Source organism: Equus caballus, chromosome 31 (assembly GCF_041296265.1).
Source record: "Equus caballus isolate H_3958 breed thoroughbred chromosome 31, TB-T2T, whole genome shotgun sequence".
NCBI classification, from domain to species: domain Eukaryota; kingdom Metazoa; phylum Chordata; class Mammalia; order Perissodactyla; family Equidae; genus Equus; species Equus caballus.
In genome coordinates this window covers 24,791,838-25,080,195 of record NC_091714.1, presented here as the reverse complement: position 1 = coordinate 25,080,195, position 288,358 = coordinate 24,791,838, and the positions used below count along the sequence as shown (strand labels likewise).

The following is a 288,358-nucleotide window of genomic DNA, read 5'->3' as shown; positions in this document are numbered from 1 at the left end:
ACCAATTACTTCCAGTGCAGCAGTTTGTTACCTCCCTTTGGTTGAAGATGCTGAATTATTTGAAGGAGATGGGATTCTGGTTGGGAGAGAGCTGAAGTGTGTAGCTCTCGTACTTTAGGGACCTTGCTGTTAGCTTGGACACAAAAAGTGGTTGTTGTGGGTTGAGAGAGAAGTGGATGACTTGTATTAGCCCAGGGATCGTCAGGAACAGAGAACACACCATAATGTTGATCCAAGTGGCAGGGCCCCTAATATCTGTCAAGTCACAGTAGCACAGTTGTGTTTTCAATGCCTGGCTACACATCTTATTCACCCAGCACGCTTGTTAAAAATCTAGATTCTACTTTGAGACTTCAGTAGATCAGCTCTTGGGCAGGGCAGAGGAATTTGTTTATTACTCTCATGGGGATTTGGACATGCAGACTAGATAGGAAACCACCTCCATGCCTGTGGGAACTTGCCAGGTGCTGAAGGTCCCGGAACTTGCTGTTCCCCGTGATTCCGATAGAGTAGGTTCACATCCCTGGATTTTGGAACCCTTGACAAGATTAACAGACCCTGGGAATCACGAGTGCATTGCTTACCAAGAGCCCCCAGGGGCTGCAATTAACTCCCACTACAGGACTGCCATAGTCTGCTGTTTCTGCGTCTGTGACATCATATGCTACAGTTTGCCTTGGTTACAGTCCTGTCAGTAACTCCTGTTCTCCCTCTGCATTGGCTAAACTTGTAGACAGCAGAATCCAGGTCTCATTAAAAATTTAGTCCTCAGTAAAAATTACAAACTGAATTGAATTTTAATTAATTGTTGCCATTTACCCAGTTATCTCCTTACCCATATTCTGATTGGGGCCGTGTCCTGTCAACTGCAAAATATGCTGTTGCAGGCTCCTTTTTGGAAGTTACATCACTCACTATTTTCTGCTGCTCCTGCAAGCTTTGTGGAGTGGCACTGTATTTTTTTAGTCTACGTTGACAGCATACAATATAATGGTTCATTTAGGATGGCTTTTTATGGGGCCTGTCAAGATTTGGCTGTGTTTTGCATGGTAAACCTAATATTAAATGACAAAACACATCATAGAAGATACTTCACAACCACTACGGTGAAAGCATTGAATGTGTAGAAAGTTACTATGCATTGCAAATGGTGGAAAAGCAAAGATAACAAATAAAGTATAATTGAAATCCAGGGGGCTTTGAATATTAGTGGTGTAACAACTCTCTGTTCTAGAGTGTGTGTTAGAAGTGCTGTAGGATGATTAACTGCAACTCTTGTGTGTCTGTCTATTTGCACAGCAGATGATGTGCTGAACTTAATAACCCACTGTTCGATTTTTTATTTAAAAAATAAGATGGAAGTTAAGTCACAATTGCTTTGGGCAAGTGTCTTATAAAAATGTTTGTGTTTAGAAGTCAGCTAATTTGATTAGAGAACCATGAAATCTGCTCCACAGTGTAATGGAACATCAACACAATCTAAACTGCCAAAACCCCAAGACTTTGAAAATTAATGAATATTCAATATTGGCGCACTCTGAAAATAGGTCTTAAATATGAGAAAGAAAAGAGGGCCAGAGAGAGACAGAGAGAGAGAGATTTTATAGCATTTGAGACATTTTTATTTCTGTCAAATAACAGTGTCAAAAGAATCACATAAGTCAATCACCATAAAAATGTATAACTCTCTGAGCCCAGGGACAATGTTTATTAATTTATTCTTGTATTTCCTTGCTCTCAAAATCCATACTTCATGTTTTCCACCTAGCACCATTTCAAACACTTGGTAAATTTTTGCCAAATGATGAATGAATGGCTCTATCAGCATGTACTTCCCATTTATCGGATGCAGAGCAGGGAAGTAAGTTTTATGACAAGTGAAGAAATGGTAGCTGCTTTTACAGAAGTAAAGTGAATGGAGAAGACCTTACTTATATCTATAAAACCAATTGCTAAAAACATGAGAATAAGTACACAGCTAGACTATACTTGCCTTGCGAGAAGTCAAACATTGATCTGGACCATCAACTTAAATACATAGAAAAATTTCCTCCATTCATCTTATTAAAAGGAAAAAGGAATGACATCTCTCAACATGTCAGACACATCTCCTCAAAAATAAATAAAAAGAAGAGAATAAGAAAAAGACAGCATTTAAATATACAACACTAGTTAGCCAGCAAGACAATGAAATCATTGCTCATTCAATTGCCTACACAAGACGTAAGACTTTTGTGTAGAACACAGTTAATTTGTGTTCTGACTCACTTTCAAGCAACACAAGAATCTTGCCATAGCTCAGTCCCCGGTAGACACTGATTCTTAGACTCTTCTTCATTTCTAGATGGCAAACCAGTTTGAGTAACAGCAGGACTTGTTTAGGTGAAGGATGAGGTATGGCAGAGTAGCAGCAGGACAGAGACATGGCAATAGGTATGCTATAAAAGTGGCCTAAATGAAACAAGTCTTTAACTCAACAAACACTTATTAGTACCTTTTAGACATATAACACTGTGCTAAGCCTGATAATTTACAAAAGTGAATCACAGCTGGCCCTACCCTTAAGGATCTTAGACTGCAGTGAAGGAAATAATTTACAGACATAAATAGTGAAGAGGGAAGGAATTTCTGTCAGGGAAATTATCTCTTTGGTAAGACAGATTCATTCTTTACGTTGACAAAATTCAAATCTACATTTCTCCCCCTGGTTTCTCAGCTGACCATGAGTTTGGTTCTGTAGTAGCAAATGTTATCCAGACATCTCCAATTTGATGTCCAAAAATGACCCTTTACCAGTCTTTCCCACTCTTGTAGAATTGGCTTTATTGCTTAAACTTTCTCTTCCCCACCAAAAGCAATCGATTCCTCAAGCACTCAGGTTTGATATCTTTAAATGCTTTGTCTGCCCCTAGGTTGACTACACGTCTGTATTTTATGGTGGTGATCCCACTACACATCTACTGTCTCACCTTAAGAATTAATGGAAATTTTATCACTTCAAAAAGAGTTCTGCTTTTGATGATAAATTATATGATTTTTCTGTGTCCCTCTTCTCATGTTACTTACTCAGTTCTCCATAATTGAAAGACCTCATGCGACCATCCTTCTTCACATGTCAATAATGCTGCTTAGACTTCTGTCGGTTTTTTGGCCAGATACCTTTACGAGCCTTTAAACGTTTTTCCATCTTTGTCTTTTCCATTACCAGTCCAATCTGAACAAAAAAAGAAATATCATTAAATTGTATTTTCAATGTGCCTTGATCATAGTCAAACACATTTTCTATTTATTTATTTACTCCAGTAACATTGGATTATAACATTATATAGCTTTCAGATGTACATCATAATATATTTCGAATTCTTTGTAGATTATATCATGTTCACCACCCAAAAACTAATTACAGTCCATCTGCTCACATGTGAGGCTAATCACCCCTTCTGCCCTCCCCCCCTTCCCCTATGGTAACCACCAATTCAATCTCTGTTGCTATGTGTTTGTTTCTTCTTGTTTTTATCTTCTACTTATGAATGAGATCATATGGTGTTTGACATTCTCCCTCTGACTTGTTTCACTCAGCATAATACCCTCAAGGTCCATCCATGTTGTCACAAATGGCCGGATTTCGTCATTTCTTATGTCTGAGTAGTAGTCCATCGTGTATAAATATCACATCTTCTTTATCCATTCGTCCCTTGGTGGGCACCTAGGTTGCTTCCAAGTCTTGGCTATTGTGTATAATGCTGCGATGAACATAGGGGTGCATGTATCTTTATGCCTTTCTGTTTTCAAGTTCTTTGGATAAATACCCAGCAGTAGAATAGCTAGATCATATGGTAGATCTATTCTTAATTTTCTGAGGATACTCCGTTCTGCTTTCCATAGTGGCTGCAACAGTTTGCACTTCCACCAGCAGTGAACAAGGGTTCCCTTCTCTCCACATTCTCCCTAACACTTGTTGTTTCCTGTGTTGTTAATTATAGCCATTCTGACTGGCGTGAGATGATATGTCATTGTAGTTTTGATTTGCATTTCTCTGATAGCTAATGAACTTGAGCATCTTTTCATATGCCTGTTGGCCATCCATATATCTTCTTTGGAGAAATCTCTGTTCAGATCTTTTGCCCATTTTTTAATTGGATTGTTGCTTTTTTTGTTTTTGAGGTGTATGAGTTCTTTGTATATTTTGGATACTAACTATTTATCTGATATATGGTTTGCAAATATCGCCTCCCAACAGTCAGGTTGTTTTTTCATTTTGTTGATGGTTTCCTTTGCTGTGCAGAAGCATTTTAGTGATATAATTGATATAGTCCCATTTGTTCATTTTTTCTTTTGTTTCCCTTGCCTGGTCAGACAAGGTACTTGAAAATATGCCGCTAAGACCGACGTGAAAGAGCATACTGCCTATCCTTTCTTCTAGAAATTTCATGGGTTTCAAGTCTCACATTCAAGTCTTTAATCCATTTTGAGTTGATTTTTGTACATGGTGTAAGGTAATGGTCTACTTTCATTCTTTTGCATGTGGCTGTCCATTTTCCCAACACCATTTATAGAAGAGACTCCCCTTTCTCCATCGTGTGCTCTTGGCTCCCTTGTCAAATATGAACTGCCCATAAATGTGTGGGTTTATTTCTGGCCTCACGATTCTGTTCCATTGATCTGTGTATCTGTTTTTGTGCCAGTACGATGCTGTTTTGGTTACTATGGCTTTGTAGTCTATTTTGAAATTGGGGAGTGTGATATCTCCAGTTTTTTCCTTTATTCTCAGGAATCCTTTGGCTATTCGGGGTCTTTTCTTGTTCCATAAATTTTAGGATTCTTTGTCCTATTTCTGTGAAAAAATGTTGTTAGAACTTTGATAGGTCTTGCATTGAATCTATAGATTGCTTTAGGAAGTATGGACATTTTAACTATGTTAATTCTTCCAATCCAAGAGCGTGGAATATCTTTCCATTTCTTTGTGTCTTCAATTCCTTTCAACAATCTTTTATAGTTTTTGGTGTACAGATCTTTCATCTCTCTGGTTAAGTTTATTCCTAGGTATTTTATTCTTTTTGTTGCAATTGTAAATGGGATTGTATTCTTAATTTCTCTTTCTGCTATTTCATTGTTAGTGTACAGAAATGCAACCGATTTTTGTTTGTTGATTTTGTATCCTGCGACTTGATTGTATTCATTTATTATTTCTAAAAGTTTTTAGTGGATTCTTTCAGGTTTTCTAGATATAAAATCATGTCATCTGCAAAGAGTGACAGTTTCACTTCTTTTCCAATGTGGATCCCTTTTATTTCTTTTTCTTACGTGATTGCTCTGTCTAGGACTTCCAATACTGTGTTAAATAAGAGTGGTGACAGTGGGCATCCTTGTCTGGTTCCAGTTCTTAGAGGGATAGCTTTCAGTTTTTCTCTGTTGAGAATATTTACTATGAGCTTGTTGTATATGGCCTTTATTATGTTGAGGTATTTTACTTCTATACCCATTTTATTTAGAGTTTTTATCATAAATGGATGCTGTATCTTGTCAAATGCTTTCTCTGCATCTATTGAAATGATCATGTGATTTTTATTCTTCATTTTGTTGATAGATTTGCGGATGTTGAACCATCCCTGCATCCCTGGAATGAAACTCTCTTGATCATGATGTATGATCTTTTTCATGTATTGTTGTATTCAATTTGCTGGTATTTTGTTGAGGATTTCTGCATCAAGGTTCATCAGTGATATTGGCCTGTAATTTTCTCTTTTTTTGTTGTCCTTGTGTGGATTTTGTTTCAGGATAATGTTGGCTTTGTAGAATGAGTTAGGAAGCCTCCCCTCCTCTTCAATTTTTTGGAAGAGTTTGAGAAGGGTAGGTATTAAGTCTTCTTTTAATGTTTGGTAGAATTCACGAGGGAAGCCATCTTGTCCTGGACTTTTATTTTTGGGGAAGTTTTTGGTTGCTGTTTTGATCTCCTGACTGGTGATTGGTCTATTCAAATACTTTACTACTTCTTGGTCAAGTTTTGGAATGTTGTATGTTTCTAAGAATTTATCCAATTCTTCTAGGTTATCCAATTTGTTGGTGTATAGCTTTTCATAGTATTCTCTTATTATCTTTTGTATTTCTGAGGTGTTCCTTGTAATTTCTCCACTTTCTTTTCTGATTTTGTTTACTTGAGCCTTCTCTCTTTTTTTCTTGGTGAGTCTAGCTAAGGGTTTATTAATTTTGTTTATCTTTTCAACAAACCAGCTCTTGGTTTCATTAATTTTTTCTAGTATTTTTTTTCGTCTCTGTTTCATTTATTTCTGCTCTCATTTTTATTACTTCCTTCCATCTGCTAATTTTGGGCTTTGACTTTTGTTCTTTTCCCAGTACCTTTAGATACACTGTTAGATTGTTAATTTGGATTTTTCTTCTCTGGTGAGGTAGGCCTGAATTGCTATAAACTTCCCTCTTAGAACCACGTTTGCTATAGCACATAGATTTTGGGATGTCATGTTTTCATTTTCATTTGTCTCCTGGAATTTTTTGATTTCTCCTTTGATTTCTTCATTGACCCAATCATTGTTCAGTAACCTTTTGTTTAATCTCCAAATTTTTGTGGGTTTTCTGGTTTTCTTCCTGTAGTTGATTTCTAGTTTCATACCTTTGTGGTCAGAAAAGATGCAGGGTATTATTTCGATCTTCTTAAATTTATTGAGACTAGTTTTGTGGCCTAATATGTGATCAATCCTGGAGAATCTTCCATGTGCATTTGAAAAGAATGTGTATTCTGTGGTTTTTGCATGGAATGTTCTGTATGTATCTAGTAAGTCCATCTGATCTGATGTCATTTAAGGCCAGAGTTTCCTTATTGATCTTCTGTTTGGATGATTTATCCATTGGTGTAAGTGGAGTGTTAAAGTCCCCTACTATTATTGTGTTACTGTCTATTTCTCCTTTTCTGTCTGTTAATAATTGCTTTATATATTTAGGTGTTCTTATGTTGGGTGCATAGATATTTACAAATGTTATATCTTCTTGTTGGATTGTTCCCTTTATCATTACATAGTGCCCTTCTTTGTCTCTTGTTACAGCTTTTGTTTTAAAGTCTATTTTGTCTGATATAAGTATTGCTACCCCTGCTTTCTTTTCTTTGCCATTTGCATGGAATATCTTTTTCTATCCTTTCATTTTCGGATTGTGAGTGTCCTTAGGTCTGAAGTGTGTCTCTTGTGTGCAGCATATATATGGGTCTTGTTTTGTTTATCCAATTATCCACCCGATGCCTTGTGATTGGAGCATTTAATCCATTGACATTTAAAGTAGCTATTCATAGATATGTATTTATTGACATTTTGTTACTTTTTTTCTGAATGTTTTAGCAGTTCTTCTCTGTTCCTTTCTTTTTCTCTTGCTCTCTTCCCTTGTGGTTTGATGGCTTTCTTTAGTAATATGTTTGATTTCTTTTGTCTTACTTATTTCCTTACTTATTATAGGTTTCTGTTTTGTGATTACCATGAAGATGCTATATAATATTCTATGTATATAACCGTCTATACTGAGTTTATAGACTCTTTAGCTTGACCTCTTTCTAAAAGCTCTACTTTCTCACTCCCCTCCTCCCACATTTTATGTTTCTGAAATCATATCTAATCTCTTGTTTTATGTGTGTCTATCCATCACCTTCTTATTATTGAAATAGGTAATTTTAGTACTTTTGTATTTTAACCTTCATATTATCTTCACAGGTGGTTGACCTGCTACCTTTACTATATTTTTAACTTTACCAGTGATTTTGTTGCCTGGTTTTGGGGGGATTTTATTGATAACTTTTTTATCCCTATTTGTGGTCATCACTTTCTGACTTAAATGAGTCCCTTAAGCATTTCTTGTAGAACTAGTTTCTTGGTGATAAACTCCTTTAATTTTTGCTTGTCTGGGAAGCTCTTTATCTCTCCTTCCATCTGAATGACCACCTTGATGGATAGAGTATTCTTGGCTGTGGGTTTTTCCCTTTTAGCCCTTTAAATATGTTTTGCCATTGTCTTCTCACCTGTAGGGTTTTGGCTGAGAAGTCCACTGATAGGCTTATGGGATGTCCTTAGCATGTCACTTGTTGCCTTTCTCTTGCTGCTTTTAAGATTCTCTCTTTATCTTTAATTTTGGACATTTTAATTATAATCTGTCTTTGTGTGGGCCTCTTTGGGCTTATCTTGTTTGGAGCTCTCTATGCTTCCTACACTTGGATGTCTGTTTTCTTCCTTAGGTAAGGGAAATTTTTAGCTATTATTTCTTCAAATAAATTTTCTACCCCTTTGTCTCTCTCTTCTCCTTCTGGGACACCTATAATACAAATGTTAGTGCATTTGATATTGTCCCAGAGTTCCCTTAGACTGTTCTCATTCTCTCTAATTCTTTTTTCTGTTTAGCTTTGGTGATTTCCTCTATTCTTTCATCTAGCTCACTGGTCCATTCTTCTGCATCCTCTACTCTGCTATTGAGTCCCTCTAGTGAATTTTTCATTTCTGATATTGTATTCTTCATTTCTGATTGGTTCTTTTTTATATCTTCCAGTTCTTTGTTGATGAGCTCACTGTGTTCATCCAGTCTTCTCCCAATATCTGTGAGCATCCTTATGAGATTTTCTTTGAACTCTTTTTCAGGTAGGTCTCTTATTTCTGTTTCGTTTAGTTCTTTTTCTGGGATTTTGTCCTCTTCCCTTTCTAGGAATGTATTCTTTTGTATCCTCATTATGCCTCTTTCTCTGTGCTTATTTCTATGTATTAGGTGAGTCAGCTATGTCTCCTGATCTTGGAGAAGTGGCCTTATGTAATAGATGCCTTTTGAGGCCCAGCAGTGTGCTTCCCTCTTGTCACCAGTCCAAATGATCCAGGAATAACCTCTTTGTTGGCTACTTGTGTCCTTCTGCTGTGGCAGGGTTGCTGTTAATGCAGGTACCCAGGGAGTCTAGAGTTTCCTTCCCTGGCCAGCTGTTTGTAAATATGGTGTGGGGAGCCTCAGCACTGTTGGCTACAAGGTCTAACAGCACACTCCTGTTGCAGTTTTCCTGTTAATTGAGTAGGTACCCATTGTAGTTGGTTGCTAGGCTCAGGGGCTTACAGTTTCTATACACCTCAGGCCTACAAGGCTGTAGTCATTTCTCTTAGGAGTGCAGCTGAGTGGGGCTGACTCTAGGCGTGGGAGCACTCAGTTGTTTCAGGTTTTGGAATGTGGGGCCAATCCTTTTTATGGCTGTTTGTGAAGCACAGGTCTTCTGCCACTGATAAGCCTCAGCCCCCACAGGACCACACACACATTCAAGACAGTCCTGGTCCATGCACACTTCCCAAACCCCTGGAATATACCCCAATGCCCCACTGCAGAGACCCCCACCTCCCTACCAATGCTCCCCACAGTTCACCTGGTCCTCACACAAGCCCTGCCCCACAGAGGCAGACACACTCATCTGCCTGTAGAGGATCAAGGCACCCAGTCAATGCAGGCCAACAAGTAGCCTGAGGGCTTGCTGTTGGGTGGGGCCAGTCCCTAGGACAGGCTTCCTGCCCTTGCTGAACTGGATTAAATCTGTGCTCTAGTGGATGTGGCAGACCCCTGGGCTAACAGGCCAGGTGAAGAATTTCAATGGTGTCTTCCAGGGTCTGTGTCAGTATGCCAACAACAACAATGGTCACCACCAATGTCTCAGTCTCTGGAGAGGTCTCTCCTCTCACTGAGATGCACCCAGAGCCCACCAGGTGAGTCTCTTTTCACCAAAGGACTGTCAGCCTTTTCTCTGGTTATTCTAGGTTGCTGAGAGGGGAGAGTTTGTGCATCAGCCCCTTACAACCAGGTCTTTTCAGCTTTCATCTGATAGCTTTTCTGCGGGTATTCCCCACTGCAGTTAATAGTCAGCGAAGCCAGATAGTAAGACCCTTGTCTCAGTTGGGCTGAGTCTGAAGAATGCATATAGCAGTATTAGACCCTGCTCTGGACCTCACCCCTCCTGGGAAAACTGCATACCTTAGGGTGCCTCCTGCCTGGCTGGCTGAGAAACTCCACTTCTCCCAAAGCTGGCTTTTTTCTCTCCAGCAGTAATTTCTGCCTCTTCTGCCTTAGTCAGGACTGTCCCTTGTTGTGGTGGTTATTTTTATCCACTTATCAGTTTTCTATCCAGGATAATTTTTCCAAAAATAGTTGTAACCTGGTTGTGTTTGTGGGAGGAGGTGAGTTCAGAGTCTGCTTATGCTACCATCTTGACGAGATCCCTCAAACACATTTTCTCATTCTTTTATTCCTTTGCATCAAACTCTAAATTTCTCTAGATTTAGGGGCTCTATCATCTGGCCCTTTCCTGGTGAGTCAACTTCCTCACTTTTGCTATTGCTTCTCTCTAATCTCATCAGGCTGTTTCCACATTTTTGCTGAGCACTACTTGTTCTTTCCAATGTCATTCCCAAATCCTATTATCCTGTTATCAGTCATGGTCCTTGTAGGAAATAGATGGCACATTCTACCAGGTAGATTAGAGTAAACTTAGCTAGTGGACTATGTATAAAAGTGTGTACATGGCTTAAGGAATTCAACAAGTCAATCCTCAGGCTTGTCATAGTGGGGAGCTATCAACATCCCTCTGTCTGAAGGAGTAAGTGGAAGGGGCAGTTGCTGGAATTAGAGAAGATAGCCCTTTGCGGAGGGACACTTAATAAGAGCTGTGTAACTTTACAGAGGGACACAGCCAACTCCTGGTGGCTTACTAGAGGAGAGAGAGATTGGGAAAGGACTTCCAGGACATTCTTCTCCACGCCCCTGCTTATTTCCTGCAGGTGCCCTTTAATGGCCAAGCCCAACCAGAAAGCAGAGGTGCAGGAGAATAGAGGTAGTCCATACAGGTTAGCTGCTGGAGCACAGGCTGGGGTGAAAAAGGCAGAGTGTGAACCTGAAGGAGCAAGTGGAAGATGTATAGCACAGTTCCAGCGTGTGCAATGACCTCTCTCCTACTTGTAGAGCCCTAGCAGATGCGACTTTGGCATAGAGCACCTGAATCCACAAACATCCTAATGCCAGGTTAATAATTTGTATCTTTTCATCTATTCATCTATTTTTTTTGCCCATTGACTCATATTTGGATTCACACTAATTGGTTCAGAGGTCCAATTAGAAAACCACAGAAACTGGAACTGAGGAACAGAAGTCTGCAGATTTCTTTGGGAAAGTAAAGGAAGTGTGGAACATGATTTACTTGGTGGAGGAGCTGTATGCGTCTTGCACTTGTTCTACCTTTGGAGAGAAGGCCACTTACATTTATGATTATTATATAAGAATTAGCCAATAGGGTATAATATCAAAGACATTGTTATCCAGCAACTTCTTCGGTCATTTTCTATGGACGTCGGAACACTCAATGGGATGGGAGGCAGCATCTTTAATGACCACATTTGGTAACGGGACAGGAGATGGGAGAAGTGAGAATTGGCTCATTAGTTTTGTGGTCTCTGATCTTTATAAAAATGATTTTCCTATTAACTACTTAATGGCAAGGAGAAGATTGGTGGAAAGGTAAAGATGGACAACACAAATCTCGTGTACATTTTCCGTTGGTTAGCCAGTATACATTCCCCTTTTTTCCTGACAGAAGTATCATCCTATTTTTGTTAGAGTTTTGTCCTTCCCCATACAGCCTGTGTATTTCAGGAGAAGTAAAGCCTCATTGGCTTAAGATAAACACCACATCCCTTTCTCTGGCCAGAGTGATTGATTCTGAGCCTATGTTCCAAATATGACCAAGGAATTGAGAGGTGACTTTTCTTAAGATTTCTGAAAAAGATCCTTTTTTATTCTTTTCTCTGTGACATGAATGAGAAAGAAGAGAGGCCTGGGAGGCACTGAGAGCCTGTGTAGGGCCACAAGGACAGCAAGTTGCTCAGAATGGAGCTAATACCAAGGAGGCAGAAGCGAGAGCCAGAGAGAAGAAGGGGTTTTGGTCACCACATTTGGTCTGCCAAGCAGCTTCTTCTGAAAGTAGAAAAGGAAGTATAGAACATTTTGGCCACGTAAGCCAATACATTTCTTTTGCAGTGTGAGGTATTTTGACTTGAGTTTTCTTTTATAGCAACCAAAAGATTACAAGCTGATAGAAAGAGCAGAACCATAACAACAACTTAATTTTTAATGTCTTCCTCCCTCAGTTTGGGCTATTGTTTATTTCACATAACTTTTTTAAATGCCTGTGAACTAATTAATCTTACTCTGCCTTTTAAAATAGTGATATGTATCAGAGTTTAAATATGCGAATCCTTTTGAATTTTTCTCAAATCTCATATAAGTATTTCACATATCTACAGACATTTGTAAACACCAATTATTCCCATTACACAATATCTAGGAGACACTGTGCCTGTACAGATTTCATTAAGTTATCACCAGTTTTGCTGTGATATATATAGAAACAGCATAAAGAGAGGGATGGGTGCTAAGAAAACTAGTTGGAGTCAATAAGAATTGTGTTGGCTAAATAGAACTTTTACAAGCCCGCCTTTCTTACAAACACTTGGCGATGCTATCCCTGGCACTAATGCTTTTACACTTTAGGAGTCACTTTGGTATTTCTTAGCTAAGGGTTGGTGCAGTCTCCCAGAGGACAAGAGACGGAGGTACTTAGGAGAGGGTGGCTATTGATGTTGGACCCTATCTGGAACCCACGGATCCTCACTGGACTCCATTCCTTTGAAAGCTGGACAAGTTGAAATGTAAAGTTTTTCAATGGAAACAAAACATATAGGATTTACAGGAAAAAAAAGCCCAAGTCACTTGTAAGCACTAATTAAATTTTCTACATCTTTCCGTAACCCACAATCAAGATGTATCCAGCTCATAATTTGAGAAGTGAATATTGTTGGATAAATAATAATCATTAATTCTCTTTTGCTAACATAAAATGTTTTTAAAAATTATTCATATTCTCCAATGGCCGAACCGTTTTATATCAACCATGACAAATTTAGACCCAAGAATCTTTTAGCAAATTCATATAAGTAAGCTTATTAACCTAAAAATGTATAATAAAATGTTAGTTCATAACAAAGATCACCTTAATTTATTAAACTTAACTAGGATTGCTAAATATAATAACATACACTGCTCCAACAACCAACAATTAGGCAAAACTATTTCTGAATGTTTGGTCAATTACTTGCTAATCTGCAAAGTTCAGCAATAAGGCCTCCTGCCATAGTAAATTGAGGTTTCAATGTAAAAATAGATGATGCATTCTTTTGGAAATTCTTTTTACAACACAATTAACCTCTTCACCTTTTAGAAAACACATTGTTAGCATACTGGGATACTATTTAATTTGACGTGCTTTATATGATACTGATCAATGCCAAAGAACACTTTAAATTTTCCTAAAATTTATTTTACATTTGCTAGGTTTTTAGCTTCTAATTATACCATATTTCAGTTTTTATGCAATCCTGTGATCCAGTGTAGAATAGTCATGTGATAGCACTAACTGCAGGGTGCTCTAGGGATGGAATCCACATTGTCAAAGGTTGGAGGGCTGTTTAAGGAAAAACCAAAAGAAAGTCATCAGGAATAACTACAGGACTTATCTTGGGTGGAACTTCTGTTACAAAAGACAGACCAGGCTATTTCTCTCCTAGAAAATGGTTCACAAGCATGTATGAATAATAAATAAAGGAAACCACAAGCAAGGAAAAGCATTAACACAATAGTAAGCATTCATACAGCTTTAACTGTGCACTGTATTATTTTAGAGCTTATATGAAAATTAGAAGTGATTCACTGCCACCCTCTACCCATGCATCAGATCCTGTTATAACAGTGCCATTGAATGGAAGGCCAGCTTGGGCTTGAATACCTCCAGGGATAGGAAATTCATTACCTTATAGGGCAGCTCATTACCTCGGTCATGGCATATTCTTTTATAATCTGGTTAGCTGCATACAAGTATGTCAGTTTTCTTTGATTGTAACTAAAGATAGTGACGAAGACTTATTCATGTTGTTATCCAATTATAATATCTAGTACAGGGTATCTAGTACGTATAAGCACCATATGAAAGGTGCTCAATTAATAAATGTGATTTGACGATGAACTAAGGTTGGATGTTTATACCATGCAGCTCTAAAAAAAAGTTCAAGTGTTGATCTCTTCAAAGAATCTCAAAAACTATTAAACACTAGCATCAGCCATATATGTGAGCAAAAATAACAGATAACCAACATGTGATTTTATTTTACTCCACTGCCAATGCGATTTTATTTCATGGATTCTCCTCTTGTTGCTCATCCTTCTGCTGATGCTTATATTAAATGCGTCTGAAATAGATGAATTGTCTCACAAAAACTTTATTTTATATCATATTAAGGAGAAAACACCAACTGAGATGCTGGTCATAAAAATTCATTGTTTCAGCAGCTGTTTGGTTGTAAAATTATTGTACTAAAACCTTATAAATATGTACTGCATGTTCACTTAGAGGGAAAATAGCATTTTATGGCTTTTTATCACTTTTTAAACATGATTTTCAGTAATGAGTTAAAATAATTTTTTTTAAAAAACCCTCATAAATTTTCTCCAGACTCACACTGTCTTGTCATAGTGGGGGAATAAAGACTGGCCCAGAGTCCAAGGACTGGATTTTTAGTACCGTTCTACTACTTTGTGTCATGTGACCTTGGAACATCATTTAGCTTTGCAAATATTCAGTTTTCTTATGCGTAAAATGATGAAAATCACACGTCCTACCTCAAAAGGTAGTAGTAAGATCAAATAGAACGTTGGGCTGAAAAGTACTTTCTAAAATGCAAAGCCCTGTTTAAACATGAGAGGGTATAATTACAGCAGAGATTTAGAACCCCACTCCTCCATCTCTAGATTTGGGGACTGCAGGAAGATTGACTGACGTGTTCTAGATATCATAGCCTTAGACACTGCCCAGTCGCTGCCAGGCTAGTGCTACAGTGGTCAGCAGAAATAAATACGGAAGGCACAGTAGCTCTAATGCTGCTACTGAATCAAATATGGTGTATTTTCAGAGATGTATCAACTAATTCCAAGTTTCATAAGATCCACATGTGCATCAAAATCCACATTAGTGAAATGTTTAAATTTAAAGCTACAAACTTCGGTAAAACAATTCTTTTATTTTGTCAGAATTATCTCTCCAGTGACTCAAATATTCATGAGATGTGCCTCAAATAGCTACAAAATCCCTACCTTACACCAGACACAAAACTTCAGTAAAAATGGATCAATAGCCTAAATAGAAGAGTTAAAACTATGTAACTCTTAGAAGAAAATATAAGGATAAATTTCATGACCTTGGATTTGAGAATAGATTCTTACATATGACCACAAAAGCACAAGCAACAAAAGAAAGAAATAGGTAAATTGGACTTCATTAAAATTTAAACGTTGAGAGCACCAAAGAACTGAGAAAGTGAAACGAAAACCCAAGAGCCAAAGATCAGGACAGAATATTTGCGAGCTAGTATCTGATAAGCATCTAATATCTAGGACATATAAAGAATTCTTACAACTCAACAACAAAAAGACAACTCAACTAAAACATGGTCAAAAGACTTGAATAGACATTTCTCTAGATATTCAAATAGCCAAAAAGCCCATGAAAAAAATACTGAACATCATTGATCAGCAAGGAAATGCAAATCACAACCACAATGAGATATCACTTCACACCCACTAGGATAGCTATAGCTGTAACAATACTAATAATGATGATAATAAAATTAAGTAACAAGCATTGGCAAGGATGTGGAGAAATTGGAGACCTCATACATTCCTGGTAGGAATGTAAAACGGTGGAGTCATTGTGGAAAACAGTTTGGCAGTTCCTCAAAAAGTAAAAGATAGTATTACCATATGACCTAGCCATTCTACTCCTACTATATACCCTCTACAATTGAAAACAGGTGTTCAAACAACTGCTCGTATGTGAATGTTCATAGCAGCACCATTCACAATAGCTAAAAGGTAGAAACAACCCAAGTGTCCCTCAACCGGTAAATGGATAAACAAAACAGGGACTATCCTACATACAATGGAGTCTTATTCAGCCATATGAAGAGTGAAGTATTGATGCACACTACATGGATGAACTTTGAAAACATTATCCTAAGTAAAAGAAGCCAGACACAAGAGGTCACATGTTGTATGATTCCACTTACGTGAAATATCCCAGAGTCAAGTCCATGGAGCTAGAAAGTGGATTAGTGTTTGAAGGGGGCTTGGGTGGAAGAAAATGGGAGGTGACTGCTTACTGGATAAGGGGTTTTCTTTCGGGGTAATGAAAATGTTCTGAAACTTAATATAGTAGTTGCCCAACATTGTGAATGTACCAAACGCCACTCAGTTGTAAGCTTTAAAATCATTAATTATGTTACGTGGCTTTCACTTCAATAAAGAAAAAGTCGTTTTACTTATGATTTCTTTCTACTCTGGTAAAATGAAAAGTAAAATCTGTCATTTCCTAAGCAATTTCCTTTCTGTGTATACTAATTCTAGTTTTCATTTTCAGTTTGGGTAATGAATTGTGTTAGACACGCACATACAAATTTTGGTATAAATTAAAGGACACTTTTATACAAGTTATGATATGGTGATAAAAGTTCTTATTGTGTTTCTTGGGTTTTTAAGCTCTCATGGGGATATAGCACTGTACCATAGAGACAAATCTGCTATTCAGGAGCACATTTCTTTTTTCCTTTAAATTCTGTCTTCCTATTTTTCCCAGGGAGAAATGGCTTTCAAGAAATTTGAAGAAGTTGAAAGAAACGCAACTTCATTATGAGATCTTCCATATTAAGAGACAGAATTGGGCAAAAGGCCAGGATATTGAAGGAAGAAAAGGAGTTATTAAAAATAAAAATGGGGGGCCAGCCCTGGTGGCGCAGGGGTAAAGTTTGCATGTTCTGCTTCTGTGGCCCAGGGTTCACCGGTTAGGATCCTGGGTGCAGACATGGCACCACTTGGTAAGCCATGCTGTGGTAGGCATCTCACATGTAAAGTAGAGAAGGATGGTCACGGATGTTAGCTCAGGGCTAGTCTTCCTCAGCAAAAAAGAGGAGGATTGGTGACAGATGTTAGTTCAGGGCTAATTTTCCTCAAAAAGAAAAAATAAAAAAGGTAAAGCTCCATTTTTTGAAGTAAATGGGTATATATGGGGATATTTTGTCAAAACAAATGGAAAGAAGTCCAGTGAATTAATATATTAATATTTTGTGATTTTATCTTCATTTCAAGCTAACGTTTCATATGTAAAATGCAGAACATCCTCTTAAAATTATATTTTATTTTTTCATGAGTTGACAGATGTTAAAAATAGTTTTGAATTAAAATACTGTATTACTGGAGTGGGAGTAAATGAAGTCAAAACATTCCCATATAATAATAAAGGACTTAAGGATTTGCTTTTGCAGCTTTCTAAAAGAAATAACACATCACCATTATATCATGTGATAAATGATACTCTAAATCAAGTTCTCAATTTTATTTATACTGACATTTATATTGGGAGTAAAGCAAGATTTCTGAAATATATTCTGTTTTAAACCAGGTAACCAATAGAAAGAATTTCAGAAATTTTACTGGAGATATATACTTATCATTAGAATATTTAGGAAAATATTGACCTCAAATTTTGTTGAAGGAGGCAAGTATGCATGAATAAATCTATAGATAACTTAACCATATGATATTACAATTTAATAAGTCAAATATGAACAATTCTATATATTTAATTTAATATTATCCAGTGTCTCAATTCACTTATAAATAAAGATCATCAGCATACATCTTTGTCTATTTAGTTTCTTCAAATGAAACTATTATAAGTGAAGATAGAATATTTCCAGTGTTTGTATTTGTACTTTGTTATATTTATCAGGACCTTGGAACATAGGCAACAAAGACCTAACCTAGACTAATTTAAGCAAAACATGAAGAAACAAAGGGATTCTTTGACTCAAGGGTTATGCCAGCCTGTTTACTTAATTCTCAGGCCAACCTTCTCCATGTAACCAGAGGCTGCAATTTTATAAACAAATGGTTAATGATTACAAAAATAAAACTAAGAGCAGTCTTTTTTCATGGCCCTTGAACTAATCTCAGAAGTATTGAGATTGGCCAGTGTGGCTCATCTTTCTCATGTGCAAAGCAATTGTTCTAGTCAGGAGGCTGAAATCTTTTTATTGGCTGCCTAGGTCAGGTACCGATCATGGCAGATGAGGAGCAAGGCCCTATCTGGACCATGTTACATGGGAAAGGGCACAGAGTATAACTCCCTTCCCCCAATATAGCTTGCTATTGTTAGAACAAGTGAAAATGAACATAGGCAGCCATAAGCAAGAGAGGTCCTGTGTTACACTTAGTTTTAAATAGCATCATTTAAAGATTTCATTTTCAGGATAAAAATATGCTAAACAAAGCATAAAAGTCTATGTAGTAACTTTGATGGAGTTACTTTTAGTCTAAAAGAAGAATTACTATCTCCAATAGCCTATGGAAAAGTGACTTTTTGATAAGAATTTTTTTTTGAGGAAGATTAGCCCTGAGCTAACGTCCATCGCCAACCTTCCTCTTTTTGCTGAGGAAGATTGTCCCTGAGCTAAAATCTGTGCCCATCTTCCTCTACTTTATGTGTGGGACGTCTGCCACAGCATGGCTTGATGAACGTTGTCTATGTCCATGCCCGGGATCTGCACTGATGAACCCTGGGCAGCCAAAGAGGAGCACATGAACTTAACCATGATGCACCGGGCCGGTCCCTGATAAGATTTTTTTAAATAATTTTTTTTTCATTTTGGAATAATTATAGATTCACAGGAAATTGGAAAGATAGTACAGAGAGGCATCCTTAACCCAGTTTTCCCCAGCGGTTACATCTTACATACTTACAGTACAATATAAACTCCAGGAATTTGACATAAGTGCAATTTATGTGTATAGTTCTGTGTCATTTTATCACATGTGTGGTTTTGTGTAATCACTACTTCCATTGAGATACAGAACTATTTTATTTCTCCAAAGATGTCTCTCAAGCTACCCCTTTATAGTCACACATATTCCCTCCCTCCCAGCATGCTCAGCCTCTGGCAACCACTCATCTGTGTTCCATCTCTACAATTTTACCATTTCAAGAATGCTATATAGATGGAAATATACAGTGTGTAACCTTTGTAGATTGGCTTTTGTTCATTCAGCATAACGACCAAGCATAATGAATAAGTCCTGAGAGCAGTGTAAGTTGTTGTCTGTATCAATTGTTCATTCTTTTTTATTGCTGACTAGTATTCCACAGTGTGGATGTACCACAGTTTGTTCAACCTTTCACCTACTAAAGGATATTTTTGTAGTTTTCAGTTTGGGGCTATTACAAATAAAGTTTCTCTAAACAATAATGTTTAGGTTTTTGGGGGTCACTTAAGTTTTCATTTCTCTGGTGTAAATGTACAGGAATGCCATTGCTAGACTTTATGGAATGTGTATGTTTTCTTCTGTAAGAAATTACCAAATTATGTTCTCGAGTGACTCTATCATTTTACACGCCCATCAGCAATGAATGAAAGATTCAGTTTCTCTACATCCTGGCCAGCATTTTGTGTTGTAATTTTTAAAATGTTGGCCATTCTTGTAGGTGTGTTGTCATACCTCATCATGATTTTAATTTGCATTTTCTTGATGGCTTGTGATATTGAGCATTTTATTATGTGCTTATTTGCTGTATGTATATCCTGGTTGGCTTTTCTTTTTTACCCTCAGGAAGATTTGCCCTGAGCTAACATCTGCAGCCAATCTTCCTCTTTTTGTTTGTGGGCTACCACCACAGCATGGCCACTGATAAACAAGTGGTATAGGTCCACGCCTGGGAACTGAACTCAGGACACCAAAATGGAGCATGCCAAGCTTAACCACTAGGCCACGGGGATGGTCCTGTATGTATATCCTTTTAGGGGAACTGTCTCTTCATGTCTTTTGTCCATTTTCTAACTGGGTTATTATTTTAATGTTGAACTTTGAGAGTTCTTTTTAAATTCTAGATATAAGTCATGTGTCTGACATATGGTTTGCAAATATTTTTTATCAGACTATAGCTTGTCTTTTGATTTTCTTAATAGGGTCTTTAGGAGGGCAAATATTTTTAATCTTGATGAAGTCCACTTTATTGATTTTTTTATTTTATAGATCTTGCTTTTGATGTCATGTCACAGGTCTGTTCACCAAGCCTTAAACCTCAACCTAAAGATCACACCTTACACAGAAACCAACTCAGAATGGATCATAGGTTTCAATGTAAAATTATAAAACTTATAGAAGATAACATGGAAGTTTTATTATTTTAATGTAAAATTGCTCTTTAAGGTTGATTTGAGAATGCAGGTATGCAAGGAAATATTTATAAATTGCTCTACGTAGACTAAAAGGGCAAAATTATTAGTTGTGAAATATTTTAGATTCCTGTCAGAGTAAGTCATAATCTTTATTTAGCCTGTTCCCTTCTTGATACATGTTAGGAAATTTTAGCAATAATTGATGAATTATTCCCCAATGCAAAAGGACATTAAAACAGATACCAAAGTGGTCACAAGCATTTCCAGGATGATATAAAAATCTTGTTAGCCATTATGTTTGTGTTATAAGCTGTAATTGCAACCTTTGAACTGAAGATTTTGACTGAGATCGAATGTTACTGAGACAGAAGACCACTTTGGGGATGCAGAATGTTCCACGGAATTATTGGTGGAGAATGGTGTCTCAGTGCTGTGTTGAGAGCGGGCGTTGGGAGTTGTACAAGACAGGCATTTTCTCTAGATTGAGGCACCACGGGCTTTGTCAGAATACGGTCAGGGCCAAATTGAGAGTGGCTGAAAGGGAATGGTCTTCCCTTCTTCATCAAGCTGTATTTACAATTTCCTATGCATTTTTAGTTTGGCTGCATTGGTGTGGAAATTTTCTTCTGACTGAGTGTTAAAACAAATAAAATTTACTTCTAACCAGCTGGTAGATAAAGTTGAGAGCACCAGCTACAATAATAGCAGAAAGCACTGGGGTTTGAAGGAGGTGACCTCTTTTGAAGGATAAGAAATAAAGGTGTTAGATGAGTATTGATCTGGGAATTAATTCCTAGATTCCCTTTTAACAGAGTGTGCTCAATCCACAAGAACGATAACTTATTATATGCAAAATATCCCCTTACCTTTTTGTAGCTTTTGAAGAAAAGACAGTATACATTTATGGTGCGCCAAAGTTTAGTTTTAAATAACATGATATGATTAAACATAAAGGAATTTGGTAACTGACAGGAGACCAGAGTTAATTCTCCTCACTAGAGATGAGAGTTAAGTTCTCCAGGCTACAGTATGGACAGAAATTACTAACGAATCATTGAGAAAACTCAGGAGGGGATGGAGTATGTATGAGTTGTTGCCAGGAGAACCTGGGAGGCCATTTATGTTTTAAAGAATGAGATAGTACTCTTGCGTGGTGATGTGGGGGAGGAGTGGAGAGGAAGTACCATCGATCCAGCACCCTAGAGACAATTGGGAGACATGTTTTTGGTTACTGTGGATATCTCCTGGGACAATAATGACAACTATCACCACTCAATTTGTTAAATCCCAATAGGAACGTTTCCATCATCTCTTTGTAAGAATTTGTTAGATGTAACATTTTCCAGAAGTACTGGAAAATTTACTTATGTGCCAAAAATAAGAGTGAAATTGACTAGAAGCAGAAAGTCCCTGTCCAAGATGAGGAAATGCAAAAAGTAAACAAACGGTATAAATAGCACAAGAATGTGAGTCTGTGGTTAGCAGTGACGTCTGGATGTCCAGTATCAGTTTGGTGCTTTATTCCCAACCCTCGTTACAAAGTGAATGACATTCCAACAGTATAAATATCCGAATAGTCTGTAGTTAAATGAGCGTTCCGTAAGTCATTCTGAAATGTTTTGAGATCTGAATTTTGAAAATCATTGTCTCTGTCAAAAGCAACTCATTGCAATTGTCCCTTTTAAATTCATACACTCTCTTAACCTAAACACGCCTTTTACTGACGGTCATAGATTCTCCAACCCGGAATTTGTTGGTTGGGAGTGTTAGTTACCACTTGAAAGACTTTGATGGGAATGCTTGTGGATTTTTGTCATTGTTATTTAGTTTTATTTTTGGCTTTAAATCTTCAGGATATTTATTTTTATATACAAATGTGCAGAACCTAACACACATGAAATATTTTCAGGCTCCTCCTTGCAAATTCTTGGAGTTGAGGTTGTCGCAGGTGCCGGTTATCTTGACTGTTACACTATTTATAAAGATTTAAAAAAATATAAATCACTGTCAATTCTATATAATTTATATGTTAATCATGCAATATTTTGAAAGTTCCACAACTATTTGTGGAAATACATAAGATGCCGGCATTGTCTTTCTAAGCCTTTAGGAAGCAGGTTAGTACTACTGAGGATTTAGATTCCTGTTTTCAGAACAAAGATATTGCTTGAAATGTAGAGCAGTTATTTCCTTCACATTCTGTATTTGAAACTCTATAATGATATTGACTCCATTTTAAAATATAAGTTACAAAAGTTTGTAGTGCATATGTTTAAATGGAAATTCTTATGATTTTACAATATCTAATGGGAATTATTAGACTATAGTGGTTTCTATGCAAGGTGATACAAGACATGAGAATTAGACAGGTGTTAAATCTTTCACTTACACTGGGGCTAGCATCTGCTACTTTGAGATATGTTTCCTACAAAAAAAAAATTCTGGAAGAGAGTCATTGTTTCTCTAGAATTTGTTCTTTCTTGCCCTGTTATATTTTGTAAAATATTATCCTTTCCCTCTTCCTTTTCTCCCTTCCTTTCTCTGTCTCTTCTATTTATAACTATTTTACAACTAATTATTTTAATAAAATCTTAGAATGTTATTGACCTGGAAAGACTTTAGATACTATTTTGGCCAATATCTATTTTTTACATATGATGAAGCTGAAGTCTCAAAGTATTATGCTGTAGGGGAGGAAACATATCTTTTTCCTTCTACTGTTTTAGTTCTCAGCTGGATCCTTATAAAAAAAGACAGAGTAACAACAGAAAAGCATACAAATTTATTTAATGTAACTTTTACATGGCACTGACTTGGGAGACTTCATAAGGAAATGAAGACCCAAACAGTTGATATGTGTGTTTTTAGACTAGGTTTGATGAAGAGTAGAAAGTGTTGGGGAAATGTGATAGAACAAAAGGGAGTATGAGCAAAGCGCAGTGCACTGAGAAACTTAGCCAGACCTGTTCATCCGGACTCCTCTCCACTCCCTCCATCCTCTGAAATAAGGATGATCCTTCCTCCAGGATGGGGAGAGCGCCTCTCACATGAAGATCTTGTGACCTGCTTCAGGGGAAGATCAGAAAATCCTCCCTGCCCTTGTTGTTTCTCAGATTTCTCCAGCTTAAAGTACTCAATATGCCAAGGTGCCTGTCCTGAACCCTGTCAATGCTCTTTATGTCTCCACTTAGGAATGTGGTGACAAAGCAAGGGTCTAGGACCAGTATCTGCTGAACCAGCGTCCTTTTTACAACTAGTCATACCATGTATTTTAAAAGTCTTCTTGGTCTCTCTCTCTTTCTTTAAGTCCACCTGACAATTTCCAGATATTTCATGGCAGAAAAAACTTAAAATCACATATATGGTTCTTTCCTAACTGTGTAAAGGTAAACATGGTGTATTGAGTCTCTAACAATGGGTGTTTATAATTAAATTGAGCCTTTCACATTTCAGGGCTTCGTTTCTTTTTAAATATATTTTATCAGACTAGTGCCCTGATTTGTGCTTGATAATGATGTATGCTTTCCATGAAAAAACTAACATAATCTTCAAAGGATAATTTTGACAAAATTTATCACTGAGTACTGTTTTTTTGCTCTTTAGAATGTCTTTTGGATTTTCTTTTTCTCTCTTCCTTTCTTTCTTTCTTCATTCCTTTCTTTCTTTTTCTCTTCCTTTCTTTCCCTATCTATCTATATTTCTACCTACCTATCATCTCTCTATCTGCCATAACCCTAATCTCTATCTATGGCATCAATAGCATGGCTTATTAGAAAAAAAATCATAATTTTTGAAGTTAAAAAAATCAAAACTCATACTCTGTCTTACTAGATGTATGACCTTTGAAATTTGCTTAAATGATGTCTACAATAAGGATTATAATGTACATCTCAGGTGATATGAGTGATTTTTATTATTTATTTTGCTTATTGATGTAACCTATGGATGTTTCTTAGGTAGTCATTTAATGATTTGTTGATGGAGTAATGACTTCATTCCTGTTTGAAGAGACACTTACCATTTATATTCTGTGAAAGCTGAAAAAGAATCTTTTTACGGCTGTTTTCGCAACTGAATAAAATTTTAAAATGCATGAAGCACAGCTGCTTAAATGTTAAAGTCAGTGAGAACTCATTGGAATTTGTAGTTGGAAGGGATCCTTTAATTTATCTCTTACCAATCTCATTTCACCAAGAGAAAACTTAGCCTAAGATGATAGTGGTTACACAGAAAGTTAATGTCATTTCTGAGAATAGAACGTAGGTCTCTTTGCTTAGAGTCTCCAGCACTTCCTATTGTATCATGCCACCTTTCTTAACAAAAGGGTGATGATGTTGAGCCCAGATACACCAGTGTATTTTAACAGATATGCCAAGACCATGAGAATTGCCAGATGCATTTTGCAAAGATTTTATTAAATAGTTGTATACGCACACATTAGGATATGTATATCTTCAGATGAATATTTAATTATTGAAGTTAAAAAAGTTAGAATCAGTTGTTAAATATGTGTTTTGTTATAACAAAATTAACATTAGACTGGAAAACCTCTCAGGCCATTTTCCTATGTGTTAAAGCAAAGCTGGATTATTTTTTTTCCTGAGGAAAATATTTACTCTGACAACGTGTATCTCTTTTGTGTATATCCGTGTGGAAATGAAATGAGTTCTAACTGTTCACTTGTTCTGGTTAGTTTCTAACTGTTCATTACAAAATGTCAGTCCTATGACTGTCATACAAGTATGCCTTTAATAGGCAATATATTATCTCTGCTATCCAAGTACTAATTAGAGTACAACCTTAAATTTACTACCCCATAATCCTTACCAGAGTCTGTGGGATTTATTGAGGATTGAAAAATATGACATGAAGCCATCTCTGTAAGACATTCTAAAACTTACTCTTCTCTCAAGTCAGATAATCATAAAAATCTACAGTCGGCCCGTCTTGTTTTGGCCAGTTATAGAAGAGCTTTCGTTGATCCTTACTTTGGCCCAATGCCAATGCCCAAGGTCAAAATAAATTTGTAACTAGAGCCATTTGGAGCTCAGTTTCTCACTGGAGGAATGCCTGGGCCATTGTCTTCTCCACCACACAGGGGGACTGAAGGAGAATGTTCTCTCTGTTCTCAGTAACAGCAGTGGTCATGCTTCTCTTCAACTGCTGTTCTTGTTGTGTGATTCCATCTTACCAACTCTGTAACTTATAAAACATAATTTTCCTTATTCTCTCTTTCTTTATCATTTTTATTGCTGTTATCACTATTATTATTTTATGCATTAGTTTCTAGGAAAAGCAAAGGCATATTTGTTGTCCAAATTCTTACGCATTATATTATGGCATTCACTGGTGTATTAACTTTCCCCTGACTTCATCTCATTCTTTCTCTCCTCATTTTCATCACTTATTTTTTTCAGCTTGTCAGAATGTCTGTAATTTTATAAAGAGTATCAAATTATTTTTAGAATAAACATTTGAATAAATAGTATTTATTATTTAAAATGTACATCACTGAGAAAGTGATTTGATGTACAATATTTTCTCTACGTACAGCTACTCTAGTAGCTAAAAAGCAGGTTTTGAAAAGGATTCAAGTAACTGAAAAATCTTTAGAAAATGGAGTTAAGGGAATGTATCACCGAATGTGTAAAAATGATGATGACACTGCTAATAATAGACTAAGAAGAGAATAAAGATGAGGGAAAATGAAGAAAAAGATAAAAAAGAAAGAGGAAGGAGAAGAGCTTAGCATGTGCTAAGCACTGTTCAAAAAAAAAAAATCTCCGTCTACCCAATGTCACTCAGGAAGAAAATGAGTCTCAGAGAAGTTAACTTGCCTCATGTTAGACAGCTGTAAGTTGCAGAAATTAAACCCTTCAACTTTGCTACAAAAACTTTTTAAAATCAAAACCAATATGAATTCAAATTTTATTTCATTCTTTTCCTTTGGTCTAATTCATTAATCTCACAAGTAACTGGATTCAATGGAGGTGTCTCATATAATCCATACTACTACATCCTGAGAGAATTCAACTCTGTCCTAAAATGACATCCGAAGCCAATATTTATAACCCAATCCAGTGTCCTTGCCATGCTTCCTGTGCTGATGATCTTAACCCTCAATAACAGCCGTGATGGAGATAAATTGCAAGGTACTTTGGGACCTATATGAACGTATCACACAGCTTATATCACAGATATATTTTCTCTGTCACCTCTGGATTAAAATGTCACCTATTTGAAGAATTCCTAGCAAAGCATAAAGAAAAATGTGGATACATATACCATAGCCAACTGAAAACTCAGAGTAAAAAATTAAGGTGGACAGAATGTCATTATCACACAAATTAGACTGGACATGGAAATTAATCTTTGGAATTTCTAAAATGACAAAAATCATTTCTTTCTATTTTCATTCATTTTCTTTTAAAAAGAAAATATAGGAAGAAAACTGGTTATCACCATTCTATGGTTAATTATTTCAGGGGTTATTCAATGGCATAAAATGGTTTAATATAATTCCTAAGTAGCTAATTTAAATCTTGCCTTGACTGTGGCATACTAAATAAATTATTTTTATTACAATACTGATTTCTCTCCAATATATATAATAGCGTCAATGTATTTTAATGTTATTTAAAATAAATTAAAAAAAAAAACAAGTTTTACACGTTCTGTTTCCATAGAAATTGCCATATGGAAAATCCACCAGTTGTGGTTTTTTTCCAAACATATGTGATCATAAGAATTCTTGTTAAGAATCCAGATTCCTGTGCCCTCCCAGACAATATTGCATCAGACTTCTAAACAAAGAGGCCTCATAACACAAATCTTTTTTACAACTCCTGTTGATTCTTTTTATGAAGGAATTGTGTAAAATAATGCTTAAGGTGATGTTCACAGTAACAAAGAAAAACAATAAGTATATAAATTGTGCTTTTATCCACTGAGCCCAGTTGGCTCAGTTGTGTAACCCCAGCATGCAAGGCGCTGCTGTAATAATAAATTCTCATTGTTTACATTAATGCCCATTATTAACATATTTATTTTACAAGTTAATATTTATCCCTTAATTAGCAATTTGGATATCTGGCATTTTTGACTGAACTTGGCAGAAGGAAATACATGACGCTTGTACCTCAAACATTTTTGACAAAACTATATTTCACGTAAAGTCATCAACGCTCTAATAAAAGAAGATTCACCTGCCATTTAAAAATCAACTATCAAATACCTAATCCAGGTTAAGTCCAGATTCCTAAAGTAAAAGCCATATGTGAAAAAAGACCTCGAAAAAGGACCCTTCTGCTGAGCAGATTTACCAGGTTCAGACTCCAAGCTTTCGCCCTCCAAATCTCCTGCCAGCGCAGACCAGCTCCCTCTCCGTCTGCTTGCTGAACCCTGGAAATGCAGCACCAGTGTCTGCAGACAGGCTGCCAGAGTGCTCGATGAGGGGAGCCCTGTGTATCTGAGGGTGGAAGCTTACTTTGCAGAAAGTTTACTGTCATCTAGTAGAACGCTAAGGCCTGAGACGGCTTGGGATGCTGGGTCCACACATATCTGAACTCTTCCTCCTTACCCATTCATTGGTCGTGATCTCCAGCTCCCACCTTTCAGTTGAGCACCACGTGGAAGCCTGTAGTCCCCTGCGCTTAGGATGCTGCTTTTCATTCCCATGGCTTTATCCTGCTACCTGCTTGATGGTAATATTTTTCTTCTTTATCTCTTTCATCCCTTCATCCTCACCATCTTTTTTCTCCGGCTAATTCTATTCATTAAAACTCATTTCATACGATTCTTTGTTCATAAAACCTTCTTTCACATCCTCCTGGTAAGCTACTTTTCAATATCTGAGCCATCCTAAAATCCTGAGCGTTATGCAACCTTTATGTTTACCTCACTGATTGCAACTGTGGCTTGAATGTACCTTTTCCCTCGCTTAGATGTAAATGTTCTGAAGGACTGACTTTAGCTTCACATGCCCAGCAACTTAGTCAGGCACATTGTAGGTGCTTAGAAAATGACGGTCAGATGGATGGCTACATAGAGAGATGGATGGGGGAAAGGGAAAATCTTGTTCTACAAAGTGAGAATCAGGGTAAAGTTTACAGAGGGGAGTGTAGACTTGAGTGAGTTCCAGAGCACTGCATGCACAGCTTCTGTCGTAAGTCGGGCCGGGCTACAATCAGGGAGGGACCAGGAGGCCACTCCTCCTAACAGCAAGAAAGCAAGTGCTCCAAGGTCAAGTGGATGCTAGCCTCAAAATCGGCAGCAGGTCTTGGTTCTGAGATCACCCCCCCTCACTCAGTCCTGTGTGTGTCTGTGTATGTTTCGCAGCCTCTGCTAGTGCTGAACCAAACTTGAACAGGATGAGGCTTCAGTGTAGGTACTGGCTGCGCCTGGAAGAACCTGAAAGGCCCACACTTATTAGTTTAGCGCAACTGAGTCTTGCTCTTCCTGTTATTTAGAGCACGGGAGTCTCGGAGGGCGGGGTGTAATTTGCTTACCATTTGAGAAACTCGGATAAAATGTTGAAGAACAATCTCAAAACAAATTCAGAGTGGAGGAGTGAGGTGGGTCAGATTCTCTCACATAGGCTGGGAGTGACATCACAGCCTGCGTCCTCTTGATTTGTGATGGAAATTAGACCCAGGAAAAGGCATCCTACCTTTTAAGCCATGACATTTTTGAAATTATACATTCTAAGCAGGCTGGATAATATTTTTTAAAAAACACCATTGAAAATTGGGTTCATCAGAGTCACTGCACATGCTCGATTGCTGATTTTTATATTGCAGTATTTTTGGCTCTAAAATCATGATGAAATAACACCAAAAGCAAATGGGCCATATTATGCACAAATTGTTTGCTAGCTAAATTGAAGCTTTTTCCAGCTGTGTCAGAACAAAAATATATTCAGCTACAAATATATAGAATTGGGATATTTTGAAGATGGAAAAACATGCTAGGGTTCTATTATAAAAATGATTGAAAAAAGATATCCTCCCTTTAAAGTCTATTTTTTAAACAGAGGAAATTCATGTTTCTGAACAAATCCTTTCCACATTAACATTTCCTAGGACATGTGTCCCATTTGGTCTATAAACTGCTAAAATGAGATTATGAAGAAATCAATCTGCTCATCTCATAGGGAAGGTCGGATGGCCTGATTGTGAAATTGAAACCGGATGTCTGCAGCACAGAACACCTCAGGTTCTATGGGATGCACGATGACGCAGACATTTGAAATTGTTCTTTAGATCCTTAAGGTTCATGGAAAGGTCATTCGTGGTAAATTTGTTTTAGAATTGTGATACTGTAAAAGCTAAAGAGACGTTAGAAATTTTAATCCTGCATTTCATGTTTAAATGCCTAGAAAGTAAGTAATTCAACTGAGTGTCTTCAGGATCCTTGTGAAAGGGCCCAGCATTGCTTTCCTCCAGTCAACTTATGATGTGTAAGAAGCCCATTACTATATCTTTTTTTTTTTTTTTTTGAGGAAGATTAGCCCTGAGCTAACATCTGCCAATCCTCCTCTTTTTGCTGAGGAAGACTGGCCCTGAGCTAACATCATGCCCATCTTCCCCTACTTTATACGTGGGATGCCTGCCACATCATGGCATGCCAAGTGGTGCCATGTCCCCACCTGGGATCCTAACCAGCGAACCCTGGGCCACCGAAGTGGAACATGCACATTTAACCACTGCACCACCGGGCGGCTCCTATATCTTTTTTCAAATTTATTTTTAAGAGAAGTTGAAATACAGATTTTAAGTGTATTTCCCCCCTTTTGAATAACGTGTACACCAAACAGTTTTCATCCGTGGGCTGCATTTGGCTGTTTAGTCACCTATTTGCCATTGATGTTTCAGAAAGTGACTTCCTTCTGGGTGGTAGTGTGAACCACCCCGTGCTGGGGAGAATGATTTGCTCCCAAACATCTGCCCTCTTCCTCCAGGCCCACTCCAACACCCCATAGCTACTCCCCCACAATTCCTTGCAAGATTTCAAGGAAGTGTTGATTTTTCTAGCGTTCTTCTCTCCTCCTGAAGTTTACGGTACTCTGCCTCTGCACTCCTTCCAAACGTCTTGTGTCCCACCCGTTTGGTAAGAATTATAAACCACTCCAGGACATCTTTTATGAAATCATTTTGTGCTGCCCATTCATTTATACTTTTTCAACTTGAAAGAAAATTCACATAAGATAAAATTCACCAGTTCACCATTTGAAAATAGACCATTTAGTGGCTTTTAGTACATTTGCAATGTGGTACATTACCACTATCTAGTTCCAGAATACTTCCATCAGCCCAAAGGAAACTCATTACCCATTAAGCTGTCACTCTCCATTTTCCCCTCTCTCCAGCCCCCAGTAGCCGTTATAAGTCAATCCCTGCTCCCTCCCACCTCAGCTCCCGGCAACCACAGTCCGCTTTCTGTCTACGTGGATCTGCCTATTCTGGATATATCATATAAAGAGAATCATACAATACGTGGCCTTTTGTGTCTGCCTTCTTTCCTTTAGAATAATGTTTCATTCATGTTGTAGCAAATATCATTGCTTCATTTCTTTTTATGGTTGAGTAATATTCTGTTGTACACATATAAATATTTTATTTATCCTTTCATCAGTTGATGGACATTTGGGTTGTTTTCATCATTTGGGCCCCTTTGAATAGTGATGCTTTGAACATTTGAGTGCACATTTTTGTTTGAATATCTGTTTTTAATTCTTTTGGATACATAATTAGGAGTGGAATTGCTGCATTTTATGGTAACGCTATGTTTAACTTTTGAAGAACTGCGAACTTTTTTTCACAGAGGCCGTTCATTTTATATTCTCACCAGCAACGTGTGATAATTCCAATTTCTCCACCTGCCCACCAACACTGGTCATTTTCTGGTTTTACATTTGTATTTTTATCATAGCCTCTTAGTCAGTGTGAAGTTGTATCTCATTGTGGTTTTAATATGCATTTTTCTTATGACTGTTGATATTAAGCACGTTTTCAGGTGCCTATCGGACATTTGTATGTCTTTTTTGAAGAAACATCTACTGAAGTCTTGCTCATTTTAAAAGTGGATTGTCTGTCTTTTTGTCGAGGTTTAAATGTCCCTTATAAATTCTGAATAGATCCTCACGGGCGTTGGATTTTGTCAGGTGATTTTGCTGTATCACTTGACGTAACCATGTGGTTTTTGTCCTTCATTCTATTAATGGAGTATATTATATTGATTAATTTTCATATGTTGAATCACCCTTGCAATGCTGGGATAAATCCCACTTTTTCATGTTGTATAATCCTTCGAATATGCTGCTTGGTTCAGTTTGATAGCAATTTCTTGAGGATTTTGCATGCATATCCTTAAGGGATATTGCTCTGTACTTTTGTCTTCTTGTGGTGTCTTTGTCTGGCTTTGATATCAGCATAATACTGGCCTCATAGAACCAGTTAGAAAGTGTTCCCACCTCTATTTTTCATAAGAGTTTGAGAAGGATTTGTGTTAATTTTTCTTTGAGTGTTGGGTAGAATAAACCAGTGAATCCAGCTGGTCCTAGACTTCCTTTGTTGAAAAGTTTTTGGTTACTGATTCAGATTTTATACTTTTTCCTGAGTTGGTTTTGGTAGTTTTGTCTTTTTAGAAATTTGTTCATTTCATCTAGGTTATCTAATTTGTTAGCATACAATTATTCATAATGTTCTCTTATAATCTTTTTTTATCTGAGTCCAGTAATAATATTCCCACTTTCATTTGTAATTTAAGTAATTTAAATAATCTCTCTTTTTCCTTAGTCAGTCTACCTAAATGTTTGTCAATTTTGTTGATCTTTTCAAGGAACCAACTTTTGCTTTCACTGACTCTCTCTATTATTTTTCTCTTCTCTATTTTTTAAAATCCCTATTCTTATCTTCCTCATTTCCTTCCTTCTGCTAACTTTGGACTTAGTTTGCTCATCTTTTTCTAGTTCCTTAAAGTGTAATGTTAGGTTATTGATTTGAGGTGGTTCTTCTTTTTTAATGTAGGGTTTACAGGTATAAATTTCTCTCTGAGCACTACTTTAGCTGCATTGCGTTGATTTTAACTATTTTGTGCTTTTATTTCCATTTGTCTCAAAGTATTACCTAAATTCCCCTGTGATGTCTTTTTTGATCTATTGGTTGTTTAAGAGTGTTGTCTAATTTCCACATATTTGTGAATTTTTCTGATTTTCTTCTGTTATTGACTTGTAGTTTTAGTCCATTGTGGTTGGAGAAGATATTAATATATTTAACTATTTTAAAATTTATGGAGGGGGCTGGTCCTGTGGCTGAGTGGTTAAAATGCCACACATTCCACTTTGGCAGGCTGGGGTTTGCGCGTTTGGATCCCAGTTGCAGACATGCTCCACTCATCTGCCATTCTGTGGAGGCATCCCACATACAAAGGAGAGGAAGATTGGCACAGATATTAGTTCAGGGCTAATCTTCCTCATGCAAAAAAAAAAAAAAAAAAAAAGAAGAGAAGGATTGGCAATGGATATTAGCTTGGGGTGAATCTTTATCACAAAATAATTTTTGGAGACTTGTTTTAGGACCTAGAATATAGCTTATCTTGGAGAATGTTCCATGTCCACTTCAGATAAATGTGTATTCTGCTATTGGTGGTGGAGTTTTTATACACGTCTGTTAGGTCTAATTTGGTTACAATCTTATTTAAATATTCTATTTCTTTGTTGATTTTCTGTCTAGTTGGTCTATTACTGAAAGTGAGGTATTGAAAGCTGAAGCTATTGTTTCAGAACTATTTCTTCCCTTAATTCTGTCATTTTTTTGCTTTACATATTTTAGAGCTCTCTTGTTAGATGTGTATATGTTTGTAATTGTTAAAAATTCTTAAAATATTGACTATTTTATGAATATGTAATATATAATATATAGTCCGTTTCCTCTTGGAACAATTTTGTATTAAAGTCTATTTTATCTGATATTAGTAGAGCCACCCAGTTGCCTTTTGGTTCCTTTTTGTGAGGAGTATCTTCTTCTTTCTTTTCACTTTTAGCCTACTTTTGTCTTTGGACTTAAAGTTAGTCTCTTAGAGGCATCAAAAATTGGATTATCTTTTTTTAATCCATTCTGCCAATATCTGCCTTTCAATTGAAAAGTTTAATCCGTTTATATTTAACGTAATTACTGATATATAGGACTTACTTCTGCCATTTTTCTGTTTTTTCTATTGCTTTATTTCATATATTTTTTGTTCCTCACCTCCTCCTTTACTACTTTCTTTTATGCTTAGTTGATATTTTTTCTGTTACACTGCTTTGATTCCCTTCTCATTTTTTAAATAAACTAAATATTTTTTCATTTTCTTGGTGATTACCCTGGGGATTACAATTATCATCTTAGTTTATAATGGTTTAGTTCCAATTAATGCCAATTTGGTTTCAATAGCATGCAAGTTTGTTCCTATGTAACTCCACCCTCTGTGCTGTTATTGTTACAAATTACATCTTTATACATTGTGTGCCCATTAATATAGATTAATAATTATTCTTTATGCATTTGTCTTTTAAATCATATAAGATAAAAAGAGGAGTTACAGACTAAAATTGCAATGATATTGGCTTATATATTTACCTATGTAGTCACCTTTTCTAGTGTATATGTTTTTTTGTGTGGCTTTGAGTTACTTTCCAGCATCCTTTCATTTCATCCTGAGGAACCTCTTTAGTATTTCATATGGCACAGCTCTACTTGTGCTGGACTCCCTCTGTTTTTGTTCATATGGTAATGTCTTAATTTCTCCTTCATTTTCAAAGGATAATTTTGTCAGATATAGAATTCTTGGTTGACAGAATTTTTTTTCAGCACTTTAAATATGTTGTCCCACTGCTGTGCCATCTCCATGGTGGATCCTTGTAAGAGACAATTCACTTCTGTCTTTCTACTTTCACATTTCTTTCTTTGTCTTTGTCTTTCAACAATTTGCAAGGTGTCTTGTATGGATCTCTTTGACTTTATCTTACTTGGGATTTGTTGAGCTTCTTGGATGTGTAGATTTATCTTTCATCAAATTTGGGATTGTTTGGGATTATCTTTCATCAAATTTAGCCATGATTTCTTCAAATATTTTTTGCCATTTTCTCTCTCCTCACCTTCTGGGACTCCATTACATTTATGTTGGTATGCTTGATGGTGTCCCAAAGGTCTCTTAAGCCCTGTTTTTTTTTTTGTTGTTTTTTTTTTACTGAGGAAGATTAGCCCTGAGCTAACAACTGTGCCAACTCTCCTCCACTTTATATGTGGGTTGCCACCACAGCATGGCTGACGAATGAGTGTATGTCTGTGTCCAGGATCCAAACCCATGAACCCAGGATGCTCAACTGGAGTGCACAAACTTAACCAATACACCATGGGGCCAGACCCCCTAGGTTGATCTTTTTAAATTCTTTTTTCTTTCTGCCCCTCACACTGGATAATCTCAAATGACCTATCTTCAAATTCGCAGATTCTCTCTTCTGCCTTCTCAAACGGCTCTTGTACTTCTCTAGTGAGATTTTCTTTTAAGTGATTATACTTTTCACCTCCAAAATTTCCATTTGGTCTTTAAAAAAAATTTCTCTCTCTTAATTGATGTTATCCATTTGGTGAGGCATCATTCTCCTGTTTTCATTTAGCTCTTATTTATGGTTTCCTTTAGCATATTTAAAACAATTATTTTAAATTATTTGTTTGGTAAGCTCAATTTTAGGACTTCCTTAGTAGCTGTTACCATTAATTTCCTTTCTCCTGTGAGGGGGATGAACTTTCTTGTTTCTTTGCAAGCCTCATAATTTTTTGGTGAAAGGTGCATATTTTGAACATTGTAATGTGGCAACTCTAGAAATCAGACTCTTCCCCTGCCTATAGTTTGTTGTTACAACTTGTGAGAGCTACATTGGTATCTCCTTTTCTCAATTAATTTTGATATGTCTGCTTTCTTTATCTTGTTGGCCAGAGATATCTCTGTTCCTTCAGCTTAGTAATCAACTAGAGATTTGACAGAGATTTTCTTAAGCACTTAAGACCAAAAAAAAAAAAAAAAAGAAAGAAAAGAAAAAGAAAAAATGGCTCTCTTGTCTTTGTGGATTGGCTCTGTGTTGAGTGCTCCTTCAGTGGTAGCCAGGCAATTTATGACTCTGCTTTAGCTTCACTTCCTGCTCACACAGAGCCGAACATTTAGCCAGAAGTGAGACTTGGGTTCTTCTCAGGTGTTTCCACAGCACGCATCCAGACTTGGGCATTCCCATGGCCTCCTACATTCCCCTGAATATGTGAGTGCTTTTCAAAACCCTTCCTCCCTATGTTTTTCCTTCCCTGACCTCTTCATTCCCAAGCTTCTTGGCCTGTTCTTTGTTCCATGGTCCAAGTGGCCATGGTTAATATATTTACCTTTAAATGCTTTCAACAAACACCACTGAGGAAGCTACTTCAATCCCATGGAAGCTCTGAGGCAGATGAAACTCATCAAGCTTTTGAGAAGACCCTTCAGAGACCACCTGGCAAGTCAAAGTGCACAGCCACAGTTCTTTAAAATATGGTCTGTATTGCTCCTTCTGGTACCAGTAACCTGTACCACTAATGTGGGTTTCCATCTCAAGGCTGCTGCTGAACTGGGTCATGGTGGGTGGCAACTAGGTGAGTTAAAATGTCCCAGAGCTCTCCTACTGAAATCCCATAGTTTTTGTCTTCATTAAACATTCCCTTGATTGTTGTAAGTTTTTATTTGATTCCAGAACTCCAAAAGAGTTAATTATGACAGTTTTTGCCAGCTTAAGTCTTGCTTCTACAAGGGTGACAACGTTTTTAAATTCTTCCTCTGTTATTTTTTCTGTTGTCACTCTAACTTACTTTTTAATACTGATTTTAATTTATAGACAGAAGGAAACTCCTTACAGTCTAGAATTTTATTTTATGCAATCTTTGGTGATTTTCCACTATAAAGCCTAAAATTTTACATATAGTAGATATTGAGCAATAATTTTGAATGAATGCATGAATTCATAAATCAAACAGTATCCACATAAAGAAATTTTATTAGTTACATAAGTGACTTATTCAGCTGTAAAAATACTCTGAATACAGTATAATTTTCCTTATACTCTAAAAGAAATTCTTTTTTTTATTTTGTTTTTCCTTTTTCTCCCCAAAGCCCCCTGGTACATAGTTGTGCATTTTTAATTGTAAGTCCTTCTAGTTGTGGGATGTGGGACACCACCTCAGCATGGCTTGATGCCATGGCTGCGCCCAGGATTCGAACTGGTGAAACCCTGGGCCACTGAAGCGGAGCACATGAACTTAACCACTCGGTCATGGGGCCAGCCCCTAAAATAGATTCTTTACAGTAGCATTAATTTTCTTTTGCTCAACTATTAGTGAAGATAGAGAAAATATGATCATTATATTTTTTGTATCTTTCTTTACATATACAGAATATTTTTTTAATTTAATCATCTCATAATCTCCTCAGCTCTAAAATAAACAGTCTTTCAGCCCTTCTCACTGGTGTTATCTTCTGCCTGAATTATCCACATAAGGACTGGAAAATAGGGACTTATGTCATTTGGTTAAGTTAGCAGTCCTCAATTCCCTTGGGAGCTGAGCAATCCTTTTGCAATGAGCTTTAGTTTAGAATTTTTTAATTAATTGTGATGCTGTAAAATAGGAACATGACTATTACTCTGAGGAGTGATCTTCCTTCCGTGGTGCTATGACTGGCCATAGACGTTTAATGGTTGACGCATCAGAGTTAGGGTTGTCCCCAGCACCTGTGAAGGCAGTTTGAGAGCTGAGACTGACAAACTTAGAATGATACATTCTAAAAGACCATTTCCATATTTTTCTATAGAAAATATAGCAAACATCTGTATAAAAAAGAATATTTAAAATGTTGAAAGTGGTATTATTTAATGCTGCACATTTATTTTCGTGGAAATAGTATTTCTAGTGCTTTTTATGTACCAGGTAGATTCCTAGATACTTTCTGATAATTATTGACTAGTAAAAAAATGCTAGCACCTTAAATTAGGTATAACGTTCCCGTCTTAGTCAAGGAGACTAAAGATCAGAGTTGCTAAGGAGCATGTGCAGAGTGTGGCAGCCGTCGGGGTACACCGCTCTAGTCACCCTTTAACAGAGTTCCTTCCTCCACCGATCAGATTTGAGCGAAGTGCCTTTGGAAATCCTGCAGCAGTGAGCTGAGGGCATGCTGTCCTCAGGCAGCTTCAGCCGGGGTTCACGCACAGCAGAAGAACAGGACACGGTTGCTTCTGTTCACGCGGGGCTCCTCTGTTGATAGTCTTTGCCTTAGTTTCCCACTGGGCTTCTGACTTTCTCTGAGCTGCCCCACAGTCTGAGTCTCTTCCTTCCTACTTCCTCCCTTTCTTCCACAGGACTCAGGCCTGCACCGCAGTCTGAGAACTTTTCCTACCCAGTCCGGCTCCCTGTTCTGTTATCTTACTCACACATTATCTAAAATAGGACTTTTTTACTGAAAATTCTGTTTTGGCATTTCTTTCCAAAGGATCTGAATTGACACAAGGAGGAATGACATATTGGAAGAAAGGAAGAGCTATTTATTTATCAGGGCTAGTTGAATTGGTAGAGGTTATTATGTACACCTCAATTGTCACTCTATTTCTCCCACCTAGCAATTCAGTCTTTTTGTACAACAATGTTGTTTTTGTAAAATGAGGACAATCATTACCTTGGAGGTGGTTGTACATCTGGAATGATGTGGTAAAACTTGGCTCTTAGTAGGTTCTCAAAATTGGAAGCTATTTAGTCTTAATGTTTCTAATAAACATCAATAATAATATTATAGAGTAAATATTGTGAAATAAGCATAAATAATAATATGTCACATATTAAGTATTGGTTCTGGTATTAAAAGTGAAACATACCCCCCAAAAATGAGTCCCTTCCATGCTCCATGCCTCTTTCCAGCATCATTCTAAATGATGATGCAGGCTTTTTAGTCCTTAACATCTAGTTATTTTTCTAATAAGATATTGAGTTTATATTGTCACTAAATGTTTGGATTGATGGTGTACAGTAATGATATATGATTATCTGCATGGTAATTGATAGTACCTGCCAACAATCAGAAGTGTAGCTCTAAATGTCTGTAAATGGCACTCATACACGTTTTCTAGTCAATTATTCTAAAAGCATTACTCAAAGAGGCCATATGATTTAAGAGTAAAATACTTAGACCTAAAGTGAGAGAGTCTGCTTTCAAATGTGGGTCATCTCACCAACTAAGTATGATTTGGGGCAATCATTAACTCATACATAACTTTAATTTCATTATTTATAAAATGAAGGAATTAGAGCAATTTATTTTTAAAGTCCCATTAAGCTATCAAATCTGAAAACTGATCCTAATCAGTTCCCTAGAATTTACACTTTAAGGCTACAAGTTATACCATAATATTCCTAGATTTTCATTATTAAATAATTGTGTTTTGGTATTTTTTGCCAATCTTGTTTTATCCCCCGTTCGGCTTCTCCCCAGAGGTCCCCAGTACATAGTGGTATATTGTAGTTGTGAGTGTCTCTGGCTGTGCTATGCAGGATGCCTCTGGTTGTGCTCAGCATGGCCTGATGAGCAGTGCCATGTCTGTGCCCAGGATCTGAACCGGCGACACCTTGGGCCACCAAAGCGGAGTGTGTGAACTTAACCACTTGGCCATGGGGCTGGCCCCTAAATAATTGTTTTTATAATATGTGCTAAGGATGGATTTTTTTTTAAAAAAGAAGATGGTCAAATGGATGGTCATTTGTTAGTTTAATAAATTATGTGAGATAATCACCGGATTTTGCATTTTATTGTATTTATTCATAAAAGATTACTACAACTGTGATAATATTAGAATTAATGGAATTTTTATAATTTTCACTGGAAAATATTAATGTTTTAAAAGAAAATAAATAAAACTTTTCCAAAGCCCTTTTCCTGAGAAGAAAAGATAGGGAGAACATGCATGATTTTACCCTTAAAGATGCTGAAACAATTAGAGATATCACTCAGGATGATGTTTCTATCTTGCCTTTAAGATAGAAGCTATGCTAGAATTTCTAGACTAGCAAACTTCTGTCACCATAAAGAATATATTTAAGGTTCATGTGTGATAATGTCACCCCAAACAATATAACTTCAGGCTCTTATCCAAACTGAAGTGATCATGTTTGGCTTCTGGATCAATGCCATGCTTGATATTAAAAGCTCAGAGTTAACATTGATAGATAAGAGTAGGTCACTGGTAATTAAGGATGGAAATCCTACCCATCTACAACAATTGAAACCTCACTTCAAATTATTTTAATTCAATTAGAAAAACCAGAAGAGATAGATATAAAAACACTTGCCTAAAGACAATGTTTAATGGTATCATTCAATTTAATATGGTGGTTAGTCATTTACTGTCTACTGTGAACCAGCATTACCATGCCAAGCTCTGCGGATCCAAAGATGAATAAGCTATGGCCCCTCCCATTCAGATTCAGGAAGAATGATTTATTAGAAGACATGAAGTTTAGTCCAGGAAGACTAAAGGGAAATTGATACAAGTTTCTATTTCTTACTGCATAGGACAAATTAAGAGTGTTTAATTTGAGCCACAATGCTAAATGCCCAGACAAAAGGTAGAGAGACAGACGTAATAACATATTAATGATAACATATCGGACAGAAGCAGCTGCTTCTACTATCTAAGGATTTGTTCTGCGTGGAAGTGATGGTTTTGCATCTTGGTTGGCACTTGCATGTGTCACAGGACCAAAATCTGAATCATCTTAGAATGAAAGGAGCAATAATATTATAAACACAGATTCTCCCTTCCAATCTCTTTGTCTCTCTCAGACACGCACACGCACACATACACTCACACGCACTCCATAAGTGGCATTGATACTTGATGACTTATCATAGTGGTGGCAAAAATCAGTGCAGAGCTATATTTGGAGAATGACTATTTCCAATGACAATGCTGGTTATATAAAATGCTATTCTTGACGATGCTTTGGGCATATCTGGGGTCATGGGGAAGATTCTGCACTGAAATAAAATGAGAAGAGAAAACAGCCAGCAATATTTGATGCTCAAATTGTAAATTTGATTTACACTTCATAAACTATTTTGGATAATAAGGAAATAGACTTCTGTATCCTCCTTCATAAATTGTATTGGTTTACAGACAGTCAATAGAATGACAGGACTGAGACACTGTTGAATGCCATTTAAATATGACTATCCCTAAAAGTGCTTTGGAGACAAGGAAGCTCTATGTATGCTGAAGGTGCCAAGATTCAGTGCATCACGTTTTCACACCTGTGAGCTCACAGCAGCTGTCTCTTCCAGGGTGTGCAGTCGATTTGCTGGGCTCGGTGGGAAGAGCTGTCACTCACGGTCACTGAGTGCTCGCTCTGCGCAGCCCTGGGTTTGCTTGCCGTCCCTCACTCTGCTCTCACAACAGCATCATGAAGTAATTGCTGTTATTATTCCCATTCTGCGCAGAAGGCAGCTAGGACGGTCGAGCCGTTCTCAGGTCATTCGGATTCCCTAACGTGCCTCTCTGGTTTTATAGCTCTCGATTGTTACACAGTTAGAGTGCTAAAATCATGTGCACAATGAATGTTTATAAAATCACTTCGCCTGTTTGAAGATACTGCTCAGTACTCCAAGGGTCACCCATCGATCTGCTTGGTTGCTTCCCTCTGAGGCCGTGTTATGGCCCGGGTGAGTTTTCCAAGCACAACTGACCCCTGTTCTGCATCAATCATCCTCTACAACCTGGGGCGACGTGCTACCAAGAAGTCTACATACTTCTGCGTTTCTCAATGCTTAGTTTTAAACATCGCCTGTGTTACTCTAAGCACTCCCTGCTTTGGTGTGGCACAATTATAAATGGATTCCTAGACAAATAGAATGTTTAAATATGGTACCATGTTTTTCTAGTCCTTTGTAGACAGCATTTCCTAAGGTAAAATTTAAAAGCACTGATAAACCCAAAAGAAAAATATTTAAAAGGCATATAATAACAATGCGGTTAATACTAAATCTCTCTCAATTATTTTGTGTTACTGTACTTAATTCCACCTGCGAAGACTGGGAATCAATTATTTAATGCAGAACATTTAAATCTAGTATTAGAACCTGGATGAGGATAAAGGGAAATTCTAAATATGTTTCCCACACAGCTCTCAGCACCATTACAATATGCTGGATGCTTTCCAACCCAGCCATTAGACTGAGTTCTTTTATGTGTCTGTGTATGGATCTCTCTGGGTATCTAAAATAATACGTTCTTGCTAGCAATCTGTGCCTGCTGATTACCCACAGCTTTGTGGCATGCGTGATCTTGAGCAAATCATTTAAGGTGTGTGTATCCCAGTTTCTTCGTCTATAAAGTAAGAGGCTGGGTCAGATGACCCAGGAGATCCATGCCAGAAGTGAAACATATTGATTCTGTAGCTGAGAATCACAATTTACTGGAACTAACTGTGCAGTTTAAACCAACTGCTATCAAATTGAAAATACTTATTCTTCCATTTTACTGTATAAAAATACTGTCACGGATAACTTAAAAATTATTGCCATCACTATTAGTAGGAAATACTAAATTCCTACTTGTCCTGGAATTCTTAGATAGCCTGTTTTTTTATACTTTGTAATTTTTAGCACAAGTTTTTAGCCAGAGAACAGAGGTTTGTGGTCGACTGATTGTGATCATGAGATACGATTCACGAGAATGAGAAGCCAACACACTGAGGATGCAGAGCAGAGAAGTTGAAAGAGTTTTTGATGGCAATATTGAACAGTAAAAGCAAGACAAGCAATTGTCTTCCTCTAGACATTCTGGTATGTGAGGAAAATAAGTCTCTGTCTGAGTATGCACGATTGTTCAGGTTTTCCATCACCTGAAGCTGAATGCACTTCTAATTAATCAAGAGTTAGAGTTACCACACTTTATAATCAGATGAAGTTTAAGAACTATGAAACCTAATTGCTCATCAACACTGAGCCGTCACATTAATTCAGGCTTTTAATATTTTCTTGTGATCAATGAGATATTTGTACTCTGTGCTTAATTTCATGCACTTATTTTTATTATTTTTCTTTTTCCCTTAGTGATAGTAATCATAATGGATCAATTTCTGCATTTAGAATTTAATGGTAATCCTTTTCTATTGGCAAGCCTTCCTTGTTTTCATTTGGAATTTCTTTTTAATTCCCTCCAGGTCATTCCTCTCTCACTGTGTGCAGATTACGACAAATGGTCAGTAATTCCAAGTTAGTTATTTGAAGTGAGCATTTCCAAGAGTGAACTATTTCAAGAATAGTTCCTGGATTACCAAATCAAAGTGTTGAAAGTGCTTCAAACAAAACAGAAGCCTACTTTACTGACAACTTCCAAGTCTTTTGTTGAATCCTAGAGGATAAAAATTAGTCTATTTTTATATAAGGATAATAATGTTTGATCTGGTCCCTGTCTAGTCTTTTGAGAATGCACAGTCATCTGGGATACTTTTGAGAAACCAGGTGATTACTTAGCATTTAAAAAAATTAATGGCTGATTAATTTTGTCAAAATGCTAGAAAGGGCTTATATACATCTTTAGTTGTCATAATGTGTTTACCGCAACCTATAGAAATGAATACCTCACAAATTACAGAACACTTGAAACTAACTCAAGAATAAAAGGAGCCCTTGGAAATGGATTCTAGGCCAACCTCATCCAGTTTCTGAACTCTTCTGTTCTACAGCCATGTCCAGTGTCCATTCATCATGTGGTTGAATGCATACCTGGTGATAGATAACTCGCTGTTCATCAAGTCTATCCATTCTATTTTTTGGCACAAGTCTAGTTGATGGAAAGTTCTTGCTGTCGAGCTGATACCTGTCTCATGTAATTACACTCATTGGTACTACCATTCAATTCATATTTCACCATTTTCTTTACACAATATCTTGAGTCTGTCAAGTGCTTTATTGAAGCAAAAATATATTACATACATATTGCATTTCAACAATTTAAGAGTCTAGTCACTTTTTCAGAAGGTATGAATATGGTCAGTCTGCCATTACTTAAGTTGAATGAACACATGCTGTTTTCTGATGCTTGTCATTCATTTTTTGCATATTCATAAATCATCTAAGTCGTCTGCCTAGTTTCTTACTTGAGATCAATGTCAAACAAGTAAATGTCAAGTTTACAGAATACCTTGAAACATATAAAATAGTTATCAAATCTTTAACTTCCATAAAAACCTGTGGGCTATATAAAAAGAAAAAATAAGATCTCCATTATTTACAGAGTGCATGACTTACGGCTTTCAAAATAGCTAACAGTAAGGATTTACCAATTTTGTCATATTTATTAAGAGGAAGACTTTATTTCCTTAGTTAGCTGAACAATGTTTTGGAATTAGTGATAAAAGAAAGATAGCTCATATTTGTATATATATATATATATATATATATATATAGTATAGCATAGAAATTATAGATAATATTAAAATCAATTCCACATAATTGATTGTTGTGGGATATTTTCATTGATCTTCACCAATCTAGTGTATCCATAGGCAGTGTTGCAACTAATGAAAGAGTATAATCCCAACATGAATGTTAGTTGATACTTTAATTTACGTGAGAGAGTAAGGTGAAAGTGAAACAGCAAGCACGCCACCACTTCACTCATTCACTTAACGTGTGAGAGACTTCTTTACTGAATTGGATAATAGTTTTCAAATATGGAAAGTATATTGTCTCAAATTTGTTTTGCTAGCCACAATATAATGTCAATAGTCACCCAACACTTTAAAATTTATTAAACTTTATTAAAGTGATGAGTAGTTTTGAGTAATTATTATTAGCATTTTTCGCCATATTTTCTTAAGTCTAGAGTGCAAAAATAACAAGTCAAGCCCTGAATTATGGCATTTGATGATTTTTATTCAGTTAACACTCCAATCAGGAGCAATTTTATGACTTGCACGGCATTTCTGAGCACAAGATCAGGGAGGTGTGTGCAGGAGTTCCCCATATATTGTATTTCCACCATACTGATACAGAAGATGTAAACAACCTCAAGAGCATAAAATAATTAGGAAGTGATGAGTTTTGAGTAGTTATTATCTTTGTTTTGAATAAAATTTATTCATTCTAAGTTTATAAACTTTAATTTTTCATAATGGCTGTGTTTAACAATGAGCTTGCAATATTCCTGACAATTTAACAATAGATTCTTGCAATGCGCTACAAGTCAGCTCACACACACCACCAGGTGAGGTGTAATAAGAACATTCCAGCTGTATAGATGTTCTTAAAATTTCGGCCTCTTTTGAAAATGAACAGGAGCTACCGGGAAGCAGTGTAGCGTCCTGTCAGGAATGTGAATTCTGGAATTAGGTGGCCTGCCTCTCTCCCTCAGCATCTGTGTGTCCATGAGCAAATTTCTTAGCCTTTGTGTTCCAGTCTTCTCAGCTGTAAAATGAGTATAATAATGATACCCATCTCAGTTTTAAAATGAGGTGATATACGTACAATACTTAGGGCAAGGCCTAGAATGTAGTTAGCGCTCAATACACACTAACTGCACTATAACTGGATTTTAAGATAGAATGTAATATTGTCAGATTTACAATTTGAAAGATCATCTGTCTATTGGATAGAGTAGTCAACCATGTGGAAAACGCAGTTAAATGTCTATCTTGTCTCCTTAGGGAAGCACAGAGTGATGGTTATTGGATTCAATTTGTGAGAATACAGCCAGACACAACTGGACAGATTTTGAGAGACATTTAAAAGAAAGAGATGTTAAGGAAAACTGCAATGTTTTGAATTAACTAATTGGACAGATTTCCTCTTCACTGAGGCAAAAAATACTGGAAGAGAATCAGTTTTGGGTCAGGAGGGAGATCGGTTCTTTGATTTTAGAATTATAAACTTGAAGTACAACTAAGAATTTCAGGAGATGTGGGGGCTGGCCCCGTGGCCGAGTGGTTAACCTCCTCATCCCGAGGTTTCGCTGGTTTGGATCCTGGGTGTGGACATGGCACCGCTCATCAGGCCATGCTGAGGTGGCGTCCCACATAGCACAGCCAGAGGCTCTCACACTAGCATATGCAACTGTGCACTGGGGGGCTTCAGGGAGAAGAAGGAGAAGAAACAAAAAAGAAGATTGGCAACAGATGTTAGCTCAGGTGCCAATCTTTAAAAAAAATAAAAGAATTTCAGGAGATGTGAAGCAGGCTGATTAGAATCTATATACAGAGTCCAGAGGAGAGGTCTGGGCTGTAGGTATACATTTTGAAATTACTGGCTGAAAGATGGAGTTTAAACCATCTGGGTGGATAAGACCCTTCAGCAGATTGGAACATACAATAGAAAGATAAGGGAGTTTGCCCGAGGAACATCAGTGTTGCAAAGTTGCTGTCTGGCTGCACCCCAGCTGTGCGAGCAGTGAGGGGTAGGTTGAGAAGAGATTGAAGAAAAGACCCAGAAATGGCGTAGGAGACATAAGGGTTTACTGGGTCTTATGCAATGTCCAGTGTGGCCGGCTGGATGGAGTTGTGCACCTGCTCTGGTGACCAGGGAGCGGGTTGCTTATATATGCATTGGAACAAGGTTTTGTGCTTGCCAAGAGGGACTGTCCTTGCATGCCAGCATTTCAAGGACTAGTAGCTCCTGTGGAAGTGCTCTGTGTTCCCTCAGAATGTGATGTTCTCTGAGAAAAACAGTTACAACGCCAGATGGTTGGCGTCCTGCCCAGAAAGGGGCCAGAAGGACACATGGATGCTATAGGGCACATCAACTATTGCCAGGCAAGGGTGACCTTACAGTTGTGTAGAAGAAACATCAGAGAAAAACAATTATTCAAGGCCCAGTTTGTCATCTCCATTTTATTGATAAGAAAACTGAGACTCGTAGATTTTACATAAATTTGTCTGAGGTCATATAGTTAATAAGCAGCGGAGCTGAGATTCAACTCAGTTTCGTCTTGCTCACAGGCTCTTGGTCCACATGCCACACCTTATTGAGTGTCTCACTATCAGCCTCAGCCTTTGGATTAAATGAGACATGTTTAGCACTGGGTAGCAGGTGGATTCTTCCTCCCTTCTTCTGCATGGGAAGATCCATCAGTGCACAGCTGTATTTCTTATTATGCAATACAGGAGAAAGGAAGACAGGGAAGAGAGAGAGAGGGAAGTATTGGGGAAAGACTTACGAAGATCCTTTCCTACTGAGGTGATATATTCATTGTCTAGATCAGTAACAGTCCTTAGAAAATCTCCAAATCCTTCTGAGGGGTTATGTTTTATTTACAAAACAGGGAAGAACAGGCTCAGGGAGGAAAGATAACCTTTTTAGATGCAACAAGTCATGCCAAGTGAGAAAGGAAACAGAACGCATCATTAACCTCCAAATACCCAAATACGATCTGGCCTGAGTGTACACGTTTCAAAGGGAAGCCCAGAGAAGGGGAGATGAGGTTAGAAGCGAGTGGCGGGGCAGGGCTGAGGTGGCGCTCATTTACTCCAGCCTGCACTATGCATACAATTCAGTAAGCAGAGCTTCACTTTCAAAGGTGCCTCAACTCAGGCCAGAATTCAAAACAAAATTATATGAAATGGTGTCTAAGGAATCACAAAACATCCAATAATAGGTCAATAAAGTGTATATTTTTAAGGACTGTGTGGGAGGTGTGCATCACAAATCTTTCTAGTAAAGAGTTGGAAAAACAACTAAACGTCAAAGCTCCGGTTCAAAATAGCTCACACAAAAGTGAGTAAACAAGGCATCCAGATGAATATAAAATATTTAGTTTTATAAGTGCCACACAATTGAAAAAGACATTAATTGCTCATTCTAACCCAACGGCCACAGTGGTTATAGTCCTTTATAGGAGGGAAAGAACCCCAACAACCCTAGAATACATAGTGTTCCATTCAAGAGACGCTCATCTAATGTCTAACGTCTAACGTCTAACGTCTAACATCGTTCACCACTGGGAGCTGTGGATATAGTGCCGAGGTATGGCTCAGACAATGCCGAGAAGGTAGATTGAATGAAAACAAATGAGGGAGAAATTTAGCTCTGAAGCATTCACTATTCAGCATTTGTATGGGATTTGCCATTTAAAGATATTTAAATCTGTTTCAATATATGCATAACCTAGCAATTCATATACTTGCATTTCCCATACTTTTAAAAGAAGGAATATGTAACGCCTCGTCTTTTCAATAAGGAAACTGAGGCAGAAAGTTAAGTGGCAGTTTAAAATTTGCCAGTAGAAGCACTTTCTCTTTAGTTGAGGGTTCATTCATTTGAAGTGAATTACCTAGTCTCAGGAGCCCCATGATGGCCCTAGCCAGAGTAATTTATTTCCAAGAAGGGAATACTTTGCTTTTAAGAGGAAACGTTTTTACTTATTGTATTGTAGAATTGTGCCTGTTACTAATATAATAAGAAATATATATCCTGAATACACTCGCATTAAGCCAAATACTGTGTTCTGTTTTTCCTTACCAGATGTTTTATAGCATGTAAGTGTGTTAAAGAAGATTGATAAACCTAATAAACTTATATATAAACCTATCAGTAAGGGATTATAGAGAGGAAATTCTACTTCGGTTTGGAATACTCGTAAGGTTTCAACCACAGGTTTGCTCTACTTTAGCTCATTCCCATTTATAAAAGAACCATTTTTATCCTATGTTTGCAGCACTTATGTTTATACTAAGAAAGAGAAATGCATGCAAAGCTTTTGACTAAATTCTGTCACTAACTCAGCTCTAATGAAAATATTCTACATTTCAGATATTTTGCATCTTTAAAATGGAAATATAATATGGTTGGTTAGGTGCCAATCAGTTTTATTTAATCTGATTTGATTCCTTGAGAAAAAGAAATGCATTTCTAGAAATGTAAATGTGAGTCATTAAAGAGGGAGAAGGGGCTTAGATAATGATTCTATGGAGCCGGGCCAGTAACGTAGCTGTTGGAAAAGGAAGACCTGGTCTACAAGGCAGACAGATAGCAAACGTTATTTTCCAAGTTATAAAAAGTATACATTGCTAATATATAGTTAATAGCATAAAAAACTATAATGAATACATTAAAATCACAAATGTTGACAGAGTAAGAACCACTTTAAGATTTCGATGACTATCTTTCCAGACCTCTTCCAATGACATACTTAAGTAAACTTAACACAAGTCGTATAGCACAGAGTGTCCTACTTACGTCAGCACTGGGTGCATGTCCTTTGGAGAACCAAGCAATGATTTCTGGTTGTCGTTTACCTGGTGCAGAGCTGCTACGTCAAAGGGTATTCATCTACTTAACGTTAGTAAATACTGTCAAACAGGTGTTCAGAGAGGTTGTAAAAACGGGTGGATGCTTCAACTTTCTGTTTCACCTTCTCACCAGTCCTTGGAATTGGCAGTACTTCATATTTCAGCCATTCGTGTGTGTTTCTAGTGGTATTGCGTTGTCTAATTTTTACACTTTTTTTCACATTTCTCAGATGGCTAATGATGTTGAGTGGTTTTTCTAATGTTTATAGTCACTTGGATTACCTCTTTTGTGAATTTCACATTCAAGTGTTTCGTGTAATTGTCTATTGGGTAGTCTGGCTCATCTTTATTGATTTGTGGTAGTACTTTATACATTCTTAATATAGGTCCTCTTTGGATATTTAGATCATTTATATTTAATGTACTGATACAGTTGGATTTGTGTCTAAAATCTTGTTATTCGTTTCCCATTTTAACTAGGGGTTTGATATTACTTTTTCTTTTCTTTGTTGCTTTCTTTTGTATTAACCAAATATTTATTATTATTATTTAACTTTTTCTCTATCAAGTTGTTGGTATAAAATCCTTTACTATTCTTTCAGTTTACTGAACTATTTTACAGTAACTATTTTTACTCTAGATATTACGACATACATGCTTGATGACTTCTAATCGAATATAAACAGTCAGTTTTACCAACTCCATTTATCCTCATACCCTCTTTTGTAGTAATTTTTTAATGAATATTAGTTATACATACATTTAAAAATGCATAGAACATACTTATTTTTATACAATCTTAATTTCTATTTTATACTCTTTTTATTCATTTCTTCTTACCTTTATGTCTTTTCCTCTAGCATCATTTTCTTTCTGACTAAATCATTCCTATTCCTATTTTTCAAATACAGATCTGCTGGTAACAACTTCTCTCAGTTTTAGTTTATTTGAAAATATCTTTAATTTGTCTCCATATTTCAGGGAAATAGTTGTAATGTATAGGATTCTGAGACAACATTTCTTTGTGTCCAGCACTTAAACATGCTCTATATTGTCCTCTGGCTTCTGCATTTTCATAGGTGTCAGCTCTCAGTCAGGTTGTTATCCTTTTGAAGGTTAAGTCTACTTTTCCTTTGGTTACTTTTAAATGTTCTCTTTTTCTTCGGTTTTCAGCATTTTGACCAGGATGTGCCTGAGTGTATTCTGTGACTTGATTTGATTATTTTGCATCTTACTTGGTGTAGGCAGAGATTCTTGGTCCCGTGATCTAACAGCCTTTGTTAGTATTTTTTAAACTAATTATCTCTTCGAATATTTCTTCTGCTCAATTCTTTATCTCACCTCTTAAAACCCCAATTACAAGGAAGTTAGCTCTTTTCATATTCCTCTGGTTTTTTATACTTCTTTTCTATGTTTGTGTCAGTTTGAATATTTTCTTTTTATCTGTATCCCAGTTCTCTAACTCTCTTTTTTCTTATATCTATTTTTCTATTAAAATAATCTACTCATTTTAAAATTACACATATTGTATTTTCATTTCTATAATTTCTATTTTATTATACTGTATAGGTTCCAATTTTCTTTTGAAATTCTCAATATTTTACTCTGTTTTATTCATTTTTTTCTTATATTTTCTTGAACAAATTCATCCTAGTTATATTCCTGTCTACTAGATCCAGATTATCTGTAGACATGGTTTACTTTTTTATGATTATCTATTTTCTTTGACAAGAATTTTCAAAATTCCATTTGAAAAGTTGAGTTCCATACGTTGCATATGTGGAGGCTTCATGTGATGTTACATCACAATAGGGAGCTTCACCCTTTCATTTTCCAAGCAGACAGAGGAGGGGCCTGGCCACCTCACCCTAATAGGGGATTAAGTGGCGTTACGGCTGGGTTGCTATTTTGGTAATAGTTAATCTAGATCTCTCTGTCCCAGTTTCCAGGGTGTAGCCCTCCTGGACCTTCAGTTTGCAGCATATTATGATTACCAGGCTTCTCCTCAGTGATTATTTTGCTCATGAAGAGCAAAGACTGCGTCACTTAAGCTCAGTATTGCAGAGGCTGTGGTTAAGGCTCTGAGACACCTGCCTTGCTCACATTCATAATTCAGTAAATGTCTTGTGGGGAAAACTGGCTTTTTGATGCCTTCATATCTTCAGTTTTTCACTCTACTAGCATCCCTTTGCTTTGCCAAAACCTGGATTTTTATCCACTAGCTACATTCAAGATTGGCTGAGGCCCCAGGAATAATATTGTAGAATGTCAATATACTGCTTCTGCAGAATAATTCTTGCTGCATAATAAATTACCACAAACAGCAGCTTCATGTACATACATTTGTTACATATTATGTATGTATTTAATATGTATGTTAACATAACATACGTTTATTGTCTCAGTTTCTATGGGTGAGGAGTTTGGGTCCAGCTTAACGTGGTCGTGTGCTCAGGTTCCACAAGGTTATAGTCTCGATACATCGTGTTCTTGAGCTCAGGGTCATCTTGCAAACTGAGCTAGGTGTTGGGAAAATTCAGTTCCCAGTTGTTCGGAAAAAGTAGCAGTACCCAGTGGCAAACAGGTTCCCCCTGCAGCTTCTTTGGTTGGTTTTGTAAATGCCTCCAGCAAGTCATTTCCCCAAGAACAGGTTTTTCGACTGCTGACGGCAGATTTCCGACAAGTCCCCCAGGGAGCATGGCAGCGACTTCTCTGCCATTCAGGGCCCACAGTCGTGCCCTCTCCAGCCAGTTGTGGAGCTCCATTGTGGCTGTGGGGCCTTTTTTCAGGCACAATATCATAGCTATAGGAGTAGTGGCTGACCCTTCTCTCTGCTGTTCTCTTATTCTCTGGAGTTATCTGTAATCCCTAATAGCCAATCCTCATTACTGCAGCGTGCTGTTATAGTTAGTGATTCTTTCTATTAAACTTCCCCTGTTCAAATTATTATGTGGTTTCTATCTCCTGTTTGGACTCTGACTCATACATTCGGTGTTGTTTTTAATGGCTATTCTTCTGCCACCACTGATTATTGGTACCTAATCTATAATAGTTGTTCCACTACTGATTATTGGTACCTAATCTATAATAGTTGTTCCACTACTGATTATTGGTACCTAATCTAAAATAGTTGTTCCACTACTGATTATTGGTACATAATCTATAATAGTTGTTCCTTGTTATGAAGAAAGAGTTAAAGCAAATTGACAATTAACATAATACATATTAAAGAGCAATGTAAGCTACTTGAGCTCACAAAAACGAAGTGAGAATTAGAGATGGAATCTTAGAGAAAGGGAGTGATATTTTTTTAATCATAAAACTAAGTACAAAAGAAGGCAAGACAATTCAGAAGGGAAAATAACGATGCAAGATAAAGTTAAATCAAGAGAACATGAGTAGAATAGAACTAAATTCCTATTGTCAGCATATTGGGTCAGATAAGCTAAATTAAACAAACAAATAAGCAAAGAAAACCCAAACTCTCCAAATGAAGCATGTAACATACTGGACAGATAAACATCGTTTTGAAAAAATCCGTGTAAGGCCAAAATGTAAGGAAATCAACAGGCCCAAGTGAAACAAACCAGGCAAAGTTGGGGGCCAAGATCTTCTTCAACCCCAAGGGGTTCTGCCATGTCCCATTTAACTTGAGCTGAGGTGAATATACAGTTTTAAGGGTGTGATACAAAGGCAAGATTTACACAGTTGTCAGTCTCCAGTAAAACTAACATGCACATAGTTAGGACCCAGCAATTCTATACCTAGATATTTACCCTTCAGAATCTTTTGGACGTTTGCACTGGGAGACTCGTACAAAAATATTCATGGCAGCAAATTCATAAAGGTCAAAAAGATTGTGGTATATTCATGCAAAGAAGCACTATTCAGCCATGAACAATGTATTCGAGCTCTATACAGCTACATCAATAAATCTAATAAATATATTTTTGTCTTATTTGAGAAAAGGGACAGAAGGTTGGAAACAACAGCATAATATAAAAGTAAAGGCATGCTATCGCAGCAGACCTCTTGTTTTGGTCAGCAACTTGAGCTGTTATTCTAAATCAGTTTGATGTAAGACTCTAGGGATGCTGATCTGAGCTTCTATTCTCATTAACTTGGGTTTATCCTGTATGGGGGTCGGGTGGAGAATAAGTAAATATATTGGGCCCTTGATTCACATAATAAGAGCTAGCCACTTAAAATGTGAGTTTAAAGATGTATTCCTAATTGTAGGATTTGTCAGTGTGGCTTGAGCTCTTAAGGGAAGAGTAAAAAGAGAAGAAGAAGAAGAAAGCTACTGATAACATGGCACTAAAACGATTTTTATTTTATTGAAGAATACTACTTTGACTTGTAGAATTCTAAGATATTGCAATCGTTTTCACTCTTTGAAATACTTGAGACTATTTAAATATTGTTATGTGATGTAACAGTCAACAAGCCCTCTTTTAAAAGTGACATTTGAAAACACATTCTTACCATTGTCCTTCAAATCATTTGAATATATCACTATGTGTTCACTAAAAGGTTCTATGATTAAAATGGTGGGTGTATTAAGTGTGTGTGTATGTGTGCATGCGTGTATTTTGGAGGAGAATAAAAAAGTAAGAAAAACAAAAACACTAAAATAATAGCTGAAGTGTCTAAAAATAAGACTTGTAAAGTGTGGCGAATGTAATGGACAAACAATTTGAGGAATTTCACCTTGAACTAATAGATTAGGTTTTACTTAAAAGGGACAGATTTAATTTTATTTTCACAGATTGTTCATTGGCAAAAGAAAAATATCAGAATATAAGGGGGCCAGCCCGGTGGGGCAGCAGTTAAGTTCGTGCCCTGCCTTGGTGGTCCAGGGTTCGCCAGTTTGGATCCTGGGCGCAGATCTAGCACCACTTATCAAGCCGTGTTGTGGCAGGCATCCCACACATAAAACAGAGGAAAACAGAAACAGATTTTATCTCAAGGCCAGTCTTCCTCAGCAAAAAGAGGAGGATTGGTGGCTGATGTTAGCTCAATGCTAATCTTCCTCAAAAACAAAAAAAAGCATATAAGTATGATCACAATTAAAATTTTATAGCTTGTCTGTTGACTTTGGAGCTTAGATTGTTGGGCTGATAACCTCAAAATATTTTACTGTTTTCTGTTTCGTAATAGTTAAAATTGCTCAGGATTTTTTCAAACTAATCATTTCATTTGATCGTCATAAGAACCATGTATTAGGTGAGGATTATTACATAGTTTTATTGATGAGACCAGAAAGATATAGAGTCAGAAAAATATATCTTGCCCAAGACCAGATTTTAGGTGACAGGACAGGAGCTCAGGGCAAGATTTTTTAGCTTTTAGTCCTGCATCACTTGGTTTAAAAGTTAGAATAGCATGATAATTTCTTCAAGACGAACATGGAAACAGTGTTTTTCAGGTAGAATTAGAGGAGAAACACTGGAGAAGAGAGACCACTTGGAATGCTGTTTAAAGAATTCTACATGCAGGGAGCCAAGCCCTGAACTTAAACAGGGGCTGTGGAAATGGATCCTGCTTCCAGCTTCTTCACTGAGTCCTTGGTCCTTTCAGACGTTTTCTGTGAGAACTAGTTTGATTGAGAGTCTTTACAATCCTTTTAAAGGTCTCTCTGGTGTTTTTTACAATGAGCTGAATGCTTTTGGATAATCTCTCTGATTTATCTAAGCTTAGTAAAATGTTCAATAAAAGTGGACTATTTGAATTCAGTGAAAGAGCACAGACTGCTGTTAGATTTCTGGAATGTTTTCTAATTTCTACATACAAAAGGATAACAAATTAAACATTCAAGGAAAAGAATATGCTCTCTGGGTTTCATCCCTATTTAAAACCCTGATGTTTGAGGTTTGGCCAGAGAGCTTTTGTCTATTTGCCACGGCCCCTGCCTCAGCTCCACATTTCTTCCCGCTGTCTTGGTTTATTTACACATGGGCAAGTGGGGCTGGAGTTGGGTGAATACCTCCTTGTGGATTGACTGTTTATTTGTGCATGGTAGAGAGGAAGGCGCACTGATCAAGAACTCACAGAACCTGCACTCTAGGCCAGGCTCTGTTACTTCCTTAAGTTAAATTGTTAAACGACTTGGATTAAATTGTTCATCCTTATCACCTCGGGCTCCTCAAAATAGAGATTCTAAATTCTGTTATACATTTTCTTTTCCTGAGAGATATATTTAATATCATCAAGCAAGCAAACAAAAATTAATTAGTCTTTCATAAATGATAAATCAGAGGCTAACATATTTTATCATTTATTTGTCTGTTACAAAATATATGGCCAGATTTGATGGATGGTATGAGGTTATAACTATTGACTCAAGGCTAACCGATTACCAGGGACAGGTAATATGGTAATAAATATATAAATAAATAATCATCTAGCCATGTGGCAGATTCTGTATATTGACTCACTAAATACCGTTCCAATCTGCTTCTACATGCTTTTCTCTTCTCTGAAGGATAGAAAGCTAATAGGTGCATTTTCAGTATTGCTTCGCAGCTAGGTTTCTGCATGTAATCTAGCATCTTTTCTGCAGAAAAACCCATAAGAGAATTAGAAGCCAGAGGTGAGCAGTGTGAGATGGCAGCTACACCTAGTTTATTACTCAGGGTTCTCCAGAGAAACAGAACCAATAACAAAACTCATTCATATGTATATACAAAATTGGCTCACACAAGGGTGGGGCTGGCAAGTTTGAAATCCATAGGGCAAGTCAGCAGGCTGGAAATCATGTAAGAGTTGATGTTGCAGTATTGAGTCCAAAATCTGCAGAGCAGGTCATCAGGCTGGAAACAAGCAGAACGTCTATACTGCAGTCCTTAAGACAGAATTCATTCTTCAGGAAACCTGTGTTTGCTCTTAATGCCTTCAACCGATTGGATGAGGCTCATCCACATTATGGAGGATGATCAGCTTTACTCAAAGGCGACTGACGGTAAAGATTAATCACATCTAAAAAATACCTTCAAAGCAACATCCAGTCTAGTGTTCGATCAAACAACCATGCATCTTAGCCTAGCCAAGTTGCCACATAAATGAACATGCCTGAGAAGACCAGATTTTGGGTGGCTTTGTTAGCATTTCTACTGTCCAAGCTTAGTGATATAGATGCTGAACAATGTGTCACAGGACTAGTAGGGGGTTTCTGGTCGTACAAAAGCCAAGTTGACTTTTCTGGGCTTCTAAGACATTTTTTAACTTCTTAATAACCTGTAGCTATTTTAAACAAAGTCGAGTGCATACTACTGTCTGCAACTAAGAACCCCAACCAAAAAAAGTGCTTTCAAGTGCCATGACCTAAAAGATACAGAACCTAGAATTGGTTTTCTGACCTGGATTGAGTCTGAAACAGTAAGGATCCAGTTAACCTTAGAGGATGAGATACTGGTGGTCCATGATGGGCAAGGCCACACACTCACTTAAATTATACGCCTCACTCACCATTGTGAATGAATTTCTCCATAAAGCCAAGTCTTTAGCAGACTGAAATGGCTACTGCGACAGATCATTTTCAAAGGCAGGAAGAAAACAAATATTGTGAGGTGAGCTGTTTCTAAGTGCAATAGGTATCTTATGGAAAAAAAGAATTTCAGATAATTCCTCATGATTGAACAAAAAAAAAAGTAACAAAAGGAAAGAAGGAAGAGAAGGAAATCTCTTATTTTCCAAAATTACAACACTGATATCACCAAAATTAAGATACAGAATTTAATTTTGAAATTGCTAATTTATAATGGTTGGTTGGTTCAATTCACCCTTATAAAAGTTAGAACATCAGTTGGGAAAGATTTTGCAAAAAGTCTGTTCAATATAAGCTTGAATGGATTCTGAGGCAAAAGAGAAAGATGTATAACTATTGATGAATTTATTTATATAGGGTACTTGCCAAAGATTCTGTACTCTGTGTGCTAGAAAGAGTAGCTAGGACAGGTTCTGTTTGCTTAATTAGTTGGCCTATATTAGGCCTGAAAAGAAGCTTATACTGAATGAAATGTAAATAACAAAATCTCTTTGTAGAAGAATGCAGAGGAAGGAATACAATAGCTTCAAGAGATAGGAATTTATTATGTGCATCCCACGCATCTACCCTCAGATACAATCCTCAGGACCTCCCAAGGGTACTATTCTCCAAGGCACTTGGGAGAGCACCAGCATCTTTGAGAAGTGCTGTGGCAGTTATCCTTTGTAGGCTGGGATGAAGCTATTGAAGTGGATTTTCTAATTTCACAGTGGAAGAGCCTAAATAACAGTATTCCGCTGCCAGGCAAGATGGCATGGTTGTAATGATGAGCAGCAGAGAAAGAACGATCATCAAAATATTTTGGTGCACCTAGGTCTTTGTTGACCTCCAATTTATCATGGAGTTTTGGTGCAAAAATAAATGGGCACGTCCCTAAACTCCTGCTTGATTTCTGTAAGTACCTCCTTCAAGTAAAAAACAAAAAAGAAAGAAAGAAAAGAAAAGAAAGATAAACTACTTTAGGTCTAGCAAAAATATAGGCCTGAATTGAGCTGCAAAATAGTCAATTTTACCACCTACTCAATTGCCAGACTTGAGTAAGTTTAGTTCTGCTTGACAGAACGCAAAGCCACTTCTGTTTGAGGAAGATGTTTGAAGCATCACAAGTCTTTAAAATAAGATTTCTTCCTAGACTTCCTTAAAAGAACCTATGACCACTCACCAAAGTAATTGTGTAGTGGAAAAGAGATATAACTAGAATTTTTTTGATTATTGGACAATGGACACTGAGTTATTGCTAATTTCAGAAGAGTCATTTTTCCCTTGCTCAGGGAGAGCTAATGTGAGTAAGGTAACAAATGAAGTTCAGTCCTACTTAAAAGATGCAGGAATTTTGATCTATCTTTCCTAATTCTAGTCACCTGCTTTCCTATATGGGAGACAGATTGGTCTTAAAGAATGATAGTAGATTACTATAAAATGATGCATTTAACATCTTATGTGCTGTATGACTTGTTAATGAGACAAATAAGCATCACCATGGCATTTTGGCACTTGATATACAGTTACTGATTTGGCCAATTTTATATCCAATAAGTCAAGAACTCTAGAGAGAATTTATTTCACTTGGCTGGGCAAATACTAAGCCTTCAGTATCTAACTTTAGATATATGTCATTTCTCTACTGCTGGGCCATAATTTCATCTGCAGACAACTTCATCATTTCAGCGTCCCCCAGAATGTCAAACCAGTCCTTTCCATTGATGACACACGTGAGTAGAATCTGGGGAGCAGGAAACAGCAGGCATCTAGATGCTTTCATAGGCACATACTGCTGGAGAGTGGGGGATAAACTCTAAGGAAATTCAGAGTATCAAAAGCACAGCAAATTTTCCAAGAATAAAATGGTCTGGAGCACATGGAATTTTGTTTTCAAAGTAAAACCACTGCATTTTTCTCTGTGTAATCTTAGAAAAGAAAGTTAATTTGAATTTTGGAGTCAAGATATACGATATTTGGCATAAGTGAAATCTCAACCTATTTACTGGATAATTAGGCTATCAGCTTTTAATTGGGCCTAAACACAAATGAAGACTTTCTAGCTTATTCACGCTGCAGTATAAGCAGTTTTGCCACTTAGCCCTTATGACCCAACAGATTTAGTGATGTTTGACAGGCCTGTTACTGAGTGGGACACTGAAAGGAAGCAGTGATGAGCCCCAATAAGAGAATCTTAGTGCTAGCCCCTAGGTTGTGGAGCAAAACTATGGTAAGTACTACACTGTTTTGAGAAATAGCTCTTGCCTCTGTTAGATACACTAAGGCCAGTCATAAAACACTGAGAAATCGTGTGACCTGAGCTTCCCGTTATAGTCTGTTATTTAATCCACAAAACCATAATTTTGGGCAAACTTGGAACTGCTATAGATGAGGATGAACTCAAGAAGATATTGAAGATATTAGAAAGGCTAATGAACAGGTGGTCACTTTTTCAATGTGCCAACTCCTGCTGCATTGCCATCTCTTCCCCAACCTATACTTACAGCTTCAGGGAGTTCATTCCCTCTGTCTACTAACTGAGGATGATACACTTGAAACCTAGTTGTAGATAGCTCTGTAGGATATTCTAACACCGAGTATGAGTGGAATGGTCTAGAAATACAATTCGCTATTGGCCCTAGACAGTGCAGTAGAGAAATCCTCCCAGTAGGCAAACCTTGGAGAAGCACAGATGATTTTTCCACGTTGATTGGAAGGACTGATGAGCAGGGTGTGATTCTATTTAAATTCAGCTAGTTTTTGGGGAGATGATCAGGGATTTGGGAGGATATATTTGGAAGATTAATGACAATGTTTCAGGGAAAATTGTGTAAATAGGTCTCAAATTTGAAATATTTGGCCCCCATGTGAATGATCAGCAGATGACCCTGTCTGCAGAGGAATCTCTCAGTAATCAGCTGATAGATTCACTTTTTGGTCAGGCAGTCTCTTTCTGCACTCACTCCAGTTCTTAGTCTAGGTGATCATGAACAGATTGCCATTATGGCCAGGACAAAGTATACAGATGTGCTTAGGAACGTGGAACTTCTCTCCACAAGACTGTCCTTGATATTACTATGTCAGAACAGGGACATACACAGAACTCCTGATATAGCATGACAATTTGGAGGGACCAACCAAGAACTTGGGAGAAGATCAGTTATGTTGGACCCTTTCATTTTGAAAGGACAATGATTTTTCCTCATTGGAATTAACTCTTATTCTGGATATTGATTTTTCCTTACTTGCTTCTACCAGCAATATAAGCAGAATACATGGGTCTGGAAACCAAGGGGTGAAAGAGAGAGTAGTATTTCGTGATAGCACTAAAATGACCTACTCCTCAAATTTTTGCTTCTTATTCCTGTGGCTTTATTGAGTGCTGATTTAGAAGTCTTAGAAGACAAGGGATCAATACTTCCAACAATGGATGCATTGTTGCCATTGAGCAGGTGGTTGAAAAAAATCAACCAGCCATTTTTGGCTTTCACACCATTAGATGGTTAGACCAACAGGCACACGTCTTGTCTTAGTTAGCAAGTGATGCTGCCTGAAAGCAAATGCTCCGTAACCCACCTGAGTTCCCTTGGACAAATATCTGGTTGTCACTGAATACACGGGTGCAGATGCCTTTTAAATCCAGATGAGTTTGAAGAACTAGACTGGACAAGATAGATTTTCTTAATAACCAAAAGTGACCAGGAAAATATGGAATATGTCTGTGATGTTGTTAAGAGGCATGAAAAGAAGATGTGACATAGTGTAATTGGAAGTCAATAATTAAAGAAAAACTGTTTTAATGTTAATACCCCTCCAAGTTCACACCGTTTGATGATCCAGTGACATTGACCAAATGGTGAAACAAAAGTATTAGTGGAATAATCAAAATGATTTGAGGTACAGAATAAGAAAAGTTTGATTTTGCTCGTTGGGTCTAAGGAAGTTTTTAGCAAAGGGTTGATACCAGAATTAAGTCTTGAAGGATGATGAGGAAATTCCAGTGAATAAGAATACAGACAAGCATGCCAGTCAGATGGCACGCCAGATGCATTAAAGCTGATATTTTGTGGTTTGGCTAAAACACATGAGACAAAGGAAACAAGATGGAAAGGGTGAGCAGGGTGATGGTGAGTTCTCAAATTCTCTTGGAAACAGCATGATCAAGTGCGTATTTTTGAGAGGTAGCTGTGGTGATGGAATGGAGTTTGCCTTTGATGGGAAGAGACTAGAACAGGGAGATCATTTAGGATGCAGTGATAGATTATGAGAACTTAAATTGAGATCAGTTGAAAAAGGTGGAGGATGGGCGGTTATACAAGATTTTCAGTGAAGAAGTGTTAGGACTTGAAGACAGGACTAGATTGTGTGGAAGGAGGTGTACTGAAGATGATAATGAGGTTTCTACTTTGGAATGGATCGATGGTGAGAAATCTTTTATAGGTGCATACATTGGACATGAATACAGATAAATATTAAGATGGAAAATTACTGATTTTCCCCCTTCATCCCTTTTCCTGTCTTTTCTTCCTTCCCTCCTCTCTTTTTCACCGTTATGTCTTGCATAACTTTTAGCCTTTCTGTTTGCATTTTACTTTCCACGTGATCTCAGAACAGGAATTTCAAGTGTTTGATAGTTAAAGTTGTTCTCTGTGTTGTTCTAACATTTCTAATGCTCGATTATTATCCATTTTTTTTCTTTTATAATTTTGGAACTTTGTTAAATTGTCCTAGGAAACTAAGAACTTGATCTCATTCTGCATTCATAAACAATAGCATCCTCATATGCCTGTTGACGGAATTGTTATTAAAATAATCATATTGAGCAGTAGCCAATAATCAATGTTTGTGCCTTGCTAAAACTAGGCTTTAGGACAACTTAATTCCAGTTAGCTCTTCAAAAATCATTTATAACAAAGATCTATATTCGTGAATGGTTTGAGATATTATCAAAGATTTTAACTCATAATATACAAAGAACAAAACAAATGAAATAAAACCAGATATGATTCTAGGAACAAAGATTTGATAAACAAAAAATGCTGACCATTTTTGTGTTTTAAAATCATTAACAAAAAACAAACAAAAAAATCTTGGCTAGTTTTTACTCTTGGATTCATCTAAAATGTGGTTTATTCCTCTCGTTCGCTAGTATGAAAAAGGGGAATGTGATTTGATGCGGCCCAATGCCTTGCAGAAGAGAGATGTGCCAATAACGTAACTTATTTGACAGATACATAGTATTTAAACCAGATGAAAAAAATCAACATGTTTATTTTTCATCAAGTTAGGGTCGGTAGAAACATTTCTGTGTAATGTAATATATCATAATGGGTTGTCATCTGGAGAAGGTCAATTTAAATAAGAAAGAAAAACTTGTAGCCTAGATCAAAACCACAACCAAGCCTCCAAAGAAATATAAGACTGCAAGTTGTATTCAGATGCAGGAATGTTTAATAATTACTTTCCGTAGGCAATTTCTGGGATATGGTAACTCTAGCATGTTTTTTTGATGGGGGGCCTTAATTTGGTCTTCAGAAATATAACAGCAGTCTCCCACAAGGAGAAAGGGCCAACTAAAGGGATATAAACATGCCTTAAGTGTCATCATGTGTTCACAGAGCATGAGGCCTGTGTTTGGCACGACCTTACCACTCATAACCACAACGGGGCTGGACTGACTTAGAGAAATGCTGGAAACTTTCCAGGCGACTGGTTAGCTAACAGGCCTCGTTTGGGGATGTGGGAAGAGACGTAGAGGAAGGAAGATCAGTTGCCTGTGTTCTTGAAAACTGTTTAGAAATAGAGCACGATGGGAATTTACCAACTTTTCCTTTACATTTTATTATGCTTAATAGAATTATCCAGGTTCTTCTAGTCCAAGGGATACTATGAAATACATTTACCAGTGAAGGAGCAGGTAATTTCTTCTCTAACTAATTTGAATGATGCTTAAGTCAATTAACTTTCACAGTGAAGGAAGCTGAATAAATAAGGTACACTTTTATAGTGTGCAATACCTTTAAAAGTAGAATACTAAGAAAAAGTTGTGCAACATAATTTTTACTTGTTCTCAAGTACAATTTAAGGAAATCCTTCAGTGTTAATATGGTGCATTAAAAATTCTGTGGTGTCAATAAAAAGTTAAAAGCAAAATCATATATTAATATTTCTTTCCAATGCAGGTGGTGTAAAGAATTAGAGGTTTTAAGAAAAGTGTTATGCATAATCATGTTATGAAATGAATGTTTTGTTTAGAAAAAATCTTTCATCTTCAAAGATTTTAACAGTCACAGTGGGATAAGAAGGTGGGAGCTCTTGCCTACAAATTTTTCCGTATACTTTAATTTAGAGAAGATTTTTTTCCAAAAGATCTGTAAGCACTCCTCTTGTTTTTATCCGTTGAAGGTGTAAGGTATTTTCAGTTAAATGTCTCCAGTGGGTTACATAGTTATTTGTAAAGCAAATATCCCTAAATACTTATAAACATCAAACATTGTATAAAAATTTCTGGAAAATTAGTAATTTTTTTAAACAAATATTCACTGAGCATCTACTAAGAGCCAGGTAGAGGGGAGGCAAAGCCAGATTCTGGAGATACAAAGATAAGAAAATGAGTTACACCATTCTCTGCCATGGAAACACTCACATAATTCAAGCCACATCATGTCAATTTTCACTAAATTCTAGCTCTAACGTTATGCAACCATGTATCAGACATTTTCATCTGGATGTCTTAATTCAAATTCAAATACCCAAAATTAAACTACTCATTTCCTTCAACTCTGCCAACAGTAATCACCCCTCCTCCTAATGTCCACATGTTTTTAAAGAAAAATCTCAAACTGCTAATTTGAAAACTTCACATTCTTTTGATTTCTCTTCCTCTCCTTTATCATCTTATCTGGTCATTTGATTTATTTTCCTATCCTTTTGAGTTTATCTAGTTATTCAGAAATCATGACATTTCTGTTTTCAAGCTACTTATTTGCATTCCTACATTATCATTCCAGGAGAAGTAGCTTGGTATACAGAATTTACTGCCAACCTCTGCTCAGCCACTCACTAGATGTGTGTCTTTAAGAAAGTTATGTGACAGCTTTGTGAGCCGAAGAGCCCTCAGAGGATCCTTGGGAGGGATTAAGAAGGCAGTGTGTGTGAAGTCCTGAGCAGTGTGCCCACCAACGCTAGGCATGCAATGCGTGCCGGCTTTCATTGTGATTGCCACCCCTCCACCTTGCTTCACGCCCTCATCATTTGTGTGGCTTCTGCCAAACTCTCTGAGCCTCTCTTCCTAATTGCAGTGTCTCCTTACACTCCAATTTGCACACTAGCAATTTACCCTTCTTTTTGCAGAAATGTTTTTATCATGCCACTTGACTGCTCAAAATGGTGTACTGATTCCCCATTTACGTTAAGTATCCTTCAAATCTGATCTTTTTCTCCCATTGATTCTTTTTTTTTTTTTTTTGAGGAAGATTAGCCCTAAGCTAACATCTGCTGCCAATCCTCCTCTTTTTGCTGAGTAAGACTGTCCCTGAGCTAACAGCTGTGCCCATCTTCCTCTACTGTTTCTATGTGGGACGCCTACCACAGCACAACTTGCCAAGTGGTGGCATGTCCGCAGTCAGGATCCGAACCAGCGAACCCAGGCTGCTGAAGCTGAATGTGCGCACTTAACCACTGCGCCACCACACTGGCCCCTCCCATTGATTCTTTAAAAAAAAAAAAAAAATTATGACGTAACATTGGTTTGTAACATTATATAAATTTCAGGTGTACATTGTTACATTTTTATTTCTGTATAGGCTGCATCGTGTTCACCACCCAAAGACTAATTGCCATCTCTCACAGTACACATGTGTCCTTTTATTCCTTTCAGCCTCCCCTCTCCTCTCTTTCTCTCTGGTAACCACCAATCTGTTCTCTGTGTCTGTTTATTGGTTGGTTGTTGTTTTTATTTTCCACTTATGAGTGAAATCATATGGTATTTGATGTTTTCCCATCTGACTTATTTTGCTTCACATGATATCCTCAATGTCCATCCATGCTGTCTCAAATGGCAAGATTTCATCTTTTTTATGGTTGAATAGTATTCCCTTGTGTCTATATACCACATTCTTTATCCATTCATCCATTGATGGCCACTTAGGTTGTTTCCAAGTCTTGTTATTGTGAATAATGCTGCAATGAGCGTAGAGATGCAAATGTTTATGTATTCATGCTTTTGTGTTCTTTGGTTGAATACCCAGAAGTAGAATAGCCGGATCATATGGTAGTTTTACTCAACTTTTTGAAGAATCTTCCATAGTGACTGCACCAGTTTACATTCCTTCCAGCTATGTATGAGGGTTCCCTTCTCTCCACATCCTCTCTAACACTTGCTATTTCCTGTCTTGTTAATTATAGCCATTCTGACGGGCATGAGGTGATGGCTCATTGTAGTTTTGATTTGCATTTCCCAAATGATTAGTGATATTGAACATCTTTTCATTTGCCTGTTAGCCATCTCTATATCTTCTTTGGAAAAATGTCTGTTCAGATCTTTTGTCCATTGGTTCTTAATAGCGGCTACTCACTCCACCCAGGCCCAGTTCCCTGGGTGTGTTTCTGTGAACACATCAGGCATATTTCTGTGCTGGCTGTACCTTAGCTTCCTGCTTGGCCTCTCATACTCTGCTTCTTCAAAATTTGAGGGAGGCAGCTAAAGCATAAAATGTTTGTGTGTGTGTGGGATTAAAGTCATAATTGAAAACTCTTTAAAAAGGAAAATTTTAGTCTCAAATGATGTCAGCAATTTTACCAAACATTTGAGGACAATTTATTACCAATTCCTTTGAATGCATTTTTCACATGTTGTGGGTATTTTGGCATATAGATGTCCTGTCATTCCAGCACCGTTTGGGGAAAGACTTTTCATTTGAATTGCTTTGTAGCTTTTCAAAAATCAATTGAGCGTCTCTGTGAGATTCTATTTTTGGTAACTCTATTCTAATGCATCTATCTATGTGTTTATTCTTTATAAAAATGTTTTGAGGGATGCTGCTAAAGAATACTTCCCTTGTGAGCTCTTTTTTAGCAGCATCCCTCAAAACATTTTTACATCCCTAGAATTTTGATGTTATATATATACTTTTTGTTGAGGTATGTGACATGTAACATTATATTAGTGTCAGGTGTACAACATAATAATGTGATATTTGTATACATTGTGAAATAATCACAAGTCTAGTTAAGATTTATCTGTTAATATATATAACATTTGATATTATATTTTAATTTTTATTCATTGAAAAATATTTTCTAATTTCCCTTGAGACTTATTTATTTATAAATTATTTAGTAGTATGATGTTTAATTTTCAAATATTTGAGGAATTGATTTCTAGTTTAACTCTGATATCATTGATTACTAGTTTAATTCCGTTATGGTCAAAAGCATACTTTGAATAACTCCAAGAATGTTAAATTTAATAAGCCTTGCTTTGTGACTTAGAATGTAGTCTAACTTGGTGAATGTTTCACATGCACATAAAAATAATTTGTATTCTGCTATTGTTACATAGAGTGTTCTATATAGTATTGTTCAAATAGTCTATATCTTTATTGATTTCTTTCTACCTTTTTATCAGTTGCTAAGAGAGATATGCTAGATTCTCCAAGTATAATTGTAGCTTTGTCTTGTTCTTCATTCTGTTCCATTTTGTTTTATGTATTTAGAAGCTCTGTTATTGGGTTCGTACACATTTAGGATTGTAATTTCTTCTTGAAAAATTGACAGTTGACATTTTTATCTTTATGTGATATTTTTCTTTATTTCTAGTGATTTTTTTAAATTCTGAAATCTGCTTGGTCTTCACCTTTTTAAAATAAATTAGGTTTACATGTTATAACTTTTTCCATCTTATTTTTAACCTTCGTTTATCATTATGTTTCTAGTGGGTTTCTTATAGACAGTATATTATTGGATCTGGTTTTCTTTTTTACCTGATCTGAAACATCTATCATATAATTAGTGTGTTTAGATTATTTACATTCAATGTAAGCATTTATATGATTAGATTGATGTGCATCATTTTATTATTCGTTTTCTCTTTGTCCCTCTACAGGTTTTCATTGCTTTGTTGCTCTTTTCCTACCTTCTTTTGAGTTATTTAAATAGTTTAAACTTAATTCACTGATTTTTTTTTACTGTATTTCTGTGTGTGTGCATGCTTTCTGTAGATATTAAAAATCATAATTTGGAGTTATTGTAACATACACAGAAATAAATAACTATATTTTTTTATAAAAATATTTTTATCTGATAAACATACAATATTATTTTACGTCTTCTTTCCTTAAAGCAGCTAAACATGTCATGTAGTTAAAATACAACATTTATGTCTACATTTATTTACATATATTTTATGCCAAAACTGTGTTCAAAATTTCATTACTGTGAATTTTATAAAAAATATCTTTTGTTTTGTGTTTGTTTGTTATTTTTTGGTGAGGAAGATTGGCCCTGAGCTAACATCTGTGCAAATCTTCCTCTATTTCGTATGTGGGACAGCACCACAGCATGGCTTGATGAGCAGTGTGTAGTTCCACACCCAGGATCTGTATGTGCAAACCCCAGGCTGCTGAAGCAGAGCACGTGAACCCAATCACTACATCACTGGGCTGGCCCCCCCAAAATACTTTTTAAATGTACTTTGCTGTATATATTTTAAGTAAACTTTATATTTAGTGGGCCTGACTCTTTATGGAGATACTTTCTCACATTTAGTTAACTTTTAAAAAACCCCTAAAATTCTATTAAATTATACAACTAAACAGTTGTATGTTCCGTTCTTATACCATACCCATAAATGTGATCTCTACATGATCAGCAGTAAATTTAGTTTGAGTCTTAATGACTTTTGTTAAACTATTTGAGGAATATGACTTTTAGTTCTTAAAAAGTTGTTCTAGAAACACAGAAAAACACTTCAAGAAAAAATAAAATGAAAAGAAATAATTTTAGGTACATATATTTTGGTTAAAAAATTAAGCCCACATTACAGTTCACACAAAATTAGAGAGACTTGTTTTTTTCTGCTTATATACAGAGTGACCACCAGACCTAGAAATTCACAGTCCAAGAATAGCAAGGTTGCTAGTGATCAATGGATAGAAAAATATGCATCAAATCAAATATTGATTACGGAGCCCAGAGATGCTACAACAACAAATATAGTCCAAGAACCCCGGACGAAAAGGTAAAGTAAGTTGCAGCAGGAAAGTGTAAACACCCAAGAATAATTATTCTATTAAGGCTATAGATACAGCACTACCGTGGTAAGAGAATAATAATAACAACAACACAACATAATGAAGGTTTACAGTTCCTATTAACTAGTGAAAAAGCAAAATAAAGCGTTACTGAAATGTAAGCACGTTTAAATATACAAAACAAGTAAAAAATATCAGCTTTCCAAAGGATGGTATCAGACAAGAGACTCTACTCTTCTGATGCCCCTTCATACATAGTCTGTTCCAAAATCTATCCCTATCTGGATAAAGTTATCGTAAAACTAAGTACTAGATAATAAATAATATTTTACGTTTACTAAAGATATACATAAAAGATCTCGTGATGGAAAACAATTTTTAAATTAGAAAAAAATGATTTTTAGATTTTAAAATGTTTTCCAATACCTTCAAACTAGTGGTATAACTCTGACAGGACTTACTGTTTTTAATGTATTGCTAAGAATAAACCCAGGGTAACTGGGTCTTTAGAAGGTATTTAGGGTTAAACAAAGTCGTAAGGGTGGGCCCCTAGTTTGATAGCACTGTGGCCTTATAAGCAAAGGAAGAGGAAGATTTCTCTTTGCACACCATGTGAGGACACAGGGAGAAGGCAGCCATGTGCAAGACGAGAGGAGAGCTCTCCCCAGACACTGACCCCGCTGGCACCTTGATCTTGGGCTTCCCAGCCACCAGAAGAATGAGAAAATCGATTTCTGGTGTTTAAGTCACACAGCCTGTGGTATTTTGTTAAAGCAGCCGGAGCAGACTAATAGCGACCCTTTGTGTTGGTCCTGTGGAATTTGAGCAGAAGAGGTATGGGGAACTGCCACAAACACAAAGGAAATTCTGACTACTGCTTTGGTTGAGATTAATGAAGCTTTTGTCTCTTGGCCTGGAATCTCGTGTCTTTTGCCAGTACCTTTGAAACAATAACGGGCTTACTTGTGAGCTTACAAGTAGGGTACAACCTCAGACCCCCACACACTGCCTGACACTAGGATGCTCGCTCTCAACATAAAATGGTCAGCAACTAGTCAGCATTAGGAATGGTGATGATGTGCTGATGACAATGATGGTGAAGGTAGCTCCTCCTGCCCCTGCGGCTGTGACTACAGCCCTGACCATGTGGTAGGCACCTCATCCATCACTGTTTACATATGATCCCAATTAACCTTAACAATCCTGTGAAGTAGCTAACATTAAATGGGAGACTTAACTGATCTGATTTATACATTTTAGTCCATCATTTGACTGCTACATGAACAGTGGGATCAGAGCAAAGTTAGTAGCTATTGCAATAGTTCAAGTAAGATGTAAGGAAGCTCCAACTTCTGCCATGTCTATGGTAGATACTATATTGTATCTCTACTTATGGTTTTAAAATGAATATTTGTGAGATGCCTATAGTCCACTCATAATGCAGAAAACTCAATAAACTCAAAGTTGTTTACTCTATTTTGTTGTTCAAGATTCCAAAATTGATTGCTCTTTCTTGATATACTGAGATTAATTTCATAGAAATCAAATGAAATTAATGTCCTAACAATGGCATATCCAAAGCTCAAACTGGTATTTTTGAGTGAAGCCTTCTCTGTTGAATGAAATCTAAATTTTCAACAAGTCCTAATATGGTGGCAAATCCTCTGAGTGGCAATAAGGTTGATCAAAGTAATTAGAATACCTTTATTATAGTGATGCAGTTTCAGCCCTTATAAAAAATATTTTCATAGGGATTTATTCATTTTCAAAATCTATTTATAATGGGCTATTGGCGTGGTTATATTTACTTGAGGAAATATCCTTAATTTCCAGTTTCTCTCTCAATTTCCAGTTTTCTCTCTCATAAGCACAGCTTATGGCCGAACTCTGGCCATTTCTTCTCAGACTGACTAGATTTTTCCTTCTTGTCACACTGCTCTCATAGGCTGTAGAAAAGGAATGAATCTCTGGCTTTCAGTTTCATACACTTCCTCAAATAAAAGAGTTATGCTGATCTCCATTCATCAATGGCTGTTTTCTATTCTTCTTGTGTGGCCCGGAGAAGGTAGTAACAGACACTTACAGAGTCACTGCCCAGGAGGGTTTGACTGCCTCTTGCACGTTCTTCCCAGTAGCTCTTCTGGAAGCGCCCCCTCCCTGGCCCTCTGTAGACTTCCCACTTCCTTACTGCATACTTTAATCCTCATGTGTAGGGTTCTTTGAATCAACCACCCGTCCCCTACAACTCGATTACCACATTTTACATGGAACATTCTGTCTCTGTGGTGGTTTTGTTTTAATTGCTTTTTAGGGAGATGTATTTGCAGCATTTCAAGAAATCTGCAGAAAAATCTACAGAAGAACAAAGAGTAGCACAAACTATTTATTCTGTTACTGTTCTGAAACTTGTCGTCACACACTGACTAATACCAGAAAAGCAAACCTCAAATTTTAAGTGAAAAAAGTGGTTTCTTGAAAGTTCTGCCAATTTCCAGAAGGAAATTTTTGCTGATTATGTTTTATATTTGCATATATGTTAATGGAATTTAAAATGCTACCATTTATTTTTATTCTTATTTTTTATTTTTATTTTTAATAAAAATATTTTTTTAATTTAATTTAATTTTTTATTATTTTTTTTAATTTTTTTTTTTTGAGGAAGATTAGCCCTGAGCTAACTACTGTCAGTCCTCCTCTTTTTGCTGAGGAAGACTGGCCCTGAGCTAACATCGTGCCCATCTTCCTCTACTTTATATGTGGGACTCCTACCACAGCATGGCATGCCAAGCAGTATGTCTGCACCCGGGATCCGAACCACCAAACCCCGGTCCGCCGAGAAGCTGAACGTGCGAACTTAACCGCTGTGCCACCGGGCCGGCCCCATTAATTTTTTATTAATTTTAAATAAAAATAAATTGCCTGAAAAGAATAGTTGAAGCTAATGTTGCCAAAAGCCATGTTGCCTTATCTATATCTTATTTATTTTTATTAACTTACATTTTAAGGTGTTGAGGACATTTCTTCTCTTTCCCTATAGTCTGTTGCTTGAAAGGGCTTCACTCAGAGCATTTATTACTTATGGATTGATTCATCATTATCTGATAACAATTTCAATTTAATTCCTTGCTACAGCTCTTCTTTTTGTGTTTCTCTTCTGGAAGCCTATTGAAAAGCCAATTCTGAGGTCCTTGTTCATGTGTGAACTACCTCTGCGCTCTGATCATCTGCATTAAAAGAGCACTAGGAAATGGCCCTAGGACAGTGAACTTTACTATTTCATTAACATAGTTTCAGGATGGGAAACTAGTAATAATATTGTCTAGCTAATAGGTTTATTGGGAAAACTAATTAGTCAATACTTACAAAGGCAACTTAGTCTAATTTTTTCCATAGAAATGCACACTTCGTAAAGGAAATGCAAACATTACTTCAAAGCACTAGCCAATGCCATATTTAAAAAGCTAAGATATTCAATCTAAAAGTTACCGTTCAGAGCTTTTTCTTTAATGAATAATTCAACATTTAATCCATTAATATTAACCTTTTCATTTTAAATATAGCCTGATGTCAAATATATATATTTAAAAAAACCCTTAAAGTTAGTATGCCATTTGACCAGAAATTCTTTCTAGAAATTTATTCTAAGGAAATCATAATGAATATGTGCAAAAGTCTGATGACAAGAATATGGATCAACACTGAATTCAGAATAATGAAAAATAAATAAAGTTTTTGAAAATAGGGGAGGGGCAAATAATTTGTATTGCGGTTTTAAGTTTAAACACTCTACAACCATTTTGAAATTATACTATGTAAGAATATTTTCTTATAGAAAAATAACATTGTTAATAAAAACGTTATTAAAAAAATCTGATCTCATTGAAAGATATAAGTGATATGATATCTAGAGTCCAATTTAAAATATAAGACCAAAAGTACACCAAAGAAGGAGATTGATAAATAAATATTGGACAAATGTTATGACTGCTGGTGCTGAGTGATGGGCACCAGGGTATTTATTCTGCTATTATTTCTCCTTTTTGTTGATTAAAGTAAATTTACATAATAAAAAGTTAAATTCAAGTAAGTATTAAAGTTTCTTTAGGGACAATTAGAGATGAGTTTGCAGGCTTATGAATTAATTTTAGGAAAAATAAATAAAAACTTATTTTTGCTTATTTTTAAAGTAGATGTACCCACACATCGACATCTCTGTATTTAGGCAGGAGTTTGTACGTGTGTTTGTTTGGGATATTGTGGGACCATTCATGAGCTTTGTATTCTTTATGACTTTCCATCCATTTAAAAAAGTCCTGCAGTCAATATTTATTAAATTTAGAATCAGAAAAAAATAGTAGTTGTTATGAAGACACATGAAGCCTAGTGACAAATTATTTCTCCATTATGTAGGGACTTTAAGTATGAAAACCCTCAGTTTATCCATTACCCGAATAGTCGGAAATCACTGAATTTTTATCTATAATAGAGGATTTTGATACATAATCCTCTCAGGAATTTGTGACTGTATTTCATTGATTGTGGAATCAATAGGCCATATGTAACGAATCTGGCACATGTAATGAATAAAAGCTCGATCCAAATATTACATCCAAAGCAGTGGAACATTTATAATCGAGCAGGCAGGATCATTTAAACCATGATTAGTTAACAGACTGCATGCATGAGGACGGTGTATTGATTTCAACGGCTTTATTGATTTCAAGTCTGTTGAACCCAGGCATCTTGCAAATTTATGGGCTGGCTTCATTGACTCCATTCTAGTGTAATATATAGTTGCTTTTAGAAAGAGCCGTAAAAGTTTCTGGCATCTGACCTTCCTTATACAAGATCATTAACCTGTAAATTTTTATTATTTTGAAATGTCTTTCAAGAGGAATAGTAAAATCATTGATTTTAGCTTCTGTTATGTATAAAATAGGAATCCAAAAGCCAGGAGCTATTGAAAAATTCAAATATTTTTTAAACAAATTTTTCATAAGACTTTGACATATAATTCTCTAGACAAGAGACTTGACTAAAAAAACTAAAATGAAGTGGTCTTCCACACTGCCATCTCATCTCATGGGCTTAATTGGCAAAAATCAATAAAATGTTAGAATAACAAGGATCTAATGACTATTTTTCTTTAAATTCGCGGTATTTCATAATTGCATCTTATGGAATTATTTCAACTCTCTCAAATTTGCTGTATTCTATAAAGTTTTGATTCTGAATCTTTAATATTGTGAATTCAATTTAAATGTTTCAGTTCAACTGTGTTATGAATCATGTAAAATCTTTAAAAATTGGAAAAGTGTGTCTTTCACAAGAGTCATATCATTACCAAAGATATCTAGAGTGATTAATGAGATTATTTAAATTCCTTGTCAGTTTTACTTAATTTTTCTGCTAAAGGTGTGTAAATAAAGGTGAAATCTGTTTTTAGAGACTGAGTATAGATAAATCGGTTCAAATTTAATCTATGATTTCTTACCAAAATTCTACATCTACTTTCATTCATGACATAGTACATTGACTATCTCAGCAATATTCTATTTTTTATCATTTGAATACATTTCCTTTAATTGCATGTCTTTAATATCTTCAAGTAAAATTAGGTGCTTGCGTCTGGGCTCTTATCCAAGTGGTTAATACGGGTGTTGAAGTGGACAGTACTGCAGTTTGTGGAGAGATCTCCCCGTCGAGACTGACATTGATCCACAGGTCAATGTGATCATGAAGTAAAGACAGAATAAACAAACAAACAAATAGCTATCAACAGTCTAACATGTGCCAGAATTTTGCTTAATGATTAGCTTGGTAGCTAAGGACTTCAGTGTTGGATTTTACTACCTGGGTAGGAATTCTTTAATTGGCAGTTATTAGCTGTTTGACTTCGATCAATGATTTAACTTTTTTGTGCTTTGTTTCCCCAACTGCAAAATATGTAACTATTAGTTACAAGTAACCACTTTTAGGATTATTTTTACAATAAATAGATTAATATGTCAGAACCATTAGAACAGTGTTAATCATAGTAAACCTCAATAAATACTAGCTACTGATATGTCACACTTACTAAAATTACAGCTGTATTTTAGTATTTAAATACTATGTTATTTTACTATTTTAAAAATTATTTTTATGTCTTATGCATGCTCAAAGAAAAATACAAAAGGGTATGCAATGAAAAGAGAGACTCATTCTCATCTCATACCCATATGTTAGTGTCGCGAGATACAGGCCATCCACAGTTTCTTGGGCATAGTCTCAGACATGTCCTGTGCATGCTTATATGTATGCGTTCTCTTTTCTCTCTAACACAAATTAGAATCCACCAGTAGAGTCTGGTCTATACTTTACTGTGATTTCACTTGATATATCTTGACAGTTTTATATTTTACCAAATATAGGAAGGCCTCACTCTTTCTAGTTAGCAGACCTGTGTAAATTTAATTAGCTTCTTTATTCATGGATGCTAATATGTTCCTTTTCTCTTTTTAAAATCATGATCAATGCTGTGATAATCATATAATAATGTGTGTATGTATTTGAGTACGTGGATAGACATATCTGCTGGATAAATTCCTGCAGTTAGACTCTGGGTCACTGCAGGGTGTCTTTTAAATGTTTTGTAGACACTGTTGTTAACCTGATCTCCACACTAGTTGTGCCGATATAAATTTTCCACAGTGGTGTGTGATTATGTGTGTTCTACCACGTGCTCACCACCACAGTCATTGAATTTCTATATCTGTGGATGGACAGAGCCCACGATTTGTTTAGTGCTCCACTGCAGCTTGGAAACTTACTTACTAATTTTTTGTTTAGTTTAGTTTTTGTTTTAAAATATAAATACATTAAGGACATTCTATTTTAACACTGTATCTAATTGTAGTTCTTTTTCCGCAGTTTTTTATTTATACATTATAATGTCCATTATAATATTTGTTTGTTAAAGGCTTTTACATAGTCAAATATATTTTTGTATCACTTCTGCTTCCATAATTAGAGTTTTTTTTTAATTTCTTATGTTTTCTCTAGTACTTTTTCATTTTTTATACTTTTACATTAAAATGTTTTACTTATTAGAAAATTATTTTGGTGTAAGTTATAAGTTAAGAACCAGGCTTTTATTTTCAAAATAAAAAGCTCATTGGATCCAAAGGGTTTACTGAATGAAACTTATTTCCCCAATTCTTTGAAATGTCATTTTTATCATTTATTAAATATATGCTTCTCTCTATTCTTTTTAGGTGATCTGTCTGCTCTTGCGCCAGTCTCATAATCTTAAAATTGCTATAATTCTTTATACTGTAATGTATAATTTGGTCCTCATCCATTACTCATCATTTTTCAAAATTTTTAAAATTATTCTTACACAGTCCTTAGTGTTAGCCTCTCTTATCTTTCCAAAAAAACTTGCTGACATTTTTATTAACATTTAACAAAAGTATCTTTTTATTTTTAGTACATTTTAGTCTAATAAATAGTAAATGTATTGGAATAATATAACTATCTTTAGATTCTATATAGAAAATCTGTTTACTTTTATATATTAATTTTGTAGTCAGCCATCTTACTAAATTTTACTGTGGTTTCTAAGACATTTAAAATAAATTGCGATATTTTTCAGATATATAACCACATAATATTTAAAAATGACAGTTTCTCTCTTTTCCAATTTTTACACTCATATTTTATTCTATTCTCCAGTTAAATTGTCTAATATTTCTATTATAATGTTAAACAGTAGTGGTTCTAAAAGCTTCTTCATAATGTTTCAGATTTTAATGTCATTTGCTCATATAAATAGTTCTCCTATTTTAGCATGCGACAATTTATACGGAAACCTTCCGTAAACACAGATTGCTGAAGTCCACATCTAGTCTTGACTCAGTAGGTGTGGGGTGAGACACAAGCATTTGTATTTCTAACAAGTTCTCAAGGTACATCTGAAGCGGCTAGTCCAGGGGCCAGACTTTGAGAACTGCCTTACGTTATCATGGTGTTAAGTATAATGCTGGCTTTTTGTTCAAAATGTACATGTGCTTTTGATTATGTTAAGGGATCTTTTCTTTTTTTTTTTTTAACTGAGAATTTTATCAGGAATGAATGTGGAAGTTTTTCAAATCACTTTTGGGAAATCATGGAGCTGATAAAATTATTTTATTCCTTTTTCCTATTAATATGATGACTTTCAATAATAGATATTCTAGCTGAAAAGCCTTAGTGTGCCAAAAAATTGATGATGACATTTTACTTGTTTTTTTTTTAGTTCTTCTCTCCGAAGCACCCCAGTACATAGTTGCAGATTCTAGTTGTTAGTGCCTCTGGTTGTGCTATGTGGGAGTACACCTCAGCGTGGCCTCATGAGTGGTGCCATGACTGTGCCCAGGATCCAAATCTGGGAAATCCAGGGCCACTGAAGCAGAGCTCAAGAACTTAACTGCTGGCCCGGACATTTTACTTTTCAATATTCTACTACATTATAATTTTCATTTTGCTTAGGAATTTTTTTCGTTTCATTAAATTTTCATTCCTATCTTTTCTAGTTTGGGTATTAAGGTTAAATTGTCCAATAAATATAATTTGCAAGACTTTTTTCTGTTTATATGCTCTGAAAGATAAAAATTCATAGTCAAGTTATCAATTTCTTAAAGTTCTGATAGATTCCACTGAGAAAATCATTTGGGCTTGGCATTCTTTCTGTAGTCTTTGAGAACTTTGCTCAATTTTGTGCATGTAATCACTATTTTTTTGGAGGTAGATTTTGATAATTTTTACTTTCCTAGAAAACTTGTCCATTTTTTTGGAGATTAACAACATATTTCTAAACAACATATGGTCAAAGAAGAAGTCTCAAGACAAATTAAAAAAAATATTGAATTAAACGAAAATACAATTTAACAAAAGCATGGGATGCAGCAAAAGAAGTTCTTAGAATAAAATTTACAGCGTTGAATGCATATTAGAAAAGAAGAAAGATCTAAAGATCAATAATCTAAGCCTCTACCTTTGTAAACTAGAGAAATATGAATAATATATACCTAAAGCAAGCAGAAGTAAAGTAATCATAAATATTAGAGCAGAAATCAGTGAAGTTGAAAACAAGACATGAATATAGAAAAATCAACAAAACCAAAAGATAGTTCCTGAAAATTTTAATAAAATTGGTAAACTTCTAACCATTCTAACCAATAAAACAAGAGAGAAGAAATTAATGTTATCAAAAATGAAAAAGGGGCCATTATTACTGATACTATGGACATTAAAAGGATAATGAAGGAATATTATGAACAACTCTTTGCCTGCAAATTTGATAAATTATACGAAATGGATTAATTTATTAAAAGACACAATCAGCCAAAATTCACACGAGGAGAAATAGAAAATCTGGATATGCCAATATCTATCAAAGGAATTGAGTCGTGGTTCATAATCTTCCAGAAAAGAAAGGACCAGGTGGTTTGGTGTATTCCACCAAAAATTTAAGGAAAAATACCTATTCCCTATAATCTATTCCAGAAAATAAAAGCAGAAGAAACGCTTCCTAAGTCATCTATGAAGCCAGGATTACCTTAATACTAAAACCAGAGAAAGCCCTTATAAGAAGGAAAAGTACAGACCTATCCCTCGTGAACACCACTGCAAAATTCTTCAGCAAAATATTAGCAAACTGAATCCAACAAACTGTAAATTTTCCACACCACAACCAAGAGGGATTTATCCCAGGTATTTGAGTCTGATTTAACTATCAAAAACCAAAAGTCAGTTTATGTAATCCATCATATCAAACAGGCTAAAGAAGGGAAATCAAGTGATAATATTAATAGATGTGGAAAAAGCAGTTGAAGTTGAAGTATCCAAAACCCATTCACGATAAAAACTGTCAGCAATAAACTCGAAGAGAATTAAAAATTTAAATGTAAGACTGAAACTGTGAAACTCCTAGAAGAAAACATAGAGAAAAAAACTCCTTGACATGGGTCTTGGAAAAACTTTGCGGAAATCACACCTAAAACACAAGCAACAAAATAAAATATACAGAAGTGAGACTACATCAAACTAAAAAGCTTTTGCATAGCGAAAGAGACCATCGACAAAGTGAAAAGACAACCTACAGAATGGCGGAAAAAAACTTGCAGACCATCTATCTGATAAAGGGTTAATATGCAAAATGTATAAGGAACCCATGCAACTCAACAAGAATCACAACAAAAAAACATGATTTACAAATGGACAGAGGGTCTGAAGAGACGTTTTTCCAAAGATGGCCAGCAAGTACGTGAGAAGATGTGCAAGATCACTGCTTATTAAGAAAATGCAAATCAAAGCCACAAGGAGCTATCACCTCATGCCCATCAGAATGGCTGTTATAGAAAAGACAAGAGGCAACAAGTTTTGGAGAGGATGTGGCGAAAAGGGAACTTTCGTAGACTGCTGTTGGGAATGTAAATTGGTGCAATCACTCCGGAAAACAGTACAAAGTTCCCTCAAAAACATAAAAATAAAACTAGCATATGATCCAGCAATCCCACTTCTAGGAGTAGATCCTAAAGAAACAAAAACACTAACTTGAAAAGATTTCTGCACCCTGTGTTCAGAGCAGCATGATTTACAATAGCCAAGACGCGGAAACAACCTATGTGTCCATCGAGGGATGAATGGATAAAGAAGTTATAATATGTATATATTTTCATATATATGAATATTATTAAGCCATAAAAAAAGAGGAAATCTTACCATTTGTGACAACATGGATGGATCTTAAAGGCATTATGGGGAGCCGGCCCCATGGCCAAGTGGTTAAGTAAATGTGCTCTGCTTCAGGGGCCCAGGGTTTCACTGGTTCAGATCCTGGGCATGGACATGGCACTGCTCATCAGGCCACACTGAGGCGGCCCCTGACAAAGCACAACCAGAAGGACCTATAACTAGAATATACAACTATGTACTGAGGGACTCTGGGGAGAAGAAGAAGAAGAAAAAAAAGATTGGCAACAGATGTTAGCTCAGGTCCCAATCTTTAAAAAAGAACCAAAAGGCATTATGCTAAGTGAAATAAGTCAGACAGAGAAATACAAATATTGTATGATCTCACTTACATGTGAAATCTCAAAAACACAAAATAGGGGCCGTGCTGATGGCATAGGGATTAAGTTTGTGTGCTCTACTTTAGCAGCCTGGGGCTTGTGGGTTTGGGTCCCAGGTGTGGACATACACACAGCTCATCAAGCCGTGTTGTGGTGGCCAAAATACAGGAAGATATAGGTAATCTTCCTCAAGCAAAAAGAGGGATATTTGCAACAGATGTTAGTGCAGGGCTAATCTTCCTCACCAAAAAAAAAAAAAAAAAGAAGAAGAAGAAAGAAAGAAAGAACTTAAACAAAAAGTAAAAACCACTGAACTCATAGAAAAAGATAGCAGATTTGTGATTACCAGAGAGGCAGGGGATTGAGTGTGTGGAAATTTGAGCAGGATGGCCCAAAACACAAACTTCCAATTAGAAGATCAATTAAGTGTGAGGAATGTAATGTACAACATGGTAACTATTGTTAACACTGTGGTATGATACACAGGAAAGTTATCAAGAGAGTGGATCCTAAGAGTTCTCATCACAAGGAGAGTTTTCTTTTTCTTTTCTTTTTACTGTATCTATACAATACAATACTGAGATGAAGGATGTCAACAGAACCTCTTCTGGTAATCATTTCCCAAAGCATGTAAATCAAACCTTCATGCAGTACACCTTAAACTTATACAGTGATGTATGTTCATTATTTCTCAATAAAACTGGAAAAGAAACTGTCAGCAAACTAGGAATAAAGAGAGCATGCCTCAACTTGATAAAGAACATATACAAAAAGCCTTCAGTTAAAATTATACTGAATGGTGATAATACTCTATAACTTCTGGAGCAAAGCAAGGATATCTCCTGTCACCACTCCTATTCAACATTATACTGGAGGTACTAGCTAATGAAATAAGATAAATAAATAAAAGATCTACAGATAGGAAAGGAAGAAATACAATTGTCTTTGTTTGCAGCTGACATGATTGCCTATGTAGAAAATCTCAAAACATTACCAAAAAGAACCTCCTAGGACAAAGAAATGATTATAGCAAGGCCGTAGGATACAAGATTAATATACAAAATTCCATTGGTTTTCTATATGACAACAATAAAGGATTGGAATTTGAAATTCAAAACACAATGTCATTTATATTCGCACCAAAAAAAAGAAATACATAGGTGTCAATCTGACAAAATATGTACAAAACTGATATGAGGAATGTTATAAACCCTGACGAAATTAATAAAAGAATATCTAAATAGATGGAGAGAGATTCCATGTTCATGAATAGTGAGACGCTATATTGCTAAGATATCTGTTCTTCTCAACTACATCTATAGATTCAATACAATCAAAATCCTAGCAAGTTATTTCATGGATATTAACAAACTGATTTTGAAGTTTAAATGGAAAGACAAATATCCAAATAGTCAACGCAACACTGAAGATGAACTAAGTCAGAGGATTGAGAATATTCTACTTCAAGACTCATTGTAAATCTATATTAGCAAAGACAGTGTGGTATTAATGAACAAATAGACAAGTAAACCAGTGGAAAATGTTGGAGTTCAGAAATAGACCCACACAAATATAATCAATTGATCTTTGACAAAGGATCAAAGGCAATTTATCAGAGAAAGGATAGTCTTCCCAAGAAATGGTGCTGGAAAAACTAGATATCCATATGCAAAAAGAAAAAAAAATTTAGCCACAGATCTCACACTTTTCATAAAAATTAACTTAAAATGCAACATAAAGCTAAATGTAAAAGTGTAGAACCTCTAGTGGATAATATAGGAGAAAATTTAAGTGACTTTGGGTTCGGCAGTGACTGCACTTGAAAGTGCAGCACCAAAAGCACTATCCATGAAAGAAACACGTGAAAAGATTTAAAAGTAAAAACTTCTGTTCTGTGAAAGACGCTCTTAAGAGAATGAAAAGACAAGCCACAGACTGGAAGAAAATATTTTTAAAACATATCTGATAAAGGATTTATATCCCAAATATAAAAAGAACTCTTAAAACTCAACAACAGTGGAGAAAAAAAAAAACAACTCAAAAAATGAGCAAAAGTTCAGAGCAGACACCTCTCCAAAGAAGATATACAGATGACAAGTAAACATGAAAAGATGCTGCACGTGATATGTCGTCAGGGAAACGCAAACTAAAGCAGCAATGAGCTATCACTGCACACCTCCTAGAGTGGCTGCCGTCCAAAGAAGCGACAGTGCCAGGTGCTGCTGAGGATGCACAGCAACAGGAGCTCTCAATTGCTAGTGGGAATGGGAAAAAGCAGTTACTTTGGGAGATAACTTGGTAGTTTCTTGCAAAATTATACAGTCTTACCATATGATTTAGCAAATGCTCTCATAGATATTTACCAAAGCAAGTTGAAAACATACAGCCATGCAAAAGTCTGCACACAGATATGTACAGCAGTTTTGTTTGTAATTGCCCAAATCTGGAAGCAACAATAATGTCCCTCAACAGGCGAATGGATGAACAAACTGATGCTCATCTGTACAATGCAATATTTTTCAGTGACAAAAAGAAATGAGCTACCAAACCATGAAAAGATACATACAGTGTACTTAAATGCACATTGCTAAGTGAAAGAAGCAAGTCTGAAATGTCATCTACAATATGATTTCAATTATATGGCATTCTGGAAAAGGGAAAACTATGGAGACATTAAAAAGCTCAGCGGTTTCTTGGAGCTCGGAGGACGAAGTGAGAGTGAATATGTGGAACACAGGGGATTTTTAGCCTGGGGAAAGTGTTCTGTATAATATTCTAGTGGTGGATATCTGACACACATTTGTCAAAACCGATAGCACCGTACAGCACAAAATGAACCCTCATATGAACTATGGTCTTCAGTTAATTTTTTTAAAAATGTATGCAATTAAATCCCCACATAGAAAATATTATATATAATACTTTACATAAAAGTATTTGCATATGTACCTGTGCATAAAAAATGATTCTTGTAAACATGATCACTATCATCTCAAAATGAAGAGATTTGGGATTATTTCCTTATACTTTTTTCCTCATACTCTACCATTGCTTAATTCATTGTTATTATTAAGTATTATTTCACTTTTATTATCATAAAAATAAACTAATTTCATTAAGCTACCAACAGAAATGCTAATTTAAATGATCCGTAGTAAAATATGCTAGACGTAGAGTCTAATCAATTAATAGTTTACACAGTGTGTCGTTAGGCACTGCACAGTGGATCTGTTACAGATCAATTCAAAGTGTGTATTGCTCTGCAGTAACATTCTTCTCCATGGAGATAAACTTCATTCTGTTAATAGATAGGCTTGTTTCTAAGGTCACGACTCTCAAAGAGAATCAAAAGGCATTATTTTATAATATTTTCTCATTTTGACAGATACGTTGTTTGTTATTCCTGTGAATAGTCTTCATTTCACTTTTATGTAGCAGTTCAGTGGAGGTTGATAAAATCACATTTTATGTTTTAGTCATTATTTCATAGTGTATGTAATCGGTTTAGGTTAAGGATCTTCTAGTACTTTCTAGGTTTTTTCAGGATGTGAAATTTTTCTGCATAATTTTTATGACATCCTAAGAAAGAAATTTGTTTTAAGTGAGTCAGCTCTGCTGTATTTCTTCTCTGCCACTATTCTTATAAATTAATAGCTTTGTACTATTTTTACCTTGTAAAGAATCTTTTCTTTCTATCACGTATAAGATAAAATCCAGATAAAGCAATCCTTTGGTTTCAGCATTATTTAATTTCTAGCACCAGTAAAATCAAATAGTCTCGCCCACAGGTGTGTTTGTTTTCCACATTTCCGTCACCCCTGAGGGAAGCGCACAAGTAAGTCTTGTGACATTTCCACTTTGTGTTATTTATACTCCCACAGGGTACCTTTCGTCCTGGTTCAGCTCCAGTCAACTATTTTCTAACACATTTAGATGGTTTTATAATTATATTCTTACATGATTTAGTACCACTCTTTGGTTGAATGGGGCCAATTTTAGTTCTGGTATTGAGACTAGAACCAAATATTCCTTTTTTGGCTAACCAAAACACATATGTTAGCTATTTAATGTGGTTATTATGTTGTAGGGATTATGATATCTCCTAGCGAATACAGAAATTGTCTTAAGATGAGGTGTTCCTGTTATACTGGTAAATATTTAACAACCGGTCCTCTTGAAGAAAAAAAAGCCCTGATCTGTAGCATTTTTTCCCCAAGATGTACATATTCTCATCCTGTCCTATTTCCAGCTACTGTAGTGACATCCTCTAGTCTTTTCTGAACATTTAGCAATTGTCACTCACAGGACGGCTCCAGCACAACACCAGGACATCCGTGCCCCAAATGTCGTCTGAAAGCCGTAAAGTGTTAGACTATGCCTATTCCAGCTTATCTCGTTTCTGAAGTTGCTATTTCCCAATTTGGCTGGGATCTTTCTGATCGTATGGTTTTACGCTGCTCAAACTATCTAGCCTCTTTCCTGATTTCTCAGCATATAGGTATTCTAATAAAATCGATCAGATAGGTTAATTATCATTTCTATTATGTAATGTATTGGTTTATTGTTTTCCATAAACATGAATTGGAACTGAATCTTCATATATTAATTTGCATTTTGGTCCAGGAAACAATTTCATGGGGGTTATTATAGTCTTACAAATATTTTTACAAAATAATTTAAATTTATAGACCAAGAATCCTTTGGGATCAAATTAAAAAATAGGAATTTTTACCAACACTATATGTTACTATTACCCCTTAAGACTAAATATGCTTATGACAACGTTGCTCTTCTTTCCCTGAAATATAACCAATAGTGATTAATTTAGCTTTGCACATTTTCAGAATTTTATCTTTTCACTGGGCCCTCTAGGATTAGGAACATTCGTTGGACTAAGGATCTTAGAGATCCATGCCTAATCTGTTCAGGTTTCATGAAGGAGAACAAAGTGAATGTTTGATTGGAAGTGGGAAGGATAGTAGCTGGACACTGAGGTCACTGCTACAGTCTTTAAGGAATAGACTAAGACAATTCCTAGGTGGATGTCTGGTTTTGCTTAGGGATATAACTGCTTTTACTGGCACAGCCTTCTTGATACAAATCTTGGCTAAGACCATTACTGCAATCTTTCAATCACCCTCTATCCACATTAATCTTCTATTTCAGCCTTTGTATTCCTTAGGGCAGTGATGTTGAGGTGTTCAGTTAATATAACCCTACAGGTTTCATAAAACACAAACCAAAAATAATTTGGAGAAGTCTCTGTTGGTTTCTGAGATCCTCACCTTCATTTCTGGGTCTAGGTTGTCTCTGTCATTCCGTTTACTCTGTACAGCATTTCCACTGCATGATATAAATATACTTGCTTGTGACTCAGAACTACAACGACAACAAACAGCCATGTGGAGCCTGGACAAAGAAATGTTGTTTCTAAATATAATAATTTACGAAACACTCTCAATAAAGTTTTTACGACCTCTTAGGATAACTGAACGTACAACATAGGAATGATAGGAGCATAGGAAAGTTATGTCCACAGGGATGTGTGATAGCAATCCATAAGCCTTAAAACATTGTTTTTAGGTGATGAGAAAAACAAAAATTTGTTCACTATAATTACCAAGACGGACCAGCAAAGTATTAGTTTCAAATGTAAGAAGAAATGCTCACGTTAAATAGTAGGAGGGAAAATGGTAGATCTTTTCGAATATTAGAAGGATGTTTACAGGAATGCCCAGAATCCATTATTTTTAATTCAGTTTGGAGGACACAATCCCTCTGCCCCTCAGTTCAAGCTTAGGAAGATACTAACTGGGACCTCTCCTCAGGGAATTCAAAAAAGAAAAACCTTGATTTTCCTTTAAATCCATGTTCTTACACCGATGTTAGAATAACAAAGCAGCTGCTTTCTCAAATCATGCAAATCCCAGGAGAGGTGGCTATACTTGGTGATTGCAGCTAACTCAGCTGCTCTGGGGTTAGAGTCTCTTCCTCGTCTTCCTGTGTCCACAAATCTTGGTTAAATAATGTGCTGGAAGAAGGCACAGAGAAAATCTACAGCTATATTGGGAACTCCATTCCTTCGTGACGTAGGGTTAAAAAGTACCCTAAGAGCTTATAAGACCCATTCTTGTTAGAGAACAATACTTACTTGTCCCACATGATGTTTCCTATCATTTAGAGGGATCTACACTTTTGTAACAGCCCTGGCTTCTCCCAGGGGAGGGAGAGTGACTTACTTTATTGATGAATTTGGGAGATAACAGTACATGGGTAGGTCAGTCTTTTTCTCCGTAGCTTCACTTCAAGAAATACAGCTTCTGTGCTGCCCCACTGTGCTATAATTTTAATGTTTTATAAACCAAGGGAGTTGGGGAGGAATTTTACAGCATTGGCTATGACTGGAAGTATAGCACGGAAAATGTCTATCGAATTATGCCGTTTGGCATTAGGAAGACCATAGTGGCAACATGTATCTTTGCCATGTCCTGCAAACTAGCCTTATTGGTAATCAATGCTATTTTGCTCTTTATCTACTTTAATTCCTTTTCTTATTTAACAAATGGTTTAGAACTCAGACGGTGAAAGTGGAGGGTGTTATTTATTGGGTCCTGCATTCCTTAGCATGGAAGTAAAACTGTGAAGAAATTGAACAAACTATTTCTAAGCCTCCACCAAGCACACATAACCATCCTAGGTAGATGTTATCCAACTGTATCATCCATTGTTGAAGACATACGGAATCCTTTATCTCGATTTAATTTGGTTCTTTTCAAAAGTGATTTCCAAGACCATTAATGTCCAGAAGTATTTGAAGTAATCACTGGGTTTCATAATGTATATCCTACACACACTACAACTGAATCTAGCAATTAGAAATAGAGTGAGAAAAGAATATAACATAACATAAGATAATATGGTATAATTTAATATGTCAATGTCAAATATATGTCTATTATACTTCAATAAAAATAGAAATAAAAGAGGCTGACCTGGTGGTGTAGTGGTTAAGTTTGCACGCTCCACTTCAGCAGCCTGGGATTCATGGGTTCAGTTCCTGGGTGTGAACTACACCCAGTTCATCAAACCTTGCTGTGGTGGCATCCCAAATACAAAGTAGAAGAAGATTGGCATGGATATTAGCTCAGAGCCAGTCTTCCTCAAAAAAAAATAAGAAACAAAAAGATAACATCACTACAGTTTCTATAATCATTAAAATGCTAATTAGGAGGTAATATAAACAACTTCAAGCCAATAAATTTCACAATTTAAATGAAATGGACACATTCTTTAAAAACCAAAATTTTCCCAAACTGATACAACAAAATTAAGAAATACTAGTCTCACATCTATTAAAGAATTTGAGAGCCTTATTAAAAACATTCATGCAAAGGAAATTTCAGGCTCAGATGCCTTCTCCAGTGAATTCTTTCAAATATTTAAGCAAGAAATAACACCAATCTTACACAAACTCTTCCTTAGCATATAAAATAGAGAAGAAAATTCCTAACTTATTATGGATTCCCACAATATACAGAAAGCAGAGTACATCATAAACAAGTGGACTTTATTTCAGTAATGCAAGGGTGGTTCTCCATTAGAAAAATCAGCTAAAGCAATTCAGAGCAATAATAAGGAAGTGGTGACCTTTGAAGGCTTATTAATTTGGAAATATTCAGATTATTCATAGAAGTGTACAGAACTTGCCCTCAAGTAGCTCATGGTTATTTAAGCAGATAAATTATCATTGATATGATGATAAGGACTATTAAGAAGTGATGTGAACAGAGCTGTGGAAACTCGTATTTCCTGGAGAATCAGAGAAGACCTTATCAGAGAACAGCGTTTAAATCATGAATCCACTCCTTTATTCACTCAATAATTATTTATTGAGCACTTTCTATGGTTCAAAGTGGACTAGGCAACTGGCAAACAAAAGTGAAGAAGGACTAGTTTTATTTTAATTCTCTTTATAATTATCACACATTTAATATCTATCTTTATCAATAGAATATAAGCTTTGTGAGAACAGAACTGCTTTCTAACCTGCTCACTGCCACATTCTTAGTACCTATTTTAGTGTCTAGCTCATCAACGAAAACACTTGTAAGAATGTTGTACTCGCTAAGATAGGTCTGTGCACAAAGTATGGTGGGCCACATGACTGGGGATTGAAAGCAGGATGTATGAAACATTTCATGTGTGATATAATGACTGAGAATTCCAAAGTAGAATTAGAGGTACAGAGGTGGTGGGGAAAAGAGACATCAGGAAAATTCATTCCAGGTAGAAGGAGCTTAGAAAGCAAAAGAAGTGGGTGAAAAACATTTCTATTGGCTTATTAGCTGAAATTCTTTGCTTTATGTTTTAATGGTTGCTAGAGTTACAATAAAAAAAAAAGAACAGGAAAAGAAGGAAAACTTCTAAAATGATTCTGTGTGGGGGGGGGCGGGAGAGAGAGAGAGGGACGGTGCCTACCATCGCTACATTCCTTTTCTCTTCCACTCAGGAATGAAACACTTTTTTTCGACTCAGGATGACTGGCTACAGGACCATCGTGCATGCTTTCCCATATATGCTGCTCTTGTAATGTCCTGGATGTCTGTTAACGTAGTGCTAACTCTGGAACATTAGGACGCGCATATGCTTTGATACTTTCTAAAGTCGCGATTCTGAACTTCTTTCAGCCAAGTGAAGAATCTTCCTTCCAGGAACAAACAAAACCCCAAAAAGCATACACATAGAAACAAAAATATACTTTACATAGAGTTTCAGGGAGTTTATGAACCGTCTGAAATCCATGGACACAAAGTTAAAAATCAGGAACCTAGAAATCCAGTGATGTGGATCTTGGATTAAGAAATATTTGCGTTGTGCTCCACTGAAGTCACAATGAACTCTTTAAATCACGCCTGGAGACTAGCAAACGACTGGCTGCTTATTTCCCCCTTTGTCCTTCATATTTGATCCTCCCACGCCACTGCTGCTTGCATTATGGGACTGATATTGGATGGAAAACATCCTTTTTGTATCAGCAGTTACACAGGAGATGTATGGGAGGTGTTTTCTAAAGTTATGCAGGTGCATATCTCATGTTGAGATCTAAGGCAAACAAAAGAATGTTTTTACCATGTAAGGAATATTCTAAAAAATATCGTATGATTATCTCACTAGGGAAAGGAGATAGAAGAGTCATAATTAATGTTTATGTTCAGTGATAATTTGTACTTGTTGAATTTTACACATAATCAGAAATTACTTGGTAGACTTACTGAGTTTTGGCTATAAAATTTCTTAATTTCTGTGTATTGATGACATTTTGTCACTATGTGATACTTTATCTGAAGCCACTGCTTCTTTCAGCAGACCTAAGGAGGAACTAAACCTCTGCTTCAGATATAGTCTTTTGACATAAGTGGCACCTTAACCACAGGAACAAACCACGGAAAGATAGAGTCTCAGTGGCAATCGTCATTTTTCAAGAAGGCTCATTAACATTTCATCCGCCTCTGGGTGTGTTCACCTCATGGCATATTCCTGATAACTTTTGCGCCTTAACGGGAGGAGTTTGAGCTTGTGGAACTAGTTTTAAAAGTTAACCTACCACAGTGACTGCTCTACCATGGCAAATCTATAATGACGGCTTCCAAAATACAACTGACACCATCTAGTGCTGACAAGGTACAAAGAAACTGGAACTTTGACATGTTGTTGGTGGGATTATGAAAGGGTACAGCTAATTTGGAAAACAGTTTGATGATTTTTTATAAATTTACACATACATTTACCACATGAGCCGTCAATCCTACTTCTAAGTATTTATCCAAGTAAAAACTAAACCTTCAAAAATGAGTGAATGAATGAACAAGTGAGTCAATAATAAAATAAAAAGGAAATCTATGTTCATATAAAAATCTTGACACAAAAATTCATATTGGCTTTGTTTGTAATTGCGAAAAACTAGAAGCCATCCAAAAGACCCTCAACTGGAGAACAGATCCACAAACCATGAGTAGCACGTTCATACGTGGAGCATTACTCAGCAATAAAAAAGAATGAGCTAGAGATACACCCACTGATATGGATGAATTTCAAATGTATTATGCTAAGTAAAAGAAGCCGGACTCAAAGGTTAGATATGACTGATTCCATTTTTATGATATTCTTGCAAAGGCCAAATTCTAAGGGTATAAAATAATGTCGTGGTTGTAGGTGCCGGGGCGGAGGGAGGAAGGTCAACTAGAAAGAGGTAGGGGGTGGTTCAGGGTGACGGAACAGTTCACCATCTTGATTTGTCAAAATGTGCAGAACTGTACACTACAAAGGGTGACTTTTAGTGGCTGTAAATTATGCCTTTATAAAAACCAATCATCTGGGGGCTGGCCCAGTGGCACAGGGGTTATGTTCGCACGTTCCCCTTTGGTGGCCCGGGTTTGGCAGGCCCAGAACCCTGGGTGCAGACATGGCACCCCTTGGCAAGCCATGCTGTGGCAGGCGTCCCACGTATAAAGTGGAGGAAGATGGGCACAGATGTGAGCTCAGAGCCAGTCTTCCTCAGCAAAAAGAGGAGGATTGGCAGCAGATGTTAGCTCAGGGCTAATCTTACTTGATAAAAAAAAAACAAAGCAATCATCTGTATCCCTATCACACGGCTGAAATAAGGACTTGACCTCCACTCTGTGCTCTGAAAGAGAAAATTTGTTGAGAGCTGGCCGTTTTTCAAAGCTTTGTTGTTTTCTGGTCACATGGATAACGTTCTCCATAGACTGTTTGATACACACAAATTTTAATGTCATTTTCAAAAAGTAACTCATGAACAGCATTAATACTAAGAATATAAATTTGGAATTTTACAGGGCCTATATTTTCATGAATTGCTTACTATGGAAAATTTCACATATGTTATGAAATTTATTTGCACAACATCCTTTACGCAGGCTTTTCAAACAGAAAAGAGACTAGTAAGGAGGTCAACATCAAATTAGCTGTGACCCTGGAAAGCGCCTATAGGAAGTTTTACTCTCAGCCTCTGTGAGACTCTAGGACACACTACAGCGTTCTTCACCACAGCTTTAGGTAGTGGCTGAGAGCGTTTTCTTAATTTTACAGCTTAAGCTGGGGACGCTGGAGTTGAATAACTGGGTCAAGACCATAAAACCATGAAAATAATAAACTATGTAAAAAATCCAGCTGTTCTTCGCCTAAATTTCATGCTTTTCCCACTGTACAGATCCTCTTCTTCTCCTTGTTATGTATTGATTTAAAAAAAACAAAATACAAACATCCCTAGTTCAAATTTTGAGAGTATTTTTTCTTTAAATAGCTTTATCCTTTGTTTTTCCCTCCCATTCTTCTCAACAGCTATTACATATATTTATTAGTCATCTAAAGGCTTCTAAAAGGATTTCTGCCTTTGTTCTTTTACCGCTTGACTGTGCCATTGGCGTCTTAATAAAACGAGACTGCCACACTGAGCCTCGTCAGACCATGCTCCTCCCATTCACCATTCTCTGTGCATCCTGCGTCTTCCCTCCCGGCCAGGAGACGAGCGCTCATTCTCCTGCTCAAGACCTGTCATCCCAATGGGTTTCTTAATGCTCGTCTTCTCAAGTGCAGTGATCCATCAACGATACCTGCTTGCTACTGCATGTTTACCTTCTCTCTCCTTCCTTTTGGGCAAAACTCATGCTCAAGCATCTCTGCTCTTTAGAATAAGGAACTACAATAACAGCTAGAAAAAACAAAATAAAAGCTTTTCTTTCTTTTCTCTCTCTGTCTCCTCATATCTGTGCCCTTTTTTCCATCTAAGCTTCTGATCCAGTTTTCAATCTTGGCAGCCTATTAATACTATGTGGGGGCTTAAAATTTTTTTAATTCATCTTTTCTTTTCTCTCCTACTTTTCCCTTATCACAGCCTGGTTTTTATAGTAGGCTCTAGTTATTTATTGATACAAAACTTGTCAATAAAAATATTAAAACTTAGGTTTAAAATAATGATTTCATTGAGGTATGTTGTCAAGCTGAAAATAGAAGAAAGTTTTGTACAATAACTTTTTATAAACCCTAGCACTTTCAGAATTATGAATTTAAGGCACAGTCACCTTTTTTCTCCATGTTAAATGAGGTGTGATGATGAATCTTCTGTGTGTTAGTGCTTCATGTGAACTCACTGAGGATCTGGATTGTTTGGACCGTATTTCATAGAACAAAATGCCAGGTACTCGTTCATCCCTACACAATGCATTTCTACCAGGAATCAGTCCCTGCCGTGGCCTTTACCCTGGGAGTCCATAATAACAGTGGTGGACCCAGCCTTCTCGTACTGGCAATGAAGTGCCATGAAAATGTGTTTGCACCAAACTCTGAATATTTTCAACTATAAAGATAAGAGTTATAGAAAGCATAGGGGGAAGATAGCTAAGGATTAAGAAAAAACAAGAATAGTTTGCCAGGCTTTCAGTTTAATTTGGTTATGGAAATCAGTTTTGACTGGTAATAATTTTGTCCGTAACAAAAACATATCCTATTGATCAATTTAATTTTTCTTCGCTTTTGTGATTACTGATTTTCCACTTAAAGTGATCAAATTAGACCTGAAGTGTTTCAATTTTGTGAGATGTATCACATCTCTGAAACTGTGCAATGTCTATTTGAATGGGATTTGATTAAACTGGCCAGTAGTGATTTATATTTACTGTGAGACGGCAAAATAGGAAGGAAGGCGTCAGTACAATTTTGAGCTATCTAGGGTGCCAGTTCACCTTTTTACTGCTTTGATATATAATCAACTATTTTCTCAGTTTCAAAAGCACATCAGACCCAGGCATTCATAGATAAGAGCAGTAATAACACTTATCAATTGATACCCAGGAGCAGACCTCCTTTGGGAAGCATGTTAGAATTAAAGTCACATCCACAATAGAAAGACAAAGATAGAACGGATTGAAAAGGCTGAGAAACATAAGACTCACCTATTCTCTCAGGAATCCCATTTCCCTGGTCAACAAGGCACAGGAGGTCATTTCATTCTAGCCCAAACCAGAAAGGCAAGTCTAGGTTTTAGCAGGACCCTCCTAACCTCAGGGTAACATGATTATATAGGGATTATCATAGCTGCAGTTGTTTCCTCGTCTATATCTATATCTAAATATCCATATTAAATCGATGTGTTTATCTTGATATCTATATCCATATAGATAGGTAGCTATACAGTATTCTAGATCATACAAAATAATTTCATTTACTACAATTTAAATTAATCAAACTCACACTGTATCAATTTTACTTCCTTCTCTTCTGATGAGGTGTTCTAGCTGGATTCAAGTAAAAGGTGCCTTTCACATCTTGTAAGATATTATTGCCCATGCGCATTGGTGTAATTTACTAGTTAATGTCTAGAATTGCTAAGTTGTTTTGTTCAGATGTATGTCTTATTTTTCCAACAAGAAAGTAAACTTCTTGGGAAGACGTGCTGTTTTCTTGTGCTTCTCTTGATCGAGCTGAATATTAGCACGTTGACTTTCACGTTGTACACATTCTGTGGTTGTATTACATTGGCTGAATGACTTCAGACGGTAGACAGGGTAATAGTTAGACTGTGTCACCTACTATTCATTTACTTGCTTATCAGGGCAACATCATTCCTAGTTGATATGCTATGTCCATTGTCACTTGATTGGGTCTTCCCTAAATAATCTGAGCCCCTAGCAAAATTACCAATAACGGCTAAATTGTTACATTTAAGAAAATTTCTACTTGAAGAGGAAAATCTGTTTAAGATCTTTAAGATGTAGGAACATAAATTTCTGACAGTGGGATTGCAGACCATATGGCAAGCCAATAGGGGACTTATTTGGGGGCAGGTGGTACTTCCTGTCCATGGTCACAGAGACGCAACTGCCTACTCAGTTATTTATAATAAACGGGGCTCATTTTCTTTTCTCTTTTCCCCTTTCCTCTAAAACTTTCATTGTCATCCCCAGGGAGGAAAAATAGTGTTTTTTCTTTTCAGTCTCTCTTGATTTTCGACAACTGATTTTAATGTGTCATAAATTGCTCAATAGGCATCATTATCTGTGATACCTATAATCTGGAAGTAAATATAATACTCTCCTCCCTCTATGAATTACAATCTAAAAGAATAAGGTATTAAACAACAAGGGTTTTTTCTGTACTTTAATGCTTTTCTGTGTGTCTGTTTTAGCAATGGTCTCCTTTTCAAACTTTGTTGTTCATGGCTTACACACAGGCTCGCACTTAGATGTAGTGAAAAAACGCTTTTGCTGAACCCAGCTTGACAGTAGCTGTAAAGGAACATCTTCCTATGAGAACTTTTAAAATTCTTACTACAGTTGGGACAGAATATCTATAACATTGATTCAATGAAAGAACACTGTGGGGATAAAGTCTTGCTTGTAGCTGTTTAGGATCATCTTGATAAGTGACATATCTCCTTGATCTTTTTAGTTAGTACAAATGATTTATATTTATTCCAGTGCAAAAGTACTTCCTAAAAGGTCTAGGTCACATTTTGGAAATGAGTGCCAGAATCACTTTAGTTTTCTTTTTTTTTTTTATTTTCCTGAATTTTCCATGTATTTTCCAATGGAAATTTATTTATATTTATATTAAATAATTTACAATAATTAGTTAAAATAATTTAATTAAATAAGTAGTCGTATGATTTATACTCATTTAAAATTATTCACCTTGAACTACAAGAGAAAAATTATAATGATTTTAGAAAATTATTTTAAAAAATTTTGGCATATTTTCAGGTCAAAAGAAGTGCTACTTTGGCAAAAATAACTTATCAACTATTAGTATCAAGAATTTTTTTCCTGAGAGTTTTTAACGTATATTAATGTGATAAATTTATATTTTCTTGGTGATCAATGTCCACTAATTTTTCTTTAGACAACTTTGTTAAAATGCAAATTACTAAAAAGGTTATTCAATCTGTTTTAACTATTAGTTTACTCAAAGTTGAAAAACAACACAAACATTGGAAATAGAAAACATGGCTTTGAGTATCCACCTTGTGACTTATTAGTTGGAATATACATAATTTCCTCAACCTGTCTATAGCCCCAAAGGGCCATTACAAAACCAAGTGAGGCGATGAATTATGTGTTTCTAAACTATAAATCTAAGGTCTCATTGGCTCTTCTAAATTCCACAAGAGTCTGCATGGAGACAGACACTGCTCTGACATCTGACTGCTGCTGGTTTCAAGAGCGTATGGAGAAGAGCAATCCTAGTTGGCAGGAATTTGGTGTTTGGTGTTTTCGTGACGGTCATTGTGGGTGGGATCATGAAGTCTTCTTCAAACAGCTTCAAGGACGGTGCTCTCGTCACAAGTGGAGGTGAAAGTAGAAGCATACTGAAGATTTCGAGTACAAACTGATGCTGAAAAACTGCCCAGTGGGTGTTTCTGAGGCATACTTTTCGTAATGTCCAGACGTAATTCTGGGCACTCTATGGGAGGAGGGGTTGTTCCTGCTCTATCAGGAGAGGAAGGGCCATATAGTATATTTAGCTACTTGTTTCTTAACGAGATTAGGTTCCCTGGTAGTAAAATTTTATTCACTATTCCATTTAATTCAGAAGACATTGTTTTCTAACAATGTGCAGAGGAGTGCTAGCTTCTGTTTTTTCTAATACTTCCTTTTAAAGGTAGATTCTCATTCACATCCGTAGCTTGCGTGATGCTGAGGACAGCATTGGTGCTCTGCAACTACTGAATATTTGATTCCTGGGCGTGATCTGTGATTAAACCAGAAAGAAGAAAGAACATCAAATGTTGACACGTTTCTTAAGGCAAAATCAGCATCATCTCTAGTTTGATTCCAGAGATATCTAATGTGAACCAAAAGTGTGATCTTCAAAAAATAAGATCCTTCTGGGAAGTTGTCAAATTGTCCTTAGAGAAAAAAGAATTAACCGTTTTTAATTAACAACAATAGAGTAGATTTCAAACAAGGCAGCTTCAATTATTTAAAACACTGAGTAGCTATTCAAAACTATTAATATGAAACTGAAAGGAAGAAAAGCTACATCTCTACTCTCTTGTTAGAAAATAATAATAATAAATTGGAGAGGAGAGAATAAAAATAGCTCCACAGAAAAAGGTATGGGAGGACACTAAGATGGGGGGAAGGCTGATGGATGTATTTTCTCAATGGGATAGGAATAGGGATGAGGAGACCTTGCTGTTTGTTAGAGCCTTGGTTGATGTGGGTCATGGAGGGAAGAGCAAGAGAGGAGGTGTCAGGCAGCTAAAGAGGAAGAGAGGCAAAGCAAGGAGGAATTGGAATTTTAAAATGACTGGTGATGTGTTTGATAGACACCGCTTCTCCTTCTCTTCACAACCTGATCATTAGTGAAGTGTCCATTCCTAGCTTTAAATTTTTATGTTCAGTAAAATGTCCTTTACTCATTTCTAAAAAATTTTTTATATGGTAACATTGACTTATGTTGAACTTGAAAGCTCTTCTTCCCATGGATTATTCATGAAATAAAGTTAAGTATGGGGAAAGAGAAAAATTTGGTCTTAATAGATAATGTATTTTGACTCCTACAGAAAATACAATCACATCTTGAAAGTTGGAAATAATAGAAATTGAAAGCATGATCCCAAATCTTTATTTCAAAGCACCCATCAGTGAGAGAAAGAAAGTAAATTGGAATATGAAGACCTCTTTGATCTTCCTTTGGAGGTAAAATTATAGGAATCAAAAGATTCAGAAGTGTCAAGCTGAAACTTGTCAAGAAAGGCTTCAGGAGAAATAAATGTTTCTTCTGTTTCAAGACATACGTGAAGAAAAATCATAAAGGTATGTTTCTATCTAGCTACTTCAAATTAGATTCAGTTTTGATTTCTACAAGCATGGTGACGCTAGTTTTCTTTTTGCCAAATTATGTTAAAGAATGAACATAGAATTTTCTTAAGAGATACTGTGAACAACATCATATTTTGGATTCTAAACCATCTACCCTGGTGATTAGAGAATTTCAGGAATATTGATTTGATAGTCTTTGAAAGGAAGGATTAAGTGAAATTCTTTCATTTCTTTTTCTTTAGGATTCCTCCTACTTTTGTTTTCATGTTGCTTTCTATTTAATCATTTTCCAAGAGCTTACATGTTTTCTCAATTGAAGATTATTCTGTAACTAAGCAATGTATCCAAAAATTTGATGCTGAGGATTATTTTTCTTTAGAAGGAGCAGCAGAAATTAAGGATTTAGCCTTTTATGAAATATTTTGTTTCCTTTGTAAGTAGTGATTATGTATCCCATCAACATGAAATATGGGTTAGGTGTTTGAATGATTTCTGCCTCAGTCATTTTACAAACATATGTTACTAAATTTAAAGATCAATTCTGTTTTTTCAAACTGATTAGTGGATTTCAGGATATATTGCTCACTCATGTTTTCTCTCCATGGCTTCCCATTAATCTTTATCTAAGTTAGTGACTGTATAATCAAAGTAAGTTAGGCATACAAGGAAATTTATTCCTGGATTCTGTTATACTTACGGATAATGTATTTGTATTGTGAGAGACGCATATTTTTTCCCACAAACAATAAAGCATTCAATCATTGATAATAATATAAATGTTGACTTTAAGACTTTATTTTTTTATTTTTTGAGGAAGATTAGCCCTGAGCTAACTGCTGTCAATCCTCCTCTTTTTGCTGAGGAAGACTGGCCCTGTGCTAACATCCATGCCCATCTTCCTCAACTTTATATGTGGGACGCCTGCCACAGCATGGCTTGCCAATCGGTGCCATGTCCGCATCCAGGATGCAAACCGGCGAACCCTGGGCTCTTGAAGCGGAATGTGTGCACTTAACCGCTGCGCCAACTGGCCGGCCCCTGACTTTAAGACTTTAAAGAAATAGTTTAACATGTGATATTCAGGATGAATTTGTGAAATTCTGTTTTGTGTAAATGGATTTTTTAGGTTTTTTGTAAATAGATTTTTTAATGATCATAGCTAGCATTTCTTGAATGCTTACTATGCTAAATCCTCTTTTAATCCAAATGACACCAATGATGGAGATGTTACTATTATCTCCATTTAATAGGTAAGAAACTGCAGCCTAGAGAGATTTGGTAACTTTCAAAATTCATCCAAGATACATGGCCACTAAGTGATCTATTAACCTTTATTTGAACCCAGGAAACCTGCGAATGAAACCAGTGCTCCTACCACCGTGCTACGGGGTTTCTTTTTCAACTCTTCTTAAATTCTTTGTGATCAACATAAAAAGTAAGTATAGTTAATATTTAATTCTGTATGCTAAGATGGGAATATTGCATATAAATGCAAAAACAATAGAGAAGGTAAAATATTTTGGCTTTGGAATATAAACCCATTTTTGTTTATCCTTTAATTTAGAGTTATTTTCTCTGTCTTTGACTAATAATAAAAATAGCTCCTATTCCATTAGCACTCACAGGTGAGGGGAACAGACTGGGATAGGTTGAGGAGTGAAGAGCTCAGGCAGTGATTAAAACACTCACTGAAGGGTGGTCACAAGGCACATTTATTTGCCATCATGTACATGTAATTAACTGCTTTTTCAATTGTAAAATCTTTTATAGAAGAGTCAAACATTTCTGGAAATGACTCTTTTGTTATTCAGATCAGCACAGAATTGAGAGAAATGTGATGTGATATTATGTTGACTTATAAAGGAATGGTGAATTTGCACATTAGAAAACCTAACTTCAGAAAAGGAAACATCCCTGTTTTTATCTAATGAGGTATGGTGAGTCAAAGGACAAAAATGTTGCTAGATAACTAGAAAGATTGTAGTGAGGGGGCAAGGTTCAATGAGATGTTTTCTTGATCTGATTGTTCACCTCCTTTCCTCGGATTCCATGCTCAGCACAAAGCTTCCAGGTTAATATCAGTTTATCAGTCACTTTGAAATGCAGAAACATATGCCCTGAAGAAAAGTTCATAAGATTCTGATCATTTAACAGTCTTTCCTCTGTAAATAAATGCATCTGACTCTTGGCTTTATTTATCAACTTCTCATAAGGGTGTCGAGCATGAACTCTTTGCCCTAGGCCTAATACCCTATGGACATTAATTACGAATACATTCGGAGACTTGCAAAGCAGAGTCCCGGACACTGGCCTACTGTGAATTCACTCTGGGCAGCAATCTCCTGATTCTCCTGGCATCTTTCCTCTGTGTCTCAGCAGGGACTCTGAAATGGTGTGTGCTAACAGCTGTAAAGCAAATCACAAGTAATTTGTTATTAATAAAATGTTGAAATTTTGTAAATGACTTAGTTTTTGCAAATTAGATTGGGTCTAAACTTACTCATAATAATATTACTCTTACTTGTGTTTCAATAACTCATTTTTGAGTTAGAAAGAAATTTGTGGAATTACAACCCTTCTAGTTTTTGGGGAACTGTACATACACATTGCAGTACCTCTAGGAGTATGTCTTTAATATGCATTGGGGCAGAAAATAAATTAGAATTGCTGTTCTAAGCCTTTATTGGCTTTTCACATTTCTGGTCCACACGACGAGCCATAAAAAGGCAGGGGAAATATTTGGGACTAAATAATTTGGTACGATACCATATTTGAATACTGGTATCTCCTGATATCACTTTTATAAAAAGATTTCCTTATAACTTGAAAAAAAGCGATAAATTCAGGAAGAAGTCTGTATAGAACCTAAAGGTAGTAATCCTGATAGCAGGTCTTCCGAATAAGATCAGAGGACAGGTTTTGTGGGTGGGAGAGTGTTGCACCGGTACAGCATGCCTACAGCAATGGTCTACTTCTTCCCCAATGAGTTGGCTTGTTTCATTAGTTGGTTTTGATCACATCACAGATTCTTCAATAATTCTACAAAGTGGTATAGATAATGTGCTATAAGATTTGGGGGTAAATAGAAATAAATTTCCCTTCTGTTATGAAGCTTTCATTGATTTCCCTTTTCAAAGCCTCCATAACATGCTCGCTCCTTTTCTTTTGCCACCAACCAGAGCTTGCGCCACAAATCAGTCATTTGTGGAATTGGTTCATCTGTCCTTTGAAGTGTAGGTTCCTTACGGTTGGAGACTTTATATTACTATTTGTATTGCCTCATAGAGAACTTTGCATATAGTAGGTGTGCCTATATTAGCATCTATTGAGTGAATGGTGTCATTTATATTAACTTAAATCACCATGATTATTAAAGCCTGTGTAAATCTACTATAACTACATATTTAAAGTTTTTATAATAAATAACCAGAACCTCCAAGAAAAGACATTTTCATTGGTAGCTTTGTTAATTTGCTAGAGTGTCTTTCTTAATAAAGTTAAAGTAATGCTTTGTTTGAAACATATATTTGAAATAATTAATATTTAATTATAATTTTTAAATTGGACATATTAAAAATATATTACATGATTTAAAATAAGCAAGAAAGGTTTAATTATAACATAGGTAATTAAATTTTTAGAACAAATTTTATTTAAATTTTATTTATTTTTATTGAGGTATATTTGACACACAATATTATATTAGTACACAAACATAATGATTCAATATTTGCATATATTGTGAAATGACCACCACAGTCAGTTTAGTTAACATCCATCATCATTACATAGTCACAGAATTTTATTTTCCTGTGATGAGAACTTATAAGATCTACTGTGTCAGCAACCTCCACATATGCAATACAATATTACAAACTACAGTCACCATGCTGTACGTCTCATCCCCAGGACTTATTTATTTTACAGCTGGAGGTTTGTACCTTTTGACTCCCTTCACCCATTTAGCCCACCCTCAGCCCCATCTCGGGTGTATTGTATTTGTTTTTCTCCATCTGGCTTATTTCACTTAGGATAATGCCCCAAGGTCCATCCATGTTGTCAAAATGGCAAAATTTCATTCTTTTTTAAGGCTGAATAATATTCCATATATATACACCACATTTTCTTTATTCATCTGTTGATGGACATTTAGGATGTTTCCATATCTTGGCTGTTGTAAATAATGCTGAAGTTGATTTTTAAATTCAGGAATATTCAGAAAATCTTATTCAGCCAATATCTTCAGCTCTTTCAGATTTTTTACTTGGATTGATAGTAGCCAACCAAACAAGCTTTATTAGATTATAAAAGCAGCATGAAGAGAAGAGAATTGGTACAGCCTTTATGGAACACAGTATAGATGTTCCTCAAATAAGTTAAAAAAGAACTACCATGTGAGCCAGCAATGTGACTAATAGGTCTATATCCACATAAAATGAAATGATTCTCTCAAAGAGACACATGCATTCCCATGCACTGCAGCGTTACTTACAATAACCAAGGCATGCAAACAATCTAAGTGTCCACTGACAAATGAATAGACAAGAAAATGTGGTATACATATACAGCGGAGCATTATTTAGCCACAAAAGAAGGAAATTCTGCTATTTGTGACTACATAGACAAATCTTGAGGACATTTTGCCAAGTGAAATAAGTCAGACAGAGAAAGACAAATTTTATATGCTATCACTTATATATGGAATCTAAAAAAGTGAAAGTCATAGAAACAGAGTAGATTGGTGGTTGCCAGGGGCTAAGGGGTGGGGTAAATGACGAGGTGTTGGTCAAAGGGTACAAACTTCCAGTTATAAGGAGAATAAGTTCTGGGGCTAGAATGTACAGCATGGTGAATATAGATAACAACACTGAATTATATACTTAAAGTGGCTAAGAGAGTAGATCTTAAATGTTCTTACCACATTAAAAAAGTAATTATGTGAGGTGATGGATGTGTTAACTAACCTTAGTGTGGTAGCTATTTCACAATATATACATATATCAAATCATCACATTGTACACCTTAAACTTACACACTGCTGTATGTCAATTATATCTCAATAGAGCTAGGGAAAAAAGGAAAGAGAATTAGACTGGAAAGAGGACATGGCTTCTCATGTTTATTTTATAGTTAGGTGGCTGTGTGATTTAGGTCAGGTTAGCATCTGTGAAACCCATTATTTTTCTAACACGGACGGATTGTAGACCGACAGCCTATGGTTCTGCCAAGTGTGAATGTTGGTTAGTAAGGAAAAAAGGATTGTCTGTGATGTTACCTCTGGTATTCTTATGATGAATATCATAAAATAAAGAATTAGAGTAAGATACAGGAAACAAGGTAATTGATTTTAATTTTAAGTGGAAATGACATAACCATTAAAATGCTTTATTCTAAAAGGGACATGAAATTAGTCTGTTGAATTTAGGATAAAACAACCATACATAACACTGATTACAGGGAAATTTTTGGAAATTCGAATTCCTCTAACATAGTCTTCTCCATGGTCTTCTCTGGGAGGAACACAGCTTTTACTGACAAGTCTTAGCTCTATGAACATCTTACTTAATGAAAGAGACACACGTTAGCAAGAGTTTTGTAATGTGAATGTACAGAAAACAATATTCTCCTTAATTTTCATTATAAAAGTTTTGCATCACCAGAAATACATTGATCTATTATCTTTCAACAAATGTTGCTGAAATTATTGCATATGCATATGCAAAAAAAGAACTTAAACTTACACTTTGTACCATATACAAAGATGGATTAAAAATAATCATGGGCCCAGTGGTGTAGTGTTTGGGTTCATGCTCTCTGCTTTGGGAGCCGGGAGCTCACAGGTTTGGATCCCAGGTGCGGAATTATACACAAAAATAGAGGAAGATTGGCACAGATGTTAGCTCAGGACCAATCTTCCTCACACGCACACAAAAATCATAAGCCTAAATGTAAAACTTAAAATATAAAACTTCCAGAAGCAAAAATATGATCGTGGATTAAGTGAAGATTTCTTGGATATAGTATCAGAAGTATGATCTCTAAAATAACAAATTACTAAACCTCACTTCTTTAAAATTAAAAACTCCAGCTCTTTGAAAGTCATTGTTAAAAAAAATAGAGAGAGAGACTATAGACAGGGAGAAAATATTTACAAATCATAAATCTGACTAAGAACTTATAAACCAACTTTATGAAGAATCTCAAACTCAATAAGAAAACAAACGACCTAATAAGAAATGGGTAATGTAATCTACACAGAATTCAAAATATATTACAATGTACATCTGAAAGCTACATATTGTTATAATCCAATGTTACTGAAATTACAAAAAAAATAATAGAAAAATTAAAAAAAAAAGAAATGTGTAAGAAGATTTAAACAGATCCTTGACTGAAGAAGGCATACAGATGGCCAGTGCACACATAGTAAGATTCTCAACATCATTAGTCATTAGGAAATGGAAATTAAAACTACAAGGAGACACAGCTACACACCTTTTACAATGACTGTTAGTTAAAAGACCTCTCCTTCCAAATGTTCCCTAGAAATCAAAACAATCACAACTCTCATACACTCCTGGTGGGCATGAAATTGATAAAACAGTTTGAAAACCAGTTTGACAGCCTCTTTTAGAGTTAAGTGCCTATCTGCCACGTGATCCAACAGTTCCTCCCCTCCATATTACCCAAGATACGTGAAAGTGTGCATCCACACACACATGAGTGTTCCCAGCAGCTGTATTTGGAGTAGCCTACAACTGGAAACAACCCAAATGTCTTCCACCAAGAGAAGGGTCAAACAAACTGTGCTACATCCTTGCAATGGAACACTACACAGCAATAAACATGAAAGAATTGACACACATTCTGGCACTGATGAAATTCAAAATAATTATGCTGCGTAAATGAAAGCAGCCAAAAATGAGTACATACAGATGATCCAATGTATATAAAGTTAATATATAAGGATAGAAAACAGATCAGTGTTTGCCTAGGGGTGGATCGGGGTAGTGAGAGGCAGAAATTATAGAAGGGCGCAAGGAAACTTCAAGGAGTGATGAATATGTTCATTATCCAGATTGTAGTTATAGTTTCGTGAATGTATACATATGTCAAGACTCATCAAATTGTACATTTTAAATAAATACAGTTTTTATAGGTCAATTATATGTCAATAAATTTATTAAAATTTTATAAAATAAATTTTAAAACATGATAAAAGAGATTTGCAAGAGCCTGATTCCAAGATGGCGCCGTGAGTAGTCCTCTTTGTCTCTCGCCCTTCGAGTCTACAATTATTTGGACACTTATCGCTTGACAAAGGATATCCAGACAGCATCTCAGGACGTCTGAGACACCCACGCGACTATACATCGGAAGGCGGACGGACTTTCCTCCGGGAGGATGTGGAAATAGGTGAAAACTCTCCGACCCCGACGGGCAGCCTAGTACCCGCAAGCGGCTTTCTTCCAACGGACGCCCCCAGAGGATCCACACACATCTAGGGCAGGAGCGAGAACACAACAGAGGAGCGACGGTGGAAACAGGTGACCAGAACCCTACTTAAACCCCCCGCAATTACTCCTAAACACAGAGGGAAACTTTGGAGTTGCACACCTGAGCCCGCGGGGAGAGTCTCTCCCCGCCATTGGCGGGGAGACCCGGCCTGGTGCTCGGGGCGCCCGGAGGGTCCCAGAGAGACGCCCGCCCCGGGGGACTAGGGATTGCCGGAGATCTCGGAGAGGACCGGGGCGGGGGAACTTCCAAAGGCGGGTCCGGCGACCCGGTGGGGAAGCGCTGGAGCTCCGCCAGGCAGCAGACAAAACTCTCTGTCTGCCGGTAGCAGAGGGGCCACGCTGAGCACTCAGGGCTCCCGGCAGAGGCCCGGAGAGAAGCCCAGAGGGCGGGGCGACCCCCAGCTGCCGTTGCCCGCCCCGGGGGACTAGGGATTGCCGGAGATCTCGGAGAGGACCGGGGCGGGGGAACTTTCAAAGGCCGGATCGGCGACCCGGAGGGGAAGCGCCGGAGCTCCGCCAGGCAGCAGACAAAACTCTCTGTCTGCCGGTAGCAGAGGGGCCACGCTGAGCACTCAGGGCTCCCGGCAGAGGCCCGGACAGAAGCCCAGAGGGCGGGGCGACCCCCAGCTGCCGTTGCCCGCCCCGTGGGACTAGGGATTGCCGGAGATCTCGGAGAGGACCAGGGCGGGGGAACTTTCAAAGGCGGGTCCGGCGACCCAGTGGAGAAGCGCCGGAGCTCCGCCCAGGCAGCAGACAAAACTCTCTGTCTGCCATTAGCAGAGGGGCCACTCCCAGCATTCAGGGCTCCCGGCAGAGGCTCGGACAGAAGCCCAGAGGGCGGGGCGTCCCCCAGCTGCCGTTGCCCGCCCCGTGGGACTAGGGATTGCCGGAGATCTCGGAGAGGACCGGGGCGGGGGAACTTCCAAAGGCGGGTCCGGCGACCCGGAGGGGAAGCGCCGGAGCTCCGCCAGGCAGCAGACAAAACTCTCTGCCTGCCGGTAGCAGAGGGGCCACGCCCAGCATTCAGGGCTCCCGGCAGAGGCTCGGACAGAAGCCCAGAGGGCGGGGCGTCCCCCAGCTGCCGTTGCCCGCCCCGTGGGACTAGGGATTGCCGGAGATCTCGGAGAGGACCGGGGCGGGGGAACTTCCAAAGGCGGGTCCGGCGACCCGGAGGGGAAGCGCCGGAGCTCCGCCAGGCAGCAGACAAAACTCTCTGTCTGCCGGTAGCAGAGGGGCCACGCTGAGCATTCAGAGCTCCCGGCAGAGGCCCGGAGAGAAGCCCAGAGGGCGGGGCGACCCCCAGCTGCCGTTGCCCACCCGGTGAGGCTAGGGATTGCCGGAGATCTCAGAGAGGACTGGGGCTGGAGAGAGTTCCAGAGACCCAGCTTAGTAGCCTAGGGGGAAACCCTACAGGCTCACAGAAGCCTTAGGGAAAGCCTCTGCACAGCATCAGTAGAAGGCACCCAGCCGCCAGCCACAAGGCTGGAAGACCCCAGGGCAAAAGCAGCATAGCTAGGTGTACTAACCACAGACTGTAGAAGATGCCAATAGCTCTCCTGCGACCCATAGAGGACAAGTGAGATTTGGTAGGTGCCGACAGCAACCGAGCGACAAATAAAAGTGATCCCACCCCTGGCCACTGGAAAAGCCCATAACACCGTTGCAGACCCCAAGGAGAGAGCGCATCTAGGTGGGCAACAACAGTAGGCACCTGCAGCCTGAAGCCCCCCGTGACGGCCCCCACGGCAGAGGAGGGAATCCAAAGGGCCACTGTGGCTACGAAGAGGGGCCCAGGCCCAGTTAGCAACTACGGACAGGGTTCCTGGTTGGTGAAGTATAAACAGCTGCTCCCCCCACCGGAGCAGCTGAAACAAGTGAAAGGAGCAACTAAACTCTATCTCCATGCGGAGGCACAAATCAACATCATCAAGCAATATGAAAAAATACATTAAATCTCCAGAACAGAAAGAAAGTAACAAATACACAGAAATCAATCCCAAAGAAAATGAGATATATAACCTAAATGATGATGACTTCAAAACAGCCATCATTAAAATACTCACTGAGTTAAGAGAGAATTCTGACCGACAACTCAACGAGTTCAGGAGCTATGTCACAAAAGAGTTTGATACGATAAAGAAGAACCAAACAGAAATACTGGAAATGAAGAACACAATAGAGGAGATTAAGAAAAATCTAGATGCTCTGAACAGTAGGGCCGATAATATGGAGGAAAGAATTAGCAATTTGGAAGATGGCAATATAGAATTGTTGCAGGCAGAGGAGGAGAGAGAAGCAAGACTTAAAAGAAATGAAGAAACTCTCCGAGAATTATCAGACACAATTAGGAGATGCAACGTAAGGATTATAGGTATACCAGAGGGAGAAGAGAAGGAGAAAGGGGCAGAAAACCTATTCAAAGAAATAATGGCTGAGAACTTCCCAAATCTGGTGAGGGAGATGGATCTTCAGGTGACAGAAGCCAATAGATCTCCAAACTTTATCAATGCAAGAAGACCAACTCCACGGCATATAGTAGTGAAGCTAGCAAAAGTCAACGACAAGGAGAAAATATTAAGGACAGCCAGGCAAAAGAAACTAACCTACAAAGGAACCCCCATCAGGCTATCAGCAGATTTCTCAGCAGAAACTTTACAGGCTAGAAGAGAGTGGAATGATATATTCAAAAATCTGAAGGACAAAAACCTACAGCCGAGAATTCTCTACCCAGCGAAAATATCCTTCAAATACGATGGAGAAATAAAAACTTTCCCAGATAAACAAAAATTAAGGGAGTTCATTGCCACAAAACCTCCTCTTCAGGAAATCCTCAGGAAAACCCTCATTCCTGAAAAATCCAAAAAAGGAAAGGGGCTACAAAACCAAGAGCAGAGGAGATAAGTAGAAGGACAACAACAGAGAGTAGCAGCTCTACATCAGAACAGATTAAACCATGGGACGAGAAACAAAGGAAACTGAAGAAAACCGGAAAACAAGACACAAAATGGTAGTGGTAGGCCCCCACGTCTCAATAATCACTCTAAATGTAAACGGATTGAACTCCCCAATCAAAAGACACAGAGTGGCAGGATGGATCAAAGAACAAGATCCAACAATATGCTGCCTCCAGGAAACACACCTCAGCCCCAAAGACAAACACAGACTCAGAGTGAAGGGATGGAGAACAATACTCCAAGCTAATAATGAACAAAAGAAAGCAGGTGTCGCTATACTAATATCAGACAAGGTAGATTTCAAAGCAAAACAGATAAAGAAAGACAAAGAGGGACAGTATATAATGATAAAAGGGACTCTCCACCAAGAAGACATAACACTTATAAATATATACGCACCCAACACAGGAGCACCAAAATTTGTAAAGCAACTCTTAATAGAACTAAAAGAAGACATCAACAACAATACAATAATAGTAGGGGACCTCAACACACCATTAACACCAATGGACAGAACATCCAGACAGAAAATCAACAAGGAAATAATAGAATTAAATGAAAAATTAGACCAGATGGACTTAATAGGTATATATAGAACACTTCATCCAAAAACAGCAGGTTACACATTCTTCTCAAGTGCACATGGAACATTCTCAAGGATTGACCATATTTTGGGAACCAAAGCAAACATCAATAAATACAAGAGAGTTGAAATAATATCAAGCATCTTTTCTGATCATAACGCTATTAAACTAGAAATCAACTACAAGAAAAAAGCAGAGAAAGGTGCAAAAATGTGGAGACTAAACAACACGCTTCTCAACAAACAATGGATCATTGAAGAAATTAAAGAAGAAATCAAATATTATCTGGAGACAAATGAAAATGAGAACACGACATACCAAATCATTTGGGATGCAGCAAAAGCAGTCCTAAGAGGGAAATTCATCGCAATACAGGCTCACCTCACTAAACAAGAAAAAGCTCACGTAAGCAACCTCAAACGACACCTAACAGAACTAGAAAAAGAAGAACAAACAAGGCCCAGAGTCAGTAGAAGGAGGGAAATAATAAAAATAAGAGCAGAAATAAACGATATTGAAACAAAAAAGACAATAGAAAGGATCAATGAAACAAAGAGTTGGTTCTTCGAAAGAATTAACAAAATTGACAAACCCCTAGCCAGACTCACCAAGAAAAGAAGAGAGAAATCGCAAATTAATAAAATCAGGAATGACAGAGGAGAAATCACAACAGATACCAATGAAATACAAGAGATCATAAGAGAATACTATGAAAAACTATATGCCAACAAATTGAACAACCTGGAAGAAATGGACAAATTCCTAGACTCCTACAATCTCCCCAAACTGAATCAGGAAGAAATGGAGAATCTGAATAGACCAATCACAAGTAAGGAAATAGAAACAGTAATCAAAAACCTCCCCAAAAACAAGAGTCCAGGACCAGACGGCTTCTCTGAAGAATTCTACCAAACATTCAAAGAAGACTTAATACCTATTCTCCTCAAACTGTTCCAGAAAATTGAGAAAGATGGAGAACTCCCTAACACATTCTATGAAGCCAACATCACTCTGATCCCCAAACCTGACAAGGACAACACAAAGAAGGAGAACTACAGGCCGTTATCACTGATGAACATAGATGCAAAAATCCTCAACAAAATTTTGGCAAACCGATTACAGCAATACATCAAAAAGATTATACACCATGATCAAGTGGGATTTATACCAGGGACACAGGGATGGTTCAACATCCGCAAGTCAATCAACGTGATACACTACATCAACAAAATGAAAACCAAAAACCACATGATCATCTCAATAGATGCAGAGAAAGCATTCGACAAGATCCAACACCCATTTATGATAAAAACCCTCAGTAAAATGGGTATAGAAGGAAAGTACCTCAACATAATAAAGGCCATATATGATAGACCCACAGCCAACATCATACTCAACGGACAAAAGCTGAAAGCCATCCCTCTGAGGACAGGAACAAGACAAGGGTGCCCACTTTCACCACTCCTATTCAACATAGTTCTGGAGGTGCTGGCCAGAGCAATTCGGCAGGAAAAAGAAATAAAAGGAATCCAAATAGGTAACGAAGAAGTAAAACTCTCATTGTTTGCAGACGACATGATCTTATACATAGAAAACCCCAAAGAATCCACAGAAAAACTATTAGAAATAATCAACAACTACAGCAAAGTAGCAGGGTATAAAATTAACGTGCATAAATCAGTAGCATTTCTATACACTAACAATAAACTAACAGAAAAAGAACTCAAGAACTCTATCCCATTCACAATCGCAACGAAAAGAATAAAATACCTTGGGATAAACTTAACCAAGGAAGTGAAGGATCTATACAATGAAAACTACAAGACTTTCTTGAAAGAAATAGGCGATGACATAAAGAGATGGAAAAACATTCCTTGCACATGGATTGGAAGAATAAACATAGTTAAAATGTCCATACTACCTAAAGCAATATACAGATTCAATGCTATCCCAATCAGAATCCCAAGAACATTCTTCACAGAAATTGAACAAACAATCCTAAAATTCATATGGGGCTACAAAAGACCACGAATTGCTAAAGCAATCCTGAGCAAGAAAAACAAAGCCGGCGGAATCACAATCCCCGATTTCAAAACATACTACAAAGCTACAGTGATCAAAACAGCATGGTACTGGTACAAAAACAGGTCCACAGATCAATGGAACAGAATTGAAAGCCCAGAGATAAAACCACACATCTATGGACAGCTAATCTTCGACAAAGGAGCAGAGGGCCTACAATGGAGAAAAGAAAGTCTCTTCAACAAATGGTGCTGGGAAAACTGGACAGCCACATGCAAAAGATTGAAAATTGACCATTCTTTTTCACCATTCACCAAAATAAACTCAAAATGGATCAAAGACCTAAAGATTAGGCCTGAGACAATAAGTCTTTTGGAAGAGAATATAGGCAGTACACTCTTTGACATCAGTTTCAAAAGAATCTTTTCGGACACTGCAACTCCTCAGTTGAGGGAAACAATAGAAAGAATAAACAAATGGGACTTCATCAGACTAAAGAGCTTCTTCAAGGCAAGGGAAAACAGGATTGAAACAAAAAAACAGCTCACTAATTGGGAAAAAATATTTACAAGCCACTTATCCGACAAAGGGTTAATCTCCATAATATACAAAGAACTCACACTGCTTAACAACAAAAAAACAAACAACCCGATCAAAAAATGGGCAGAGGACATGAACAGACATTTCTCAAAAGAAGATATGAATATGGCCAATAGACACATGAAAAGATGTTCATCATCGCTAATCATCAGGGAAATGCAAATCAAAACTACACTAAGATATCACCTTACCCCCGTTAGATTGGCAAAAACATCCAAAACCAAGAACGACAAATGTTGGAGAGGTTGTGGAGAAAGAGGAACCCTCATACACTGTTGGTGGGAATGCAAACTGGTACAGCCACTATGGAAAACAGTATGGAGATTTCTCAAAAAGTTAAAAATAGAAATACCCTATGACCCAGCCATCCCATTACTGGGTATCTATCCTAAGAACCTGATATCAGATATCTCAAGAGTCCGTTGCACCCCTATGTTCATTGCAGCATTATTTACAATAGCCAAGACGTGGAACCAGCCTACATGCCCAGAAACTAATGATTGGATAAAGAAGATGTGGTATATATACACAATGGAATACTACTCAGCCATAAAAAAAGACGAAATTGGCCCATTCACAACAATGTGGATGGACCTCGAGGGTATTATGTTAAGCGAAATAAGTCAGTCAGAGAAAGACGAACTCTACATGACTCCACTCATAGGTGGAAATTAGTATATTGAGAAGGAGATCTGATTGGTGGTTACCAGGGAAAAGGGGGGGTGGGGGGAGGGTACGGAGGGGGAAGTGGTGTACCCACAACATGACTAACAAAAATGTACAACTGAAATCTCACAAGGTTGTAATCTATCATAACATTAATAAAAAAAAAAAAAAAAAAAACATGATAAAAATGTTTTAAAATTTCCTTACATATTTCAGCTTATTTTGATTTTGCCTGCACTCTACTTTACTAAAATACTATTTAAAAAACAGAACAAAACATAGTCCCTCACTTCAAGGAGCTCAAAACAGTGGAGCATTTCCACTTTGGGTGGCATAGCAAGCTAGATTCTTTGAAAACCTTCCAATACAAAACATGTTAGAGATTCTGGATAATATTTTAATTCATTGCTGAGCTAGGAATCATATATTGACACTCAACATAGATCAAAATAGACAAGTACACATGCCAATAAACAAATGAAGAGGCAGGTGAAAGTAAAGCCATGAACTAGGGATGACTGAAATTCTGAGGAACTGGAGACCAGGCTTTGCGCCCATGAAAGGTGGGCACCGGAACCCAAGAATCCTCATAGGCCTGGATCTCGATGGGGCCAACCCTAAAGTTCAAGGTTGTGCTAGGAAAAAATTCTGCCAGTCAAAAAATCGATTCTACCAGGAAATGTGTCATGTCCAAGGTTGCTACAGAGGAAAATAGTATTAGCAATACTCTTTACAGACAATTTATAATCATTAGCTTGCTCTCACACAGTTCTGATGTTTAAATTTACACTACCATTTACTTAGGGAGACATCGAACTGAAATATTAAATTAACATGGCATCAGGCTGGGGACAGGATCTGCCATGAAGCAGAGGCCAGCACAAATCCTCTCTGATACAAAGCATATTGAGTTTGGCTCTCCTGATTCCCACCAGTTATGTTTCACCAAATATGTGTTCCCAGTTGGAAAAAAAATTACCAAACATAGAAGGAAATAAGCATCATGATTGAGTGTTAGCAGAATAACACACAATTTCTCATGTTTAAATTATCAGAGAAATGATAAAGAACTATTTCCCAGATGTGTTTAAAAAAAAATAAAATTTGGGGCTGGCCCTGTGGCCCATAGAATTAGAACAAAGAATCCTAAAATTTATATGGAACATCGAAAGACCCTGAATGGCCAAAGCAATCCTGAGAAAAAAGAACAAAGCTGGAAGCAGCACACTCCCTGATTCAAAAATATATTGCAAAGCCATAGTAACCAAAACAGCATGGTACTGGCACAAAAACTGACACACAGATCAATGGAACAGGATAAAGAGCCCAGAAATAAACTCACTCATCTATGGACAGCTAATGTTCGACAAGGGAGCCAAGAACATCAATGGAGAAAGGAGAGTCTCTTCCATAAATGGTGTGGGGAAAACTGGACAGCCACATGCAAAAGAAGGAAAGAAGACCCTCATCATACACTATCCATGAAAAGTAACTCAAAAGGGATCAAAGACTCGAATGTGAGACCTGAAACCATAAAACTTCTAGAAGAAAACAGAGGCCGTCTACTCTTCAACATCAGTCTTAGCAGTATCTTTTTGAATACCATGTCTCACGAGGCAAGGGAAATAGAAAAAATAAACAAATGGGATTACATCAAACTAAAAACTTCTGCACAATAAAGGAAACCATCAACAAAATCAAAAGATGACATAACAATTGGGAGAAGATATTTGCAAATCAAATATCTGATTGGGGTTAATCTTCAAAATACACAAAGAGCTCATACAACTCAACAACAAAAAGTAAACAACCCAATTTAAAAATGGGCAGAGGATCTGAACAGACATTTTTCCAAAGAAGATATACAGATGGCGAACAGGCAAATGAAAAGATGTTCAACATCACTAATTATTAGGGAAATGCAAATCAAAACTATGATGAGATATCATCTCATGCCGGTCAGAATGGTAATAATTAACAAGACAAGAAATAGCAAGTGTTGGAGAGGATGTGGAGAAAAGGGAACTCTCATACACTGCTGGTGGGAATGCAAACTAGTGCAGCCACTATGGAAAACAATATGGAGATTCCTAAAAAATTAAGAATAGAAATACCATATGATTCAGCTATTCCACTGCTGAGTATTTATCCAAAGAACACAAAAACATCAATGTGTAAAGATACAGACGCCCCTATGTTCATTGCAGCATTATTCACAATAGGCAAGACTCAGAACCACCTTAAGTGCCCATCAAGGGATGACGATGTGGTATTATAATTAAAGAAGATGTGATATATATGCACAATGGACTACTACTCAGCTATATAAAAAAAAATGACATCCTGCCATTTGTGACAAGATGAATGGACCTTGAGGGTATTATGCTAAGTGAAATAAGACAAAGTCAAATACTGTATGATCTCACTCATAAGTGGAAGATAAAAACAAGAACAACAAAAAAACACATATATACAGAGATTAGATTGGTTGTTACCAGAGGGGATGGGAGGGGGTAGGAGAGTGAAAGACGTGACAGGGCACATATGTACCCTGATGGATGGTAATTAGTCTTTGGGTGGTGAATATGATGTAGTCTACATAGAATTTGAAATATAATGATATACACCTGAAGCTTATATAATGTTATAAACCAATGTTAACCTCAATAAAAAAGAAATTAATAAAAAATATGAAAACAAATGAAAGGATATTTGCACTACCAGATAGAAAACTTATGATAAAGATACAGTAGTTTTAGTGCAAAGATAGACACAGCAGACATAGATACAGACATATATATATACATATTAATACTTGTTATTTCTTGTCTTGTTACTTATAGCCATTCTGACAGTCATGAGGAAATATCTCATATCTGTATATCTGTACTAAACATACACATACGACTGTGCATCATATGATGATATACATACATGAATATATGTATATGCACATATAATGTGCGTATATATCTATATATACTGTATAAGATTTAACAAGCCACAAAATGTATAATCCTTAAAGGAAGAGACTCATGTATTTTACTGCTTTTAATTTGATTTAATACCATAAAAGACATCACAAACAAACTTAAAATACAAAGATACTTCACTTGTCTCATTTTCAAAAGATTTGGAATAAAATATATCAAGATTCCTATTAATCAATGAATGATACAAAATCAGTTTAATAATAATAGGAGCGACAATATAAATGGGTATTTTACAAAAGGTATGCATGAATAGAGAGAACATATGAAAAGATTCACATTAATAATCAGAGAACTGTCCATTTTGATAGTTCAAAAACATAATTGCACCTTTTTTGGACATTCCTTCCATCCAGATTTTGAGTCTATATCCCCTCCCCTTGAAAGTGGGTGGAGCTGTGATGGGTTCACCAATTAAAAAATATGACAAAATTGATGTTCTGTTACTTTGGAACTCGGGCCATAAATGGCCATGCAGATTCACCCTTGGTCACTTGGATGCTTCCTCTTGGAGCCCTGAGTTCCAGGTCTGACTTCCCTGAGGCTGCTGTTTTGTTAGAAGCTTACAGAGGCCAGGTGTAGGTGCTCTGGTCTTCAAGCCTCAGTTGTTCATTTCCCCCAACTGTTGCAGTCTTCTCCTCCAAGGTCATGAATGTTAAGGTAGAGACACAATCCATCCATTCTGGACTCTATTGAAATTCCTGATCCATGGGAATAGTCAACATACTAAAATGATATTCTCTTATGCCATTATGTTTTGGGGTAGTTTGTTATGCAGCAAAGAAATAATGGGAACACAGTTTGAAATAATAAGATAGTTTTACAAATACTGTGTAATGCCAAAAAATAAAACATTTGACGATACAAGATATCACCCAAAAACATCAATAAATGTAGAACTCATATACTGCTGGTGGAAGTGTAAATCACTGCACTTTGTAGAACAATTAAGTTGATGTTAAAAAAAATTTAAAAAAGCTTTTGGCCAATGACCCTTCAACGATATTCCAAGAACTGCAATGTCCGTAAGGAGAAGGGAAGAAAACTGTACATAGCAGCATAGATTTTAATAGTGGAAACCCAGAAGCAGTCAATAGAGGAAATACAGAGAGAAATTTTGCTCTATTTATAAATATATACCTTGTATGCATATGTATATGCCTGGTATGCATAAAGTAAATATATGCCTGGGACTCAATATTTATTGAATAAACGTATAAATTAATATAATATTATCCATTAAAATGAATAAATAGTCTCTATCTAGCAGCATATATGATTCTCAAAAAGCAGGTGCCATAAAATATGATTAGTATGATACCAATTAGAGAAAAATAAAAACATAAATCACAACTATTTTATTTAGAGATAAATATATACATAACAAAATATAAAAAGCATGGGTAGAAAAGAATTCACACCAACTTCTCTGTTATCATTGCCTTTCATCAATGACAGAATTGATAGAATCAATAAATGGTGTAAACCTCTGACATTTTATTTAATTGAAATAGAAGTCCTGTGATGATTGATTTTATGTGTCGACTTGACTGGGCCATGGGGTGCCCAGATATTTGGTTCACCTTATTCTGAATGTGTCTGTGAAGGTGTCTCCGGATAAGATTAGCATTTGAGTTGGTAGATTGAGTACAATGCCTTGCCCTCCCCAGTGTGGATGAGCCTCATCCAATCCACTGACGATCTTAGAACAAAAAAGGCTGAGTAAGGGAGAGCTCTCTCTCATTGCTTGACTGTCTTTGATTGGGGGCATTGATTTTCTCCTGCATTTGGACTCTGACTCTACTGGAATTTACACTTTGGCTCTCCTGCTTCTCAGGCCTTTGGACTCAGATTGGACCCATGCCGTCAATTCTTCTGGATCTCCAGCTTGGCGACTGCAGATGTTGGGAGTTCTCAGCCTCCATAACGGCATGACGCAATTTCTTGTAATAAATCTCTCCCTCCTTCTCTCTCTCTGTCTCTCATCCTTCTATCTAACTATCTACCTATCTATCTAATTTCTTCTTTCTCTGGAGAGTACAAGTCCTGAAACAAATATAGAAAAATATTGAAAATCAAGTGGTCTGATTTTAGACACCTGAGTATTGTATTTTTCCCTTCATATTTTTTACATTTTAAAATTACATCATAATGCACTTCTAAATCTTTAAATTACAAATAAGTGCAGTGCCATCATTGTTATGATAGAAGTATATGAAGAGGTGTCACACATTATGGAGTAGATTCTAGACAAATTGACCTGGGTGTCCTAAGCAATAGCATTTTGATACCCTGGGCATTCAGATCACAGAGGCTACAAAGCATCATCTAGATCTTGCACAGCCACTGGAGCATTTCGCCAAGTGAATTATGTGATCAGGTTTACATTTTTGAAAGATTATTCTGGCAAGATAATCAGCAAAATTTAAGCGTTAGGAGGCAATCACAGATACCAGAGTTGAACCAATGTAGTTGACGGAGATGGAGAGAAAGAGATCTGATTAAAGAGATGTTTAGGAGGTAGAATTGAGATGATTTGGTGATCCACTGATTTGGAAAGACAAAGGAGAGAGAGGAGCCTGGAAGGATTATCTGGCTTGCGGCTTAGCTTCAGGCTAAATGCAGGTTGTCTTTTCTAGCATATGGGCTATGAGGGAAGGATAGGATTTGGCATAATAGACGATGAGCCCAGTTTTTAGCCCATCAAGTTTGTTACTTCTGTGGGACATCCAAGAGAATGTATGTGGTTTGCAGAGGGATCCAAGCAAACGAAGTGTCTGCAGTGTAGGGAAACAAATGAGAGGGGCGTGTTGGGAATGCCCCTGTCCAGGGCAGAATAGAATAACAGTGATTTAAAAGTGTCCATATAACTTACAAGGTGCTTTTTTATAGAAAGCCTTGCAATTTAATTCAAACTAATTTTCGTTGAGGACTTACTTTATGTCACAATCCTTGCTCTGGGCTGCAGTGGAAGCAAAGGCACAGACTGTGTCGCTTCAACTCTGTTTTCAAGATGTGTTAAATGCTCTATAGCGCTAATAGTGCCCTGTCTGCCCTCTGGGAAATTGTAACTTCATTCGCCCTGCCGTGAACACCCTGTCATTGTTTGGTCTCTTCCTTCCTCACGTCAGGCCTCAGTGTGGGGATCACCTCCACAGGGAAGACTCCTCTGACCCACTATCCTCCCTCCTGAGGTTAGGTAAGTTCCCCAACAAGAAGGATTGTATCTTTGTCACTGGCTTAACCCCAGCGCCCAATATGGTGCTTGATAATCAGAATTTAATAAAAGTTTGTTAAATATTGAATGTTGTTTCTTGAAGGCATAGATCATGCACACTAGGGGCTTATGATGAATGTTAATGTAGCGTGGTTTGCTTGGAATCTTTCTCAGTTGCTTTGAGCATGTGTCTCATTCCAGTTAAGTATAAATAACTCAAGGTCGAGGACTATATTGTTTCCTTTTTTGGCATTGCCGATCTTGCCTGACATAGTGTTTAGATAATTTTTGTAGTTTTTGTTTGAGAAATATTTTAGTCTACAAATGAGATTGTCTGTTTTGTGCTCTGCGTCCATATTAAATATTCTACTGCAACCTAATGACTTGTTTATTTAACTGAGGACTGATTTCCCTACTGGGGCCTATTAGCACCTCAAAATTGGCTTTGTAAATCTGGTAAAACCTGATGATTATCAACTATTAGTAATTTGTTAGATCCTTTACATAATATTTAAATAGAGGAGGAGAACACTTCAAGTTAGTGGCTTTATCTGGTTATGATTTTAGAAAGAGGGCAAAAGTTGCCAATATGATTTCTCATATTCTTATGGTTGAAAGAGGGCACTTGAATTCATTGTTTCCTTGATTTGGGAATTATTTTAAGTGCAGTTTAGTTAATAAAAGTGACTTGTTTAATTTGAAATGCATGTGGAACTTGAATTTATAAACCTCTAAAAGTTTAATTTTAAATTCGCGTTTTCTTGTTAGGACTAGGGATAGTTTGGCTTGATGATTTAATTTCTCTTTCTAATGTATGCCTCTGTGCTTGAGAAATCAAGAGATGGGGAGAAACGAGAGTCAGAGAAAAAGAAGCAGAACATTTGACTAATGACCTTTTAAATGGATCAAAACAACAATCTATTTATATCCTCTGGGAAATGGTCATCCCTTTGAGGGCATCTCACAGTCTCTTTATCCTATATGGCCTTTTTAGGTTTTCCGTTTTAATCCTGGGCTACATAAAGAAAGTAAATGTTGCACAGGATCAAATTTACAGTCTAACTAAATGAGAAATCCATTAGGTTGGAAACTCCGTAGAAGTTGTATTGCTGTGGCATTGATTTCTCTTTCCTGGTATTATCCCTGCCTTGTATCCATTGAGCACACCATCCTGTCTGTCCGCTTTACTCAGCAATCATCACCTCATGGAAAGCCCCAGGTGGCCCCCGTATCACTGCGTTGTGTAGAACCATTCCTTTGATGGTGGAAGCCTCAGTGTAACTCCGAAGGTATCTGGAAGATTCCTGTGTGCTCATCTTTTTCATCACTAGTAAAAATTCTGTATTTATAGAACATAAAGCCAATGCAAAATGTAATCAATATTAGTAAACAGTGGGAAGATTTCATCACATCACCATCTTAGACATTTAAAGTTTATATTAAGAAAGTTCAGATCAGATAAACAAAATCAAGCAGCTTTTCTTTTTTAAATTCACTCACAAGGACCATCTTAGTTTCTGCTATTGTCCGAAGGAAGAAAAAAAACCTTTTATTTATCAAATATAGTCCCTAGAAAGAAAAGCTTATAAGGCAGCCTGTCAGCAAAGTTTTATTTTTCTAGGCTACTATTTTTGAGAACTCAGACATGTGATGGGGCTGAGGAAAAGAACTTTCTTTGAGTAAGTGAAGAACTATCACATAGATTTATTAAGTTGTGGTCTTTTCATATGTCTGCTCACACTGATCTTAAAGAAGAATTTTGGTTTTAATGGGACCTAAAGAAATGGAAAAATGGAAGCAGTGTTATGAACATGGGGGCCATATGCCTCATCTTTCAAACCAGGACACTTCAGAAAATGGAGAGACTCTCTTAAAAATTATGCCAACGCAAAAAGTGTAAACCAGGATCCTGGCTGTGCCCAGAAAACTGGGACCTGTGTCACCTTAATTACGAGGAGAGGGCAATTATGAAGGGGATGCTAATGGAATCTATTAGAACCGAAGGACTCGGGTTTAGTTTGGCAAACAGTGATATTTATTTGACAAATCTGATGAATAAATATGAAGCCAACCTCCTATATTAATGTGGAAGGTGAATAATTTGATTGGAGTTATTAAGACCATTAAAACTGATTGCTTTAAGATTTGTTGTTATTCTGTTAGATTAAAAGATAAATCAATGTCAGCTTTTTTACTGGGAACCTCCCAACTAAATCAATCAATGACTAACTTAGTGTGTGCCTTCTGTTTCCAGTCATTTTGGTTTCATTTTCACAGCTGACTTTTGCCCTTGAAGGTACTATTAGTTGTATTTATGTAGAATGTGAACCATGTCACTTCTTCTATTCTAGCTGTTGAAAATTTTCATTCAAAAATATGCAGTTGCTTTGCTTGGTGGAATTGAGGCCTTGCACATCTTTAAGCCACTTAGACGAAATGTGTGCGTGATTTATAGAACGAGCAGACAAAGCGTGACCTTTCCTGAGCTGATGAACAGCGCTCTTCTCCAGAAGGCCATCTACTACGATTCACGCACAATGGCTGATTGTATACATGTGTGCAGGGTACAATACAAATACCTAAAAGGACAATGTAATGAGATCAAAATAAAATTTGAACCCAACATTTACATGGTACTATTACAGGAAAGAAAGCTCAAATTATTTTCCCTGAGCCATATTTTCTAGTCATAAAAAAGCATTGTATATAAAATTTGAGAATGACATGCAAGGAATAATTTCATTTTAGTTTTAATATTAAAAAAATTTTTATTTTTAATTATAGATAATTGCACACATCATAAATTGATACTTGCCTTAGAATGGAGTTAGAATGTAATTCACTTAAAGACAATTAAAATTAAATATTGGTAGATAGGAAGATAGATATATTTTAATTTTTCGGACACATTTTGTCTCCCTTCCTGTGACCCAGGACATTGTATGAACACAGGAAGACTGCGATAGGAAGTCATCTGAATCAGTTCTGACTTCTCACATGGGCCACTTTGGCAGTAACGGGAAGCACTTTGAAACCGTATAAAATTACAGGTCTTTTTCATTTCTATCTTGCAATGTCAGGCACTTTCAAATCAAGGGAGATAGGTTTAGAATGACTGTGTTATCACACTTTAAAAAGAAGACGCATACCAGAGTTCACAGCACGGCAGTAAAAGCCTTACATGCAGACGAGGAGCTCGTGTCCCGAACCCGACAGCCCTTACTGTTGGTGTGGGGTGGCTGTTGGTCGTGTTCAAGTTCCTGGAGGACAGGGACCGTCTGTGCGTCTCCATCTCCTGATTCTGTGTGCCAAGAACAGCATTCATGAGGGTGTTCTAAATGGAATGTGATATATAACACTAAAATTTTAATATATTCAAGTTAAGAGAGTGTTATTGTACTGATATAATTTTGCTTATTTCCTTTTTGTTAAAAAGCAGAATTATGTGAGGTTCCTCTTTTCAAGGAAATTCTTCAGAAAACCATGCTAAATATGTTCTTCCCTACCTCTTCCCCCAAACGACATTTAGCTCACCACAGCTTCATGCTCATGGGGACATTGAATAAATATTTCTGGTCCTTAGTCACAAACCAAGTATTTTAAAGTCCACTTGTTTCTCTTCCAGCACCATTCACGGCCCTATTTCCTTTAATATGGAGTTAATTTTCAGTTTGGACTTTGTGTCACCAGTTCTTATTGTGTGACTCTCAACTTATTTACATGTAAGTATATATAAAGAAATGCTGTTAACGTGGAGAGAACTGTTCCTAGAAAAAATGGAGAAGTAGACAGAGTCTCTTTTTGTGTCCCTCCCACATATCCTTTGGGCACTTCCTTCTGTTTCCCAAGGAAGCCACTATTTCCTCACTGCCTCGGCTCCTTCCTACGACAGCAAGGAAGACAGGAAATGCATATTGGAGTTTTTCTAACTGATGATTCGTATTTTAAACAAAAGCATGCAATTGCAATTTTGAAACAATGCATGCTATTTAACCACGCATATGGATGGCCCCAAAATGAAAACATGATTGTCTCTTGAAATAACAAAACTATTCAGACAAATAGACAAGCTGACCTTTGAAGAAGGCTCAGTTAATATGATCATCTTTTATTTAAAACCTTCCACTATGACCATCTGAAATAAGAAAGGAAAGGTCAAGCCAAGGCTATATTTTAAATTTTCATTTTTAACCTAAGGCTATTAAAGCAAATAAAATTTAGCAAATGATCCAATTTTGTTTCAATATTCATATATGAGGACAATTTATCTTTTAAAATAATTCAATCCTCTTTTTTCCTGGATGAGTAAGGAGAGGGATGCGGTAGATTTTTGCAAAGTAATAGGATCAGGATATGGAGGAAAGAGTTGGAGCTGCTGCAGCAGAAAAGGAGATTTTCCTACCTCATCCGCCTGTGTTGTTGCTACTGATCCATTTTCTCTATTTCCAATATCCTTAATGGAGAAGCCATGAACCAAGCGGTGGTCTCTCTCTATCTCCTCTGGGGCATGGCCCAGCTGGTTTTCTTGGGAGCTCAGATAGTGGAATGCAATGTTGTGGTGGCAGTACAAGTGGGAAATAGTGTTTGTAATAGAGCAAAGGGAGATGTTTTTAAAGATGAGCTGAGGATCACTCTATATTTGAAAGACATGAAGCCATTTTACTACTTGAGAAGAGCTCCAAGAAACAGGACAGAAAAAAGAAATCCCTTTCAATTCACTCTGCCCCACAGTACCTCAAATAACTGAATAGAAAGAGAATCTCTAAGAAGGTAAATACAAGTAAGAGGGAAAAAAATTCTCTTTCATGTCAGACAGCACACCACCAAAATCACCCGAGGAAAACAATCAAGGCTGCAGTCCTGGATAACAATAATATACTGTCTTTAAACTGTCCTGAAGCTCAGGAAAGAACGTGCAAGGATTATTCCTGTAAGTATAAAGAGGATTCTTCTTTCTTCATTTGTCTGGCTCTTTCACATTTTTCTGATGTGTCTCCTGTGAACATTCTTTCTTTAGGAATTTTTATTCTGAGAACTAACTTCTTTTCTTTAAGGGAAATGACTGCAATAAAATGTGCAGAATTGATTGCTTAGAAGAAGATTGATATTCTTAAGATTGATGTCCTCTTTGTAGCTATACAGTATGGTAACAAAAAAAAAAAAGAAAAGGAGAAAGAACTTGCATGCTTCTCTACTGATGACACACTGGCCTTTAGTAGAGGGTACTTCTCAGGATAATCTTAGAATTCTTTTTACAATTTTTTTTTTTTGAGGAAGATTAGCCCTGAGCTAACATCTGCTGCCAATCCTCCTCTTTTTTTTGCTGAAGAAGACTGGCCCTGAGCTAACATCCGTGCCCATCTTCCTCTACTTTATATGTGGGACGCCTACCACAGCATGGCTTGCCAAGTGGTGCCATGTCTGCACCCAGGATCCAAACTGGCGAATCCCGGGCCACTGAAGCAGAACATGCAAACTTAACTGCTATGCCACAGGGCCAGCCCCTAATCTTAGGATTCTTTTGATATGATTTGCTATATTTTCTCTTCTGAGTTAAGATAATCTTACTTCTCCTCACCCCAAATAACATAACCCTGTTTCACCATGGAAATGATGCAAATAATCAGTAGCCATAAATTCACAGGTGATATTAATAAAGTTGTTTTACTAGTCAGGGTAGGCTGGGTTCTGCTGAGATAACAAATCCTCCCCATATCTCCATGATTAAACAGGATGAAATGTATTTCTTCCTAATCCTACATGTCCCACAATGGTCAGATTGGGGACTCTGCTTCACAAAGTTGCTCATGAATGCAGGCTGGCAAAGATTCCACCAACTTGAAGCTGGGCTATATAGAATAGATGTTGTTTGCAGTCTCTACAGCACAAAAGTAGAACTGGAAGGTATTGCTCTTGCAATTAAATGTTTGGCCTAGCAGTGGTATATATCACTTCCACCTACAGCCCATTGCCACAACTTGCTGCAAGAACACTGGGAGGCTTAATCCTCCAGTATACCAAGAAAGAAAGGAGAAACTGGATGTAGAAATCTTCTAGAATTTTCTATCAGGTCTATTTGGCAGACATATACAACTGACTAGAGAGTGGACTTTGTGCTCTGTCATTGTGGAAATATAAACTGAAAAGATAGGCTATGGCTAGATTACTGTGGACTTGGACTGTTGGGTGAATGGGTTTTTACTTGATCGTATAAGCTACGAAACCTGTCTGATTTTGAGCCTCAGAAGCTGCTCTTGGTACCATTGCAACACCCTGAGGATGGAAGCACCATCATTTGAAGTGGTGGTAGGGTTGAAGATGGGCGAACATAATTGGAGATGAACATTTGATAGAATTTCCTCTAGGATGCCAACATTTACAATTCCCTTCTCTGATGTTTCCCTAGCCTTCACTGAATTTGGTTTAAGTGTTTTCTTGATTCCCCCTTTGCCTCTTCCAAATGTGACTTTACTCCCCATCTAAAGACGACACCCACCTTCCTCCTATAAAGCAAATTTGAAAACTCATTTGTGACCCTTGAAGGGAAATTACCTGTTCGACAGCTGCTTTAATAAAGCTAGTCTATCTCAGATGTGCAACACGGATAGAAGTTGAAATAGAGATATTGTTTTATTTATTTCTTTTTAAAAGGTAATGAGAGCTTGAAGGGTGTGACTGCAGTAGGATTGGAAAGTATCTGGAGGGTGGAGGAGAATCTAGAGAATAAAAAGTGGTTGAGAGAATGTTTTAGGTTAGCATTTGAAAAGAATGGACTGGTAGTTTATATGAAAGCATGTAAGGAAAATTATAGAATACTGTCTTTAGTGATATGCATATTTTTCTATGTAACATCAAGTCCATTCTTCCTGCGACTGCCAGTTGTCTTTCTAAAGCACAACTCTGTTTCTGTCCTTTCCCTGCTAAAATATTCATAAATCCTCATTATGTAGAATGGCATTAGCCAAAATGTGCCAATAATATAACTTGACAATAAAGTCTGATGACACTGGGAAACGCTAGGTTGCACAAAGATAAAATTTATGTTTTCTAGAGCTAATTGATGCTAAATCTCTAAGAAAGGCAATAGTACGCAATGTTTTCCAAAGTAACATGACCATAAAACTCTTTCGTTATTATTTGTAGGTGCTTCTTATAAGTAAGTGACATATTGTGAATAAATTAAAATCACTTAAATACAGCTTTGAAATTGAATTCTTCAGTTGGTTTCATAGTGAAGTGAAAGCTAAATAGGTGTTATTACCTCCAAAAAGATTCCAGTGAGGAAAATGAGAACTCTGGGTTGGCAGTAGGAGGGGAGAATGCAGTGACTTAGAATGGTTGTTTGCGCTACAGTAGGACTGAGAGAGAGTGAGGCAGACAGTTTTGAGAGCTCTGTAGGAACTTAAACACTGAGGCTTGGTGGCAGAATCGGCATGGAGTTAAAAGATTGGGACAGTTCAAGCAAGGTGCTGAGATTTCTCTCTTGCAACTAGCGAAGAGGTTTTGGGAACAGTGAGATAGAAAATAATAGTAGTAGCTCACATTTATTCAATGTTCACTATAGCAGGGAATAGTGTCCACTCTACTTACTTGAAGTCACTTAGTTCTCAAAATGATTTTGAATTTTTTTCATATGAGAGAATTAGGCAGAGATTAGGTAAACTGTCCAAGATTTTCATTTTTTAAGTGGTAGAACTAGCACTTGAGCTCAGATATTTGACTAAGAGCCTATGGTCTTAAATGCTATGCTATAAAAACATAAATATGTTATTGCATAAATAAGTAGAAACTTTAAAATATGAATGTGGTGGTGAACTTGGGTGAGGGATCATTATTTTGGACAGTATTTTAGGCAGCTTTTGGGTAAAATTTAAGTATGCCTCTATAATTCAAATGAGAAATTTGGAGATATGAATTTGGAAATATCTGGCATAGAGATGGTCAAAGAAGCCCAATGTGATAGTTTCAGAAGTTCAGGGAAGTGTATACCAACAACATAGTTTCATGTAATAAGTGGAAGAAAAAAGGTCATTGGTTTTAGAGACCTGGAGATCATTGGTGATCTTAGCAGGAGCTGTGATGGGTGGGAGAAGAAGGCTAAGGTGGAGTGGGGTGAATAAGGGACCTAAGGAAACAAAGATATTTTCAAAAGGACTTTTCAAGAATTTAGCTATGAATGGAAAGAGAAAGTAAGGAAAAGTGAGAATGAAGATGTTTTTAAATGGGAAGAATGGAATATTTTAAAAGCTAAAGGGAAATGTTTTTTTGAGAGGGAAGTGAGAGAAAGAATACCCAATAATTAAATCTTCCTACAAAGATAGGAGGAACAGGGTTCAAAAAGGGGAACAGGGTTAGCTTGTGAAGGAAGGATGTCCCCTATAACATAAAAGGAGAACGGATGGAAGAGCAGCAGGTGCCCTTGAACTGAAGCTCACAGGACATGTTGTGTGGTGTTGAGGGGTACCTCTCTGAGGGCTTCTTTGTCTCTGTAGCAGAAGGGAAAACCATCTGCTAAGAAGGATTGATGAGATGTTCTCTAAGGAGCAGGATCTTTTCCAAGTACTCTAGAAAATACCAGGGGAAATAAAGTTGAAAGAAAAGAGATGTACCGTATTGAGATATTAAGTCAACTAAAATCAATGATATTGGAAGGGCAAATGGTTAATGTTCATTATATAATCTAATTTAAAATTTTCACATTTATATAGTATTTCATAGCTTCTGAAGCACTTCTGTTTACATTTCATTTGAGCTTCACAATAACAATGAACTTCACAAGAATTCTTTGAGGTAATTACTTCCTTTAAATGTAGTAACATGATACAAAAACAACTAAATCTAGAATGATCTTTCCATTAAGAGACAATCACGATTAGTACTTTGCTATATTTGCTTCTATGTATGCGATCATATATACGTCTTCCAAAGGGAGGGTCAACTGTACATTGAGATTTTTTAATATCATTTTTAAAAATTAAAATGCTCATTTTGTGCATTGGAATTATATCAATATACTAACTTGGGAAGAATGAGTACTTCTTTTATAGCGTTGATTATGCCCATATAATGTACCTGAATTTATTCAAGTATTTTGTACGACTCTCAGTAAAAGTTAACAGGTTTCTTAAGACTAAATCGTTTGCAGATGTTTTGAAGACCGTCTTCTTCATGCTAACCCTCTGGTTTAGTCTGGTATTGCTCACTCCGTTCTTAAGCCCATCTGTTCTTTTCCTTCCTCAACTTTTTTTTCCAGTCAGCTCTTTAGTAGGACAGCCTTCCTTTTCTTGCTTCTCCAAAACATGGATATATTTTGTCTTTAAATGTGGTTTTCATAAAAGTGCATATATATATGTATTTATTTTGGTCATAATAGCTTACAACGCAGTGAAATTTCAGTTGTACATTACTGTTTGTCACACCCCATATAAGTCTGCCCCTCACCCCTTGTGCCGCTCTCTACCCCTCTTCCCCCCGTAACCACTAACTTGTTCTCTTTGTCCATAAGTTTGTTTATATTCCACATATGGGTGAAGTCATACGGTGTTTGTCTTTCTCTGTCTGGCTTATTTCACTTAACATGATGCCCTCAAGGTCCATCCATGTGGTTGCAAATGGGATGATTTCATCTTTTTTTTTTTTAAGTCTGAGTAATATTCTATTGTATACATGTACCACAACTTCTCTATCCAATCATCAGATGGGCACTTGGGTTGCTTCCACGTCTTGGCTTTTGTGAATAATGCTGCAGTGAACATAGGGGTGCATGAGTCGCTTTGAATTGTTGATTTCAAGTTCTTTGGGTAAATACCCAGTAGTGAGATAGCTGAGTCATGCGGTATTTCTATTTTTAATTTTTTGAGGAATCTCCATACTGTTTTCCACAGTGGCTGCACCAGTTTGCATTTGCACCAGCAGTGGATGAGTTCCCTTTCCTCCACAACCTCTCCAGCATTTGTTGTTTTTTTGTCTTGGTGATTATAGTCATTCTAACGGGTGTAAGAAGATATCTAAGTGTGGTTTTGATTTGCATTTCCCTGATGATTAGTGATGTTGAGCATCTTTTCATGTGCCTACTAGCCATCTGTATATCTTCTTTGGAAAAATGTCTGTTCATATCTTCTGCCTGCTTTTTGATTGAGTTGTTTGGGGGTTTTTTGTAGCTTATTTGTGTGAGTTCTTCATATGTTATGGAGATTAGCCCCTTATCAGATATATGATTTGCAAATATTTTCTCCCAGTTGGTGGATTGTTTTTTCATTTTGATCTAGATTTCCTTTGCCATCCAGAAGCTCCTTAGTCTGATGAACTCCTACTTGTTTATTTTTTGTTTGTTTTGTTTCCCTTGTCTGAGTAGACATGGTATTCAAAAAGATTGTGCTTTTTTTGAGGAAGATTAGCCCTGAGCTAACATCTGCTGCCAATCCTGCTCTTATTTTCGAGGAAGACTGGCCCTGAGCTAACATCCATGCCCATCTTCCTCTACTTCATATGTGGGACACCTGCCACAGCATGGCTTGACAAGCAGTGTGTAGGTCCACACCCAGGATCCGAACCAGCAAACCCTGGGCTGCAGAAGCGGAATGTGCGAACTTAACCACTGCACCACTGGACCAGCCCCTTGAAAAGATCATTTTAAGTCTGATGCCAAAGAGTGTACTGCCTTATTTTCTTCCATAAGTTTTATGGTTTCAGGTCTTACCTTCAAGTCTTTGGTCCATTTTGAGTCTATTTTTATGCATGGGGAAAGATAATAGTCTACTTTCATTCTTTTGAATGTGGCTGGCCAGTTTTCCCAGCACCATTTACTGAAGAGTCTTTCCTTTCTCCATTTTATGTTCTTTGCTCCTTTGTTGAAGATTAGGTGTCCATAGATGTGCGGCTTTATTTATGGGCTTTCAATTCTATTCCATTGATCTGTGTGTCAGTTCTTATACCAGTACCATGCTGTTTTGATTACTGTAGCTTTGTAATATATTTTGAAGCCAGGAATTGCCATGCCATAAGCTTTGTTCTTGTTTCTCAGGATTGCTTTGGCTACTTGGGGTCTTTTGTTGCCCATATGGATTTTAGGATTCTTTGTTCTATTTCCATGAATAATGTCATTGGGATTCTGATTGGGATTACGTTGAATCTGTAGATTGCTTTAGGTAGTATGGACATTTTAACCATGTTTATTCCTCCAATACATGTACATGGAATATCTTTCCATTTCTTTATTTCATTATCAGTTTCTTTCAGTAACATCTTACAGTTTTCTTTGTATAGGTCTTTACCTCCTTGGTTAAATTTATTCCTAGATATTTTATTCTTTTTGTTGCAATTGTAAATGGGATTGTATTCTCGAGTTCTTATTCTGTAAATTTGTTATTAGAGGATAGAAATACTATTGATTTTTGTAAGTTGACTTTGTACTCTGAAACTTTGCTGTAGTTGTTGATTATTTCTAATAGTTTTTCAAAGGATTATTTAGGGTTTTCTCTATATAAAATCATGTCATCTGCAAACAGCGAGAGTTTCACTTCTTCAGTGCCTATTTGGATTCCTTTTATTTCTTTTTCTTGCCTAATTGCTCTGGCTAAAACCTCCAGTACTATGTTGAATAAGAGTGGTGAGAGTGGGCACCCTTGTCTTATTCCTAGACTCAGAGGACTAACTTTCAATTTTTCCCCATTGAGTATGAACGTTGGCTGTGAGTTTGTCATATATGAACTTTATTATGTTGAGGTACTTTCCTTCTATACCCATTTTATTGAGAGTTTTTGTCATGAATGGATGGTGGATCTCATCAAATGCTTCTCTGCATCTATGGAGATTTTCATGTGGTTTTTCTTTCCCATTTTGTTAAAGTGGTGTATCACGTTGATTGATTTGCGAATGTTGAACCATCCCTGTGTCCCGGGTATGAATCCTACTTGATCATGATGTATGATCTTTTTAGTGTATTGCTGTACTTAGTTTGCCAATATTTTGTTCAAGATTTTTGCATCTATGTTCATCAGTGATATTGGCCTGTAATTTTTCTTCTTTGTATTGTCCTTATCTGGCTTTGGTATCAGGGTGATGTTGGCATCGTAGAATGTGTTAGGAATATTTCCATCTTCCTCAATCTTTTGGAGTAGTTTCAGAAGAATACGTAATAAATCTTCTTTGAATGTTTGGTAGATTTCTCCTGAGAATTCCTCAACTTTTTTAAGCCACATTTATTTGAAAGACTTTGGGAGTATAGAGATTTTCTTCATTCCACAGAGGAAATGCCTTAAATTTTTGTTAGCCTATTTGCCTCTATTGGTGAGGTTTAATCCTGAGGTTATCAGTATGTATATGAACAGGGCTGTGCCTCTCTATGTGTTTATATTTATTTTTTTTTTTTGAGGAAGATTAGCCCTGAGCTAACTGCTGCCAATCCTCCTCTTTTTGCTGAGGAAGGCCAGCCCTGAGCTAACGTCTGTGCCCATCTTCCTCTACTTTATACAAGGGACACCTACCACAGCATGGCTTGCCAAGCAGTGCCGTGTCTGCACCTGGGATCTGAATTGGGGAGCCCTGGGCTGCCAAAGTGGAATGTGTGCACTTAACTGCCACACCACCGGGCCGGCCCCTTTATGTGCTTTATTACAGAGGCATATTGTGATTAGTCAATCTCTCCTGCACAGTGCCTTCCATGTTGACGGTCCAGGACAAAGCTAATTTGTCATCACCAGATTGTCCATGTAGCCACTTTCTCAAGCCCTTTGGGAGATAATACCATGATGATAGTAGTATGATATTAACAAAGAGTTACAAGCTATATTGCTGTGTTATGAAGAAAAGACAGCTTTGAATTATTAGATTTATGTTTTCAAATAATGCCTCACCTCTTTGTAAACTCTTACCATTAGATCAGCTCATTGAGACTTGTGATCTCACAAAAAGAAGCTTAGTAGGAAACTAAAGGCGTAGCTCCTTTAAATAATCCTAAGGACCTTCAGAGAACTTTAATCTTGTTATCTTTAACATTATTATGTTGAAATAGAGGAAACAGGAGTGTGGAATAGGAGGAAAAATAAAAGGTAATGGAAGAAGAAATGACAAATTTAAATTTCCAGCAAATAAAATTGAAGCCAAATTTCTGTTAGATCCAGGAAATAACTTTTTCAGGTTCTGTGTTCCAAATACAGAAAAGCATACAGGCACTTCCCCCAGTGGGAACACCAGGATCCCGTGGGAAACCTTTCAGTTTGACTTTAAAATCTTGGATAGCAGTATATTTTCTTTTGTTTTTTCCTCTCCCCGTCCATACTCCTTATGGATGAGTAGTGATTACCATCTTTCTCTGAGTCTTCCTTTGATGTGGCATTCCATATTGCCTATGCATTCTACTTCTTCATGGATATCTAAAAGAGCATGTGAATAAATACATATTTCAAAAATTACCATGGTCTTGTTTTTTGTTGTTAAGAGGAATTGCTATTCTTTAGTAAATTTCTGGAAAATCACAGGCTCAGGTGACTTTTTTAACTGCCTATACGAAAAGTTATGAATATTTCTTCTACTTTAATTATTTTACTAACTACAAAAGTTATAGCTTAATTAAAATAGTAATAGATGCATTATGGGAGCCAAGAAATTGAACAACATAAAATTTCATATGATATGAGAATAATCAGCCTTGAACTAAAAACAAGTCAAGTCCTGTAGATAGAACTTTCATTTTCTACTAACAATCTCCTAAAATCACTCAGAGTTTTAACATTAGGATAGTTTCTAGAATATATTCATGTTGCAATATATTTGTTCAAGTTGATGGTGTCTCCAGTTTTTGAAGTCAGGGAACGACTTCCTATCCATGTGTCCCAGGGGAGAAAATAAACTTTATGAAAAGCTTTTGAATTTGCCATTCTGAAAATTGACAATACAATATGTAGGATAGCTGCTTACAAGCATGAGACCCTTAAGGGAAATGGGAGGATGCTAAAGTTATTCTTCCTGTGTCGTCGGAGTTCCTACATATTCTGTCTGTGTTCCTCACACATATTCAGATGACATCTTCAATTTTGTATCCTTAAATGTAGATGTACTTACATTGCTCCATCTACATTTTCCGTGATCATTAAAAGACGGTGTAAAGATTAGGGCACACTGTGTATTCATAGAATAATATTAATTTCCTCAAGTGCTCATTCATTTCAAGAAGTTAACAATAAGTTAACATTATTATGGGTTGAATGTTCTAAGCAAAGTCTTAAAAATGCAAAAATGGATAAGCCTTTCCTCTAAGAAGGTCACAATTAGTAAAATAAATAGAAGCACACACATGTAAATTAAAGTTACAGGAAATAGATGTTATGGTAATTGTGTGGACAAAGTTCTTTCAGATATTAAAGGAAGATAAAAATTAGTCTTCCTAAGAGATCCAGGCTAAGAGATCCAGGCCTCCCAAAAGGTGAAATCTGACGTCATCCTAAAAGTGAATATAGACTTACCATGTGAAAGAGAAATGAGAGGTATTTCAAGCACAGCATACCACGCTATTTCCTATCTCCAACTTATCTAATGATGGGCGTAGTGAAGAGTTATATCGGCTACAGTTTGGTGTCTGTGTGTCAGAAAGGAAGGAAAATTACTAAAGTGGTATCTTGGGGATATTCTTTGTGAAGTTAAGGAATTTTGATTTTATTCTGTAGGTAATAGAGTATCAATAATAAGTTTTTGAGCAGAAAGTACCATGATCAGATGTTGGTCCTAGGAAATGAATTTAGATAGCAGTGTTGGGGGTGGACTTGTGTAGAAGCAGACAATAGCAAGAAAGCCAGTTTGAACCCAGTTTCGAAAGCCCCGGTGAGATATAATGAGGACCTCAGTTAAGTCCTAGGTGGGGAGATGTTACAGAAGGGCGAACTAAAAAGAAGAGCCCTTCATTGATAGCTAAGAAGGACATTCCTTTTGAAGTATAGAGTTATTTTTAAATGTAGATATAGCTTGAGAAAATATACCAAATAAACACAAGTCTTTAAATTAAATTGATGATAAAGGAAAGAAGAAAATAGAGAAGTAATCTCAGTCCAAAGGGAGGAGGCTGTTAGAAGATTCATTTGCGTGTTTGTTTAATAACAAAGCTGGCTGCTCTGTGGAAGGGTAAAATGTGCATTTTGTCTGTGGTTTTACCATGGGACTGACGTGAAGTTTAAGCATGAGGTGGATGATGTCACATTTTGGACTGCCCTTCTGAAACTGATTTAAGAAGCCATCAGATAAAATGAGTGTTTATATTTCAAACCTTAGCAGAGAAGACTCTCTAGTTAACATTGGAGGAGCATTTTCAGAAGTGTAAAATCTGGTTTATGCTTTGCTGAGTTTTCCTATAGGCAGAAACACCTACAGAGATTAACTCCTCCTTTCCTTGAATCTGGATGGTTGCTGAAGAGGAGGGGTGCTGAAGCACAAAGTAAGCCATACAAACTAAACAGTGAATTCACGGAACATCAAGTTTGTTTATTGAGAATGAGGTTTTCTAACATCTTCATTGCCTTACTATCCTTGAGTAAGTTGCAACTAGGCTGAGCCAGGAGAAAAATATCTGCTGAATGAGCTCTACTGTTGAAATGCAGGTGGATAAGAGCAAAGCTAATGAATGACAACTCTGATCATGACATAATTAAATGTTATTAATTGTTTTTCATAGTCAAGATATTTGGGTATTGTTGTCAACACAAACACATGCTTAGATAAACCCTAGTGAGAAATATACAATGCTTTTCAACTCAGGGTACCTCCAGAATTCTAACATTATTTGTCAGGGGAAGATAAATGAAGAAATTTGTTTTTAAATCCTTAGGGAAGTCATTTAAACATGCTGTTATCAAGCTACTACTTTTATTTTTATTCTTTCCCTATCCATCCGTCTTGTTACAGCTCTTCATTTGTGTTGTGACGTCTTGCTGGACAAAACGCTACTCCTGTTACTGAGTACAGATGCACTAAATGCCTACAACTACACGTCCAACACTCGTGAGGGTCTGATTTTACTTTCCCTACACTGTAAGTTCCCCCAGTTCCAGGCTGTCTTTCTATCTCTAGACATATATAGTAAAAATTCAATAGATGTTTAAAAGTAGTAGGTTCTTTGAGATTTGCTTCTTTAAGTCTACTTTATTTGGAAGTGAAATATGCTAATTTTATGTACTATATTTTCATTATATTGCGGAATCTGAGAAACCCCGTTTAGTTACGCAAATCTGTGTTTTGTAGACATGTATTGAGGAATTGGATTTCAGTGTATGTAGGGCTTTTTCCTCTATAGTGAAATACTGATGGCCTACAATTTTGTTTTATAAGATTCTACAAGATTCTACAGTGAAGCTTTCTCTCATCCACCTACAATTGTACCTGGCACACGGAGTTCTAACTTTTAATGTGATTTCTTGCATCATTTTGCACCTTTTAAAATTTCCTCAATGACTCAAATCCTTTGGCCTTTGAAATGTGTTTTGTTAATTGGAAAGATGTAAACAGCTCATTTAACTTGACCTTCAAATGTTCTTTCCTTTCTCATTCCTTTGGTGTGAGCATAGCATAGCCTGTTAGTGTCCACAGGAACTGAGATGTGGCATCCACCTTCCTCCTGCTCTTCCCCATCGTAATGCGAGTAATACTTCATCAGTCCTGACAAGCAATTATTAGTCTTTGTTTCCTTTATACTGTATATTGGCAAAACAATCATTGAAAGGAATCATAGAGGTAGAAACCATTATCTTTGCACTATTGTGGTACCATAGCTTTTAGGCTTGCTGAGAATATCCATTAGTTTTGTCCTCTTATCTAAAAATGATTTCTTCTTTGCTTTGTATGGCTCCAGGAGTTGAATATTTCTCCCACGTCTGCCACATTAGAGATGGATACCTTTATTTCTTCAATAGGTGAGATCTTTTTCTTATTGGCCTTTGTTCCACGCTTAAAGGTATTCTTGATTCATTTCTATTCCAGTTGTATGAGCTGCAATTTGGGTCCTTTTAAAAAGCCTATTTGACTCTCAAGAGCTTTTTCATCTTTTTTTCTTTTAGTGTTGGTCTGACCTCAGTCTACTGAAGTAAATTCATCCTGAGGTACATTCATATAGACGGTGCCTGGATACAGATAGAACAAGAACACTTAGCAAGATGCTTTACTCAAATTACAGCTAAGAAACTTTTGCCTTTGAAGTTTTTGATTATATCAGACCTTGAAAATAGGGCAAGATTTTACTTAGTGAAAATTATTCTTTCAAATTTTATCATAGACTATCAAGTTCAGTCATTTCTTAAAGGTTTTACCTTATGGAAATAAATTAAGACCACACAAATGAGGGCAAACAAAGGCTAGTTATTAGAGCTTGCTATTGCAAGTGAGTCAGCCACCGTCACCTGGGTTTGGCAGAGACTCTGAAGACAGGCAGGGGGTGATAAAGAGAGAAGGCTTTGGCATGCTCTGATTGGAGGTTGTTGGCGCGGAGAAGCCGCAGTGGGCTATCTAGAAGTCCGGCATGCTATGTGGTTGTGGGAGGAACTTATTTAGCTTTCTCTGTTGGGTCTTCAGTTGGGAGTTAGGCAAAAAATAGAAAATTTGGCAGTCGTGGATCAAGTCCTGACCCTTCTAGGCCAGTCACGGCAGGGACTGCGGGCTAGCTTCTCCAGCTGCTGCAAAGGTTGGGAGTTAGCGCTCTGCTATCGTATGTGGTCTGGCCATAGCTACTCTCTCAACCTCTAGAATGTATCTTTCCTGGAGATAGAGATTTTTTTTTTAATCTCAAAATTTAGCAATAACAATGCTTTGTACTCTGCTAAAAAAGTGACTGGGGACTATTTATATCTAATGATTGGATTGCAATCTATTTATTCTTTCTTTTCCTCTTTGTTTCTTTCTCTTCTTTGTTTTTTACCATAATGAGTGGGAGAAAAAATAGAAAGCACTCGATTAGGAAAGTCCATGTTATAAATGGCTCCTGTGAAGGGGCTGCACTGATTTTAACCATGGCTTTGTAGTCTGCATGACCTTGAAAAAAATCACTCAGTCTTTCCCAAGTGTATTTTATTAACTGAACTTGGGAGTGGATAATCATGTTGTTCATGTCCTCTCGGTCTTTAAATCGTTAGGTCACTGTAATCTGACAGAAATAGAAGTGAGAAAAAATCTAGAAAAAAAATACACAACTAAACATCATCAGGGTTCTCAAGAACTCCCAGAGAAGTGATGACGCTAAGTCTTTCCCAATTCGCAATGAATAATTCTGTGTCACATATACCACAGGGAGAGGGTGCAGAGGAATGTCTCCATGGACCATGAGATGTGGGGTGAGCAGTCAGGGACTGAGAAGGATTTGCTTCTATCCACATGCAGACAGAATGCCAATCATTTTGAAGAGAAGGGGTGCCCGAGTTTCAGGGGTTATCTGTGAGAAATGAAGAGGCGATTACAAAGGAGAAAACCTACCTGCTATAGAATATCTTGGATTCCTTTTTTGTCCTGCTCATTTTTATTGCCTTCAAGTTGATATAAAACTATATTCAAAATCATTCTTCAGCTTCCTTAATCATAGCTTAGATAGGACTCGATGAACGGATTTCTAAGGGTTGGCTGGACTCCTTGGCTGCTCTGAACTTCTTATTCCCACCCTCCGCCCTTTAACAAGCTACTATATTACACTATTTCAAAATAACAAAAAGTATCAAAAACATTTTTAATTGAAACAATTACCATTGTGTTTATCATTTCTGGGTTATTCTTGGTAGATTTACAGGTGAAGAAAAGTGTCATATGTGATTAGTCAATGTTTCACAGAGGTGAAAACTGTTATACAAAAGTTTCTTTTCTTACTGGAAAAAATTTGTTCTCAATAGAGAATTAAACTTGGCATGGATTATGTATATTATGTAAGTTTCTAACTGAAATTTTAGCATAGGTATTGACTTATTCTGCACTTTTGGACTTTAAGAATATAATTATACATGTTTATATATATATGTATATTTCCCATTGAAAAATTGACTTTACTGATTGGCCAATGATAAACATTAAGGAATAGATAGTTGAAGATAGGTTGTGTTATAGAGATAAACTTTCAGTAACTTATGCTATTCCAAATCTCAAATAAAACATGAGTGAAACTTGGTCCTAGTGGCCATTGTCATTCTTTCCATTGTATTTGACTACAATGCTAGGCAGTAAAAAAAGACATCGCTTTTTGTTGGCTGAAATGTCCTGCAGATATAAAATAAAGGCACCAAACTTAAAGTCTTTTAGAGCAGAAAAAATTCCAGAGTGAATGCTCCCAGGCTGCATAGCCCGATGTACTCAGTCTAAGGATCTAATATTCATGGTAATTTTGTAGTTAGATTGGATTATTGATGAAAAAGGGGAAGCCAAGGAAAAAAAAAGAGGATAGCAGTAGAGTGAGAAGATGCCCATACAATGAACAAAATAACAGAAAGAGACTTGGTTCACAGAAACCCAGAGCCACAGAGCGAGTCAGATTCAGGCAGTGCTGCTTCATCTGAACACTTTCTCTTTGTTCTCAGTTCCTTGCTGGTTCAGTCATTTTGATAAAAATCTTCTCCACTTCTTTTACCTTCCATGGATTGAAAACACTATTTGACAGACCTGGGCATGAACAACGGGCATGGTTATGGTTGCTTTCTACTTCAGTGGGAATAATTCACATCTTGAAGGCAGAATACACTCCTTTTACTACAATCTCCCCAACATACCCAGAGATTGATTGTACATGCTTAGGATTCTTAGAAAGGAGCGATTTAGTCTCCATATGTATATTTGACCTTCTCCTATTTTATATTAAGTATGAAAACTGAAAGCTTGCAATAAGACCAGATTAAACAGGGCAGCTTGCAGAATAAACAAAAACAAACGGAACATCGATTATTTAGGCTGACACTTTAATGCAGATTTCTTTATCACTCACTAGTAATCTTCTTGGCTAGACTGTTTTCTTTGACCACTACTGTACAAGTTCTAAATAAAATTTTATTTTTGACACCAAAACCTGATCCCCTGAGTTGCTTGACTGAATATAAATTGATAAGCAACTTGGCCAATAATATCTGATAGGTCCTGTCTGGGGTCCCTTTTAATAGCTTTGATAAAATGCCACATCCTCAAAGAAGAAATTAGGTCCCTTCACGCTGTCTGCTGGCTCCCTGCCTTCATTCATTCATTTGTTCATTCTTTAAATCAGACAGTTTCATTTATTAAGTGCCTTCTATCTTCTGGGCTCTATTCTAGACACTTAAAGACATCAGTGAACAAAACAGACAAAGACACCTGCCTTCATGGAGCTTATACTCAGGGCTGGGGTGTGGAGGAAATAGATGATAAGGAATAAACATTTTACATAAATACAGTCACGCTTCACTTAATGACGGGGATATATTCTGAGAAATGCTTCATTAGGCGATTTCATTGTTGTGTGAACATCATAGAGTGTTCTCACACAGAACTAGATGGTATAGCTAACTATACACCAAGCCTAATGGTACTAATCTTATGGGATAAGGGTTATATAGGAGGTCTGTTGTTGAGGGAAACGTCATTATGCAGTGGTCATATGACTAAACAGAGAATGTTAGAGCACAAGTGAAGTACACACTGAGAAAGGCAGAGCAGTGGGAGTGAGCCAGGGCTTGTGGGGAGGTACATGTCACACATTAAATATTTTGTCTCTCACAGGCCTCAGTGAGAGTGTGATATTGTAGAAAGACAGGAAAATGGCAGGAGAGTAGAATTGATTATTAGAAATTACATATGAAAAACTTGTACAGATCATTTCTAATACTCAATCAAAAAATGACCAGGCACGTCAAAAAAAAATTCCACTTAAGGTGTGCAAAAAACAAACAATCAAAACCTGATGCAGGCACACCACCAGTGACATGGACAGGGATAAGTGAGTTATTATAGAGAGATTTTTAAACACTATGATCATAGTTTCACAGAATTAAGAGACAAGATTGAGACTTTCAGTATAGAAATCAAAGCTATAAGAAAGAACTGAAGGGTGGACCAGCCCAGTGACACAGTGGTTAAGTTCACACCTTCTGCTTTGGCATCCTGGGCTTCCCAGGTTTGGATCCACACACTGCTTATCAGGCCATGCTGTGGCAGGTGTCCCAAATGTAAAGTAGAGGAAGATGGGCACGGATGTTAGCTCAGGGCCAGTCTTCCTCAGCAAAAAGAGGAGGATTGGCAGTGGATGTTTGCTCAGGGCTAATCTTCCTCAAGAAAAAAAAAAAAGAACTGAATGGTAATCATCATACTGAAACTGCAACACCTAAAATTATCACTTCAACAGATGAGTTTAATAACTTATTCCATGGAGCAGAAAAGAAATTGGTGCACTGAAACCTTGGTCAGAAGATAATTTGCAAAGCATAATGTAAAAGGGCAAAATGAAAGGAACTCTAAAAGAGGACACAGCAAAGTCTACAAAAAAAATGGTATGATTGGAATCCATGAAGGAGAAATAATAGGAAAAGGGGCAGGAGTGATATTTGAAGACACAATGACTGATAATCATCTATCAAGCCATCAACTTAAGAATTTCTATGAATCTCATAAAGAATAAATACAAAGCAGATCACACCTAGGTACAACGCAGTAAGACAGCTGAACAGCAAAGTCAAAGAAGGATGCTGAAGATAGCCAGAGCTCAGAAAGACACATGATCCTCAAAGGGACAGTGATAAAACTGAAGCTGTCATTCTAATGGAAACAAAGACAATGGAATGATGCCTCCCAAGTGGTGAAAAATATATGAATGCCTACCCAGGATTCTATCTTCAATGAAAATGCCCTGTAAGAACAAAGGCATGACGAAGGCATTTTCAGACACATAAAAGTGAGAAAATTTGCCACAAGCAGAGCTGCACTGGATGAATTATTAGAAGACAGTTTTCTTTCTGAAGGAGAATTATCCCAAAAGGAAGTTTGAAGACTTAAGAAGTAATCAGTAGTGGAGGAAAGAATGTTTTTGTGAATAAAACTGAATAAATATGGACTGTGGAGAATAATAATGATGTCTTGTGGGGTTTTAAATGTGCGTATAAAATCAAATTGTGCAGCAAATATAGCACATAAGATGGAGGATAAAAAGAGTTGAAATATTCCAAAGTCTTTATATATTTAAGAAGTGAACATGCAAAGTAATAATTTATATTAGAATGTAATAACTCAAGGATCTCTCTTGTATAAATCTCTAAGTTAACAATGTAAGCATGTGTAAGTAAAACACTAAATGAAAGGAAAATTGAAAATATGAAATTGTAGACAAGCAGAATCTTTAAACCTAATACTTTGGTATTTTCATTAAGTGTAAATAAACTAATTGCATCAATTAAAAGACTAACATCATATTAAATGCTTTTTTTAATATGCTACTTATAAGAGACAGACTTTAAATTTGTGTAAGTAAAAAGATAGAAAACAAATAATAGAAATATACATATTATGCAAGCATGAACTGAGTGAGAGCTCCTGTAGCTGCATTAACATAAAACATCATTAGAGATAAAGAGGAGTTCTATTATGCTAAAGATTCAAGAGATAAAATTATTCTGAATTTTTATGAAAAAATATATAAAGGAAAATATGTAAGGCAAAATCTACAGAACTAGAAAAAGACATAGAAAATCCATCGCAATGGTTGGAAATTTAAACACATTTCCTTCAGTAACTGATAGAGTAAGCAGACAAATTCAGTAAGGACATGGAGGATTCAAACAACACAATTAGTAAAGTTTAACTGATTTATCTATGACTGCATCTCAAACCCGGAGAACATATATTCTTTTCCAGAGTACATGGAAGATCTTCCAAAACTGACCACAAGCTGGACAATATAGTAAGTTTCAAAAAATGTCACATAATTGAAAAATTGCAGAGTCCATTCTCTTGACACAATTGAAATAAGTTAGAAATCTACATGAAAAGGTAATGGGTTCAATAAGTGGTGATCCATTGGCTCTAGACTTAGGATTTGTGTGCTCTTCTGTATGTATATTTCACTATATACATTTTTAAATGATTAAGACACATTACACATGGATGTTACATATATTCCTTGATTTAGTCCTGGTTTCAAAAAGGACTGCAAAACCATTTTTATTATTACTGGAGGAATTTGGAAGACAGATTTTTGCATTCAATCATATTAAGGAATTACTATTAATTTTGTTATGTGTAATAATGCTATTGTGGGTGGATTGAAAGTGTCTTCATTTTTTATTTAGAGTTGGATATTTACATATTTAGAGTTGGAAACACAATGTCTGTCATTTACTTTAAAATACTTACTTTAAAATACTTCTGCAAATAACTTTTGATACAGAAAATATAGCAAAATATGAACCACCATTGAAATTAATTTACAGTTATATGTTTTTTTCATTATGCTGTTCAGAATATTTTCAAATTGTATGAAAACTTTTACGATAATGAAAGAAATGAAGTAAGAATGTAGATTAGATTAGTTCCTTCTAGAGTACTTGCCTCATTTGGACTATTGTTATTTTTTATTGAATGTATGTGTGAATGAATGAAAGAGCAGCCGAACTAAAGCCAAATTTTAGAAAGAAATTGAAACTGGGAGAGAAAATCTTTTTGTGACAAAGTCTGGCCTGAGGCTGACTTGGATGTAACTCTTACAAAAGTTCTTGGATGTAACTCTTACAAAAGTTCAGTAAAATAAGAGCTAGTCAGACAGACATCCAGTTCTTCCAAAGCTTATAGATGTCACTGTAGCAGATCCTTGAAATCTATAATTATAATTCACAGTAGAGTTTAGGAATTGTTTTAAATTAACATTAACCTCTTTCTCCAATAAGGATAAGCATCCCTTAGAACATGATGTTTTCTGCAGGCTACTCTTGTTTCCAGCAAAGAAGCTTTATACAATATTTACATTCAGCCCCGTTCTTGTAATTACACCTTTCCTTGAAGCCATTAGCGGTATTGAGAAAATCATTCTTTCATTTGGAATTTGTCTTCCGGCTAAGTCCCAAATTCTTACCACAGAATAGATTGCATTCTCTCCCTTCAACAAGTAGCACATTTAGATCTAAAAATGTAAAGCCTAAGAAACCTTAAATGCTTCACCAAATAAACAGAAACCGCAATTTAGAAACTCTTAATTGTCTGTTCTAATGGAGGTTTACATAGCCAGATAAATTGAAGCCAGGGAAAATCTGAAGCTTCACTTAGCATCTGATCTTAAACCTCATTTTCTCATCTTTCTCTGCTCCCTCTGGCTGGATCTCAACAGTTTAAAATGAGCAGCAGAATTCAGCTGAATTGGCCTTCTCTGTCCCCCTTGCTTTCATCATCCTCTTGTTGTGTTGAGAGTCATAACAAAGCAGTAGCAAGGAGTGGGGCAAGCAGGGTACAGTTCTTTCACACAGTTGATAGCTCAGTACTGGAAAATGGAGATTTCCATATGAACTTAAATCAGCATAAAACAAATTTTTTATCTTTTATATTGTGGTATAGTCCACTGATCAATAACACTGACTGTGTGTGTGAGTTGCTTTCAATATTTCATCTGTTCAGAGAAAAACAGGGTAGAACCCAGAGTGCCTAGTGAGCACTGCATACTTGGCTTCAAGAGACTTATCCAAAAGTGCAGTGACATTTCAGTTCCGTGATGGGTAGCAGGAATTATTATCAGTTATTACTCATCAGGATGATGAGTCGTTTTAATGCCTCATTCATAGCCTTCCAAACATATTTATACTGCACTATTTACATCATAAGGCAGTAGGCGGTATATTGGATTGATTTTTCTGTCTATTAAGCAGAACGGTGGCAAAAATGAGCCAAGATAATTATTATAAAATAGCTGATTTATAGCATGTTATTAAAGGCTACCAAGACTGTTACTGTAGAGACTCTATGAATAAATTTATGTTTTTCAGAACTCTTCACACATATCTAAGTAATTTGCAAGTTTGTGGACAAAGGTAGTTACTCTCATAGTGATAAGTACAGGTATTCGTTTCTGTCTCTGGACCATTTTCTGGTCCCATGCCCAAGGCTACATACAAGTCACCGAGGATACCTTAGTGAACAACACAGACAAGATCCAGGCTCAGATGAAGTCAACTACGTTTATAGAACCCCAACATAACCCTGACATTGATCTAAATGTCTTAAATGTGTTAACTCATGCCATTTTCAGAGCAACCCTAGGAGGTAAGTATTAATATTAGACTTATTTTACAGATGTTGAAATGAAGGCAGCAAATGGTATATCTCATCCCCCAGGGCTGCAGAAATGATGAAGCCTAGATTCACACCCTGATAGGATGAGTAGTCTATGTTCTTCACTATACCATGCTATCTTTCAGTGTGAACACAATGGAGCCTACATTCTAGTGTGGTAATGACAATTAAGAAGCAAACAGGTGAAGAAGATAAATAGATGTGTGAAAGAAAAAATCCTAAATCTGATCCTTTAGAATGATTCCAACTTTGTAAATCATTAGAGCTAGCAAAAGCAATGACCATTTGGGAAAAAACTAAGTATCCTGTCACACAGTCAGGAAGACAAACCAGGTCATCTCAGGACACTTGCTGGAATGTGATGAGGTGGTTTTCTGCAGAGCCTTCAATGAGGGAGTTCTGGCTGCCTTGAGATGAGTACCTTTATCACTCCCTCTACTTCATATCATGTTACATTGGCCAGTTTCTAAGGATGTGCAAATTTCCTGAATAAGGGTAGTTTCCTCCTCCCTTCTCTTTAAAAGACATCTGTGATAAATCTGCATTTGCCCTCATCTCATCCCAGGCACCCCTAAGGCTGGGGGGAGGACTGGGTTACAAAGATCTTGGAAATATGCTTTTTTGGACATATCTGTAAAACCACTACGTAGAAGTCTAGGTGCCATGAGAGAAACATTGGTACTGCATTAGAAATACTAGGTTAAGTAGTACTGTGGTGAGGCCTAACTCCCAAAACCCAATGTCTTATCAAAATAAAAAATTGTACTTTCTACAGTTCCTCAGGGACCCAGGCTAATAGAGGCTCAACTATCGCATAATTACACCATATGAAACAGAATTTACTGGGGTATCAGCAAGGGAGGAGACATCAAGCTCTTTTATGCTTTGGCTTAGCAGCAACATATGTCGCTTACACTTACATACCATTGACTCCTGCAGAAGGGGTAAAGAAATTGGGACGTTTGATGACAAATTTGGTGAGAACCACTGTCTCCCCCCCGTCTACTCTTCGGGTCACTAAACATGTATTTGTTCCCTTCTTTCTGCACTTACAAAACACTCAGCCTTCTTGAAAGGAATCAGCCAACCTCCAGTCAATCCAGTCAACATTCCGAGCTCAAAGTCTAGGATCTCTGAGTGTTGTGCATTGTTTTCTGCGTCGAGTGTAGAAGTGGTGTCTCTAGGTCTACAGACCAATGAAGTCTAAAGACAAGTTACCTTCCCACTATAGTATAGTGGATACAAAAAAGTGGCAATACAAGGACAAGATCCGCAGTGAACATTGTCATGTGGGAAGAGGAAGAACGAGCACCACAAAGCACTCACTGGCACCTAATATTTCCAAAATCCCATTGGACAGATATCGTGAGGACTCTTTACTCTGAGGGTGAGAAACGTTCCTTAAATAGGACCCAACTTTGCTAACTTGTCCACTTTCTTAATGGTCTCTGACTCTACTGCAGGGATGTTGTCTCATTTTCGTGGCCCCATCCAAACGGAATAGTGGGGAAAATGAGCTAATTGGGAACTGAGCAGCTTTCTTAACGCACTTCCTATTGTATGAAAGTTAAGTTTTGAGCTCTTAAAAGACTTTTTACTCCAGATTTGTGTTTTGACAAGTTAATTCTCTCAAATATATAATGGGTTTCTTTTTTTTATGATTCTAGTCCATTCCAAGCGCTAGCACTACAACCCTACACTACTTTCCTAGCCACAATTCTCAGGTAAATTCTATTCTTCTGCCTTTCTGCCTTTGTATCTGTTACTCTTTGTACAAAGAAAGTTACCTTGAAAGTGTCAAGCTTTCTCTTAATCATATTTTGCCCTGAGCTAAAAATTTCAAAAGCAGGCAAAACCAGTCTATGATGTTCAAAGTCAGGACCCTGGTGACCTGGGTGAGTAGGGACACAGGCAGCATTAGGGGAATTTCTTAGGTGCAGGATACATTTTACTTCTTGATCTGGTTACTCAGGTGCGTTCACTTTGTGAAAATTAATTGGGCTATATATGATTTGTGCACTTGTATCTGTATACGTTATGTTTCAACTAAAATTTTATTTTAAAAATTTCTAAAATGAGTTCATCTGTCTTTGTTGATAGACTAGCTAATTCAGACCAATACTCCAACTGAGAACAACTAGAAGTTTCAGTCCCAACCACGCTGGGAAGGGGTGGGGTCTTCCTTCCCGATTCAGGAGTGTTGAGAGGGAGTCAGCTGAGGAGCCAGGAATGGATACATGCTTTCGTTTCCCTTGGCAAAAACTTAGGAATGGAATGACTGGGACCCACTGCTGATGTGTGTTTGTCTTTAAGAAACCTCCAAACTGTTTTCCAAAATGACTATACCCTTTTACAGTCCCATAACTAGTGTATGAGAGTTCTAAGTGGTCCAAATTCATGGCAACACTTTGTACTGTCAGTCTTTTTAATTTTAACTCTTCTAATAGTGTGTAATGGTATCTCATTGTGGTTTTAATTTGAATTTCCCTAATATTACATAATATCGAGCACCTTTTCATGTACTTATTTGATATTCATATATCTTTTCGGTAAAATGTTTGTTCAGATCTTTTGCCTTTTTAAAATTGTTTGTGAGTTGTTCATGTTTTCAGGATATAGAATCTTTATCAAGTTTCACTTGCAAATATTTCTGCTTTCATAAAGCCTCCTACCTATACAGCAAGAGTTGTAGTTGTCTCTGAAGACTCCGTGTAGTAATAAGTTGCAAGAAGAATACAAACAAACACAGTAACAAAATAATGTAAGTAATTTGGGCAATATGGAGGTCACATGGAACACTATCAAAGAATCCTAAAAGCTGCCCTGGGAGACTTCACAGACAAAACATAGCCCCACCGGATGAGTAAAATTGTTGGATAAAATTCGTGCCTCCCTGCATTTGTTTGCATCTCTACTTTCTTAAGGCCCGGAGATCTTCCCCGTCTTTCCCAGGGGGCAGGGCAGGATCCCGAACACATCCGTTTTGATGTTCAAAACTAGTTCTATATGCCTGATGGACTTAGTCAACCCAGACTGAGGACCTTCTGGAAAAGACAGTGATAGTGATGCTGTCCAAGTGTAATCCCATCTTCAAGGGAGGGAAGATAGGGTTGGCGACCGAGCAGGAACACTAGAACTGAGAAAATGCTGAAAGAGACCTGGTTGTGGGCACCGTTTATGACTGACGGTAAATCCTTTCCATAAGGTGTTTCTTTAGCCCAGGGGTTGGCAAATGTTTTCTGTAAAAGGACCCATTGAGGGTTTGATGGTTACATATAATCTCTGTTACATATTTTTCTTCATTTGCTTTTTTACTTTTTAGCAACCTTTTAAAAATGTAAAAACCATTCTCAGATAGTGAGCCATGTAAAAATATGTTCCAGGCTGGTTGGCAAACAGGTTGCCATTTACCAATTCCTACTTTCAGCTATCCCTGCGGAATTTGAACTAACATACAAGAAGTGTATTATTGGGGACCATGACAACTTTGGCAAGGAGCAAAAGTGAGTGAGCTTCACCCTGCAGAAATGATTGTCTTCTCTCACTTCCCGAGGAAACACTGTGTCACGTGCAGCCTCAGGGAGAAGGCTCTTCCTCGAAACTGCAGGGTGAGTCTGGGTTCCTCAGGCTCTGCAGCAATTCCTTTAGTGACCAGAGTGCTATGATCTCAGAATTTCCAAGGGCAAAACCATGGGTCTGCTTAAAGAGTGACCAAGAGGATTACTGAATGCAGCAAGCGGAGAGAGCTGCCCAGCAGTCCGCAGAGGCAGAGGAACAGACCTGAGTCCTTGTTAAGTAGTCACAGGAATCCTGGGATCACTTGAATAGAAGAACTCTGGGAAAGGCTAGATTTCTCGCCGCGTTGGTCTTGGTATTGCGTGGGTAGTAGTATCAGTTACATGGAAACATCTATTTGCATGGGATAGTGTAGCGAGATACTCCTGTGGGATTTCAAATCTAAGTTCTCCCACGTAATAATCAGAAGTCCATGAGAAAATTGCCAAGCTTCTCTCTGCCCTAGTTTGCCCGTATGCAAAATAATAATAAAAATAGTACCTCTCTTACAAGGTTATTGTGAGGACTAAGTGAGATGATACATGTGAAGTGCTTAGAAGCGTTGCTGGCATACCATAAACCCTCAGTTAAGTTTAGATATTTCTGCAAGATGAACAAAAACCCTAAAAGTATGTATGCCAAGATTTTAACACTTGATTTCTTTAGTTGACGGCTATTGAAAATTCTTATTTTCATCCGTGATCTCTTCTATATCATCTACATCTCTGACAATGAGCACATAAAATGAGCAAGTGCAATATTTTTAGGGGAGTGCATTGTCATCGTGGTGGTCTGATTAACCTAGTGAACTATTTCTGCAGGTAGATATTGTGTGGTGTGACTGGAGGGAGCCTCTAATACTGGATCATGCTCTGCATCGTAAAGGGGAAGCTGCTTCCGTTATGATACGAGGAGGAGTCTCAAAACTCACACCTCCACAATCAGGGAAAATTGAACCCTGTTGGTGCAAATTAGAAAACATTTCTGGCAAATGGCCAGTATAGGCCATCAATCGTAAAATGAGGTTGGGTTAATAATAATTGTTGATTACTTATTAAAAAACACAAATATCTCAGGGGCTGCCCTGTGGTGTAGTGGTTAAGTCCCACATGCTCCGCTTTGGTGGCCTAGGTTCATGGGTTCAGATCCCAGACCAGGACCTACACTACTCATTTGTCCTGCTGTGGTGGCAATTCACATACAAAATAGAGGAAGACTGGCACAGATGTTAGCTCAGGGCTAATCTTCCTCAGGCAAAAATAGAGGTGAATTGCAAACAGATGTTAGCTCAGGGCTAATCTTCCTTAGCAAAGAAAATAATAATAATAATAAAAAAATAAAGCAAGTATCAGTTCTAAACCACAGTTCTCTCAGAATTTCAGTAATCTGTTCAATGTCTGGTGCTGCAGCTGGTTGCTGTTGCTGCTGCGGCTGCGGCTCTGCACCCCTCCAGCTGATATGAAACGGAAGCAGCATCCCCGTAGGATGTAAGGCCACTCAATGGTTAGTTGGTGCCTCTCTCGCTGGTATCGCCATGTTTGGTGATTTAATTGCATTTCTAGAAAGTGTTTGCTTCCTATTATCCTTAAAACAGCATCATTACTGAAATCCTATATAGGCTCATGGAAAAAATAGATGTAAACACATGCAACATAAATATACCAGTGTACCAGCGTTATTTATATTCATGTATATGTATATATTCATGCAATTTTCTAGCTTTTGCTAGAAATTCATTTGTGAAATCTGCCTGAAGAAATGCAAGACATATGCATATATATTATATCTCAATTTTTTTGTGACAACTGTATTCCAAAAATAGAGATAAATTTAAATATCAGAGGCAAGGTTAAAATCATATAACCAAAGTAGCTGAGAATAGCTAAAAACAGGACTGATTATAACTATAAATGATAAAGACCTCTCTTCACTCTCTCCTTACATTATTTCCTTCAACATGTACTCAAATGTTTGGGTTGCTGCTGACACAAATTCTAATAACTCATATGATATTGAAAATCTGACACTGTGAAAATACATTGCAATGCATATGGCTTCAGGGTCTAGGTCAGTCAGAGGTTAGCTCATATGTACGGACTTTAAAGACCTGCAGCTTTTCGTTTCCCACCTGGCTGTGGTCAGGACGCTGTTTCCCACGTCTGGATGCTTGCTTAGGGCAGCATGATGAGATCTGGTGCTTTGTGTGTGTGAGCTCCTGTCCTTCAAAGTGCAGAGACAGCTTGGTTCTTAATGCACAGGCACTTTCCCTTATTGCTGGACAGTGAGAGAATAAGATATATTAATGATACCATTTCCATCCTTGTTGTTGCTATTACTATACATCATTGCTGGCGACACGAGATTCTGGTCAGTGACTGATTGCAGGGATGCACGATGGAGATGAAGCGGTGGAAGCCACTTGTCAAATTATAGTACAATTCTGTAAAAGTACAAATGATTCAAATAGATACAAAAGTTGCCAGGAGCGTGATGAGTAAACGAATAATAAAAATAAAACGACTTTCAAAACCACACAAATCTAAGAGAGTATTAGTATTATCATTATTATCATTATTTGTTTTCATTACTATTATTGATGTTATTTTTTAAAATCATGTCTTCAGAACCATAGTTAGTATGTGTAAACTTACATTTGTGCTTTCCAGAATGTCATGCAAAAGGAATCATGGGGTTTGGTGAAGGAGGAAAAGGCAGAGCACAGAGGATTTTGAGGGCAGTGAGAATTCTCTGTATGATACAATAGTGATGGACACAATACATTTGTCCAAATCAGTAGAAGGTACAACACCAAGAGCGAATCTAATATAAACCATGGGCTTTGGGTGATGACGATGTGTCAATGTAGGTTTATTGATTGTAGCAAATGTACCACTCAGGTGGGGGATGTTGATAATGGGGAGGCTGTGAATGTGTGGGGATAGCGGTATGTGGGAAATCTCTATGCCTTCCTCTCAATTTTGCTGTGGACCTAAAAGTGCTTTGAAAAAAATAAAGTCTTAACTCTTAAAAAAGTGACACAATTATAGAAATCATAGAGTATGCATCTTTCTGAGACTGTCTTCTTTCACTTAGAATGGTGCACATGAGATTCATCCATGCTGTTGGTGTGTGAATCACCTGCTCCTTCCTTTTTAACTGCTGAGTAGTATTCCAATGTCTAGATATACCACAGTTCACCCATTTGCCAGTTGAAGTCTATTTGGGTTGTTTTCAGCTTTGGTCATTGCAAAAAGAGGTACTAGAAATATTTGTGTACAAGGTTTTGTGTGCACAGAGGCTTCATTTCACTTGGGTAATACCTAAGAGTCAGATTATTGGGTTTTCCGGTGAGCATATGTTTAACTTTATATTTTCCAAAGTGACTACCATTTTGCATTCCCACAAGAAATGCATGAGATTTCCAGTTGCTCCTTACCCTACTCATCATTTATTATGGACAATTCTTTTGAATTTAGGCATTCTAATAGTTGTGTGGTGGTATCTAATTATAATTTTAATATACATTATTCTAATAAAATAAAGATGTTAGCCACTTATAATATGCACATTTGCCATTTTATGTATTTATCTTCATTGCTGAAGTGTCTGTTTAAATTTTTGCCCATTTTTGAATTGGGTTGTTTGTTTTTTGTCATTGAGTTTTGAAAGAGTTTTTATATATATTCTGGGTACAGAAATGTTACCAGTCTCATTTGCGAATGCTCCCTGAGCCTGTGGCTAGTCTGTTAATCCTCTTACTTATCAGTGTCTTTCAAAGAGCAACAGTTCTCAATTTTTACAATCAATTGATATATTCTTGAATAGAGCATACTTTTGGGGTTGTAATTCAATATTGCCTAAATCACAGTCCCAGAGGCTTTCTCCTTTGTTTTCTTCTATAAATTTCATAGTTTTTAGATTTTACGTTTGGGTCCGAGGTCAATTTTAAGCTATTTTTTTGTAAGTGCTGTGAGGAAAGGGAATGATCCATTTATTTGCACATGAGTTTCCACTTATTCCATCATCATTTGATGAAAAGACTATGTTTTCTCCACTGAATTGTCTTTGTAATATTGTCAAAAATCAACTGATGGTATATATTCTACTTCCAAAGTCTGTATTCCTCTATTTCTATCTTTTTACTGATCCTGGACTGTCTTGTTTAGTTTGTAGTAACTCTTGAAATCAGGTTTATGTCCTCAAACTCTTTTTCACAACTGTTTTGGCTATTTTATCTTCTTTGTCTTTGTTTCTACATAAATTTTAGAATTGGCTTGTTAATTTCTACAAATATAACTGGGATTTTTATTGGAACTATACTGAATTAATATAATATACATATGAGAAGTTTTTTTAGAATTGACATCTTATCCCTATTAAGTGTTCCAATTAATGTTTTCCCTGTGCCTGGCTATAGTTTTCCTCATATTTCTTACAGTTAGACTTTGGTGTCCATCTTGGGTCCATGGGATTATGTTTTTAAAATCTATTTTGGGCTTTTTACCATTATTTATCCAAATTTTTTTTATCCCATTCTCTCTCATTCTTCTCTGTCAATATCTCTAATTATACACATGTTGAGCTGCTGGAATAGTTCACTGATTTTGTGTTCATTTTTCTTTTCATCTCTCTTTCTGTGTTGCCTTTTGGGTAATTTTTGCTGCAATATCTTCAAGTTCACTAATTTTTTCTTCTGCAGTATCTATTCTACAATGAATCTCATCAAGTGTATGTTTGTTGTTTTTGTTTTTTTGTGTTTTTGGTGAGGAAGATTGGTGCTGTGTTAACATCTGTTGCCAGTCTTCCTCTTTTTGCTTGAGGAAGATTGTCCCTGAGCTAACATCCATACCAATCTTCCCCTATTTTTGATATGTGGGATGCCACCACAGCATGGCTTGATGAGCCGTGCATATGTCAGTGCCCAGGATTCAAACAGTCCAACCTTGGGCCACTGAAGCAGAGGATGTGAACTTTGCTGTGCCACTGGGCCAGCCCCCAGTGTCTGTTTTTAAAATCTTTTTTTTTTTTTTTGGAAGATTAGCAGCTGAGCTAACATCTGTTTCCAATCATATATTTTTTTTTTCCTCTTCTTCTCTCCAAAGCCCCCCACGACGTAGTTGTATATTCTAGTTCCAGGTCCTTCTAGTTGTTCTATGTGGGACACCACCTCAGCGTGGCCTGATGTGTCATGCTAGGTCTGCGCCCAGGATCCGAACCGGTGAGACCCTGGGCCAGCAAAGTGGAGTGTGTGACGTTAACCACATGGCCATGGGGCTGGCTCATAAAATCTTAACTATTGTATTTTCATATCTAGAAGTTTTATTTGAGTTTTTTAAGACGATCTTTCATGTTTCTTCCCAATATCGTCATGTTTTCTTGGACTATAGTCAAAATAACTATAATTATTGAGTTTTATATGACTTGCTATTTGATAGAACTAGTGCTTCTTTATTGCTCTTTATTATAATTTTACTCTTTATTATAATTTATAATAAATTCCTTTTATTAGAATTTTACTTTATTACTCTTTATAATTTTAATTTATTATTTATTTTTATAAAAAATTTACTATAAACTTATATATTTCTTAAGAAACGTGTTATTTTCATTGAAATTACTAATAGTTGTATAAAGTTAGATATGTTCAACATTTTAAGTTGTTGAATTCTCCTGTCCAAAACCATTGGTGTCAATTTTCATTTGTTTCTTTGTTTTGTGTCTCTAAATAATTAAAGATTTTCTTCATATAGATCTTTTTCATTTACTCATAAGTTTATTCTTAAATATTTTACTTTCTTTGTTACCATTTGGTTGAATTGTTTCTGTTTCTGTATGTTTCCTGTTCCTTGGTATTTCTGTATCTGGGCTTATCTGGAAGTACAACCATCTGCCTGAGACAGGAATTTGAGATATTAGGCACTTGTGTTTACCAGCTAGCATTTATTCAATACTTAATGTGCCCTAATAACTATGCTAAAATTTTAGCTTGCAATATCTTATTTAATCCTTCAAACAATCCTTTGATGATAAAACCTAGTTCTAGAGAGGTTTAGTGTTTAGCATATGGTCCCACACCCAGGACATGGTACAGCCAGGACTTGGGCCCAAGTCATTTTCATTGCACACTACTTTATTGAGGGCCTTCTCTATGTGAGGAATTACTCAAAGGTGTGGGGATACAACCTTGTATCCTTATGGATCTTACATTCTAGTGGATTTTGGAGCCTGTTTTCTCAACTCATATACCATATTAGTTCTATCTCTGAATGTCTTTTGCATCACTAGGAAAGAAATCTAAATTCTTCCATGTTTCTTGTTTAAGTACTTCCCGGAAAATGGTTCCTTAGCACTTAAAAAATGCTTCCTCCGTTATTGTTTCCTGTCTTCCATGACAATTTCTTCTTCCAGTGCAATTCAAATGTCTTCATAAAATAAAATAAAGCCTACCTCACAAGAATGTTTCAGTTTAGCTGTTTAACAGTCCTTGTCTATTATATGTATTTCGACATCAATGGGTGTAGTCTGATTCAATTCTGGCACTAACCACTCAGAGTTAGTGTATACATCACAAGTTAAACATCACAGTTCCAAAAAAGACTGTTCCCACTTTAGATATCAGGTGCTAGTGGGGTTCCCACCCCCACTTCTGACCAACTGGCTAAAAATCTTAGGGGTTCCCAAGACCGCTCAGCCTTGATAATCTGCTAGAGTGATGCACAGAACTCTGAAAGACACTATACCCATGAGTGCATTTCTGCTATAAAGGATACAAGTCTGGGACAGCCAAATGAAGAGACACATAGAGCAAGGTCTGAGGGTTCTCAATCAGGGCATGTTACTCTCCTAGAACATCAGCGTGTTCACCGACTTAGAATGTACTCTGAGCTTCGGTGTCCACAGTTGTAATTGGGATTTCATTACATAGGCATGACTGATTAAGGCAGTTGGGCTGGCTCAAAATCCCAACAGGCTACTAATCCCTTGGTTGGTCTTTCTGGTGACCGGCCCCATCTTGAAGCTGTGTAGAGGCCTACTATGAGTCTCCTCATTAGCATAAACTCAGGTGTGATCTAAATGGCTCATGAATAATGAAAACACTCCTAACACTCTGAAAATGCCAGAAGTTTGAGAAGTGCCTTCCAAGAACCAGAAACAAAGGCCAGTCAAATTCTTTATTACACAATAACGTCCTACCACCAGCATTTATAAAGCGCTTGGTGTGGTTAAATATTTAAATTATAAGAGAGTTAACAGAATCAGTTTCCAAAAGCTTTTCAGTGAGATTTATTAATACAATGAGGTATAAAGTAGTAAAGTGTTTGTTGTCTTCTTTAAACTTTGAGAATATCAGAAATCTCAAAGGAAGGAAGTCCTATATCCACCAAAGAAATAGAGGCTTAATTTAGTAGTTTTATTAATTCCAGCAAAGTGTGGTCCAAAGTTCCTAGGAAGAATCTGCAAAGAGAGAAGAACAAGGCAAGGTACAGACAGCGAAAGCACACATAGCTTAACATTAACCTCATGGAGCTGCCCTCATATCGAAAACGATGATATGTGGTGGCCTTGAGTGCCTTACATAGTTGCTAATGACCAAAAACAAATGAACAAAGAAAAACCTTTGGTTTACTTCCTGTCTAAGGTCTTAACTTCTATGTGGAGAAGCTACCTATGATTTTACAGGACTTTATGTTTTTTCTAGAGCAAGAGTCCTATGTATGCATTTCTTTGAAGTGGCATGTATTATAATCAAGAAGAATGATAGTTGAGGAGATATTTTCTAATATAGTTAAATTGAAATTCCTTCTTTCAGAGCTATATTTCCTCACTTAGAAATTCAGTCTCTGTAAATTCTATTTTAGGAGTTTTACAAATAAATTATGATAACTTAATATGTTCCTTTGCTGATAAATGCTCATGGGAAGTATTAAAAATAAATGCAGCTCTAACAGCACCGACTCTAAGACTCATATCAAAGAGAATCTCCAAGGCAGCCCTCTCTGGTATCTGACATGCAATTGCCTGTTGAGCATATGTTTTGTTTTCAAATTCCTACATTAATGGTTTTTGTGTAAGCCTGAAACATATTTTGATTTTCCTCTAAATTCACAGGAAAAGTTGCGGTATTCTTAGCATTCTATTCCTTCCAGAAAACAAAATCTTCCCCAGACATTCCTTCCTGAATGTTGTTTGATATAGTTACAATGATGTTATTTCCCAGGACTTACTCTGTCAGAAACAAAAATGTGTGGTTCTAATTCCCAAGAAGTCACACTGAAAGTGCACTTGAGTGAATCAAATTAATTATGAAAATAAACACACATGGGAAACTGAACAGTGAACATGGTTAACTGATTTTTTTTTAATTTAATGGATTTATCTATGAATTATGTAGTATCCACTACCAGTGTTCAGAAGAATCTTCTTCCCTGTTTTTTATGGGCATATAATATCTAGTGATCAAAAATTCTACCTGGATTATATTTCCTTAATTTTAAAATGAATTAATCTCATTCTATTTCTGTACATAAAATTTGTTTCATCAATATGTCTGAAAATAAGGTCAGGCTAACTTGCCTAATAGTTAATGTACTGCATTACTGAAAATGTTGCAGGAAAATACCATGCTTAAGAATAGGAATACATTCAGACGCTCCATCATAGGTGCCACGGATGTTTCAGTCGTTTGTGAAGGGTTCTGTTGTAGTCAACTGGATAAAAAGATAGTCATTTCTCTTTAATGTAATTTTGCAGCTCTCATAAAAGAAAATATCTCTGTTAAATTTAATTGTTCATCTCTGATCTGTGCAAACTGAAGTAAAACCTACAAGATAAAAACACAAGCAAACTTGTATGCATGCATGTGTGCACATGCACACATACTCAAAACAACAATTTGATGTGGGGGGAGTAAGTAGATTTTTCACCCCTCAACAATATACTCATAAACAAAGGCTGTGGGAACAGCTTGTTTCTCTTGAATCGAATTTCTATTTTTAAATCTTCCTTCACGTGGATCATATGATGTTCGTGAACTCTAAGATTGTCCTGACTTATTGCCTCACTGATAATTTAATTGGAGCCATTTCTATTTTTAGGCAATAGCTTAGTCATGTATTTCGGATTCTACTATGCTTCAGGAAAGTGTTTGTTTCATGGTAAAATGATCTGAGCTAAGTAAACCATTTTGATCTTATGTGGGTGGATTTTTCTTTCATACAATCAATATTTTCATTGCAAAATCATGGGATTTTTCTAAAGTCTTTTTAACGTTGTTTAAATGTATTTCTGTGTTATCACAAAAATTCATTGTTATCTAAAGTATGTTACAGTAAATACAGGAATAGGTTAAGGATAAGTGTAGGAAAAGATAAAAGACATTTTAGCAAATGAATCAGATCAATTTTTCATTGTTCCAAATTTACAATGACAGGCCTTTAAGACAGACAAAATGATATCATCTGTGTTATGCACTTGCTTCTTTAAAAAGTTAGCTGTTCCTATATAGGGAACTGAAATTTCTAACTAATCATGTATTTGGAGAATTTAGCTTTATGCATCTGATATAATCTTTTAAACCTCTGAAAATCAAGTATTTTTGTTTGTTGTAGGTAAGAAGCTGATGACTTCGTTGGCACTGGTGTCCGGCTGCAGACGGAGGAAGCAATTACGTTGAGAAACAGGATGACGCCACTGAGGTACACCAGGTTACGCCTCGTTCTGAGTTTTCAGTCTGTGACACAGGCATGCACAGGTTCAATACGAGTGATAACTATCACTTGAAACTTTGTGGTAAACTGATAATAGCACAAAACTTCACAGGATTGAGGACAGAACTAGAGGTTCTGTCATCCACCTACCCCTATAAATGTGCACATGACGAATTCAATTTTTATTTAATACCTACATCCACTGGTGCAATCAGTATACCAGGAGGCAGTCAACTGTTGAAATTATGAAGCATCTCTCACCCACATCCCTCCGCCTACACATGTACACATTTGCAGAAACAGTTCTTTCAAATTTTATAAGAAAATCGTTTAGTAGGTCTTCTGAACAGACGTTTTAAGATTAATGAATCTTGAGTGTCTATTAGACATCACTATTGTAAAAGAATTAAAGTGACAGATTTTTCTATTCTTCCCTGGTTTTCATAGAGTCACTATATAGTATAAAACAAGACTGAATATATTTGCATAATTTTGTAAAGAGAAAGAACAGACATGGAAAGCAATTATTATGATATAAATTATTCTTTTCATTCTACACATTAATCATTGACTTGAACAGTGTACTGGACCTGTTAGTCACTTTTGTTTTCCTGTATTAAGACTCATGCGAACATTATAGCACAGTAAACAAATTAACTGAGTGCTATTCAATTTGACCATATATCCAGAGACTTCAGAGTTCTTTAGCCCAGGGACTTCTAGTAATTTATTTTATGACTAGAAGTTCCTCAGCGTAGTGACTTCTTTTAATTCATGACTGCAGTTTAATCAATATTTTTGAGCTGCAGTAGGATAGATTTTTTTGGAGTTTGAGAATCTCATGAAGAAAATCTTATTCCATTACTGGAACATTTGGCTCCTTCCTTTATAACCACATTCTTCAGGTCAGAATTTTTTTCTACCTTGTAAAAATATAGCAGCAAAGTCTTCGATGTATATTCTTGGCAGACTTCGCAGATTTCATCTGTAAGGACCCTGCCTTTGTGGACGAATTGTGTAGAATGAGTACCTAAATATGCAGATTGAATAGCTCTGAAGAAAACACAGCCTGATTCAACATAGCTTTGCCTTTTGAATTGCACAAAGTGAGGGGGGTGGTGTTTTAGTTAGTTTGAGCTACTATAACAAAGTACCATAGACTGAGTGGCTTATAAACAACAGAAATTTATTTCTAACAATTTCGGAGGCTGGGAAGTCCAAGATCAAGGTGCTGGCAGATTTGGTGTCTGGTGAGAGCCCCCTTCCTGGTTCATAGACGGCCGTCTTCTCACTGTGACCTCACATGGCAGAAGGGAGGAGAGGGCCTTTCTCATAAGGGCACTGATCCCATTCATGAGGGCTCCACCCTCATGATCCTATCACCTCCCAAAGGCCCCACCTCCAAATGCCATCACCTTGGGGATTAGGTTTCAACATACGAATTTGGAGAGACACATCCATCACTTTCTTCTTTTGTATTTACATATTATCTATAATAACCATTCTATATAATGAAAGTAAGAACAACGTTAAATTTCACAGCATCTCAATCATTGATAATGTGATTTGCTAATGCAATGGGCTGTGGCATGGATTGAATTTGTTTCTGTTGTTATAATTCCATGCCAATTCTCTATGACTTAGGCAAACATATAAAATGTGAGTAAGAGTGGTATTATTTATTATTCTGGAGGTAAATTCTAATGTATATTAATTTATATATTTTAAAGTATATATTGTTTTCCTTAGTCATACAGAGATTTTAGTCAGGACCCATTTCCTTAGTAAGGTTTTTTTAAATTTGCTCTTTCCAAATTCTTATACATCACTTTTATTATTTTATTAAAGTTTAAGGCATGAAAGTAATGCTGCTGTATCTTTTCAAGTCAGAACATAGAGCACAAACCCCAACAAACCTTCCTCCTCCAAAAACCAAATCAAACCAAACATTTTCATCCCCTAAATTCTTAAAGTCCTTTGAGGAGATATATCAGAAAGATGAAGAAAGCACTGACTAAATCAGGCAAAACTACCTGATTTGAATTTTGCAAATAGTAAATTTTATTGAAGATCAGAGATGGAAAATATATTTAGGAAAAGTGTCTGGGAGTCAGGAGAAGGAGGATGAAAATTAGCAAAGTGGATGAAAACATAGTTTTAAAATCTAGAGATCTGTCCAAAAAGGCCATGCCATAAGGAAGTATAAGAGTGACACTAAAGTATGTGCTAAAGGCTTGAAGAAGAAATTGTCTCTATTCCCATAGGGCAGAGACAGGGGTAAGACCTAGTTGACTGGAGAAAACCAAATTATTGTTAAGAACAATAGTGACAATAGCAATGATTATCACATTATTAATTCTTCTTCATAATTTTATATATAAATACTCTATTCTTTTGAAGCAGACTGTTTTGCACTTTCCTATTTTGCTTGGACACTTCCACTTTCTCTTTCCACCCAAATCACTCCCACCCTGCCTATAACCCACGTCACCATCCTCATCAGTATATGTTCTTGTGTCCCTCTATTTTCATAGTATACAGATACACCTAAATATACTTTCATATATACAAATACAGTGCTTTCTTTATTTTTGTAACAGAAGATAATATTAGACTTACTTTTCTGCATCTTGATTTTCTTAGTCAACAATACTATGTAGAAATGCTGTCATCTGATGTATGTAACCCTAATTAATATATTTTAATGACTTCTTAATACTCTATTTTTATATGTTCCACCATTTCTTCAATGATTCCCCACTGACTGGAGATTCATTTTGTCCCTTCTTTCTTCCCCCTATAAATAACATCATGATAGAAATCTTTGTATATATATTTTTATGTTCTATGGCTTTATTTCTATGGGACAGACCCACAGTTGCAGAATTACTGGATTGAAGGCATATGTATTAATTATTTTTAATGAATTCTAATAGAGGCTTAAACATATCACTTCCCAATATATCTCACATCCCAATCAGCAATAGATGTTGTTCTTGTTTTTAAATGTTGCCCCTTTAATGAGTATAATTAAAGTAGGTGTTTAACTTTTCCTTTTCAGTTTATATTTGTATTATAGATATAAATCCTTAATCTGTCATCTGTATTATGAATCTGTTTTTTGAATTCAAATTTTATCTATTGACATTAGTTAAGGTAACTTTTGGTATGAAATTTTAGAAATTTGTTGCCCATACATAGTCTCCTAGATTTCCAGTCTTAGTTAAAAATATTAGCTCTTATCTAGATTGTAAGTTCTTCTCATAAAACGTCTTGCAATTTTTTTAAATAAAAAACTAGATTTTAATGTTGTTTCTGAAATTTTCACTTATTATACTAACATATAAATCTGAGTAAATCATTACCATGTTTAGCCTTAGTTTCATCACTTGTAAAATAGAGAAGATGACAACATCTCAGTGATACTATAAAAATCATTTTATTATAAAGGTCATATCTTACAATATATGAAAACATACCATATAATAGACTATAAACACTACTGTGTAAATGCTGGTTATTTTAATAATGTAATGGGAAGATAATCAGGAATCATAAATAAGCAACTTTGAAAGATGTTTTTTTCAATTTTTATGCAAAAGCTATTAAATTATAGTATGATTTCAGAAGGCAATTTAGTGCCTCATATATTTGCTGATCAACTTGGATCTTGCAGCCTAAGGATTTATGTTTTGTTTAAGTTGTTATAAAGTTATAACTTTAAAATCCAGTTTACTTTATATGAATTTATGACCTCATTTAAAAATATTCTAAGCCCCTTCAGTGTTCTCAGGCAGTGGTGAGTTTCATGAGTTAATGATACATCAGCTGAAGAAGAATTTCCTGTTTCTGTTTTGGGCACTCTGCTGTTTTGCAGTATGCCTAATTTTATGAGAAAGCTGCATGGAAAAAAAAAGTGACAGTGCAAGACTATGCACCAAAATACCTTTGGGATAAACTATCTAGCTTATAAATAATTAAAATGTTTTCTTTCAGGAAGCAAATATTTAAGAGGAGAGTCAAGCAAAGGCTTGTTTGAATGAATAAATAAAGATCAATGCTTTCAGTCATAAAACCAGCAATGCTCTTCTGTTACTGCTTAGAGTTCACTTCATTCATGGTTTCTTCCTGACTGATCAAAATCATAAAAAAATCTACAAAAATTACCCTTGTTGTGAAGGCTTAGTCTTCTTAGAATGATAGTTATAATTTGGCATCAACCTACTCAGTCTTCAACTACCTGGTTGCCTCTTGCCTGAGTTCCCAAGGATCAAATCCCCACAGGGATTCTTCAGCCCCACACCAGATGCAGCCCATTCCAGGGCCTGGAGTTCCTTTTTCCTCCCTTCTTTGCTTGAACATTCCTTTTCTTTTTTTTTCTGATCCCTTATGCAATGTGGGCCACTCTATGACACCTTCAAGACTTCCCTATTCTTAACTCTGACTCATTTTCTCTTTTTTCTATGCTTCTTTGCCTTTTATATTTAGCTAAGTTATAGCCTTTAGGTCTGTCAGGTGAACAACAATTTTTTTAGTTTTAGAAGTAAAATTTGTGCAGGCAATTTTTCTTCTCAGTGAGTGAACTTTATACAGAAGCAGAGACACATATAGAAAGAAATAAAAATAGAGAAATCTTAATACCCTTTCGTTTTCCTCTGCAAACCTGTGGGATGAAAAGGAAAACTTTCAAGTCAAAGAGGAGAGTTAAGATGTCAGTTGTTGCACAGCAGGGGAGCAAGCACAGCTAAGAGGCAGGGTGTGCTCTTCTGATGGATGTTCTGGAGAAAGATGGAATCTTTTCCTCAAGCGAAAGCAGCACTTCAGCTTCTGTCTGGAGAGCTCAGAACGCACAATAGCAGCAACATGGCCAAGCATGAGACCTGTTTTTTCGGACTACCCTGGAAAGAGGCCTTAACTAACCTTCTCTCCCCTAAGAGTCGGACTCTTATTGAAAGTGATCAGACTGGCAGAGGCCAGACCACCTGCTTGCTTCAAGGGAGTCTAGAGGGGGGCCCAGAAATTTACATTTTGAGATTCTCCAAGGAAAAATACCAATTCTTTTAAAAGTCAAAATTAAAGCCAAAACATGCTTACATTTTGAACCATCAATAAAGAAATCTACCTCCAAACTATACTATTACAAGTAAGTTTCATGAGCTATTCAGATTTTATCGACTTTAGAAGACATTCTCAAGATTAAAGAAAATTATTTTACTAAGCAATATTTCTTGAATTTAAAAGGGTCTCAGAGAAAGAGGATATTCTGGGGCACTTTAGCAAAACACCTTCTTGTTCTGTATTTTAAATTATTTATTTGGTTGTACATTTCCTCCACTAAACCAGGAGCTCCTTGAGGTCAGTGGAATGGAATGAAAAACACATGGACTTTGGTGTGATTTGACCATGTGTTTAACTACTGGCTATGTGACCTTGGGCAAGTTATTTAACTTTCTGAGCTTTGTTTTTGTTTAATCTGTGAAACCTCCTGGAAATTGTTCTGCATAAACCTGCCGCATATGAGACATATGGTACGTATTTGTGGAGTGAATTAATGAAATAGTTAATTCACTAATGGTTCTATATATGAAAGGATTTTCAATGCTATTTATTAGTGCATGTGTGATGGTGAGTATAAATGGGCTACATTTAAATGTAAGATGTGCTGTATAGAATCATGATGATAGAGCTGAAGGCTGTTTAGAAATAATTCCAGGCCAGTTAATCTCAATAGCGAAGGAGAGAGGGCATTTCTGAAACATCTAATTCTGTAGATGCTAAATTGTCTCCAGACGGGATCCTGTTAGGTTTGGAATTTTGTTACAAGTCATACTAAAGTACTTACTTCTCTGTTCTTATACTGTATTGTAATATTTTGAATTGTTTCTCTTATGGTCTCTACCCAAATTAAGAACCAATTTTTCAGTCACATAACTCCATCAGCAAAGGACTAAACCAGTCCAAGTTTCCATGACGTTTTAGGGCCAGCTGGGTCTATCTCTGGGCCTGTGACATACCATGTTCTCCCCTAAAGCTTATGCTTGGGAAATGCCAGAGTTAGAAAGATGAGACGTGGTCACAGGAGGAATTAAAGTGGAGTTGAGAAACAAAATGAAGAGAATTCATTACCTTTGGAAGTAAATTTTCTCTCATTTGAAAGTAATGTCTGTGCTTGTTCAATCTTCAGTGTGTTAATGAGTCACAAGATAGAGGAATCCAGATATGTGGGGTAACTTCAGACCTTGGGTGTTTTACAGTCAGCTGGTGTCTGTATGGTGATTAATTAAAAAAAAAAAAAAAGAACTAACTTCAAGCTGGGAAGATCTGTTTGCTGACAGAAGCTTGTGGAAAGCGACTGACTTAAAAGGAGCTACTTGTTTGAAGCAAGAAAAAGTAGCTATAAAGACAAATATTGTCAGAGTGCAAGGCCTGTGGTTAAGCTCAGATGAATGAACACATCACTTTTGCAATCATGGGAAGAGTAAGCATAGGGAGACTAAGCAGTTCTGTCTGAGAAGTAGAAAAAGGAATTATTTGTGGAAGGTTCATGAAATAGAGTGAGTGCTTTTAGTGAAATTTTTATTACAAAGATGGATTTAACTTTTAAATATAAAAATGTCCCCTTCTACCAGTTCTGTTTTGTCCCATCAGCAGACCTGGGTGTAGCATTTTAATAGTCAAGAACTTGGTGTTTACCCCCAAACTCCACCAAGTGGGATAGCTGCAGAGAGTAATCAAGATTTCGTGTAGATTGCGATACTTTGATGCAGAGTGTCACATTTGGTCACTGATTCTGATACATGGGTGTCATATGCAGATTTTCTTATCTTAGTTTTGTGAATAGTAAAATTCTCTTGGGACAGAAAAAGCTCGCTCATACACACACACAATTCTATCTGGATGTTCTCCAAAATGCCTACACTAAATCCTCCTATTTTAAAATTTGACCCATACTCATTTTGATATATAGAAAGTTGTCAAGGCAATTAACTGAAACCAATTTGATTTTTAAATTTTCCTATCTGACATTATACAAGGAGAGCTGCCTTTTTATTAAACATAAAACTTCACTATTTCTTTAGATCTGATGATAAATGATATATCACTGAGGGAAAGTGTCATGATTTTTTTTTACATTACAAAATTGGATGAAATTTGAACTTTTATTCCTAAAAATAAAATGATTAGATTATAATAATTGTCTCATAAATTTTAGATAAGATTCTCAAATGGCAAATCTGTCATTGTCTGATACATAGCCCCCAAATCCTTTTATGGAACAATTAGGAAGCTGAAACTCCATCTACTTTTTTTTTCATTATGTCATCTTGCCTGGCATGAAAATTGAAAGAGCACTGAATATCTGAATATAGTACTCTATGTTAGAAACAGCACTGAAACGGAAATTAGGAGAGTCATGTTCTAGTCCCTCCAGGACTAGACAAACAGCTGCAAAACTTGGGCAAATCACTTAACATCTATGTACTTTTATCACTTGTAAAATAAAGAGGTTGGATTAAATGATTCATTCTAGATCTAAAACCAAGTCATCTTTTATCACCTAGGCCAGATTCCTAGGCATCAAACTCAGGAAGCTGGGAATCATTCTAGATGCCACATCCGATATACCACTACGATCTATGGATGCTCTTCCCATTGCCTCTTGGTTTTCAGCTAATTGATACAGACCTTCATCTCTTGCTGCACAGTTGGAATAGTCCTTTCCTTGCTTTTTGTCTGGTTCCTGTGTTGCTGACCTCCAGTATCTCTTTTGCTGTGCAACTGGGGAGATCTTTCTAAAACAGAAAGCTAATGATGACACTACCTTATTGAAAATAATTTAGCAGGTCCACCTAAATCCTTTGCATGCTGGTCAAGGCCCTTCATAATTAGCTTTCCCTTTGCCTCTCTTTCTAGCCTCAATTCTCCCCACAATATTAGTCCATTACTGAATCATCTTAAGCTTCTTTCCACTGAATGCATCACTTTACAGTTTTCTGAAGGCACCAAGGAGGGTAGATGTTAACATATTTGTTCAAGTTGCTTTCACTCTCTGGGCTACTCTGCTTTCTGAGGTGAATCCTAGTGAACTATTTCCCTTCAGGGTGCTCTTAAGCATCAGTCTACTCAGAGGGCATTCTTGCTCTTTTCGTCACTCCACATAACCTCTTTAAAGCAGAATTGAATACTCTGTTGTGACTACTGCCTGTGCTTATCTCACAGCACCTATTTCATTTTATTGCTATATGTAGTTATGTGTACCTATAAATGTGTTTATCCTAGTTTCACTTTTATTCTCAAATCTTTGAGAATTAGAGCTAATGTGTTCGACATTTACATTAAAATTTATGAGAATTACCTTTGCAAAGGTAACCTACTCTTTAATTTATAGACAGCCTTTGAAGGCCATGAATTTATTGACATTTTATTGAATGCATTTTTAATAAAGAGAGAAAATAGTTATATGATTTTAATATCGGAATCTGAAAATATTAGTTAAAATGAACACGTGATGTGTATCCAGTGATTTGAAGAATTAGCGTTTCTAATTTGTTTATCTCAATGATCTGGTGTTGTAAAACTTGAGATAAATATGGGTTTGTTCTGGCACAGATTAAGAAAAGGGCTGATTTTTCATATGAAACTTTTTGAAATTCCTTTATTAGATATTAGTATAATAAGAGATCTAATGTCTCCTTGACTACTACAATGTGCTTACAAGAACCAGTTATATATGTGCTAATTTTACAATAAAATTAATTTCTCACATATTCTTTCTTATGATCCTAGACTTAAACTATCTTCGTTTTTTCTCTCTTTTTTTCCGTTTAAACATTATTAAGGAACATCTCAGCCACTCACTGTATTAGGACCTTGATAATGAAGCATAAACATACAAACACACTCACGTGCACACACACACATGCACACAAAAACCTGACTTTCTAGAAGTTTATATTTTAAGAAGGAGAAAAGAATAACGAAACATTTATTGTGATATTATAACTATTACAATATCAGAAGAAGATGCCAAAGTCTCCTTTTTGTGGAAATATTTTTGCAGAATTTTTAAGGCTAGTGTAATTCACCAGGCAGACAAAAAGAAGGCATTTCTGGTGGAGGAAGCTATAGATACAAAAATTCGAATGTAAGCGAATACTGCTTTCAACTTGTTCAAAGTACAGAGCTTGTTTTTGGGGAGTGATAGAACTTGAGGCAGAAGAGCTGGTCATGGTGAGTTTCTGAAGACCCTTGCTGCTATGCTAAGAAGGATTAGAGCCTGACAGTTTACAGGAAAAAGGAGTCATTGAGAACGTACTGATATGGAAGGGACATGTCAAATGTGCCTTTTAAAATGGTTACCTTGTCTGTAGCTTGGTATGGAAACTAAAGAAATGAAGGATAATTAAGGGACTCCTTCATTAATTCAAGTGAAGTTTGGTGAAGCTTACATTAAGACAGTGCTGATGGGAAAGAAGAGGGTAGGGGCACCCAAGGGATTTTTTTAAGAGGTAAAAATAGGATTTAGTGATTCATTGGATGTGTAAGAGTATAAGATAAAATACTCATTTTGGTCTAGGCAAACTCTGTGCATGTTGATGCCTATAAGGAAGCAATAGTAAAAAGAAAAAAAAATTGAAGGAAGAAGAGTTTGGTTTTTTTATGCTAGGTTTGGAATGCCATTAAGACATATAAGTTATATTCTGAAGAAAATAAGAAGTACAGATCTGTTTAAGTTAATATGCTATTTGTCTTAGTTTAATAGAAAATCTACAGTGTGTGGCTTAACCCCACAATGGCTTATTTTCCTTCTATGACAGTAAATCCAAGGATGAGACAGGGCTGTCATTGCTCTGCTACTCGATAATGTCAGGAAACACATTTCTTTCACTGTCTTGGTTTCTTTCTCATTCTGGTCTCCCAATGGTTACAAGATGGCTGCTCCATCTCTACTCTACACTCACATTCTAAGCAAGATGAAGAAGGATGGAAGGACAATGATAAAATCAGGAAGAAAATCTTATCAAAAACTCCTCAGAAACGACAGAATTTCTGAAATAGTTGCATGAAGAGTTCTGCCGCCGCACTCTCCAACAAAACCACCAAAACTGGTGATAATTATTTCTTTAAAAACCTCAATCATTTGAAGTCTCCAGAAATTATCTTAACGGTAAGCTGCAAATTTTTCTTGAATTATTTATTCAAGAAAATCAAATAAATCTGTAAGAAGAGTAAGTTTCCACCGTCCTGAGCCGCAGCCTGCTCCTTCCCTTCAAGAACTCCCTGTGCGCTGTGATGGAAGCTCTACTCTGGGTGCGCCTGACCAAGAAGATGGGGCTCCTTCTCCCCTCAGCCCCAGTCAAGGGCTACAATTTCTCCCAAAGAGGGGTAGGCCATGAGCATTTCTGACCCTTCCCAGTGCTATGTTGCAGAAGCTAAATTCTGGGAAAGTACCTGGGATCTCTTCCTCCATTTGACCCTCAGACTCCAACTCATGGATGATAGACTGGGAATAATGGGACCCCAATCACCTTTGCCCCAGTTTACATTTAGAGTCTAGGTGCCTGTTGGAAAATGCAATCTCAGCATACTAGAGACACTGCCTCAGCCCAGAATGCTTCTCTTAAAGCCGGGCTGTCACCCCATTACAAGTGGGCCATGGTCCCCACTCCCAGCTCTGAAGCCATGGCTCAACAAGTGTGCCTAAAGAGAGAGACAGGCTACATGAACAGAGACGTACACAGGGCTCACCACAGTGACTGATTTTATTTGGACAGAGTGTGGGGAAGTTCAAGCCTAACGTTGTTTCCAAAAAGAAGGAACATTCTGGCGGCGAACAGTTAAGAACGGGCCACGAATTCTATGAGGAATAGGCTAAACTTTAGGCCCTCTAGTTTAACAGAGAGAACAAGGGAAAAGATAACTAAGAGGAGTCATCCTGGAGTTGTAACAAACCTCAAAGACGGGCAGCAAAACATACCCTACAATTCATGCTCTAGGGCATTGTCAAAAACAATAGGGCAATAGGCAGCAGTTAGTAGAGGCTGACATGTATGACACCTAAAAAGGCAGAGAGATTAACACAGAGAGAGGGGAATGAGGCTGTCAAAGAGAGCCCTGATGACACCATTGTCCTTCCAGGGGGGCTATGCACAAGCCCCAGGCAAGGCCTTCTGAGGCTCCACACTTCAGGGAAAATGGACTTTGTAAAGTGGCCTCACTGAGTCACTGAGTAATACACTAGCAAAGAGCCACAAGCCCCAGAGAAAGGAGGAAGTGTGACCATGTGCAGGAACAAAATCAGGCCCCAGAAGCTGTCTGTAAGAGGGTCTAAATGATAGTCTTACCAGATGAAGACTTCAAAGCAACCATTATAGATATATTCAAAGAATAAAAGGAAAACATGTTTAAAGAAACAAAGGTATGATTATAATGTCTCATCAAATAAAGAATATTAATAAAAAAGGTAGAAATTTAAAAAATAACCAAAAGTAAATTCAGGAGTTGAAAAATTCATTAGAAGTTCACAAAAGTATATTTGAACTAGAAGAAGAGTCAGCAGACTTGTAGATTGACAGTGATTAAGCAATGTGAAGAACAGAGAGAAAACAGAATGGAGAGGAATGAAAGAACCTCAGAGAAATGTGGGGCACTATTAAATGTAATGGAAACATCAGGAGGAGAGGAGATAAAGAAAGCAGCAGAAAATTATTTAAGAAATAATGGATGAAATCTCAAATTTGATGAAAATGTTTCTCCACACACCCAAGAATCTCAACAAACTCCAAGCAGAGTACATGCAAAAGATACACACTGAGACACACTAAAGTAAAAAGTTTAAAGGCAAAGACAAAGACAATATCTTGGAAGCAGCGTGGCACAGGTGATTCACTGTGTACCAGGACCTCCAATAAGATTAACAACTGACTTCTGAGTAAAACCAACAGAGGCCAGAAAGCAGTGGAATGACCTATTTCAGTGCTAAAAGAAAAGAGAAAAGTCAACCAAAAACTTTATGTCAAGGTAAACTACATTTTGAAAATAAAATTAAAAATAGACTTTGCTAGGTAAACAAAATAGGGATAGCATGTATTTGTTATTAGCAGACCTGCTTTCCTGCCTTAAAAATGTGCTAAAGTAAATTATTCAGGCTTAAATTAAGTAATCCCAAACAACATTTCAAATTCAAATGAAAAAAAAAAGACAAAAAGCACTGGCAAAAGTAATTACATAATTATAAAAGACAGTAAGAATACATATTTGTTCTCTATTCTTCTCTTCACTTGTCTAAAGAGAAATTCTATAAAACAATATTTATATGACTGTACTGTCGGTACTACAACAGTATGGAAACACATATTTGGCAACAAAATGATAAAGGAGGTGGGTGGGAGTAAAGCTGTATTAGATTAAGGAAATAATACCAGATAGAACTCAAATCCACAGGAATAAATGAAGATAACCAAATAGGGCATATAAGAAGATTAATATAACAAGCTCCATAAATATATACTTGCTCTCATTTCTTCTGTCAGCTTCTTTAGAGGGTGCAAAATTATTTTAAGTAATGCATTGATGGGTCCTTAATGTATATATAGACAATATGTATAACAATAATATCACAAAAGGGATGAGAAGACACAGTTATATGAGAGTAATTTTTCTATATCACAGCAGAACTAACATAATATAAAATGTGAGGTAGATTCTGAAAAGTTAAGATGTATATATTAATTCCTAGAAAAACTAAGAAAATAACTCAAAAATAGAGTGAGTAAAAATTATTAAATAATTAAAATGGTAAAGTAGAATTATACATTTAATGCAAAAGAAAATATTAAAGGAGGAATAGAGGAACAAGAGACAACAGAAATAGAAAACAACAGTAAAGTGGCAGACATAAATCTAGCTCTATCAGTAGTAACACTCAAGGAAAACGGATTCAACAATCCAATCAAAAGATGGAGTCAGGCTGAATAAAAACAAATCAATAAAACCATGATTAAACTACATGCTGTGAACAGGAGACACACCTTACATGCAAATATAGAAATAATTTGAAAGGAAAAGATATGTCATGAAACACCACTTATAAAAACGCTGGAGTGGTTATGTTAATAGCAGAAAAAATAGACTTTAAAACAAAAATATACGACTGGAGATAACCAAGAATATTGTATTATGACGAAAGTGGTCAATTTCATTGAGAAAGTATATCTCTAAACATATATGCAGTTAACAACAGAGCAATTCCTAAAATACAAGAAGTGAAAACTGGAAGAATTGCAGGGAAAAAGAAATAATTTAAGAATAGTTGTTGAAGACTTCAATACTTTACTTTCAATAACAAAGGAGGCAGAAGATAAACAAGGATATAGGATATTTGAACAAAATGCTAAAACTAGAAAATCTAAACAGGCCTAACAAACATTAGTAGAACACCCCACCCAACAGCACACACATTCTTCTGAGGGCACAAAGGACGTTTTTTCCAGACAGACCCCGATCCAAGCCATAAAACAAGCCTCAATAAACATGAAAGGACTGAAATTATACAAAGTATGTTCTCTGACCACAATGGAATGAAATTAGGAATCAATAACAGACAGAAATTTGGGAAATTCACACATACATAAAAATTTAAACAACACGCTTCTAAATAATAAATGGGTCAAAGAGGAAATCAAGAAAGAAATCATAAAATACATTGAGATGAATAAAAATGAAAACACAACATAATACCCATTATAAGATGTAACTAAAGCAATTCTTAGAGAAAAATATAAATTATAAATGCCTTATTAAAAGAAATTATTTCAAATCAATAATATCTTCTACCTTAAGACTCTAGAAAAAGAAATGCAAACTAAATCTAAAGCAAGCAGAAGGAAGCAAACAATAAAAATGTGAGTGGAAATAAATGAATTAGAGAATAGAAAAACAGTAGAGAAAATCAGCAAAACCAAAAGTTGTTCCTTGAAAAGGTCAACAAAAGTGAAAAAACTCTAGCTTGATTGACCAAGAAAAGAAGAGAGAAGATCCATATTACTAAATTCAGGAACGAAACAATGAACTTACTAATTACCTTAGAGAAATAAAAAGGATTGTAAGGGAATATTATGATAGCAGCATGACACAAATTACATAACTTAGTGAAATGGACAAATTCCTAGAAAGACACAAACTACCAAAACTGACTTAAGCAAAAGAGACAATCTGAATAGACCTATAAGAACTGACTATGTTTAGTAAAGTAAAAGAAAAATTAATACCAATATTTTGCAAACTCCCTAAAGAGAGTACAATTCTCAACTCATTGTATGAGGCTAGTATTATCCTAATAAAATTAGGCAAAGACATCACAAGAAAGAGAAATACAGACAAATATATTTTATATGAATATAAGCACAAATATCCTCAATAAAATACTAGCAAATAGTATACAGCAACATATAAAAAGGATCATATAATCTGACTGAGTGGGAATTATCCTGCAAATGCAAAATTGGCTTAACATTTGAAAATCAGTTAATATAATACCCATACTATGAGAACAAAAGACAAAAACACGTGATTATCTGAATAGACTCAGAAAAAGCATTTGACAATATCCAACCTGATTTCATGATAAAGTCTTTCAACAAACTAGGAAATGAAAGGCACTTCCTCAACCTTATAAGAGATCACCTATGAAAAACCCTTAGTGAGCATCATTCGTAATGGTGAAAGATTGAATGCTTTCACTCTATGATCAGGAAGACCATGCGTTTACACTCTCCTCACTTTTCTTCCCTTCTACTCACTTTTATCCCTGAAAGTTGTCATGGAAATTAGATAAAAATAAAAGACATCCAAATTGGAAAGGAAGAAGTAAAATTGTCTTTATTTGTAGATGGTGTGATTTTGTGTATAGAATATCCTAAAGAATGGCAGGTAGCTAAAGAACTATTGGAACTAATAAATGAGTTCAGCAAGGATTCAGGACGCAGGATAAATATGAGAATCTATTGTATTTCTATACATTAGCAATAAACAAGCCAAAATGAAATGAAGAAAACAATTTCATTAATGCTAGCATAAAAATAATATTTAGGAATAAAATTTTTTAAAGAAATAAATTTTTATGCTCTGAAAACTATAAAACGTTATTGAAGAAATAAAATAAAAGCTAAAATAAGATCTTGCTCATGGGTTAGAAGACTTAGTGAGGAAATGGCAATACTCTGCAAATTGACCTGCAGATTCCACGTAACCCTTCCCTAGCAAAGTCCAAAGATCAATTTTTTGCAGAAATCGATCCTGAAATTCCTATGGGAATTCAGTGGACTCAGTATAGCAAAACTGACATTGAAAAGAAGAACACAATGGAGGACTTCATGCTTCCCCATTTTAAAATTTACCGTAAAGCTGCAGTAATCAAGACAGTATGGGACTGACATAAGGATAGACATATATATCAATGGAACAAAATTGAGTCCAGAAATAAATCATTTTATTTATAGTCAATTGATTTACAAGAAAGTAACAAGACAATCAATGTGGGAAATGGTCCTCAAACAACTGGATATCCATATGCAAAAAAAATTGAAGTTGGGCCCCTTCCTCATACCGTAAAAACATTAACTCAAAATGTATGAAATACCTAAATGTAAGAGCTAAAACTATAAAATAATTAGAAGAAAATTTGGGAGTAAATCTTTGTGACTTAAGGTTAGGAAAAGCCTTTTTAGATAAAATGCCAAAGCATAAGTAATAACAGAAAATAAACAGCTAAGCTGGACTGCATCAAAACTAAAACTTGTTTTGCTTAGGGGAACATCAAGAAAAGATGAATGACAAATCACTGAATGGGAGAAAATATTTGAAATTTTTATATATGATAAAGGATTTGTATCTAGAATATGTAAAATAACTCTTATAATTCAATAATAGAAGACAAATGACCCAATTAAAAAATGGGCAAAAGATGTTGTTGTCAGTGATCCTCAAGACCCCCTTAGGTTCCCTTGAAGAACTCACAGAATTCGGCAAAGTTGTTATACTCAGTTATGGTTGATTACAGCAGAAGAACAGAGATTAAAATCAACGAAGGATAAAGCCACATAATACAGAGTCCATGAGAGACCAGACGTGAGCTTCCAGTTGTCCTCTCTCATTGGAGCCATGTAGACAGCGCCTCATTCTTCCAGTGATGATTTCTGACAACAGCACAAAGTATTGCCAACTAGGGAAGTTGACCTGAGCCTAGGTGTCCAGGGTTTCATGGGGATCAATTATGTAGGCATAAAATTTGCATGGAGTTGATGTTAATTACTCAGTGTCCAGTCCCTTCAGAGCTCAAACTGATATCACTTGGCCCAAGGCCCCTACCATAAATCGCACTGTTAGCATAAACTACCTTGTGTGGGCCAAGGCCCTAGGTGAACAAAGAAACCCTTATCAGTCAAGATATTCCAAGGGTTTAGAGGTTTTGTCCCAGGAGCCAGTCAAGGACAAGAACTTTCTTTCTTCTTTGGAATGAGTTGGGTTTGAACATTCTAGACAACCCTTAACTGTGAAGATCTGATAGATAGTTCTCTGAAGATGATATCCCAGTAAGAACATGAAAAGGTGCTTAGCATTTTTAGTGATCAAGGAAATGAAAATCAAAACCACAATATGGTAACCTGAGAGGATGGTTATAATAAAAAAGACAGATCATAACAAATGTTGTTGAGGATGTGGAGAAATTGGAACACTTAGACACTGCTGATGGGAATGTAAAATGGAGGAGTGGCTTTGTAAAACAGTCTGGTAGTTTCTTAAAAAGTTAAACATAAGCATAAAAAGTTAACATAAGCAAAAAGTTTAAAAGTTGAACAAAAATTTTACTGTTTGTTACTAATGTTACTATATGACCCAGAAATCTTATTCCCAAGAGAGCATATCCAAGAGAAATGAAAATCTATGTTCACAGAATAACTTGGACATGAATGTTCAGAGTAGCATTACTCATAATAGTCAGAAAGTGGATATGACTCGCATGTCTATTAACTGATGAATGGATAAACAAAATACAGTCTATTCATATGATGGAATATTATCAGTAATAAAAGGGAATAATGCTACAATATGAACAGCTTGAGAACATTAAGCTAAATGAAACAAGCCTGTCACAAACGAGCAAATATTATATGACTCCATTTATGTGAAATGTCCAGAATAGTCAATTCTGTGGAGAAAGGAATGTTTGTCTAGGGCATAGGAGGTTGGAGGGATAATGAGTACAGAGTTTCTTTTTGGATTGATGAAAGTGTTCTACTATTGATTGTGATGACGGTTGCATAACTTTGTGAATATATTAAAAAGCTTTTAATTTTACACTTTAAATGTGTGAATTGTAGGTTATGTGAATTATATTTCAGTAAAACTGTTATAAAAAAATCTTCCCAGAAGACATTTGTTTATATCTCATCGGCCAAAAATTTTGTCATATGGCCATTTCTTGCTGTAAGGAGCGGAGCGGGGGTACCTGAGGAATAAAAGAAACTCTTAGCTTGGTGCATTGATGACTGACAAAATGTTGTAGAAAGGAAAAGGGAGAATGAATATTGAGTGGGTAGATAAGGGTATCTCCACCAGTGTCTGAAGCTTTGAATTACTGTGGAGTTCTGAAGGTTGGATGGATCAGGGTGGATGGTAGATGCTCCTTACCCCAAAACAATAGAATCCACTCCTCTTTCATTATAGACATCAGGGAATATATATATATATTTTTTAAAGATTTTATTTTTTCCTTTTTCTCCCCAAAGCCCCCCGGTACATAGTTGTGTATTCTTCGTTGTGGGTTCTTCTAGTTGTGGCATGTGGGACGCTGCCGCAGCGTAGTCTGATGAGCAGTGCCATGTCCGCGCCCAGGATTCGAACTAATGAAACACTGGGCCGCCTGCAGCGGAGCGCGCGAACTTAACCACTCGGCCACGGGGCCAGCCCCTCAGGGAATATTTTTTAGAAGAACCACACCTACTGTCATGCTCTTATATCCTGATATTTGCTAACAGGGGTAATTTTCTATTTATTTAAAGCATACTGTTATTCTAGACACCCTGAGCAATTCATGCATATGTATCATGGATATTTATTGTCAGAATATATATATGTATATGATATATAAATTAATGTCATACATAAATGTTATATTACATATATCATATATTATAATGCATGTATATGTATTATAATGTATATGTGTATATATAATATATACATATAATAATTTTTAGTTTCATTCACACAGGGATGTAATGGGGAAAGTATGTCTCTTGAAAAAGCCTAGAAATTTGTCAGTGAATATTACTAGTTGTTGTACTGAGATGGTAAATATTGACATGTCACTTGGTCAACATCATCTTGCAACTACTTAGTGACACCATCTAATACTGGAAAATCTTCTTAATTCTTTAGGTTAGGGTGGTTCTTAGAAGTCAGCACTAAGGAAACAGGAGTTTTATATATATATCTTCTGTCTTCACTTGCTAATCTTAAGAAGTCAGATTAGACTTCTTAAAGTTCATATGGAATTGTATTTGATCATTCCTTAAAACCTTCATTCAAATTTAATTGGTTATCTAAATAATTCTGAGTAATAATAAATTCTGTGGCCTCCCAGTTTTCTACTGTGGCATTGTTCTAACACTCCTTCTCAAACTTATCTCCTGCTACTTGCTGTTATCCTCCTATGTGTCAAAATTACATTACTTTTTCTGCCTCAAACAGGACTGATGAATTCCTGTGTCTTTGTTTATGTTCCTTCTATTTGGAATTCCCTCTCTGACTCCCAACTTTCCATGTCAACATAATTCTTCAAGGTGCACTATTGATTATATTTCTGTCATATTGTGTTTTCTTAACCTGTCAACATTCCACTTTTGAATCTTCTTTTATTTTCATTTTTTACATGGCATGTATTTAATTTGCCTCAGGTTATGAATATTTGAGTAACTTCTTCTATGTAACTAAAGATTGCAAGCCCTTTAATTGAAGTAACTGTGTCCTTGTTTATATCTCCAAAACCTAAAGTTGCCTAAGGAAAGGGTTCAAGACTTCAAACTGAGAGAGTCTTAGTGATCTCTGATTGAGAGATATTACGTTCAATTCTTGAATTTAATTATGCAATAACACCTGGCGCTATACCAACATCCAGCAACAAAATGTGTTTCAGTACAAGAGAAAACAGGGCATGCAGAAGGAGATGACTGTGGGAACACAAGAGTGCCAGGGTCCAGATGGGCACTGAGAAAATAAACATGCCACTCAGTGAACTGGTGCAACCTACAAAAGTGATCTCCTGAGAAACAGATTTGAAATCTGATTACCCTATGTGAACTCAGGAGGTTTTTTAGAGCTCCGTTCACTTTCAAAATGAAAGGGTTCCAAACAGAGGCTGCTGCCACCTTTAGGGATTAAAGTACTCGCCTCAGTGAGAGGACAGAGCAGCTTTGAACCAGGTCAGCCACTCGTGGTTAGCAGAGAGGATGCTGAGGTCTTGCCCTTGTTTGCTTCATTCAGCCTTCCAAATATTAAAAAAAGGAAAATTGTCTATTATATGTAGGTTTAAAAAATTAATTGATATCTGCCTCCTGGGACTAAATATTACTTCCAGTATTTTTCCACTCATTCAATGTGTAAAAAAATTATCTCCAGTGGACTATTTCTTACTTTCTGTTAATCTTAGTCCCTTTCCTTGCTCACAACAGTGCTAAAACTCACTCTGGAGAGCTATCAGATGATGGAAGTCTTTGAAAACTAGTTGTTCTTAAAAAAATCAAAATACCCAGCTGTGCCGCTTACAGCACGACATCGTTCTTCTACAACACGGGAAAAAGAGAAACTGGTTCAAGTCATACGACAGGTTATTATTTTGGTTAATGTGAAATGTTTATCTGACAAGCTTATTGAGTTTGATTGGTGTTTATAACCCCACAGCAAATCTACAGTTTATCTGATCTCCCTTCCCCCTCCCAAACTGACATCAACAAATGTGCCATCTGAAAAAACAAACAAAGAAAAACACCTGGGGTATTAAAGTGTTTTAACCAGTACGATTTATGTTAATGGTACAGAAGAGAATATTTTTTGTTTCTCAAAAACATAACAGGCAATTGATGTGCCATATTGCAGTATGGTTTTAGCTATCAACATGTCAAGATTTAGTTTTGCTGTTAACATTTTACGATTTAGAAGGCTATAAGAATATGTACAGTGTAGCAACAACACAGGATTCATCCCCTCAGCTATATTTATTGGGCTCTCATTTTTCCCTCTTTTATAGAAAAAATTGAAAAAGAAAGAGAGCAAGAGAGACAGACAGGCATCCACTCAATCTATTTCATTTTCTTTATGTCAAGTAATGAGAAATAAAGAGACAGAAAACCGAGCTCTTAATAGCCTGTGCTCAGACCAAAGAGGATTCCAGACTGAGGAATCACAGTATACTTTACTGGTTTGTTATCTCCAGCAGATAACTTAACCATGTCAAAGCATGTGCTACTTGATCCTAGACCTTCATGAAGTACGACAGCCCCACGGTTAAGGATGTGTTGTGCGTGCTACTGGATTGGGCGTCCCTGGTGGTGTTACCACATAGGTGACAATGAGTGAGAGGCAGGGGAACATAACTAGAAGGCTTGAAGATTGTTTTTCAAGTTTAATTCTACCAGACAATTGTTTCAAATGCAAGGACAAGGCTGTAGGGCTGCAGCCAACAGGACTAAGTTGATGCGTAAGTAGTAAATATTATTAATTTATTACATAATCAAGACGATCTGTAACATCAAGGACAGGCCACCTTTGGCTGATCATTATTTTCTGGCTCTACACAGATAATGTATGTCCAATATTGGTGCTCCTGAGAGCACTGACAATATGAATGTTCATGCAACCCTTGAAACTTAAGCTCAATACCAGACACAAAGACTTGAATTAATGAGATATGTAGTATGTGTACACGTATTTATTTCATGACCAGGTAAAATACTTTAGACTCAGCATACATTTTTAAATTATATTCCACAATGAGGCAGATGGAATTATTTTTAAAATAATTCTATTTTACAACTTTTTGAAAGGAAAGATTTTCCTTTTAAAATGGAATTAGCTATTCATGAAAAAAGAGAATGTTATGTTCTTGGCTTAGTTGTTCCATAAAGAACTCAAAATAAACAGAAGAAAGAGATTCTAGACCGTGTGTTTTATTTCCCATGCATCTAAGATTGGAGTCATATGAACTTAAGAGAGAAAGAATACTTTTTTAAAAAGGATGTGTGTGTGTGTGTATGTGTGTATTTATGTATATACACCATTAAATGCCATTAAATGTCTTCTCACATATAAAATTAATACCTTTCCTATCAGCAAAATGACTCACCTTGTTTTGTTCTTCATGTCTTTCTCCTTTTCAGCATAGCAAAAATACGTTTTAGAGCATTTACGTTAAGGTAATTAACTGGTGGCTATGTCAGTAATTATCATGTTAGTCTCAAAAAAACAACAATAAGCAGGAAAATTTGTGTGTGTATGTGTGCTTGTCAGAGGGAGGGTTAGGGAACAAGAAGAAACCAATGGAGGGAGAGAGACGGGGGAGAGGACAGGAGAAGAGGAGAAGGGAGGAGGGGAGGGAGGGGACAGGAGAGGAGAGAAGGGGAGGGGAGAGGAGGAGATTATACCTCAATAAAGCTGAAAAAAATGAATGGAATATTTTTCTCCCACACAAGGAGCAGGATAAACAGGGGAAAGTGTCAGCTTTCGCTGAGCAAGCCATTCCACTAAGAATGTCATTGGATTTTGGGCATAGATTTCTCCAAAATAAATTTAAGATTTCCATGGGAGAATAAATCATTCCAAGCATTGGCATGTTAATTATTGGTGTCTCAATCACCTCCTCTATTGAGTGAAAGATTCAAAATAGTTTTTTAAAAAGGTGAAGGTTATCATATCATCACTATGTTTTTGAATTGTCAAGACCTGGCTGATGACGTTTGTTACTCCAAATATAGTCTATTCAATGGCCCAGTTATCACCTAAGGCAGAGATGTTCATTTAGCCTCCAGAGCAGTGTTGGTATTCTTCCCAAGATGTTTGGAGTAAGTATTTCCTTTGTGTTAAAACAGTAAAATTTAATTTCCTGTTTCAAATAGCACCATCATTTGGGCTGGTCCATAGTTAGTTTATGAGTTTCTGGAGCTTTAAGATTAGGAACTTTGGGATCGGGTCTTCTTCATCTTTGTATAAATAAGATCGTAAATGTGAAAGTGCCTGGTACATACTAAGCAAATATTCTACTTCAAAATCTTCATGAGAACAGGTGTAGTATAAATAAATAAACTAAAGCATTGAAACTATATGTTGGGCCCAATTGAAAATGATGCCAAGTCATACAAAGTCCCAAAGTAGTAACTCCTGGTTTTGAGAATATATACACACAGACATAAGGCAAACTATCTTTCAAGTATGAAGATTAAATATATACCTGAATGGATCTGGTATTTTTTGCTGAGTGCCCCATACTACAGTATATAAAACTGGTCATTGTTAAATTATTTATAAATGATAAGCCATTAGAAAACCAATGTGGTGTAAGAAAATATTATTCCAATGTAAATCAAAATTCTTCAAAGTGGTTATAACGAAAGGCCTAGCAATAGCCATTTTGTAAAATGAATTCTATCTAACAGCATAGCTGCCCATAAAACGAAATTATATTCTCTCTGTGTATGTCAGCACTGATGATGTCTAATCAATAACTCTGCTGCTGTCAAGCTCAGGTTGAATTTGTAGGGAGGAAAAACACGTTACACAGTCCACCCACATTATTTCATAAAGAAATAGTCATTTATTTTAACCAAAGTCTCTTTTAAGAAAAGGTAAAGAGGGACAGTTACACTTTCAGGTGAGTTATTCTTTTAGTGACTTGCAATATTTTTAGTATATCTTGAAATAGGCTAAATGGGGGATTGAAATATTTGCATGTATGTCTCAACAATGTTGTTTAATAGCCTTTTATTTACCTAGTTTGTAGTATTTCTGTAATAAGAAAAAACAAGTAGGGAAGACATTTCCATTAAATATACAGCCATTGCAGTCAACAAGAAACGTCAATTCTGGTATTTCTTGAAATGAGAGAGTAACAAACTTTTTAAAATCTAAAGTCTTTTATTAGAGACAAACATTTTTAATGTGTTAATAATACTGTCACTTGTTTAGAGCTTTGCATTTACAGCGCTTTTATATAATTATAGTGTTTATTCAGTGCTTATGACGTACCATGTATAAGATACGCATTGTGATCTTGTGAGTGTATTAGGAAACAGAGATTTTAAGACTTTAAGAATCTTGCTCAAATTAAAAAAATAGGAAGTGAGAATCATCATTTGTATATCAATGTATCTTACTCCAAAGCCTGTACGCAGTCACCTCAATGGTGTGTTCCACAAATATGATTTCATTAACCGTGAGGAGAGTGATTCACTGATGCTCAGACACATGTCCGAAGTTCTTGGTATCCATGCGCTTTTGACCGTCCTCCATTGCCCATCCTCCTGAAGCCTCACCTGTCCTTGAAGGCCCAATAAAAGTCATCTTTTTCTTTAAGAAAATGATATTTGATGTCCCCAAGTGGAAATGTCTTCTAAACTCTTTTTCTCTTTCATCATAATATTTTAATTTCTTATGAAGAACTCTCTCTCAGAAGTCCATTCTGTGCTGAATTTGAGTTATTTTGTGTTCATAGCCCCCAAGAGAGAATGTAGGAAACATAATTTTTGAAACTCAAATGCCATGTTATTTGTTAACTATAGTTCCTTACACCGGGCTTATTCGAAGCCTTCTTCAACCACATAACACACATCTAAACAATTCAAGATATGAAAATACTACTCTAGAATGTCTCTTAAGTATTCCCTCTAATCTTTCACTTATCATTGCTTTAATTCTACCAGATTTGTCAACTCTTTTCTTTTCTATGTTTCTAGTCTCATTTTAACCTCCAATATATTGTCCAAATTGATGCCAGACTCACCATTAGAAAATATCACCATCTGGCCAACAACATTCAATGGCTCTCGACTCTTCTCAGAAAAACTCAAGCTCTCTATCCATAATGGCATAGGAAACCCTCTGTAATTTGGCTCTTGTGTTGATTATAATACCCCTCGCCTCCTTCTCTCTATTCCTTTCGCTCTTCAGTCTCTTCACAGAATAGGTCAAACCCATTTGTGGCTTTGAAAAGTGAATAGTTATTTACAATGAAAGCCAGAGAAGGTTAAGCATTCCAAGCAGAAGAAACAACATGAGTAAAAATAGTGTTTTGAAGTGTCACAGCGTGTACTGTCAAGTGTCGTGGGACTGTAAATGTGAGGTTTGCTGCTATATAGAGGCTTCCCTGATCTTGGTTTAATAAAATTAATTATTCTTTCCTTTGTGTTGTCGAATGTGTCATATGGTGGTGTCTATTTCACTAGTAAAAATATACCTCCAGGATTGGATTTGTTTTATGCACACTAGAACCAAGTACATTGTGTGACTCATAGTAGGCACTTAAATGTTTTGTTAATCTATTGAACTGTTGAGAAATGATTCAAGAATTTATCAATTTCAGGATCTCAGATCACTGAAAATTTTAGAAAAAGTCTTGATGAGATTTTGAATATCATAAGGTGATGTACCCTGGTATTCAGCAATTATGCTTTGTCTATAAAATCTTTATGCTGGATTTTGTGACCCCCAGTGGCTAAAGGGACAGGGATTTCAATAAATGTTATCTTTTTAAAAACAATTAAAATTAACCACAGGCATCTATTGGCAGGCTGTCCTGTGGGAGAGCTGGAGGAGGAATCGGACTCATGGGCAGTCACAAAGGAGGGCTACCCATACCCGGGTCCCAGGACATTGGAGGCAGGTGACTATAGTTTTTCATACTGGAGTGGAGGGGGAGAGCTTTTTCATACTAAATGGGGAGATTTTTTTTCCCTTGAATCCTCTGCTTTTATCTTTTTGCATTTGCGAACTTCATTTGTATAAAACTTGAACCTTGGTTAGTGGTCACTTGAAGAACAGGACACTGAAACAGGATTGTTAAAAAGCAAAAACAAAACAACAAAACAAAAGCAAGTACTAGGCTTAGAAGTGCCTCATGGGGAAATCCAGTCAGACAATGGAGGGGACAGTGGAGGACACAGGGAGGGGTCGAGCAGCCCAAACTGACTAATTCGACTCATTTTTCCTTTCACTCTCTCTAAGCTGATCATATTTACATTTTTACTGCAAGCATAATTAAGTCTTTAGTGCTTAGTTCTCAGGTAGAATTTTAAAACTAAAAAAATCACAAATCAGTGCTGACGTTACTATGACTATATATTATTTATTTTATAACCAAGTACTATAGTTTATCATTTCCTTTTTATATATATTTGGTTTCATTGAAGAATATAATTGCATTTGCTTTCTTCTTGCTCTACTTGTCTTTATCACTCAATTTTTGTTTTCAATTCTCTAATTGGGTATTTCTTTTTTCTGATTACCTCCCCTGCTCTCTGTCCTCTGCTCCATTGTGGCCTCATAGTTTCCAGTCCTGCTTTACCACCTACGACCTCTCTGCTAGAGATCCCAGCGCATCCTTCCTCTCTTTTCCCAAGTTTGGACCTACCATTTTTGTGCCCTGCTTTATTTTACCTAACTCCCACATTTGCTGGAGTACCTTCCTAGAACGGGGCAGGGGATACATATTCTGAATTTTGCATTACAAATGTATCTTTATTCTACATTCATACTGAATGATCCCTCAGCTGGATATAGAATGCTAACATGGAAACACATTTATTCAGAATTTTGAAGGCATTTTTCTAATATTTTTATCATAAAAAGATAGATGAAAACTAAAAATAACTCCGAAGCTAGCCTGATTCTTATCCTTATAGGTAGGAAGTATTGTTCTCTTTTTTTCCCTCCTGAAAGATTTTAATGTCTTTTATTTAGTGTTATTCCTTCTTTTTAATTTACAGCTTTTTTATAGAACAATTTTGGACTTACAGAAAAATTAATCAGGTAGTACAGAGTTCCCATATATTCCTCCAGCAAAGTTTCCCCTATTTTTAACAACTTGCATTAGTTTGGGACATTTGTTACAATTAATGAACCAATATTTATTCATTATTATCAACTAAAGTGCATAGTTTACATTGAGGTTGACTCTTTGTGTTCAACATTTCTATGAGTTTTGAAAAATGCATAATGTCTCATAGCCACCGTTTCAATATCATACAGAAGAGTTTCATCACCCTAAAAATGCCTTGTGTGGGACTGGCCTGGTAGCATAGTGGTGAAGTTCACACGCTCTGCTTTGGCAGCCCAGGATTCACCAGTCTGGATCTAGGGTGCGGACCTGCACCCCATTTGGCAAGCCATGCTGTGACAGGCATCCCACATATAAAATAGAGGAAGACGGGCACAGATGTTAGCTGAGGGCCAATCTTCCTCAAAAACGCAGAAATCCCCTGTGCTTCATCTATTCACTCCTATCCCAGCCCCACTTCTCCACCCCACTCACCTAGTCCCAGAACTCCTGGCAACCACTGCTTTTTCTTTATTACTGTCTCAAGAGTTTGGCCTTTTCCAGAATGTCATATAGTTGAAATCAGACAGTATATAGCCTTTTCAGATTGGCTTCTTTACTTTAGCAGCATTTATGGTTCTTCCATGGCTTGAAGGATTGATTGTTCTTTTCATTGTTTAATAATATTATGTTGTACGGATGTACCATTTCTTCATTTATCCATTCACTCATTGAAAGACATCTTGGCTGCTTCTAGCTTTCGACAGTTATGGATAAAGGTGCTGTAAACACTCACATGCAGGCTTTTGTATGGACATAAGCTTTTAACTCAACCAATACTCTGAAGCTTAGTTACTCAATTTTATGGTGAGACTATGTTTAGCTTTGTGAGAATCTGCCAAACTATCTTTCAAAGTGGCTGTACCATTTTGCCTTCCTATCAGGAACGAATGAGTTCCTGCTGCTCCACACTCTCTCTAGCAGTTAGTATTTGTCAATTTTATGGATTTTGGTCATTCTAATAGGTGTGTAGTCATATCTTATCATTGTTTTAATCTGCAATTCCCTAATGACATATGACATTAAGCATCTTTTTGTATGCTTCATATCTGCATATCTTTTTTGGAGAGGTGCCTATTTACCTTTTTGTCCATTTTTTAATTGTTAGATATTGGAACTGATATTGGAAATATAAAGCATTTTTTAATGATTTTTTTGTTAGTTGGCTTGTTGTTCTCTTAAAATTTGGCAATGGTATCATTAGGTATTTCTTTAATTAATTTTTCTATAGACTCGATAGGTTCCTTAAGTATGCATACTCATGTCCTTCATGAGAAATTGTATTTTATTATTTTTGTTTAGAAATTATTCCCCAACACTACCTTGTTTTCTTCTGCTGAACATTCTATTAGTTGAGTGTTGACAGTTTTGGATTGTTTGTTTTTTATCAAATCTCTCATATTTTCTTTTTCTTCCACTTTCAAAGGGATTTCTTTGAATTTATCTTTTTGTCCTATTTTTCTAGCAATATCTTGTTCCCTCACTACTACTTTGTGCTGCATTTTGTTCTTGTTTCATGAGTGCAATATCTTCTTGAATTCTCTCTAGCTGTCCCATTTCGATTGTCTTCTTCTAAATATATATTATCTTTGTTTATTCCAGAATGATTTTTCTCCATCATCTTGGTCTCCTTTATTCTTGTTATAAGAATTCCTGAAATGCTTGGTGGCACTGCTTTTCTATCTGTAGTGGAAAAAATGAGGCCATAAAAGGCTGACATTGTTCTACTGGCAGACTTAGTTTCATATTAGTCAGAAAGTCAGTAATTACAGTGAGGAAACCCTAAATCTCAGAATATGAGGACTTCTCACTGGATGTTCTTTACTTTTGGTAGTAGTAGTTGTGGAAGGGAGTTCCTAGAATCAGGATTTCAATTACTTCCTGTTTGCAGTCCTCATTTCACTGTCGTCACCCCATTATAATTGGAATTTGCAAATTTTGAGATTCTCCAAGAGCCCAAAGGCAGATTCTCCAGGCTGCAGCTCCTTCCATCTTGCTTTTTGTCCTTTCATACCTTATTAAATATATCAATCTATATCTTTATCTACATCTGTATCTATGTCTCTGTTCATTCATATCTATAGCTATATCCATATCTGTCTATAAGTCCATCCACGTGTTTATCTCTCTATTTGTCAGTGAATGAAAATTAGAAGTGTGAGAATTAAATGGATTTGAAGAAAAATAACATGGCCTAATACACTTCTTATTTGTATGTGGAAACTTCTAAGAGTAATGAGTAGAAAGGAAATCAAACTAGTAGGCAAAAAAAAAAAAAAAGAAAGAAAGTATTAAACAAGAGTTTATTGGATCTGAAAAACTATAGCCCTCTTTCTGTGGATATTCAAGTTAAGCCAGCTCCATGAGTTACTGAGGAGACACAAAATCATATTAGAAACGGTTTATTATTGTGAGATACAGAAGTAAAGAAAAGTGGCATCTTCACTACGTAAGGAAGGAGATTCAGTATTTTCAGTGCTTCATCTGAAAGTGACCCTGCTTTCTGAGGAGTATGAAGTGTTTCTAAGTTGCAAAGAAAACATCTAACTGTGGGAGAGGAATCTGGCGGAACACACAATGAACTTATTGAAGATCTTTTCATGTCAGAGTTTTGCTTTGCTGGCCATGGTCATATAAACATTGCAATGATTTTATTCCCTACACCATCTCCCCTCCCCCACCATGACTGTTTTTACTCTTCAGCTCCGTAGCAGCATATTGGCACGCTCCACTGGAGCCATAAGTGAGTAAAGTGAAGACACCACTTGAGTTTCTGATCAAGTAAAGATCTCATCTAAGTTGACAAGTATTCTACCTGCCTTCCTGGTACTTTAAGATGAGCCTTCTTTATAACTTATCAAAGAAGAACAAAAGTTTATCTGGAAAAGTTCAATATCTGTCAACTGTAGAAATCTAAGCTGTAACAACCTCCAAGCTTCATCTGGACCCACTCTCTAGGGAGTGCCCAATGTCCCAGCTCAACCCATTTCTCCTTCCACCCGTCAACATCCTTGTCCTGTGTTTTAGTGCTTCTGTGCCCGGCTATCAGCTTTTCAAAATAAAAACAATTTATATAATTAATTTCCACTGAGGAAGTAGCAGCTTCTAGGGTCACTCCTGCCAGCACATTTGGCACTTTGTTAGGAGTTTTCAGGAATTACAGTTCTTTCACAAAAGGGAGACATTGCTAATGATAGTGAGCAAGCCATTGTTGCAGTCGGGGAGTGAAGATATTACAGCCCTCTGGAAATATTTTCTAAGCATCTGTGAGTTGGCTTGGGAGGATTTCTCAGCTGTAACCTGAAAAGTATATCACATAGTAATTAATGCTTACATATAAGGCCGGCCTTGACCGAAGTAGCTACAAGTGGACATTGCTGATTCATGTCTTACTTTGCTGGGACACCTGCCCTCCTCCTACTGTGTTTAAAATAACAGGGACAGTAAGACTGAAAAGAGGCAATAGAACTAACAACCAATAACAGAAGCAGCTGATGCCAACAAAAAATGTTAATACTAAGAGTCATACTTCGGAAGACATTGTGGATCACCTGTGTGTCCCTTGTGAAAAATTATACAAGAGACAGCGAATTCTGATTAATATGATGGCTTTTAATTTCAACCTTTAGTTTCGAATATTAATACTAGAAGCCTCGGTCAACTAAACTTGGAAATGGGTGTCAAGTCAAAGGAGTTAGAAATGGAATAGCCACAGAGTTGCACATATTTCCAACTTAAGAAGTGTGGAAGCTGGAGGAGACCCACGTGAAGGTGCAGCACCTGCTGGCCCCACTGCTGCCCACACCTGCACCATGAGCCGGCTGATCAGCGACGTTGTGTGTGAGCTGCAGCAGCCACCGACCTCACCTCAACCTTCGGAGGAGAAAGACTTCTGGTTTACTTCTATTTCTGCATCCCATACCTTGCACAAATGTTTCTTGTGGCTAACCCTAACCAGGACTCGTTCAGGGAAGGAACTACTGGGGAAATGTAGTCACAGCTTAGCTAAGGTGAAACGGTAGAAAACCACCACAACTGGTAATAATGAAAGTTTGCAAAATTGCCCAAACGTGCATTCTACCCTATTTATGCAGTTGCTAAACTGAACAGTCGCTGAGTAGTTAAAAATCTCACCCTCAGAGGTGCCGTTATCAGAGCCCTGTTGGTGCTCTCAGATGTGAAGTCAAGCACAGTACTGTATGCAGAACATCCTGTGAATTCCTGCACCTTAGCAGCACCTAGTGATTCTTTTGATGGCACGGCAACAAAAATATATATTTTATAGCTATAAAATGAATAAAACACCTACATCTATAAGAGCTAATAAGTCGTCCCTTCTCTCTCCAGTCCTTCTCTACTGCATTTGTACGAACACACACACACACATAGTGCATAGCCTGAGATAATACCATAAATTACCTCAACATTCAAGAAGAAAATTGTTCTGGTGAGTATATTTAAGCAAAGTACTGTGAATATGCATAGTGATGACACCACTGCAAATAAAAGGAAAGGAATTTGGCTCTGATCTAATGGTTGCATCGATTTTTCCTAAGCAGGATTGTAATTACCTGCACAGGAGCTTAAAATAATACGTGCAGTGTTTCAGGAGTTATCTTATTAAACGAATATGTTATTTGTATTCTGTATGGAAATGAGCTTGTGTGTTTTGACTTTATGCATGAGGCTTGGACCCCCTGGGCGTCCTTTGGGGACCAGGCACAGCTGATTTCTTCATCTGCGGGGCAGAAGCCTGACAGCCACAGATGTGAGCTGCTCCAGCTTTAGGTGTGAAAGCTGCTTTGTGAAGCCAGAATTCAGGCAATTAAGCCAGTTCCCCTCCTGGTAAGCTGGTAGTTAGCCAGGCCACAGGCAGTGCTGCCCATGCCGCTCCAGGCAGAGGGCTTGGTGAGCTGGAACACCTGAAGCTTCTTGCTGGAAAAGAACAAAGACTCAAACCTAAAATGTTAAGGACCTCCTTTAGAAAATGGCTTTAGCTTTTGGCTCAGCATTCTAGAGACAGATTCGAATAAAATACAAATAAAGCAAGACAATCTCACTAATAATCATGTATAACTCCTTAGAGTTACCAATTATGCACATTATGTGTTACATACTGTTACATATTAATTATATATTATATTGTATCTAATTTAATTTTTACATCAACCCTGTAAAGTCTATATCAGTGTTGCTGTTTAGAGATTAGGAAACTGGCTCAGAGCAGTTCAGTGCCTTCTTGTAGGCTACACAGACTGTAGGTGGCCAGGCCAAGACTGAAACACACATTTCCCTCCTCTCAATCCCAGGGTCCGCTGTGAAGCCTTTCTAAGCAGACAGGACACCAGAGTTAGTAAGATACCACTTCCACTGGGCTCCCCAGCACAGCTGTCTTGTATTATGCCATAGTTTTAATGCATCACTTATAAAACTAATTCTACCTTATCTTTATTTATCCACTAGTTTAAAGAGTTACTAATAATCGTGAAGTGGTACATAGCACTTTGCCAAATTTTTGAAATAAAAGTTAAAATTGTGAATCGTCACTGTAATACAAGTTTGTGTGCTAGAAGAGGAGGAAGTAAAGGGAAAATGGAATCTTAGGCAGCCACGTTATCGGTAATTTTGCTAGGTGCTTATACATTTTGTCACCAACAATGAGATTGCTGTCTCCAACAAGGAGAAATAGATAGCATATTATTTCCTTCCCAAAGAGGAGACCAAAGTCAAAGTTAAGGAACTTTTCCCAAAGTCAAGGAGAAAGTAAATGGTTCAGCTTGGATTTGATCCTGGGCTATCCGATTATCAAGATGAAGGGTGAAAGTAAAACCATGTGTTCAGGGTGTCTTCTGTTGCAAGGACTCCAATCAGGACTTTTCAAGCATTGTTTTCTAGCTTTATAATAACCCTATAAAGTTAGTAACTATTCACCTCATTTTGCAAATGAGGAAAAGGATGCAAATTAACTTCAATTGCCTAAAATCCCAAGGCTAGTAAGTGTCAGAGAAGGAAATCGAATGTCTGCCTTCAGTGCTTGCACTCTTTCCACTAACAAATCCCGCAGAATGCTGGGCATATCCACGGAAGTGGAGACAACACGCAAGAAATAAAGCATTCTGTTAAGACGATAGAGTAAAACAATTCACAGAACAAGTAAAGATTGCTAAGCTCTCCAATAACTGCTACTAAAGTAAGATAGAGTTTGGTGAGTTCTTTTTCCATTAAGCTTCAAAGAATACTGCACTTTGAGAGTTTTCATCTATTTTTTGCCAATATTCTCATAAACACAAGCTGACATGAAATATTCATCAGAAAAAAAAATCTTTGTAGTAAACAGGAAATGTAGCTAGATATAGTGTATTATGAATTGCATGCTGGGTTACTCTAAATAGAAGGAAAAAAAGTCTCAAGGAGAACCAAATTAAATATACACATCATTATTAACAAAAGTAAACGAAACAGTCGTAGGTTTACTTAAAAACGTTTTTCATGCAAAGAAGTCTACACTGATTAAAATCAATTGTCCTTACCTAGAGTTATGTCAGTTAATGTTTAACACTTTACCACTTCAGTTGCTCCATAAGGATTAAAAATAGAACAAATAATATTAATTTAACGCACTAATACTACTATTAATTACAAGGTTTAATTAATGGAAATTAAGTATTCAATCCCACTCCGTGAGAACTGTGTTGCTTTAATTGTCTCAGAAGGAATCCTGTCTACCTAGACCCCACCTTTTCCAGGAGGTGGAGCTTTATTCTCTGCTTGGTCAAACCCCCAACCCTGGGCCACCACCTCCAGCCTCGAGAGGGGACTACGTTTGCTGATTCCTCACTGCCAAAGGCTAGAGTAGGGGAAGGAAAGAGCTATCGTACCGTGGAGAAACCTGTGAAAACCGCTGTAACCAAGTGACACAACTGCGACCTGAATTAGTGATGCTGGGGGAGCATCAGCTGTCCCTGATAGGATGTGAAGAGAAGGGTACTTCGCCTCTATACGAGTACGTCCAAAAATCCATAGCCCTGGTTTAATCCTGGGGAAAACGTCAGACACACCCAGACTACAGGGCCTGTAGAGGACACCTGGCCAGTACTCCTCTTTTCTGTCAAGGTCATGAAAACCAGGGGCGGCTGAGACCAGAGCAGACAAAGGAGAAATGACAAATAAACACTCCGAAGCACCCTGTGTTGGATCCCCGAAAAGAAGGAGACCATTATGGAAAAACTGGTGAAATCAAAACCAAGTTTTGAGTTTAGTTAATAGTATTGTGCCAATGTCAGTCTTGGTTTTGAGAAACGTCCGGTGGTTTTGTATATCACCTATATTTTTGAAGCACCGTGTTTAGTGCACCCCAATTGCATCTTTCTTCATTTCATGGTAGTAAATGTTAAAATTAAGGTTATTTAATATTTCCACGCAGATCTTTATGCCTTCATTGAATATGCATGTATCTTTTCAAATAGCTTTATATTACCTTTTCTAACTTCATGTAAGTGGTAAAATATTTCTAGAACTTTATTTTGCACAGTGTATAGTATTAAAAGTTCATCTATATTTATATACAAAGCTTTAGTCCATTTATTTCACTGCTTGCAGTATTCCAGTATAATAAAATATTTTATTTTTCCACTTACCTGTTAATAAATGTTTCAGGTGCTCCAGATTTTCACTATTTATAAACAATAATGCCCATGTACAATCCTGTACAGATTTCTTTAGGTATGAGAGTTCCTCTAGAAGAGAGAAAGAGCCAAATAGTAAATACTTTAGGTTTTCCTGGCCAAGAGGCAATATCAAGGACATTATGTATGTACTTGATAGTGACTTAAAATGTTATCATCACAAACAAACAAAAAGACCATAAACAAAAACTAGGCAACCGGTCAGATTTTACCTGGGGTCATAGGTTATTCTAGAATAGAATTTTGTTCTAGAATGTATAGTGGGCATAGAATTTCTAGATCATAGACTATATGCATATGCAACCATATGAGATATTACTTGAAAATTGATGAACCAATTTACCATTCCAACAACATTAGATATAATTTTGGATTGCTCTATAGTCTCCCCAACCCTTGATAATAAGAAAGTTACCACTGTGGTTTTAATTTGCACTTTGCTCATTGCTAGTAAGGTTGACCGTATTTTTGTGTTTATTTACCATTTGTGTGTTCTCTCCATTCAGTTGCCTGGTTATATATTTTATCCATTTTTTTAAGGGTATGGTTCTCTTTTCCTTATTGATATGGAGTTCTTTATGTATTCCATGTAATAATCATCTTCTTCTTATGACTGTGAGTGGCAAGTATCTTTTTCCTAATTTTGTCTTCTTTTTACACTTTAGGATAACCTTTATGCACAGATTTCAATTTTCATGTAATTGAATTTAGTAATTGTTCCTATGCCAATGTCATAACATTATTCATTGTACTTTCTTCAAAATTTTTAAAGATTTACTTTTTATATTTAGATAGTTCATCTACTCTGGGACGCTTTATAGGTATGATATGAGGAAGAAATCCAATTTTATTTACTTTTTATATAAACATAACCACTTTTTCTAGCACCATTTATTGAAGAATTCCATGTTTCCTCATTCATCTGCAATGCAACCTGTGTAATATATCGAGTTCCATAAATGTATAGAGGTTTCACTCTGTTTATTCTGTGTTGTGGTCTTCTTGTTTATTCCTGATCCAGTGCCACAATTTTATAATAACTCCTGAGATTATTAGGCAACTCCTTCTGTCTTGGTTTTCTTCCTCAAAATTGTCTTGACCATTTTTTTCCCTTTGCTATTTCATATATATTTAAGAAACAAGTCATCATATCCTAATATAATCTGTATCAGGATTTTTATGGAAATTACTTTGAATTTATAGATTATTTTGGGGATAAATGACATTTAATTATGTTAATTCATCCTGCCCATAACCATGATGCCTGTTGATGTACGTATTTTAAAATTCATTCAAAACATTTTCATAATTTTCTTCATAAAAGTCTTATATATACTTCATCAATTTCTGTCGATAACTTAAATGCTATTTTTAAAAGTGCGCTTGTGAGCCAGCACTGTGGCCTTGTGGTTATAGTTTGGCGTGCTCAGATTCAGTTCTGGGCACAGAACCACAGCTCTCATCTATTGGTAGCCGTGGTGTGGGAGCAGCTCACGTAGAAGAATTAGAAGAACTTACAACTATCCACAACTGTGTACCTGGACTTTGGGGGTGAGAGGGAAGGAAGAAAAAGGAGGAAGATTGGCAACAGATGTTAGCGTAGAGCGAATATGTCCCTGATAAAAAAAAAAAGTGCATTTTGTAATGTGGCCACTATTTATTTTCAAATGTTGAATCAGCCCGGCATAACTTCAATAGATCTCTCTTGGTTGTGGCTTGTAATTCTAACCTTAAATGTTTGGTAGAATTTACAGTGTTACTATTTGTGCTTGGTGATTTTTTTTTTTTTTTGGAGGAAGGTAATTAGTTACAATTCAATTTCTTTCACAAGTGTAAAGGTATTCAGATCACCTTTTTCTCCTTGCATGAATTTTGGTCATTTATTTTTCAAAGAACAGCCCATTTTATCTAGATTATCAAATTTGTGAACACCGAGTTATATGTAGTATGCCTTGATTTTCCCTTTAATGTCCATGGACTGAGAATTGATAACTTCTCTTTCATTTGTGGTGTTAACAATTTGTGTCTTTTCTCTTTTTTACTCACTTAGCCTGGCTAGAGGTTTATCAATTTTATTTATCTTTGCAAAGACCCATCTTACAGTTTTGCTGACTTTCTCTTTTGTTTTACTGTTTTCAATTTCATTGTTTTCTGCTCTAATCTTTGGTTCTTTTTTTATGCTTACTCTTGGCTCAAATTTTTCTTCATTCTCTAGTTTCTTAAGCTGGAAGCTTAGGTTATTGATTTTAGATCTTTCTAATTTTCTAATATATGCATTCGGTGCTACAAATTTCTCTGTAAGAATTGCTTTGATGCATCCCAGAAATTTTGATGTTGTGTTTTCATTTTTATTTAGTTAAAAATATTTTTAAATTTCCCTTGAGACTTCTTTGACCCAAGTGTGATTTAGAAGTACGTTGTGTATTTTCCAAATATTTGGGATTTTCCAGCTATTTTTCCATTACTGATTTCTGGCTTAATTTCATTGTGGTATGAGAACATGATTGTATGATTTCTATGCTTTTAAATTTGTTAAGTTGTGTTTTATGTCCAAAATATAGTCTATGTTGATGGTTATTCACCTGAGTTTGAGAAAAATGTGTCTTTTGTTGTTTCTAGATGGAGTCTACTATAAATATTAATTAAATAAAGTTGGTTGATAGTTCTGTTTAGGTCAACTATATCCTTATTGATTTCTGCCTATTTGATCCATCAGCTACGGATGAAACGGTTGCTGATGGTAACTAGGAGGGTGGATTTGCATACTTTCTCCTTCAGTTTTATCCAGTTTTGCTTCAAGTGTTTAGATGGGTGGGTGAAACCACATTTAGCATTTTTATACCTGACGGTTTTACTTACTTTGAGATGTGCTTTGTCTGAAATTAATAGAGTTACTCCAGCTTTCTTTGGATTGGTGTTAGCATGGTCTATCTTTTTTCATCTGTCTCTACTTTTAAACTATCAGTGTCTTTATATTAAAACTGTCTTTTTACAGACAACATAAACTGTGGGCTTGGTTTTTATTTTGTCTACTCTGACCATCTCTGTTTTTCAGTTGGTGTACTCCAATCATTCACATTTAAAGTATTATTGATGTACTTGGATTAATATCAGCAATATTTTTAGCTGACTCACATTCATGGCCAGAGACTCCTTTCTCTGCCTGTTCTGCCTGTAACTTAGCAGTGTTTATTATTCCATTTTATCTCCTCTCTTAGCATATTAATTTTTATCTTCTTAAAAATATTTTAGTAGTTCCCCTGGAGTTTACAATACACATGTACTAATATACATTTTTACAAATCTATGTTCAAGTCATCATATTCTGCTTTGTGAGCAGTACAGGCACCTTATATCAGACTATTGCTGATTCCTCCCTCCTGTTCCTGTGACATCTCTGCGAGTCATTTACTTATCCACATGCTATAATCATCCAATACATTGTCACTGTTATTACTTAAATAAACAGCTATATTTAGATCAATTAACAATAAGAAGAATATAACGGGCCGGCCCCATGGCCGAGTGGTTAAGTTTACGCGCTCCACTGTGGTGGCCGAGGGTTCGAATCCTGGGCACGGACATGGCACTGCTTGCCAGGCCGCGTTGAGTCGGTCACCCATATGCCACAACTAGAAGGACCTGCAACTAAGATATACAACTATGTACCAGGGGGATTTGGGGAGGTAAAGCAGAAAAAACAAACAAACAAAAAAAGATCGGCCACAGTCGTTAGCTCAGGTGCCAATCTTAAAAAAAAAAGCAAAAAGAAAAATATAAGATTTTATTTTACTTTCATTTATTTTTCTGAAGCTCTTTTTTTAATGCAGATATGAGTTTATGATTTATGTAATTTTTCTTCTGCCTGAAGAATATCTTCTAACATGTCTTGCAGGGAAGGCCTGCTGGCAATGGGCTCTCGTAGCTTTGCCTGAGAAAGTCTTTATTTCTTCTGTTTTAGAGAACAACTTTGTTGGATGTAGACATGGCTGGAGAGAAGAAGAGCTTCTAGAATATGCTACACATTTAAAATTTTTAACTTTTCTTGAAAATTTTTGGGGAGAGTGCAGATTTTTATATCAACTTAATTTTTTCCCTAAAGAATGTGTAATATGCACGGTTAAAAAATATACTCATGAAAACATGAGGGCCAACCCAGTGTTGTAGTGGTTAAGTTCTCGAGCTCTGCTTCAGCAGCCTGGGCTTCACAGGTTCGGGTCCTGGGAGTGGACCTACACACCGCTCATCAAGCCATGCTCTGGTGGCGTCTCACATACAAACTGGAGGAAGATTGGCAACAGATGTCAGCTCAGGGCCAATCTTCCTCAACAACAACAAAATAATATATATATATAAATACTCATAAAAACGCAGAGAAAAGATAGCAAAGCAGTTAACAAAAATAAAGAATAGTAAAGTATAGCCTTGAAATATTCCCTCTCAATAGTTCAAAGAAACACTTTCATATAATAAATTGCATTTCTGAGTAATATTTTTTAACTTTTGAAATAATATTACATACCCATATTTTCAAATATTAAATTTCACTATGTTCATTTAATTATTCTTCCTCAGTCTCTGTATAAATGTTATTTTTCAGACCTATTTGAGAATATGTCTCAGACCTGAAGCTCTTTTATTCCTAGATACTTCAGTATGCATTTCCCAAAACCAGAACATCATATATCCCCATGACACTGTTATCACTATCAGGAAATGAGCATGGATGCAATATTATTATGTAATTCATAGACTTTCGTCAAATTTCATGATTCAGAGATCAGCCCATGGCTGTGTTGCACTTCATTTCCTGTTCTTGAGTCTTCTTTAACCTGGACTAGTTCCTCAGCCTTGTCTTTTATGATCTTGGCAGTTTAAAGAGTCCAGCCTACTCATTTTGTGGAATGACTCTCTCTTTGTGTTTGTCTATTGCTGTGTCCTTTCCAGTGTGACCTATCAATTGGCCCATGGTATGGTGGTATTCTATTTTTACTGATGTCAACACTGATTTCTTGTTTAAGACTGTGTCTGCAAAGTTTCTCCAGTGGGAATTTTATTTGTAAAAGTAGTAAATACCTTGTGGGGAAAATACACTGAAATATGTAATTCCTCAGCTCCTCCTCCCACTACACTCTTCCCACAGCTCCCTATCCCTACCCCATCAAAGTTCCAACATCTTTGCTTGGCTATGGCTTAATCTTTCATTATGGTACAAAAATGACTTCTTTGACCCTTAAGCTATGTTATATTCTCCTGTTAGTAATAATAGCTTACAACATCACCTCAGATTCTAGCTCCATCCTTGCTGATTTTGGAGGAGCAATAGAGAGCTGGATCTCCACCTACATAGGATGTGAATGGGGAATTCCATGAGAATATCCTGACTTTTGTGACGTATTCTTCCTATCCTCTTCAGAGGAATAATTTCTTAATGTTAAAAAAAAGAAGTGCAAGGGTGCCAAGGCCATTTAAGTAGAAAAAAACAAACGCTGCCCTAAAAGTTGAAGGGCCCAGAGGCCGGCCCCATGGCCGGGTGGGTAAGTTCACGTGCTCCACTTCTGCAGCCCAGGGTTTCACCAGTTCAGATCCCAGGCATGGACATGGTGCCCGCTCATCAGGCCACGCTGAGGCACTGTTCCACATAGCACAACCAGAGGCACTCACAACTAGAATATACAACTATATACTGGGAGGCTTTGGGGAGAAGAAACCAAAAAAAGGAAGATTGGCAACAGTTGTTAGCTCGGGTGCCAATCTTTAAAAAAAAAAGTTGAAGGACCCACAGGTGAGGTTGTAGATATGGAGGAAACAACATGCTACACAGTATGAGACTCAACCATTATCATGTTTCAGCCATTTGATGAGCAGCATCTGGTACGTGACCTCTAACAAGCCTTGACAAGGTCAAGACTCGGGTTGAGTGCAGAGACCTACCCCCACACAAGGCACACATTGTGGAGAGCCTGGAATTTCTGGAGGAGGTTGGAGATTAAGAGAGTTAGTAAACACAAGGGTAGTATTTGTGCTTGGATCCCCTGAGTTTAAGCAAAATTGGACAGAATCAGACTCTATCAGAACCAAATTCAACTTCTTCATAGTGTCAGCTGGGGAATGTGCAGTGTTTAGCCTTTGTCCTTACAAGCACATTCTATGCTAGTGGATATCTTCAGAGAAGCTTGGAGGTAAAGGGAAAAAAAACTTTTCTGAGAACTACTTCTGCCCATCTCCCCTGCCAGGCACAGAAGGGCTTACAGTTGAGAAGAGAGGGGGTAGAGAATAAGATCATTGAACCCACCAAGGATCAGTTGCTCCTGTCTTCATGACCCCAAAGATGGAGCTCTGTATCTCAGAAAACGCACCCTTTCTACAGTTCAGAGCTTTAACGCTGTGCTAAGGACATGGCAGGAGCTCAGTTAAAATGTAGACATTCAAAAGGGTTACATATTGGAATACAATGGAAATTTATAATGAAACCTTCATATTCAAAGATACGTATGTCACGTAGCAGAAAATCATCAAAAAACGTGTGCTTTTCTCAAACCATTGTTTGTTTTTATCTTTTAGGAATTATGAATCTAGGACTGTGTTTCTCTCTTTGCTTTTTTTTTTTTATTTGAAATTTAGAGCCAAAATTAAGGCTTACCCCATGGGACATATTAAGACATAGGGCTATAATTGCGTGTGCAAAGCTTTCCCCTGGTTTTATTATTCCTCTATTTACATTTTCACATTTATGTGGTTCTCAATTTTTCTAAATATATATATATCAGAAATTTTCTTTTTCAAAGGCATATCTCAGAAGAGAATAATTTGCTCTTAATTTGCGACTCCGGAAAAAAATCTCAAATCACTCAACTCTCCTATTTTAACTTTTAGAATAATTTAATGTTTGTGGAAGACACATTAGCCAGAAATTAAATAACTCAAAGGTAGTTGTGTATGCTTATATAGCTCACTTGACCGAATCGTTGAAAAAGAAGAGGTTAGAAATTTAACAAAAACAGTTAATTGTTAGTGTTTAACATAAAAAATGGAACTAAATGATTATAATGAGGAAATCAAAAATATAAACTTATAGGATAAATGTTTTAAAAATTGTTGAATGCTCATAATCACATACTTGTGGTTTATGATAAAATTTCTAGGAGAATATTATACTTAAATTCAAAATGTATTATATGTAAATAGCATGGATGACGATGAACATGGCATATTCTGTTCGCTGACTCAGTAGATGTTGTCTGGGATGATGGCAACTGTGCAAGTTTCAAAAAACAATAATTGAAATGTGAAGGGTAGAAAATGTTTGTCTGAATTCCTAGATTATAAATGGGTGCATGTACTTAAAACAATAAATTTAATATTTATAAAATATTTATTTTATCTATATTCTAAAAAAAATGCATGTTGAAAGTGGCCCCAAACATTGTTTATTGACTATCTCATTGGAAAATTAGTGAAAATCTTATGTCCATATGTTTGAGAACATGTCTTTGATTCTTGGTATTATATATGTTTTTATATTCTACTTTAAATTCATTGGGGAATATAATAAAGACATCAAAATGACTATTAATATTTAACTATTTTTGAACTTTGTAACAGTATATACTTTCATAATGGATATTACAGTTTAATGTAATATTACAAGTTACTTCAGTATTTAACGTGCAAATGTATTGTTTCTGAACAATAAATTATGTTAAGTTTATGTGAATAATGCCCTGTTTCACTAGGATAAGACTGAGAAATCTCCTTCAAAGGCCACATATTTCTCTTCCGTATATTTTGATTCCTGATAGGGCTGGAGATGGGGCCAACATTAGAGGATCAACATCTGGTTTCTATGCATTCCTAAGGAGGAGGTTTTATTTTTAAATAATGTAACATATTTAAACTTTTAATTCATTATTCATTTGTACATCTGTCCCATAAAAACCTTTTGCAGTCACTATTACAGACAGGGGTCATGACTGGGTTCCTTTTTTTCCTCCCTCCCTCTCTCCTTCCCTTCTTTCTTTCTCTTAATGTTCATGGCCTTTTGCCAATATTGTTACTAAAGCCTCATTTCCAGGGACTCAACAGTTAAGTCTCTCTTTCCTCATTTCATTCTTCTTTGCAGCAGCGACATCAGGGCAGTGAAAATGAAATGTTACAGTTGACAGTGTTTAATATTATTTGTTCCTATCACTGTTAACACTTCTATTATTATCAAAACGTTTAGATCAGCACTGTCAGTTCCAAAGGACCTGCTGACATGCCAAGGGAAACTTTGATAAACAGTTCTGCTGTATTTTCTCTATAGTCTTTGTAGTCCTTGTTTGAAAATCTTTTCTTATTCCTCAGGATATTTATTTTGAGAAAAAATCTTTGGTTTTTTGAGAGCCCATCAATTCCTGCTTCTTATTTTACACTTGAAGTTTTAATCCTCAGTTTCTTACCTCACAATTGTTTGCTGTGACGTGATTAAGATGTCATAAATAAAGGATTATTGTAATTCTGCACAGGAAATAAGCCATAGATGATTTTCTAAGGAACAAAGATGTCATCTTTATGTAAATATATCAACCCTCAAAGTAAGAAAAAGGAATGACAGACATAAATATGAGATCTAATAGTACCGATTATAAAAGAAAGGACTAAAGATCAAAATTTCACATGAAACATTAATAGCTCTGAAAAATGTATATACACGCTTCGTGTCTTTTTGAATTCTGCAGTTCTTTGAATATACGTGTGTGGGTCTGCAAATTTAAAGCACATGTGTATCGGTATATCCTCCTTAATCCAAACACCTATTTGAATGCTATATGTGACCTTGAGCAAAGAAGACTGATTTCTTGTTTGGTTTACAGAAGCAAATGTCGTTTGATAATTGTACTTTCTATCCTCCATTGCATTTGAAAGATTGGTATTTCAAAACAGTAGAATTCTCATGAAGCTGTATATCCTACACTGACTATGCATTAGGTGAAAGATTCTATTGATTGTTTTTTTCTAAGAAATCTAAATCTGGGGAATTATTGGACAGGTTATTCACACCTTCTGAGAGCCTTCGTCCTCTCACAGTGAGCACTGGAAGGAGTTTCCCAATATGAGGCACAGAGCAGGCTTTCACTTAATACCTGTGAAGTTATAGTAGACAACAGATGCTTTTACCCCTGAAGAAAAATGTTGCCTTGACAAATTTTTCAATGGTCTTAGTTAAAGAGAAACTTTTCTTCCTCACTCCACACCACACCATTTTATAACTCTGTTGATGAGCACACAACTCCATCTGGGGACAAGTCCAGAAGGGAACACTGTCTGAGAGTCTCTTGCTATTTTGGCCACACAGCTGTCGTCTTCATGTATTGGTCAGCCACCTTCCTGCACCAACAGCACTGAGCTGTTCACGGGAGAAGCTTTAGTAGCTCGACCACAAGTCTCTCCAGCTAGTGCCTTTCAGGGGATTCCTCAAGGCCATTGGTGGCCTCATCATTGCTGGTTCTAAGGGACGCTGTTCAGGAATCCTAGAACCTTAGACCTCACGATCAGCCAATCTTTTCCTGCTACTGCCCTGTTTCTGGGACATCACTCTCCTCTGATTTTCTAACTCTTGTTTTTCCTTGCAAGTGTAATTCGTGCATCATTTTCTCAGCTGTCCCCCAGATGATCTGTATTTAGCTCTTTTCTCTTCTCATTCTTCACCTTTGTTTATAAGATTATGTCCCCACATATCCTCAAATGCCTGTTCTGCTTTGATGCCTGCTGAATCTCCATATAAAGCTCTATCCATTCTCTTGAGATTCACCCTAAGTATAATTGAGACCTGTGAGTTTTGCTTGCGTATCTTACAGGTCACTCACACATAATCTGTCCCAAATTCTTCATCTGCTCCTACTAAACCATTTCTATCTATTTTTTTCCTATTTTGGAACCTATCATCCTCCTTTTCCTTTGTCCCCAACCCTAATAACCCAATCAATCAACAAGGTTGGCCAATTCTAGTCCCTCAAATAGTCTCAAATCTGTCCTTTATCCTCACTGCCACAACCATGCTTATATTTAATTTTATGGCTCCTGGATCACTGCAGCAGCTTTCTAATAACTAGTTCCTGATATGTGAGCCATCCTTTAACAGCAGAGACACTGTTCCAAATAGTCAAGTTAGTTAGATCATCTTCCTGCTTAAAATCCTTCAAGTCTTCCCCATCTCTGTCAGGGACAGTCTGACTGAGCGGTCAGCGTTACAGAGGTAGACAACCTGGCTTCAGATGCTGGCTTCTCCACTTACGAGTTGGAGAATTTGGTCAATTTATTTAATCTCTCTGTGCTTAATTTTCCTAATCTGTAAAGTGGTATTAATATAGACTTATAGGCTGACTGGGAGAAAGAAATGAATCAGTTTCTGTAAATCTGTAGCACAACTGTTGGCACACGGTAAGTACATGATAAATGCTAATTGTAGGCATGTCAGTTATGCTCACCATCATCAATATCAGCATTCTAATCATCACAGGGAGAAGACAATGACATGGTGTTAAAGACCTTTCATATTTACCCTTTTTGCCCCTTCAGCTTCACATCCTGATGTTACCCCATGAATAACCCCTCCAAAAGCTTGCTAACTCTCTCTTGCCTTGGGAGGCGTTTTTCTGTTCAAATGAGATGTCTACTTTCCCTGTTACTCTCCTTATCATGCCTTCCGTTTATCTGTCTCTAAGAATGACAGCTTACCCTCTGAGCCATCATTCAAATTCATCTTTCTGAAACCTCTCCTCATGCAATGGGCAGTCGGGTCCTCACTTTCGCTCTTCCACTACCACATGCGTATTTCTCATGTTTAATCATGTCATTCTCATTTATTCCCCGTCTTTCCTAGAAGGCTGTGAAGATGGTGGGGAGCAGGAATTGAGCTTGCTTTGTATTTCCAGGGCTGTGCAGAGTGTCTGGAATATCATAGACACTTAAAATAATTTTTTAAATAAATGGTATGTCCTCACTAGAAAACTACCTTATGAATCGACTGTTTGAAAGAATCATAATTTTACTTGATCAGAGAATCTGGGTGAGCTGCAGAAGAGTCTTGAATTAAAACATACCTTGTAAAATGCTCTCTTGCTTCCATTAGAGTCATGCCCAACTGATCCCTTCCTTTACCACTCACTTTTGTTCAGTTATCAAAGCAGACTCCATCTCAAAAATGCCCTGCTGCATCCCAACTCATGAGCTCTTGCCTAGCTGCCAGCATTAGGTTCCTAAAGAGAAATCTAACACAGTCCCTCCTCAGCAAAGATTCTTAGATCAGGTGAAAATATGCACAATCTAGTTCTGAAGGCAAAGCAATCTCTAGAAACCTTTACAATCCATCTCTAGAAGCTTTCTTCAGTCTTATTTTTCATCATTAACCCTGAACTACACTCAACTCTTTGTACCTCTCACTACTGCATAGAGATAGGGAAAGTCTGTTAATCTTCTGCATCTTTGCATACACTCTTACGTTTGCCTGAATTGCCCTTCATTCACTTGCAGGATACTAGTCGTCCTCAAATCTCCAGTTCAAATAGCACTTCATTCTTTCTTTCATTAAATCACTCATTAAATTCATTCATTGGGCAAGAATTATCTTCATCTCCCTATGTTGGTATACCTCTCCATTTCTCCATGTCTTTACCATGTCTATCTCATCACAATACCCTCCCAACCACCATACCCAGGCCCAGCTCATTCAGTAAACCAAGCCCACCTCTATTTTTCATCCTTAATTCCTCCCTCTAATCTCTCATTTTGAAGTTCATTCTCTCCTGCTTCATTATGGATCTCACTCTATCAGCTATACTTTTTTTTTTCACCCATATTTTCAGCCATATTTTTTCTTCTGGGTCTTTCCAGCATAAAAATATCCCTATCTCCCATGCTAATAGGCAAACAAATAAAAATTCTAAACCAAAATCTTTCTACCCCATGCTTTCAAGCCACCACCATCTCTGTCTTTCTTTTTACTGCTGGGTTTCTTAAACTATTGGTCTACCCTCAAAGTCTGCATTTCCCTCATCCCACCTATAGCCCTGAATCTAGTGAACAAAACACCCATCCTTTCACTAAAACAGCTTTCATCAAGATTGCCGAAAATGTCTTTATTGCAAATACAATGGTTACTTGTTTATCTTTAAAAAATATATTTCTACTACATATAACAGTGTAGAGTATTCCCTCCTTGAACCATTCTCCCTTCCCCTTGACTTCCAGGATTCAAGATTCTCTTGGCTCTCTGACTATATTTTCTTATTGTCTTTCCTAGAGTCACATTCTTAATTTCTCTCATCTTATATTACACACTTACTCCATTTTAACTCATCTATGTACATAGCTATTTATAGTTGATCTGTAAAAGGTCTTAAAACCTCATCTCCTGCAACTTTTAAATTACCTATTGAGCCTCTCTACCAGCATATGTCAAGGTACTTAAAGTTTAATGGGATTGAAACAGAACTCACTATCTTGTTCACCCAAACTTGCTACTTTTCTTGTACTTTCTGTTTTGGTGACTGATCTCATTATTCATTCTTTGTCTCAAGGCACAACTTGGAATTCAGCCTGTGTTCCTGTCATTCTCAATCTTCATATCCTGTTAATTCTATCTCTGTGTTATTGGCCATTTCTCCCCTTCTCTTCTCTTTTCTTCCACCTGAGTTTTGGCTCTCATCTTTCTTTCTTGAATGACATCAACAACACCTTAATTTATTTACCTGTCTCCAGTCTTTTTTCACTTCATTTATTCTACAAGGGACAATTCTCTTTCAAAAATCACTTTGTCACTCTCCTGCCAAAAATTCTGCACCATAATCTTGCCTTTATCCTCTGAAGTCATTTTTTCTAACATTTATGGAGAAAATTGGTTGTCTCATGCACTCTCTTGAGTTGTCCACCTACCTACACCTTGTCTGTGTCAAGTGCTCCTTTTGTGCTGCTCTCATCTCTGCCCTGGCCCACTCCATCTCTTGGTTCTACTTTGCTCCATTTGACCTTCAGTAACAAGCTCCATATGGTAGCATAATGGCTTCCAGTAGCTCCTAGTCTAGTATATAATAGATTCAAGCCCAGTTTCTTATTGGTAACATCTATACAAATGTTGAGGGTCAGTATATGTGAATTAATTTTGTTTCTGTTACCATCCCTGAATCAATTAGTCTAAAAGGCTGCTGTAATTATAGGCCTGGATAAAATGTTCACTGTTGAAAAGTCACTGTGGCGAGAAGGATGCCATGCAGTGATTGGCCTGGCCTAAGACATTGCAGTCATGCCTTGCTTAATGATGGGGATACTTTCTGAGAATGTGTTGTTAGGCAATTTCGTAGTTGTGCAAACATCATAGAGTGTACTGAAGGGGAACAAAATTTGCCACCCCAAAATGTCTCTTTAACATGAGGATTATTTTAGGCTGATTATTTTTAAGAAACAAAAGACTTAGAAAGTTTTTCTTGTTCCCTCCTCACTAGCTGCCTAAAAGAATTCGGATGAAAAAAATACATCCTAGGAAGCGAATTATCACTGTAGCGTCACAAGAATGAGGTGGTAGACAGGGAGGAGCCTAGAACTCCTGTTGAATCCCCTCTGCATTCTTCTGTTTCTGTGTGGCCAAGCAAATGTTTACTTTCCAAAACCTTTGCTGCTTTTCACCTGTTTGTGAATTGCCTTCCTTCTCTTTGAAGTCCCTGACTCTCCACACGCCTGACATCTTCTTTTGTCTTTAGCTAAGGATGGTATTTAAGGTGAGGGCTCCAGTCATTTTGGCTAGTTACTTGGTTTTCTTGGGTTTCTCCCAAGTATACATGTTATCAAATTTTTGTTTGTTTTTCTCCTGTTAATTTGTCTCCTGTCAATTTAATTCTTAGGCCAACCAGAAGAACCTAGAAGGGTAGAAGGAAATCTCTTCCTTCCTTATAGTACTTTCACAAACCTAGATATTATAGCCTTCTACACACCTAGGCTGAGTGGTGTTAATTTTACGGGACCACCATCGTATATGTGGTCCATGGTTGACCAAAACATCATTATGTGGTGCATGACTGTGTACCTAGCTTGGAGTTCAGGGTGGAACACTACTTGGACCAGGGCGGAAGAGGTGGTCTCTAAGTGTTATATGGGAGGAAATAGAAATCTCTACACATGATCCTAACCTTGACCGGTCCGACACAAATAACACATTTGAGACACTTTCCTGACCGTTGACTCCTACTTTGGGTTAGCTGATCCAGCTTCATGTCTCTGCAGCAATCTGTGCTCAAATATAGAACACATTGCTATTAGTTATAGCCCATAAACTCCTAATGGAAGAGGCCTGTTTCCAGTTACTTTTGTATTCCCGGCACATGGCCTAGTGCCTGTCATAAATTTGGCGCTCAATAAATGTTTGCTTTACTTATGGAATTAAATAACGAATAAACACCATATTTCAGATCTTAGGTTAAGCTTCAAAGTAGAAACATTCTCTAACTGCTTCACAGTTAGTTATTCCGTCCTTCGTACTGCTTTTCAATGGGATTTATCTATTTGCATATGTGTCACTGGAAAGTATCTTATTAATCTTATTAATCTTTGAGCAAATATACTTTGCTCAATAATGTTTGGTGAACAAATGAATGAATATATGAGTGAGTGAATAAATGAGTGATAAATGGAGAGTAATTTACTTCCTCAGCTCTCATGTGCCTCATTAAACCCTATGGATTCAGACAAGAAAGATTAAGCAAGAATTCCATCATTGTGCAATAGAGAAGCTAGAAGCCCAGGAAAAGCAAAATTACATTTGCCGTGGAACTTTCTGTGTCACCTTGAGAATGACAGAGTAGAATTTAAGTCTCTGACTCTATGTACAGAGTTCCTTTTGCTGAGCTGCGTTGTCTGAATTCATATTCAAGCATCTCAGTTTTCACTCAGATGCTGGAAAATTTTGGTGGTTTTGTGTAAGAGAATCAGGATACATAGTTGATTTCTTTAAAGGACGTAACAGTTAGTGTCTAATAAAATTCCCTTTAACTTCCTATTAGGAAACTTCATTTTTTAAAAGTAGAAAGAACTTTCATTTGCTAGACTCCAGGTAATTCACATTTAATTTTTAATTAATTAGGTTTTAAGTTATAGAAAAACTATTCTCTATATATTGTACTCTAATTTATTAAAGAGAGACAAAGCCATGTGAGAATTCTTTTCTTTACAGAAATAGAAGTCATATAGAGAAATACGTAAGGATTTGTTTTTATTTAAATGTTAACTCCAAAACCATCTCTTTTCCTCAAGTTTTCACATTGTGGGAAATCATGACTATTTCTTGTTCTGCTGTGGTTCCTGCCAGTTAACATTTCTAATATTCCTAAATTCAAAAGGCCAGACAGGAAACACATTGGTTTGCACATAATAGACACAATAAAGGTTTGCTAGACGGAACTAAAGATAAAAGTATTAAAATCTCTCCACTCTTGCTTTTTTTTCTTTTTAACTTCATTCTTAACCTCTTGTTTATATCTTTGTTTTTAACTTCTGCTACTATTTACTAGCTTTTGGCCTTGGGCAAGATCTTCCTTAATTAATTAATTTCAGATTTTCATTTGTTAAAAGGAGAAATAATTTATTCCACAAATATTGAGTATATACGATGTACAATTCAGTGTGCTAGTGCAACAGGGAACAGTGGCTAATGAGACACTTATAGATCTATATAGATTGATTGATCAACCAATCTATATGGAGATATATTTGTTTGGCCCTTCTCCAAGAAACTTATAGCCTGCTGAGAAAGACAGTTATTAAACTATGTTCTTTTATAAGTTTAATAAGTTAAAGAGAAATGTAAAGTTTTATGGGAATATTTAACAGGTGTGAACAATCCAGTCTGTGTGTAAGAGGAAGCTTCCCTGAAATGTTGGTGAAGTTGGTTACTTTTTCATTTTTTCTGAAACAGAAACATTATGTTGTGTTTTCTACTAAGGCTGAAAATATGGAGACTAGTTTTCTAATGTGTCTGGATTTGACCAAAAAAATCCATTTTTGTTTTAGTTTTACTTTGAATTTCAGAGTGTTTTTTGGGCATTTCTCTAGTGCATTTCTCTAGTGGCATAGTGATGTGGAGTGAACAAAGAAACATCTGTTGCTTCCCACCTTTCTTCCTGCGGAGGACTGCATTTTAAAACTATATGGTTTGCATATACCTTAAATCCTACAGGCCTTTGAAATAAGCAACCTTCACCACCTTGTTGGGATTTTTTCTAAGATTTTTCTGGAATACTATGGTTGCCAATTCTTGTGATATTTTTCAGGCTCTAAAATTAACTTTTCCTGAATTTGTGATTTGTGGTCTTTCAAAAAACTTTTTGTTTTGAAATAATTATAGAGTTGCATGAAGTTGTAAAAAATAGTTACAGAAGGCTTGTGTGCAACCCTTCCCCCAGTGACTATGTCTGACGTATCTAGAGTAAAACATCAAAACTAGGAGATTGATATTGGCATAACGGGAATGTATACTCATACACTGTGTCATTTTATCACGTGTACGTTGGTATAAACACCACAATCGAAATATGGAACTATCCCATCACTACAAAAATCTCCATCATGCTGCCCCTTTCTAGTCCACCATCCCTGAACCCCGGCAATCACTAATCTGCTTTCCATCTCTATAAGTTTGTCATTTCAACAATATTTTATAAATGGAATCATACATTACCTGACCTTTTGAGATTGGCTTTTTTGACTCAGCATAATGCCCTTGAGATCCATCCAAACTGTCACATGTATCAATAGTTTGTTCCTTTTCATTGCTGAATAGTATTCCATGGCAATATTTACCACAGTTTGTTAAACCATCTACCAATTGAGGAATATTTCGGTTGTTTCTAGTTTCGGGCTGTTGAAAATAAAACTGCTATGAACAACCATGCACATGTGTTTGTGTGGCCATACATTTTCATTTTACTGGGATAATGCGAAGGAAAGTGATTTCTGTCTCACATACCAAATAAACTTTACTTTTCAAAAAGAAACCACCAAATTTTTTCAAAAGTGACTGCATCATTTTACATTCCAATCAGCAATGTATGACAGATCCCATTTCTCTGCGTCCTCACCAGCATTTGATATTGTCAGTAATTTGTTTTTATTTTAGCTACTCCACCGGATGAGTAGTGATAAATAAGAATGGTCTTCTTATGCATTTCTCTAGTGGCTAGTTATGCTGAACATCCTTTTATGGGCTTATTTGCTAGCTTATATCCTCTGTGGTGAAATGTCTTTTCACGTCTTACGCTCGTTTTATATTTTCACTTTTTTTTACTATTGAGAGTTTTAGAGGTTTTTTTTATGTATTGTGGGTTCTCTTCCTTTGTCAGATAAGTGTTTGTAAATATTTTCTCTCACTCTGCAGATTTTCTTTCATCTTCTAAACACATTCTTTCACAGATTAAATGTTTTCGCTTTTGATAAAGTCCAACTTATTATTCTTTTTCTATTATACGTCATGATTTTGGTGTCATGTCTAAGAACTCTTGACCAAGTCATAGGTCCCCAGGATTTTCTCCTATTTTTTTCTAAAAGTTTTATGTTTTTATGCTTACATTTAAGTCTATGATTTATTTTGAATTAATTTTTGTAAAAGATGTGAAGTTTAGCTTGACATTCATTATTTTGCCTATGAATTTCCAATTGCTTCAGCACCATTTCTTGAAAACATTGTCCTTCCTCCATTTAGTTGCTTTTGCACTTTGGTTTAAAATCAGTTGGATATACTTGTGTGGAGCTATTTCTGGGTTCTGTATTCTGTTCCATTAATCTATGTATATATTCTGATAATACCATAGCTTATGGATTACTATAACTACATAATAAGTCTTAAATTTAGGTAAAATGCTTTCTCCCACTTTATTTTTCAAACTTGTTTTAGCCATTCTTATTCCTTTGCCTTTCCATATACATTTTAAATAATCTTATCTGTATATGCAAAAATATTGCTGGGATTTTAATAGGAATTGCCTAAACCATCATCAATGTTGAAAAAATTGACATCTTAGTATGTCTTCAAATCCGTGAACTCAGTATATCTTTCCACTTATTTAGGTCTTCTTTGATTTATTTATTGGTGTTTTGCAGTTCTCAGCATAAAAGCTCTATACATATTTTGTTTTATTTGTATATAAATATTTCATTTTTTGAGTGATTGTAAATGATATTGCATTTTTAATTTTCATTTCCACATCTTCGTTGATAGTATATAGAAACAATTGATTTTTTGACGTTGGTTTTGTATCCTGTGACACTATGAACTCACTTATTAGTTCTGAGTGTTTCTTTGTAGATTCTTCAGGGTATTCAGTGTAGACAATCAAGTCATCTGCAAATAAGGATAGTTTCTCCCTTTCCAATCTTTGTGCTTTGCTTTGCTTTGCTTATTTTATTGCATTGGCGAGAACTTCCAACATTATATTGGATAGTATCCTTGCTGTGCTTATAATCTTAGAGGAAACACATTCAGTAATCATTAAGCATGATGTTGTCTGAAGGTTTTTGTAGAAGGTCTTAATGAAAGTGAAGAAGTTGCCCCTGAGTCCCAGGTACTGAATGTGTTTATCATGAATATTTTTTGAATTTTTAAATTTTGAATATTGAACTTTTTAAAATGCTTTTTCCTCTGACAACAGACATGATCACTTGATTTTTCTTATTAGTTTGTCAATATGATGAATTACATAAGTTGAATTTTGAATATTGAACTAAATTCACTTCCCTGAAATAAACCCCACTTTGTCATGCTGTGTTATTGTTTTTATATATTACTGAATTTACTGACTAATATTTTGTTAGGAATATTTGCATCTAATCTCATGTAGAATAGTGATCTATAGTTTTCTTTTCTTTTCTACTGTATTTTTCTGGTTTTAATATCAGAATAATATTGACTTTATAAATAAATTCAGAATTGCTCCCTCTTGTATTTTCTGGAAGACATTGAGTAGACTGGTTAATTCTTCTGCAAATATTTGATAGAATTTTCCAGTGAAAACATCTGGCCCTGGAGTTTTTTTTTCAGGGAGAGACTTTTAAATTATGAATTCAATTTCCTTAATTCTCCTAGGGCTATTTAAATTATCTAATGCATGATGGATGAGTTGTGGTAACTTGTGCTTTTGGGGAGACTGGTCTTTTTCATTTAAGTTGTCAAATCTATGTGTGTTGCATTGTTTGTAGTATTCTCTTTCTTTTCTTTTGATGTCTGCAGCGTCTGTAGTTATATCCCTTCTTTCCTTCCTGATATTGATAATTTGTGTATTCTCTCTTTCTTTATAAGTCTTGCTAGAGGCTGATCAATTTTATTAACCTTTTAGAGAAACAGGTTTTGTTTTGTTAATGTTCTCTATTGTTTTTCTCTTTTAATTTCATTGATTTCTGGTCCCATCTTTATTACTTCTTTCCTTCTGCTTACTTTGGGTTTATATGGCTCTTCAATTCCTAGGTTCTTAAGGTAGATTATATACTGACTGCTTTAAAATCAGATGATGTTTTTTAAGTCGGATAATTTTAAAATCTATCTAGTCTCAGTATTGACACTTATTGATTGTATTTGCTCATGAAAGTTGAATTTTTTTTTATTTGTGGTATGATAGGTGATTTTTTAAAAAAAATTTAAACTTGGGCATTTGGAGTATTTAATTTTAAGAATCTCAATCTTATTTAAATCTTCTGTTTTCATTGGTCTCTTCTGACTCTCTTTTGGCTGGGGAAGAGGTGTGGTGCCACGTTGTTACTGCCAGGTTGGTCTAGAGGTTTGAGTTCCCCACTCAGCCTCTGTTGACACCTGGGAGGGAGAGCTCCTAGTTATTGCTGGTAGGGCAGAGGAGTGGGAGTTCTAGCTTCCACTAGGTCTCTCTTCATGTCACCCTGGCTGGGAGTGGGAGAAGCAACTCATTCCTGCTCCACATGTGGCCTCTGTGATTGGGATCACTTTTACTGCTGTTTGGTAGTGAAAATCTTGACTCTCCATCTGGCCTCCTTGACACCACCCCAGTGAGGAAAGAAACGGTGTCCCATTATTATGGAGTGGGGCTTTCTACATTCTTTCTACTGTCACCATGAGGCAGGGAGTGATTCATTACTTCTTAGCAAGGTATAAAGGCCTTGTATTTATTTCCTAGGACTACCGTAACAAGGTGCCACAGACGAGATAGCTTAAACAGCAGAAGTTTATTTTCTCACAGTTCTAGAGGCTAGAAGTCTGAGATCAAGGTGTCAACAGGGCTGGTCTTTCTGAGGCCTCTCTCCTTGGCTTGTAGATGGCTCCCTTCTCCCTCTGTCTTCACTTGGTCTTCCCTCTGTGCCTGTCTGTGTCCTAATCTCCCCTTCTTATGAGGACACCAGTTATATTGGATTAGGGCCCATTACAGGACCTCATTTTAACTTAATTACCACTTTAAAGGCTCCATTTTGAAATGTTATCACATCCTGAGGTTTGAGGTTTAGGGCTTCACCATATAAATTTTGAGAGACACAGCTCAGCCCATAACAGTCCTGGTATATTTTTTGGCCTGCTCTGATACCACCCAGCTTTGGGCTGATCAGCCTTATTACAGCCTGGCTAGGGTGGGAGTCTAGGCTTTGCACTTAGCCTTTGATGGTGGTGCTGGGGTTGGGGCCACAGGTTTTGTTGAGGTGTTTGACTAGAGTAGAACTTTTGCTGTCTCATAGTTTTCTGTCTTGCTAGTCCTTTCCAGGTCGTTTTCCTCGAGAGACAGACTTTAGCTGGAACACTTTTCGTCTGCACCTGCTCTTGCTTTGGGCCACGTCCTTTTCCAGCTTCAATGCAGGATATTTGGGGCTAAGAGAAAATCCAGGGAACTCGCAGCTGTGTTTTTCCTTGAGTCTTGTGGTCTCTAGTTGGTCTTCCTTCTTTTCTCCACCTTTCAGAGTCTTCTTATGTTGGTTTTAAAGAGAGATGATCAAACTTTCTAGTTGTACTTAGTGGGGATAATAGGGAAAAGAATTCTAATCCATCTTTCTGGAAATGAAACTGCAGTGGAATCAATTTATAGTCCTTTAAAGGATACTTTTCTACCATAACTTTTATTTGCAACTGAATTACTTGCTTATTTCGTATGTTTTAAATGGAAAATAATGATAATATTTTATTTGTAGATTATTTTCTCAATACTGTAAAATCTATTTAATTTCATATAAATAATTTTAATTAATTTTATTATATTATTAAAGTTTTATATTGGTGATTATTCTATAAAAATAAAGATAATGAATTGTAATGATTATAAGTAATCCAAAGTATGGATAATAGATATTTAAAAAATTTATCTGTTTATACTCTATATTGTATTTTATCATTTTACCTACAATTATTATTACACACAAAGTTATCATAAATATAAGAAGAAAAATTCATTGGAGAAATACTATTTAGATGTTATGAGGAAAAGTTAGCGTGAAGAATATTTTGCCAGACTCTCCTACTACAAGTCAGTCTAAGCTAAACATACAATATCTAACTTTGTCAGATCTCGTATTTAAATGCTTGAAGTGCCTTTCACAAGCAGGCGTTCCATAATTATTTCCTCTGTTTCTTCCTTGAGCAAACATTGCAACAAACACATGGCTTTCTATTCCTCCACTGATGGAGCTAATAAAATACCAAACACTCCATGTAGGATAAATCAAGATGACATCAACAACTGCAATGACACTAGTAATTTACCAGAGAAGGGGAAGGAAAGGAACCAGCCTTTCTTGGGCTAAGCATGTTACATATATTGTTTTATTAATTATTCACACACCTCTAAAGTTGACCAAGATTATGGTGGAGCATTTTTCTGCGACCTATTTCTGTATTTTTGAGTAGCTAACAATAATAACCTGAGACCAACTGTTTGCTACATATTTTCGGTTTGCTCTTCTAGATTCTTTCTTTGTCTTTTTCCATTCTTCCTTGTGCCCGGGGAAGAGGAGGTGATGCTTATGAGTCCAGAATCAACGTGCTCTCTTGCCAATGAAAAGCGCTCATTTTACAACTCCATGTCAAGTACCTGTGTATTTCTCTCATAATATTCTAGAGAACATCCCCTCTCTAAAATATTGTTATTAAGAATACAGTTTCCAAACATGGTTCATACCTCAGGCAACTTCCTTGGCTTAATTCAGAGAATAGCACTTACTTTGGAAATCTGGAATTTAAGATTTTATGACAAGTTTAGCCTATTGAAGCCAATCTAACATGTTAAACACAACAAAGGCTGATATCTAAATAAACACAAACAAAACAAAGAATTTAGGGCATTATATTTTTCCCATAATTCTGTTAGCTTTACTGTTCCATTTCTAATAACCAGTCTTGTCTGCTACCAGGGAGAATGTGAAGGACTTTGATAAACTTATCCACCTGTGTGATGAGTCTTCATTGACTTCATTTGGTTTGGTGTGGATGGTATACCTTTGTTCTAAGTTAGTGATGTCTTGTGTTTGATATTTAGCTGTGTGTAACTTGGGTTACACAGACTTCTTCGTGATTATTGTTCCAAAAATTAATTTGTTTTGCTCTTTCTGTTTTCCAGAAATCCAGAGTTATGCTGCAAATTGTGCTTCTGGGTGTTCTTAAGGCAGATCCTCTGTTTCTGACCAGACTTGTTTTAGTTTCCTATATGACCAGCTGCTCAAGTGTACTGCCATTATCCGTCAACTCCACATGTCCAAACTAACAAAAGTGAATTGCTTTTAGTGTTGCTTCCAAACTGGTAGCTGGCTGACATCCACCTGCTCTGTGTTGGTGATTTTGTATGCTAATATCCCATAGGTAAATGCCATGAAACTGGTTAAAAAGCATCTTTGTAGTTTTTTCTCCCCATCCTTTATGGCTTAAGGGAAGACTGGAAAATTTAAACTTCCAGTATGGTCAGTGCAGAGACAAATCCAAACACTGCTGTTGCTAGTCAGAAACAGGCCTTGTAAAAAGCATAGTTTCACATCTTCTGAATGTGGATGAATAATGAAAGTTCTCTTTTTCATTATCATATGTCTATATGATATGGACATCACTTGCAGCCTTCCCTAAACCCATAAATAACCCTTTTGACCCTAGAAGAGACTTGGAATATAGCTTCTCTCTACGTCAGCATTCCTCTCTTCTGTCATCATTGTTGAACTAGAGAGCAAAGATGGTGATATATCACAATACATAGTGATAGAGAGGATGAGGAATATGAAATCCTAAGATAATGCAATGGTAACTTCAAATATATTTTGTGGATGTATATTTCACCTAAGCATTTGAAGTATGTCCTGTGATTTTACATTCCTTACTAACAAAGTTATTAAATTCAAATATCCTATGTATACCTCTTTCAAGCATTTATGATTACATCATCATTTCAACAAGACCAGCAACTATTGCTTATTCTTCTTTGAATGCACTCTGCCTTTTTGCCTTAGTCGCAGTGCATTTATAAACAAGTTTAGCCATGGTTCTCAATCCAAAGAGATATTAGACAGGTAAATGAGAAAAGATAAAGAATAGAAATGTATTATTACCCGACAGTCTTTTGTTGATGACATGACATCTCCATCTTGACTCCCACTTTTATTCCTTAATCTTTTGTGATACCAAAAGTCATTACAATTATGGAAGCAGATCCTAGAATTTCTATGCTCTTCAATGTTAACTGCATTGCCCCTGATTTGAGGAGCAATTGTAGGTCTCTTTGGAAATGACTAATAAATAAGTAGTTACAAGATATTTTGTGTAACAGAATTCCAAATTTAATAAAAGTATGAACCTAAACTAAAAAACATGATGGTGGAGTTAATGAGATTGGAATCGTGTGCCATCAGAGCACCAGTCCCCCTCAAACCTGTCTTGGTAGGTCCAATGCCAGAGCCGCAGACGACCGTAGAGCAAGCACTGTGAATAGAAGGGCAGGGTCAGGTCTGGGGGAGGCTAAGCTCCCAGCTCTCGAAGACTTGAGTTTTCTCACTTGCAGAGTAGTCTATTAAAACACATATCATTAGTGTAAAAACAACATGCATCTTCTTTTGATTTAGTGACAAATTTCTATAATTGTTCCTTTTACTTTGGCAAACCCACAAAGAGGGAAATTTGACGGAAATAGCTGGGAGAAGTGGAAAGACCAGGAATTAATTCCTTCATGAGTGATCAGATGTGGGACAGAAAATCTGTCTATGAGCCACTGATACATGAGAATGGATTCTCCAATGGTTTTGAAGTATAAACACAGAAGCAACTTCATCAATGTTTTCCTGGTACTTTAGTGCGTTGGCCTGAGTAGTTACGAGGGCAAATGTTGAGCACACATTGGCTCAAAGGGGAAAATGAGTATTTTAATCAAACACATATAAATCTCCCACTGGTCTCTACAGAGGTATATTTTGCCATAGCTCCACAAGTAGTTAGGGGTGAATCTATCTGCTAGACGCTGTTCAGTGTGCTCAGGGAAAATGTCTCTCCTCATGGAATTTACACTCTAGTGACAGAGACAGATAAAATCCAATAGTCAAAGAGACATACATATGCTGTCCATTGTGTTGAGTTCCAGGAAGAAAGTAAACACAGCCAAGGCAGCAAGGGTAAGAGGAGACGCTATTTAGATAGGGAAGGGAGGAAAAGTCTCTTTCTGGAGCTGACTTTAAGCGGAGACCTGAATGGGAGAGTGGGCCATGTGTATATCTCGGGGAAAAGAGGGAAATTTGACTGAAATAGCTGGGAGAAGTGGAAAGACCAGGAATTAATTCCTTCATGAGTGATCAGATGTGGGACAGAAAATCTGTCTATGAGCCACTGATACATGAGAATGGATTCTCCAATGGTTTTGAAGTATAAACACAGAAGCAACTTCATCAATGTTTTGGGAAAAGATCTTGCACTTCATGCAAGTGGAGCAGTGAGTTCAAAAGCTCTCAGGCGGGAGTGTGGTTGGTGACTGGGAACAAGTGTGAGGAAAGCATGGTCAGCAGGTGCTGAAGTGACGAAACATCACTTTATTAGTGTGACAGGGTCTAGATGGTTATAGGGTCTTAGGGGTCAGAGTGAGAACATCGGTCAAAATGGGATGGGAAACCAGCTGATAGTCCATGGGGGGTTTTAAACAGGGGTGACAAGATCTATGGGATCACTGTCACTGCTGGGTGGACAATAGGCTGTAGAGAAGAAAGAGTGAAGCAAAGAACCAGTTATGAGGAAATTGTAATAGTCCAAGCAAGAGGCTGTCATGCTTGGGCAATCTCCCTCAATTACCGGCCTTAATGACAGCAGGTTTTGACAATCCTCCGCAGAGAGGTGAGCACATTACAGAAAGTTTTCACATGCAGTCTTGGAAGCATTTGGGGATCTGGGTGTCAGTACAGACTGGTTCTACCACCAAACATTAATGTCCTCTTGGACAGAAAATTTAAACTTCCTGTAATGCAACTTCCCATTTTAACTTTCAGGGTTTGAAATAAATTATCACAACCACCTGCACCTCTAACTGTCCATGTTTCTCTGCAGACAAATATAAAGGAAGTAGTACATGGAGAATGTGTGAGCATCAGGAATCTAATACAGCATTGGAGTGTCTTACGTCAATGAATTCAAAAGGAAACATTAATAAACCATTATTGCATTGTAGAGTAAGAAGGTTAGAAGACTTTTTTGTTAGCTTTATTTTTTTGCAATGGATAACAAATGTGCAAAACCGACAATTTTTTTAATCTATCCCTAGGAGCTTTTTCATGATTTTTGTGTGATTGCAATTATGCAATCCAAAGTCTCCAACTGAATTAAACATCTCATAACCATTTTAATGATTCAGGATAGAAAGGAAAAAGTGCAGAGTTTAAATTCTGTTTCATTATGATGATGCTTGAGAATTTCATTGACCTTGCTGGACCTTTTGGAATTTGAGTTCATTTATAATCAAACTAGAAAAAAATGTTTTGAAATGCTATTTAGAAGCTAAAAAGAATTATTGGACCCTGAATAACTTTCATTACATGACATTTTGATAAGGTCATTGTAAATGAGTCAGAAACATGGATTACCTTTCCTTTAAAAATACACATCGCTTCACAACAGATTTGGTCCAAATTCATCTTGGCTTTTGCTGAATCCCAAGTGCTTTCCTTCTAATTCTTTTTCTCTTTAAATTCTCCAATAACCTTGCTAAACCCGTAATCTAGGTGAGCTCACCCACCTCACTTCCCCACTGAGGCTAGCCTCAGGCTTTTCTCTAATAGCGTGTACTCTTGGAGCAGAGAGTCGTACGCAGAGAATCAGCGGAAGCACGAAGTCTAATAAAGCATGGGAATCGTTTTCTTCCTTTTAAACAGGGAGAACTCTAAGGGAATGATCCTGTTCCAGAGTACTGACTCAAATCTGCTCTGTGTTTGAACTCTGTGATTATGAAATTTCAATTAAAGCTATAAAAAGCAAATCTCACAGACACCAGAGCATGCCAAAGAAAAACAGGATGTTCTCTTTTGATTGGGAAATAATTATCTAAGCTCAGTGGCTGGGTCCAGGTAGCTGAGTTTACCTTTGCTCACCTCATTATAGAAACAGTTGAATTATGGTAAATTTTCCCCAAGCAGCAAAGCTGTCATTCAAAAGGGTGATTTTATTGGGGTGCAAATCCCTATAGTTATTGCTTCAGTCCATTTTTAAAATGGATTTGAGGCCTGAGGGGGAAGTACAAATTAAGACAGATTTTCCCTTTTGTGCGATGAACCTGCCTGTTCCGAGCCAGCCCACTGTCGTCCCTGCAGGGCGGGCACCTGCCGGGAGAGTCCTCTGTTATTCTCTGCAGAGGTGAGCTATAAACACAGCCAGCTCTCTTTCTCAAAAGTCATTACCCTGATTGGATCATGTCTTCCACAACAGAATAAATTTCCCTACACTTTATTACTTAGTGTTTGAAACGTGTGAAGCTCAGTTTTGAGGTGAGGTAGAAAGGCATTCAAAAATTTCAGGATTGCAGAAATGTAGTAACATTAATGCTTTTCCATCCCTTTACCTTGGGGGTGGAGAGGAAGGAGAGCAGAACTTTCTAAAATTCGAGAAATTGACTCTTTTTTCTAATTTTTGAATTTGAGTTCTCTTCATGACTGCAGTTTATTGTGAGAGATTCTGCTGAAGATATAATATGCATAAACATTCTGTTTAAGATAAACTAAGGAATTGTACTGTAATTATTTAAGATCTAAAATGATTCACAAGGATTGTAACAGAATAAAATATTATATATTACAATCACCATTTAAACTAGATAATATGATGGAAAGAAAAAGCAAAATCAGATATGATTACTCCTCTGGGAAGTTTCTGACAATAGAGATAACGTCCTTGGTAGACATGAGGACATTTTGTCTTTCTTTTGTCATTAGGAAATAACAACTGAAAACATCTTTTAGGAGTAGATCTCTTATTGTCAAGAATTGTGTAATTTTTAATTATGACATACATTACATTAAAAATGTAGAATAATGGGGCTGGCCCAGTGGTGTAGTGGTTAAATTCATATCTGCGCTTTGGTGGCCCCTGGTTCACAGGTTCAGATCCCAGGTGCAGACCTACACACTGTTCGTGAAGCCATGCTGTGGTGGCGTCCCACATACAACAAATAGAGGAAGATTGGCACAGATGTTAGCTCAGGGGCAATCTGCCTCACCAAAAAAAAAAAAAAAAAAAAAAGAAGGAAATTGGAATAATTCTAGGTTAAATAGGGATGTCAGTAAGTATAGTGTATAACACACGTGTGTAATATATGAATGAAATATTCAGGAACACGCATGAACACTCACATATAATACATTATTTTCAGAACTTAAATAACATCAGAAGACCATTAATTCTATCCCTTTGCTTCACGGCAGCATCAACATTAACAATTTAATTTAGATACCACAATATATATTATTTTGATATAATTTAAAGAAACACATTTCATGATAGTCTTCATCTCACTTCTTCCTTAAATTCTTCCAGTTGTACCTTTAGACTTTTGTTCCCTGTTCTTTCATTTAAGTAGAAACGGTCATCAGCATTTGAACAATAATATTCTTGCACCTCCTTAAAGTCTGCTGTCACCATCCTCTGAAATCTGAGCTGAGGCCACATCATTCTTGTAACCTTTCTTAGATAAACCTTGTGATCTAGGCTTTTCACCAATCAGTTCTCCTGAGCATCCTCTTCCTGTGGTGCACATCTACCTTGAGTCACAGAGAAGGAGCCTGTTAGGTAACACTCTGACTAAGTTTGTGTATAATGGCAGGGTTACATCGATTTCCTTCTGTGTACAGTTTCTTCATTCCTGAATTCCGCTTTGCTATTGACCAACAGTGAAATACTGCTGAATCACCGTCGAATCATGTCCCGTTCTGTGCTCAGATATTGTTTTCTATGAAATGTCACATAGAGCAGGTAATGGTGACCCAGTATGTCTATAGATTTTTCTCTAAATGTTTACTACAGTTGATCTCTTCTTCCTGTGTCAATCAATTCCCTGATTTTAAGATGGAATTGTTTTGTAATAATCATAACAGTTACCAATTTTGAAACACTAGTCCTGAAATGTGCTTTGTTAAAAATAGATTCCATCATTTAAATATTTTGGAGAAAGGCTGCCTATTATGTCCACTTCTCATGTATTTATAATGTATATTAATTTAAGACATCTTGTAGTAAAGAAATCTATTTAATTTTGACTCATAATTTTTTAAAAAATGTTTCACAAACTTTCTATAAAAATCTGAGCTAGTTGAATCAAACTCTTGATTGTAGATATTTGAACTCAGACTGTGGGAACTAGAAAAATGGATAATTACACGTAGACACAGCATGTAAGCCTTATTAACTGTAGAACATTAGAATACAAATCAACACATTTATGCTGCCCTGGAATCAAAAAAACTTCCAGTTTTAGTCCACGAAATCCAGATGTCTAAAATTCTGGGAAGTACAATTGTGGGTAGCACAAATTGCAGTCGTATCAATTTGGTCATATCTGTAGATTCTATTCTTGTAGATATTGCAAAGCTTATCTCCAGTTTATTATTTTTAATAATAAACTTTCAATATAAAATGTTCTTTTATGAGTTAGATTTATCCATTGTTTTTCCTTTTGACATTGCTTCCACTGTTCTAGTCTGAGATCAAATACTATTTCATCCTAGTTATTCGATGACTTTTTCCTTGTTGTACAAAACCTGTCTAATGACCACACCAAGCATAAAGTTGCTTAAGGCATCAAATTCGAATTAGCCTTGACCACTTGCTTCTCATCACGCCTAAGTAGGTAGTATCTTTAAAATTGTGTCTTTCCATGCAAGAACATTGTTTTTCCCTTGATTTCTTCACAGCTTCTTTTGTGGTCTTTCCATAAGTTTCAGCACTGGCAGCGTGTAGGTGTTGTTTGCGAGGGTCTGATTTCTTCTTCGTATCTTAATGTTTTTATTGCTTGATGAATGAGACTCTTTCCACTAAATTTTCTAATTGGTTATTCTTCACTCATTGGGAAGACTTTGATTGTTGTACACTGATATGTTTTCTGAACATAATTCTTAATTTTCATATTCTAATAATTGTTTTTGGATGATTGTTTTTGGGATTTTTTTAAAGAAAGGAATATTTTAACATCTGCAAAAAATTACAAGTTTTATCCTTTTCTTCCCAAGGTTTGCATTTATTTATCTATTTATTTTTATTTATTTATTTATTTTTGCTGAGGAAGATTGGCCCTGAGCTAACATCTGTTGTCAATCTTCATCTTTTTGCTTGAGGAAGATTGTCCTTGAGCTAACATCCATGCCAGTCTGCCTCTATTTTGCCTGTGGGTCACTGCCACAGCATGACTGACAACTGGTGTGAGTCTGTACCCAGGATCCAAACCCAGGAACCAGGGCTGCTGAAGTGGAGCATGCCAAACTCAACTACCACACCATGGGGCAGGCCCCTACACTTATTTTATATTAGTCTTTTTGCATTAGCTGAAGTCTACACAACATTACTGATAATGAGTATCATTATTTAGTTCTTTGCCAGTATGGGACTGTTTCCAAATTGTCAATATTTAACAAAATGTTTGCTGAAGTTCCACACCCCTCATTGACAACTCTTGTTCAAGATTAGCAAGTTTCATTCTATTCATAATTTGATGAAGCTCTTTATGAGAAATTACCATTCAGTTTTATTTACCAAAATCACTTCAGCATTTTTGAGATCAGCTTTTCATTTTCTTTCTTCAATTGAATACATTAATGGATTTCCAAATGTTGGTCCATGCAAGCATTTATGTGATAAATTCTATGCAATCATGAAATATTGTTTTTAATATGTTTAATGCAATTTACCAAAAGTTTCATTTTATCTATTCTATTGCCTCATTAATTATGTATATTTTATTTTTTAATGACTATTCTAGGGATTCGAATGTGCATTTTTAAATTTTCACAGTTTATCTTCAAATATTGTACACTTTCATATTTAATGTAAAAAACAAAAATATAGTTCCATTTTCTCCTTTTATCCTTTGATTTATTGTTTCCATAAATTTTAATTCTATATATGTTTTAAAACTCCACAATAACATCACATTTGGTATTGAACACTCAATACTATTTAAAGAAAACAAAAAGAGTAAATGTATCTTTTATATACACCAAGATATTTACCATTTCTAACACATTTCACTCCTTTGTGTTGATCAAAATTTCCATCCTGGATTATTTTCATTATGCCTGAATAACTTCTGTAAATAGTTTTCATCATACAGACATTATAATGAATAACATTTGCTTTGAATTTTCTGAAAAAAATTTTGTTTTCATTTTAAAAATATCATTTCATTGAGTATATTATTCTAGGGTGGATTTTTTTTCCCAATTCTGTAAAGAGGCTGCTCCATAGTCTCTGAATTCCAAGGTTCTGACAAGAAGTATCCTGACGTTCTTTTCTTTTTCTTGCATGTATAATGTTCCTTTTTAAAATCTCTGACCATGCTACGTATTTCTTTCTATTATTGTTTTAAGTAATCATATTAAAATGTGCCTTATGACTCTTGAAACTGAGAGTTAATAGAATTCAACCATTTGAAAAATCTATGGTCATGATTTCTTCAAATATTTTTTCCCTCCCCTCTTTTTCTCCCCTTAGGAGTCAAAGTATATGTGATTTAGACCACTTTATATTGTTCCATATTCCACTGAGTCTCTTTTCACCTCTTTAAATCTTTTTTAAATGTATCTTTATTCTAAAGAATTTTTATTGATGTGTGCTCAATTTCACTGAATTTTTCTACTGCAAGATATAATCTACAGTTAATCTCATTCAGTTTGATTTTTATTTAAACTATTATAATTCTCATTTCTAGAAGTTTGATTGAGATCTTTTTAATATTTTCCATTTCTCTCCTTAGCATGATTTCTTCTATCTTCTTATACACAGTGGGCATATTTATAATAGCAATATTAATACTTGACTGCTAATGTTTTCGTCTACGTAATTCCTTAGTTTATTTCTATTCACTGATTTTTCTCCTGTTATGGGATATATTTTCCTCCTTTTTAATGAAGATTTCCTTTTGCTTTTCATTCTTTCTTTTTTTTTTTTTGTTAGTGAGGAAGATTGGTCCTGAGCTAACATCTGTGCCAATCTTCCTCTATTTTGTATGTGGGATGTGGCACAGTGTGACTTAACCAGCACCATGTAGGTCCATGCTTGGGCTCTAAACCCATGAACCCTGGGCTGCTGAAGTGGAGTGTGTAAACTTAACCACTATGCCACTGGGCCAGCCCTGATGTGAAGATTTCTTGTTAATGTTTCATTGGATTCCTAACATAAGAATTTTACATAGCTGTGTTCTGGATTTGTTTGTATTTCTTTAGTGTTGGACAATATTATGGCTCATAGCTAAGTTACTTCAAGTCATTTGTCTTTCTTAGGTCAGTGTTTATTCTATGATAATTTAGTTTCTCTATCAATTCTATTTTCTGAAAATTCTACTTGATATTCCGTAAATTAGAAAGTCTTCCCCCCTTACCTGGAGGAAACACAATCTATTCACAGAAATCTAGGAATTCTTCAACCAACAGCTTTTTCATGATTATTTTTCTCACCTCACCCCATACACACATGCCCAGATCAGCATTTGGCCAAACATTTTATGAGATTCTTCTGAAAAATCTTTTGGTCTCTTGTACTCTGGGCAACTCCCTCGTCTCTGGTCCGCTTCTCCACAGTTCTATCCACGTTGGCCTCTCCACACTCCCAGCTCTGCTTCTTCAGCTCAGAGAGACCCTTTCTCTCTTTCCTTTCTCCTTTCCTGAAGTGTGGCCTGGAAACCATCTCCAGGTAGCAAACGGAAGCAGCTTTTCTCCCCCTTCAAAACATAGTCCTGCGCTGCCTGTTGTCCAAAGACTAAAAATATTTGTTTCATAAATCTTGTCTGGTTTCTCTTTATTCTTGATTCATAAAAGGATTATTTATTTATTTATTTGGTGAGGAAGACTGTCCCTGAGCTAACATCTGTGCCCATCTTCTTCTACTTTGCGTGCGGGATGCTGCCACAGCCTAGCTTGATGAACGGTGTGTAGCCTGAGCCTGGGACCCAAACTTGGGATCCCCAGGCCACCACAGCAGAGCATGTGAACTTGACCACTGCACCACTGGGCTGGCCCCAATAGGAAGATTTTGTTGCACTGTTTAGATCTCAAATTGACTGCTTATTTGTTCTTAGTGTTTTAATAAATGATTTAAGGCAACACATTTTTTTTTCTGAGAGAACTATTGTGGCCACATTTTATATATTTTGATTTCTTTCCTCTCATAATTAATGACTAATAATAGTTTTGTATGTTAATATTTTTCTTAATCACAAAACTTAACTGTACTGCAATAACTTGAACATTCTTTATTCCAAAAGAATTTAATGGGCTCGTTTTATTACCCACCCCACCACCCCACATTACTTCTATAAACTTAGATTATCACTCACCACTAAAATCACTGTTGGTATATCATTTCTTATTAAATATTTATCCTTTAAGAATTATTTTTCATTATGCCTTCAACAAACTTAATGCGGATAAGTCATTGTCTGGGAATATACCATAGAACAGCGATTCTCAAACTACATAGTGAAGGAAACATTTAAAAAGTTATTGTTTATCTTTATGTACAGTTTGTCATAACTCAATATCATGTAAAATACTGGAAAATGAAATTATATAAAACAGAGACAAAAAATAAGATTCATTTTAAAAAATATTAGATTCAATAATATGCATGTACTATTTGGGTAATTGGCTACAAAATACTCTTAAAAAGTCTCTAAGCATTTATTCTTAATTTCCATATTTATCTCATCTTGAAATAATACCACATCACAGAGTGGTCCGGGTCCACAATTCATGTTTTGGGGTGCTATGTTCTAGGGGTCACCACCCCCACGGTGGTGGTGGTGGGAGTATTGGTTTATATGGGAAAATATGTTCTTTATTAAGATGTGATAGTAACATAATAATCAACTGGAATAAATATCTGTCTGCGACACTCCTTTTGTGTGTTTAATCATTCACTCTCTTTCAGAAGATAAGAAAATATATATACATGCTTACATGACGGAAAGTAACTGAACTGCTTCCAGGTAATCTGATGGGTACCTTCCCTTTAAGTTTTGTTCGTCTATGAGCCTTGACTCTGTCTAGTGATTGATGAGTCAAGTTTTTTACAGAGCGAGAGTTACAGCCTGGTAAGTACTTACAAAAAGAACAGCACTTTTTCAGGCTACTGCAGTTTTTATGAAATAGAACCAAATCTTCCTGAAAAAATTACACGGTTACAACCTGAATAATTTTTCTCATTGTTTGTGTATTTTACTGAAAACTGTTATAGTTCATGAAAAACTGGAAATTTCACTGGTTAATATCGATAGTTCCTCTGCTGGAATTTGAGAAATTGTTTTGAAATCACCTTATTGAAAAAAACAAGCATTTAAACCACAAACTACATCCACTGTTGGCTTCTCTATGTTCAAAGTGGTAGAAAATTTATTAAAGCAACATAATTTATTGTCTTTGGCTTTAAAAACCTAAATGCAAAGCTTAGCGCTCTATTTTATTTTTTTACATCCCATATTATTACAATAAGAAAACAAAAAAATGCTATATACATTCTATCCTATTGGCCTCTTTGTAGGATTTCCAGATAAAATACAGGATTCCATCTAAATATGAATTTCAGAAAAACATCAAATAATTTTTTAGTATAGGTATGTCCCATGCAGTAGTTTTATTTGCTAAAGCTGGTAACCCTACTTTTTTACCTTATTCATTTTTAGAGTCTTGATGACTGCCAAGAGTCCAATTTCTATAAGACCTATGTCACAGATCAGAAAGAACATTTAATTTCCAATATGAGACTCTCCAGTTCTCTTCCTCATTTCACCAAATGAAGAGGCCATATCTTTTAGATGGTACAAGTACAAAATGTTGGGGATTTTATCAGCCTGAGTTGACTTGATCACCGAGATGCTGAAAACATAGATAAGAATTGCCCTGTAGAGTAGATTGGACCCACAGCAGACTTTCTATAGGCAAGAAATAAACCTTTGTTGTATTAATTTCCTGAGATTTGAGTGATGACTATTACCACAGCATCATGTATCCTATACTGACTCATATCAAAATTATTACTATCAAAGTGAGACCTTGTTTATTTTGTTATAGTTTAGGATAAATAGTGTTACTTCTAGATTAAATTAATTAGATAAAAGAAGTAAATTATCATAAAATTCTTTCTTGCTTTGATAAGAATTTAAATCCAGATTTTAGCATTTTGTTAATGTTTATATAATCCCATAGGTAATGTTTTCATGAAGATTATAGACAAATATGAATAAGCCAATATTTATTTAAGCTCTTTTTATGCAGTTCTCTGAGTAGCACCCAAAATGTTAAATTGAATTTGTACATTCTATTGTCATAAATCATATGTGGGACTTCTGACTCCTTTCCAGGCAGGTAAGTCCTGTAATAGGTAAGGTCCTTTGAAGAATGTGACTGGTTGTCCACGCAGATTATCCAACATACTTTGGAGATCAGGGACTGGTTTACTATGGTAGAAAAGTCACTGTCACTTTCTTCCTTTAGAGATGTCCTCTGGTTATTGATATTATCTTGTTTGATCTAAATGAGGAAATTGGTCCTTAGGATAAAGAAAAATATAAATGTGTCTGACTTTCCCAAAAGGAATAGATTTACTAAGTGGCAAATGACTATCTTAGTAAGTAATAGGTTAGCAGAAAATAGAGTGGTGGAATCAATGAGTTATGGTGGTAAATGAGAGTATTGACGGCAAGATTGGCTCACTATGAGCCATTGAAATAAAACTCCTTATAATTCCTCTATAGTTTCATTTGTAAAAAATCCACAAAGGAAGCAACATTGGCCTAGTCAGTCATGGTAGACATTTTCAGTTCTGTCTGTATATTATAACCTTCAGAGAGCTTTTTTCGTTTTTTTTAAATAAAAGTGTGTAGGCCCCTCACACAGAGATTCCAGTTTAGTATCCTTGCTAAGTATCTGACTTTCTAAAGGTTTCACTGGTGATTTTCATAAACATATCAGTCCTGCTATAAATTCTTCATGGTTTGCTTGAAATATCTTCTGACTCATTCTTAGTTTGTTGAACTGAAATATGCCAAGCACATGCCATGCTAAAAGAATCTTAGGAGCCTGAAAATAAGGTGGATTTTCTCTTATCTATGCCTGGATCTATTTCCAAAACATGCTCAGAGAGTAAAGAGAAAAATGAAGAGGAAATATAAAGAGAGTATGAGAAGAAATTTTGAAAGACTAAAAGAAATACAAAAAGTCAAACAAAATTTCAGTTCTTCTGGACGTGTCACTTCTGGAAGGTGCTAGGAATAATGTCACACTCCAGTTAGAAAGGCATCCTTGCAGCTGTCCTAGCTGCAGGACTTTATCCACAGAGAACGATGGCCATTGAATCATATCGCGCATGGTTGCACTTTAATATACTTTTATTCTGTAATTGTGCCTATTTTTTGTTATACACCCAGATTACTATCTCTGTTGCTCAGTTTTGTGTACTGACACAGCCATTTTATATTTAACTACTCAACAAAAACATCTAAACCATATAATTTATAAATGGAACATCTTATTTGGTTTCATAGAAGCTTTATAGAATAAGAAGAGAGTTTTTTTTTTTTTTTTTTTTTTTTTTTTTTTTTACAGATTGGCACCTGAGCTAACAACTGTTGCCAATCTTTTTTTTTTTCTTCTTGTTCTCTCCAAAGCCCCCCAGTACACAGTTGCGTATTCTAGTTGTAGGTCCCTCTGGTTGTGCTGTGTGGCATGCCGCCTCAGCATGGCCTGTTGAGTGGTGCTATGTCCACACCCAGGATCCGCACCAGTGAAACCCCAGGCCACCAAAGCAGAGCACGTGAACTTAACCATTCCGCCACAAGGACAGCCCCATAATAGGAATATTATTTGTTATCACTCAGTTAAGGATTTGCTCATCATACTTTAGTGATCAAGTATTATCACTGTAAGGGAGCAAAATTCTATTTCTTAAAGTGACCGTCAAGGATGATTTGCATTACTTTAACCCTGAAAAAAATCTCCACATATATATATATATATATATATATATGTAAACACTGCACTTGTTTAAACGTTCAACTTCCTTGGAATCATTGAAAATAACTAATGTAATGGAAATTAATTCTTTGGAATTTTGTAAATTGGCCATAGGGGCTACTGTATTGAAGAACATACATCTTTCAACTAATAACTTCTGGCTAAGGTAAATATGCTATCCATTGTAATTACAAAAATATATCCATTTACAATAACATTTTTGACCCTAATAAGTACTGAACATCACATATTACTTGTCCAGGAGTTTACAATACTTATTTTCCCATACAACTTTTATGATTAAGCCAATCAAATTAAATTGAAAAGACATTCATACAACCATTGAAAGGCATAAAATCATTAAATATTTTCTTACTCCCTTCTTCACTAGTATCCAAGATTTATGGTCAGAGCTTATTTAACTATTAGTGATAACCTACATAAATCAAAATCTATCCACAATATTTAGCCCACATGTCACCTCATGTCCAATTGTGGACTCTCCTACATATTAGTGAACCCATCTGTACACAGTGAAAACTTATTTATTATTTCCCTCAAATAAATTGAACTGCATTGTTTGGTATTTCCAGAAGTCTCTTTTGTTTTTTTTAACAGCTTCTAGATTTCTCTTCTGCTTGTTCTAATTTCAAGAACATATTTTATACATAAAGGCTTTTTATTTGATTTATGAGCCACACAAATATTTCAACAAAATTTGTCCTTCAGAAGACAACATAGAATCTGCAATAGTTAAGATACACTGATTTTATGGAATGTAAATCAATCATGACTTAGCAAATAGTTTTTTATGAATTATTATATGTACTTCTCACTAAAAAGAATAGTTTCCTGTAAGTCTCAGTAGTGAGACCATAGAATGATTTAATCAATTAGACATATTTATAATAAATCATTTTAATTTCCAAGTGTTAGAGGGAAAAAATAATTGAAAAGTCCGTTATCAAAATACATGCTTCTGTACAACCACTATCTTTGTCAAAGTGGATTTTATCATCTCAGCATAAGACGAAAGCTTATGCTAATTGTTATTTGGATATTTCCCACTATGTTTCACATTGAGCAAGCTTGACTGTGCATGGATAAAGCTGAGGAGAACATTTTTATTTTATTACAGCTTTCAGGTTTTACTTCAAGTATCTGAGTCTATTAGTAAGAATTGTTTTAGGTGTATGGACACTGTCCAATATTGTTTTTGTTTTAAGATTATCTATTCTTAGTGATCTTCAAAATGTTAATGCATGTCATGCAAATGTTAACAGAGATATTTCCACCTTTATATGTGCTGCTTATAAAGATATCCTACTGCTAGGATGGAAGCCCTTCAAAATTTATTTTTACTTTCCTATCTTCTTGGTTATCATACTTGGATAATCTCCTCCAAAATAGGTATCAGCATTTAGAGGTAACATAAATGTACAGTAATCCGTTAGGCCACACTTAGCTAATAGAGTGTACCTTTTACAAGGCAATTAGTGTTTATCCTATGACAATATACCTTCCTTGCAGACATAATTGTTCACTGGTAGATTTTCCAGCTATAATATATATATGTATATTTTTAGGCTGAATATAATAAATGAATTTCACAGGTATACGAAAATAAAATAAAATAAATTGTGATCTGCAAGAGAGATTTTACCTAGCATATACTTCAATAATTCAGGTTTCAATATGTTAAATTTTTTATATGTACATTCTGATATTACATGTAATATTAGAAACTGCAATTAGAAACAAGCCTGGGAGACTAGATGAATCACGGGGTTGCTAATAGGATACTAAGTCTTCTATATCTACATAGTCATTTGGTTGAAATCTAGCCGACATTAATAACAGTACCATATTATAGTTTGCCAAATGAAGTGACTATGTTATAAGACCCAGTTTTACTGAATAGAGGGCTACAGAGTACTTGATACTGACCAATGCAGTCGCTGTAAGATTAAAGATAGTTCATTTTATATCAGCTCATGACGGCCCATAATTGTTCTTTCAGAGATCAATAAAGTTCCTTAATTAGTATCTAGTGCGAGATAGTTTTGTGTGATGTAAATATCAGATTAGAAGGAATTAGACTTTTAAGTATCCCGTATTATAAGGATATTTCTGGAGACATAATATCTTTAAGTGTTCTAACTGTAAAATGATAACATGGAGTTAAAGCTCAAAATATCGTAAATAAAATGACACTAAAGAAAGCAGTGGAATTATTGACCAAGGTACATATCTTTTTAACATATTTCATGATCTTAATTGGTGACAAAATAATGTTCACTAGGTCTAAAGCTAGTCCTATTACACAAAGGAAATAATTTATGCTAGGGTGACAATTATAGGTGTTTGTAGAAATTTATGGCTAAAATTTAGAGGCTTGGTTTAATACCTGTGACATAGAAGCATAATTAAAAAATTATTATTCTGATTTTGTTTCAGATTTTTCTTTCCCATTCATCTAGTCTTAAGTCTTACAATGTAAGAGAGTTGTTTATACGCTCCTGGCAGAAAATATAAAACATTTTGAAAGAAAAGTACTCTTTAAATGTGCTTCTGAGCGTTAAGAACATGAACATTTCCCTAATTCATTAATTTGTGATGGATTTCCATGATCCATACATGAATATTAGCTTCATTACCTCATAGCAATTGTTTTCAAACTTATTCTACACCCCAAAATACCTAGAAAATTTTGAACCTTCCTTTGGCAATAGCTGTTCACTCGGCACTAATTCTCAAATGGGAGTGGAAATGTGCCACATGTCAAAAATCTCATGGAAACGGTAATGGGATGGTGTCACACGTCACTTTACCTTAGAACATCAGTGTTGCTAGCACTGTCTCTGATGCTCCTAATCAGGAGAATTCTTGAAGTCATATGTCTATAGCTCTGTGGAATTTCTCCTTATACGGCTCTGACATTTATTTATTTATTCATTTGGAAAAATGTTTGTCTCCTATGTTTAAACGATCATACTATCAATTTGGGACAAAAAGATTAATTTAGCACAAGCCGTACCTTCATAGGTGAGGAAACAGACACCTGTGAATGAAGACTCAATGCTGGGATTGGCGGAATGGCGGCCAGAAGGTCCAGGGATGGAGCATTCCTTCTCTACAGGAACTGGCTTTTGAGCTGAACTTTGAACAATGAGTGACTTAAGCAGACAAAAATAGGGTAATAGGTATTCCAAAAAGATAAGGAGAAAAGGCAAAAAGCACCAAGGAATGAGAGAGAATGACAATTTAGCAAATGAAAGTTAATTCCATGTACCTGTAATTCCTGGTGAACGTTAATGATTTTTTTTTTTTTTTAAAGATTGGCACCTGAATTAACAACTGTTGCCAATCTTATTTTTTTTTTTCTGCTTTTTCTCCCAGAATCCTCCCCAGTAGATAGTTGTATATTTTAGCTGTGGGTCCTTCTAGTTGTGGCATGTGGGATGCCGCCTCAGCGTGGCCTGACGAGCGGTGCCATGTCTGCGCCCACGATCCGAACCAGCGAAACCCGAGGCCACTGAAGTGGAGCGCTCGAACTTAACCATCCAGCCACGGGCCAGCCCTGTGAATGATTGTTAGAATATAAGACTAGAAAGATTAGCTGGGGCAAGAGCATCCTTCCACACCCAAATTTGAACGCAATGAGTCTAGAATGGGGTTCAGCATTTGTGTGATCCTGACGCAGCTCGGAGTTTAAGGACCACTTGAAGCTTAGAATTTAGGGACCACTCCTATAGGTTATGTGAACACAATAAATTATATTAGCTTAGAGAATGTGATGGAATAAGAATAAAGCGTAATGCTTGCATTTAAGAGCATCATATGGAAACCCATTAAAATAAAACATAAGAAAGCATACAATTACCATGGGAAGAGAGAGGAATGGAGCCTAATTTACTCTGTAGTGGAGGTCACAGTCGTCTTCTGAGAGATGATGCATGATGTAAGTCCAGAGAGCAAGTGGGAGTCAGTGAGGCAGAAGGAGGGGCAGGATGTGGAGTCATTGCAAGAAGAAGAAACAATGCTAGAAAACGTAGCAGAGATATTTTGTAGATGAGGTAGCACGTATTAATTTTCTATTGCTGTGTAACGAATTACCACAATTTAGTGACTTAAAATAACATGCATTGATTATCTCACAGTTTCCATGGGTCAGGAGCCCAGGCATCATCTGGCTGGGACCTCTGCTCAGGGTCTCACTAGGCTTCAATGTAAATCTTGACTGGGCTGCATTCTTTTCTGGAGCTCAGGGCCCTTTTCCAAACATACTTGGTTGTTGGCAGAATTCATTTCCTTGCAGTTGTAGGACTGAGATCCTCTTTTCTTATTGACTGTCAACTGGGGCTCTTGTCTCCTAGAAGCCCCCATTTCCTTACTATCTGACCCTCTCACAGGCCCTCTCTTACAACATGACAGCTTACTTCTTCAAAGCTCACAAGAGAACCTCCTGCTCCAGACTACTAATCATGAGAATGGCTATCCCACCATCTTTGTCATATTTTCTTGGCTAGAAGCAAATCATAGGCTCAGCCCACATTCAAGGCGGTGGGGGGCGGGGGGGTGGATTAAGTATACAAGGGTGTGACTTGTTGGAGTTTATCTTGGAATCCTGTCTACCACAGAGCACCAGGAGGTATTAAGAAAGATAGCTGTAGGTTTGAGAAGACAGGCTTGAATTTGAAGTAAGAGCACTTTGTCTAGAAGCAAATGTAAAACAAAACAGAGCAGGACATATTTTAGGACATTTTGATGCATAAAGGTAGGAGTTTATGCTATATTATCGTAACATTTAGGAACAGAATATAGCCTAGAGAACTTACTGGCATTCTGATTAAGAAGCTAAGCTTGGTCTCTTTCCTCTACTCCCAGGCTAGTTGGTGACTGATTACTTGAATGTTTTATGTAACCACAGTCTATGGATATACTGTAAATGTTCCATTTCTGTTTAATACTCAAATCATTAAAGATAGATGATATTACTCATTAATTAAATATGGGGATCCTAATCCACGCCTAGCATTGTACTTAATCTAAGCTTACTATATTGACAATTTTCATATAGCTGTACTATCAGCAGTTACATTTGCTGAGGGAATGTGGAAAACATATTCATATTGTTTGCAGGAAAATCATTAGTGCAATGCAATGTAGCTCAAAGAGAAGTGCTCGACAAAACAGATGTAAATAATTCAAAATGAAGTTAATAAGGAAGAATGACATTTTTCTTACAACACTTTTTCATCAATGCGAATAAAGCCACTAATAGCAAAATATTCAAACAACAGGATGGGATTTTGCTAAATAAGAGCTACGTTTTGGACAGTGGGCAAAACTTGAGATGAAAACCTAGCGTTTAACAAGTGAAAATGTGGGGAAGCTTTAAAGTCAATACCCCTAATTCCTATTCTATCCCGAAGTTCCTCCACGATTTAATGATATACACCAATCATAAAATTAACAAAACAAAACAGTGAACTTCGATTTCTAGTTTCCAGACTGACATTTATTCTCAAAGATAACAGGTATTTTCTCATCTTTCTACGAGGGCTTGATATTGAAGAAATGGCCTTAAATCATTTAAAAACAGGAAAATCTAGACTTTTTGATCCTGTATATTGAGCCCTAGCAAATGTTCTCCTTCATAATATTATATATTGTTAATATTTTCCTATAAAAACCGCACTCATTGATAACTTTCTTAGACTCTGTTAGTTTGAGCACTTGATCCATGAGGTCAAGTCACATGTTTCCCACCTGACTTTCTTAAAAAAAACTCTTGATTTTTCTTGTATAAAATATCAGTGATTTGGGAGTGGATATAAGTATAAAATCATTAAAAAAAAATCCTCCCAACCTTCTGTGATCTAAAGCACATGCTTCACTTCCTGAATCCTCACAACCGTCCTATGTTATAGGCACCTTTATCACTCCTCTCTACTGACCAAGAACCTGAAGCACAAGGTCTGCCATTTTGTGCACTGCAGAATAGGAGCTTCAGTCTAGTCCATTAGACTAAAGAGCCTATGACAAATGCTTCCCAAACACCATTCTTTGGTGGAATGATAGCTCTGAATGAATTATAAGAGTGCCATGATGGTATGCGTCAGCACTAGGGCTTACCAGACATGGTCTGTGGTCCCTGAAGTCCTTGAGCTGGTCACTTCAGAGCTAACCCCAAAGGTGTGGCAGAAATCCTGTCACTTTCTGTGTAAACTACCACATTAACATTTTGACAAGCATTTCTCAGCTCACAGAATGTCACTGTGAGTCTCAAAGACAAGTCTCAAGACATAGCATCCATTGGATGCTATGGAATTTGGATTAGTACAGTAAGACATATTTTTTAAAAGTAAACAAAAATGCATCAGAAACATACAAAATGTAGACTGAAAATGCAAGCTCATATATTGTTAACCATAAAGAAGAAAATACAACAAGGTATGTGATAGCTGGTGTCAGTATGCCCCAGACCACTTTACAGAGACTGGGCGTGAAAGCTTCTTTGAGAAGGTGATGTTTGAACTGATGTGGAGCAGCATGAGAGAGACTGTCATCTGAAGACCTGGGAGCAGAATGTGCTAACCCCAGAGAATAGAAAGAGTAAAAGACAAGCATAGAACTGTGTTGTTTGAAATTCAAGTATTGTGTTTTATAAAATGCAGTAAGATAATATATCCTAAAAATGCCCTTAAATTGAAAATAGAAGTTTAACCTACAGCAGCAAATGGACCTGTATTATTATTCATAGAGCAATAAATAATTTTGATGATTATTCCTGCTCACTATGAGACATTTAAATATTCCCTTCTTCAGTACAGATGTGAATACTCAATTTATCTCTATTGTTGTATCCTATAACGGCTGAAGGTGATCAATAGCTTCCAGATAGACATGACAGTGTTTCATCTAAATCAGTTGATTCACAACAATAGATGATCTTGGCATCAATGCAACTTTTGATGCATTAGAATTTATCGTTTTGGCCGATTGTAGTAAGTTCTCCCTACCATCTGGTACCAACGCAGTGGCATTTCTGAAGGGTTCATTTTGGCTTTGTTGATCTTTCTGGTTCTGTGGTTGTGAACTCTTGCAACCAGAAATTACTTAGCTGAGATAGTCTAGAGGTAACAGACAAAATATGGGAAATTAGGTTAAACTTGAATTTCAGATAAACAAAGAATCATTCTTTAGTATAAACATTTGCCAAATATTGCATGTAGCATACTTATTCTGAAAAATTTGCAGAATATTAATTATGCCTTTATACAAATAGAAACATAATTGTTGCTATATTTTTATTTCAAACACCTGCAATATAAATGAAAACTTTGGAGATTCATAGTCTGGTATCATCATATTTGAAGAAGATGTTGTTATGGGGAAAGTGTAGCTGCAACAGAAATCATGATCAATTATGGTTTTTCCCTCCATAAATTTGAATTTTGTCTATCTGGATCAGAGTTAAAGTTTAAGTCAAATTGCTTTTCTATGATATTTATATTATTCTTGCAAGTGTGATTATTAAAATAACACATCTGAAAGTTTAGTGAAATAGAAGGAATAAAAACAAAACACATTTATTTAATTTTGGTCATTAAAATTTCCTGCCTGAAAGTATAGCAAGACATTTGTGCGAATTTACTAAGACTGTAATAACCAAGTACCACAAACTGGGGGGCTTAAACCACAATGTTTTACTGTCTCACACTTCTAGAGGCTAGAAATCCAAGATCAAGGTCCTGACAGAAGGGGTTCCTTTGGAGGGCTGTAAGGGAGAATCTGTTCCAGGACCCCCTCTAGCTTCTGGTGGCTTGTTAATAACTTCAGTCTTCACAGAGACATCGGGAGAATCACAGGAAATAGTGATAGTCTCACAAGAATTATCAAATAAAATATAAATCGGTCCTTTAATTTCAGAGTTCAAGAATCCATAAGTCAAAATATAACTAGTTGGAAGAACACCATTTGTTTTTAGTATCTGAAAATGAAACATAAAAGTAACGCTGAACCATTCCAACTACTCCTCTGTGTGGTGTCAATCCAGTCCCCATGGGAACTAAATATTGCCAGAGTTCATCCCCTTTTCTCTGCCAGTATATAGCCATTAGATTTTACTATTAAAATTCTGTCTTTACTGGCCTTCCAATCTCCATTCTCCATCCTACATACCTGTCCTCATTTTTTTTCAATATAATTTTATTAAAAACAATATATGAACCTGGCATTAATAGTACAAAGAGAAATAGAGAAGACTCATTGTTCTTGATGCGCCGTGATCTCTTAGTGGGAACAGGCAACAAGACAGAAAAGAAATTCTGGAAAGCTTTTCAATAACTTCTGTTAAGTTCTCATATTCTGATTTTAAACAATGAATAAACATATGAGGAGAAAAAAGGAAAATTAGAAACCAATCTCATTTGTGAATAAGATGCAACAGAAAAAACACAATAGCAAATCAATCCACCAGATTAATCCCTCACAGCCAAGAATAATTTACTCTCAGAATACGATGTTTTACAATTAGAAGATTTATTTATATGTTTTATTACATTGTATGTTTAAAAGAAAATTACTTAAATGGTTATCTTGAGGATACCAAAAGAACTATTAAATTTAGCCCCCATTTCTTATTGAAAAAAGTCCACAGTGAGCTAGAGGTATAATGCAAATATTTTAATACAAAATCAGCAAACATTGTTCTTTATTCACTAATTTTTAAAATACAAATGCACAGAGAAGAGTATTATAATTACAAGCATATTGCAATGAACATTCATATATACTTCTTGATTCCTTCTTTGAACATTTTATCACGTTAGTTTCTCTTCTCTCTTTCTTTCAAATGTTTGAGAGGTATTTGACAGACAGAGTATAAGTTAATTCCTAAATATTTTATCACATGTTGCCTAAGATGAGAGCATTCTCCTACATAACCATAGTGTAAAGGTCAGGCTCAGAACATCTAACACTAACGAAATAACATTTTCTACCGTAGAGTCTGTATTTAAATTTCCTCATTTACCTAATAACGTCTGTTATAGATTTTTTCCCCAGTCTTGGATTTCATATTGCATATAATTGATTTGCCCCTTGGTCTCTTTTAAAATAGATCACTCCCTCCGCCCCTTTTTTATTACGTAGACATTTTTGAGGAAAAAGGACCAGTTGTTTGGGGGTAAGTCTATCAATTTGGATATTGAAATTAGGGAAACCAACTTTCAATTTTTTTACCAATTTAATTTTGTATTAACTTGCAATTTTTGCTTTGACTTCGTTATTTTCATTTGGTTCTTTTTCTTTCCCTTCCCAAAAGCAAAATGGATGTTTAGTTTGTTAATTTTTTCTCCTTATTTTTTACTCATAAAATTATTCAAATGAATTAAACACTTTGCCCATATTCCAAAGTTTTACCATACACTTCATTTTGGACATTTGAAAAATGTTAATAATGTGCCCATTTTTTTTCTAGAGCCCATTGCTTTTTTGTGAGAGTTTGTTTTTCAATTTTCTAAGTTAAGTTACTTAAAAAAAGATTTCTATCTTTATTACATTATGGTCTCAAAATACATATATATTATTAAAATTTTAAACATTAATGATTCATATGTTCCATACCCTTAAAACAGGCATATTTTTCCTACTGCTAAAAATCTCATAGAAATACTTTTTAGTATCCACGCTATGAACACTTTAATTCTTTGTTCTCTTACTAAAATGTGAAAGTGTTGTACCAAGATTTCCTTCCAAAACTATTTTTTTCCTTTCCTGGGATTCTTGTTTTTTCCTTAATGGATTTTATTGTTGTATTTCTGGGGACAAATCTAAAACAGACAAGTTTCCTAATAAGTGGGAAAAGGCCTTAGAATAACAACAACAATAATAATGTCATGGTAATCACGACAGTAGCAGTGGGAATTCCATCGCTGACAGAATGTGTGGGGCGAGGTGTGATGTGGAAAACAAGAAAAGTGCGAGACAGGGAAGGGCTCTTTCTCATGGGAGTCCAACATGTGGCTGAAAACCTGCAAGTGGTCCGCTATCCATTATCTATACAAGTATCTGTGTGTGCGTGTGTGTATATATATATTATTATTTTTATATTGCCAATGTCGCGCATCTTGATTATAGAAAATTAGTAACAAGAATATATAAACCACTGCTAATAAGAATAAACCACTCAGGGTATATTCCAGTTCTTTCTTTTCCATCGTTTGACTGAGAAGGATATGATTCTAAATTTTAGCCTCCTTTTTTAACAGCCTGTAGTATATTGTAAAACCTCTCCTGAGGCATTACAGGGTCTTACATTGCATTGTATAAATGGCTTCATAGTGACTCCTTAGGGCAGAGAATCTTTAGGTGTTCACAACCCCAATTCCTCTTCCTGGACACATAGGAAACTAAAATGTGTGGCTGGCTAATTAAAAAATACGACATATACCATTAGGATCATTTTGAATAGTCAAAACTAGCTATGATGATTCAGCGATTTGTCAAGGCCAATAATGTAAACAGACTGAATAAAGTCCCTCTGTTTGTATACAGTTTGGTAATTGAACCATCGTCATTTGTCATCGTTATTAATTAAATAATGATATAGACAATAAACACCGTGGCTTGCAAACAAGCAGGAGGTGGGAGATGGAGAAAGGTTTAACTGGTGCTGCCATCATTGTCCTGAACCAGGAGATCATCCGTGTTCTTGTGTTCAATTATTTCTGAACTTCTCCACACAGACTTCACTATTTTAACAATTGATGGGTACGGAAATATCAATGTGAAAAATCTCTTGTACAGGGATATCAATGTGAAAAAGATCTTGTGAAAAATAAGCCAAAATGCTAGTAGAGTTCAATGGGTTTGATTAAACACACACACACACACACACACACACACACACAAAGAAAAAAACCCTAAATACTCATTTAGTTCTTATGAAAAATAAGAATCCATGCATGTGATACACTTTTTCCTAAAATAACCTTCAACTGAATAGTCATGGAACTGGCAAGTTAGCACTTCTGTGTGCTTTAGAGAAGTGACCTCAGTAACCTTTCATTTTCTTTCCTCCTGTTTCACTCTTATTCTCTTCTCCAGCTATGATTTTTTTAGTTTGTTTTTGGTTGGCATTCCATGCAAACCGATGTTGTTACGTTTGGTTATGATTTTATATTTTAACCTTATTTTCTCCTTGACATTTACCTTTCCATCCATGATCTGTTCCTCCCCAACAGCAGGGACTTCCTTCTGTGTCAAATAATAATCAGATCACAGGGGCAGACGTGGGACGCTCAGTGCCTGGTCTCCTCCACTGCAGTTCCGTCTCCGAGGTTAGATCATTATTATTTTACATTTACCTTCTTTTGAGTTGTGCCTGTGGAGCAAGCAACAAATGTCTTCTAAACTCCCGTAGTTTCCTTCCACCTTCCCTCTCCACTTTTCTGCAGCATTAATAGCCAGAAAAACAACTATTGTTTTGACAGCAAGTTCCTAGTAATATATACAGACTTGGTTTTGTATACAACAATTATTTTGAGTTAGTCAGTTTTAAAGAACAGCTAATAGAGAAAATCACATATATTTTTTAAAAATGGTATAGTTAAACGTTTGGTTTTTCATCTCTCTCCTTCTCTTGCTGTGAGCAAACACTTATTTTAAATGTCACAGAAAGAAAATGTCCTGAGAGATTCTTGTCCTTTCAGTTTGAATGTTGTGGCTGAACTTCTGAGGAAGACTATTGCAATATTTTATGTTGAGATTAAAATGTGAATTTATTTCACTTGAAATTCTCCTGAAACTTCATGCATTTCACCTTGGAGAAATACTTATATAGAGATAATACAGCTATTATGAACTCACTTCAACAAATGTAACTTGCTCCTCTCAGAACTCCCTGTTTATAGAGTATATCTGGCCAGGAGATATTCAAACTTCTAACTTCCTCTTATGCTAACTAGAACACTGTGTGGGCAGCTGTGTTAGTCAGCAGAATTACCAATCCAGGAGATGAGTAATGCCTCTTAACATTTTCCAAAACCTATGTACACATGAATTGCCTTAATATTCTCTTAGATATTTTTTTGGGAAATGGGGAAAATATGAAAACATGGAGAATATTTAGAACAAGTGTCAATTTCAAATGGTTTAAAAATAATACAATGAACTACATGGGGATTTCAATCTGGAAAATATAATAGTTCTGGAATTTATATATCTCAATGTCTCAAAAGTTTTACATTTCAACAATAATAGCTGAAGGCTAACCTAAGACGACTGTAGAGCTAATGGAGGTGGTTGGAAGGGTATGGTTTCTCTTTTTGTTTTTCATAGAATCAAGGACTTTGTTATTTAAAATAATATGCTCAAGAATTAACTTGTTACCATTTATTTGACAAAACCAATCTTGAGGCACATTTAACTATCAATTTAGTATTGAAGCCTTATGATTAGGGTTGATATATAAAGTTTTAGGAGATGAGAGCTTACAATGTAATGGAAAGTTATTAAGGTAAAGAGCAATTTGATTTCCTGTTTGTTGGAGTACTTTTCAGAACTTATTGATTCTTTTGAACAAAATACTATATCTTTGTGCATATCTTCAACCATTCCTGCAACGATCCCCTTATGATGGCTTCATAATGGGTGAAATGTATTTCCTACCCTTGACTTTGGAGTTGATTATCAGACTTGCTTTAACAAATAGGAGTCAGGAGTGGCTATATGCCATTTCCAAATCAAGGATTTAAGAGGCCTTGCTGGTTTCTTCTCACCCTTTTTCACTTCTGCCCTCATCATGAGAAGAACCTGTGCTGGTTAATCTGCTGATCGGAAGTGGGCGAGAGGCGCATGAAGCAGAGCCTCCCAGCGTTACCCACAGATCTATAGCAAGGTGCACATCAGTCCAGACACTGCGCGTGAAACTGCTTCCAGCTGCTCCCTGTGTTCATCAGCTGAGCCTCACAAAGCTGTGTACGTGCAATAAGTGAGTGTTGTTTTAAACCACTAGGATTTGTTTTAACAGCTTTAAGGAGATACCAAACAATAAACAGCACATATATAAAGTACACATTTTGTTGAGTTTTGACATATATACATATACATCCATAAAACCATACAACAAAATTGCCATTTTGTGCAATTATGTTTATTATAAAAATAGTAATAAATATAACAATCACTCTCCAAATTCCAAAATTTCCTGACACTACTTTATCCTTCCCACAGCTCCTTGCTCACCTCTCCACAGGCAATCGCAGATCTACTTTTTGTTGCTATAGTGATATTTTCTAGAATTTTATCTAAATGAAATCATGGAGCAGGCATTCTTTTTGTGTCTGCTTTTTGTCAGCAAAATGATTTTCAAAATCATTCATGTAGGAGTGTGTATCAACAGTTCATTGTTTTTTATTTCTGAGTTTTCTTCTATGTACATATTCAACAATTGTCCTAATCATTAACCTTCTGACCACTCTTTGTGTTGTTTCCAGTTTGGGGACTATTAAAAGCAAAGCTGCTTGAACATTCCAGTCTAACACTTTGTACAAAGATATGTTTTCTTTTGGGCAAATGCCTGGCAGTGCAATGACTGGAACATATGGGAAGTGTATTTAACTTATTAAAAAACCACCAGACTGTTTTTCGAAAGTGGTTGTACCATTTTGCATTCCCAACAGAAATGCACAAGAGAGTCTATCCATATCCTGGCCAATGCTTGAAATGGTTGGTCTTTTTAGTTTTAGATACCACTATGGTATGGTGGTATACCCTTGTAACTTTAACTTGCATTTTCCTCATGGATAGAGAAGTGGAGCATCTTTTCAAGTGCCTTTTTGTCATCCATCTCTCTTCTTCAGTGAAGTGTCCAACTCTTTGCCTCCTTTAAATTGGGTTCTGTATTTTCTTATTTGTGAGTTTGCGAGTTCCTTACAGATTCTGGCTAGAAGTCTTTTATCAGATATGAGATTTGCAAGTATTTTTCTCCCAGTCTATGACTCATTCTTTTCCTTATCTTAGTGATGTTTAATGAAGAGCAGATGTTTGTAGTTTTGATGAAGTCTAACTTATTGATTTGTTCTTTTAATTGTATTTTTTGTTTTTAATCTAAGAAATGATTGTAAAACCCAAGGTAGCACAGATTTTCCCCTTTGTTTTCTACTAAAAATTTAGTAGTTTTAGATTTTCAACTTTGGGCTAGGATCCATTTTGAGATAAGTATTTTATATGTACATGAGGCACTGGTCAAAGTTTTGGGGATTTTTGTTTATTTGTTTATTTTGCATCGTTATTCAATAGTTCCAACACTATTTGTTCGAGATATTATCCTTTCCTCATTGAATTGCCCAGCATTTAGTAGAAAAATCCAATTGATCTTTATTCAGTAGTTTTATTGTTCTATTTATCTATCTTAATTCTAAAACCACACCATTTTGCTTACTGAAGCTCTGTAATAGAACTTGAAATCTGGTCTTATTAGCCCTATAATTTTTTTCCTTCTTTTTCATAGTTTTTATTTTTAATATGTTCTATGCTCTTGTATATTTATATAAATCTTAGAATCAGCCTGTCAATTACTACACCAAAGCCTACTGACGTTTCGATTGGTACTGTGTTGATTCTATAGGTCAGTTTGGGAAGAATTGAAGTCTTAATATTGATTCTTCTGATCCATGAACACAGTGTATTTATCCATTGACTTTTTCTCATCTATGTTTGCATTCATTTCTCTCAGCCATGTTTGTATTTGTTAGTATACAGTCAATACAATTTCTTGTCAAATTTCTCCCCAACTGTAGCATATTTCTGATGCTCCTATAAATGGCATTGTTTTTAAATTTCAGATTGATGGTTTATAGAAATACATTTGATTAGTATATTGATCTTGTATGATGCAAACTTACGTATTAGTTCTAGTGCTTTTTGGTAAATTTAGCAGTATTTTCTCTATTGAGAATTATTAGCTAATAAAGAAAGTTTTATTTCTTCCTTTACTTGTATTTTTCAAATGCTGGAATTGCTGATGCTATGTGGAATAGAAGTGGGAAGACTGAATGCCCTGTCGTTTTCCTGATGTCAAGGAAAAATTCACTTATTTGCTGTCAGAGAGGATATGGGCTGCATTGCCTCATCCCCTTTATCTGCTAACGTGCTTTGCTTCTGTTTCCAGTTTGTCAAGAGATTTAAACAGAAATAGATATTAAATTTTATAAACTGACTTTTTCTGTCATCTCTTGAAATGATCAGTTTTCTCTCTTAAATAGGGAATTATTGTAATTGATTTTAGAATGTTAAACTCCTTTTGCATTTTGGAGATAGATACTCCAGGTCACTGCAATGGTTAATTTTATGTGTCATTGTTACTGGACTACAGGATTCTCAGATATTTGGTCAAACATTATTTTGGGTATTTTGGATACTTCTGTGAGGGAGTTTTTGACTGATATTAGCATTTGAATCTGTAGACTGGGTAAAGAAAATTGGTCTCCCTTTGTGGGCGAGCCTCATCCAATCAGTTGAAGGCCTGACTCGAACAAAAAGATGACCCTCCCCTGAGAAAGAGAGAATTCCTCCTGCCTGAGTGCATTTGAATTGAGATGCTAGCTTTTTTCTTGCCTTCAGAATTTAGCTGAAACATTGGCTCTTCCTTGGTCTCAAGACTGCTGGCCTTTGGATAAAACCTATAGCATCAACTCTCCTGGGTCTCATCCTTCACATGCAGACTGGAATTAAATCATTAGCTGTCTTGTATCTCCAGCTTGTTGCCTCAGATCTTGAAGGACCCCAGGACAGTATACTTCAATTTCTCCCCTCCTAGCCTTTGTGCTATTGTTGTCACATATATGCTGTATTAATTGTCCTACATCATTTTATATAAGGGACTTGAGCATCTGTAGATTTTGGTATGCGTGAGGGTTCCTGGAACCCATCGCCCATAAATGTCAAGGGATGACTCTCTATATAAATTCTTTAATACATTGTTATTATGTTTACTTTAAACAATTATCTCTTAAGTGATTTAAAATATAAGAAAACATTATATATTTACTCACACATTTACATTTCTTCTATTTTCCTTGTTGATATTGACTTCCACCTGAAATCAGTATCCTTCTGCTTGAAGGATTTTTCTTTAATATTTATTGTAGTGCAGACATGCTAGGCATGAATTCTTTCAGCTCTGTATACCTGAGAATGTCTTTATATTGTCTTCTCCGTCTTTTTGTTTTTGTTTTTTTTGGTGAGGTAGATTGTCCCTGAGCTACCATCTATTGCCAATCTTCCTCTTTTTGCTTGAGGAAGATTGTCCCTGAGCTAATATCTGTGCCAGTCTTCCTCTATTTTGTATGTGGGGCACCTCCACAGCATGGCTGATGAGCAGTGTGTAGGTGCATCCTGGGATCCAAACCGGCAAACCCTTGGCTGCAGAGGCAGAGTCCATGAGCTTAACCACTACACCACCTGGCCAGCCCCTATATTGTCTTCATTTTTAAAAGAAGTTTTTCTGGGTATAGAATTTGGGGTTTCCAGGTTTTTCTTTTAGTAGATCAAAGAGGTTGCTTCACTGTCTTATAACTTGTACTGCTTTGATGACAATTCAGTGTTATCATTAGTTTTGTTTCCCTGCATGTGATGTGTTTTTTCTTTGGCTGATCGTAAGACCTTATTTTTTACCTCTGATTTCAAACAATCAGAATTTGTGCTTCTTGCATAGAGTCCACTGAACACATGGAATATGCAAGTTTATAGTTTTCATCAAATTTGTAAAATCTAGCCTATACTCCATCAAATATATTTTGTAACCCTTCTTGCCCCTCAAGGACTCTAATTAAGCAAATATCAAGTCTCTTGAAGTTGTTTCACCACTAATTCCCTTTTCATTTTTTTAATTCTTTTTTACTTCTTGTGTTTTACTTTATATAGTTGCTTTCCAGTTCACTAATATTTTCTGCTTCAGTGTCTAACCTGTGGTTAGTCTCATGCAGTTTATAGTTTGGAATTCCAGAAGTTGTGTTTTTCATGTCCAGAAGTTCCCTTTGAGATTTCTTTAAATGTTCCAAGCCCTTACTTTAAATGTTCAATTTTTCCTCTCCCTTTTAGGACACACTTAATGTTATTATCATTACTATTTTAATGGGCTTGTCTCCTAATTCCATCACTTGAGTCCTTCCTGAGAGTGTTTCTATTGATTTTTCTTGAGTGTGTTTTTCTTCATTATGGGTCATGTTTTCCTGCTTCTTGGCATACCTAGTTACTTTGATTGGTTGTGGGTATTTGAATCTTATATTGTTGGGTACTAGATATTTTGTATGCTTATAAATATTCTTGAATTATATTCTGGAACACAATTTATTTACATGAAAATAACTTGATATTTTCTAATCTTTCTTTTGCATTTGTTACAGAGGATCAGAGCAGTGTTTGTTGCAGGACTAATTTGGAGTCTCTATTGAGACAATAGTCTTCTGAGTACTTTATCCAATGCCTCATGGTTTATTCTATTTTCCACTTGGGTTGTTTGGGACATAAAACAATTTCTCTTTCTGTGAGATCCCTGTACTGCTTGGTGTCAAATGTCAGTAAATCATTATTTCACATATTTTGTTTTAGTTTATTTGTTTCAGATATAAAGGTTTAATCCAGTCCCTTTTACTTAGTCTTGGCTAGAAGCAAAATTCCTGTCTATTAATTCTGGAAATAGGCATGAAAGCAATTCAATGGTGCAGAGAGAGTCTTTTCTACAAATAATGCTGGTACAACTCTCTAAGTGTATGGGAAAATAAGTTGTGATACTTACCTCACACCATATGCAGAGTTATATTGCCGACCTAAAGGTAAATGCTAAAACTAAAACACTTGGGGAAAAAAATTTGCAGAAAATTTTTTGTAGGCAACATTTCCTTAGAAATGACACAAATACCTAATAGGATTTCATCAAAATTAATAACTTCTTTTCATCACAAAACATCATTAAGGATAAGAAAATGCAAGCCATAGTTTGTGAGAATATTCGACAAGCAATTTACTTCCAGAATATACAAAGAAATTAGACAAATTCAGAATATAAAAGATGAAGAATTGAAACAACTTTTAAGGAACAAAAAATTTGAAGAGGTACTTTTCAAAAAAATGATATACGAATGACCACTAAACTCACGAAAATTTGCTCAGTGTCGTTGGTCGTGAAGGAGCACAAGTTGTCATCAGCTGCAGTAAACCTCCGAGCTACCGTGGTGCCTAAAGATGGAGAATTGGGCAGCGCCGAGTCTGGAGGGCTCAGCCCAATCTCCATGGACTGATGCTGGGGGTGGAACACAGGACAGTGGCTTTGGGAGACATGTTTCTATTATATATCTATATTTATATGTATATCTATAATTACCATATATCTATATCCATAATTACTATATCTGTAATTACACTCTATCTATATCTTACCAAGAAATTTAATTTCTATGTTTTTACCCAGGAGAAATGTCCACAAAAAGAGTTGTATAAGAGAATTTATGGTGGCTTTCTTCATTATAGCTAAAGGATGGAAACAAGGTAAATTTTCACCAACAGGAGAACAGATAAACACACATCATACATTCTTGGCATAGAATAGCACTTTTCAATAAAAACAGAATAAATTACACATTCACAGAACAAGAAGAATGGAAATGAAACTGCTGTGTTGAGCAGAAGAAACAAGTCTCAAAATTGTAGATATCGAATAATTTAAAAACCGTGATGTTTAAGAATAGGCAAAACCAGTCTTCAGTGAAGGAAATAATGACGTGGGGTGGGAGTGACTGGAAGGGACCTGCAGACAGTTTCTGTTGTGATGAGAGTGTTCTGAACTCTGATTCAGGCGATAGTGGCATGGATTACACATTTATTAGAACTCATTGAAATATACACTTAAAATCTGTGCATTACAGGGGCCGGCCCAGCGGGGCAGCAGTTAAGTTCACAGGTTCCACTTCTGCAGCCCTGGGTTCGCAGGTTCAGATCCCAGTGCAGACCTACACACTGCCTGTCAAGCCATGCTGTGGCAGGCATCCCACATATAAAGTAGAGGAAGATGGGCACAGAAGACTCAGGAAGACTGCTTCCTCAGCAAAAAGAGGAGGAGGATTGGTGGCGGATGTTAGCTCAGGGCTAATCTTCCTCAAGTAAAAAAAAAATCTGTGCATTACACACTATGTAAGTTGTACTTCAATATGAATAAAATAAAATCAATGTAGGTAAAAGAATAGAGCTTCTAACCCTCTGACACTATAACTTCTCACAGTATTTAAATTTTCAGCATTTATGTGGAGTCATATATTTTAATAGCAATTTTATGCTTGAAATACAAGCACTTGAAACTGAGTATCTTTATCAATGGAAGACATTTTGGTCAAAACATTGTATGGCAAATCACTTCAGAAAGCAGTCAATGCACCTACCAGTCTTCCCACCATTACAGGAAAGGCAATTTGTTGATACAACAGATATATGATGGGGTATAAGGCAGGTATGTAGGGAAAACCTTGCTCAGGGTTTGAAAGCTAATGGGTACCTCTACATCTGTTCATTTTCTTAAACTAGAAATCAATTATAAGATCAAAGAAGGGAATGTAAATTTCCAGATCAATTATTTAATATTATCCCTAGCTCTGTTTATGTGTGAATGTGTATAGAATATATATAAATATGTAAATATAGAATATATATACTCTCTCTCTCTCTCTCTCTCTCTCTCTATATATATATACATATACCTCCCAGAGAATTTTCAGTCCATTAAGCCATAATTTTGGAAGTTGAGCAATAGATAATGCTTTTATTTAACAAATATTTAACTTTTCATTTAACAAATATTTACTCTGTGACTATTATGCTAAGTACTATTGTAGTTTCTGAGGGTACTGGTGGGAGACAGAAAGACTACAAACTCATTAGTAAAATTAAAAGAAAAGTAAATCAAATTATATAAAATGCTGTGAACAAGCTAAAGCAGGGTGATAGAGAAAGTGACTGAGTGAGTGGGTTGGGAGTTGCAGGACAATATTAGACAACACGGTCAGAGAAGGTCTTCTGAGATCATAACTTGTGAGGTGACACCCAAAGTTCGAGGTAGTGGGGAAGGGCATTTCATGCAGAGGAAATAGCAACTGTGAAAGTTCTGAAATAAAACGATCTTAAAATATTTCAGAAATGAAAGAAGGTCAGTGGGGTGGACCATAATAGGCAAGGAGCTGCATGATACAAATTGGGTCGTAGAAGGCAGGATCTTAAAATGGGTTTGTAAGCCCACAAAGGAGTTGGGCTTTTAATCTAAGCAAAATAGGAAGACAGAGTATTGAGCAGTGGTAGGAAGGGATCCAAGTGGCATTTTTAAAAGATCACTGTCCTTATGTTAAGAATGTATTATAGAAGGGCAAGAGTGGAATTTATTACAGTAATTCTGGTAGTTGATGCTTTTCTGAGATAGAACACATATGATGAAACTTACAGCTTGCTGAAAAATATTCTTCCAGTTTGCAAAGAGGAAAACTAATAGACTTAGTAAGTGAATATTCTAGATTTTGTTTTCTGTCTTATGACATTTTTCAGTAATATTATGCAACCTTTTTCTATCATGTTACATTTATGAAAGTGAAGGATTAAGAAGATTACACAAAACTTGTTTGTAAAAAAATATATAAATTAGCTTCTAAAAAGTTTCTTCCTGAGAAATTAAAACAAAGTACTGTGGAACAGAAATAAAATCTTCACCTGATTGAATTATCCTTTTAATATAATGTTTTAAATTCTAATATTTTGTGTTAACAGGATATTATGTTCATAATAAATGCTAAATATAAATAGAATATATGTTTGTGTGTGTGTTATACTAGTTTACTAATTATTTCATGATGTGTTTACTTTATCCTTACAAATCCATCTGGTAAATGACCATGACTAACATTTCTCTTGGGCCTTATTGCACTAAGGAACGTGTTAAGCATATGAAAGAAATTCAGCAAACACATACTTAATGAATTGCATATTTTACATATATAGATGTGTCCGGACAATTTGTGTTATTTGTCTAGGCCACTGATTTACATGAGTACAAGTTAAATTTTTTTGTTACTTCTTTCATTCAGATTTTTGTTATTTCTTTTCATATTACTGAACAAAGCAATAGTTACTGTGAATACATTCTATGGTAACCTATGGTTTATGTTCATTGTAAGCTATTCTATTTGCACTATTCATTATGAATACCAAACCCTTTTTCTATTTTTAAGTCAATATTATTCTGAATAATACTGTTCATTAGTGTCCTTTTCACAGTCATGAATATGCTGCAGTCAATGGATAAACGTATTTCTTGTCACATGAACGGTAATGTTACAGGCTTGGAAATCTGCTTTTGTAATAGAACACAATACCATCAAGCTATATTGGCAATATTTTCATGTGATTATCACAAAGAGATGATATATGAGATGCACTGAAACATACTTATATAAATTGGTGAAACCAAAGGTTTCAATATTTTGTTATTTGACTAAGACAGAATATGAGAGGCTTATTTTGTCGTGTCTAATTGCTACATCCTTAGTGTTGGATGTTTATAGCCTGCTTACATTGTCAATTTATATGATCTTCAGTTTGTGATTCACCATGATCTTTAGATATTTTCCTCCTATTCTGGGGCCATTACCAACGTCTCTGAGTTCTATTCTATCTGTACATTTGAGAGAACTATACCACATATACTTTAAGTAACGCAGAAATGGGAAGATTGATTTATTTATCAGATATGTTCCATTATTCCTCTGGAAAAAAAATGATTTCCATCTTTCCAAGCAGTAAGTATGATTTCAAAACAAAACACTGACGAGACATCCAAATTCTAAATGCAGCCTTCAGAATTTCCTGGGCTAGAAAATGTTTGCTGGTATTGAATGGATTTTCCTTATAGAAAGAAATAGGATGGCACTGTTTTAGCTAGCTCTCTTGGTAATAGCTTTATTTGTGTTCTTCCTCAATGTAACAATACCATGTAAGACAAGAAAGAATAGCTGTGTGTTCAATCTTTTGATTTCACCTGAAATAAAGTTGCTTTGCCCCTACATCAATATCTCAGTGTTGAGTTGATTACACATTTGACGTTGTTAAAGGGATGAAAGAAGTCTGAGATGTTGCTCCTGTGATAAGTGGGCATGTGCAGAAAGAACTCAAGCTATCACCTCACAAAGTTATTTTTTCTTTTCGTGTCAGCCTATACTTTACACAGAACTGGTTTGGGAACCTGACTCTGGTTGTAAACTGTAATTAGTGAAAAATGCCATTGAACTGAGAAGGTCTGGTTAGGTCAGAAAGAAGTAACAGCCAAGTCTGTCTTCTTAAGGATGCAAACCAATGCGCGAAATTGACTACCTACTTAATTCACTTATAATCCTGGGTTAGCTAGCCAGATGGTTGTCAACCCTTTCTCCATGAAAGGAAAATTTATTTTTATGTTATTCTTGTCCGTGCTTAGAATGAAGCGCAGTGTTACAAGGGAAAGATGTGCTAATATTTATAAGTTAGTACTCGTGGGGAGTGGAGCCATAGAGAAGGCCATGTCCTTCTTGATGCTGGGAAGGTAGAAGACAACAGATCTTATCTAGATGAATTTGGTAAGAGGAAACCCAGGTCTGGGAAAGATATAACTGGATAGCAGAACTGGCAAGGTCATCCAAAGCACTTCATTGTGTTTTTTTTCATCCGACAAGAACATAGCCGTATATGAAAGGAGTTTGAACAGGCATTTAACAGATCACCATTTAGAAGAATGTCCTCAAAATCTCTTCCACTGGTCTGCCTCCTCTAGCCTTCAATGTATAACTGTCAACAAACATGAGACTGATTCTGTAGGAGGCCAATATTAATTGCCCTGTTGCGGCTTGAGAGCACAAGCTCTCATTTACTTCTAATTGTGCATAGTTTTTGAGATTTAATAGCTGATTGATTTCCCAACCATATTCAACAGAGGTCTCGAGGTAGTACTGGGACAACCATGGTGAGCAAGGCCCAGGTCGATGGTAGGCCTCAGACCTCTTGCCTGTTTCAACCACAGTTGCTCCACCTTTGTCAGTTTTGTGTTTTTCCACATCATTTTGATTGAAGAAGAGTTACTGCTAAAGATGTGATATGGTATAAGTCAGGTGCTGGGCCAGGGTGAGGAGTCACAGTAACCGTCCTTCATTCCTTTTCGTACTCAGCAAATCCTTAGCCAGCACCTAAGTAGCTTAAGACAGCACGCACCCCAGGTGGGGAAGGAGTCCTCCAGTTTTTAGTGGAAATAGAGTAAACAGAAAGCTGGGGGGTGGCTGCTGTGGTGGTCTTGGGAGGGCAGTCATGGATGCAAGGAAACAGAGCCATAAATGCAAACACACACAAAATCAACCTGGCTTCTGCCCTGACGAGAAAGTCAACGACTTACAGTACCTGAAAGTGCCACATGCAGCAGTGTTTGGGCTCTGAGCTCTTTACTGTAGGTTATCCCTTTAGCACAGTTAAGCAAAAGCATTGTTGTGAGACCTCAACAGCCTCTATCATTCAATATTGAGTCATATATAATGGTGTTAAAATGTTAAAGCGTCAAAATGAAGTATTTTACTGAAGAGCTTTGATATCCTATGAGTTGTGACACAAGAAAGTCTGGGCAAAATGTTCATAATTAATCATCTACATTAAAAATTAATTTGCATGCAGTTCCTAAATTATGAGTATTAAGTTCTCTTTAAGGCATATTAAGGGCTTATAAGTATAAATGCTTTATTTTTGGCATAGATACTAACGACTTAATTTAAAAAGTCACATTGCATGTTATACAATGATTTTTCTGTTGGTGGAGGTTACTTGCAATTTCAATATGACTTCTTATTTCTTGAAGAAAAAACAAAAACTGACTAATGAAATGAGTTAGTAAAGAGTTCCAAGTTGAGTGTTTTGATTTTAAGATACAACCAATGTGCTTTCAGTTTGTTTTTAAAGATTCTTTTAGATTAAGCATTCAAAGTCATGAAGAAATTAGATCAAATTAAATTAACCATTTTCTTACAATAGTGATGAAATTAATCATTCTGGTTGCTGTTTCAGTGACACTTCTTCAAAGGCTGTCAAATTAAGTAGAAGTCTATACTTGAAAAATAGAGAATCTGGATATTAAACTATATCATCAAGGCCAGAAAATACCAATATTTGTGATGTTTTCATATTTTTGACTCAACATATGCCACTAATTCAGACCAAATATTGTCTAGTGAAAAGATCACTTACTAGGGGTTCACACATCCTGGTTTCTAGTCTCCTAATCTAATTCATGACCTTGAGAAGATGACTTTGCCTTTCTAATCCTCAGACTCTGCAAATTAATAATGCAGGGGCTATTTTGAGCCCTTTCAAGTCTAAGAATGTGAATATTTTTTGTCTGGATAGCTGCTGAATGTTTTCCCTTTATTTTCCTGAAATAAACTTTAATGGTTACAGAAAACGTGCTTAACTAAAGTTGCTTTCTCTTGGAGATATGTCTCAAGTATGTGTCCTGCTGAGAAGGACTTCTAGATTACACTTAGCCTGCTGTAATGCCAAATACTGGGCCAGGGATGTTGAGGAGTTCTGCCTCACTTCAAGAAGGAGTACAGCGTTATAGAAAGCATCCTATCACTTCCTTTTGACCACAGCTCTGTCTCTTCTAACAAGTGAGGCCAACACAACTTGTATCTCTATGTGGACCTACATAGATCTTTCTATCTTCAGCAGACTGTCATTAAATAAACAATAGATGATAGATAGATAAATGACATAGATAAACAGATGTAGATAAATAGACGGATGATTATCACACATAATATAATATCATACACATAGGAATGCTTGCATGAATTTGAGAAGATGCTCAAAATGCCTGTATGGTCAACATAGTACATAGTATACCTGTGAAAAAGACTGTTGTATAATTGCAATGTGAATAGCTAATCCCTGACATAAATGGCACAGCTCTGGCTACACAGACCAGGGAACTCCTGAAGAATGACAGACAGCAAACCATCCCAGAGCAACGAGGATCCAGGAAAAGTAAAAGGCCAGATTTACTGGCCTGATCTGGTCACGTTGAAAGGTATGTCAGCCAAAAATCTAATGTAAACTTTATAAAACTGAGCCACTTTACACTCTGTCTCAGCAACATTCCACATTCAGATGAAATCTAATGTTGAAAAAGAAGTGAAAACTAAGTAAAACATTTGTTGAAATTTATGAAAGGGTGAGATGGGATTAGATGTCATGATACATATGACCTCTGTGAAAACTCCTCTAGATACGCTAATTCTCACTCTTACGGATCATGGCATGGCTGCTGTCCTTGACATTGGGTCTTTTTTCTCCTTCTCTATTCTTAAACTATCCTGCCCACATTGGCCTCTTTCTCTTTTTCTGTGTTATTTTTATAGCTCTCCCTTTGCTCTTTGATGTAAATTAGTCTAGACTTTCTAATAAGCTTCTAATTCTCCTATTCACTTATAACTCAAATTACTATAACAAAGTGGAGTGTAAATTCTCACATACTAATAACAGGTTTTGTCTTTATTACACTAACAAGGGTGTGAGATAAAAATCAGAAACCCAATATAAGCAGGTGTCAATATCCTAGAAGTCCAACAAGAAGGGAAATCAGAAATCTCAAGAATTCTGCTTGATTTTTGACTTTACAGTAGGTATTCTGGCTGCACTAACCAATAGATCCAAAGCACATATGTGCAGTTATATGAAGTGAGCTCTAACCTCAGACAAAGTAGAGACTGAAAATTGTGTAAGGGTAGAGCTGCAGGCTGTCAGTTCCCATGATCCCATGTTAGGGAGGGGGATGGACAGTGAATTCTGGTATCAAGAATCTAGAGTTAAGACTCCACTAAACAGATTAAGACCACAAAGAGGAGAGTGTGAAAACAAAATTCCTTCAAAATATTCTTACAGGTACCTGTGTCTCTGACCTTCTGACATTTAGCCATCAACTTTAAGAAGCTCTGCTTTCATAGGATTTAAAAACGGTCAGGGCCAGCCTTAAATTTGGTTGATGATTATTGTAATCATTTTGGTGGCAATGGAGCAAAAAGGGCCTAACAGTTATTATCATAACTAATGATTATAAGAATTTAACTGTCTCCATTTATCTAGCTATATGTTAATGGTTGAACTGTATGAAATTGTTGATATTCAGCCATTTTTGATGTATGAGAAAGGCACATTCCTATAATTTAAAATAATAAATATAAATAGACAATTAACATTTACCAAAAACCTTCTATGGTCTCCCTGCATTGCACTCACATACATTTTGGAACATAGGAGAGGCGGGTAGAAGAGTGTGCTTTCGTGGGCATTCTCACCTTGATGCTGCACAGCAGCTGTGAACATCAGTGGCAAATTCCTTTAAGATTCTCACCTGGGCAGCAGCAGCAAATTTCTGACCACATGGGACATATCTACAGTCGTAGATCTGAAACCTAAGAGAAGACTTCCCCAACTTCAGCATCTCTAGCCATCCCACTGGATTTATAAAGATTTAATTAACTACATTAAATTGGCTTGACTTTCAATATCTGAAGTGGCTTCTGTTTTGCTGGCCGAACACAGACTGATACACAGAGCAATTAAAAACACCCTTTGCTGAGGTTTTTCTATTATCCATAGGCAAAAATCATTGGTGATAGAAGGATGATAAAATCATTCCTTCCTTCTGGAAGTTTTTAGAAAGAGGAGTCAAGCATATTTACAAATAACTAAAATAATAGATAAAATTATTGGGCATATGCTAAGTACAATTCTAAGTTTTATGCATACGTCATATATAATACTTACAAGAGCCTGTACCATACTCTTATGCCCATTTTAAAGATGAAGAAACAGACATGGAGAGTTTGAGGAACTTGTTCAAGGTTGCACAGCTCATCAATGATGAAGTCATGACTCAAACTCAGGGCAACTGATTCTCGAGCCAGTGCTTTTATTCAGTGTGTCACAGCATCATCTCAAACAAAGACAAGAGGATATGAAGTGCCAGAAATGTAGATATAAGTGTGATAAATTCTGTTGGGTAGGTGGAAAGAAATGGATCAGATATAGCAGCTCAAGAGCAAAGATAATATTTGTGTTGGCTTTATTTAAAGATAAATCTGCCTGGCAGAGAATTGAGGGTGAGAAAGGATATTTTAGGCAATGAATATGTACACTTGTAGAGACGTAAAGATGTATGGAATGTCTAGGAAATGCTGAGAGGCCAAATGTACCTAGAATTCTGTCTCCACAGGATAAGAGGAGAATGACACAGGAGGCTGGGATGGCAGAATGGGGCCAAACTATGAATTATTCTAAATGTCTTATGCAAAATAAATTCATTATTTTGGTTAACTTTGACTTATCTTTAAATTAAATCTAAAATAATTAAATCTTTCTCGTGTGCTTGATTGTGAATGAGGGAAAATGAAGATGTCATGTTCTAGGTAAGATATCCAATGATATCACCCCAGAATCAGATGGTGAATGCCATGAAAAACTACTTCCATGTGACTGTTCAGAGTCCTTCTAGGTGTGTGAAGTAAGGCTGTGATAATTTCTCTACTGAGTCCTCAGGGACTTTTTAAAACACGTGGATTGTGTGTACCACAGAATGAGAAGATGTCAGTAATAAGTTGTAGGAGAAGCGAGTTGCAGGCTGTAAATTCTGTGCAGGTGTCTGAAGAAGTGATTTCCAGCATATGGCTGTTGGCATTGAGGGGAAGTGTCCGACATTTGTGTGGAGTGTTTAGACTCAGAATGTGCCTTTGATAATCCACTGAGGTGTATAAAAATATTAAATTCTGTATTCATATATTTAATCTACAGCTCTAACATCTTCTTTATAAGTTTATTAAGCAACTGTGTATCTCTAGATTTGGTAATTTAGCTGTTTCCTTTACTTTTTTAACTTGAAATGTTCTTTAATTTTCTTTAAATCTAGAAGTTTCCCTTCTATCCATTTCTTTTCCTTATACCCTATATGATAATTATTATGACATTTCCTTGAAGACTTGATGTTTTCTTAAATATCTTTAGTCCTACATCGTCAAGCACACTTATCTTCAACAACTGGGCAACATATATTTCACAAATGAAGATATTTGGTTTGGTAAGTGGGGTAAGTGGCATTAATATAAATTATTTCGGAGCATTAGCCACACAAATTGATGAAGTATTAGAGTATATTCATATCAGTCAAATTAATTTTATACGTTTTTCAGTCATTAGGAAAAGAGATCTTCAATTTCTAAGCTTTAAAATTTGCATTCATCTTTCATATACTTTAATACAAATATTCTAAATTGTTACAAAAACTGAGCTCAGAGCGTGATAATGATCTCACAGGTATTAAAAAGAAGTGGACACTTTCCTTAAACATTTTTTTCTGTCTTCTGTGACCTGCTAATTACTCAACACAAAAAGAAGGATACACTCATTGAATAAATTAGCCAATAGGCAAAAAAACGTGATTGCTAAAAAGGTTAGATATAATTTCTCAGTTATTTTTCTGTCCTTTTTGGTTTTAACTAATTACAATCCAATTTCAGATATTTATCATTTTAGTGAGTTAGAGTCTTTAGGATTTCAGAATTTTGATTCTTGAGTGATAAGAATTTAAGGTTATAGTCACTTTTTAAAATTACCATTATTAGTCATTTTAGGATGCAATAATGGCATAAAATAATGTTATTTAAAATAAATTTATCAATGCAAACTATTGAACAATGAACAAAAATCTATTGTTGCAAATGATTACAGAGATTTTTTTAAAAAATAGCTAATTACACTGTGGTACATATGGACAATGGAATGTTATTCAGCTGAAAGGAAATAAGTGAGCAAGCCATGAAAAGACATGGAGGAAACTGAAATGCACATTACTAAGTGAAAGAAGCCTGTCTGAAAAGGGTACATACCATGTGATTCCAACTATATGATGTTCTGGAACAGGCAAAACTATGGAAACCCAATAGTGGCTTCCAAGGGTTGAAGGGTGAGAAGAGGGATGAGCAGGGGGAGCACAGAGGATTTTTAGGGCGGTGAAAGTACCCTGTGTGATACTGTAATGATGAACACGTGTCATTATACATTTGCCCAAATCCACAGAACGTACAACACCAAGAATAGAGGAAGGAATATTTTATGGAAGACCCTGTCTATTTCTTTAAGGCAACAGAAAGAAAAAATGTATGAGGATTGAAAGGAATACACAAAAGTCTTCTTCTTCACGGATTATATGATTCTGATATACAAAATCCAAAAGAACCAACACATACATCATTAGAATTAGTTAATGAATTTAGCAAAATCACTGCCTACAAAGTCAATATCAAAAAGCAATTATGGCCCTATAAACCAGCAACAAAGGTTAATAAAAAGGACATATTTTAAATTATATAATTTAAAATGGTATCAAGTACATTAGATACATTTGATAAATCTAACAAAAGATGTGTAACACCTCTACAAATAAACCTACAAAATGTTATTGATAAAAGAAAAGGGAAGGGATATGCTATATTTATGAATTTGAGGATCTGATATTGTATCAGATTCCAGCAAGGTTTTGTGCAGGGGGTGTATGTGTGTGTAATACAAATAGCCACACATAACCAAGCTGGTCTTGAAAAAGAACAGAGTGGAAAGACTTATTTTTATGGATATCAAAAGTTATTTTAGAGCTCTTCTGCCTGCAGTCTTATCTCAAAATGGCACCTCTCTGAGGCATTCAGATAGAAAATGCGTTGCTTTGTGTAACTCAGATTTACATTAGTGATGGAACTTTGATGCTCTGGCCTATTAGGGGGTTAAATGATTTTTTGTAGTTTACCTAGAAGAATATGTGCACTCAAATAATTCTCTAAAATGTAGCTTTCCACTTTCCCTTAAGAAATAAAATTAATTTGTCTCTATATTTTCCATCAATTTTGAAATTACCTTCACCTTAATTTTTATCAGCTTAATTATAAATAGATGCAAATTTAATACGTTTAGCATTTACTTATTAATACAGAGATTAAAACAATGTTGTCTTTACATAAAGATGGAAAAATAGAGTAATAGAACATAGAGAAATATACTAATACTTCCATAGACAGTTTATTTACAACAAAATTGTACGGCACAGAAGAAAGGAACTAATCTTTTCAATAAAGTAGTGATGCGTGAATTGGAAATACCTATTAAAAAATATCTTGACTCCTACCTTACCATCTATTAACATGGAGATTTCTAGTTATAAAAATATAACATTGAGAGTATAATGCTAAGTCATATAGTGAGCAATAATATTTGTAATTTGACAAAGTGCAAGTCTTCAGAATATTTAAAGTGCTCCTATAAATCAATAACATCAACAGAGCTAAAAACAATCAAACTACCAACCAAACAGATCATCAACCTGATAACAAAATTAACAAGAAATAGGAAGAGCCATTTTTCAAAGAAAATATCCAAATGGCCAAATTCTACGAAATCATGCTCAACCTCCTATTAGTCAGGGGAAATGTAAGTTAAATACTGAGACACCACAAAATAACCTCAAGAAGGGTTAAAAAATTAAAAAGACTGACAATATCATTTGTTGGCTAAGATATACATCATTATCAACTCAAACATACTCCTGATGGAAGTATAAATTAGAAAACTATTTGGAAAAATAGTCTGGTAATATCTACTAATGTTAAACATTTCATACTATTTCACGCACCAATTTGGCTCCAAAATTTACACCCAACAGAATTGTGTATATGAGCGTAGCAAAACGCATTTGCAAAAATATTAATACTAGAATCATTTATAATAGCTTCAAACTGGCAGCAAGTGTTGAATGGATAAATTGTAGTGTGTAGATTCATATAATGAATACTGTACGGTAATGAAAATGAATTAACTATCTCTATCCACAACAGCATGAATGAAATGACAAATATTTCTGAGTCAAAGGAAACTGGCCACAAAGGAGTTGATTACAAAATTCTATTTATATAAAGTTTTAAAACAGGAAAAACTGTGTGACATTTGAAATTAGAATAAGAGTAATCTTTGGGAGCTCTGGAGAGATAATCAGTGGGGGACAGCAGAGGGGAGCTGCTGGGACGACGCTGGTCTCTCTCTCTCCTCTATTGAGCTGCACAATTCATCAAGGTATACATTTTCAATCTGTGAAAATTTTTGTATGTATGGTATTTTGCAATATAATTTTATTCTAAAAATTTTCATGGTCAAATACAGTTGAGAATTACTTTGGGGAAATGTGTTAAAATTTAATATATTCCAGAATTTTTATAAGCCATGAATATACTAATTTATATTTTCTCTCTAAAATGTAGCATATTATGTACAATTCCTCAAGTTTACTTCTAGAAAATACATATTGGGAAATATTCAATTATGTGTATAATTATTTGGTATGGCATATCAAGCTCTTTATGATCTCATTCCTACAAACTTTCTCGATCTCTGTGTTCTCTATTTGTGGGTTATCCCCTAGATGTAAAACACACTTGATTACATGTGTTCTTCAGATAAACCTAGCTATCTCTTTCCTCTATACCTCACAATACAGTGATTCCTTCATCTGAAATATTTTTCTATATATAACATAGCTAAGCCCTAAGTAATTTCAAGACTCGAATTATCATCTCCATCAGAACAACTATCATAATTCACCTAGTCTGTGTTAAATGTTCTCCTTTTGCTTCTCATAGTAATCTCACATTACTCTATCATAGCACTTATGATATTCAGCTGAAAATTACAGTACGATCACCATGAAAGTATCGCATCCATATTTTTATCTGAAGCATCTATCACAGTTTGTACACAATAAACGTTAAATGAATGAATTTATTGCATTTTAGAAATCAAACAATTTTAACCTTTCTCCTCATTTGTAAAATTGGGAAATAGAGGTCCATTGAAAGTGTGGTGACTTTCTGTTAGGCATACATACAACTGGAGAGACTCAGTGTCAATGTCAAAAGTCAGATATCCAGATATCCAACACATTGTGCTTGGCTCTTCACCATTTTTGTGGAAAGCAACACAATGCATTTGATCATATTTAGACATTCACTTCGTTTCTGCATTGATGCAGCATTTCTTTGGCAAGGGTAGAAAATATCTCCAGCTGCACATTTCCTTGCAGATAAGGAATTATATATTTTCTACATGTCTGTGTTTTTGTCTGAATTGCTCTGTCAGCACATGAATGAGTATGAAATATGCTTGGATAAGGAAGCACACCAATGAGAGATCAGATGGCTGGGTCCTGCTCTGTGTTTGGTATGCTCTCAGGGTTTTTAAGAAGATTAATTGATTTAGTACATGTGCGGAGCTTAGAACAGTGCCTGGTACACAGTAAAGACTAGATAAATGTTAACTATTATCATCATTTTCTTCATTGTACAGTTGGAGATTTGTCTTTTTGCTTTTATGGAAACAACTTCAAAGAAACATAAAAACCCATGCAGTATGTTTGTGTAAGTAAGTGCTACGCTGAAGTGAACAACAGTTAGGTAATAAATGGAGCTTCAGCACTAAGATGATCTCAGAGAAGAACGAACAATGAACCTTAACACCAGTCTCTTCTTATTGTCATTGTGCTCACATGCGCGAGCGCTGAGGCGAGCCTGGCAAGCTGGGAGTGGATACACTTCGCCTGAAATGCCTCCCTGGCCTCCTCTTCCATTCCCTGCTACCGTTGTAATGAAACTTTGTTACAATGTTCAAATGCCATTGATTGCTTGTAAATATGAGTGAGAATAAATCATAGAGTTCTAAGGTTGAAAGTACGCTATTTTAAAATGATAGATTAAAAAGGGCCAATATATTTGACAACTGAAATATGCAGCTTTCATCACAGCCTCAGGGTCACGCTAAAGAGTGCAAATTAGTTAGGAAGTATTATATGCATGCAAACAATTTTCTACAAAACACATGGGGAGTACAATATTATCTACATCAAAGAACTCTTGAAAGGGATCTTTCTTTTCTTTCGTAAATGATCTGAACACCCTTTTAACACAGCATTAAGAATCTTTAATGCAAAAAATTTGGTTAAGAATTGTGCAAACCATAGCAACACAAATCCTGTTTAAGCATGATCTTGTGGCTTTCTCTCCAAAAGAGTACTGGTTAATATTCATTCAGATTCTGATTTGCAATAAAGTGATATTTACTCTACCAAATAAAATGAATAGGTTTAATGACACATGGATATGTATTATTGACTGAATAAAATATATTTTTATTAAAAATGCTCTCAGATGATCTATATTCATTAGTACTCTCCTATTGCAAAAAAGTTACACACTACAATTAATTATCAATGTATTTTTCCAGTGGCTAATTTCTGTTTCTGTTATTGATAGAATTAATTATATTATTCAATTTTACAGCTGGAAGATATGCTATAACTTTATTAATTGCTAAACGTTACTTTATAACATAAGTGTATTCATTTCCCAAGTCTGCTGAAACAAAGTACCGCAAAGCAGATGGCTTCAAACGACAGAGATTTACTGTCTCACGGTTCTGGATGCTAGAGAAGTCTGAAATCTATAGAGCAGAGCCATGCTCCCTCTGAGACCCAGGTGGAATTTTCCTTGCTTCTTCCTGGCTTCTGGTGGCGGTGGGCAACTCTTAGCATTCCTTGTTTACAGTTGAGTAGTCTAAACTCTTCCTCCATCTTCACAGGGCATCCTCCCGATGTGTCGCCACATGGCTTCCCTCTGTGTATGTCTGTCTCTGTGTCCAAACTTCCCCTTTCTATAAGGATGACAGTTACATTGGATTAGGGCCCTCCTTAACGACCTTACTTTAACTTGATTAGCTCTGTAAAGACCCTACTTCCACATAAGATCACATTTTGAGGTACTGAGGGTTAGGACTTCAACATCTCTCTTTTGAGGGGTGCAATTCAACCCATAAGAACAGGTGTTGGTGTCATTTAAAGATGTGAACATTGATTCACTTGCTTCCATTTGAAAGAAATTGGGGTAGGAAACATTCATATAGTATGTCAAATATTGTGTAAGTTGCTCTTGATTCAAATTGGACAGATTCCAATTTAAGAAAGTTTTCATGTTCTTTCGTGGACTTTCTTCCCACTGTTAAAAACAGTAGCAAAACCTCCTCTGGCCCATTTATGTATCAATCAGTCTTATCAAGACATAGGGACATGAATAAGCTTGCTAGGTTCTCCTGAGAAGACATATCTAATGACATCATGAAGGTGCATATATCATGAAAAGGTTATATTTCAATTTCCAAAAGATTATCCAAATTTTGGTTGAACTTTAATTCTTTTTGGTATAACACAGTAATGTAGGTGTTTTATTCTTTGAAATTTATATTTTTTATCCAGTTGTTTTTATGGTAAAAGCTATTGGTCAATTTATAATACACTATTTCTCACTCTGTTGACTCAAATTTACATACATTTCTCTCAAAAGTCATTTGGTACACAGGCATATATTCTCAAACTTTAGGATACAAAATTAGTATTAGAAGATATTGAATGAAGATTTTCAGGCACTAGTTCTATTGAAGTCTTTCAATAGTCTTAAATCAAAAGCATTTTTATTGCTTTGTTGGTATCGCCTACAAAATGAGTTCCCTTCACTCTACTTCATGGACACAGATGGAATCACTATCACTCAGGAGTCATTTTATAAAAGCATATTCTTTCTGAAGTAACACTGAGTTGGAGAGGATCTGATGAGTACAAATTTGTTATTCCTACAAGAAAACACATATCATATAAAATTCTATAAATGTCTTTTAGAGGTTGTATTTATGTGAAACATATTGATTTTTCTGAATACGATTGATCAGTGAGTTTCTAAGAAGGCCTAACAGTTTCTAGTTGACAATAAACTCAATGGAAATCAAAAACATGATTTTGCCACCTGAAAATTTCCAAATAGTTAATTACTAGTTCTAATAGCAATTTAACTTCTAGACTTTACACTGATCAGTGCTCATCTACAATATTTCTTTTTAGTCTAGTGAACTATTGTTTAAGAAATGCAGTGATAGCCAGGGCCATATTTGAAAGAGGTAATCTATGTTACAAAAGATGGGGTATCCTATAAATGAGGAATGTTGAAGAAGAATTGAGTATGACACACCTAATAATATGTATTTGGATTATCTTATAAGCAATGTTGAGGGAAATATTAAATATATTTATCACAGTAATTGTTGTAGACATGAAAACTGCCTTACATTTTTGAGTGATTTAAATGGAGAAATGGGTTTAATGGAAGGGAAATTTATTGACAGCCAACTATATAAAGGCGTTTTCTTTGATAGATACTTTAGCTTCACCATCTCGTCTAATCTTCATAAACAACCTTGAGATTAATTATTGATTTAATCTTAAATTTGCACAATTCTAACATCCAAGCTTCTCCATTATGCTATACTTCTTCACCCCCTAAATCTCTTGGTCTTTGTGAATTTGCTCAGATTTGTATTCGCAGGGGATGGTCTGCTGCAGGAGAGAGAATTTTCCATCTGAATGAATAGAAAAGCTGAATGAACTCCTGATAAAAATGCTGCAGAAGTGATTCACACATAGAGAAAAGAGAGAGATCCAATGTTTCCAGAGGGAACCATATAGATTCCTATCCAGGATACAGAGACTCCAGATCTTCGCAACTGAAATCTTCATTTTTAAAGCTTTCCAGAAAATCCTCATTTACACAAACATTCTAAGTACAAAGCTTGATTACCAAGATATTAAAGGATAGGGTCATATTATTTTAATTATTTTTATATTTGAACTCACCATCAAATTTAGGGTGGAGCATCACTGGAAATACTTATAAAAATTCTCAACCCAAGGATGATATCAAATAATGAATAATAAAAACAGAACCTAAGTAAAATGGTGAGTTGGTTACAACGTTAAGAATAAAAGAAATCCTAATTCTAGGTGCGCGAGGAAGAAATATAGAGACAGAAACTATTATGTTCCCAAAACTTGACATACATTGCATCATTTAATTATCCCAAAAACTTATAGTGTATGCATAATTATCTTTCTAATTCTATAAATATGCAAAACTGAAATCTAAATCTTAAGTTATCATACAGTTTTTAAGTGGTAGAGTATTGGTCCAAACTCAGCTTTACTTCCATTCAAGAACTTTAGGGAATTCAATTATTTCTGTCTGTCAGCTTAATGAAAACTGTATGCAAAACTTGAGTGCCTGTGCATACTTACATTTTCCTGGAGAGATGGACCACAGGTTTCATAAGATTCTCAAATGGATCTGCGAACCAAAAGAAGCTTTTGTGAATAAATTTCTTAGGCATTGATAAGAAATCTCAATTGAAACAAACAAATGGTTCTAAATTTATGTAGATCAGTGGTTAGTAGATTCCTATGGTTTTAGTGAGATGCTGTTTTAGTGGTTTCCTTTGAATTTCACTTTGGATATTTATTTTTAACTCTCTTAAAAGCTGAAATAACACATAATTGACACACAGATGTGTTGCATGCCAAATTTTAATAATTTGCATCAATCAAAACATTAACTTGTGGTGCTGATTAATAAAATTTCTTGTCATCCCTCACTAAAAATTATTCTAAGATTGCGATGCAAGATATCATTGCAATTTACATGTCTGAGTCAGGTTTATGGCTGTTATAGCACCTCCCACTCAAAAAAAGAAAGTCCCTTTTAAATAAGTTATCTAGTCATGTGACAACATATAGAACGAACACTGGTACACACAGCTCAAAGGACGGCTAGTCAGACACCTTACTAGTTGATGAATTGTGATATTATCCAGAATATAAGACTTCTCTCCTTTGCTGAAGTGGGAGAGACAATATCCCAGCTGCATGGAGGGGAAGAGGAAATATGGAATCCATAATATTGTGGGCTGAACTGTGTTCCCACAAAATTCATGTGTTGAAATCCAAACCCCCAGTACCTCAGAATATGACCCTATTTGGAGATAGGGTCTTTACAGAGACAATGAAGTTAAAATGACATCATTGGGGGGGGCTCCTAATCCAATATTAATGGTGTCCTTATAAAAGGGGGAAATTTAGAGACAGGCATGCACACAAGGAGGATGTCACGTAAATCCAAGGAGATCAGGGCGATACATCTGCAAGTCAAGGAACTCTTAAGATTGCTAGCAAATCACCAGAAACTGAGAGAGAAGAATGGAACAGATTCTCCCTCACAGATGACGGGAAGCTTACTCTGCCTATACCTTAACCTCAGACTTGTAGCCTCCAGAACTATGAGACAATAAAATGCTGTTTAAGCCAATCAGTTTGTGGCGTTTTGTTATGACAGCTCTAGAAACCAATTCATAAAACTCTTTGCACAGTCTTTCAATCAGATCATGTTTGAGCCTTAACTGTATTCTTACATTCAGCAGTAACTGGTATTGCCAATTCCTTCACATTTTGAAGGTTTTATGGCTCAAACTAAGTTACTCTTGATTTCTCCAGTTTTGACAATGCTTGCATAGGCCTGATAAATCAGTTATAATTTGTCTTTTTACTTGACATTCTCTACTTCCAAATTTTCTACTTAGCATCTCCTCCCCAATTCTTTAATCCTTTAGAAAATTTTCTTTCTGACGTTTTAGTGGGTTTGTGGAAGAGGAGGACACAAATTCAAATGTTCTGTCACATCTTCGACTGAAAGTAGTTGACTTAGAAAATGAAATCATTATAATTTGATCATGTAGAATAAACATACCTGATAAAATATTTATTTTAAATTTATGCTGTGTTTTTATAGAAAAGAAGATTACTCTGCCAAAAAATTTTTAAAACTACTGAGCCATGGATTCCATGCAAAAAGTCTTTTGAATATAATAATGTAGCAAACTATCCTAGTGCTCAGTTTCACTCTTAACTATAATACATATTTATTTTTCTTTTATAACATTTTTATATACACATTCATGATTCTAGGGAATCAGGCGTGTAGATTTCTCAAATATTGTGGTGTCTTCAGTCTTATCTTATAATCTTTAGCTGTCAATATTAACCTCTACCATTCATGACAACTTTAAGAATTTAATCAGAAGTTGAAATAGAGTAAACATGAAAATAACTAGCATAATATAGATAAAACATGTATATTTTTTCTTATATAGTGCCAATGGGTTTGCATTGATAGAACTTAATATTGTTGGGTGACAGATTAGACACTTGTATATGAGAGTCTTATCTGTACAATGAAATGAATGATGAAAGCGTCATTCATTCATTCATTTATCCTTAGTGATGAGGTGAATCACTAAGCTTATAATTTTTCATGGGATGTCACACTAATGTCCAACTGCATACACTTGTAGAATGGCTGAGTAGGACTACAGTTGTATATACGGTAGTTGTTCAATAGTTTTCCCCTCCATTCAGCTTATTTATCTAAAATGTTGACTTAGCCATACTATCAGATAACTAACCAAGATGCTAGAATAGACAATCATCAAGTTATTATTAAATCAACATGTGCTTACTTTTCAAAGATGTTTCAAACTCTCAAACTAGGATTCTTTGATTGTCAAGTTGCCAAGTAGTCCTCCAGACCCTTGTAGGGGAGGCTCTTTGTCCCTTGAAAACCCTTTCATCTCCTGAGATATATTTGATGAGGCTAAGGATCCCTAAGGATGGGGCTGTGACTCTCCCTTGAATGATTCCTGTATTGAATTAGCTCATATAATTTCTGGGCATCATGCCTTAAATGTCAACTATTTGTTTGTCTTTAAATATCTGAAAAATGCAGTGTTTGTGTCAATCTTGGTTCAGCCTGGGGTAAACCAAAATATTGTTTTCAAAAGATATTTTCATTCTGACTTTTTTTCTGTGGTTATCAAATTGGATGCAGACTCCATGTCCCTTCTTAACCACGTGTATGTCTTTGCTGAACCTCTTTAAATGGTTGCTGAGCTTGTAATAAGCATAGTTGTAATGATCCTATTCCAAAAGAATTATGCATAATTAGGTCATAACTAGGGCTAAGTATATGGCATAGGAAAATTACTCAAAGGCAGGAGAACCTTTAAGCTACAGCCAAACCCTTTATTAGTGCTCTTTGTTTACAGAATGTGGTCACTGTGGCTTTTATGTGAACCCTGCAGAGGCTGCTTAAAACTTATGAGCTGAGAGCTGCAATGTAAACTATCTTTCCGTGTTTCCTGTATGTATGTGTATATCAATCTATCCATCCATCTATCAGTCTACCATATATGCACTTATTTTTCTGTAATATCATCTGTTCCACAAGTGAACTGCAACTATTACCAATGGATCATGTTTAACAAATCTTTCAAAGATACCTACAATTTGTGATTTATTTTAAAGCTATTTTCTATTATGTTCTAGGAGTTAGAATTGCATCTTTGCATCTTGTCACCTGAGGCATTAAGAAGTTGGTAGTTGATATTTATGGGTTTGAAATTGGGAAAAAAGTGGAATAAAACAATTACCTATTCTGCATCCCTACTTACCTTAAATTCCAAGTCTTGACATCTCCATATGGCCATTTCTTAAGTGTTTATAATTTCGTTTTCTCAGGAACCTCCTTTAGAGGTTATTTTCTGTTTCTGCTGCATAAAGTTGATCACTTTATCTTCTTTACAACCATTATTTCCAGTGGAACTCTATTCTTCAGTTGTTTGAATGACAATTACTGATTTGTTTTTAAAAATCTCAAACTGGATCACTAGCTACTGGCAGCCAATGACAGAGTTTTAATGATCTGTCATCTCTTGCACCTGGAATGGTGCCATATATGGAATAGACGTTAAATGAAGGTTTGCTGAGCACTGTTTCTGTGCATATGATTGGTCTATCTGGTTTCAATTGTAAGAGAAGAGTAATAAAAACCATACAAATATTTTCCCTTTGACTTTTTTTAAACAAAACTTTGGCTGGCTAATCTTTAGATTTCCATGAAAAGACAAAAAGAGAGAATACAATTTCTTAAAATTTCTTAATGCATAGATATATTTTGAAGGTAGAAAAACTCATCATATAATTCAAACAATGCCATCTAGATCTCATTCAATGTTCCCCCAAAATATTTTGCACAACGTCTTCCCAGTAATTTATATCTGTTCGTAACAGTATTTATGTTACATTTTTCCCTTCTTCTACGATTATCTGCAATTCATTAATATCTATCCCAACTCATCCATTCTAAGTTGGAGGAAGATAACTTTATCACTCAGAAAACCTAATTGAGATTTATTAAATTTAAATTTTGTTATGTAACATTTATTAGTTTTCCATGATTATTTAAAATGTCAAATTTTCTAAAATTTACATTTTACCATATAAAAATAAAGAACACAAAGTAAGAACTTGCTAGAGGTAAAAATGTGTGGAAAGTTTTTCCTCATTCTGAATATGCATAAAATTAAATATCCTTTCAATTTTTATTAATTTTCTAATCATATTTCCCCTGTTTTTGCACATTAAAATATCTTATACATTGTATAATGACCTAGTTTATAGTGTATTAAGATGGATGTGTTTGGACATGTTGTATTTATTCGTTCCTGTCTTCCTTTGTCGCCTTCTAATTTGCCACAGCTTTTATGTGATACTATAGATAAGCAAAGACATACATCACTGTTATTCCAGTTATTCTACGAAAACATCCTAAATATTGCCAATATTGGCTTTTTAAAAACCCATATACTTTAAGGAACTTAAAAAAGTATTTTCTGAGAATTCTTGCTTTACTTTCATGTGAACTATTAATATGGGTCAGATATACCACTTTTTAAACTTAAAACTCATATTTGAAGCATTGTGAACAACTGAAGTTATATTATAAATACTGTGAAAAATATGCAGGTCAGCTGCAAAATGACAATATTGTTGTCTCTGCTTGGAAAATCTCATTCCTTCAGTAGCAGAGTCTATTTTTGGAGGTAAAAAACAGTTCGGTCACAACACAAGTGGGATGAGTGAAGGCTTGGGTTATGGGCTATAAAATCTTCCCATCTAGGTCACTGATTGATTCGAGACTGTCACCAAGGTAGGGAGAAAAAAACAGTGACTGCTGCCATATAAGAACTCTCAAATCATGTGAAATAAGAATATTGTCTCAATTCTAGAAGACGTATTTCCCATCTACCTATCTAACAGGTGCACTCACTTGTGCAGGGGCGGACACAAACACGTGTGTGCACACATGTACAGACTCTTAATAACTTCTTGGGTTGCTTTAGAGCAGAATATAATTATCCTGGGGTGATTCTTCTGCTCTGAAACTCTAAGGCGGAAAAGAAAATATTGTGCTTAATTTGTCCGAGCAGTGTCATCAGGCAACTTCTGTTCCAGCATTAAAGCAGTGCACTTTGCCAGGGGAAATGTAAACTCTGACTTTTATCCCTTTGTAGGCTATTGTGAAGTGAAGTAAGTTTCTTTGTTCCTGTACTACATGGTGTTATTTAATATTTGGAGAAAGCAACATTTTGTCTGAATGACTCTACCAAATAAAAACGGAAAAAGAATTTAGTTTGATCAGCAAAGAATGTAGAAATTTACTTAAGTAGTAAAGAATGTGGCTGCCTGACTTTGGTATTATGTTACACCTCATGGTTCAGGCATCTTGTTTGCCTTAAATGGTTTCACAAGCAGGAGGGCTGACCCAGAGCAGATTTGCAGTGGCTGCACAGAGCATAGCTAACAGCAGATTTAATGAGGTTGGAATTTCACACAATGCCTCATTCAAAGAACCCAGGCGGCAGGGAGAGCAGTCGTGGGGAACTGCAGTTGCCCGTGGCTTTGCATCAAGAAGCAAACTTTTCTGCACAAATAGTTTATAAAAGATCAAAACTAGATGCCATTTACGTTTAGCTTTAAGATTCAAACTTTGGGGGTGGGGAATGGGCACTGGTGTCTTCTCTTTGTGAGAATTAAGGAAGTCAGTTCATGAACTAAAAACACAGAGTCTATTTACTCCTCTAAAGCCAAGAAGCATCAAAAAGTTTTCCTAATATATTTTGATACGCAGGAAGTTTTCCTTTTGTTTTCCCACTTCACGTCTTTGCAGCACCTACTGGCTATGTTGCATTTCTTTGCTTGTTGGTCTCTCCTACTTAATGTAGAACTCCTTGAAGACAGGCAGTGGAGCACCTGTAAAGACTTAACAAATGATTGTACAGTGAAATTGAATGAAAATAAATATAATTCATTCATATACTCTATGTTAAACTGATACAAAAAGCTTAGACATTTTCACTGTATCTTACTCCGTCTAGGAGCATCAGTGTAAGAAGTTGATACACAGCTCAACTTTCTATGAAGCTAATCAACAGCTTTAATTTTGCAAATTCGATATCTAGTTCTATGAAATTTTCCCTCCTTTTTCCCCATTGAAAAAGGGGTGAGAACATCCTCCCCTTACATTAGGACTATGTGGCTCTGGGCATTTCTACGTAACTATTGTGTGACCTTAAACTACACTTCCTCAAAAAGTCATATGAACTGGAGGGGGTTGGGTAAGAGTAGGGTGATTATAGAATTTGTCGTCTAGATTTGGACAGTTTTGTCTGCAAAAACGATAAATAAATAAAAGGAGAAGAAAAAGAAAGAAAGAAAGAAACACTGGGCGGGATGCGGGACAGTAGGTGTGACAGACTTTCACGGGAAATCAAAGAGGAGCTTCAGATCACTCTGGAGAGAAGACACGATCTAGTGAGTGACACTGTCCCCATTCCAGTTGAATTCTAGTTTGGTTTTCCAAATTTTGCCTTTTTAATATTTATATAAAGACTTGATTCAGGCTTGACTGGGAGTATTGAATGTCTATTTCACTTTTGATAAAAAGAAGTTAGATGATTTTTCCTCCCAGTGGTATCATTGAAGAGTGGTCTTCAAATTGGGGTTATTTTGAAGAACGTGAGAGCAGATGGTTTTAAATGCAGTCAGTTTATACCTGCTCATCTACTATAATTACTTTTCCAAGCGTGGCATAGGATATTTTTGCCTTCCTTAAATTCCTCTTCTTAATTTAATACCTATTTACCAAAAAAAAAAAAAAATCCCACACATTTATCCCATCAGATGTTGCAAATTACCATTGTTGTCATGAATGTCTTCATAAAGGCACCTTAATCCCACTGTGGAAGCTTTTGTTTTTCCCTGTTTTGTGCATATTTCTGTTAAGAAAGAAGCAGGGAATAAAAAATAGTGCCTTTCTGTCCTTTTAGACTGTTCTTAAATCAAATATATGGTAGATTACTGGTGGGAGGATTGATGACAATTTTCATTTAATGGTCTCATCTCTGCAAACCTCTATTTTCAAAGAATGCATTGCTCTTGAAAAAGTACACAGCTAGAGTCTGCATATATAGTTAATATATGGTTAGTGATATGCTTTATTCATTAATGGAGTTAAATCTTATCGAATGCTATCTTGAAATGTTTATTAATTATAGGAAATCATCATTTCACTTCACTTTAATTATTACATGTTAAAATATATTCTACTTCCTCTCAACAAATAAACTTATAATGTTAATGTTGGACTGATTTTTTTCAAAAAGTGGCGTATTTTGTTTTCTGCATTAAATGCACAGAAAAATTTTGATCATGATGTCTACTTACAATAATGGAGTTATTCTTATTTAATTTTTCTCAGATGCTGAATGTCAGAGTTGAACACAGGCATAAACTTACTTTCAGAAAGAATGTATATGGTTGTTATGCCCCTTGTTTCCTAATCTATAATTTTTACTTTTCATTACATTAAATTATTATAAGTAATGAGATATGGCATAAAAATTCACCCAACTTAAATTAATTATATTAAATTCACACCACTTTAATTTTATTTGACTGTTTTTAATCATTTATTTTACATGATACAGTCTGGAACTTATTTCTCTCTCTCCTTTTTGATATTTCTCAAACGCATATTAACAGGTACATTTGAGTGGAAAAAATAGTGATTCTTTTTCTCATACAAAATCTCCAATATAACTAACTGGTATGCCAGTGAGAAGAAGCATTACTTTTAAAAATACAATGTCAGACAAGTTCATAAAATGAGCTAAATCAGGAGACTCTTAAATTTGGCAAAACAAGCAAACAAAAAGTTTAAAGCACAGAAAATATAAAAATATTTCACCAGAAAAATTGCATTATTAAAGGTTTGAAACAGTGTTTCAGTGTTCCCAGTCAATCAATTCTGAGAATCTTAATCAAAGTGTCTATAAGTGAAAAGAATAATAGACTCGATTAACAGTGACTTGACGATCTTGGAAAGTAGAGGTTTAACTGGGTGAAGCCATCCCAGAAAGTTGGAATTGCCTATTTCCTTCTAAATTTGAAGATACACATGCCCTATGCTTCAGAATTTTACTCCTAGGTATGCGCCCAAGAGAGACTCTTTCACATGAACTGCCAGAGACTGGGGTGAAAATATCATAACAGCAAAACACTGGAAATGGTCCAAACACCCACCATGGCAGACTGGATGAATAAACCATGTGTTATTCACATTGGCATATACTCCAGTAGTCAAAATAAATGAACTATAACAATGTGCCATAACTGGATGAATCTTAGCAACAAACAAACTCTCAGTAAAACTTTTTTGAACTGCTTTATAGAAATTGAGAAAGCAAATGACGTAAGAAACTAAATCACCAAAAGACAAAAGAGCCTGAAAAACAAATGTGTCCAAGTCATTGGTTTCAAATTCTTGGCTTTCAATATAAGTGAAAGAATTGTTAATTGAATTATCTTTTGGAATAGATAATTAAAAATAATATTTGGTGATAGAACACCGTGGGATCCTGAGCCTAGATGCTGCTGAAGAACTGAATGCCTTTGCTAAATAACAAAGTACTTTGAATTGGCATCTGCCCAGTTTTCCAGCACTGAGCCTATCAAGACCGTTGCAGCTGATTCAGATCAAAGTGGAAAATATGACTATATGAATAATCACGTTTACAAGCTACACGTATAATGTTTCAAGGTATTCATTTTTCCCATATTAAAACATTTTGTTTTAATGCGTTTGCAAACATTCCAAAAACAGCTCACACATGACACAGTTCATGATATAGAGTAGTAGTTTAGAAATATTTCTTACTGACAGAAATTTAAATATACATATAAACTAACACACACCCCAAAACACAGGTATTGAATTTTTTTAATTCAAGTAAACGTGTATTAAACCTTACAGATCTCTGTTATTAAGAGCACAAATAATTTAGACTACTTAAGAACTATTGGAACTCCAACTATTGGATCTGAAAGCACATTTTTTTTTCAGCAGATGAGAATTAGTAATAAAATTCAGAATGGATTTCAGTTAATGAGCATTTGTTTGCACTTAATGTGGAGCGATACGCATTTTAGAAAAAACAAACACACAATTTAGTTCCTCCCTCACTTTTTTCCCCAAATTTCTTTATTTTTACCAAGGTGTAAAATAAAATGCTACAGTACTTGAATATGCCATACAGATGTCATCATCTCTTTAGTCTTGGCAGAACCAGCCGCAGGCAAAATTGTGAAGGAAAAGATTGTCACTGACATCACCAGACCATCTTAAGGCAGATTTTTCCTCCTCTTCAGGATACTTTTCTTTGCATCTTAAGGAACTCTGCATCTTTGCGAAATTCCCTGACCCCTGCTAATTAAATCTACTCTCAGCAAAGGGTCCAATCTCACTCGCTCACCCCTCACTGTCCATTTAGCGAAAGGTATTATTTCACCATGGTTCTTGACGTTTTAAGCCATCTTTCTAATTGTGGAATCAGTGATTTTGTCCCCTGGAAAGCCAGATCAGCTACTTAAGTAGACTTGTCTTCTGATGTAAAAGTCAAAGCTGCTCTGGTTTGTGGCAAAAAAAAAAAAAGAAAAAAAGAAACTTACCAAAGAGTCATTTCTAGAAGAAAACATGGCTGATTGAAAGATTAACGCTCAATTAGTGATTCCGAGGTCACCAATTAAACATCCTGACCACTCAGTTGGTGATGATGGCAGTTCCTGTACACAGAACTTGTCATCCTTTACAGGTCTGTCTCTTAGCTTTGTGACCAGTGAAACACATTGCTCAAACTGAGCCCTGTCAACCGTAATTGTTCCACACCAGAGGAGCTCATCTGCTCCTGTCCTTCCCAGCTATTAATATCGATTCCAGCTCAGTCCACTGTCTCCCAGAAACCTTTCTTCTTCCCACATGAGAGAGGACTATTTGCCCTATTTCTCTTTGTCATATAGCAACTTGTTTAGCATTCAACAGTTTCCCATGCCTGTCCTGCGATCAAGAAGACATCTGAGAGCCTATCTTTAGGTGTCTGGATTGCTGATCTTGGTATGCCAGTGCTTTACCTTCAACCCTTTCCTGCCTTGGCTATATTATAAACTCCATAAAGGCGAGATTCACGCAGGCCCATGGTGGGCACATAGTCAGCATCCACTTTCAAAGTAGCCAAGGGGAATTTTGCAGTAGATTTTCCTGAAAATAAAAGAAAAGAGACTATATACCTTTTGATTGATATCTCAGTTTTAATAAAAAATGTGCCTGAAGAAGAAGAAAATTCTCTGCTACCACCACAAGTCATTCGATACAAAAGAAGGGGTGGAGTCTGAGGGCTGAGGTTTGGAGGGAACCTCATCTAGTCAGCCTGGAGGGATGTCAAATAAGTTTAGGAGGGAGATATAGAAAAAGTCACTAGGAAGATATGGGTCTTTTTTCTGCTTTTATATCTATGGTATCCCTTGCACACAGGGAAAACCTGTGCAAGTTCACTAATATATGGGTATTTCTGTATGAAAGTGGATGAGAATTTCCAACATATGTAAATACCTGTTTTCTCTCTCTCTCTCACTTTTGCCAGGGATTGCAGACAAAAGACTACAGTACTACCTTTTGGGAAATTTTTTTCTGACTTGAAAAACATTTGCATTTCTCCCTACTTTGTTTAATTATTTTGCTAAACACATGCAAATACAACTATTGACTCACAACATGAAGTTTAATTACCACAGCTATTTATTTCTTTTTCTTGATGTGTAGTAGCAGATTGATTTTGAACTTGTGACCTTAAAGCAGAGAACTCTATATTGCATTACCAATCTTCTAAATCAAACAAGTTTCTGTATATAATTATTTATGAAATTTTATTAGAATATATGATAATCAGTTTCATTTATTTATTTTAATAATTTTTAAAAAGTGAAATGAAATGTTAAATGTTCTAGGACATAACCTCCAGATGTACTCAATATAAAATTGATAAGGAGGAACATAATTAAATATCCATTCATTAGGGAGATTACAGGAGGCAACAGCAATGTAAAGGATTGTATTAAATAAGGTTAGATTAGTAAAAAAGAGAAGACCTCTAGTGCAATATGATTATAAGCACTGGACACGCAGTAAACTTCTTTAACATGCCTGCAAAAATTCATTTAAAGGTTACTATGTTGATGGACAATTATGCTCTGCTTGCTGCTCACCAACCTCCTCTCCTGGGCCTGACTCCAAGATGCAGATTCACGACTGATGTGTTTGAACTGGTCAGTTTTGAGAGTAAAAAACTGTTTTTTTCCTAAGGACATCCCAACTGGCTTTCATAGTAATATAGCTATACCAAGATGAGGTTGTAATTTAGCACTTTTTTAATTACAGTGATTTTTGACTTCCATATTTGTGCGATGATATTTCACCTCATCAAGTAATCGACATTCTTTTTGAGAGTTACCACCACGTGCAACGGACAGTTGCCAGGTTAAGAAGGTGGCATGTCGTCTCTTTTAACATCCACACCCTAGGTTTCAGGAGACCCTTCCTTTCTCCAGGAAACTGTATGTCTAAAGAGCCCAGCTTACGTTTACGTACATGGATATGACCCACGACCATTGCTATTGCCATTCTCTTCCTATACATGTCCAGAATCATTCTTTTAAAAGCATTTGGAATCATTTGTGGACTGCTAAGCATGTGGTAGAGCTGATACATAGAGAATATGTAAGATGAGACACATCTGGATACTGGCATAATAGGTTCAGAGTGTTGAGTTAAAGCAATATTTAATAATTTAGGTAATGCGTAAATACAGAGCTTTGAACAAAACAATGAAAGTACACCTGGAGAACATCTTATTAAAGGAAGTCTTTATGGTACTACAGAGACAATCTGCTCAAATATGTTGAAACTAATAAAGTAGATATAAGCAGATATTTAATCAAATAGCTTTTCTTTCCTTATTCTGTATACATGTGGATTTAGATATTAAGTTCTGGGCCTTCATTAGAATGACTGTATTGCGATGGTCATATTTTAATTTTCAAATTGTGAGAATACAAATAAATAACACACTTTTGAAAGCCAGGTGTACTAGTTTGCTAGGCTGCCATCACAAAGTACCACCGACTGGGCGTCTTAAACAACGGAAATGTAGTCTCACAGGTCTGGGAGCTAGAAGTCCAAAGGCAAGGTGTTGGCAGGGTGTCTGTCTTCCTGGGGCTGTGAGGGAACGGTCTGCTCCAGGCTTCTGCCCTCAGCTTTCAGATGGCTGTTTCCTGTCGTTGTCCCTCCATGTCCTCTGCCCCTTATATGTGTCTTTGTGTATAAATTTCCCCTTTTTCTTAGGGCACCAGTCACAGAGGATTAGAGTCAACCCTAATGATCTCATTTTAGCTTGACTGATTCTGTGAAAACCCTATCTCCAAATAAGGTCACCTTCACCGGTACTGGGAATAAGGACTTCAACAAAAGAATCTTGAGGGGACACAATTCAACTCATAACCAACTCATTGAGGTATCATTTACATAAAGTGAAATTAACTGTCTTTAGTTACATACGGTAGTGACCCCCATCACAACCAGGACACAGAACAGTCCATCACTCCAAACATTTCCTGGAGACTCTTGGTCATCAGCTATTCCCATAATGCTTGTGCCTGGCAACCACTGATTTGTTTTCTGTTCTCTACCGTCATCTTTGTAAGAATATCGTGAAAATGGAGTCATGCATATATAGCTGTTTGTATCTGGCTTCTAGCTTCTTTCACGAAGCATAACGTTTCTGAGATTCACGTGTCCGTTTACACAAATCCCCAGATCACCCCTTTTTATTGCTAAGCAGAATTCCATCGTGTGGATGGAGGCACTGCAGTATGTCTATGCTTTCATTTGTTAGTGGACGTTTGGATTGTTTCCAGGTTTTTGGCTATTCCAAATAAAGCTTTATAAACACCTGTATATAGGTCTTTATGTGGACATGTTCATTTTCATTAATCCTTTTGGGCCAGGTCTCTCAGTCACGTGGTGAGTGCACATTTAATTTTATAAGAAATCACCATACTGTTTGACAAAATTGTTGTACCATATGGCAGGCTCACCGGCAAGTACGAATGGACTAATTGTTTCGCATCCTCACCAGCAATTTATATCTTCTGTGTTTTGTTTATTTGCTTGTTTTTTAGTTTTCTCTGCTTTCATAGGTTTGTTCTGGTGTCTTACTATGGCTTTAATTTAAATTTCCCCAGTGATTAATAATGTTGAACATTCTTTCATGTGCTTATTTGTCATTTGTGTTTTCTCCTTTGTGAAGTTTCTTTGCAAATATTTCACTCATTTTTATTGTGTTATTTGTCCTCTTATTCTTGAGTTGTAAGAGTTCTTTTTACTTTCTATACTAAATCATTTATAACATATATCATTTGTGAATGTATTTCCAAGTCACTGGCTATATTTCATTTCTTTTATAGTGTTCTTCAAAGAGGAGAATATTTTAATTTTGATGAAATCAAATTTATCAAAACTTGTGTTTTATGGTTTGCATTTTTTGTCTCCTATCTAGAAAAAATTGCTAAAGATTTTTTCTGTGTTTTCTGCTAGAATTTTTGTAATTATAGGTTTTATATTGTGATCTTGAATATATTTTTATTAGTTTTTGTATGGTGTGGAGTAAAGGTAAGGTTTATTCATTTTTTAATTTATTTTTGATCATGGATACCCAAGTGTTCCACTAATATTTGTTGAAAAGATTATATTTTCCTACTAAATTACCTTGGCAACTTTGTTGAAAATCGATTGTGTATTTGTGGATCCCTGTCTGGAAACACTATTCTGTTCTACGTGCTTATTGTTACACAAACACCACACTGTTTTAATTAACATAATTTAAAATTGTCTTGAGGTAGTATGAGTTAGTCACCTTTTTCTTAGACATAATTCACATACTATGAAAATCACAATTTTAAAGTGTTATAATTCACTTCACAAGTGTGTGCAACTGTCACCATTATCTAATTCCAGAAAATTTTCATCACCTCAAAAAGAAACCTTGTATCCATTAGCAGTTACTCTCTGTGCCCCCTCCTCCAGTCCTTGGTCTGAGAGCTGAGTCAGTGGGACCACTACTCCGGGGTCTCAGGTGGTGAGACCTCTGACTACACAGGATGAGGGGGTGGGGCTATTAGTCTTTTAGGCTCAGAGGACAGGCCATCTACTCACAAAGGTTACTCTCAGGACTTAAAACCTAAAGGAATTTGCTTTGCTGGATTTCAGACTTGTTTGCAACTCTTATTTTCCTTCCAATTTGTCACTTTTGGAATGAGAATGTCTGCCGTATGCATTTTTGAAGCTGATTACTTGTTTTCTAGGTTTCACAGAAACACAGATTTGGAGAAATTTTGTTCCTGGATGGACCATAAATAAAGTTTCACTCATACCTGATTTCAGTGATTTAGAACATAGGACTTGGTATTTTTTAAATTGGTTACATTTGGATGAGACTTTTGGACTTAAAATTGATACTAGCATAGGGTACCACTTTGAGGGAATTGGCATGAGGTGAATGCATTTTGCTCGTGAGAAGCACATAAATACTGGGGGACAGATGGGATGGTGGGCTGTTACGGGTTGAATAGTATCCCCGGAAAGGATGTGTTGAAGCACTAATATGCAGAACCTGTGACTGTAAACCTATTTGCAAATAGGATCTCTGTAATCAAGTCAAAACGAGGTTATACTGGATTAGGATGGGCCCTAATCAAATGATTAGTGTCCTTATAAGAACAGGAAAATTTGGACACAAACACACAGGAGAGAAGTCCATGTGAAGATGGAGGTAGCGGTTGGAGTGATGCATGTACAAGCCAAGGAACACCAAGGATTGCTGACATCCATCAGAACCTAGAGGATCGTCCCGTACAACTTCCAGCGAGAGCACGGCACTGCTCACACTTTGATTTCAGATTTGCTGCCTTCAGAAAAGTGGGAGAATAAATTTCTGGTGTTTTAAGTCACTCAGTTTGTGGCAATTTGTTATGACAGCACTAAGAAACTAATTCAGACAGTTAATTATATTTTAAAGTGACCTAAAATAAGAGAAAAAAAATTTATGTTTATTCTTATGTTTGCCATTTCTAGTGCTTTTTATTCATTCTTGTAGATGCACATTTCCATTTGATATTATATTTCTTATCCTTGAATGACTTCCTTATATATTTCTTGTACTGTAAGTCTGCTGGCATTTAAATCCTACTACCTCTTTTTAATATCTGAAAAAAGCCTTTATTTCACATTTATATATTTATTTTTTGAAAGATATTGTTACTGGGTATAGAATAACGGGCATAGAATTTTCAGTTGGTAGTTTTCTTTTATTCTTTTTTTTTTCTTTCATTATTTTAAAAATTTTGTTCCACTGTCTTCTAGATGTTCATTTCTGATGAGAATTCTGCTGTATTTTTATATTTTTTTGGTTACCTTCAAGACTTTATCTTTGGTTATCACTTTTTTGTTATGTTTAAGTGACTTTCTATTTGTCTTTTCTTTTCTATCTGTTCTTTCTTCTTTTCTTTTCTTTTTTTTTTTTGCATATAGTTCAAGAGTTTATTGGGTGTGTAGTTTGTGGCCATCTATTAATTTTTAAAAATGTTTGACCATTATCTCTTCAAATATTTCTTTACCCCCAATTTCTTTCTCTCTTCTTTCAGAGACTCTAATTAGATATATATTCAACAGTTTGATATTATCACACAGTGCTTGAATTTTCTGTTTTCTCTTTTTTTCACTAATTTTTTTCTCTTTGTGTTTTATATTGCATAATTTTTATTAGCCTATTTCATGTCCATTCACTGATTCTTTCCTCAGCTGTATCTAATCTACTGAGAATCTGTCAAAGAAATTCTTAATCTCTGATGACATGTAGTTTTATTTCTGTCATTTCCATTTGACTTTTTAAAATAATTTCTATGATTTCTTATGTTCCAAATCTGTTTATACATGTTTTATTCCTTTTCCATTAAATCTTTTAACATGCTAATCACTGTTATTTTCAAGATTCAGTCTAATAGATGCTACATTTGGTTTTCCTCTGAGTCTGGTTGTATTGATTGCTTTATTTCTTGATTTAAGTTTGTAGGGTTTTCTTATTTTTATTTTATTTTTTTGTATCTCATAACTGTTTCATGCTAGACATAAAGTGTAGAAGGACCATGGAAACTTGGTCAAGGGTATTTATAACAGTAATGGACACCCGAGCTCTTCTGCCAAGCTAGTAGTGTGGGGAGTCTACAGTCTAGTATGTGCTTGAAATAGGTTTGAGATTTGTGATGGTAGCTTTTTCTTTTGGTGAGGAAGATAGTCCCTGAGCTAACACCTGTGCCAATATTCCTCTATTTTGTATTTCGGACTCTGCCACAGCGTGGCTTGATGCATGGTGTGTATTCCAGTCTCAGTTCAGCAGTTCCTGCACCTTTGTGCCACCAATAGGGTCTTTCTCCTCACTTTTACCCTCTTTATCAGTAGCCTGCTGTTGCTTGTTGTGCATTGCCAGGTTCATAATGGGGACAGTTGTCCTGTCTCAGCCTCAGTCTGGACCTTTTTACCATTACTGCCCTTTCTCACTATGGAATCCAAACACTACTTTTTATCTATAATGGCTTTTGTAGAAGATAGAGTTTTCTGACCCTTCTCCAGGGATAGCAGACCCTTGTTTTGTACTGGGGAAGGATAGTGGGTTAGGAGTTCTTCCCAGCCATCTCCAGTGGCAGATGGATTTTCTTCCCTCCTCTCCTCCAGAAGCAGTGTATCTTTGTTTGAGCCCTAGAAAAAATAAGTTTTTTTACCTTCCCTCTAGCGGTTTGAGGATCTTGCTTTGTATGTCAAAGGGTCCAAGAAGCAGGCAATGTGTTGTCCCTGGACCCCAGTGGTAGCCAGTCACTTTCTTCATGCCTGTGCCTCTAATGGGGGCTCCTTCCAGTCTCCAGCCCTGCCTCAGATCTTTCTCATCAACATGCAGAAGAAGCCCATTGAAAAGAGCTTGAATGTGCATGCAAAAATCTCTTTTTGTATAGGGCTCCTGATTATTCTAAACTAATATATTAGCCCACACTCAGCCTTTCAGATTTAATTATAATTTTAGCTGATTTCATTTTACCAATTTTTTTGAAGGCCGCCTTTTTTTCCGCGTCTGCTGAAAGTAGAAGCGTACACCTCATTCATCTTTGGAGACACTGGTCACTCTTCAGGATTCAGTCATCACTGGCGTTTTGTGACCTTAGCTCTCTGAAAGGTTTAAAAACTTTGGATTTTCTAGATTATCTTTTTTATTATAAGAGTTTTCTTTTGCACATTTCTACATCCTAAATGAGAGAAGAAGTCCAACAACTTTTAAGTTATTTGATATTTACTATAACTAGAAGTACAAGCAATGAAAATTCACATCAAATATTAACCAACCAGTTAAAAAGCCATTTACTTGACCTTGGAAGAGTATTTGATTTATAAGATAAGGATATTGAAACAGGAACACACTTCAACTGAAAAGAAATTTTTTAAAAAAAATAAATTACTACTTTCAGAAAATTGCCTTAGCGTTTGTCTTAGAGAAAATAAAAAATTATAGCAGTATTATGATTTATGTGTATGCTTATATATTGCTATTAGTAACGTATTATTCCATTTCCTATGTGCCACCAGAGTGATGTTTCTAAAAGAAAAATATGATTGTCTTCTACTTGTTTCTGATCTTAAGCAGTCCCTCATTGCTCTTAGAACAAAGGCAAATCTCCTTACCATCACTTTTAAGGCCCTAAGCAGGCCCAGGACCTGCTTATCTCTCCAGTGTTATCTCTTTCTATCCCTCCCTTTACAGTCACACTCCTGTCATACTGACTTTATTTTAGTTCCTGGAATGGACCCTGCTCCTTCTTTCCTCTGGACTTTCACAAACACATCACTGTCTATGTGGGTTAATCAATCTTCCTCCAGCCATCATACCACCCTAAGCGGCGAACTCCTTTTCTACCATTGACTCACTGTAGAAGTTTCGTTTTCTTAAGTGTGCTTGCTTGACCCCTGAAGGAGGCATTAGGTCCTCTGCCATCTGGTTCCATAACACCCTACAATTCACCGATTATCACAACTTCTTGTTGTTGCTGTTCTTGCCAGTTTGTTTACCTGTATTACTCACAATATCATAAGCAGTGGATAGTCAGGGACCATGTCTATCCATTGAGTTCTTGACTTGGCCAGATCCTAGACATAGTCCCAGGCACACAGTATGTATTTGCAAAACGTGAATGAGTGAGTGTTCTTTCTATTTGCTGCTACAGCTGCCCTTTTAAAAGAAAAAACATGAAATATTGAACAATTCTACCTATTGCTCTTATTTTCCTGATGAAATATTTCTCTTCCAAAATCCATTATTAGCTTCTCTCTCGAAGTTTACTCATTTTCCCCTTCCTCTAGGGCTTGATGAGTAATGGTAGTGGGCAGAATGTGCATAAAGGAAAATTAAGACAAATAAAGGGTGACATCAAAATTGTTGAGTCTCTTAAACTTTCTTCATAGCACAGTGAATGGAATGACTCATTTCCATCAAACTTTTCTATAGAAATAAAAATGAACAAGTCGTATTTCATATTTGAACACATTTGAACAAAGAGATGGCTTTGTTTCAAAAGGCTTACTCACCATTTCACCTTTGCTCAGTTGTATGTGTACATGTGCTTAATTCACAATTTCCAATGAAGTTGGGCAATTCCATCTAAATTTGTCCTTTAACCACGAAGTATGCCAGTTGAGAAGAAAGTCTAGTTTGTGGTTCTGTTCATCATGTTGAAAGGAAATATTGGCCCATTCATTTTTTAAATGAGAAGATCAGATTTCAGTGACAATCATGTATGTGTTTCAGAGGAAAACAATTGGTCTCAAATACTAACTATAAACAAATAAAAAATTACATTTTTGAAGTGTTTATAGATTTTTGACATGTCTAAATAAGGAAATCCAAGTATCCTGGAACCACATATCAAAAAGATATAAAAACTACATTTTAAAATATACGGTTTAGACACAAGAGCATTCATGCTGCAAACTGACATAAATAAATTTGATTATGCACAACATTGAAGTGTCCTTTTGTTTGTTTTTGTTTTTAGTAGGTTATAATACCCACTAAGGTGAGGACGGTTAGCTATACCCCTAGGACTCATCTCACCACCAGTGAAAGCAAATCTCAAATTTATTTCTTCCACACATACAGTCACTTACTAACCATATATTAACAAAACACTGCAAAAGAGTCTATACAACCTGTTCTTTAACCTTGATACAGCCCAGCTCTTTGTAACCCCTTGTGTTCTGACAACATCTTGCATACAAGGTCCAGTTGAGTCAGAAATGGCAAGATCCTGGAAGCAAGCTTAGATTACCCTTCTAGTCAACACAACCCAGAAATCCTCCAACCTAATGTTTGGACATACGACTGTTAGCAATAAAACTTTGGCCACCATCCCTAAGAGGAAAGTTTCTAGACTTGGATGGATTCTTCCTTTTTTTTCCCCAGTAATTTTATTGAAATCATAATGGCTTATAAATGTGTGATTTCAGCTTTGCATTATTATTTATCAATTTCTGAATAGACTTCATCATGCTTACCACCAGTAGTCTAATTTTTGTCTGTCACATATGTGCCCCTTTACCCAATGCCCAACTCCCAACCTTCTCCCCCTCTGGTAAGTATTAATCTGTTCTCTTTATCCATGCATTTATCGTCTTCCACATATGAGTGAAATCATGTGTTTGTCTTTCTCTGTCTGGCTTATTTTGTTTAACATAACATCTTCAAGCTCCATACATGTTGTTGCAAATGGGACCATTTGTCTTTTTATGGCTGAGAAGTATTCCATTGTATATATACACAACATCTCCTTTATCCATTTATCTATAGAAAGGCACTTGGGTTGCTTCTATGTCTTGGCTATAGTGAATAATGCTGCAATGAACATAGGGGTGCATACATCTCTTTGTATCATTAATTTCAAGTTCTTTGGATAAATATCCACTTGTGGGATACTGGCCCATATGGTATTTCTATTTTTAATTTTTTGAGAAATCTCCATACTGTTTTCCATAGTGTCTGGATCAGTTTGCACTCCCACCACCAGTGCGTGGGGGTTCCTTTTGCTCCACATCCTCTCCAACATTTGTTGTTTATTGTCTTGTTAATTAAAGCCATTCTGAACAGTGTAAGGTGGTATCTCATTGCAGTTTTGATTTGCATTTCCTTAATACTTAGTGATGCTGAATATCTTTTCATGTGTCTGTTGGCCATCTGTATATCTTTTTTGGAAAAACATCTGTTCATATCCTCTGCCCATGTTTTGATCAGGTTGTTTGGTTTTTTTATTGTTGTTGTTGAGTTGTATGAGTTCTTTATTTATTTTGGAGATCAACCCCTTGTCAGATAAATGATTTGCAAATATTTTCTCCCAGTTGGTAGGTTGTCTTTTAGTTTTGTTGATGGTTTCCTTTGCTTTGCAGAAGGTTTCTAATCAGATGTATTCCCATTTGTTAACCTTTTCTTTTGTTTCTCTTGTCTGAGTAGACATGGTATTTGAAAAGATGCTGCTAAGACCAGTGTCAAATAGTGTACTGCCTATATTTTCTTCTAGGAGTTTTATAGTTTCAGGTCTTACATTCATGTCTTTAATCCACTTTGAGTTAATCTCTTTGCGTCGTGTAAGATAATGGTCTACTTTCATTCTTTTGCACATGGCTGTCCAGTTTTCCCAACACCATTTATTGAGGAGATTTTCCTTTCTCCATTGTATTTTCTTGGCTCCTATGTCAAAGATTAACTGCCCATAGATGTGTGGTTTTGTTTCTGGGCTTTCAATTCTGTTCCATTGATCTGTGTGCCTGTTTTTGTGCCAGTATCATGCTGTTTTGATTACTATAGTTTTGTAGTATATTTTGAAGTCAGGGATTGTGATGCTTCCAGCTTTGTTCTTTTTTCTCAGGATTGCTTTGGCTATTTAGGTTCTTACTATGAACTAGCAGAAAGAGAAATCAAGAATACAATCCCATTTACAATCGCAACAAAAAGAATGAAATATCTAGGAAAAAATTTAACCAAAGAGGTGAAAGACCTATACACTGGAAACTATAAGACATTTTTGAAAGAAATTGAAGATGATATAAAGAAATGGAAAGATATTCCATGCTCATGGGTTGGAAGAATCAACATAGTTAAAATGTCCGTACTACCTAAAGCAATCTACAGATTCAGTGCAATCCCAGTTAGAGTCCCACTGACATTCTGCAAGGAAATAGAACAACGAATCCTAAAATGCGTATTGGATGCATTCTTGATTTACACCTTATTATATAATTTTTAGTAATGCCTTGAAAATATATTATCCGATCCGTGTACTTCAAGTATCTTTAGTTTCACATAAGAGCTTATTTTATTATTCAATATGTTAGTTAATGGATCAAATAGTTTACCAATAGAACCTGTTTTTACTATGTTAGCTGATATTTCTATAGTGAGGATCTTCTGTTCAGGAAACTGACTGCAACTAGAACTATTCACAATTTCTAGATAATAGCTTAATGAAGTCTTTTTGATTTGTTGAATTGGTTTGCACTAGCCTTTGAGGTCTATTAGGAAGGGAGTGTGGAGAACTTCTCTTTTTCCATTTTTATTTAATATGTGTGTTTTGTAAAGTACTATTCTCTTTTACGTTTTACATTCCCTTTCATAATTACCTTAAACTTTGATGAAGGAAGTCCCTACTTAATTATAAGCATTTTCATTGTCAGGAGAGTCTGTGTAATCCTTCGGGACTGCCTAACTGAGATTTATAGGCTCTGCTTTGACAGTGGAACAATTAAGTCTATTTTTGTCTTATAGCCAAATGAGCAAAGAAAGTTTATTTTAGAGAAGTTGATACTAAGTATGTCAATTAAGTATGTCACCAGAAAGAGTTATTGTACTTATAATATCAAAATTTTTGTAAGTAGAAATACATAATATATGCTCCTGTTTAAATGTAGGCTTATTTAGATTTCCTTTAAAATGATTAACTAAGCAAATATTTACTGAATTCCCATTATGAACCAGACTAATGCAGATCTTGCACAATAAATAATGAATCTTCAAAGAGCTGAGAAAGAGAAAAAAAGAGATGAGAGAGGTGGGAGAGAGTAGATGTGGGGGTCTTTCTTCTCTCCAAATTCACCAAGTTGGTCATAGGGGAGTCTCGAATGCTCTCTTGGTTTTTAGATTGCAAGCAGAATATAGGGTAATTCAATTTAGTTACAAACATTCATCTTCATAAATGTTTGTTCTTTGTGATACTAGATCAACAAAAAGTTCTGGATGGTTTTTCTACATATTTTATGGATGTTTAGCTAAATGTAACCAAGTGGCTAAATTCTGACCAATAAAATTTATTTGAAAATGCAAGCCTTTTGGGAAAGCAGCTTAAAACTGGCAACTCAGGTGGAAAGTACTTCTTTTTGAATTTCTGCTTTTCTTCCTCCTTTAGGCTTGGACCTGCAGTGTAACGGCTGATGCTGTAACCCTTGTGGTCTATGTGGTGATAAGAAGATACAACTACAAGTTAGAATCATGGAAGAGCAGGGCAGAAGTTGCCTGGCTCTCTGAAGACTGTAGAAGTCCCGTTGCAGCTCTGTGTGCTTACCTTCAGACCTCTCCATGAGAAAAGAATAAACGTTTAATTTGTTTTTAGGCAACTGGAATTCTTAACTCACTAATCAGACTAGAAGAATAAAGGGATTTTTAAAAATTTCACCAAACTCTGTATTATTTTCTTTCCTGCATCAATAGAACATGTTTCCAATTTTAAACTTTATTTATGGGTAAAAATTTCAGAATCCCATTCAGACCCACTCTGAGTGTGACTTCAGCTTAAACTGATTATATCTTCAAAGATGTTATTTCCAAATAAGGTCACATTCACAGGTACCAAAGGTTAGAATTTCAACATATCACTTCGCGAGACTGACAGTACTTCGGACAAGGATGTCAACTCGATCTGCCTTTGGTTTAGGACTTAAAGTAGCAAGATGCACTTTTAATTGTCGTCAGGGCTATACTGTAGTTAATGATTATTGAGGTGTTATCATGTGACAGGTGACTTATTAAGGTCTTTCCAAGAATTAATCTTTATCTCGCTAACATTTGTAAAACAAATAAAGCCTTCTGCAAACTCCTGTCAATAAATCTGAAATAAACAAAATCAAAAGTATAAAAATAGATCGAACGACCTGTTTTTTTCCCCAACAATAATAACACAAATTTTGAAATAAAAAATAGAGATGAAGTGAGAATTTAAAGAGTAGTTGAGATTAAGAGATCTTTTGCTGTGTAGACCTCATTTGTATCCTGATCAAATAAACAAACTGTAAAGAAAATTATACAATTGAGGAAATCTGAATGTTAATTTATATTTGGTGATATTAAAGTACTTGTCATTAATTTGATTTAGATTTGATAATGGTTAAAGAATATTTTTATAAAAAGTTTTTCTATCTCTTAGAAACTGACATATCTACAGATACTATGCTCTGATGGCTTGGATTTGCTTCATGGTAATCTTGCCTGAGGAGGTATAGATGTAGAAAATTGATCATGAATTGATCCTTGTAGACATTGAACGATGACTACATGGAGTTGCATTATACTATTTTTTCAAATTTCCATATATTTGAAATTTTCGTAATGAATAGAGAAAGTGGTTTCAAAATAACATTTGATTTATAGATATGAAACACACAAGTTTTTATAACAAATTATTTTCCTTTCTTAACAAGAAGGGAATAAAAAATGTCACAATTCTATAAAGTTTTAAAACTTAAAAAGTTTTAACGTACTTTTACTGATATTACATTAAATCCACCTAAAAATGCAGAGAATTAGGCGGTGTTGTCATCCTGATTTTTCAAAAGAGTCACAAGCTAAGTCAATCTTTTTTTCCAACTTAGACTCAAGGTTCAAATTCTGTTTCTTCAGGATCCCTAAATGGACCCGCAAGGCTTGGACTTGCTTGGACCAACAAGATGCTTTATGTAGCATCTCAACTCGCATTTTGTCATTTCAATAAAACAACATTTTCACTATGTGTTTGTGGAGGGTGTGTGTGTAAGACATGACCTATCAGAATGCAAACATGGGCATATGTTTATATAGAATGTTCATGAGCAACTTACCATTTACTTGCTGATATCTGAATATTTTTGATACAAATTAAGTGATGCTTTTACAACAAAGATATTAAAATTAAAAAAATAAAATGACTTCAAATCATATGAAAGAATAATTTGTCAAGAAGAGAAGTGAGAAAGGATTAGTTACTAGGAATTTGAAAACAGTGAATGTAAGAATCACAGAGAAGAGAACAGTTCAGAATGAGTGAAGGTGGTGAGGGAGGGAAGACGCCAGAGTTGGATTCTGGTTCTCAGCCACGCTCCAGGCAAGTTATAAAGTGGTCAGATTAGCCAAGGACCTCAGCTTCCTGACTTCTGCCACTACAGAGAGTAGCCAAGTGTAGACAAACATAAACAGGAAAACTATTTTTTTCAGGTTATTAAATGCATTGCTTTATTTTCTTGGGAAACAGCATGAGGAAATACATATTAAAGAATAATTTGTATATGATATGTCTTGCCATCTGGAGAATTTCTACAGAGAATTCTGTAACTTTTTTTTCTCAAATCTTATCTATTTTCTCATAAAAATTGTTGATCTTTCAAGCCTGAGAAGGGTAATATAAAGGAGATTTGCTTTGTACCAAACTCACTAAGAATCAATTTATGAGGCCAAAGGCTTTGAAGAAACAAAATGTACCTCTCTTTAAATAATAATAATAAAAATTCTGCAAACATAAAAATAAACGAATAATCCTCTCTTTGCCTTGGCAAGGAATATAAACTCAAAAACATTTAAAAAATATTAGATCTTAAAGGAAATTTTCAATTGAAGGTTTGTGACCTTAGAAATGGAAAGAATAGGGGTTCTGAGGCCTGATATTCTTTCTATAAGGGAGTTGTAGACATCAAAGAAGAGAAATGGTCATGAGTTACAGTGAATGAAAGATTTACAAGAACTCTGTCAATTACTCTCTTGTCTTAGAAGAAATTCTGGAAAGGCCACACATTTTGTGACTGTAAACAGTGCTTTTGTATAGAAGGGCTAGGATGCCATGATAAGCCACTGAAGAGTTCCCATTTTGTCTTGTGAAAGAAAAAGAAGAGTAACAAAAGCTTCGTATATATCAGTAGATAAGTTATATTATGGGTATAAGTAAAGAGCTGAGAAGCAGTGTGGTATAATGAATGGCTAAGAGTTCAGTATTTATTTTATTTTCTTTCTTTTTTTTTTTTTTTTGAGGAAGATTAGCCCTGAGCTAACATCTGCTGCCAATCCTCCTCTTTTTACTGAGGAAGACTGGCCCTGAGCTAACATCGGTGCCATCTTCCTCTACTTTATATGTGGGATGCCTGCCACAGCATGACTTGCCAATGGGTGCCATATCCACACCCAGTATCTGAACCAGCAAACCCCTGGTTGCCAAAGCGGAAAGTGTGCACTTAACCTCTGTACCACCGGCCGGTCCCAGAGTTCACCATTTACAATAAGATTATCTGACTTCAAATTCCACCTTAGTTATTATCCACTTATGTCTCTAAGACTTGACCTTCTCATCTCTGAAAAGGAGTAAAATGGATTGTAATAAGATTTCGATATGATAATGCACATTACATGCCTAGAATGGTGTCTACAATACATTAATTGTTCAATAAGTGTTCTTATTTATCATCATAATTTTCTTACTCTTATTCATATTGTCATTATTAGTTGATCCTAATGTAATGATAAAATAAATAAAAGTCATTTATGATAAAATTTTATTATAACCAACTTGGAATACATTTTGGATTTCAGTGAAATTCTCAAAATTTGAATATTAGCTGAAGAGGTTATCCAAATGATCTCTGGCTTATATCTGTAATCACCTTTTACTGTACAACCACTAACATATAGCATGTTCCTTCTTGTGAGATCAAGCATTCATGGCTCAGGCTCTCTGGATTAGAGATTGGTGAATATAAATACAGAATTTTATAGACTTACCGCATGACCCCCAGTTGCAAGAGTGGGTCTGGAGCAGAGGTTCCTAACTCTCAATCATGGATAAAAACCAGAGAGGTATACTCAGAATCTCTGACTATGTCAAAGAAGACATTGAGAAAGAACTCAAGGATCAAAAATCCCAGTGGTCTGCAGACGTCTTACTGTGCATGGCCAGGCAAACACCAAGAAAAGGTTGATGAAAAGAATTTCTGCTCCTGAAGTGCTGGAAGTCTCTGCATGCCCTTACCAAATAAAATCCCATCTAATGCTTTTCACTTTTATTCCCATCCCCACCAGTCCAGTTACATTTCCCCTAAAGTATATGAAAACTGGTGAGAAATACAGTGACTCCTTCAACACGAGATAATTGGGTACCACTGGCATAGAACAACTCCTGGAAGAGATAAATGATAAACTGAGAGCAATACAGATGAATTTTTCCATTGATTCTTCTGTTAATTCAACATTTGTGCTAATTGCAGAAAGTAATGTGAAGCCTCATAGGCACCATAAAACCTAAGTTATTTTTCCATACGACAACCTCATCAGCTCTTAAATGGCTAAACTAAGCAATCCTACTGCATTCAGGATTCAGAAGGAACCTCAAGAGACCCACAAGAAATTTATTGGTGTTTCTATGGATGTCCAGTGAGTTTGATAGGTTACCTGGGATATTTGCAGAAAGTTGTCAGAGGTCTCTAAGGGCCCATAAAATTCAAATTTGCATAGACCACTGTAGGGGAGGGGGACATTTCCTCTCCCCAAATGGGGGTTCGTCTGGCCGGAGAACGAATTAAATTCACATGAGACAGAATAGCAAGAGAAAATTAAACAAAGCTTTATGAGGAACCATGGCCCGGGGCCTTTCTTCCCGAAGGAAGAAAGGGCACCGAAGAAGTGGGGTGCAGACAGTGGTTATAT

General features: G+C 36.2%; 1 long non-coding RNA gene across 3 annotated transcripts; it reads left to right on the top strand.

Annotated features, from left to right (window-relative positions):
- Positions 1-47,292: 47,292 nt before the first annotated feature.
- LOC111771418 (uncharacterized) lies at positions 47,293-212,292 on the top strand. Of its 3 annotated transcripts, XR_011434402.1 has the most exons (7): positions 47,293-47,396; positions 95,117-95,369; positions 96,721-96,810; positions 154,328-154,414; positions 174,160-174,314; positions 179,265-179,357; positions 210,835-212,292. It is a non-coding gene; the product is annotated as an uncharacterized lncRNA (long non-coding RNA). The 3 variants fall into 3 exon arrangements; XR_011434400.1 differs by lacking the exon at positions 174,160-174,314 and having other exon boundaries at positions 47,305-47,396; positions 210,835-212,067; XR_011434401.1 differs by lacking the exon at positions 174,160-174,314 and having other exon boundaries at positions 47,322-47,396; positions 179,265-179,353; positions 210,835-212,065.
- The last annotated feature ends 76,066 nt before the right edge of the window (positions 212,293-288,358 follow it).